Below are 228,649 nucleotides of genomic sequence, written 5' to 3'. Positions count from 1 at the left end.
AATGGACTATGTTGTTCAATAATTTTCCATTACAGCAGATTTGTGCAACAGGGCTTATGCTTGCCAGCTGACTTTAAACTTATTTATTGAGTTGATTTGGAAAATCCAGAGGGAGATTCATAAAAATACAATATTAGTTACTGAATGTTTATTATCCCCCACCTCCACGAAGTGGAAAAGGGGGATATGTTTGGCCTCCGTCCATCCGTCCGTCCGTGCGTCCGTCCACATGAAGGGGACAGCTTTTCTCGGTAATTATTACAGCTAGGATTACGAAATTTTGTGTGTAGCTTCACACCATGGACACCTTGATCAAGTTCAAAAATGAGACCTGTGCGATAATATTTAACAGAGTTATGGCCCTTGATCACTATTTTGGATATAGACTCATAGACATCACATGTGGCGGGGGATATTGATGACCATCATCAATTTCGGGATAAAAACCTTTCTACAGAATGGACTATGTTGTTCAATAATTTTCCATTACAGCAGATTTGTGCAACAGGGCTTATGCTTGCCAGCTGACTTTAAACTTATTTATTGAGTTGATTTGGAAAATCCAGAGGGAGATTCATAAAAATACAATATTAGTTACTGAATGTTTATTATCCCCCACCTCCACGAAGTGGAAAAGGGGGATATGTTTGGCCTCCGTCCATCCGTCCGTCCGTGCGTCCGTCCACATGAAGGGGACAGCTTTTCTCGGTAATTATTACAGCTAGGATTACGAAATTTTGTGTGTAGCTTCACACCATGGACACCTTGATCAAGTTCAAAAATGAGACCTGTGCGATAATATTTAACAGAGTTATGGCCCTTGATCACTATTTTGGATATAGACTCATAGACATCACATGTGGCGGGGGATATTGATGACCATCATCAATTTCGGGATAAAAACCTTTCTACAGAATGGACTATGTTGTTCAATAATTTTCCATTACAGCAGATTTGTGCAACAGGGCTTATGCTTGCCAGCTGACTTTAAACTTATTTATTGAGTTGATTTGGAAAATCCAGAGGGAGATTCATAAAAATACAATATTAGTTACTGAATGTTTATTATCCCCCACCTCCACGAAGTGGAAAAGGGGGATATGTTTGGCCTCCGTCCATCCGTCCGTCCGTGCGTCCGTCCACATGAAGGGGACAGCTTTTCTCGGTAATTATTACAGCTAGGATTACGAAATTTTGTGTGTAGCTTCACACCATGGACACCTTGATCAAGTTCAAAAATGAGACCTGTGCGATAATATTTAACAGAGTTATGGCCCTTGATCACTATTTTGGATATAGACTCATAGACATCACATGTGGCGGGGGATATTGATGACCATCATCAATTTCGGGATAAAAACCTTTCTACAGAATGGACTATGTTGTTCAATAATTTTCCATTACAGCAGATTTGTGCAACAGGGCTTATGCTTGCCAGCTGACTTTAAACTTATTTATTGAGTTGATTTGGAAAATCCAGAGGGAGATTCATAAAAATACAATATTAGTTACTGAATGTTTATTATCCCCCACCTCCACGAAGTGGAAAAGGGGGATATGTTTGGCCTCCGTCCATCCGTCCGTCCGTGCGTCCGTCCACATGAAGGGGACAGCTTTTCTCGGTAATTATTACAGCTAGGATTACGAAATTTTGTGTGTAGCTTCACACCATGGACACCTTGATCAAGTTCAAAAATGAGACCTGTGCGATAATATTTAACAGAGTTATGGCCCTTGATCACTATTTTGGATATAGACTCATAGACATCACATGTGGCGGGGGATATTGATGACCATCATCAATTTCGGGATAAAAACCTTTCTACAGAATGGACTATGTTGTTCAATAATTTTCCATTACAGCAGATTTGTGCAACAGGGCTTATGCTTGCCAGCTGACTTTAAACTTATTTATTGAGTTGATTTGGAAAATCCAGAGGGAGATTCATAAAAATACAATATTAGTTACTGAATGTTTATTATCCCCCACCTCCACGAAGTGGAAAAGGGGGATATGTTTGGCCTCCGTCCATCCGTCCGTCCGTGCGTCCGTCCACATGAAGGGGACAGCTTTTCTCGGTAATTATTACAGCTAGGATTACGAAATTTTGTGTGTAGCTTCACACCATGGACACCTTGATCAAGTTCAAAAATGAGACCTGTGCGATAATATTTAACAGAGTTATGGCCCTTGATCACTATTTTGGATATAGACTCATAGACATCACATGTGGCGGGGGATATTGATGACCATCATCAATTTCGGGATAAAAACCTTTCTACAGAATGGACTATGTTGTTCAATAATTTTCCATTACAGCAGATTTGTGCAACAGGGCTTATGCTTGCCAGCTGACTTTAAACTTATTTATTGAGTTGATTTGGAAAATCCAGAGGGAGATTCATAAAAATACAATATTAGTTACTGAATGTTTATTATCCCCCACCTCCACGAAGTGGAAAAGGGGGATATGTTTGGCCTCCGTCCATCCGTCCGTCCGTGCGTCCGTCCACATGAAGGGGACAGCTTTTCTCGGTAATTATTACAGCTAGGATTACGAAATTTTGTGTGTAGCTTCACACCATGGACACCTTGATCAAGTTCAAAAATGAGACCTGTGCGATAATATTTAACAGAGTTATGGCCCTTGATCACTATTTTGGATATAGACTCATAGACATCACATGTGGCGGGGGATATTGATGACCATCATCAATTTCGGGATAAAAACCTTTCTACAGAATGGACTATGTTGTTCAATAATTTTCCATTACAGCAGATTTGTGCAACAGGGCTTATGCTTGCCAGCTGACTTTAAACTTATTTATTGAGTTGATTTGGAAAATCCAGAGGGAGATTCATAAAAATACAATATTAGTTACTGAATGTTTATTATCCCCCACCTCCACGAAGTGGAAAAGGGGGATATGTTTGGCCTCCGTCCATCCGTCCGTCCGTGCGTCCGTCCACATGAAGGGGACAGCTTTTCTCGGTAATTATTACAGCTAGGATTACGAAATTTTGTGTGTAGCTTCACACCATGGACACCTTGATCAAGTTCAAAAATGAGACCTGTGCGATAATATTTAACAGAGTTATGGCCCTTGATCACTATTTTGGATATAGACTCATAGACATCACATGTGGCGGGGGATATTGATGACCATCATCAATTTCGGGATAAAAACCTTTCTACAGAATGGACTATGTTGTTCAATAATTTTCCATTACAGCAGATTTGTGCAACAGGGCTTATGCTTGCCAGCTGACTTTAAACTTATTTATTGAGTTGATTTGGAAAATCCAGAGGGAGATTCATAAAAATACAATATTAGTTACTGAATGTTTATTATCCCCCACCTCCACGAAGTGGAAAAGGGGGATATGTTTGGCCTCCGTCCATCCGTCCGTCCGTGCGTCCGTCCACATGAAGGGGACAGCTTTTCTCGGTAATTATTACAGCTAGGATTACGAAATTTTGTGTGTAGCTTCACACCATGGACACCTTGATCAAGTTCAAAAATGAGACCTGTGCGATAATATTTAACAGAGTTATGGCCCTTGATCACTATTTTGGATATAGACTCATAGACATCACATGTGGCGGGGGATATTGATGACCATCATCAATTTCGGGATAAAAACCTTTCTACAGAATGGACTATGTTGTTCAATAATTTTCCATTACAGCAGATTTGTGCAACAGGGCTTATGCTTGCCAGCTGACTTTAAACTTATTTATTGAGTTGATTTGGAAAATCCAGAGGGAGATTCATAAAAATACAATATTAGTTACTGAATGTTTATTATCCCCCACCTCCACGAAGTGGAAAAGGGGGATATGTTTGGCCTCCGTCCATCCGTCCGTCCGTGCGTCCGTCCACATGAAGGGGACAGCTTTTCTCGGTAATTATTACAGCTAGGATTACGAAATTTTGTGTGTAGCTTCACACCATGGACACCTTGATCAAGTTCAAAAATTAAACCTGTGCGATAATATTTAACAGAGTTATGGCCCTTGATCACTATTTTGGATATAGACTCATAGACATCACATGTGGCGGGGGATATTGATGACCATCATCAATTTCGGGATAAAAACCTTTCTACAGAATGGACTATGTTGTTCAATAATTTTCCATTACAGCAGATTTGTGCAACAGGGCTTATGCTTGCCAGCTGACTTTAAACTTATTTATTGAGTTGATTTGGAAAATCCAGAGGGAGATTCATAAAAATACAATATTAGTTACTGAATGTTTATTATCCCCCACCTCCACGAAGTGGAAAAGGGGGATATGTTTGGCCTCCGTCCATCCGTCCGTCCGTGCGTCCGTCCACATGAAGGGGACAGCTTTTCTCGGTAATTATTACAGCTAGGATTACGAAATTTTGTGTGTAGCTTCACACCATGGACACCTTGATCAAGTTCAAAAATTAAACCTGTGCGATAATATTTAACAGAGTTATGGCCCTTGATCACTATTTTGGATATAGACTCATAGACATCACATGTGGCGGGGGATATTGATGACCATCATCAATTTCGGGATAAAAACCTTTCTACAGAATGGACTATGTTGTTCAATAATTTTCCATTACAGCAGATTTGTGCAACAGGGCTTATGCTTGCCAGCTGACTTTAAACTTATTTATTGAGTTGATTTGGAAAATCCAGAGGGAGATTCATAAAAATACAATATTAGTTACTGAATGTTTATTATCCCCCACCTCCACGAAGTGGAAAAGGGGGATATGTTTGGCCTCCGTCCATCCGTCCGTCCGTGCGTCCGTCCACATGAAGGGGACAGCTTTTCTCGGTAATTATTACAGCTAGGATTACGAAATTTTGTGTGTAGCTTCACACCATGGACACCTTGATCAAGTTCAAAAATGAGACCTGTGCGATAATATTTAACAGAGTTATGGCCCTTGATCACTATTTTGGATATAGACTCATAGACATCACATGTGGCGGGGGATATTGATGACCATCATCAATTTCGGGATAAAAACCTTTCTACAGAATGGACTATGTTGTTCAATAATTTTCCATTACAGCAGATTTGTGCAACAGGGCTTATGCTTGCCAGCTGACTTTAAACTTATTTATTGAGTTGATTTGGAAAATCCAGAGGGAGATTCATAAAAATACAATATTAGTTACTGAATGTTTATTATCCCCCACCTCCACGAAGTGGAAAAGGGGGATATGTTTGGCCTCCGTCCATCCGTCCGTCCGTGCGTCCGTCCACATGAAGGGGACAGCTTTTCTCGGTAATTATTACAGCTAGGATTACGAAATTTTGTGTGTAGCTTCACACCATGGACACCTTGATCAAGTTCAAAAATTAAACCTGTGCGATAATATTTAACAGAGTTATGGCCCTTGATCACTATTTTGGATATAGACTCATAGACATCACATGTGGCGGGGGATATTGATGACCATCATCAATTTCGGGATAAAAACCTTTCTACAGAATGGACTATGTTGTTCAATAATTTTCCATTACAGCAGATTTGTGCAACAGGGCTTATGCTTGCCAGCTGACTTTAAACTTATTTATTGAGTTGATTTGGAAAATCCAGAGGGAGATTCATAAAAATACAATATTAGTTACTGAATGTTTATTATCCCCCACCTCCACGAAGTGGAAAAGGGGGATATGTTTGGCCTCCGTCCATCCGTCCGTCCGTGCGTCCGTCCACATGAAGGGGACAGCTTTTCTCGGTAATTATTACAGCTAGGATTACGAAATTTTGTGTGTAGCTTCACACCATGGACACCTTGATCAAGTTCAAAAATTAAACCTGTGCGATAATATTTAACAGAGTTATGGCCCTTGATCACTATTTTGGATATAGACTCATAGACATCACATGTGGCGGGGGATATTGATGACCATCATCAATTTCGGGATAAAAACCTTTCTACAGAATGGACTATGTTGTTCAATAATTTTCCATTACAGCAGATTTGTGCAACAGGGCTTATGCTTGCCAGCTGACTTTAAACTTATTTATTGAGTTGATTTGGAAAATCCAGAGGGAGATTCATAAAAATACAATATTAGTTACTGAATGTTTATTATCCCCCACCTCCACGAAGTGGAAAAGGGGGATATGTTTGGCCTCCGTCCATCCGTCCGTCCGTGCGTCCGTCCACATGAAGGGGACAGCTTTTCTCGGTAATTATTACAGCTAGGATTACGAAATTTTGTGTGTAGCTTCACACCATGGACACCTTGATCAAGTTCAAAAATTAAACCTGTGCGATAATATTTAACAGAGTTATGGCCCTTGATCACTATTTTGGATATAGACTCATAGACATCACATGTGGCGGGGGATATTGATGACCATCATCAATTTCGGGATAAAAACCTTTCTACAGAATGGACTATGTTGTTCAATAATTTTCCATTACAGCAGATTTGTGCAACAGGGCTTATGCTTGCCAGCTGACTTTAAACTTATTTATTGAGTTGATTTGGAAAATCCAGAGGGAGATTCATAAAAATACAATATTAGTTACTGAATGTTTATTATCCCCCACCTCCACGAAGTGGAAAAGGGGGATATGTTTGGCCTCCGTCCATCCGTCCGTCCGTGCGTCCGTCCACATGAAGGGGACAGCTTTTCTCGGTAATTATTACAGCTAGGATTACGAAATTTTGTGTGTAGCTTCACACCATGGACACCTTGATCAAGTTCAAAAATGAGACCTGTGCGATAATATTGATGACCATCATCAATATCCCCCGCCACATGTGATGTCTATGAGTCTATATCCAAAATAGTGATCAAGGGCCATAACTCTGTTAAATATTATCGCACAGGTCTCATTTTTGAACTTGATCAAGGTGTCCATGGTGTGAAGCTACACACAAAATTTCGTAATCCTAGCTGTAATAATTACCGAGAAAAGCTGTCCCCTTCATGTGGACGGACGCACGGACGGACGGATGGACGGAGGCCAAACATATCCCCCTTTTCCACTTCGTGGAGGTGGGGGATAAAAACCTTTCTACAGAATGGACTATGTTGTTCAATAATTTTCCATTACAGCAGATTTGTGCAACAGGGCTTATGCTTGCCAGCTGACTTTAAACTTATTTATTGAGTTGATTTGGAAAATCCAGAGGGAGATTCATAAAAATACAGATGTAACCTTCTGTCTACGCTTCCCAAAGACTTAACTGTAGTTGTTACATCTTGCTGTTCTGAGGAGTAATAGTTGCATTGTGGGGCTGCACAGTGGTTTGGTGGTTAGCACTTTTGCCTTGCAGCTAGAAGATCCCTGATTCGCGCTCTGGTCTTCCCGGGATCTTTCTACAGTACATGGGGTTTGCATGTTCTCCCTGTGCATGCGTGGGTTTTCTCCGGGTACTCCAGCTTCCTCCCACAGGAAGGTTGATTGGTAACTCTAAATTGCCCGTAGGTGTGAATGCAAATGTGATTATTTTTCTCTATATGTGGACCCCTGCAACCCTATTGAGGATTAAGTGGTATATAGATAATGAATGGATGGATGGATGGATGGATAGTTGCATTCCGTATAAGAGTTTTTGCAGATGTAACTAATTTCTACACTGCTCAAAGACAATCAAACTTATCATGTCCTACTATTTTAGGTAGTGACAGTTTTGAGGAGATAGGGATGATAACTCACTGAACCAGCTCACAAAGGTATTAATGGACACCTGCTAGTCTTCAACCCACCACTCCCCGCTTCCTGTTTCCTCGTTTCATTCTTTAACACTAGCAAACCCAAGAGTGGTTGGTACATATCACTATTGAATCCAGAGAAGGGTCATTTGACCCTAATCAGCATATCTTTTGTGAGCTTTGAGGTCCTTAAACAGGCAAAGTATTATTCTGCTATACCAGCCATGTCTCCAAATTATTGTTTTGCAATAATTCACAAAAATGATTTCCATTAAAAATTACAACAGAATCATCTTTTTTTTTAAAAAACAATGCTTGCTAATACTTTTTTTTTTAGAATATGACCATATTATTATTATTATTGCTATTATTATTATTATTATTATTATTATTAGGCATTGTTTCTTCAGTCAGTCATTTACTTCTGTGTTAAAATGTCTATTTGCATACGTACATGTGTGTGTCGAGCAGCTTTAGGAACTCCTTGTGATTCCGTGTTCATTGCGTTGGCCATGAGCCCTGTTCCCATTGGCTGGCTTGGTGGGGGTTGGTGGGTTGGGGCGGTAAATGGCAAGATAAAAGGAGCAAATGTCTCTTGTCTCTAAACACACACACAAATACGCTCAACACGTGCTTGGTTGCCTGTCCGTCTGTTTGTGGCCGCTACAGAAGAAGAAGGAGAGGATCCAGAATCTAAACACCGCTGCTGAGCGTCACACCTGAAAATGTGAGTATACACACTCACACACACACATCCATACAACATGTCTAATCCTATTTGAGATAAGGATAAGGATAAGGGCTCTGCTGCTCAACAAGGGAAAAAGATCTGCAGGGTGAAACACTTGTTGAATGATAGGGCACTCGTATAGCACAAAGGGAAATGTGTCATTTGAATGGGCAGTAATTTGTATGAGATTATAGTTAAAGGATTTGTATTCAGTCTAAGTAATTTGTTGTTTTAGTACTGCAATGAAGCATAGTTCCTGGTTTAAACTTGACATAGTTGTTACTGAATATTTTTCTTACATTTAATGTTTGATGTGATGAAGGAAATCTAGATGACACTGTTCTAAACAGGTTGATGAAACTGCCCTTTGGCTCTCCGTGTTGTTAGTCAATAATTGATTAACAACCGTCTTTGGAAACAGACCATAGACTCATGCCACCATGCTTTTCTGTCCGCACCAGACCGTAAAGTGAAAGTAAACTAAGACTGGCTTAAGGTTTAATGGGGTCAGTGGTTCATACATCCATGCAAAGGTCCCACAGTGTTCCTACTCTTAAGTGAATGAATGAAAGTCTCACGTCTCCAGAATGTGTCTTTCAGTTTTGCAGTTAAGAATACTGCAGAGACCATCCGAGTTCTAAACGGGTGACAGAAACAGAAAAATATGTAAACGAGAGGAGCTTAATTGGAAATGCAGCTGAATTATAAATGCAGGATTTGTGAGCACAGAGAGCAGGAGAAAAGTTAACAGGTGTGCACAATGATTAAAACACAAAAGGCAATATTAAAACACAATAATCCACCCAGTTCTTGTGTATGGGTTTCATATTGGTCTTCAATCTACTTCTCATCATCTGTGGTTGCAAAAGCAAAGCTAAAGATAGCATTAGCCACAATAGCTGCACAAATGTGTGCAAACATATGCTAATCTACTGTAAATGAAAATGAAATGAGATTACTGATTAGTTTAAAGTACACACACAGGGCTGCAAATCACGGCAACATTGTTCTGTTATTAAACATGTGTAACCAGCTATTTTGACACTCTTGTTGAGTAAAGGGCTCAGACAGCAGCAATTTCTTTTCTGTTGATTTAAGTATAAATTTCTTGGTTCAAAACTAACAACAAATGTGTTTTTCCCCTTTCAACATTTTTGAAGTAATTGCAGCTTTCACAAATAATATTTTAACTAATTTAATCTCAAATTCTGTGCTGCAAAAGTACTAATGTATGTTATATGTTTTTTTAATAGATAACTTTTTGTTATGCCTTATATTGCCACAGTGCAAGTAAAATGAAATATTATAAATTAGTTTTATAATGTTCAAAATGTAATGAGTTCAAAATTTGTTTCAAATGAATAAATGAATCAGCTTCTTGATTTTATTTCCATGACATTGGTTCATCCAGGGGCTAGATGGATGGATGGATGGATGGATGGATGGATGGATGGTTCTTTCAGGGTAAAGTCTTGAATGGTGTATATAATTAGTCAATCAGTCTGTAGCTTAGTTGATCTCGTCTTTAGGTAATCATTGATTTGGTCACGATCAGATACTCAGGACCTCACTTGGCAATGTGGTGGTTGAGACTTGGATTTGAAAGAACTACTCAGAGGAGAGATATTATTAAGACCTTTCACTTAATGAAAAAGGTCTCTGCAGAGGAAAGTAACTGAATTTCTTACTGCGCACCTACGTTTTTGTAAAACTAGCAAAGTCTAACTTCTGTCTCCAGTGTCCTCCGCTTCAGGCTCTTCTATCAGTTAAAATCCTCCATCTATGATTGCTGATAGTTCTGGCAGTCCAAAAGATGATTGAATGTTTACTACTATATGTGTTAGAGATCAGGGAACTTCTGCTAGAAACCAGATGTTGTTTCTGACTGTAAAAGATGATATGACTCCTGGTCAACCTGGATGGTTAAAGTTGGTTGATATTTCAGTGATCTACCCCTGTTATCATGAGATCAAAAGTTACTGTTGACTATGTGAATGTGTGTGTGTGTATGTGTTTTTATTTTATTTTTTTTACTCAAGAACTCAAATAAATCATTATTAAGTCACATCCAACCAGTTTAAATGTCAACCAGTGTTATGTCTGTGCTATGTTCCAGTCATATCATGGATGCAGCAGAGTTTCGGCGCAGAGGAAAGGAGATGGTGGACTATGTGGCCGACTATCTGGAAAACATAGAAAAGCGACCCGTCTACCCAGATGTAGAGCCAGGATATCTTCATTCCCTCATCCCCACCGAGGCTCCACTGGAGCCGGAGAGCTACGAGGACGTTATAAAAGATGTGGAGAGGGTCATAATGCCAGGGGTGAGCTGGTACTTTGTCTGACTCATTGATAAATGTGACATTGTAGATGTACAGATTCTCTTGTTCTGCTGTATTTCACATTTGTCTTAGATCATTTAGTGAAATAGTAGAAAAGACAGCTTTTCTTTTGACTGCTAATTTCCATAAAATTAGTACATGTATTAAATAATTCGACTACAACAAGTTGGGTCAGACACAGACAAAGCAAAACAATGTTTCACTTCCTAATCACAAAATATTGATGTTAATATGAAGGTGCCCAGCAGAGTTCAGATCACATGCTCAGCTCACTTTAACTGTTTTTTCACTAATAAGGTGACATTTTCCAGGGACATAAGCAGCTGCAATGAACATGCAATTCTGATGGATTTAATAATTAATTTAATCTCACATCAGCATGGTCAGGGTGTAATAGAACAGATTTACCAAGATAGTGATACATTTAGAGTTGTAAAGATAAAATATGTAATGGTTATATGAAATGACACATACTTCAAACCAAGTTATCCGCCGATAACCGAAGGTACTCAGCTACACGGTCATTGGGCTAGCAATCTGTTTAAGGACACGAGCAAGAATTTCATGGCAGCTAATGTCAATAAAAATAACAATGATTAAAACTCCAACAAAATACAGAATAATTCTGGCAATCACTTGTTTCCATTTAAAAAATGTTGTTGAACTTCACATTTACTATCTGAATGTTTTGTCTGTTCCCAGATCACACATTGGCACAGCCCATACTTCTTTGCCTACTTTCCAGCAGCTAGCTCTTACCCTGCCATGCTGGCCGATATGCTTTGTGGAGCCCTCGGATGTATTGGATTCTCCTGGGTAACAAGCACTTTGCTATGTGACCATAAAGTTCAAGACTGTTTGCATTCTAGTATCCATATGCAAACACAAAACTTTTCACATTTTTGTTTGTATTTGGGATGATTTTAGGCCGCCAGTCCAGCCTGCACGGAGCTGGAGACGGTGATGTTAGATTGGCTGGGGAAGATGCTGCAGCTGCCTGAGTGTTTTATAGCTGGAACACATGGAAGTGGAGGAGGGGTCATCCAGGTGAGTGTCTTTAATGTGTGTTTTCTCTAAGTCTGTGTTAGTTAAATCACCCTCCAGTTATGTTGGTTTGTGGGTTTTAGATGCACAGAAAAGCACTAAAGTTCTCACGTTTAAGGGATCAAACCTGCCTCTGCTCACATTTATGGTCTTACCTGCTTTGAATGATGCATCATAGGCTTGAACTTGAAACTTTATCTGCTTTTGTATTTCAGCAGGTTTTCCGATTCACATGCATTTTGACTCTAAAGGTGTTCATATGCACAAACAATTGGGATCTTGCATGCCTGTAATTATTGGCAATTTATGTGTTATTGATTTGTTCCCTCTTTCACTCTCCGGTTCAAACCAGCTGAAAATTGGCAGGAAATTGCCTTTTAATATGTCATCCACAGGCAGACAGATGACAGTGATGCTGCTGGGATTGTTTCGTGTGGAAAAAGGCTAAGCATTAGTTTAGTGTTCCATTGACAGAAACACAGAAGCTGGAGCAGAGGATGTGCGCTATATGTGTGTGTTAATGGGATGGTGAGTGGTGGAGCATGAGAGTGCGCTCTGATGACAGATCATTTCATGCCTCCTTTATTGTGACCTCCTGAGTGAGAGGGCGTGTTTGAGTGTGCTCATCTGGCTCATCGTGTTTTTGTTTCTGTCTTGCCACTGTCCCTTTTTTTTTTTTAGTGCAGCTTTCCGGTTCACTATGGCAACGAATGGAGCTCTTCTCACTGCAGCAGGGCTAATGAGTGTTGTGACAGCACATTGCCGGCCTATTTTTTTAAACCTTTTGTCAACATGTGATGATGGGTTATGGGAAAAGGTTGAATTGTGGAATGTATGAGTAAACGACCAGAGGAGCAAAGATTGCAAAGCTTGAGTTATGACCGGGTGGAGCACACTTTGAATTTGCCAAGGAGGACAGACAGGAGAGGTGCAATTATTCGGATTTAATACAGAATATGATTAAAACCATTAAAAAATGCCCATGAATAAAAAATATAGTTTTATCCTAAAAGTCCATTAAAATACAATAAAACAAATGGGCCAAAAATGCACAATATGAAAAAAAAAACACTTAAAACAAACTAAAAATGGCACCGTCCTTGAGCAGGGGGGGCTAAAGTGCAGTTGGGGATGCAGGCAGCCTTCCGATCCAGGTCGGTGAGGTCCCCTCGGTCACACGCACCAGGTCACACCGGAGGTGAAGGTGTCCAGTCAGCTCACGACGCCGCTTCACTCGTCTCAGACTTCCACCCAGCTAGCCGCTCTCTTGGCGCCCTCGGCGCCCCTCCAACGCTCTTCCCTCGGTGCCCGTCTCTCAGCGTCCTTCTGCTGCTCCTGTTCAGCTGCTTTATTCTCCTGGGCTTCAATCATGCACAGCTGAGAATGATTGCCTGGGACTCAGTGATTGGGGAAAAACATGTGATTCAGGGTAGTCACGGCAATGGCAGGTAGGTGGCAACAACTAATTACACATGCAAATTAACCCCAAAAAACACTCAGCAACCCAAATAAATCCAATACATGCACAAAAACCCCAAATAAACCATAAATACATGCAAAACAACCCAATAAACCATAAATACATGCAAAACAAACAAAAATATAAAGAAAAACACAAATTAAATGCCACATCCTTGTGCCGGCTCACAAACACATAGGGGAAATGAGATGGCCTAAACCACCCCTCTGGTGACCTTAGTCCCTATTTGCCCCTGTGTGCAGCATCAGATGGGATAAGACATAATTGAAGCCTAAAAGTCGAAAGTTTTGTTAAAAATATTAAAGACACATATATGCAGCTTGTTATTCATTGCATGCATCATCTTCAGCACAAGGATTGCATCCTATGCTTGTGCAGGGACAGTCTGCATCAGGACATGAGTCATAAAATGCCTGTTAAATTACATTTGAAAAAGAGCAGGCTGTATTTTAATCTTACTGGAAGAGGATGGACAAAAGCTTGAAAACTGCAAATGCTACAAAGTTCGAAGGGTGCTGTGTTCTCACAATTGTATCTCAGGGTAGTGCTTTAATGTACTTTGTAAGCAGTAAAAAGGCAGGAAGCACACTTGGATAAGTTTAGCCTGAGGTTTGCTTTTGTTATCAGTTTCACATGGCTCCTCTATTTGGTTCAGTCACTTGGATACAGCGCCTCATGTCCTAAAAGTCTCTCCATTTGTCTTGATGCATTTTATTCCTAGTAGTCTGTGTCAGAAACACAAAATAGCAACAACAGCAAACCCAATCACAAGTTAAAGTTAAAAAGAGAAATTTCTCACTTTATTGCAAATTTAAGATTTCCTTAAGGATTTATAAAACTCATAAATTGGAATGACATGTTCTTTTCAAGACCAGCTGACTGAGAGCAGGTTTGTGAAATAGCCATTTGAATGCCTGCAAACAGCTTTCTCCATGACTATCTTATAGGAAAACTGTCATATCCTTCTCTTAGCTCCACCCCAAGACTGTGATTATTTTAAAGAATTAAATACAAACCAGAGCTATTTTCCTCTATACCAGAATGATATAGAGTTCATTATGTAATGCAGAATGGTCTGGCTATGCAACAGTATTTGTTCATATGAGAATGAGAATTTCTTTTGCCATCAGAAGTGTCACCCTCCGCTGGAATTTAGAAAGAGTGCAGGTTTGACACACTTCTGCATTAGCTTCACTTTACAGACTTGAGGTTCTCAATGGAAATTCTATTTTTCACTGGTTTTACTATGTATTACTGCTGTGGTGGGTATGTTACTCTTTTGCAAATTTCAGATATTGACGGTGTCCTCTCTGATGTTTGTGCTGAGGACACAAACTCAAAACCGAGACGTTGGAGTTCACAGGAGGTTTTATCTTGTCTCTTGAGGGTCCACACCAAGATTTGTGTGGAGTGCCTCGTTAGTGGAACACAAGAAACTGACTTCCACCTTTATTCCTTCTGCTGTGGGGAAAATGAGAGACAAAGTTCCCTATAAGACTGTAGATTAATAAGTCAACTCTAACTGCTCCTCGCTTTATGCATAGCATTTTTCTTTAGTCAAGTATATAATACTTTCATAACTTTTACATTTTCAAAATCCCATAAATATTAAAAATTGTGACACTCGAATGTGGCATTTGTTTAGGTTATATCTATGGGATAAGCTCAGTCTGCTTGGACTGAAATCCTGGAATCACTGGTACATGGCTTACTATAGGAAAGATAAGTATTTTATAGAAATAGCAGTTAGGCATTACCTGATTATAGCACAGAGCAACTGTGGACAACTGGGGCAATTGCTCCTGTGTTATCTCACCTGATAGCAGCACAGTTACTGGGGCAAATGCTTTTGTGTTTCCTAATATAAACCAACCCAGTGCTGCACTCTTGCAGGCTACTGATACCAGACCGGTCACACTGTTCATTACAAAATAAACTGCTTTCTGTTGGTTTTCATGTTTCTGCCAGAACTGCTTCAAATTCCATTTGTCTGTCAGGTTTCCAACTGTTGTTACTGATGTGTTAACTAGCTTTATAGCCTCTCGAGGGTCGGTATTAAAGCCACTGCTTCTTACTCTGGAACACTTATTTTGTAGCATGCATTTTTACACTGACGATAACATTCCGTGTGTCATCGACCACACAGCGAACCAGGCCTTCTCCAGATTACAGGCTGCTTTTAATGACCTGTACAGCCCATCTTAATTAAAAATGGATTCTGTTCAAGCTCCATAAAGGCAAAAACGATGCATTTCACATTAGTGTGTACCACTGATGTTCCCAGTTCTTTCCATGATTTAAACCAAGATGTAACTGATTTATTCCAAAATGTGACCAGACCACAGATTGTCCTCCAAAACTCTTTTCGATTAGAAAGCTATAATTCTACTACTAATATAGCACTTTTCTACATTAAACAATCCACCATATAGTCTACATTGGAATACAAAGACAACCTGAGTGCTTCGTGTCACTACCTTTAAACCAGCACAGTGACGTTCAGTTCATTGATAATATTCGAAGGGATGCCCTGAATAAACAAAACATAACAACCTATCATACCCTTTATGCGTCTGCCTGTCTGGTAATTTGTGCTTATAGATTAAGAGATTTGAACGTTCACATGCTAATGTCCCCAAATACCTCAGAAACCACGTTTTACCTCAGTAGTGTATTAGGATGACTGCTTGACTCATTTTCTGAATAGAGTGATTTTCTACTCTGCAAAAGAAGTGGAAAGTGTCCCACAAAGACTGTACTCAGTATACTTTAAAAAATGAATGTGTTAGTCAGCCACAACATTAAAACTACCTACAATATATTGTGTAGGTCCCTTTCATGACATTAATTTAGCTCTGAACTATCGAGACATGGGCACAGAACCTCTGGAGAAACCAGACATTAGCAGTGGATTGTTTGTGGGCTGCAGGGTGGAGACCCTAGAGATCGGAGTGTTTGATGACAAAGTCTGTGCTCTGGACCTTTACCATGCTTCTTTGATTGTTTTTGAGAGGTTTTTGCGGTGTGATGGTGTGCATTGTTCTGCTTAGAGAGGCTAGAACAATGAGCTAGGTGGTACATGCTAAAGTAACATCTGCATGAATTTCAGGAACTGAGATTTCCCTGTCAAGCTTTGAATAGTAACAAGATGATCAATGATATTCACTTCACTTGTCAGTAATTTGAATGTTGTGGCTGTTCGGTGTCCTCACACAGAACGTAAATAACTTTATATACGTAATATATAACTTTATATCTATCACTAAGCAGACTTTAACAAATGCTGGTCTTAACTGGAGCATTCATTCCTGCTTTGGTTGACTGGAGTAATCTACAGCTCAATGGACATTTGTAGGGTTAAAGTTTGTAAAATGACAGCATCTTTGTCTGTAAATATTCCAAATAACCCTAATTATTCACCAAAATCACTCTCAAATTATATTTTAGATATGAATAGCTCATCCAGTTACTAAATTATGATTTTTTTTCATATATAGATCAAGCATTTTATTATTATATGATTTAATTTCATTCACTTGTAGCTGAAGCACGGTTTGGTTGCAGCTCCCAATAGTCCACTGTAAACATTAGGGTGAATATTTTCCCTGAAAAACTCCATGCATTTAACTGTTACTTCTGAAAATACAGGTAATGTTCACATTTGATATAAAATCTACCATTGCTGAACATAAGTTTCTGAACTCTTCTTTTCTCCAACAGGGCACAGCCAGTGAGGCGACTCTGGTGTCTTTACTTGCTGCTCGCTGTAAGGTGATTAGACGTGTCCAGGCAACCAACTCCAGTTATTCTGAGTCTGACGTCTTCGGCAAACTGGTGGCGTACACCTCTGAGCAAGTAAGAACAAAAGGTATTTCTTTTTGTATTTGAGGGTTAGTTTCTAATTTGCTTGTTTTTACCAAAATTCTTTACATGCCAGATTAATTTGTCATTATTTTATTATTCAACTATGTAATTGTAAATAATTTTGACTTTGAAAGGATGTACAGGTAGTCACAATGTTTTCAGGCACATTTATAGTGGGTACGGAAAGTATTCAGACCCCTTGACATTTTTCAGTCTCTGTGTCATTGCAGCCATTTGCCAAAATCAAAAAGTTCATTTTATTTCTCATTAATGTACACTCAGCACCCAATCTTGACAGTAAAAAACAGAAATGTAGAAATTTTTGCAAATTTATTTAAAAAGAAAAACTGAAATATCACATGGTCATAAGTATTCAGACCCTGTGCTCAGTATTGAGTAGAAGCACCCTTTTCAGCTAGTACAGCCATGAGTCTTCTTGGGAATGACGCAACAAGTTTTTCACACCTGGATTTGGGGATCCTCTGCCATTCTTACTTGCAGATCCTCTCCAGTTCTGTCAGGTTGGATGGTGAACGTTGGTTGACAGCCATTTTGAGGTCTCTCCAGAGATGCTCAATTGGGTTTAGGTCAGGGCTCTGGTTGGGCCAGTCAAGAACGGTCACAGAGTTGTTCTGAATCCACTCCTTTGTTATTTTAGCTGTGTGCTTAGAGTTATTGTCCTGTTGAAAGTTGAACCTTCGGCCCAGTCTGAGGTCCTGAGCACTCTGGAAGAGGTTTTCCTCCAGGATATCTCTGTATTTGGCTGCATTCATCCTTCCTTCAATTGCAACCAGTCGTCCTGTCCCTGCAGCTGAAAAACACCCCCACAACATGATGCTCCCACCATGTTTCACTGTAGGGATTGTATTGGGCAGGTGATGAGCAGTACCTGGTTTTCTCCACACATACCGCTTAGAATTAACACCAAAAAGTTCAATCTTGGTTTCATCAGACCAGAGAATCTTATTTCTCATAGTCTGGGAGTCCTTCATGTGTTTTTTTGGCAAACTCTATACGGGCTTTCATGTGTCTTGCACTGAGGAGAGGCTTCCGTCGGGCCACTCTGCCATAAAGCCCCGACTGGTGGAGGGCTGCAGTGATAGTTGACTTTGTTGAACTTTCTCCTATCTCCCGACTGCATCTCTGGAGCTTAGCCACAGTGATCTTTGGGTTCTTCTTTACCTCTCTCACCAAGGCTCTTCTCCCACGATTGCTCAGTTTGGCTGGACGGCCAGGTCTAGGAAGAGTTGTGGTCGTCCCAAGATTCTTCCATTTGAGGATTATGGAGGCCACTGTGCTCTGAGGAACCTTGAGTGCTGCAGAAATTCTTTTGTACCCTTGGCCAGATCTGTGCCTTGCCACAATTCTGTCTCTGAGCTCCTTGGGCAGTTCCTTCAACCTCATGATTCTCATTTGCTCTGACATGCACTGTGAGCTGTAAGGTCTTATATAGACAGTTGTGTGCCTTTCCTAATCAAGTCCAATCAGTTTAATTAAACACAGCTGGACTCCATTAAAGAAGCAGAACCATCTCGAGGAGGATCAGAAGAAATGGACAGCATGTGAGTTAAATATGAATGTCGCTGCAAAGGGTCTGAATACTTATGACCATGTGATATTTCAGTTTTTCTTTTTTAATAAATTTGCAAAAATTTCTACATTTCTGTTCTTTTCTGTCAAGATGGGATGCTGAGTGTACATTAATGAGAAATAAAATGAACTTTTTTGATTTTGGCAAATGGCTGCAATGACACAGAGAGTGAAAATTTTCAAGGGGTCTGAATACTTTCCGTACCCACTGTATTTGAAGTTCAGATGTGTACTTTCAGCATGTTGACTGAATGTTGACTCAAACCCAAATGAAATACAACACAACAGTGCATTTGCAAAGTCTCGGTAACATTTTCCATAAATGTGAAGTCATTTATGGTGAGTGAGAAGGGAAGAGTTTTTTCTTGAGTGAGACAGGAGGTCAGTCAGGCAGTAGCTGGGTCTGATCAGGTTTAATACCAGGCTGGCTCTGTGATTGGGTTAGGGAGCTGCCTGAGGGCTGCACAGACCTTTACAGGGAAACCAGTTAGTGTTTTCCAACTGTTTTTTTCAAGAGCAGTGTTCTATTATCCAGTGTACGCATCACTTTAGTAGATATTTATTTTTTGAATTAAGTTATTTGGTTCAGTATGATGCAAAAAGTCATGATGAAATCTGCCTCTATAGCTTCTTCTTGTAATCTGGACTATTTTTACGGCAGAAATTTAGCAATATTAACTACACTACAATAAATATGGCTCTTGTTAGTCGACTTACAGACTTTAACTTTAGTAGAATATTGTTTGACTTTAAACATTATAGTATTTAAAGTACTGAACTGAGTAAAGGTTGTTCTCAGGTTTGACATGAACACTATCCTTTCTTAAAATTAACAAATAATTATATCACATAACAGCATTTAGTATCTCAGATGTGACGGTAAGACAGAAGGTTTATGTTCTTCCCAAAGCAGGAGGGGATCAAACAACTGGCCTACTTGGTGTTTCTCATTGATGTTGCATCTCTTTCCTCTTGAGGCTCATTCCTCTGTGGAGCGAGCTGCTCTGATTGGAGGAGTGATGATGAAGCAGGTTCCAACAGACGACTCCTATGCTGTCAGAGTGGACATGCTTAAGAAGATGATAGAGAAGGACAAAGCAGCTGGACTCATCCCTTTCTATGTGAGGCAGCACACAGATCAGCTTTAGTATTGTCTGTTACTCCATGAAAATAAACATGTCTGCTATTGGACTGCTTTTGCAACATGTGAAAACCAAACAAACACTTATACAACCATTCACTGAGCTGACAGCAACGATGATACAATTTGTGTGTGATGCAGCTGTACATGGCCCGAGGCTTCTGCTGAGGGATAACGTTGTTTCTGCTGAACCTAATGTATGTCTGTCTGGTTAGAGACAATAATCCCCGTCTCATCTGGAGCTACAGATCACTATCAGTGAACAATACTGAAGAGGCTGCAGCTCTGAATCACTTTTGTGTCGAAGATGATACCTTAAAAACATGTTTAGGTCCAACTGGTTATTGTTGTGGCAGTGAAAATAGAAACTGGTGCAAGAAACAAAGCATGTCAGGGTGTTGATGATTTGTATATGTGTGTTTTTCAGTTCTGTGCGACTCTGGGCACGACTCCATCATGTGCTTTTGATCACGTCGTCGAGCTCGGGCCCTTATGTGAGTCATCAAGTTGCAGCTGCAGACACTCTTTTTTTTTTTTTGGTCTCCCAAAAGCAACAGGACTGTAAAGATCTACTGAACTTATTCAGACATATTAATCAGTTGCTAGCTTTACAAGTACATCGTGACAAGACAAATCCAGAGCAATAGTAAGTTAATGTATAATATATTTCCTGCAACCTAAATTGTTTTATTGTCCTCCATTGTATGCGTTTGTAGTAATTCATGTAAGATGGTGTTTATTCCTGAGATTGTTAGATATAGTTTGTAAACGCTATTTTTTAAACACATAGTAATCTCTCTGCTTCTGGTCTGTTCCAGGTAATGAGGAAAACATCTGGATGCACATTGACGCAGCATATGCTGGGAGTGCATTTATCTGCCCTGAATTTAGGCCTTTATTGAATGGAGTTGAGGTATGTGAAAATATCCACACTTTGATGTTTGTATAGTGCACTGGCACACAAACTAACATGATTAGTGACTGTGTCTTGAAAAAATACCTTTGTTTCCTAGCACAAAATCATATGATAAGAAAGCCTCACAAGAAAAACAACAGGGTAGGATTTTAACCTTTGGCATCCCGATATTAGTGTTTTTTAAAATATGGCCAGAAACTTGAGCTTGGCATCTATCTGCAAAGATACTGTACACATTGGCACTGAGCAAAAGAGGAGCTATTCCAGTTTAATTGCATGTGACATATCCCTCATTCCATCTATGAGAGGGAAAACTAACCATGTACTGCTTGAAAAGGGCATAACGTTAATGTCAAGGAGGAAGCATGCAGGACTGAGTAATAGGCTGAACAATCGGTTGAAGACGCAAGAGCATCAATCCGCCTTTTGAGGCTGCTGAGGCAGCTGTTGCTCCCCAAGCTGTGCAGAGACGCAGAGATAAGGACAGAGTAATTTCCTGAGGCAGCGTTAGACCTTTATATATCACTGTTTATTAGACACACAAGTTCAAACAATGTTGGTGGGCAGACAGAGAAAACAGACTTGACTGTAAAAGGACCAACTGTGGTTTCATCTTTACTGAAAGCTGCAAAAATCTGCCACTGGGTTTGCAGAGTGACACATTTCCTTCCCATAACCTTGAAAAATTCTGTAATATTATTTTAATGCCATGTGAAACTTTAAATTCAGGGTCTTTCTTGAAAGAGATGGATGGAAAGAAAAGGGTCTCAAACTTGTTTAAGTCATTTTAGAACATATTTAGTACAATTCATATACTGCACAGTAGTTGTAGTTCATAACTTTGAAGCATTACAAGGTCAGTTAAATTACTGGACAATGGCCTGAAGGAGATCGCAGTCTGTTTGGATGAGAGTGCAACCCTCCTGGATGGTCGGTTGCTAGGATATGAGTGATGGGCAAGCAGGCAGCCAGCCCCCTTAGAAACAGTCAGCATGGCAACTGTCAGCCAGGAGTCTGTATCATATTGTCTCTCTTGGTCATGTTATTGCATCCATGGAGGTAGAGGCAAGGATATTACAAAAGATAAGCCAACAAAAAGATGACAGGAGATTAGGGATGATTTGTCTCTCTTTGAATAAACGGTGCAAGGAAAGGGTTATTTCCAGTGTCCTCTGCAGGCTGTTGGCTGCATGTTCCTCTTTTGCATTTCAAATGAACGGTGCCTGCTTTAGTCTAGATAATACTGTCACATGCAAGATTACCTGTGTGTCAGTCATGGTCAATAAAGATGTAATAAGGTGTGTGTTTTTGGAAGAAGAAAATTTTAATAATTGTTTTGTCTGCTCAATTTATTTGATCTTTCACTGAGAACAACTGTGATTACTTAGTTCATTTTAGTTATTTTATCATTATTCACTGGAGTTCCAGTGAAACATTTAATAGTGTGGCTTCATCACTGTATTGTTCATATTCTTTTCTCAAGTTTGCTGACTCTTTCAACTTCAACCCACACAAGTGGCTTTTAGTCAACTTTGACTGCTCTGCAATGTGGTAAGTTTTCCAGCAAATATCAAAGTCCAAACTTTTTAACGTTAATGCACCTTTATGCTACATTTATGGACAAAATCCATGTGTATTCAAGTGACATATTTGCCATAATAATAAGTACATCAGTAATAAATAAAGACCCGTTTTCCAAAAGAAGACGTATCATTTTTACAGTAATTTTTTGTATCGACTTTGCAATGACTCGTGGCACCATAAAGTAACAATGACTACTGATAGATTTCCATCTGCACCTCAGTCATTTGCGCAGTAAAAATAGAACTATGCCTTCCACCTGCCCCTTCTGTCAACACCAACAAAACCAGGCATGCTCTGCACAAGACGGAAACCGTTTCAGATCCTGTTATATGGTGAAGGAAAGGGGTTCTTATAAACATTTCCATCACCTCCTGATGTGACTCATATGATTACTGAGATACCGTTCTGTTGTACACAGTTGTAAAAATGATTTTATTCACAGGCAGGTTTTGAATCACTGGGATCTAAATGTCTTTGACCACTTCAAAAACCTCTGATCATTTCATATAAAATTGAAATTAACCACTTGTAGGTTTTGAAAACATTTAAAATACAAGAAGTCAGATAAACAATGAGGGTTTTTCTCAACATCACCTCAAGGCTAGACAGCACATTGTGCTCTAAATGGCTTTGTATTAAATGGATCAGTTACATCCAAGTGATCAATATCATCAGATGTTCAAAGACGGAGAGAAAGAAAAACAACTTCATTATACAATTTCCTGAATAAAGAATGCCAGGCTCTTATCATTTCTGTCAAAAGAAGGCTGTCTTGGAGAATAAGTGCATTTCTAAACCATCTCTGTCCTTATTAAACTAAGCCAAATACTGGAAATGACCTATGACAGTGACAGCGTTGAAGTCTGGAGCTGTTTTACTGTCTCTTCATCTGCACTGAATGGATAAAAACATTGACGGAGGAGAAGCTGCAATCCATTATTCAGCATATAGTTTTTTTTTGAGCCAAAAACCACCTCAGAACTATGTAAGAACTGCCTAAAAACCAAAGAAAAAAAGGAGTGCGAGCTGTCCACCATAGTAACCTGACCTCACTCTAGAACATTGTCAGATCATGCTGGGATAATTTGTACAGTTCATGCTCAGCTTCATGTTGTCATTAACATAAAAGAAATCAAATACTTCAGCATTCTGAAAGTCATTTGCAGTTTTCTAAAATGTATCTTTTCAGTCAAATGATTAAACCGATGTTACCATTTGTAATTGAAAATATGTTTTAAATTTAAGACAAATACAGAAGAGAATTCCAACTTTTGGATCCCGATGTATCGTAGTTTGTGTTTATAATTTAAAAACTACAGTGCTTCACAAATGCAGCACTCAGTTACTGTATTGTTGTATTGTTGAGAGGTATTAAACTTGTATATACACAATATATTGTGCAATATTTTATAAAATATATATTACAGGGCCATAATTGTAATCATAAACATTTTAAAATCTGTTATTCTGACAGACTTTCAAAGCATTAAATGACCTTCTAAGACTTTATTTCTACCAACAGGGTGAAGAAGAGAACTGACATCATCGGAGCCTTTAAAATGGAACCGCTCTACCTAAAACATGAAAACCAGGAGTCAGGTAGAAGCATTCAATTCATACACACAGTTCTGTTGAAGCATTGTACCAATGTCCTAAAATACAGTGTAGCAAAGTCTAATGCAGGTGAACATAGACTAAATGGTAAATGGGGACATTATGGGATGGTTGAAAATAAAGAGTCTGTTCGGTCTGTCATAAGTATAGAATTATATACATGGGTGTGGGTGTGTAAATGTTGGCTTCTGAAAGTCAGTTTAATAATTTCACAATCCAATCATATCTGAATTTATAGTATGTGTGACTTAATGAATAAACCCCATTGTCATGTCTTGGAAATGTGATTGTGTTTAAAGACAGACTGCAATCACTGAGGATGCCTGTAGGATCCAAATTAAAATATAAACCATTACGATGTAACTGATATAATTCAGTGTCTGTGTGAATGCGTGCTGTTGTGCAGTCTCCCAGTCTACAGATGGGCTGAGATTTGCTCTATAATTTGCTGGACAGACGAGCAGACAGAGAGAAAGACAGGCAGCTTCTTCCCACCTCGCTTAGCCACCTTACAAAAGCCTTCGCTCATTCAGTCTGGACTCTTCAATCTAATTAGTGGTTATTAGCACAAGCTAACACCAGACCTTCATTCTGTGGAGATGAGCTACCTGTAGCTGGCAGTCTCTGTGGACTGACAGCTCTATGATCAGTGAGGTAGAGGTGGGCGGCAGCAACAACACCCGGACAACGGATCCAAAATAACAGCAAAGAAAAAGAAAGTTTTAGAACAGATACGTTTCTTAAGACAAAAGTATGCTTAGTGTTAGAGCTTTATTGAGTCATTTTCTTAATATAGTCTGAAGAAGAAATATCAACAATTACAGCATTCATTGTACAGAAAAAAAGACATAAAAGACATTATTTCAGCATGTGGGGCACTAAAAAATTCTGCAAAATATCAGGTTGATAGACATGTTCTTATTCTTTTGTCAGTACATTATCTAAATTTATAAATATATTTAGTTTCATTTGTTAAATAAAAAAAAGTATTCATGTAAATGTAATATATTTGTGGGCATATTTTAACAGCATGTTTATGTTAAATAATGACTTTTTTCTTTTTAAAAATTGGACATCTTATGGTTATTCACAATTGCAGGTTTTTGAGTATTTTTGAATATTGCATATCTATTTCTGTAATTTTTACATAGCTTTATCTGTTTCAAAATGTAGACCACCACATTTTATCTATCTATCTATCTATCTATCTATCTATCTATCTATCTATCTATCTATCTATCTATCTATCTATCTATCTATCTATCTATCTATCTATCTGTCTGTCTGTCTGTCTGTCTGTCTGTCTGTCTGTCTGTCTGTCTGTCTGTCTGTCTGTCTGTCTGTCTGTCTGTCTGTCTGTCTGTCTGTCTGTCTGTCTATCTATCTATCTATCATACCATGTAATCAGCAGTTTTATCTATTTTTCTTTCTACAGGGCTGATCACTGATTACAGGGTAAGATGTTTATTTACAATAGTTAATCGTACCACCAACACCTGGTAATATTTCAGCAATAACGACCCTCCTGCTCTCATCCTCTTCCACCCCTCAGCACTGGCAGATTCCACTGGGAAGGAGATTTCGCTCTCTAAAGTTGTGGTTTGTCTTTCGTCTGTATGGACTCCAAGGAATGCAAGCTCATATACGCAAGGTAGGCGAGCGATTGAAAAGTGGTGGCACGCATGATTAAAATCCAATCAGTGCTTTCATTTGTTCAACTGCATACATTTAGAATATAAATGTTATGATTTTGCAGGTTCGTTCACAAAATATTACTTAGGGGATGTTCTCTAAAATCTCAGCTGAACAACTATAATCCTGATTAAGATGTTCCAATTTAAATGTGCTTTCTTACTTATTTTGCACTTAAAGGTTAGTGCAATTCTGACAGTAGTGATCTACCTGGGTCCCTTTTTACACTATTGCTCAGCCTCCACTCTGTTTCTTTCTCCATTATTGCTGAGTAAAGTAAACACTTCTGACAATCACATATACCTTCATGCTAAATGCCACATCCATCCCCGTCCCTCACCTCTCCCCTTCTAATCCTCCTTAAGTCCCTTCTTTGCCGTCTCTCCTTCAGCATCCTGCATCCTGTCATATGTTTGACCTCTTACTCATTTTAAAGAAACACTTCCTGCTGCTTTCCTGTCTGTTTGCTGCTTGTCTTTTCTTCTTTAGGCATGAATCCTCGTCCTCTCCCTCCTCCTCCCTCCAGCCTGCTCTGTCAATCAAATGAGTCTGTTTTGTGTTTTCTCTCCATTTTAAATGAAGTGGCAGCAGCATCCTCGCTCCCTGCAGCTATAACAGGCACACTACTTTACTGCACATGTCTTTTAAATCAGAACAATTACCATGTCATGTTTTTGCTGGTTTGCTAAACCTTTTTGCTGTTTTGATTTTTAAATAGAACCCCTGTAAAAGAAAACATAATCTTTGTTATTTCAACTTTTAAATTAACTTCTGCCTGGTATACAATAAATTCCAGGAATTTTATGGAAAAAAAACTTGCTGGAAATGAAGAAACAAGGGGTTGTCGGTCATTTAGGCTCAGCGTCTGGCTTCATTTGAAGGAAGTGATGAAGTAAAAACTCATATAATTGTGATTACATACACTAATGCATTCACCATGCATTTTGCTTGTAATTGGCCTCTTTGATCTTAAGTAGATATAATATAATGTAGGGATATGTTTGATCGTACAATCAAACTGACGGAAATGGCATTTTATGAAAGTAAACTTTGATAAAAGCTCTTTCACGGTTGTTGGCTGATCAGTGCTCACCAGGAACTGCCTCCTCCGAAGACATGAATTATCACAAAGCACGCTTGTTTAATCAGTTGCTTTTGGCTATTGATGATTTAGGGGATAGTGAGGGTTTGCACCTCTGCTAAGTCAATGAGAAGAGTTTTCACTGAGAAAAAGTTCTTTGAGCTGCATGTCTGTAAAGACTGTGATACAACACTGCCATCTAGTGAAAACCGTAAACATGTCAGACAGAGATCCTGCATGAAGGCAACAAGTTGACGTGGATGTTTCTATTCCTGCAAGTAATCCAAATAAACAGCATAAAACATAGGATAACTGCTTATTGAGCTTTAACTTGCCCGTTGAATTTACTGTGCTGTTATTTCTAATCGTCTGAGATAACCTCACACATGGCTACTTTGATTCTTGTGCACGTTACCTCAACAGTGCAGGATTCTTTGCTCATTATAATCTATGTCCTCTGCTTACAGCACGTAGCTCTGGCCAAAGAGTTTGAGAGTTTGGTGCGGGCAGACAAGAGGTTTGAGATCTGTGCTGAAGTCATCATGGGGCTGGTCTGCTTCAGGCTCAAGGTAACAACATCCAACATTATGGAGCTGCTGTAACTTGACATTTCCAGTGGTCTCTTAAGATATTTAAGATAAAATAACATAAGATAATCTTTATTACTCCCCATGTCAGGGGAAATTTCCCATGTTACAGCATACAGTGAGCAGCAATATACAACAATATTTTCCTATCCTGTTAAGGCCAATTTACAATAGAATAGAATTCCTTTGTCATTGCTCATTGTGAAACAAAATTAATCCGCAATTCTATATCAGATACGTCTAAAAGTACAATAAGATATAAACAAACATAATATATAACATCTCCTAGAAAAAAGTAACTTGCAAGTGATTCTATGAAAACAGAGGGATAGCTTCTTCTTTTAAAGATAGCTTATTTGGTATATTAGGAATTTTAAAACAATAGTGTAACAACTAATTGCACTTCTGGATTTTGCACATTACTGAACATTTAGGAAAATGCATAGTTTGAACAGTGCAAAAATAATACAGAAAGTGTAGTTGTATGTATATATATGTAAACGTGTAGTAAAATTTTACTGTGACATACACATAATTTCTGTACTGACACATTGATCACCTAAAATATATTGGACATGCATATTAAGCTCCTTCTTGCATGTAATGTGATACATGTGGAAAAAGTATGGATGAATAGTCTGAGCCATCTGCCCTTATTCTGACCCCTTAAACTGTAGCTTTTTTACTTCAAAAAGTTCCACCTTAAAAAAACATCCCAAATTGAAACACATCCATCCATCCATCCATTCTCTCTACACCGCTTTAACCTCAGTAGGGTCGCGGGGGGTGCTGGAGCCTATCCCAGCTGACTCGGGCGAAGGCAGGGGACACCCAGGACAGGTCGCCAGTCTGTCACAGGGCTACATATACAGACAAACAATCACACTCACATTCACACCTACGGGCAATTTAGAGTAATCAATTAACCTCAGCATATTTTTTTGGATTGTGGGAGGAAGCCGGAGTGCCCGGAGAAAACCCACTCATGCACAGGGAGAACATGCACACTCCATGCAGAAAGATCCCAGGTCCAGGCCGGGACTCGAACCAGGGATCTTCTTGCTGCAAGGCGAAAGTGCTAACCACTACTCCACTGCGCAGCAAATTGAAACACAGTACCAGTGAACTAAAGACACTTGGGAGGAATTTGAAATAAAATAAGCTTTCTAATTATTAGTGTTATAATAATGAGACAGTAAACCTGTTCTGAAAATTCTGCTTCTCGCCCAGACTTAATACAACAGAAATGACAAACAACACTGTTACATCTATTTTGAGTACAAGGTGGCCTCTTCAGTGAATGTGTGGAAGTTCGCAGGCATCAAAAACATTAGAATTACAGCATGTTCCATACTTTAATTAGTCACCTATACGATAGCAAAAGATTTTATTTGGAGTCATAATAGCCCGAGGACAACTTGAGGGTGAATTAGTCACCTATGTGTGCATGTACAGGCCAGATAAAAAACAACAACTTGAGCTTCATCCTTTCCCTCCTCTCAGGGCTCCAATGAGCTGAACCAGAACTTGCTGAAGCAGATCACCGACAGCAGAGAGATCCACCTGGTGCCTTGCCAGCTCTCTGGACGCTTCGTCCTGCGCTTTGCCGTCTGTGCACGAACCACCGAGTCCAGCCACATCCAGCAGGCATGGCGGCACATCACACAGCTGACCTTTGAGCTTCTGCAGGAGCCCAGTCATTGACCAGAAGGCTGGTGAAGAGGCTGTCCATTCTGATGCCTGAACGAGGACCAAAGTTTGGACAAATGTTCTAAGTTTCATTTTGCAGATGTAAAATGTCATAAAGGGAATGAACAATAGTTTCACTTCACATTCAGGTGTACTTCTGTCTGCAATTAAGTATCCAATTTGGTGAGTGGTGGTCATAATTATGCCTTTTAATGTGTTTGGCATTGCAAATTGAGCAATATGAAAATACAAATCTACAGAAATCCTAAATAACATTAGAGAAAAAGATGCATGTCCCCAATATTACATTTTATATCTGCAACTTTTCCTTCCGTTTAGTGAGCTTCACTGTTTAATTGTGCTATTGTCCTGATCATAGTGCTCTTATCTCCCTGCAGATTTGTTTATGCTGGTTGTGTGATAGTTTTTGAATTTTGCATTGAATGTACTGTATGTGACTGAATTTTTGAGTCGGTGTTTGTCTACAGTTTCTGTAGGTGCCTACAGACCCAGCTTCATAATGTCTGTATATATTAGTGGAGGGACTCGTAAAGAGTGAGGTTAAAGAAGTCTTCTAGTTATCAGATCAACCCCTTTTATAAGTGCATTCATTTATTACCTAATTTGCAACAATAGTTATGTTTCATATTTAATAGCAGAAAAGGGCCAATCATTTTATTTTTTACAGTTTTTTTTTATTAGAGTTTTTATTAATTCATATTGTGTCTTATGCACAGTGGATCTGCGTTTCCTGAACTGTGGTACAAGACAATCATTGAATCCTTGTAAGTCAGAGGAGAATGAGAATTAAATTGTGCTACTTTTTGGGGTAAACCGAACAAGTAATGGTTTCCCCAGCTGAGCTTTTCCCCAGTTGTCAGAATAAACTGTATTCTATTATAATTCTGTATGAAGACAGAAATAAATGATCAAATGAGTCAAAAAGGAAAAGGTTTTAAATCTAAGCTGTAAAAATTCATGACATATTCTCTGACTTCACAAACTCTGCTCATATATTCTTGTTCATATTTATCACCGTGTTCACCATCAGTCTGGGATCTTTCACATCACTCACATGACGTCATTATGCTTGTTTAGCTTGAAACCTTGAGATGTAAGACAAATTCTCCTGATGAACAAATGTGACTAAAATGAGTCTCCTGCCTACTGACTGTGATGGTTTGTAGGCTGCTGAGGTTTTACATCCGTCTGACAGTGGTGTGACCTCATCACGCTGTCTTGTTGTTGAATCATACGATTGTGTCATCAGCTGCTATTACTGATTCAGGTGTTTTGTTTTTGGCTTGGCTGTGGGCTGCATGCAGTGGTGTGGGTTCACTGAATAAAGTCTGCTGTTGTGTGCATGTTGTGTTTTTAATCCTCATTGAAGGTTTGCAATATACCAGGATCAATCAGGGCATTAATACAGCGTTTAACATCACGCTAATGTACTTATGTTCTGTCTGGACATAACAATGGCTCAAATGGAAACCATAACATATTAGACACAAATTCAGCTTGTGTCATAATCAGCGTTGTGAAAGTATCGGATGCAGTCAGTGACTTTGTTGTTCAATACATTATTGAAAAGGTACTTAAAATGCAGCCTGATATAATAACACTGCTGTGCTTCAATGTAGGTGTACTCAATTAAAGATGACAAGCATAAACACACACACGCACACACACACACTCACAACTAACATGCTGCGCCAATCAGCCTCCTCCTAATCCCTGAGGACAAAGGCCAGCGTTCTATAATACAGATGAGGATTCAGTATTGATGTTAATTCTTCGTCCCTGATTACTGTTCTGACGTTTCTGTCCTGCTCCTTCGCTTGCTTCTGCGGGCAATTTTATAATACAAGAATAGCTGTGTGATCTGAAAAACATCATACAGCTGCTCAACAAAATGCCAAAGAGAAAGGTCACATGGCCTGTCTGTCCAGATTAAACTGTAAACCATGATGACGGGGCACATGGGACATAACAATACTACTGCAGAGGTCTGAGTTCAAGTGCTTACAGACGTGTACTTGACCTGCATAACCTGTATGAATAAAATATGTGCCTTCAATAGACCCTTTGTTGAGTTGGGTGAAATGTCAGCGCTTAAATGCACAGAGCAGAAATGATGCAATAAAAGGTACGTAGGGGTTATTTTTGGCTGATTTTCAAATGGCAAAAAAGACAATTTTTAGGTTGGTCCCTTTTAAAAAAAAGGAAAAAGTTCTATGTTTTGTCCGATTTTTTTTTCATCTGGAATTTGATGATTAAAGTTAGCAGTGTGCATTAATTTGCTAAAAACTACTTGCTAATTGCTTTAGCTGTTTTCCTAAGAAATTCCAAATGCAGAGTATTGCAATAATGAATGCTAGAGATGCCCCACAGAACAGATTAGAATCTTCAACGTCAAAATCATTTAACAGATTGGTCGATTCATGTGAACATCAATGTATTCTATAAAAAAGTCTTCAAAAAGATAAGATAATCTTTCAGTCTATTTAATATTTTACACAAAAATGAGATTGAACTAGCAGGATTAAATCAGACTTCTTGTCTGGTACTAACTCAGATAACTGCAAATTTGATCACATTTTGTGACCGCAGTGCTCAGTTCCTCTTTGTAGATGTGGGATGCTTTCATGTCATCAGCATTAATGAGTGCTCTCAGTGATGGTCTCAGATGCTTTCAGAATCTCTGCAGGCCGAACAATTATAATTAAACATTTATTTGGGCTCTTTGAGCTGAAGGGATTGATCCAACAAAAGCACTCAGTGTTACAGAACCATGGGGTATTTTACAATGGCTGTTGAATTTTCATTTTTCCTGCATTTTGGCCACAGCTTTAGTGTTGCTGTCCCTCAGTGTAGTGTTTTATGTGAGTGTAACACTGATACCGCTCCCTCACAGATCTGTTCCATGGGGTGATAAATGTCTGCTGGAGTGAATTTTGCAGTTTGTCCACAAGAGGACGCCGATAAACACACTGCTGAAGAAGAGGTCCTCTCAACTTCTGTCAACTCCAGCTACATGTGATGTCATTGACCTACATCCAAAAATATGCTGGTGATACTGATACTGATGGATGTGCACTAATACGTGACCTTCCTTATGCCGATACGTGTTTGGGTCAACTGCGCTGCTGTGCACTATATCAGGATACTGTTACTACACTTGTGTGTTCAGTGTAGACTTTGCTGTCAGTTTTAGATCATCCTGCCTTAGCCAAACAAAGCGGTTGAAAGCAGCTGCTGAGTATAACCTACACACATTCTAACTCAGCTGCTATCAAATATTTGTGCAAGACATTCTTGTGGCCCAGTGCAAATAGGTCGCAATGAAGTCAGTCTATCATTTACTATTACACACCTGCTTTATAAGCTTATCACACCTTTACATACTCGATCTTATCTTTCATCAGCACATCACCATCACCACTGCATTTTCCCTCAGCAATGCTAAGCTATATTACTGTATCTCAACTCATTGTCCTGTGACCATTAATTTCATTGAACCTTAAGCAGCGTGATTTCTTGCCACAGCAGCCAAGCTACAGTAAAACGAAACTCAAATGCACATCGGCTAGGCATCAAGAAGTCGGTTGGTTTACACACTGAAGCGTTAAACTTTTAAACAAGAAGATATGTGCATCAGCCAGGCTAAAGAAACTTAACATTTTCAGTAGACAGATGTGAAAATGATCCAAAAAATCCAAGAGAAGCAGTTCATCAAAATTTGGACATTACAATCTTCAGGCGTTTAGCTGTTCACACATGTATTTTCGGTTTTATTTGGTGACAAATGACAAAATAAGTATTCTCAAAGCGCTTCAAGTAGCAAACCCAAGACCTTCATAAAAACTGACTTTTAATAGGAAGAAACCTCCAGAAGAACCAGGCTCAGGCAGGGCGGTGCCTGCCTCAATTGGCTGGGGTGAGGAAAAACTGGAGAGAGGACATAAGCAGCGGCTAAGGTCAATATTTGCAGATCAGAAGTGTGTAGCTTCGAAGTTGGAAATATTTGCAGACAGGACAAAAGACAAAGTGCAATAGAGACAAGACACAAAGTTAGAGACACGCAATGGTGGTATATACATGTATGGAGATAAAAGATAAGAGAGTAGCAGAGGGAAGGTCACCGGTCCGTGTATATTTTGGCTGTTGGATTTTCCATTCTGAAACGGGTATAGGAAAAACAACAAACAAATGGTTATTTGATTTTCGTTTTAAAATATAAAAATCTAAAATGAAATACGAGGCATTTTTCTTTTTCATGATCAAAAAGGGATAAAATACGAAATATTAAAAATGCTTTGATTTTCATTTTATATTTAGAATTGTAAAAAAGTAAAATCAGTAAGAGACAGAAACGATAAAAGGTCCGGTTTTTCATTTTCTGAGACCAGAAGTGGTCATCAGCAAGTGTGGAGCCAAACGACAACAAGATTCTCGGGGGGGCGGCATGGCTCAGTGGGTTGAGCGGCCTTAGTTTTGGGTTGAGTTAGTGGGTTGAGAGGCTTTAGTTTTTGTTGAGCTGATTTTACTCGTAACAACTTTGTTCAGGAAGATTTCTCAGTAGCTCAGAGGACAGGTTGCTTTTTACACAACCTTGTAAGAGAATGTCTGTCAATGTTTTAAGCAGAATTTAGAAACACTTCCTAAACAGATATTTTGAGGCTGTGTGGTTGAACATTTGAGAGTCTATCAGTGTGTTTGTTTGTGGTCTTTCTGTTTCTAGGTGGAAGCTGAATTAGTGAGGATGACTCCTGCTCCTGTCATCTCTAAGCTCCTCACACATCTTTACCTGCACATGAGGAAAATCACTCCTGTAGACTGCAGGTATGTTTGTCATTATTATAAAAGGTGTAGCCTGGTGACCTGTCAGAAACCAATCATACAGAGTCAGCCAAAATGATGTTTACACACATCAGGAAAAGAAAAACTTGCATAAATATTTCAATACCAAATGTATTCAGACATCATGAGATTAATAAAAGTTATCTTTGGCTTCTACAATTACAAGAGGTGCTTAAAGTGGTGGCCACTGGCTTCCAGACATTTCTGTTTTGTTGTAGACGTCACCTGTTGATGCTCCATTTGTGAGGGTAGTGTCATCTGTTGGGAAAACATCGTACAACAAGACATAGAATTGTCGTGACTTGATCAAACTTTGAAAGAGGTGTCTATATGTATAGAAGTACTGATACAAATGAAATATTTATAGAAGTTGTTCTTTTCCTGATGTGTGGACATTATTTTGGCTGACTCTGACTCTGAACTTAATGAGAACAAAACTGTCATTTAATTGTTGCTCTGAAAGCCTCTTCAGTGAAAACTGGCTGGTGTTCTGCTTTGAAACAAACTGCTGCTGAGGTCTGTGTTTTTAGGTTTAACCCCACAGTTTCTGAATGAACTGATAGTTTTATTTTTTTCTGATCAATGTGGACGTTACAACTGATGGTAACATCTGCTGATCATAGAATCTGCATGACAATATAACAGTCTAACGTTATGGCCACCCAACTAATACTGTGTGGGTCCCTTTATGCTGCTAAAACTCCTCTGACCTAGTGGTTCATCAGAACCTCTGGGGATGTCCTGTGGATTCTGTGGGTTGCAGGGTGGATCCTACCTAGACCAGGCTGATCCTGGATCATCCCATAGATGCTCAATCTGATCTGGATGTGGGGAGTGTGGAGCCCAGGTGAACAGCTGAGCTCTGTCATGCTCCTCGGACCACTCCTGAGCAGTTTTAGTTTGTCCTGCTGAGGGTTGCAGCTGGCATCAAGGACTGCTGTTGCTATGGAGACTGGGTGGTTGTTTGTCCTGCAGTGTTTAGGTGGTGGTACATGTCAAACATCCACATGAACGTCAAGGTTTCCCAGCAGAAAGTTGTAATAGAATGAGATGATGGATTATGTCTTCTGCTGTCAGTGGTCAGAATGTTGTGGCTGATCAGAGGATCTGTCTGCCTTTACTTTGACATCCAGAGTGATACAAAAGCGTAGTATGTGTGCAGTGCAGAAGAGATTTACTTTATTGCATGCTTTTTTTTTTAAGGAAGAGCATTTTTTATCCACCAGAATGTAGACCCGATCTTTCCCTTCAAAGGATAGTTTATAATTATTACGGCTTCCATAGTGGTCCCATCAGAGAAAATCAAATCCATATACAGATTGTTTTTTTATTAATTCCAGGGCTGGTTCAGTAAAGATTATAGTAACTACATCAGATAATTCTTTGTCACAGTTGGAATTTTGCAGACAGAGATGGTGGAGGTTTGCAGTTCTTGTTTTAGCAAAATATGTTATAATAGAAGATCTTTATTGTCATTGTACATGAAATTATCTGCAAACCAGCAAAGTGCATCAGTCTGAGGTATCCAAAAATAAATAAGTAAAGAAAAATGCTTCTAAAGCCAATAATAAACAGGATATTCTGAGGGAATATTCCAAAAGACGAAAAGGGACGACGATATTCGGGATATTCGGGTCCAGCCCCAGTAAAATCATCTTTAATGTGTTTCTTGGTGTGTTTTAGGGCTTTTTACTGGATAGTAAATGTGGTTCTTTAGCCACAGTTATCGCATGGTGCTAATGTGTGCAGTGATTAGTGGATTTGGTGCAGCTGAGTTGTGTCTTTATCTTGGCTATAGAGTCTTGAGAGGTTTTTGGTCAGACACATTCTGTATTCTAGTTTTTGAACCAGCTTTGGTTGTCTAGAAGGTAAGAGTTCCTGTCCTCATTCTCTGTTTAAAGAGGTTCTCTGGTAAGCTGCAGGAGACTTGAGCGTTTGGGTTGTGCTAGTTTGGTTTTTGTACGGTTTCATTTGGACGACTATCTTGAGGCCCCTCCATGTGGTTTAGTGAGGTTTTCTGTAACAGTTCTACAAAGCAACCTGCAGCAGAAGAGACTTTGAGAGTTTTTCGAAAGTTCTGGAGAGCAGACTTTAGAGCAGCAGAAACATTTGTCAGCAGTTTGAGCAGGAGAAGGTGAGCTTCAGAGTAGAAATGAGAAGGAAACCTTCTTGACCCGTGTGGTGAGGTCCTGTACCAAGAGTTTGAGCAGGTTGTCAAGAGTCTGTAGTTCTTTGTTCTGAAAGCACAAGAGTCGACTCATTAACAGAGAAAACAGGAGATATTGTTGGTTCTTATGTGGCTCTGCAGTTTCCAGTTTCCTTAGACTGAATATCAAGTTTCTATGTTAAATGATTTACCGTGTGAGCCCAAGAAGACTTCAGTAAACTCCCTCCATCCTCTGGACACAACATTTTGTTACCATGTTAAAGAAATGTTTTAATGTTTCTGAGCTTTAATCATAGTTTTAGTGTAGTTTTTTCTCTTTGCTTGTTTAGTTTTGTCATCTGTTTGAAAGGTGCTAAAAAATAGTTGAATTGATAAACTGAATAATTGACTTAACTCATGACTGTGACAAAAGTATTTTCATTGTGATTTATGGGTTTGTTTCATTTTTAAGGTTGGAGTTAAAATCTTGACATAAAAAAAGATTAAAGAAATAAACTACATCAATAAAGCACTTAAATCAAAGGGAAAAAAATTCAATACAATAAAACTTTTATAAAGAAAATTAAACATTAAATACAAATAAACTATATTAAACAGACAAAATATTTAATTAGATAATTAAACAGGTACAAAACATGTAATAATGAAATTAAAAAAATTTTTTGAAAACAAAATTAAACAAAGATGAAACATTTTAGATAATTAAACATTTAAAAAATATTGATTAAAATGGTGGAAAATCCATTCAGTGCTGACGTGAGGGATGTTGCACAGCACTGTGAGGGTTTTGGTGTTTCAAAGGAAATTTTTGAGGAAAAGCTGATTGAATTAAGGAACAATCATGCTTTAAAGCAGAAGCATTTGGATGAATTCATGGTCACTTTCTGGATGCTATCTGTACCCACCACTTACATCACCATTACCCTGTATGCAAAGAAGATCTTGACCTGTTTTGGATCAACCTATGTGTGTGAAAGTGTTTTTTCTACAATGGGAGTAATCAAGTCAAAGCAGTGCAACTCTCTCAGTGACAAGCACCTCTGTGACTGTCTGCGCACAGCAACATCTACATACCAGCCAGACCTGAGGCGACTAGTGGCGAAGATGCAGACCCAAGTCTCACATTAGGTAACTAAAACTGATTTATTAATTTTTGTCTTTTAAGATTAAGCATAATAACAGTGAAAAGGAAAATAAATGTTACTTGATTTTCATTATTCTTTTTGCTGTATTTACAGACGTGCTGGATCATGTTCAACCTGTCAAGCAAGCATGCACTGGATGTCCATTTTTCAGTTTATCCCTGAGACACTTCAGAAATGCCATAAACAGTTAGCAGCTTAAATATTTTTTTGGAACTGCTGGGCAGTCCTCTCACTGCAAGGGCTCTCATTTAGACAGTGATGAAACAGAAAAGTGGACAAGCTTTGGCAAGCTCAATCTGAAAGAAAACCTTTAGGTTACAGCCGAGGAAACAGACTTACTTAATAAGAGTTCTCTGGAAACAACTACATAATATTTCAGGATTGATTGTAGAAGGACCATATCCTCCTGCGCTCTCATGTATCACCGTAACTGTATATTGGATGGAGCTTATGTAGCCGATTACACAAGCTGCACTATTGGTGTTCAACCCTGATAAAAGAGATGTCTTACAGCCTTTAAAGTTACAGAATCCCAGATTAGCTTTTTATACTCTTTGGTGAGCTACAAACTCTCCTGGTGTGTGTGGCATTGCTGAACATTTTACATCACACACTGCTATATACACAGAAACGCACCCTAAAACTCACCCAGCACAGACAGAGAAGAGTTCAGGAACTTGGAGTGTTGGCTAATTTTGTTGCGCCACTCAACCCATGACAACATCTACACTGCCACTATTTTGTAACTGAAACACTTCATGAAGTTTTTTTTTCTTATATATATGCATATTATAAATCCTACGGGAATTTGACTTTGCTTCTCCATGCTAACAAATGTGATACAACGTCCTGATTTCAACCGAGTGTAACTGTTTTAGCTTTGACCTCTTCTGTCAGGGCTGCCTATTGTGCACAATTTCTGTGAGTAATGCACACTTATATCGTTAGCCTAATAGCATAGTTGTCTAAGTCATTTCATTTATTCTTTTCCATGGTAATGCGTAAAAAAAACAACAACAAATGGATACAATTTATAAAGCGCAAAATACGCACATCCCATGTACAAGAACAGGAGTAGGATGAAGAATAAGTCTTTTTAACTCCTACCCCAGTCTTTTTCCAAACTCAAACAGAAAACAACCACAACAAAAAACATCAGATGGCCACAATCAATCTACAGATCAATCACATCATTGTTATTGCTCCTTTGCGTAAATGTTAAATATTTTTTCTTTAAACTTACATTTAAAGTGCAAAATGTTTGAACATTGCTTCACTTCTTTTTCCAAGGAATTCCATTTTTCCACACCCACGACAGACACACACATTCCTTTCAGTCGTTCTTGCAGAATTATATTTAAAGTCAAGATTTCTTCTACTTGTTTTACTATTCAAAGTAAAAAGTGTTTGCAAACCACAAGGTAGCAAGCCTCTTTTTGCTTAATGCATGACTATTAATGTTTGTAAAACAATTAAATCCTTCAATTTTAATAGTCCTGACTTCAGGAACAGTTTTGTTGTATACTCTTTTGAAGCGGCTTTATTAATTATTCTAAGAGCCCTCTTTTGTAAAATAACTAAGGGTAACAGATTAGTAGGATATGAATTACCCCAAACCTCCAAACAGTATACCAAATACGGTAAAATTAAAGAACAGTATAATATTCTCAATGCATTATAATTTAACAAATACTTAACTTTACTCATCACACCTATATTTCTACATATTTTCTTCTTTACGTGTCCAATATGCGACTTCCATTTCAACTTTTCGTCGATGAATACTCCTAAGAACTTAAATTCAGACACTCTTTCTATACACTGTCCATTTAAATTCAAGTTTACAATTTCTGAACTTTTTTGATTTGAAAACAACATAAACTTTGTTTTGCTTAAATTTAATGATAATTTATTTTTATTAAACCATTTCTGAAGCAGGACCATTTCTGTCTCAATCGTTTTTATTAATGTTTTTAAATTATTTCCAGACACAAAAAAATTTGTGTCATCTGCAAAAAGGACAAAGCGCAACACTTTTGAAAATTCACAGAGGTCATTAATATATAAAATAAAAAGTTTGGGCCCTAATACTGAGCCTTGTGGAACTCCACACTGAATTGTTTCTAATTTGGATTGATAACCTGCAAACTCAACATATTGTTGTCTATTTTTTAAATAACTAGCGACCCAATCTAATGCAATCCCTCTAATTCCATATTTCTGTAGTTTGGATATCATTATTCCATGGTCAAGCGTATCAAAGGCTTTTTTAAGATCAATAAAAACTCCAATTGTGTGATTCCTATTATCTAATTGTGTGGTAATGTCCTCTGTGATTTTCTGTAATGCCAAGGCTGTTGAGTGGCGACTTCGAAAGCCAAACTGATTTTCATGTAACAACAAATGTTTTTCAATAAAAGAATCAAGATTTTTAACAAACAGCTTCTCCAATATTTTTGAAAATTGGGACAGTAAAGATATTGGCCTATAATTTGTAAGACATTTCCTTTCGCCTGATTTAAAAAGAGGAATAACCTTGGCTACCTTCGTCTTATCTGGGAATATCCCTGTACTGAATGACAAATTAAATATGTAGGTTAATGGGCTTAATATACAATGTATACTTTCTTTAATAATGAACATATCTAGACCATCACCATCACATGATTTTTTACTTTTCAGTTTTGAAACCATTGCTATCACTTCATTCTCATCAATTTCACCTAGATACAGAGACTGCAAGACTCTGCTCTCACTGTTCAAACTTATTTTATTATCATCTGGAGAAATTGATTTTGCAAGGTTTGGGCCTACATTCACAAAAAAAGAATTAAATTCATGTGCCATTTTTTTCTACACGAATTTCCACATTTTGTTCATTTAGTAAATAAGACGGTTGACAAATAGTCATTTTGCTACCTATAACATCTCTCAAAACATTCCATGTACCTTTAATGTTATTTTTGTTTTGCATTAGCAAAATTGTATGATAATCTTTTTTGGCTTGTCTAATTATGCTAGACAGCTTATTTTTATATGTTTTATAACGTTTCTCTGAATTTACTGTTCGATACTTTATAAAGTGCTGATAAAGCTTATTTTTTTTCTTACAAGATTTCAATATCCCCTTTGTTATCCATGGCTTATTATTACTTCTAATTGTTTCTTCCACTGTCTTTATTGGGCAGTTTTTATTATATAACCACAGAAATGTTTGTAAAAAATCCTCATAGGCCTTGTTTACATTGTTTGCATCATAAACACTGTTCCAGTCTTCCCTCATTAAATCTTCCTTAAATTTATTTACCCTTTCCTCATTTCGCATTCTAAGCATTCTTTTATATTTTTCTTTGTTTATTTGTACTTCACAGTCAAGAGTAAGAAATACAGGTAAATGATCACTTGTATCACTTATCAAAAGACCACTTTTAACAATGTTCAAAGGCAAATTTACAAAAATATTATCAATTAATGTAGCAGAAAAAGAGGTTATTCGACTAGGCTTAGTAATAGTTGGGCGAAGCCCTTTACTGTACATTACATCCAAAAAATCAGAACTATTGGTACTTGACACCTTTAAGAGGTCTAAATTAAAATCCCCACATATTACAGAGATTTTATTGTCATTCATTCCATCTAGTAACTGATCCAACTTTTCTATGAACAGGGTTTTGCTTGACCCAGAGCGTCTATATATACAGGAGACAACAATATTTTTTTGTTTCTTCATTTCAATCTCAATACTTAAACATTCCATTGAATCTTCAATTACGGTAGTCATGCACTCAATTATTTTACATTTCAAATCGCTTCGAATAAACAAAGCAATGCCTCCTGCCTTACAAATTCGATCAACATGAAACAACTCATAACCATCAATGTAAAAATTGAACCCCCTTTCTTCTGTTAACCAAGTCTCAGTCAAAGCTATAACAGTAAATTTATGTTTTAATGTGTTCAAACAATCAACAAGTTTAGAGAAATTTTTATACATACTTCTGCAGTTATAATGAATGAGGGAAAAGCATCCTTTCATCTCAACATTACAATTAAATTCACCGTGAGTATAATATTTACACGTGTCTATTATATTTTGATCCAAATTGGTCTCAGAATCCACATCATGTTCATAATCATAAACACGAAAGTCTGAATCCTCAGCTTGCGTCAGGATTTGTTCACATACTGCGGTCATAGCACATACAAGTTCCTCTTATTATGCTCCTAATAGACCCCCAGGCCCATAGTCACACTGCCTTTTCCACATACCTTATTCATCCTTTGATTTGTCCTTTTCAAACTTGTCCAAAGAATAGCGAAGAGTTTCGACGCTAGTTGTTATTTCTCCTGCGGGAGTATGCCTGCTCCTTCTACGGGGAGACTGCCAGCCTGCAGCCCGCAGTGCTGACTCCCAGTCCGGCTCCTTTCTTGGAGCTTCCATTGTCACGCCAAACTCTTTTAAACCCTTAACAGCATCTCGTGGATTGTCAAAAGTCTTTGTCTTCCCGTCCTGCAGAAACAACTTGAGTTTTGCTGGATACAGGATTCGAGACTTTATTTTACGTTCCCGAAGTTGTTTCCTTGCGTCCTTGTACTTCGCACGCTCCTTAAACACTTCTGCCGTATAATCCTCGTCAAAATAAATCCGTCGATCATCATCATGATTGTCTTCAGAGACCATGCAGCCTGTAGAACACGCTGCCTCTCACCAAAACTTCGAAAGCGAACAATAATGGATCTGGCATAATTCGTGCGCCCGGCGATGGCGTGCCCGCTGCACGGTGTGCCCTCTCAATGTGAATCTCATCCTGGATGTTAAGTTGTTCACGGAGAAGTTCCCAATAAACTCGATCATATTTGTTCCTTCTGTTTCTCCGGCACCGAGTAAATTCTCAATTCTTCCTCCTTGTTTGACTTTCCAGATCTTCCTGTTTCTCCTCGAGTTGCTTTTGTTTACTCATGAGGTGAAAAAGCACTTTCGTTTAAATCCATGTCAGCGGTCCTCGTTGCATGCAATTCTCTTTTCTGCATCATTCACTCTTGCTTTAAAATCTTCAAAGTTCTGTTTTATATCGCTCACCTCCTCCTTAGCACATCAAAGTTGCCTGCCGTCTCTGATCGAAACAGTTTGAGTTCTTCAATATCTCTGTGGTACCGCTGACGCTGTCTGTGCTCCTCTCCTCAGAGCGTAACATTTCGCTGGTGTCCAACGCCTCTTTCCGTGGCTTTGGCATTTTTTATATTACCTTTTTGGTTCAGATGATACCTTAACCTTTCAGGCAGTGATACACTTAGTGTGCAGCTGACACCGCAAAATATATTTCTTGTATTTAGACTTTTCTTGGAGAGCAAAGTACTCAGACACAGGCTTTGGCGGCCATCTTGAATCAAAGTGCCAAACTATTGATGTCATGAAGGCCAAAAAATGACTTAGGCAATTATGCTATTCGGCTAACGATATGTTTTTTTAATGTCATTTGGTTATACCTCATTGCTCCAAAAAAAGTAGGTCACCTAAGGAAGCTATGTTTATATGTTTACAATGGTTGGTTTTGGCCACAGGTGAACTTTTTTTGTTGATGTACAATATTTAATTTTTACTTTATTTTTGGGGGAGTAGGCCAATTTTTTTCTTTTTTACAACAATCTCTTAACTTTATTTTTTATTTTTTGTGTACTAAAACCTACTTAGTTTTTTATGTAATTTAGTGAATTTCTCAAAAAAGCATGCTTGAAAAAATATTTTTAAAAACTTTGAAAGATGACTTATGTTTATACAAAAAAGCACTAATATGCATAGTAAGTATGAATTCTGTTCATATTTTGTGAATAAAGCCTGATTTTGTAATTTGATATCTATGACAATTTTTTTAATGTCATGACATTTGGCCTTTTTGCTTTTTTATTGGAAATGCAGAAAACGGCCACAAATAGATCTATAAGGCTAAATGTAATATATTTTAAACAAAGTCTTATTTTACTTTTACAAAAGCCTAATGAAATTGTCTTTATATTGTAGTGCATTTAAGATATTTTGTTATTGAATATTACTTTGATTATTTAAATGTCTTTTGCATAATCAGTCAAATTAAATTAGCAAATTTAGGTTGCGGCCCACGCAAACAGAGATGTTTTTCTATGTGGCCCACGAGCAATGTAAGTTGAGTAGCCCTGTTTCTATACTATGAGATCTTTTGGGACCAAAGGCTATATTATGACGTTTTTTTGGACAACATGTTACACTGTGACGTTTTTCTGAAGACATGCTATACTAGACTTTTTTTGAAGGACATGCATACTATGATGTTTTTAAAACAACATGCTATAATATGACGATTTTTGAGTGACATGCTATAATATGACAAATTTAGAGCGACATGCTATACTATGATGTTTAAGAGCGACATGCTACAAGTATGACGTTTTTTGGACTAAGGCTATACTATGACGTTTTAGAGCAAAATGCTATATTATGAGGTTTATTGGACGTCAAGCTATACTATGAGGTTTAAGAATGACATGCTATACTATAATGTTTGGTGGACGACATGCTTTACTACAACGGTTTTTGGACCAAAGGCTATGCTATTACATTTTTTGGATGATATGCTATGCTATGATGTTTTTTGGATGACAAATTATACTATGACGTTTTTAGAGCGACATGCTGTACTATGATGTTTTTGAGCAACATGCTATGCCACGACGTTTCTTGAGGGACATGCTATTCTATGATGTTTTTAGAGCGACATGCTATAATATGATGTTTTAGAGTGACATCCTATACTGTGACGGTTATTGGGTGACATGCTATAATACAACGTTTTTAGAGCAACATGCTACGACGTTTTTAGAACGACATGCTACAATATAACGTTTTTAAAGCGATATGCCATACTATGACTTTTTTAGAGCGACATGCTATACTATGACGATTTTTGAGTGACGTGCTATAGCATAATGTTTTTTTCGCGACAAGCTATACTATGATGTTTTAAGAGCAACATACTATACTATGACGTTTTTAGAGCGCCATGCTATAATGTGACGCTTTCAGAGCGACATGCGATACTATGACGTTTTAGAATGACATGCTGTACCGTGACGTTTTTAGAGCGACATGCTATAATATGACGTGTTAGAACGACATGTTATAATATGATGTTTGTAGAGCGACATGCTATACTATGACGTTTTTTGGAAGACATGCTATACTGTGGTTTTTAGAGCGACATGCTGTCCCATGACGTTTGTTGAGTGACATGCTATAATATGATGTTTTTAGAGCGACACGCTATACTATAGGCTTTTTTAACTGACATATTACTGTTATCCTTTTTGTTTTTGTTTTGTTGTTCTTTTAGCAACATATATAAGAATGTGAACATTTTCAAAAATTACTATACTTTTCCTTGTGCAATGCAATATTATTCTGGCATTTTTTAGACAACATTATACTCTGATTTTTCTTGAATAACATGCTATGTTTTTATATACTGCACTATGACATTTTGATCACATATACATTACAATTTTAGGCAACATCCCATCATTTTGCGCTTTCTGAACCACATAATAATCTATGGTTTTTGGTTTTTTTTTGGCCGACATGCTACACTATGAACTACAGGCCATACTATGTTTTCTTGAAAAGTATACTACACTTCTCATTTTCTGAACTATATCTTATACTATGGTGTTATACACACAGTGTTTTGGTTACATGTTGATTAATAATCTTGATTTTTTTCTGTTTACTTTGATGGGATTACCACAGACCTGACCGTGAACACTGTTGACACCCATCTGAGGGAGATGCTGCCTAAGATCTCCAAGCTGCTTGGTCATGGTCTTTCTGGCCCTGCTCCAGAACGCCTTCATCAACTGCGTCTTCTTTGAAAGAGGCCTCAGATGCTGCAATCTATACCTTAAGGAGAACTGCCACTTTCACTCTGTAATGAGACGGCGGCTATTTTAAAGACCCAGCTCCTGGCGGCTTTAGGTGAAAATTTAACATCCATCAAAACAGATCTGCAGGCAGTTAAGTCTGAGCTGTCGGTCAGTATTTCAAACATCAAGTCCGACCCGGGTGCCCTAAAGTGAAATGGAAACATCACTCTCACATCACCGACGACATCGTCACATTCCAAAGCAGAACACCTGTCTGCTAAACAGAGAATAATAATCTGCTGAAACAGTTGGTCTGTCCCTTCTGTAAATGAAAGCTAAACAGGAAGTGGTTTCAGTCTCCTTCTTCCCAACCAGAAGAGGTTTTCCTTCTGTTGACCTCACTCAGAAGATCCTCACAGTCTCATGAGACACCTGAGATGAAGACAGACGTCATAGTATCAGCATTGACAGCAGAGGTTCACTGTAAAGTGACCCTAGAAGTATTTCCTCTGTCATATAGTTTTCCAAGCAATGAAAGACAGAAAGGCCAGTAGTCACTTTAGCTTTAGGGGAGAGGATTTTATTATCCATCTTATCTGTGCTGCAATTTAAATGTATTAACTGTAGTGTTCATCATTACTTTGGACATATTCTGGGAGGCTATTTTTCCAATCTACACGACAGGAATACGTACTACAACATGTGAATCAGTCATTAAACAATGTTAACGACTAGAGAGTAGATATACTGTTTTCTCCAGTTTAACTTCAGATATTCATGACCACTGACAACACAGAACCTTAACTTTACCGTTTTAATTACATTTAGGTTTTCTCAACATTACATTTATGTGAACCAGTGTCTCCATGAACAGTTTTATTAACTAAATTCTCTACATTACAGAAACATAACACACTTCAGCTGTTTACATGAAACACAACACAAACATCGTTAGATTAATGTACCTTAGCTTTAATCAGGCTACGACTGAGCAGCTAGCTCAGTTAGCATCGGGAACATTAAAGCTAATATTTACTGGATGCTAACTCTCTTCTCTGGTCTACAGACACTGAAATAAACTCCACCAACATCTGGACTGCATGGCACACGTTATATCTGACACTAAAGTTGCATATAAAGTGCATTAAAAGCGGCACCCATATGAAAATAAACACTTACAGAACTATCACAGTCCTTCCAGTGTCTGCTGTTAGAATCAGCCAAAGGTAGAAAAAGGTTAAAACAAGCCAACAGGCAGGAAAACTGTCTGTGGAAAAGGTTCTGCTGCTCCACCGATTAAAAATAAAACGACGGCTATCCATCCATCCATTCTCTATACCAGGGGTCGGCAACCCGCGGCTCCGGAGCCGCATGCGGCTCTTTCAGCCCTCTGTAGTGGCTCCCTGTAACTTTGGAAAATAAATTGTTCTGCCTTTCAGGGGCGTTTCAATGCATTTTAATATAGAAAATTTTATTGTGAAATTACCGCTCTTATTTTGACGTGTCACTCCGCTGGATGTGCTGCTGGGTTTTCCCCTGGGACATGAGAGCGCAAACAAAGTTGATGCAGAGAGACAACACGGAGCTTCCGATTCCCACATGTTTCGTGCCTTTTTTTTTTGTTTTACTCCTGGAGAAGCAACGCCTGTAGTTTCACATCGTTTTGTACTCAAGAATGGCAAGCCTGTATATTAAAGCTACACTCCAAGACATCATGTCCAGCATCCAGGCAGCAGGTCAGAGAGTCAGAGGAGTGTTGTCTTGGAAAATAGGGCAGCGACTTACCGGAGAAAAGTTATTAGCTTAAGATAAATAGAATATTGATTTCCAGCTAACACTACGTAACATATGAGGTCCAGGAGCAAAAATGACATTAACCAAGTAAGATAAATATTAGTGGAAGGACACAATTTAAAAAATGAATCTATCTAATTAGAGGCTTTGTAATTAATTAATCACGACTGATTAACAAGGGCATAGAAGTAAAAAAGCGATATATGCAGTGTTGTCTTCATTTGAAATGCCAAAAGGATTTTGCGGCTCACGCTGTTTTCTTTTCTGTGGGAAACGGGTCAAAATGGATCTTTGAGTGTTAAAGGTTGCAGACCCCTGCTCTATACACTGCTTTATCCTCATTTGGGTCGCGGGGGGTGCTGGAGCCTATCCCAGCTGACTCAGGCAAAGGCAGGGGACACCCTGGACAGGTTGCCGCCAGTCTACATATACAGACAAACAATCACACTCACATTCACACCTACGGACAATTTAGAGTAACCAATTAACCTCAGCATATTTTTTGGACTGGAGTACCCAGAGAATACCCATGCATGTACAGGGAGAACATGCAAACTCCATGCAGAAAGATCCCAGGAAGGCCGGGACACGAACCAGGGATCTTCTCATTACAAGGCGAAAGTGCTAACCACTATGTCACTGTGCAGCCCTTAACAAATAATAGCTTAGTTTAATTACAGTTTCCTAAACACTCAAAATGTTCTCAATATATAATGATAATCTGAGAATACTTCACCGACAGAAAAATAAATCTATCCCAACAGCTCTGAATAAGCTGAAATACATTCATTACTGTTGTAATCTGTGCTGTAACTGTTTTTAGATTGTATTCTAATGGAGCAAAGCAAATAACAAATGCATGGACTAGTTTTCCCATGTCACTCTGAAGTGGAGTTCAAATGTTGAAAAGGTTTATTTGAACTCAGCCGGTTTTATCTGTGCTTCAGTGACGAGTCCAGTCCAATACATGTTGTCAGCTTCATTGCTCACCTTCACATTAGGCTCAGCAGCCCTCATTTGTTGTTGGAAGAGACATCAGATGGGGAAACATTACAGTCAAGTAGCCATCAGCTCATAACTGAATCTGAAGTCAAACCTACACTTGAGACCTCACGCATCCTATTACATGGATGGCATTTATTGCCTCATGTCAAACTGTGCACTAATTGCTGCAAATACTAATAGTTATAATTCTATTAGGATGAGAGTTTCCTTTTTGATAATTCAATAGCAGGGTGGTGAGTGTTTCACAACTTTTAAATGCAGGGGAAGGGATATGGGGTTGTGTTACATCTCGCTTAGTGACGCGGTTCTGCTGTAGACCAGAATGTTCAGTAATATGTAGAAGCCTGCCATAAAGATGGTTTTCCACAGTAGCTACCACAGAGAGTCAAGTCTGGTTGAGTTAAAGTTGATTTAAAAAGGAGGATGGGTGGAAGCTGAGTGCAGTGAAATAGAGGGGATTGGGCTTAGAGTGCACCAGCCCACACATTAGAAACCCACGCATTAAAGGGTTCAGGGATCATTTATTGTCAATATGGCACGACAGAACGCTGTCCTTTGCATGTATGAATGTATTTACTATATATATCCAACATTAAGAGCTGAAAGTCTAAGATAACACACTGGTCACACAGAATACAGTCATCTGTGAGGTTCTGAACGCTAACTGTAACCTTGGAAAAGATGCAACAAGTTTGATTGAAGCCTCATGACTTGGAATCATACACATTTAATCACACATTAAATGCATTCCAGTGGTGTCCTCTGGATTGATTTTTAGATTATATAAAATAATTCTAATTATGAAACAAATTACGTTGCTTTAGCTGCATATAGCGGTTAAAAAGAAAGTTGAAATGATAAAGAAAACAGCAAAAATTGAAAAGGAAATATGGGAAAAGACGGAGAAAAATGCTGTTTTAAACCATGATGAGATGTTTGGGAAACCAAGGTCTTCTGCGGATTTGAAGTGCCTCTGCCTTGGGCTGATTTGACCACAACACGGACCACAACATTTCTCTGTGGTTAGAATTCATCAGGGTGTTAAGTGCATTTTGAAAGCAGACGCACATACAATAGGCGAGAGCATCTCTAGGCAGCTCTATAAATCTATGCAGACATCGGCAGTCTTAAGTATGGCTGGTAATCATGTGAGGCTGATGGAACTTCCTCTAAGAAGCAGAAACATAGTTCAGCCTTAAACAAGATTTCCTGAAAGTGCCAGGAAAGTCAGTATTTACTTACAGTAAGAAAAAAAAAGCAACAACAGGGTTTGTTTAAAGAAGTTACACAAAAAAGCTAAATTTTGACAATTGTTGAAGAAATCTACCCAAAATCTCATGCAAAGTTGCTGGAGTGAGTATTGATTACTATTCGGTATATGTGGACTTACCAAGACAGAGTGTGAGTCTGTGAAGGTAAGCCAACCTCGAACATTTCCATAGTAAAAACTTCATACAATTGGTCAGACATTGGGAAGGGACAGTATGTCAATACAGACAAGAACAGTGGTCAGTTTGCATATGTTGCTAAATATGAAAATGCTGACAGAATATGAAGATCTAGTAGACAACAAAAGGTAAGAAGACTAGGCATCTAGCAGACAGTTACCAATAACAAAGGGTGATTGAATCAAAGGGACTGCAGACAGTAAAGAGAGTTATCAATGACAAAGGCAAATGAATAAAGACTGACACTGGGTGTAGGGAATGTCTGTAGCAAAATCGTGTTTTTCTTCATCGGTACTTATTTACTGTTGGCTGCCAAGACTGAGGATCTTAGTGATTACGTTCATGAATTTATTTGTACCATCAGATACATGCATTTACTGACCGAAACACATAGGCAGTCACTATTGTAACAGTAAAATGAAATACAATTGTACTGGGGATATCAAAGCTTTTGCCAAGTTTTTATCTAAAGGAGAATTTGTTATTCATGCTTTTTATCCTCAGTAAAAAGTCCAAATTTGCTCTCCCAAGCTTCCACATACTAGAAAAGTCATGTTCCGGCTCCATTCATGACAGCCTTTGTCTGCCATCATTAGTGCTGCATGTTTTTTTATAATTCTGAACAGCAGTGGAACCAACCCATAGAAATCATGTCCAAAACAGTAACACTGGAATAGACACACCTCAGAATCTAAAACTTTAGTGGAAGGACTCCAGCACTTACTGCGGAGGGAAAGAATGTAATCTGTATCCAGGATCCTGCTGTTCTCTCTCTTGGTGCAAATCTAATTTCAGGGTCCCTTTCCGGTTCATCCTGCCCAGTAGGTTTCAGTTACATTCACAAGTCATTTATTCTGAGTGAGTCAATCAGAAAACCCAGAGACCTGAAGACTACAGATGCTTATATGTTAGGAATAGAAAGCCTGCAGATCAGAACAGAATTCACCTACATGTTGCAAGAAAACTTAAGCTTGTCCAGGTTTTTCAATATCAAAATATCCTATTAAGCATATTATATATTAATCCTTTTTCAAGATACTGAAGAAAAAAATACTATAATGTCTTAAGTTGTCCCCAGTTACTTCAATCACTATTCACTAAATCAAGGCATTAATAATTAGATTACAACTGTTTAAAGCACTTACTTGGTTAAATTGCTAAGTATTGACCCTATAAAATGTGTTGCCTCACAAGACGCTGATATTGACAACATTCCTTTTACAGGTCAATCCCAAAAACCCTGGATCCTGTAGTTCTCTAATGGAGCTGGACAGTTCTGATTACGCTTCCTGCACTGAAACTTCATTATCTCTCATTTTGTAATGCAAAAAAAAATGTGTATACCCATTATGAATCTGTTTTTGGAGGCTGATCTGCACCCTTGCGAGAAGTAAATTGACTCTGACACGAAAGCCTTATCCATACCTTTCTTTTACAGGTTTTAACAGACCTACAAAAAATGTTACTACTTCATGCTGTGGACCAAATTGGACATCCACATGGTCCCATAGCAACCGCCATGTTTCCATGTCCGCATATCTGTCCCCGGTTCAGAGCCAAATGTTAAACAATGATTGATGTTTCTTCAGTCCTAATACTTACATGAGTGGTTATACCTCACATGCACGTACACAAGCTCCTCAGCTCGTACCACTGAATAGCAATAAGGTATTAACTCTAGACTCTAATTTTGATGGTTAGCTAGATAAGCTAGATTAGATGAAAATCCAAATTCTGACCGAGATGACCTGCGAATGACTTGGAAAAAGCACTAAATGAGGACAACTCAAAACAAGGTGGAGCAGCCATATTAACAACCTGTGTGGTTCTTGATGCAGTAACAGCATATTTTTTGCACTGTCAAATTCTACAAAACAGCTCAGTGACTGAGATTGGTGTGTGTAAGCCTCTACTTCCTCTTTGTTTTATTGATCTTTTCACTCCTTTAAAAACTCTGAGTTGATTCATTTGGGTGATTTTATTGGCCTCAGATTGTTCAAAAGAAGTACAACTAATTACCAACACAATCAGGCCAATTTTTAAAGACCATCGTAAACCATCATTAAGTGATCTGATCTTCACTAAATCACTGTTTTAAGGATATTTGTGTTTGGTTTTAGTAATCATTGTCCAATAAGTGTTGTTAGAATCACTAAGATGCAAAAGTGATGTCCATCTATGGAGACTAAATGGAATTTCAAGTATTTTGGTATGCAAGCCTTGTTGAATGAACTTTTGGCAAATGATAGTCACAATCTTGTTTTAGCCCAGATGCCAAATTATCTCTGGGCCATCTTTAACAGCAAGGGTTTGAATTCAGTAGCTGACAAGCATGAGCCTTTTCAAAAATACAGACTACAGAATAGGGCTTGTCCCTATTTTACAGCAGAAGTCTCGCTTGAGGAAAGAAATAAGCCTGCACTCTTGTTAGAAGTACCAAGAATGCCAGTCACATGCTTGGCTATAGGCAACTTTGAAGTAAGAGCATCTCTGTCATTAGTAGAACTAAACTGCATTAGCATTAGTAGATTTCTAAAATCTTATAAAGATCTAAATAGTTTATGTTTTTATAGCTGGCTACTCCAATTATAGTCAGCTCCATTACATATGTTTTTACCTTTCAGTTGTAACTAGTATTTTTTCTAAGGTCTGGAAGACTGCATTTGTAACCCTTTAACAAACAACTTAATCACAGTGTGCTTTAAGCATAAACCAGTGAAGTTTTAGTGTCAATCACCGCCTGATTGCTGCTGTCACTCACCCTGTTTTAAATTATATCATGTGCAGCACTTTTAATTGATCTTTAAAATGGTGAAACTACTTTTAAATAGTTTCAAAATCATAAAATGGACATACAGCCTTGAGTAAGAGTGTTGAATCCAAATTTGTGAAAATTACAAAAGGTGTCCCACAGAGCTCAATCATGGGTCCTGTTGTGTTCTTTCTTTATATGATGATACTGTTCTTCTTTATCTGAGGATAATGTACAACTTATGCTGATGATACTGTTTTGTGCTGTAACATAGATACTGTATACTGTCCTGTTAAATATCTTTACCACTGCTTTTCTTAGCTACCAGTTGCACTTGAAACCCATAACTTAGCTCTTATTATAAGTAAAACTAAATTCATTATTCACCGCAGACAAAAGGTTTTGATATAACTTGTTATCTCGATCAAGCATGTCACAAATATTCGAAGAGTCACAGAATACAAGTACAGTATCTTGGAATCTGGATTGATGAGACTTTTGAATATTATGTAACTTGACTGATAAGCAAATTGGGTCAAAGAATTGGTCTCTTAACAGGTAAAATCATGCTTCCTGTTGTAATGTAGAAAGATACTTTTTGAAGTAGCTTTTCTATCAGATTATAGTGATTTTTTAAAATAAATGTATTCCTCAGCTGTGTATCACTCTGCACTCGGATTTGTCACTCCTGACAGTTATAATCCTCCTCATTGTGAAGTTCGGTTGGCCATCCCTCTCTGCAAGGCATGATAGACAGAATTGTGTTTATTTGTAAGGCCTTTACCCCCCTTTCCTCACACCATACATACTTCATTGTTGTCTTAATGCGGGCTCTTACCAAATACCATGAAATAACTGAATTACTCTGCTGCTGGTTGTTTTTACTAAGCTTTGAAAATCCAGTTTTACTCAGTGCGCACTTGCTGCCTGGATTAACATAAAGAACATGTTGAAGCTTGACTCACTTTTATCCCCAGGGCAATTTCAGTTTTTAAGTTTTTTTTTACCACCAGTTGCTTTAGTTTTAGGTTTTGTATTTGCTTTAATCTGTAAATGTTTTGTTTATTCTCAATGTTTTTTATGTTATTAATTTGGCCTTTTAAGTATTTTTTTTGACATTTTTATCCTATTCTGAGGACTCTCCTCTCTACAAGTGATATTACATAGACTGATGGACGCATATAAATGCAGGAGGTTCTTATGGTTCCTGAAAGTGTTGCAAAAACACCCTGTCCAAACACCTGTCTACATGCTTATACAAAAACACTCAGGTGTACGAAACAAGTGCAGACACCAGTTAAAGTATGCTTTGAGCACTTTACTGTTTGCCCTTAAAGCAAAACAAACATATGACACAATGTTCCACTGGAAGATCAGCACTTTGTTCCACACATTAATGACTCATTTGTCATATAAATGACTCACAGTTTGACTGTGAGAACAGCATAAGGCAGAAGTGGGTGTGTGCAGGTATCAACGCATCCTTGACTGTATAATAATAATATGGAGTTTTGCTTTTAATTGCATCCATTTTCCTTCAGGTTGGATCTATCGAATAAGAGCTGACTTTGTGATTATCCATGCAGCAGATACTCAGCCAGTTTGCACTTTATTTTATTGATTACAGCAATTAACTTTCCAACTGCTCCCTGTCTCTCTTCTCACATTATTTCATTCATCCTCACAAATGCTTGTAACTGTGCTTCATCATCAGCAAAGGCCCTGAGCGAGAAGCAGCGCTGCACCTTCCTCTGCTCTGTTTACTAGGCTGCTCTGCTGGGAGTGGTGAGAAGTGGAGTTTGAATACGTTGCTCCTCCCATGTTTCCTCCCAGCCCTCACTCTCAATTGTGTTATGCTACACCACTCGTGTTCCTGTGGGCCAGTCACTCTTTAGATCTCTCAAACTCACAACACCTCCTTTACTCTCAGCCCGTCTTCCTTTACTGCTCTCCTGATTCTTCATCCCTTCTTTAGAACCATCTCACTCCCTCTATCAACCAGGATCTACAAACCAGCTCTTCAAGGTAAGAAACAAGCAGATTTCTTCACATGGTCTCATTTACCTGTCAGTAACAACATTTCTTTTTCTTTTGCCCAAATGATTAGTTAACACAAGTGAGTTTGTTTCATTGTGTTACTGTACTGTATGATTCCATTAAATTTGCTGGAATGTGAGCATATGATACTGCCTCCACACCTTTATGAGCACCAGTCCATACAAGCAGAGGCAAAAGCATGTGTAAATAATATGAGTTATCTGACTCCCAGCTGCACACAAGAGTTTTTAAAGGGAAACTGCCGTCTTTGTTGAAGCTTTAATGCAAATTTTAGGCTGACCGATGATTTCATTCTGTTATCTTGACACAAAGCATTTAGCTTATCTTGTGCAGGAAATTGTGAGCAAGATGGGGGTACTGTGGTTCTGCCTGGTGGTGGACAGTAGAGAGCAGCGCATAGTGTTACCAGCGTGTGGTTTTGTTGCAGGCTGGTAAGCTGTAATAAAAGTACCGGAACTGTGTGCATCAAGTGATTTCAAAACCGTTCAGAGTGTCAGCATCCTGTAGAAGCCAGTCATCTTCATTTAGGAGCAAAAATGTTAATAGTATCTTATTCAAGTAGAAATATTGTGTTCTGATTTATTTTGCTTTTGCGACTACAATCAGTTAAATTGCACTAAATATTATTGCACTTTATGTTTTTATTGCAAACCAGAAGACCGAAAGAAAAAAGTGTGAAAAACAAAATTACAGTAAAATACTAAAAAAAATACAAATACTAAAACTAGAAAAAAATGTTGAAGTGGGCAATTTATTTAGTAGTGCACACACTGTTCACATACTTAAGAAAACACACAGTCCTTGAGAGTTGCTATTTGAAGAATTCGATAACTAGTTTGTAACTATGACAGTGGGCGGCCACACAAATTCATTTACACAAACAACACTGATTAATGGTTAGACTGTCCAGCCATTAAAGCACGAGGTCAGTGAACTCATTCTACTCTGTGTGTTCAGATAATTTTGTCTTTATGTGACTCTTAAAAGAAGAAAATGACAAAACAATTACTTCCTCAACAGGTGCAGATGAATAGGTTTTGTATATTGTGTTCAGACAGACTGCAAACATAAGGCTTCAAGTTCAAAGTAGTATGAGTTAGAACATGTTCTGTCTCTTTCCCTGCGGTGCTGAACAAAATGTTAAGATCATACATATAAAGAAAAGCCACCCAAAGTTCAAAACATCGTTAACTACATCACACACATCTGTAAAGTGTTAAACAGACCAAAGGTAACAACCGTCAGAAACATGAAACATGCTTGTTGACATCTACTGGCTTGTAATCACACCTTGACGATCTGGTTGTTTTCACAGAAGTTGCTGTGGTAACTTTAACTGCTGTAATTTGAAAGAACAACAAATACTGACACCACAGCGGTTTTACAGATTGTCACCAAGGCATGAGTTCAGTATTATTTTGGGATATACACATCTTAAAAAGAAAACTTCACTTTAAAATAAAAGTTAAGGAGATAGATAGAGATTAGGAACATAGAACTGTGATTCTGCTTAAACCACCAAGTGTCTGATTGTCTGATAAAAGCTCTTTTGTCATGGCTGAGACAGCATCACCTAATAACTACTGACACATGGCTGTAATTACAATGCCGACAAGCCACTGCTGAAAATAGCAAGATATGGCAGTTTAAACACATTTAGGCAAAGGCTGATTAAATAATATATTCAGATTTTATTTAGTTTTTACAACTCATTTCACTGTTTTCTTTATTACCAAAATAAGGTTTGCTAGTTTGGAATATATTCTGTCTTTGCTATTACATAACATGACATGACATTGCTAGCTGCAGTTTCAAACTAATGATAGCATGCAGAGATCACAAAGACAGACACTGAAGACATAAGAACTGCAGGAAGAATCAACTATAATAGACAATTAGAATAGAAAAAGGAGTGGTGAGCTCCAGGTGTGCGTGTGTGTCCATGTGTTACACATGCATTAAAAGTTTGTGCGTGACCGGTAATTGCAACCTGTAATTGCAGCCATACTGTGATTCCGTGATTACATGAGAAATAGACGTAGGAGGCCGCTGGAACAGGAACAGTCCAGAATATGAGAAAAGGTTTTTTTTTAAATTTTATTTCATCTCATCAAAGCCTGCATTGTGCATCTGCAATGAAATGTGGTTTTCCTGTCACTGACTATATACACAACTCAGAGCAGTTTCTGGCACGTAATGTTTCTGAACAAGATCAAAGTTTGACATTGTTATGTGAGCTATCACAGATTGCGGGCTTTGGAAATAAATAAATGTGAACTTTATGGACTAAGCTGATACAAAGATCACTGAAATCCAAATGGGTTAATTTAAAAACAAAAAAAACCGAAGTAAGGAATTAAGTAAAACAAAAGTATACAAAAACTATATGCACAAACCATAGGAGCATGGGAAGAACCCAGGCAGATAAAAAAGACAACCTGGCAACTAAGACAGGGAGAGACAAGACTAAGATGAGACACCAATGAGGATGTGGCAGAAAAGCAAAAAGGAAGGAAAAGCAGGAAATAAACAGCAAACACAACCAGAAACCATGACAGACTGAAACAGTCTTTCGCTGAGGTCAGTACTTTTTCCATGTGGCTGACATAAAGTAAAATAGAGACGAGTAATGCAGAACAACATTTAATGTTCATTGAAAGTTTTCCTATCATTTGGCATTTGTGTAGTATTGAAATGTGGCACAAACATGTGCTGCATACGTATTTAGCTCGTATACAATCCCTCTATGAGACACAGACGGGCGAGAAATTAAAACCCTAAACCTCTGACCCCACAGTGATGGGATCAGGCGGTTCTAATCTACTGAGGGGGACATGATTTGGATCCATTTGTCTTCTTAGAGGTCAAGAGGATCCACCTTAGGACAGAACATGTCTGTCCTGATGGGAGGGCACAATCGCTGAATGGCTTGAGGAGTGTTGAACTGATGTCAAACATGTGCTGATCAGATGTTAAAGACTTTAGAAAGACATTGGACCTAAGTGTTAGACAGTTCCACCACCATTAAATCAGCAGACACTTGTAGAATCAGCACAGAGTGGCCCAACACCTTATTAAAACACCATATGTTGGTTTTACCCTTATTATGTCACATGTTTGTATCAACAGTTCAGCCAGTCATTGTGGTGTGTGAACAAGATTTTCATTCATGCATTTAAGCCCAACTGCATCTACAACTGAAGTTACATAAGCAACGGATCAAGATTTTGCCTAAATATGCAAAGGTTTGCAGAGCAACTTCTGCATATTTCTTTAAGAGGAATATTTGCTTACTCATGAAGAATTGGTTCTGTAAGAGGAAAACAAATATTCTTGCTTCCTCTTAAAGAACTGAACAGTTTTGAGGGATTTTGTCCTTGTTGTCTGGAAAACCCTTTAAAATCTGATAATTTTTTTATAGTGGCAGGAACTGACAACTTCCAAATTTTTAAAAGAAGCCACACCTCAAATCCTTTACTTTCTCCAGAGAGGCTTAAGCTGAGACATGCTTGTATCCTCCTCTGCAGGTCACAGCAAGTTCCTACCCCATGTTATTGTTTTAGAAATTGCCTTTATTTATCTCACTGCAGTTGTCATTGCTTCTGACAAAAGGTTAGAATTTGAACTGCAAGAACACTTCAGATGACAAATCGCGATTGACGTTTTTTTTTCTGCTTCTGTTTTCATTCGTGAGTTTGTTTGACATTCCTTAGTTCAATAATACTATAAATGCATCCATTTTTTTTTCTGCTCAAAGTAAATTAAGTTCACTGTTATTGTTCAGCGTCACTTTTCAAGCCTCCCCGCACGTCACTGCTTTGAGAGCTAAGAAGCTTTTACTGAGAAACACTCTCCTCTCTCTCTCTTTTTTTAAACCCTGATTCAACAGGAAATGGCTTCGAAAAAGAAAATGGGCTACAAGTGTCGCATAGCAGTAGTGCTGTTTCTCTTGTTGGCCAGTATTGCTGCCCTCGTTGCTGTTGCTGTCATCCAGTATACCTGGAGCATGAAAGAGTACAGCTTACAGGTAAATGCACATGCACAAACGCTCATGTACGCACATTTGGTTATAGATCTGATTCATTCTGAGAAAGTAACAGTACATTGAAGGAAGTATAAACTGGGAACAACAAACTGGGGATGTGATGTCAAACATTATCCAGATGTCAGGGTCAGAAGAGGCTTTCTCATCATTAGGCCTGGTGATGAATATTGGTTGGGGCATATGGGTTCTGTAAAAAATCTTGAGACAATTTGAATTGTAATTGGCGCTCTATAAATAAACTGAAATTGAATTGAATTAACCATGTGTGGTCTTGGGTTGCGTCACAACAGCCTCTCTGCACTTTAATGCAACTTTTAGACAGGTCAATTAAAGAATGTGTCATTGTAATATGATTTTCTTTTCTTTTTTCATTTTAGTACGGCATAGTGATAGACTCGGGTTCATCTCGTTCCAATGTGTACCTGTATGAATGGCCGGGGGAGAAGCAGAATGAAACAGGAGTAGTGTCTGAGAAAATGAACTGTAGAGTGTCTGGTGAGTCACTGTTTCAACAACAAGGGAGCAAATTTTTACTTTTACATGCTTTTATCACAGAGTAAAAGATAAATACATGCTTGAAAAGATTATAAAATGAAATACCAAGTCGAGTGACTTTAAGTACAGCATATGTGACGGCATGAAGAGAAAAGTAAAGTCAAATCTTCCTGAGCACTTTTAAAGTTTGACACATGCTCTGTAAAACCTTAACAAATTAACAATGTCCTTAAAAGTAGGACTTCAGCTTGGCTTTGTGCTCACAGGTGTTCCTATCTCGGAGATGAAAGTTGACCAACAGAAAGATGCCGAAGCATGGAAAGGATTCAAAGCATGCATGGATGAAGTCAGCAAAGCCATTCCTGTTGAAAAACACAAAAACACGCCTCTGTTCTTGGGAGCTACCGCTGGAATGAGACTTTTACAGTGAGAAAGCTTCATTTTATATGCACCACATGTTTTTTTTTTTATTGGGTTTCCATTAACCCCCAGTGTTATATGTCCTCAGCCAAGAAACCAACCAGTACAGTAGAGCTGAAATGATTAGCAGTTTGTTGATTGGAAGATTTTTCCTTACAAACCAAACACAAAAAATTCACGTGTCCCCTTTTTAAACATGAATATCTGCTAGTTTTTTTGGATTATTATGACAGCAAAGTCAAGATTTGGGTTTTTTGACCGCTGCTCAGACAAAACAGATTGATTTGAATGTATTAACTTAAGTGAATAATTATGGGTGTGTTCCACTATTTTTGACATTTTATGCACTGAATCAATTACTAAATAAAAAAACTGTTACATCTATTGATAATGAATAAGGTGAATTAAACGTGAAGTAAGGGTTCATCTTCAAGACAAATGCCTCAAGATGGAGGACAATCACAGGTGATATCCACTGGTTAAAAAAAAGAAAAGTTGATTAAGAAAATAAAGTAAACAGAAACTGGTTAGAGTTCAAATCTGGGCTCTTGGGCATTTGCCCACTTTGCTGGTAATCCAGCCTTGGTTTTGTTCCCCCCACTGACTCACCAGGAAGTCTCAGCAGTACAAACATGTTTAGACTGCAGGCTGGGGCAAAATTCAAGAGCTCCGATTGTGGGAAGTCCACACATGCTGTCTTCTCACAGTAGTGTGTACTTACTGAGTGTTAAAGATCCTACAATTAATGCTGCGAGTACATAAGCTGGTTTGAACCTCTGTGTTGTGGTCACTATTTTTGTTAGTTGAGGAAGACACTGTTTTGTTTTGTTTGACATGTTTTTAACAGGAATCAAAATGTCTAATAAAAACATAATTTCTAAGGACGCTGTTATTAATGTTGGCATATTTATGTCATTTTTGTAAACACAGAAGTTAAGATGAGACGATCAGTATTACCGTCGTATCTGTATAATAAATGTGAACCTGGAGCCAGAAGAGGGTTAGCTTAGCTAAAATTAGCTTAGCATGAACACTGCAAGCAGGCAGTATAATTTATCATTTAAAGGCCTCCAAAAATAACACCTTAAGGGTAACCTACTGGACAAAGACTGCATTTTGATGTTAATTTGTGAGCTTCATTTCTGCTAGACTGGTTTGAATGTGCCTTTTGACACAGGGAGGCTTCAGATGTTGCATAAACAATTGAGTGGCATTGATCATCTCATTTCACTCTGTGCAATAAAGCAAACTAGATGAGCCCACAATAGAGGGCAGAACCACGCCTTCTTCTGGCGAAACCCCTGTCCTCCCTATACAACTGATGCAATATGTATCAATTTTGATCATCGTACGTATCTCCCTCCCTACTTGATCTGCTGACCTGTAACTCCACAGCTGAGCAGGGGACCTTAGACTGATCTTCAGTGCCAAGTTTGATTATCCTGACTTTAGCGGTTGCAGAGATATCGGACTGGACATAGCCACATACATACATACATACATACATACTTACCCAGCCAGATACCGCACCGAATGCAATAACCCCGCCGACGTACCCGTCGGGCGTGGTTAATAAATGCCTTTCCCAAAATTTTAAACTCTTTCTATGTTGATATTGATTATATTTCTGACTTGTGTTTCCAGTATGAGTTTTAATCTTGTGCCTTTTTCTGTTGTGCTATAAGTGAGAAAGATGAACAGAAGTCCAATGAAGTCCTGACAAGTCTCAAAGAATACCTGAGTTCACTGCCCTTCATGTTCCAAAACGCCTCCATCATTACTGGTCAGGAAGAAGGGCTGTATGGGTGGATCACTGTCAACTACCTGATGGGAAACTTTCTAGAAGTGAGACACCGGCATGATCTATTTGGTCTATCAAAAGAGTTTGTTTGAATGTGAAAATAGGGTCAAAATGCTACTTCATAAATATGATTTATAATATATCACCTTTTCTCAATTTATTTACAGAGAGACATATGGAACTCACTTGTACGCCCAGAAGGGGCAAAAACAGTGGGTTCCATGGACCTCGGTGGGGCATCAACACAGATTGCCTTTTCAGTCCAGGAGGCTCACAGTGGGCCAGACTACCTGCATGTCAAGCTCTATGGTTACCCCTACAACGTCTACACACACAGCTTCCTCTGCTATGGCAAGAATGAGGCTGACAAGAGGGTTCTTGACAAAGTAATCCAGGTAAACAACTGGGCCTGAGCCTCCTATATGTTTCTTTGTTCCCGTCAAAGTGCACAAGACACTGAGAATGTCTGCTTTTTTCTTTTTTTCTTGCATGCATGTGCAAGCCAGAGTCCATTAATGCTCAGTTAAGAATTGATTAGTGGACACTGCTGCCCCTGAGCTGCTAACAGGCAAGAGGATAACAGTCAAGGAAGCATTATATCATTAAGGATATTGATTGAACCATGAATGTCGTCAAGCTTGTCTGCGAAAAATGCATTATTTCTGGCAGCTCATAGCTTCATTCTTGAAACTAATAGTAATCCAAGCAGGGGAAATATGCTGTGCTGTGAAATCATGTAGTGGGTATAGATTTGCTGCAACTCACCAGTATATTCCTTAAAGCTTGTTTTCACATCAGGAAAATGCCTGATTTAAACAATGGTTGATGTATAGTTACACAGAGATGGTGTGTCTCTAAATGCAGAAGGAATACTGTCCAAAGTCTTTCCTCTTATCACATCCTCCCATGCTTTTTCCTGTGCTTCTTTTTTTGTTTATACCCCAGTGCTGTTTGTTATCTCATCCTCTGTTTCTTCTTTGACATTTTCTTTTTTTCTTGTCATGTTCCAGGGATCATCTGACCCAGCCTACATAATTAACCCCTGCTACCCTGAAGGTTTCAATATCACCATGAAGGCCTCGTCCATTTATGACACAGAGTGCACAAAGAAACCCCAGAACTACAACCCAGATCAAGAATTTTTCATGGTCGGAGTCGCCAACTCAGACGGCTGTGAAAGCATCGTGAAGTCGATATTCGATTTCAAGACTTGCTCCTCATCACAGTGTTCCTTCGACGGGGTCGAGCAGCCACCGGTCACCGGAGATTTTATGGTAATGCAGAGAAAAATACAACACAGTGGAGCAAGCAGACAAAAAATGCAAAATAACATATGACATGTTTCTATTGTTCCTGCCAGGCGTATGCCGGATTCTTCTACACTGCGAGGGCCCTGCTGATGAACGGCTCAACTGATCTGGATCAATTCAACACCTCAGTTAGGGCCTTCTGCCACACACATTGGACAGTGGTAAGTTTTTCTTCAACTTCTGGAGGAGAGGAAAAGGCAGGACAGAAGGGTGAAAAGGATAAGGAAGGAATTAATATTGAGGTGAGGAAACAATAAGTAAAGAAAAAGGTAGAAGACAGCAAAAGAGGCAGAAATGAACAGAAATTGTACTTCCACAAGATTACCAAGTAGAAGAGGTTTTGTCCCAAGGTGATTTTTGTTTTTCACCTGTGCTGACATCATTCTCTGTGGTTTGTTGAACTGTATGACAACATTCTCTTGGCAAGAAAACCAAGGTTAGCTAACGGTTGCGCTCCCACAGCCTTATATTTGCATTTGTTGCTGTTAACTTGACATCAAAGTGTTTTTACTGCCAATTTAACTTGCAAAATAAAACTACGTGCATTAAACATGTCATATTTGACAAAACTTCAGATCCTTTAGAAAAGCAAGCACTGTTAAAAAAGCATAGAAAGTGTAAAAAAATCTATATGTTTGGAGGGGTGGATGGAGTTTTTTTTTTATCTAAACTGTAAACTGAAGTCAGTCTTGCTCATGCCATCTTATCTTGGTCTTGTCTTGACCACAGTGTTGACATTTTGTTGATAGCATTCAGTATACTGCATCATTGTTAATCGTAATCACAAGCTAAACTGATTGATTGATTGGTTCTCTTCTTTTCAGCTGAAGCAACAAAGGGCATGGATTTCTGAAAGATACCTCAGGACTTACTGTTATGCAACTCACTATATCCTCACTTTGCTGGCAGACGGATACAAGTTTGATGAAGAGACCTGGAAAAACATTTACTTTGAAAAAGAGGTTGGTGGAACCAAAGGGACACTCGCACGCATCCTGCTCTTGTCTTTTACACAACTATGAAGCCAGTGCACTGTACCAAAATTGTATTTAAGAAGAATATGTCCAGCAGTAATGTACTGAGAGCTGTTGTGATTGAACTACTTGGGCATTTACATCCTTTAGCGTACATAAATCAGGCCACCCACTGGGACTGAGATGGATGGATGACATACTTATCATCTGTTCTCAAAAAGCCGATGGCAGAGGGAAAGCCGTGCAATTTATGTGTTGACAAAGGAACTCCCTCACCGAAAGGGGATTCCTGGTCTGTGGCATTCCTTATAACTCTCGTGAGTCTTAAAGATAATAGCGCTTACAAAGTCACGCATTATAGTCCCAGTTTCCAAATTGCAAAGAGGTCAGCCTTTAGATACAAGACTAGACAAGAGTGTTCCTCAACAGCTGGCGATGCTCCAATTTCCAACAACTGAATTAGTGTGCTCTGTTTAAAGCCTCCAGGGGATCTTGGAGTCTGATGGTAATGGCTTCTAATAGACCCAGCTCCAAAACAAGTTTTTTTCTTTGGGTCTTATGACTCACTTTTGCCTTCGAGCTGTAATTGTGAACTTCATGCATGAACAGGAGGACAGTTTGAGACTTTCAACATCTCCAGACATCTTCCGATGCATTGATATAATGGCAGCACTGACATGACCTCTTCTCTTCTCTTCTCTTCTCTTCTCTTCTCTTCTCTTCTCTTCTCTCTCTTCTCTTCTCTTCTCTTCTCTTCTCTTCTCTTCTCTTCTCTTCTCTTCTCTTCTCTTCTCTTCTCTTCTCTTCTCTTCTCTTCTCTTCTCTTCTCTTCTCTTCTCTTCTCTTCTCTTCTCAGGTAAAGCAAACCAGTATAGGCTGGAGTCTGGGCTACATGCTGAGTCAGTCCAATATGATCCCGTCTGAAGTGAAATACATCAACCCCATGACAGACCCTGTCTATGCCGGCCTTATCTTTCTATTTTCAGCACTAATCATTGTAACTGTGGTCATAGTTTTCATCTTCTTCGTTCGCAACTGCTGCTGAGAGTGTAAGTTACAACAAAGTGGATCATCTGCCACTGAAAGCCTCGGGGCAGCTGAAGCTCTGTTAGTGGCTGCAGAGCGACACTAGCATGTGTCGAGGCACTTGTACTGACAGTTACTAATCAGAATGTCTTAGCTTGAGCCATTAACTGCTTTATTTTTGAGTCTAGCTTTGAGTTACCTTCAGATGCGAGATAGCAAACAGCAGCTCTAGAAAAGTGTTTTTAAAAAAAAACAAAAAAAAACTGTTCACTTTGTACCTCAGGGAAGCTTGAAAAGATTTAAGTAGTTTGTTTTTGTTATTTTTTGCACTTAGTTGACTGTGATCAACCAAAGGGTGACACAGTTGTTGTCTGAATGGCAAACAAAAAGAGCAGCCAGAGACGCCCATGTGCTTGTTCTTGTTGCACATTGTGTAATCTCAAAATCGCCTCTCTATCTCAAAATGAGATTCTATATGTGCATTCACACATGAGTGCTGAGATGGACCCCTAGGCAAGAGCATGCGTTATTTACTCACCTACTAACTGTTTTTCTTCTTGTATTATACGTGTATTTGCACTGAATGCATCTGCAAACAAATGGTAGCATTTCTCCACAGTGTACTTTTTTATATTGTGTATGAACTCTCTGACAGCCATAGCTACACAACAATACTCAACATTTATTAAACAAAAACCTCCCTAATAAATAATGTATTGAATGTGCCATGTGCCGTTGTTTCATTGTTTCAGTACATCTGTCATGAATTCATACAAGGTCTTTACGGTGTATTGATACAGAATTAATAGCTTCAGATTCAATTATTGAAGAAAAAAGCATTGCTACAACAGTCTTTAGGTGATCATAAATGCATTATATTTACTTGTGTTGTTACTGGGAAGGCTTTCATTCTGAACTGAGTATTGTATCAATATTAGTTATACACACTGGTTGGTTCATTTGTTCAATCATTAGAAAAAAGATCAGAGAGAAAAATCACTGAAGAATTTTAAGAAATGTCCACACTGATAACCTCTATATAACTATTTTTCATGGAAATAAAGACAATTGATTACATCAACATGCAGCCTTGGACGACAGAGTTATCGATATGTTTCCATAGATGTAAAACTTTGATTACAGTATTAGATTTTATTTCAGTTTTTTTTGGTATTGATTCCATTTTTGTCAGTCTTGGAAGTGAGAAAACCTGAGACCACCTACCTTCAGTCGTGACTGAGAGCAATGAATCTGGATTCCTGTTGGAGCTGTGTGTAAAACACACGTCATATATTATGTTACTTTTTCTGACATTGTATTGCCCTTTCCTTGTGGCAGTAATATATATGAAAGGAATCATTCCATTATGTAGTAAAAACAGGAATATGTATACGAGGAAATCTAACTGAATAACAGCTATGTGAGTGTTTTCACATCAGACTCTCCTTGGACAGCATTCTCAGTTAATACTGTTATCACTGCAGTGGAGAAAATAATGCACGATTTTCATTTGATGCATGGCTTTTTGTTTCTCCTTTTGTAGAAATAATATCCTTCTATTCAGTAGGTATATAAAAGATGATCTTCTAACTGCATCTTTTGTTCTTGTTGCTTCACAGCCTGGCTTACTGACAAATTTCCGTGAGCTTGGCATAATAATTTAATAGTAACCTAAAAATAAAACAGAGTGACTACTTCTTTTAAACTATTTCATTTACCAGCAGAGGCAAAGTGAAGGTACTAATATGCCTCTAGATCTAAATACCACATTTATCAGCACAAAATCCCTGGAGACATCTTCAAACAGTACACATACACACTTAAACCTTTCACTTATTCAAATAACAACAGTGCTCTCTAGTGGTAACCTCCAGAGTTGCACCTGCAGAATACACAAGGTGAATATTGACTGTTTGAAATATTTTTTATTGAAAGTTTTGTCTAAAAAGAAAACAAAAAACAAAAAAACAAACAAAAAAAACAAAAAGGTACATTTGAAACTACAGCAATATCCACTGGTTCTACAGACACTCTCAAAATCACAATTTGAAAGACATGGGAGGCATGTGACCAAGCAAATAAAAAAATAGCATCATCAAAGTTATTTCTGTTGCATCTTCTTTTACACACCTGTACAAAAAAAGATCTCATAAATATTACTTTTGTTCTCGCTTTTCTCTACTCTCTTTCTCTCTCTCGCTCTCATTTCAATAATTTATTTTCCACTAGAGGTTTGTATCTGCTTGATTTTGGTTGAACCACGCGTTTTCTATGTCCGTCTGTCTCCATTAGCTTCCTTTCATTGGTGGAGGGTCAGGTGGGCGGCTCTTCGAGGGTGTGACCTCAGAACCAGTGTCAGCCACTTAGAGTCAATATAGCATTTCCTTTTTTTGTTTTGTTTTTGTATTTTGCTCTCAGCTGATGCACTCAATAATGCAGGTTCCTATTCATTTTACCTTCACCCTGGCTGAAAATGGTCACTTACTGCCCTTCTGGACACCCAACACAAGACGACCTCAATCCCCAATACTGAAAAGTGTTTAGCAGCTCACACATCATAATCAGTTCTCAAAAAAGACAAAAAAAGGCAGCAAAAAAAACAAAAAAACAAAATCTCCTTATCTTTTTAGTAGAATATACGTAAGCTGAAATGATTTTGCTCTACATAAATGCCCTTTCCTCTCACAGAGATCAATGACCTGCTCAGTGGCTTGTGTTTGGCAAGACAGCGACATGAAACAGTTTGCTGCATGGATTATGCATTTTGAAATGCAATGAAGAAATCTAGAGCATTTTGGGAAGCAGTGATCATGAGTGTTCGCGTCCCAGTGTTGGCATTTAGGATGGAAGGTCGGTCAATGCAGCCTGAGGAGGATGGAGTCGAGTGTAAGTTTGGAAAGTGCACACCAATGTTCCACAGGGTTTCAGATCTCTCAGCAGATGTAACGGGGCCGCTTTAGATCAGCGTCACATGACAAACAAAACATCTCACCCGGTTGAGGCAATTGTGTTAAAAGACCTACTGCATGTTCTCATCTCACACATCGACAGCATGACAAGCAAGGAAAAAGTTCGAGTGAAAAAATAAAGAAAAAGCAACACAAGGAAGATCTCTTCACTACCTAGTTTCTTCATCTTTGGTATAAAATATGCCACCTGTAGGCTGCGTTTGTTCAACAGTTAAGAAAGACTCGAGAAACTGTCAACAGTTTTACTAAAACTATTGCTTTTTGCACATTTAAAAATCCTAGCGTTTTTTTTTTCTGCTTTTTTTGTCAAAGTCAGAAAAGTTTCTTTTTTTTTCTTTTCTTTTTGCAGTGAGACAAGCAAAGCAGGCAAAGCAAAGACCTTTCAAAAAGCAATCAAAAACTAGACAACTGAAAAGTACAAATGAGGTGGAGAGACAGAACGTTTTATCCTATGATTAAACTAAACTGCGCTTTCCAGGAAGCAGTGGCTTGACCCTTCCACAAGTCGCATTAAAGATTTTTTTTTTCTAACCAACCAACATCAGCTGCACTGCACCACATAATTTAAAATCATTTTCATACAAATACAACCTTTTTTTTTAAAATCCTGTACAGATAGCTTTTTAGATTTAATCTCTGAGGCTCTCAGAAACCTCTCATATCATTCAACCACTCAGTTTTTTTTTTAACAATTTCAACACTATGGAAACTTTTCCCAAACTTTGAGAAAATTAAGGCAATAAAGATTTACGAAAACATTGATATTCTAGAAAACTACTCAAATAATAAAAAGAATGAAAATAATGTAGCTTAATATCAAAGGAAGACAGCCTGGCTTCCTTCTTTTTTTATTTTTATTTTTTTTAATAAAAAGGTCTGAAAATCTACCTGCACATTCAAATGTTCTTTTTTTCTGTACAGCTTATTGGTTGAGTTTAGATTTCAGTCTATGTCTTCTCTTTTTCCTTTGGAGGCAAAGTTCAGTCTCAAGGTGAAAAATGATAAAGTCAAAGTTGCAGACTGCGATTGATTTCATTGTCCTCTAGTTCAGCAAACCATCATTTGTTTAGTCTTCTGTCTTTTTCTTGGTTCAAACAGGTAAGAAAGATAATTGATTTTTTTCTTCATTTTGTCTTTTATTTGGTGCCTGTGCACAGTGGAAGCATTCTCTCCTCAGTGTTGTCCATGTCACCTCTGATTTTTAGTCCCGTTTCGTTTTGATTCTCTCGGTGTCTCCAGCGCCTCAGTGCAGTCCTTTTGAAGGCAATGCAGCGATGATTCCTACCAATCTTATCTAAAGAAGACAGAATAGTCAGTGAAAAAGGGGCAACTGAAGAAACTGTGGACAAGGTTACTATTTCCAAGCAACATTTTCTATGCAGCTATGTGTAAAGGAAACCACCAACATGTTATCGAGAAGGCAGAAAAACAAGATAAAGACCAAGAAAGACAGAAATAGAAGGGAGCCTTTCTATGTACACTTTTGTCCTTTCATCATCATTTATAATCAGAAGTATTAGACAGATCTTACAACAGTCATACACAGTGAATTAAACACATTTCATGAAGAGATTAATGGTATATTTAATGATGCATGCCCTTATGAAGGAATCTTTTAAGGAACAGACTGATTGTTTTTCAAGTCAGTTCATGAATAAATACTATTTTTCAGAACCTGTTGTTCAAACTGGACACAGAAACATCCCTTCTTAATTCCAGCATATGTGTTGGGGAAAGTTCCCAATCCTTGCAGGAAGAGGAAATTTTGTACTAAAAAGGTGATAGCTTTAAACTATATATACTATATTGCTTACTATATTAACTTCAGATGTACTTTGCATAAAATAAAGTGCAATATACACTGAAAATGCATCAAGAATGGATTTTCCAGGATGATATTAACCTTTTACAGCGAGCAAAATCTGTTTCAGTGTCCTTATGAGCAATTTGTTTGTAGACAGACTGTAAACTTATCATTTACAAATTACTTTATTTAGTTGTATTTAGAATAGCTTCTTTCTGTTTGACCTGACAACTCTACCAAAAAGAAACATGCATCTCTTATCTAAGCTATCCCATAATGTTTTGCTTACTGTCAGAATCTCACTTTGGCGTCCATTTTTCTTTCTATTTGCCCTACAATTCAATAGAACTGTTGCTACTGTCTTTGTGAATGTAAAGCAGTGGAACAAAACTTGGATAAAACCTGCAATGCAGCTGATACTGCACAGCAATATCTCTATCTATCTGTAGCAGCTGCAAAAGGAGACTGTGGGGAAAAAAAAATATATACAGACTTCTACTCTTTGCACTCACTTAGTCTGCTGGTAAGAGTAGGCTGTGGCATGATCTCCTGTGTTCTCCATTGATAAAGGCTGCTGCCCGCTGGTGTCCTGTGAGGAGGGGGCAGCTGTCTGCGGAGAAGGGTCTGTCACCACGCCCTGACCACAAAGTTACAGAAACAACATCAGATATGAAGTCTTATGTCACTACACGGTTTAATTTCAAACTTGCAGCTGCGGACCAGGAAGGTAAACTGAGGACTCTTCATTTCCCCATAACACTGAGATACAGAGTGCTCCAGCAATTTACGAAAGACATAAATTCACTCTCCATTTTTTAGAGGTGATAGGTTCAACTGCGTCAGACAGGCTCCATTTAATTGATGCTAATTTTAGTAAGAACTTATGAAACTGGCCTCTGGGAGTTTGGCATAAATTAATTCTCTTCCTGAGCTATACAAAGCGTCAAATGCTAAGTGACACCGATGTTTCAGAGAATACTTTCACAAATTTGCAGTTTTCATTTAATAAGAGCACAGCAATTTTAAACTACATCAACACTTTAGTAGAGTCCATCTAATGTCAGAGACAGAATATGAGAGGTTATGGTGTAAAATTAGTTCTACACACAATCTGACATTCGTTTTGCAACTTTTCACTTATTGTAATAATTAATGAAACCCCTTTTTGCCCTCAATGGTTTACTGACTGAATTTGGTAAAGAGCTTGTTTTAGTCCTTACGTCCACTGTGATGGCAGAGGCAGGCACTGCAGTGTACTGGGGAATGTAGGTTCCTTGCATAGGAGCAGTCGCTGCAGCAGGCATGTACTGCAGAGGCAGAGGGAGGGGCAAAGACAGTACGGTAATATAATATAGGAACAATGATATGTCCTCCAAAATATCTGGATTAAAAGCACCACCTAGGATGAGAGTGCTGCAACTACTTCAGCTGTGTTTCAGAAGTAATAAAAAAGCAGCAAAACAAAAAACAAAACAACACAACAACTCAAGAACATGTCTCAAAGAATAATCTTAAAAGTACTCAAAAAAAAGAAGACATTGATATATTTTTCATTTGACAAGAACATTACTTCATCCAGCTGTGTCCCAAGGTCAGTGCCCATTTCAGACTTTAAACAGAACGGGACATTTTCCAGCTTTGCAATGTGTCTTTTGCTCTGACAAGGTCATTGAAATCTCTACAGGCTAATTATATTGAATATATTACTGGTCCAAAGATAAACAAGCATGCAGAGCAAGATGAGCTGGAGAGGATAAAGAGGAGACTTACGGCGCCGGTGGGGCCCAGAGACAGGTGGTTCATCTGCTGGGTGAGAGGAGCCATTACACTGGAGGGGTGAAGGGACAAACTGGGCTCGATGGCGGCGGCTGGGGTGATCACAGCACCCTGAGGCGGGAAGAAAGACACATGACCAGGCAGGTTACAGCGACTAAATGGTTCTACCAGTCATTAAGCATTAAACGACAAACAACCAGTGGAGCCAGTTTCAGTAAGAGAAGGGAAAGGGAAACTGAAGTGAAAGGAACATGAAAGTTAGAAGAAAAATCAGCCAGGTAAATGAAGAAATGATCTTAAGCTAAAACTAAACTAAAAACCTCAAACTAAGCTTTTACAAACAATGGGGGGGATTTGCAGGTAAAACTTGGGCTGGGTAAGAGTGAACAAAAATCTGAAGGGATGGGGTTTGACATTTTGATAAATAACAATAAATAAAAATCACTTTCTTGCTGAGACTTCAGTGAAAAAACTGATATCACTAATGCAGAATGTTAGCTAGATGGTTAGCTTAACAGAATTGAAAAGTAATAGAAGTTCACTAATTAGCATACTGGGATATGTTATTGCAATACTGTGCTCTAAGTCAAGCTAACTGGGTTTATGGTTGCAACCTAGTATTTTTTCCTTTGAATATGACAGTGGAATCAATCTTTTGGTAAGAAAGAAAACTATAACATTTTTAAAATGAAAACAATTGATTCATAAAGTGTTCATATGCCCCATTATGCACACTTTCTTGTGTTGTAGGATTAATTTTAGAATGATAAACTGCTTCCCTTCAGCTGACACTCAACAACTTGGAATGACAACCTGCAGATCTGGATGAGGACGCTGGACATTTGGAGAGAGCTCGGAGTGAAGTTACTGCTTTTCATCACGTCTTCTATAGTCAAGCATGGTGGTGGCAGCATCATGCTATGCGGGTTCTCCTCATTAGCTGACACATAAAGACTAAACAGGTGAGGGAAGGTTGAATGCACGCAAATACAGAGAGGTTCATAAATCCTTCTCCAGAGCATAGAGTCAGGGGCGACAGTTCACCTTTCACTGTGACAATATTCTGAAGCATATAAACCAACACTGGAGTGGCTTCAGAAAAAAAAGTCTGTAAGTGTTCTTGAGTTGCCCAGTCAAAGCCCAGACTTCTACTCCACAGTGCATCTATGGACAGACCTGAAAATGGCAGTTCAGACACTTTCTATTCAATCTGATAGAATATAAGTTGATAAGCTGCCCAAATCATGGTGTGAGGAGCTTCTAGAGACTTACACAATAAGATCTGAAGCTAGCACCTACCAAAGGGGTTTTTACAAAGTGATAAATTGAAGCATATTTTTGTAATTGAGATAATCATTTTTTAGGAGGTCCAAATTTGCAAACATTCTAAAATCATACGTTTACATTGTTATTGTGAGTTACTGAGTGAGCAGAAATGTCAGTTTAGTCAAATGAAAATGACATCTACGGAAAAATAAAGTGTGCAAAAACATATTTTGAAGCAACTGTACTTCTTTAAATGTATTACGAAACAGCATTCAAGTAAAGACAGCCCAAACTGTGAATTATCACACCAAAAAATGTGTCTGTGTGTTCACTGCAGTGGGAAAAAGTATGTCTTTTAAGCTACGCAAGTCAAGAAGAAATGTTTAAGACAGAAACACTGAGCTAGAAAAGGTTGTTTCGACTTCCAACTTAGTTAAATTTGATGACTGCAAATGGTCTGACTTTGTACATGGAAATTCAACCAGTCAGCCGGCTTGCTAGGCAGGCTTGACAGAACATGCTGGTGAATGGCGCAGACAGGCTTTTACTGTAAATCTCCTCAAAGTGAAGGGCTTTGATGCAGCCTAACACCTTGATACGCTGAGCTACTTCTCCAGTACAGCTCTGCTACAGCCTCAACAGCTCTGTAAAGATTTAATAGGAGACTCCTCACACTGTGTGCTGAGATGCCTGGCAACGTCCCTGCAGCGGTAAACACAGCTCATTTGTGATCGCTGTTTAACCAGCCTACACTTCCCATGAGCACAGACAGCATCAGTGGATATGTGTCAGTATTGCTCCAGAGAGCAGTCAGCACCTCCACAGCTACATGTTGAGACAGGATGTTAGAAGAACACAGGTATTAAATTGTGGCACTTTAGGCTCAGGCCCAGCTGTCTGCCGGTTGTCATAGCAGCTCTGTATCTGCAGGGTTTCACAGGGAACCTCGCAGCAACACAAGCACATATAAGCAAACACATACCAAGTGATGAAAGCTCGAGCTATTTCTAGTGCTGCTTTGATCGCATACAGGATGTCTGAGTTGTTCGCATTTGAGAATCTATAAGTTAAGATCCATATGTCCTGCAGGCTTCACAGGAAGACACAGGCACACAGCAAAAATAGTAAGTGAACTATTTTTGAAGAACATCAACCCATCAGGAGTTGATCCAAGTATTTCTCAGATTTGGAATTTTCTTAGAAGGACAGTGACGGCAAAGTTCCTTCAGGTTCTGCAGCTAACCCAAGCGTGCAGGGAAAGCATCAAGCAAAAAAATAACTTTCAGCTGCATAGTACAAGTCAAAGAGAGAATGAGGAAGGGGTCATGTGTTGCTGCATCAGCTGGGGGCAACTCAGTTTTGCTGACAGGTAAGATATGCCAGTGAGAGCATGTTAGCAGCTTTATAATTCACTGTATCACTAATCAATGTTCAGCCCAACAATAATACCACCTGCCTAATATTATGCAGGTGTCTTGCCGCCAAAACCACTTTAACCTGCCAAAGTATGGATGAGGAACCTCTGTGGGTGTCCTGTGGTGTCTGGAATCTGGATGCTAGCAGTGGATCCTCTGGGCTTTGGGGTTGAGGGCCTCCATAAATCTGCTTTGTTTCTGCTCATTCCACGGATGCTTGCTCAGATCAAGATCTGGGGAGTTTGCTGGTCAGGTCAATGCCTTCTGCTCTTCATCGTATTACTTTGGTTGTTTCTTAGCAGTTTTTGCAGTGCCTGTGGAGTTGGTCTGGAACAGTGTTTAGGTAGCTGGTATGTGTAGAAGTAACATGAGATGAATGCCAGAACCCAAGGTTTACCAGTAGAATAGTTCAGATTGCATTTACTTCACCCATCAGTGGTTCGAACGCTTGGGCTGATCAGTGTGTAGCTTATGATACACTTTACTTTGTAACAGTGACATCATCTAAGGACCAACCTAGAGAATTGTGGTGTACTCCCGCCAGTGGCACTGATACACTCTGACATCTTTTACATCTTGCGCTTTAGAAAATGGATGTAAAGAGCGAGTGCTGATACGATAATAAAACACCCTGCTTTATCATCTATTTTCATCTAAATTTGATCACAATTCAGAAATAGTATTCAAAAAGTCTTGAAAATAGTAAATATGGCATAAATCCATTAGGAAAATGGTTACTGAGGTAACAGATCAAAGGAGAAGCAGTCCTTTTCTTCTTTTGCAGCTTGATTAGTCTCCCCCTGCTGGCTATTAGAAAGAATGTAGGAGTAAGACACGTATTTGAATTCTTTTCATCAAATTTATGAAGCCATGTCTTTTTTTGTTTTGTTTAAATCTCAATCATTGTGGAAACTCGTACACAAACTTCAATTCCAGTTCCCCAGTGATCCAAAAACGGATGCAGAAATGCTCTTACCGGTACATGTGACAGCTGTAGTTATTTATAGAACATCAGTAATCAACATCAGTAATATCTCACTTATTATTAAACATCGGGATGATCGATGATTAATTGATAGAGCTCATTTTGAAATAGACTTTAGGAAGCACTTTCCAATCCAGGATCAAATGAAAATAGCTTTAAGAGGAGAGTACAACTAAAATGTCAATTAAAAGAATAATATATCAGTCAAAAAAGTGTATAAATACACCTCTGAATGTCATTTCACAAAACAAATAGCTGGCGAAACTGGCACACAACAAAACAAATAGGGTTTTACTACAAGGTAAAATCTTTTTTTTTTCCAAACTAGAGATTTATTTTATGCCTGGACAGGTGAAACGTAAATTTACTTGTCTAAAGAACAGTTGAGTGCTCCCTCTCCTGACTGTTGCCTTCACAGAGAGATCAGTTTGAAGAACAAATCAGCAGAAATGCACTGTACTCAGCATCACAAGCGAATGAGCGATAAATGCACACGCATATTGTACATCTCCATCCACACACTGAAGCATCAACAGATCTACTCACAAACCCACACAAAGCTTTGGCTCAGGCAGGTAAATTTACCAGCCAGAATCTAGCTAATACCCGAGCTATTCATCCATCTAAATAATACGTTCTCCCTTTTAATGACTTCTTATCCTCCTCTACTCTTTCTCTCGCTTAATCCAATCTCACAGCAGGTTTCCACGCTGAGAGAAAGCTGCATAAAGAAAAAGGAAACCCACGATGGCTAACTGTCTGCTCTGATTTATAGCTGTACAAGTGTTAAATTTACTATCTCTGCATGTGTCTGCATGCGGTCACTATGCTCCAGCTGTTGTGAGACGAATTTAATTGCATGTTGTAGAGTTAGTGTGTGTCTTAAATGTTTTCAGTGCATCAGACATTTTCCTGGGCTAAGCAGTAACTGAGTACACAAGACAGACAGTTATCTTTTGCCTGAGGACAGGAGAAGAAAAAAAAACACATCCAAAATCTGCCTCAACTTTGAACTCCCTCTTCTTCTCCTCCCTGTCTTTTCCTGTCACTTTTCCATTAGAGAAGAGAAGCTGACTAGCTGAATGCTGCAGGCACTGTGCAGCATCAAACACACTGTATTAGTGATAATGACACCCATTTATTGAGAAACCCACTAACTGCTGCTTTTCTGACAGCAGCTCTATGTATGTGAGCATGCAAAGAATGCGAAGCGGCATAATTTGTTCTCTCTTAGGTAGTGTGCTCTGAAGTGCAGCTGTTTGTAAAATCCCACAACTTGATTTTCCAAACTGAAGCCACACCCTCTTTCTCTGTCTCGGCTTTATTTATTTATACATTCATTTATTTGCAACTCAAGAGCACACGGGGTTTTACAGGACTACACAAAGCAGAAACACAAGTACTGCACGGTTGCAGTCTCTAAACACGCACCCTCAGGCATGCACGGGTGACAGTTCTGCACACGCAGGGTCTCAGCATTAAAAAAGAAACAAAGAAAAACCTGAGTGTTGTGCACTACATGCAGGCTCAGATACGTAGTGAACTGTGCTTTCTTCCAGCATTCTTCAGCCCCCTTTGTCTCCTCAAATGGGTTTAACATGGCATTTTAACTCAGGAAGATCTAAAATCCCAATTCTTCGGATGTCTTATTACAGCCCTCCCCAATAAGCCGCCTTCCTTGTCTTTCTTGCTATGCATGGTTAGGGTAATGCATTCATTTCCTGTAGGGGGATTTGTGAGTAATTATGCACAAAGACATCCTCTCACTAATTAAGATGTAAAGACAGGGAGTTCAAGTAATCTGGGCATTCCACCAAGGCTCGGAAACGCACATCCTTACGGCACTCCACTGTGTGTATAGGTGTGTTTAATGTGAGTGTGTCTGAATTAGTCTGAGAGTGTGTACTTGCGCTGCGTGTAAATACAGTTGTGTGAGTTCGTGTAGATGGAGCTTTATTCCTCCACTGGTTTTAGCTCTCTCATTTTAACCTTTTAATAAGAGCCATTCATTTCTTTACTAACTGTCCGTCTATTTGTATTTGAGACTAATAAATACAGAGTCAGAGGCTTGTAAATCTCAAACTGTATGATGGACTGTTGACTGAGTGATTAACGGGGCCGCGCACGTGTGCGTCAACCCAAATGTGTCAGTGAGTGCACAACATTAATCAAAGTTACCAGTTATTAACTGCGGTGCAGCAGTGAGGAAGCCTCTGCTGCCATAGGAACAGAATTAAGCCACTGTGTCTCTCTCAGTCTCCCTCCCCGATGCAGCTTTAATTTGCCAAGCTCTTCTGTATCCAGGAAATACAATGACTAGCCTTCGCCTTTGTTGTCTAACAGGGATTTTGACTATGCAGAGACAAGGCTGGGGAACAGGCGCACACAGCCCAGACATGCTTTTGCAGCAGTTGTTTTCTCTGCTTTGTTCTTGATTTATTCTTTGTAATCCCTTCTTTCCTCTCCTTCCCCTGCACCAGCCTCTCTCCCCTGTCCTCTCTCTGTCAAGTTCTCTTATTTATCTATTTTCTATTTCTCCAAACCCTCATTCTCTCTCCCCTTCTCTCGCTCTCCGTCTTCTCCCAAGTCTTAGGAAGTCATATCAAGCGGCCTGCCAAATAATTAGATGGGACATTTGTTTGAAAACACATTTACAGACGGGCATTATCCACTCTCACAGACATAATTTTAATCAGATATGACAACAGAATGTGTTTAGGATTTGCCAGATAGACACAAAGAGGAAAACAGATAGGAAGAGAGAACAACAGCGAGGAAGCGACAGAATTTTGAACATGTTTAACTGCTGTGTTCGTTACAATTCCTCGGTGCATGGCTGATGTACCATATCTGTGCTGCCTCTATCTTTAACCACCCCTGCAGCGGACAATTTCAATGGTGCATAACTGAATTTTACAGGTATAAAACATCGAGGCTGGCAGGAAACCAACCCACCAACATGATAGAAATCTCAATGATAACATCTGTCTTGACTATTGTCTCTTGGTAGGTGAAGCTGACTTTATTATCTAGAAAAATACCTAAAGGACAGGAGCCTGCTGTACTATAAAAAGTATTCCTTCATTACGGAAACACTAGAAGGAGACGGTGTCATCATAGCTGTCGACTTAATGTAGTGTGACTGAAGGCTTTATGGTCACGATCACTAAAATTCCTACTGTGTTGTGCACTTTTCTCTATTGATGCCTTCATTTCCTGATTGACAGAACAGTGGGGCATTTTCAGGGCAATTAAAACCCTCATGTGTAAATGTTAAATGCTTCTTTTACAGGCTATTTCAACTTTTTTTTACAGTTAATGTAAAAATGACTGATAAGGGAACTGTGAACTACAACTGAATAAATGTTTAAGAGGTGATTAAAGTTTATTTTCATCTCAAGCACTTTCAAGGTTACTGTAACATGAATCTACCCTGCCTATGATTTTCTAATCCACCGGCCCGGCTGCACTGAGAAGTAATCAACTTGTGAGCAGGATTGAACTGCTGAGGCCAGACAGAGCAACACTGCACCTCACTCCTTCCGCTAATTAAAGACAGCACTCTGGACGAAGGTGCAGAGATTTTATACTGTTTGCTAGAAGTTGTTACTGACTCAGATCCAGGCTTTGCATTAGAGTGAAGCCTGTGTGGGCTCCATCGCTTGCTCCTATAGCTGTATACGGTCTCTGGATGAAAGGAGGCAAAAACCTTGAAGTGTGCATCAAGGTTACGTTCGTGTTTCAGAGAGTAGGAAAACAGAGAGGAGGATTTGTGGGTGAGTGTAGGTTTATAGTGTGTATTGACTGTACACCTACACTCAGAGTCGACATTGCATATGTGACTGTACACGTGAATATATGTGGGTGTGTTGTAGCAGTTGTGTTTCAGTCAAAGTTGTGTGTGTGTGTGTGTGTGTGTGTGTGTGTGTGTGTGTGTGTGTGTGTGTGTGTGTGTGTGTGTGTGTGTGTGTGTGTGTGTGTGTGTGTGTGTGTGTGTGCGTGTGCATCTGTTTGTGCTTTTCACACTGTAACTGAAAACTAACAGATGTGCTGATGCTTCAAACCAGACACCAAGCAGATTTGTCTACTTCTGCAGTGGGTTATAATGTATTCTGGCAGTATTGTGCACTGATATTTTGATAAAGCTAGTATATGTTTCACTGTATGAATCTGATCACACATTATTAATATCCATAATGTTAAAACGGGAGGCCTGTTTTTTGGTACCTTGCAGTTTCATTTCAGACCAGCAGGGAGCAACCTTCTATTATAGATTTTAGCGTTGGCTTCCCTGAGGTGTTCAGCTGCTTGGAGGAGGCTGTTCACAGGCTGATTCAGCAGAGGAGGGCTGAGATGTAGGGCTATATATTTTTTTATTGGTCTGACCGAAGTTTGGCTCTTATAAAATACACTTGTTGGAAATCTGAATATCATTTTATTGCATGGCTTTTTGCAATCTCAGTGATTCAGTCACTCATTTGTCCTTCAAGGATTTGCTAGTGTCATATTGTCAGTGCTATCAAATGATTTTTGTTTCTATTAAACTAAAGATTAATTTGATGAGAGAGAAAATAGAATATATAAATATGGATACATAAACATGTACATATGGCAGTTTCACTGACATTCACAAAAGTAAATATTCAGCACATTTTGAAAGTTTTCAAATGCTCAGACTCAGAAGTGACACAAGGAATAAACACTGAGACTTTCTTACACCCAAATATGACAAGCAGGAATGTGGTATAAAAACAGTCAGTGAAAAGGGTTGGAGAAAGAGAGAATGACTCCACTGGGAAATACTAACACATGACACAAAAAAGGAAAGGCTGGTTGATAAACTTACTGTAGGTTGCATAACATACTGTTGATGTGGCATCCAAGATGTACTCTGGACCTGTGAAGAGTAAAGGAGGAGAAGCCGAAGCAGAGGTGACGACAGCAAGATCAGAGATGACGAAGTATATAGAAAGAAGAGGGATGGAGAGCAGGACAAAGGGAAGGACAAGAAAAATAAAGTAATTAAAGAAGGAGGGGACGGGCATGAGTAGGAGGATGCAGAAGGGAGGTCAGGAAGAGATGAGAGGAAAGGGAAGATCAAAAAGAAGATAGTTAGAAGTGGGTAAGGAATTGAGAAGGAGACAGCATAAAGGAGGACAATTGCAAGACAGAATGACAGGAAGGGAGTGAAAATGAGAAAACCAAAGAAGAGAAGAAAGAAAATGAATCATTAGCACAAGTCTTTACAAGCCCATTTCAGAGCCTCAGTCCCTGCGGCAGCATGTCTTAAAGAATATCACAGCAGTAACTGAGGGTCCACTATACTGTATGTTATGTTGTAATTATAGGAGGATATGAAGACCACAGAGAGCAAAACAGTCTAACAATTACTGCTTCGTAGTGAAGGTTTCATCATCAAAGCCTGTCTTGGAAACAAATCACTACTTTCATCTTGTCCTGCTGAGGACTGCTCAACCCTAACATGAGGAGAAACAAGTCCCTGAAGGCCCCTTTGTTACATGGAAGATATAGTACACATGTATACTCTCAGGCAATAACAGACCGGTCAGCCACAACATTAAAACCACTGACACTGAGCATGTGGATACAGCGCAAAGGCCTGCTGAGAAACTTTTATGTAGATGTTACTTTGACATGTACTGAGCACTTCAACATTGCTCCGGATCAAGCACAGCCCGACATAGCAGCAGCCTCTCCCAGTAGGAAAATGATCCGATGGTTCTAATGTCCTGATCGACTTATTTTGTCCCCGATCTAATTAATTTAATATTTGCTATCTGCTGACACAGAGAAAATTAAAGTTTTCCAAATTAATCCAGTGTAGACGCTTGACACCTACATAGCCCTGCAAAGCATTGAGGAAAAAAAAGCATTTCTGAGCGGTTTCTTAGTGTTAGTTGGTGGTTACGAACTTTCTGGAGGGCACTGTCCGAAATTTAATTTTGAGAAAGCTCCAAATAACAGCGAAAACCTGTTTTCTCTACAACAGCAATGTATTTCTCATCCAGCATGATTCCATTTGGTGTTTCCTTTTATTAGGTAGTGCATCAAATTGGTAACACTGAATGCAATGCTGTTACTACCACCTCATGAAATATTATAAGGGGCTGTTGAATTGCTTTTGTTTGTAAGTGTAAAATAGTTTCACACTCCACACATTTTAATGATTAACGACTAAGCAATTAATTACTGATATAACATAATAAGATATAATAATATATCAACAAATACAACAGAAGATGAGGAACATGAAAGTCTGAAAATGTACTATTAGCTGTAGGAGCATCTTACTGTTTAATAATGTAGTAACCTGGGGAGGGGCCTCGGCAAGTAGAGAGCATTGTGGGGGCTTAGCTAGCATCATTAAAAAGACTTCTGTGACGCTTAATGGTCTCCGGTCACTGCTCATGTATTTGGCACAAGCTGGGATTACTTAGGTCATTGCTTTTCTTTACAGAGGCAAACATAATAGTATTGCTTTTGCTGCATGTATCATCAGAAACGGCAGATCACCACAGGACAAAAGACCACTGTACTCAGTATTGATTACTGATTGATAATGCTGCCGATAAGATACAACATTGTGAAAGCGGATGTTAACAAAGGATCAGGCTTAGGTTTGTGCTCAGCAAAGCCAATCCTGATGTTTGAGATTGGATCAGCACATCTCTAGGTTTAATGCTGTTGCTGATCGGTGTGCACGTACATGTCTGTTTGCTCACTTATGTCTGCGTGTTAAAGTAATGCAAGACACGTTAATTTCTTCTTGTTTATCCTCAGAGAAGCAGGATGTGACTGTGAATTCTGCACTGCTGAAGGTGTGGCTTTCCATTTGTCTCTCTCATTTACAGCAGTATCTCATGCTAGTGGGGGAGGACTGGTGTTTGTTTTAAAATCTATGTGTTTGACAAACTCAGAATCAATTACTGAGTGAGGCTCTCAAAGAACTGCAGCTACAATGCTAAGCAGCTCTGACTTGACTTGGTATGGTTTGTGAGTGTGGAAGAGGGAGGATGCGACACATGGGAACAGAGAGATAAAAGAAGCATTTGTGGCTAAGAATGAAAGATCAATGGGAGGAGTGCTGCAACATCAACCTGCATTTTATCATCGCTACACCAAGAATGGTCTCGAATGAAAAGAGCTGATAACTCTATTTCTGTGTCTTGAGGAATGACAACCTCTGCATGCTTTATCAAGGATTACACTGTGACAACAGCAGAAATTGTTCATATCATTCAATACATTCAAAAACCACTACTGTGGATGGGACACATTTAAAATATTAATAATATTGAAAGATTACTGTTAACTTCATTCAAGATGAAGCGACTGTTATTCTGTGGCTTTCTTTCTTCCAGCAAATCCCATGAAAAGACCAGAACTAACAATGAGCGTGTTTACATGGACATGAATATCCCAGTTATGAGGCTTATTTGGGATTTACATGAAACACAGAGAAATCTGGTCATGCATATCCCCATATACACATGATAAATACTGCCATCCTGGTTACTCATGAGTGCACACGATCTGTGTAGACACCTGCAATGTTAGCAAACACAAACACAGTGCAATTTTTAAATCACTATCTGACATTCCTGCAACTACTATTCTCTAACTAAAGTAATGATGACTGCTCTACTTTACATGTTGAAAAACTGGCATTCTGTTAATCAGCCTCCTACAGACTTGAATAGATCAGCATTATCCCGTCTAAATGACCAAGCATTTATAATTTTTTCATTATCCAAAGGTTCTTATTTTACAAAAGTAGGAGACTTTTGCTACAGTCCCTGTATGTCATTTGACTGAAGCTGCACCTTTTCAGCAGGCTTGTACCACTCCAAATTGTTCTAGTTTTATTCAGACCTTCATTTTCAACAGCTACCCTAAAGTTGGGGTCCAAATTTTTGCATCGTGGGTGCTCAGAAAATGCTATTAAAGTGTCACTATATGCCAATGGGCTGTCATGTAGAACCATGTATTCATGCATTCACTCAGTACATTGGCTGCTTTGGTAAATCTGATGACTGGACAGCAAGTTTGCCAAGTCAGAAGCGTGTGTGCTCTGTAATGCAAGACAACAGAATTTCCAGATGCATCTTGGATTTGGAAAGTAATGAAAAAAATTAGAGTTATTAATCTAAACCCATTTCTGTCATTTACTAGACAGCATAGAAGCGTTACAGAGTAACACATCGCTCAGTTTGCTCTGTAATGCGTTACAATAATGTGATCACTTTTTTCAGAATCATTTTGAAATCACAGAGTAGAATGCCATGTGAAATGTGCAATGGAGGTCAGGAATTTGGAGAGCTGTGTGCAGTCACCAAGGCTTAGCTAAATCCTTCCTTCTTGTTAAACTACAATGTCTTGTTTTCTATCTCTACTTGTGTTAAATGGAAGATCATAGGTGTGGAGGATTTGGGGTTGTTTAACTTCCAGATGATGGAGGTTGGGTGAGTAATAAAAGTAAAGTAACGAGTAATATGATGTATTCCGTTTTCTAAACAGTTAAATAAAGTGCCTTTTACAGTGAATTATGCATAATGAGTATTCATTACTGGTGTCAAGTAGCTTGTCTGACACTGTTAAGGATTTTCCTGCTAATTTCTGGAACAATGATAGAGTCTTTAACATGCCCTTAAAGCTTAAGCTTTGATTACACTCCCACGCAGATGTACACATGGCCAACTGGGGATACATTACCACTGGGGTTATTGATTGGGAGGACTCCTTTAAACATGTGCATGAGGACAACATCTACATATTCTGTGCACTTTTGCCGAGCAGGTGCGTTTAGGCCCTTGTAGCACAGTTGGCATGTTTGCAACATCCATTTTGGGCTCGACACAGACATCGACAGGAATGCCTGTGCAGAACTTACTTAGATGACAAAATTGATGTCACGCAAACCCTACCAGAACCTCACATACCTGCAAACATGGAAAGTACGACAGCGGCCTTCGTCTAACCCATCAATATTCTGAGAGGATCCACCTACCTGATATGTGGAGACAGGAGAGGCAGCAATGAAGGGTGTGATTGACGTCTGAGCAATCATCCGGTTGGTGGAGATGCTGTACGGTGAAGAGTAGAACCTACAGACGCATACAAAGAGCAGCTTCACTTTTGACATCTATATCAGCAGACTTGCAGAAGTGGGGTTAAACTGAACCAGGAGCATGTTAAAAGAAGCTATTTGAATTGACAAAAATATAACAAGAGGCCTGTCTGCACACACAGTTTTAGCTCTCCGCGTGGAGCCACGTGGAAGGTGAAAATGAGCCTTTTGTTTCTGTTCGTTTGCAACTACCCACCACACTTCAAGACGCCGCTGACAAAATGGATCAGACATCATCAAGGCTGTCATGGAAACAATAAATATTGCAGCTTCACTCTGTGCCACACCATCAAAGACGTCTTAGAATGAGACTTGACACCACACCGGAGTGCACATCATGTTACAAAGGAGTCTGCTCCACTGCTATGCATAATAATGAATTATCACCTTAATGTGTGAGTGGGTGAAATATTTCAATACTGTCCTTTATGTTCCCACCTACGCAGATCCCACTATCCAGAGACGGCTGCATCTATAACATCTGCATTTTATACTCTGTTTACTTCTCTACCTATACCTTTGTTTGCCCTTCTGATTTCGCTCCATCTGTTTTTGTTTTTTTTTGTTTTCATTTCACCCCTCTCAACCCTGCAGCGGTACAATGCTGTGGCTCGCAGTGCTTTATTTATCATTGTGTACCTAGAGAGGACATGTTTCATCCGCCAGGCCGTGTTGCTGTGCCCGATCGATCCCAAAATGTCTGTTGACTGAATAATGGAGCAAGAGAGAGGAGGGGAAAGAGAGGGACAGAGACAGCGAGAGGAGCCCTCCCCTATCTATTTCTAACACTACCATGATGGTATAAAAAGGTCCTCGCCACTAATCATGCGCTTCCTAATTGGGAAAGAAAAGTACTTGAGACAACACACTGTTAGTTTAAAAGTTACATGAAGCTACTACTACACATATATTTGTTGACTGTAAATTGTTCATTAAGATGTGCATTACATATGAGGTAATATACAATAGACAGGGATTACCGTGGGGTTCAGCAACCAGCCAAAGACAGGAAAATGGGATCGGTGCTACTGCACTGTGACACAAGCACACAACTCATTTCAAGGGTGAAATGGGTTCCTGAGGTGCCCACCTGTTCTGTTATTGCACTTTCTGTTTCACATTACATTTGTTCGGTCAGTGATGGCACGAGCAGTTTTGAATCTCGGCTGCGAGATGCAAACCCTCAGATATTTTTAAACTATTGCCGTCCAGGCCTAATGCATGCAGTTGGTTTCCAGCTGACTGTGGTAAGCTGCAGAGTGTGATTGTGCCTCACACAGACATGCAGCCTCCCTGTTGGATTTTTATGCTCTACTTGGTGCACTGAAAGCTAAGTAGTACATAAAGGACATCGCTTCAATTGCCACTCTCTACCTTTTTCATAATACAACGTGGTTCACTTCTGTGGAGCCAGAAAAAAGAATCTTATTAATTAGTAGCAGCTCTAGCTCAGGTGCAGTTTGGTCATATGTTCAACTTAAGTGACACTAGATCATCTTATTCACCAAACTCCTTGACGAGACATAGATTTTGCTTAAATTGACCTTTAAACTGTGGCGCAAATTGAATGTCTCCATGAGTTACTTTGTATATACTGCACAAAAGAATCAGTTATTGTCAGTTTTCCATTGGTATGTGTTTTTTTCTGAGCATTAGTGCTGTATGTCTGAACTGTATGTTTAAACACAACATGAAACTGAAAGGTTTGTACCTAAGCTGGATAACTAACTGCCATATGTTTGTCAAAGTGATTATCGTGAGAAAAAAAAACCTCTCTGGCTGATAATGCAGTGGTATGGATCCATCTTTTTGACTGTACAATTAATGTATGACTTGCATTAGAGATACTGTATTACTGTCACTGATGAATACAAATGAGGGAAAGCAGCCAGGTTATTCAATATGACTCTCTGATTGTGTTTATTGTATTTTTCATTAGAGTGATGTGTATTGAGAGAGAGAAGTAGTAGGCAGAGGACAGATCCAAGGTTATTGATGGAGGCTATTAGCCCTGAGCAGCGCGCTGTCAATGGGGACTCCAGCACGGCTGTTTAAACAATGCGCTAAACATGTAATTGCGAACAGAACATTACTACGGGATTGAATTTAAAACCTCTGTGAATCCCAGGTGGTGATCTAAATGCCCTGTCAGGAGTTTGCCCTGAAAAATTAGTGAATGATTTAGTGCTGACCTCAGTGACTTTTCAGCGGAGAAATGTGGGGGAGCATGCTAAAGTGTATATGAGCGTGTGGGCAGGAGAGACGCAGTGTGAGGACATACAGATACAGAGACAGAGGCATGGAGAAACAAGAGGACAGCAAATAGGCCAGATAGGAGGCAGGAGATTGAGAGAAAAGAGACAATGAGAAAGTGAATGTTATATCTCCCTGATAAAACAGAGGACAGGCTATATGCCAGAGGAGTCTGGCCGGTAGGGACACATGTCTCCGATAACATCAGACTGGCAGCGGAGCCTAAAAAACCAGCTGTCCTCAAGCTTGGAGAGACTAGCAAACCTGTAATTGATTCGTACCCTTCCCCTCTCCTTGGGCTGACTTTATTTTTGCCTTTGCCCTCCTCTTGACCCAGCTCGGCCCTCCATTTTTATTCATCCCCCTTTCCTCCTTGCTTTTCGCCTCCCTAATTAGCTGCATTAGCATTTCACAGTCATTTAGTGCCTTGCCGGAAGGAGCTCCGATGACCTCGGAAGAGAGGTTAGAGAGGGCTTAAACACCGGAGGCGCACAGATGCTCGCGTGTGAGGATGCATTTATGTATGCACGAACACGCACACATACACAAAGACATCAGAGATGACCGAAAGTGAAGCAGCTGTTTGGAAATAGAGAGGAGAAGAAGAAGAAAAGATGAAGAAAAAACAACATGAGTGGAAGGCAGGAACCAGTCAACAATGGCTTAAAGATAATTAGAGGTCAGACAACCCAAAGAAGAAGGTTGGAAGATGAGATGAAGGAAAAATGCAGATCCTGTTGTGACTGTTGGAAATGTAGGGATACAAAAAGGAAGGGGGGCTGATGAGATGAGGAACATGGCGCAAAGAGGGATGCATCTCCAGGGATCGCATCACCAGCAGCATTCCTAGCAGACGGGACCAATCTCCAATTTCCCCCTGAAACAGGCAGACACTCTGCTTTCTGCATTCAGCTTGGGAGCACTGCAGATAGCCTTGGCTGACGAAAGTCTTACAGCGGCACTGCAACACCGCCCATCTTCCCTGTCTGCAATCAAAACCTACATGTCTGACAGCTTGTATGCATAGGTGCATAAATAAATGCTCCATCTGCATCAGTCAGATGTGAGAATGAGGGCAAGAGCCAGAGAGAGTGCATCCAGTTATTGTTTATTTAGTAGGGACAACGCACAGTACACGGCAGGTATAGCAAGAAAGCTCATTTTCACGTGCAGTCGCTGTGTGTGTGCATTTACGACCTGTGTGTTCCGTGTCAGTCTGAGTACGTGCGCATATGTGTGGCTTCCTCATTTGCATGCAAGAGCTCTTGTGCATATCAGCGCTGATAGCTGACTGATGTGTGTGTTCATCCTTCCAGGTTTTCTTGTGTAATCAAAAGTAAAGTTGGCAGACGTCTAAAGTTATAGACCCAGTTTGTAAATCAGAGAGGAAAACTTTCCACCTACCCATTCTGCATCGCTGTCGGATCATACGTCAACGCCATACCGCTCTGGGGAAAGAGATAAAGGGGGAACATATAGAGCAAAATATTAAAATACTTTACATGCCTTTCAATCAACACTCTTAACTTTTTGCATTTTGATGTCTCAACTGTTATTTGGTTGTCTAAAGCGACATAAAATCTGATCCACTTGTATGTAAAAAACCAAAAGACAGAAGAGAGGGAAAGTCCTGAGTTGGAAAAGAAAAAAAAAAGGCAAGACGAGATTTCACTTAAATTTCACTGATACACACAAGTGAGTGCAAGACCTTGTAACTGTGCTCATGTAGTTTAGAACGCGCACAAACATAGCTAAATGAGGACAAAAAGCTCACAGGGATGGGCTAGTTTGTGAGTAGCATTGCATAGTAAGGATGCAACAACAAAATAAGTTTTCAGTTTAATGAACTCACAACATTTTATTTGCCAGAAGACAAACTACAAGGGTAGACGGTTTCTAATCATTATACTTTAGCCACTAAAAGTGTAAAAAGTTTTCAAATGTCATGATGTTACAAGTTGCTTGCAAACAGAAATAGAAATAAAAAAATGTACATATATGTAAATATTGGGAAATAGAATAACTGTATAAGTTTTTTTTAACACAATTAAAGACTAAAACAAAAAAAACATTGCTTCAAATGAAGTTTACTTAATACTGCTGTTAAGAAGCGTGTAACAACATGAAGGGGTATTTAAAAATGTAATACATGCAAATAGTATCTTGAAAGATGCACATAAATCCACACTGGGTGGTGTGAACTTGAGGTGCCACCTCTGCTTGAGCTGAATTAAGAATCAGAAGAAAATTAGCAGTTATCTTATTGAATGTGGCTTGCACAAAAAAGAAAGCAAATTATTTCTACAATGCCCCCATTTTCCTTTTTTTTTTTTTGAAGTTTTAATAGCTCAATTCTGTGTATAGCCTTCATTGAACAAAAGGTAAATAATAAACTCGCTGAAAGTTTAGGTCATCTAAACCTTAAAAATCATGCAAATGTGTCAAAAAATAGGCCTTTTCCATGGAACAAGACACTGATTCACTTACATCGAGTACAACTAAATTAAACCCTAAAAGGTGATGCAAACCATTTCTACAGGTGTACCAACTTTTTTCTGAGTAATTAAGCCCTTTCTAGACATGGGATACAGAACATTCCTGCTTCATCAATCTGTTACAGTGAGGACTTTCTGTCATTCAGACAAAGGTCACTTTTACATCAATGTCTCTCATGGTTTCATTCAGATTACTCACAAGAGTGATGGAGAAAGTCACAGTATGTATGTACATGATATTTGCTCTAAACAAAAGAATAAATCCAAATTTGCTATGTCAACAGCAGATTATAAAATGTGACTTTCCGTGTGACAGCCTACCTGTCTAGTGTGAAGAAAAGCACACAGTGTAACTTGTTGTTGGATCTTGATTGATGCTGTGTCTTTGTTGGACCAATTTATAATTATAAGTAGGTACTGCTGTTTTTTCATGTGCAGAAATTTGCACAACTGTGGGTCACATGAATCCTTGATTACATTCATTATTGGTCTCAGCCTCATTAATCTGACCTGTTGCTGTCTCTGTCTTTATCACAGTTTGGAATAGATGGAAAATTGAAGGGCAAAGTGAAAGAGAAACATATTTATTTATTTATTTTTCTAAATTTGGCACACTCTGTAATCGTGTTGGACCAAAAATGGTGTTAAAATGTGGGAAAATTCTTCCTCCCATCACTTCACAAAACTACATGTATGTTGATTGTGCACATGTTATCAAGCAGTTTGGACTGGTGTCATGTTCTAAGTGTGACTTGGTCTGGCCTAGTAAGACTGGCAACTGTTCTAGGAAAGTAACCAGAGTGCTCCATTCAGACATGAAGCTGACACGTTTAGATTCCATCACATTAACAGAAAGGAGTTCATGTCTGGAAGGGGCTTTACAACTGTGTTACTTCACCATCTGATGCATTATTAGGACAAGAAAAGCACTCAGAGAACGCAGTACACCGCCAAGGCTGCTCAGCTGTATGATTTCTGACTAATGAAATATTTAAAAAATTCATGGTCCATGGCGGTGGATTTGCTGTAGGATCGTAATCATGCGATCGTAAGCAGGCGGCTGACTGTGACGCTGTGACGCTATCTTGCAATGATACAGTAATCTTTAACAGATCTGTGGATCCAGACTATAAGCCACATCACTGCCGAAACGTAATCACTTGGTCCTGGTGTCATTTCTGACCTTCCCTGCAAATTTAATCCAAATTTGTGAGTTCGTTTTTGAGAAATGTTGCGAACAGACAAACTGACAGACAAACCAACACTGATGTATGCTTAACTCTGCTGCTTTCTTTGGCGGAGTAATAATACTATACTGCAGGGAGTTTTTTGGTATTTTGTTATTAGAATTGTAAGAATAATCCAAGTAATAAGGAAGACAGACTGCTTGGGCAGAGGTTCATCCTCCAGCAAGATGATGAAAGAAGAACAGGATAGAAGACAACACTATCTGCAGACTGACACACCATTTAGCTGGTTTGACATGAACTGGACAGAGGGGCAAAAGCAAAGTTACAATACATTTGTGGGAAATTCAGCAACTGTGTTGGGACAAGCTTTCCAGACAACGTATGTTGTTTCCACTGTTGATAGAACGTCCCCACTGTGTTCTGCTATTCAGTGATTCAAAAATCTAGATTACATTTTGGATTGAGCATCCCATGATTAAACACTGTGTACTAATAAACTGATAACATATATAATATTTTTTGATTACTAGTACAGATACAATGGTTTTCAGCCTGTGAAACACTGTGACATCTCAAATGCAGGAGGCGTCGCTCATGAAACCACAAGTGGACGCCACACTGTAATTTTCCTATATCAGTCTCCAGCTGCCACAGGGCTCAGTTATTACTACGCTACTCAGTATAACTGAATATTACGAGGTTTTATATAGCAGCTGCATTATATCAGTATCAGAAGAAAAAGCATATTTTTAGTATTCTCTATGGCCTTCCTTCTCGCATTAATATGTCAAGCTTTTCACTTCCTCTATCATGTGCAAATGAATGAGACTGTACTTCTCTTTTCCCAACGCTGAATAAGCTCTTCATCCACTCGCCTTTTGGCTGTTTTAGAACAAACCTAAAGAAACAATAGTTTGCATTCTCCACTCTTTATTCTTACTCCATCTCTATGTTTCCCTCTGCCACTATGCTCCAGTCCTCTTCTATCTAAAGCCTTACGCGAGTCATTTGTACTTGTTCTATATTCCACACAGGGCTCTTCTCTCCAAATTGGCACATGAGTTGAAAGGGTGCCCTGATGCTGAACTCCATCACGATGTTTGGTTTTTCCCCAAACACTGTGTCTTGCCAGGACTGTGGAAATACAGACCTCAGAAGCGCTAGAAATTAATAATTACAAAGCCTGGGGTTCACTTTCATACCAGCTTTTTCCACAAACATCTGATTTAAAGCAAGCAAAAACAGCCTATAGAAGAAATGTTCACCTTGAAAAAAACATATATTCAATGCTGTTTCCTTGTATACCTAGTAAACTATCTTATCCAGCAAAGAATTTCTGAGATAGAGACCAACTCTGGGAAGCATTTGGATGTTTGGAGCTCGTCCACTAATTTTCCTTCATTTGAAAACCAGACTGCATATGTGCATCCTGCATGTGTTTCTCTGAACAATTGCTATATGAGTGACTGTGTGTGTAATATGTGCTCGTGTCATTGCCCCAAGGCCAGACTCATTTAGGAGTGAGGGGTTTTGGGAGATTAAGATCGGTTGACTGAGTGTGAGGATGCAGCGAGGCACCTCAAAGCATCTCCACGGCCAGATGTCTCTATTAGTCAGCCTCGGACTCGGAGACCTGGCTGCGACCAGAAGCACAAACCTCTGAAGAGATGCCTCAGGGCCAAGACAGGCTTGTCAGGACTTAGGCCACTGACAAATGTGTGAGAAGTCTCACTCAAAGCGGTGATCATTTATTTCAAATCCTACTGACAAGTCGCAAATGCTGACAACAAACAGAGAATCGCTAACACCAGGATGTCTGATGCTGTGGAAGCCCTGATGTGACGCATCGCTGTTTGCTCTTATAAATATAAATTAAAACTGCAATCTGTGCCTGTTACACTCAGACACACACGAAGGTCAAACACACACTGCAGCATTCTGTTGTTGTTGTGGCGGCTCTTGTTGCAGTGCACAGCTTCAGCCTTATTCCATTTCATTACACTTCCACTCTTTCCCAGCCTCCATGTGATGTGAATATTGGGAAACTGCTGAAAAGCTGCACTCTGTGTGTGTGGGTGGTGACATTATTATTCACTTTCCCTTGTTCTGTAAATTAAAGCTTTGGTATTGACACTAAAAACTTCTGAACTCTCTGCATTGTGCAACAGTCAATCTGCTTTCAATCCTCTGTACACGGCTTCATTTCTTCAGAAGATGACAGACTGGAGGTGGGAGTTTCAACAAAAGCAAAAACAACTTGGCATCGGGGTCTTGCAGAAACCTTATATTTTGAATTTAACAACCTTTATATACGCCGGCTTTCAGACTGTCAGCAGCATCTCTAATTCAGCCTACAGTACGTTACTGGAAATGAAAGCTAATAATGATCCCGCAGGGGGGCCTGTCAAGCTTTTCTGATTTTAAACTCTTGTAAAATGTGGAAAAGAAATTGTTGTCAAAGGGAGTATCAGCTGATATTTAAAATAATGAAAGATGTCTTATTATGCTTTCTATTAGGCATACGGGCCCCACTTTTAGGAAGCAGTACGGTCTATTGTAGTGCGGTTCTCTTTCATTGCTCTGACTATTATGATAAGCTTGCTGCACCCTTTGGCTAGAAAACTGAGTAGGAAACAGTTTAAAAGAAGTTTGTGGATATTGTGCAGTCACACTCATAACTATAAAAGCATTTGTGATTTTGCTCACTTTAGTATTTCCTCTTAAAAACCCACTCAGTGGACTTGATGTATTAATTCTGATAGTGAAATACAAGAGGCTGCAGTTGATTTAATTTCAAAATGTCTGCACAATTGTGCCTGAGGAAATCTCCTATGTTGTTTTCTTTTAGACTGGCAGGGGGTAGAAAGGATTATGTTGTAACAAACGCATTGCAAAAAATGTTTTTTGTCTTCAAATTTCCCTTTTCCACTGATTTAAGGAGAGAAAGTAACTGCTGTGGTTAGTAAAGGGAATCTTTAATGAAGGTACTGGTGAGTCTTTTTGATGATTAAATACATTTTCAGGCCTCACCTCTCCTTCCCGTGTCCACGGTCGGCCATTCTGGGGATATTTGACCTGCGTCTGCCTCTTCTTCTGGCCTCCGTCAGCAAACTTGCACAGTAAAGGCTCTGCAGGGGCTACAGAGTGAGTCCCACAGAAAGAGGGAGACAAGGACAAATACAGAAACGGATTAATCATCTTAATAGTGGGGAAAAAAGTAAAAATTTCACACATTAGGTTACATTCCAAAGACAGAGTGGCCTGAACAAAAGCATCACATAAATCAGCTGGACCTGAAAACAGCACTTCAGCTCTGACATTTATCTCCTCCACTGCTAATCCAAACATCTAAACAACAGCAGTTATCGCTCCATCTCTACAACTGCTACAACTATGCTTTCACAAAAGCGGCCTTGACGTAGAAACAAAGCCACGGGCTAATCATCAAAGCATGGGGAGAGCGGTTCAAACGACGAACCAAACAGGCATACTTAATACGCTAAATAACTGCACAGAGTTTGACCTCCAGGCAGCAGACTGCGACTGTGATCGCTCCAAAGACAACATAGTCCTTTTCTGGACCAGAGAAAGAAGAAAGGCTCGATAACAAATAGGATTAACTGAGCGTGACCCCGCATACAAAAGTTCACCAAACTCTAACTTCAGCTTAATAGGCTGTAGTAGAACGCCTACAGGCTTCTAAAATAGAGGGAAGCAGTTGGATTGGGACTGCATTATCCAAAAGGAAAATAAAGGCTTTTTGTATTGATGCATTGAATTTTAAAGGCAAATCAGTAGAAAGCAAGAGAGCGTGAATGATGGCTTCTATTTCTTGGAAATGCCTTAGCAATAGCATGACTTGAGAACTGCAATAAACAGTGATATCCTAACATGAAGCAAGACTCTCAGATAAGACATTTGATGGCATGTGTAGATAGTCTTTTGTTCATGAGATCTTTGACGTGGGGGATATTTTGACTCCCAGTTTTAATTTATTTTAAGCAGACACAGATTTGTACTCATATAGCCTCACAGCCACCTTTTGATTTCACACTTGAAAGGATGGACAGATTGGAGTCTGATAGAATACAGAAATAACTGAATGAATGTGTGGGTCACAGTAAATTAGCCCAATAGTTACCAAAGTCTACAAATTAATTAGAAAATATTAAAAGGGCAAAGATTTCCAACTCCATTCCATAATGAGGCACGGCAAATGATCACAGCAGCTAAACTGTAGCAGTAATGGAGCACAGTCACAACAACAAATCTTCTGTTCATCTCCTGATTCAGTTTTATGAAGACACCTCTTAACCCTGGAATTTAATGAGCCACCTACTTTTATGCATTGCCTCTTACTTGTTACTTTAATACATCCACCAAGGCATGTTTTGAGTCACTGACGCATCTTTAAGGAGGCTATTAGCTGGCACTCTTGTCCTATTTAACTGGCGATGATTTCAAACTGCACAGAGTCAAATCCTCATCGCTGTGTGTAGCACTGGAATAAAGGAGTTCTTAAAAGACACAGAAAGCGATGAACAAATTGCAATATCATCACGCTGGTACTGACTCACACATTATGAATGCCAAAATAAACTACGCAATTATCTCGCCTACTTCAAGAAAAATGTTTCTTTATCTCGGTAAACTGGAAAAAAAAATGAGAAGAAGTGTTTTCAGCAGAGGAAACCATTTAGAGCCTAAAGACTGAGATGAGAGTTTTTTTGGATTGCCTGGGGCCCGGATGGGACTGCAGAGGTAAGCGTAAGAAGAAACATAGTGAAACGTGATTATACTGCATTTAAGAGTAATTTCTCATTAAATGTTTCAGCTTGATTTTTATCTAATAGCAGGCCACATGGGTTCGCCTCTGTTATCCTCCTCTGTCTTTGCTGCTCATATTTTTCAATCACTCCCCTTGTTCCTCTCTTTTGCCCACTCTGCACCATGCAAATACATACATACATGTGTAGCAACACCAAAAAAAAAACCAAACCCTTTGCCCTGAGAAATACCAAATATGGTGCTCGATTCACATCATTGATGACGATGATGAGAGATTCATGTAAAAGACCGTTCACCAAAAAAAAAAAAAAAGGCTGATTTATTTATTTATTATACACTATATTCAGTGTTCCCTGACAGAGCATTCCCCTGGGAAAGACTGACCTCGAGACTGACCTGGAGACACCCTGATGTCTGAAACACAAATGAATGAAATACATGCAAAACAATACCTCCAAATAATGTAGGAAGCAACTGTTTGTCTCCATGAAATGGTTCCCAGGTCTCTGGTAGTGCAGCTTTAACACATAAACCAAATGTAAAACTATTTACCTCATTTAGTCAGAATATACTGTATAGTAAATAAATACAATGATTAAAACTTACTCTAATTATTCAGAATATAATTTATTATAAATACTCACATTAAAAACAATTTAGAAAATATTATGCCATCTTCTTTTCAGGGGCGTGATTGACCACTGAGTAAGAAATGTCAAACTTGAGTTTGATGAAGAGTGTTGATCAGTGAAAATATGAAAGAAAACAAAATGAGACAAATTACGACATGATTGTAAATGTATCTTTAAATGTGGGACTAAAAGTTAATGAAATCTTAATATTGTTCTATAGCATTTTAAGCTCACCTGAGTGGGGGACATTGGCTTTTTTTTTTTAGCCCTTTGTGAGAACAGGACGACAAAACACTGTGCAGCTCCTGAGACTATTTAGTCATACAAATTAATTTATTATAATTATTCTACTAAACATATCTTTTATGTATTTCTGTTTGTCTTCACTCCATCAAAAGAGCTCAGATGTTCAGGCAAATTATTTATTTAATGATTTTTTAGAAAAAGGCCCAATTTTATACTCAATTTGCACATGCAAGGAGAAAAAATGTGACAAAAATGTTAAAATTACACGCAAGGAGAAAAAATGTGACAAAAATGTTAAATTTTCTGTTATTTGTTCTCATGAAAGAATGTAGAAATATATGCAGAGATGAAAAAAAAATCTACACTGTAAAAATCCAAACACAAAAACAAATTTGGGCACTGAAATAGCTAGTGCATTCACCCTCTCTTTGACTTTAACTGGCTGCATAAACTTTCTTTAACACCTTTAATCATTAAAAGAAACGTTTGCACCTCATCTTCACAGATTCTAATGGAAATCAGTGCAGCAGAAGTTGCAATGGGAAAGTGTTAGCCCCAGAGTATGTTGTTTATTTCTATTTTTTAGGCACTCGAAACTAAGGTTAGACAATATTAATTAACACCCTGTTTTATTTTTGTGTCAAGCATATCGGCTGTAAGTGTCAATTTGGAAGAATTTGGTAAAACCTCTGGCTATAAGTCGGCTTTTATCAGTTGGGTTTATGTTGAATCAGTGCATGGTGTCATGGTATTATTATCGGCAGATTTGTGAGTATAAAGGAAATAATTATTTCTTTCCCTCATGAGTTAGAACTTCATCGATGCACATGTTTTAGACCCAAAGGCTGGTTCTGTGTCTTCTGTTGTGGTCTGTTTCGTTGGTGTGACAGACAGAGAAACTGGTGACAAATGACAACTTGTCAAGTTTATCGTCAGGACATTTTCTTGTCTGAAGTTTCACACAAAGACAGCAGAAATCCAGCTGATTTACAACAACTGTTTGTCCTTTGTATGAAAATGATACCTCTGTGGTTTGAATGGAAACTGTTTGAATCTTTTAATTGACAGCCTCATCACACAGATAAAAAGGTTGTGTTTTGGGACTTTGATGTCTATTTATTGTCAGAATTAGTTATGCAAAAAGTGATGCATAAATTCTAATGAAGTGACAGCTGCCTGCTAAACAATGACTAAATCTTTACATCTGTTCTTTTCCTTCATTCGCCTCAATAGTATCTATCATCTTAACAACCAGTAAGCAAAGCATGCAGCATGCTGGCAATGAAACCTTTCTGTGCAGCAACAATAAAAGAGATGCTGCCCTTATTCAGCTTTGTGGGATCCCTGTTAGTAGCAAATATCCACAGAGATGTAAAAATTCACGTTGTTGCTGTAAGTAGGGTTTTTTTTTCATCTCAGCTTGTGAAATGGTTCCAGACGTTAAACACTGGCCAAGTGCTATGGGCCAGTGTTTACATGCACCAACACGCCTACACAGACACATACGTCAATATTGTTACAATGCTTTGGTTGCCTCGGTGCATCTGGAGCTCCAAATTTGACTGCTGCACGAGTCCAACATTTGGTTGAACAGGAAATTAAACGCTCCCATAGAAAGATGTTTCTTTCTTCTATAGATAAGTCTTTTTTTTCCCCTGTACACTCCTGCCACATTCTTGAATACCTGGATGGAGATTAATCCTGTTATTATTCAAATCTGTCATGCCAGATTACACTGTCACGGTATTTCACATTTCTCCTAGAAAACACAAAACATACGGAGAAGGTTAAGTGTTCGAAATGTAGCTCAAGACGGCAAAAATAATATTTCATTCTTTTATTGCAGTTAGTTTAGCTAGATAGACATAACGAATCTATCCATCTATCTTCGAGCTTTATTCCTGCCTGAGTGAAGGAAAAATGGAGACAATAAAAATATAGTCATGTGAAAAAAAAAGTAAGTGCTGTTGACTTTCCAACAACATCCTTCTTAAAACTCACTTTCATAGACTTGCTTTTATGTGAAGTTTACTTTTATCTGTAATTAGTTTTAGTGTTCTATTCTGTATTTATGTTGTATTTGCCAGGCTCTCTCTTGCTTTATTTTAATTTTAGCTGCAAGTTCTTCATTGTGATGTCATCTTTAATCCTTTGAGTACGGACTTGTTTTTTCAATTTGAACTTTAAACTGCCTAGTTCAGTTGTTTGATATGCGTCCTAACCTAGTTAATTATTCACTTACTTTATTATCATTTTTTACTATTTATTTTAATTGGCTGCTCTGCCTTGTCCATTTATGCCTTATGTCTTGCTTGATTGGCTTAGTGTTTGCATGTTTCATCAGTCAAAGCACCTTGTGAACGTTGTTCTTATGGATGCTATATAAATAAAGTTCTTATATTTTCATTACTATTATTTGAGTAAGCAGGCATGTATTCCTCTTTGAAATGCTGACTACAGATACAAGAATACACTCAAACAAATGAGATAAAGCAGTGACACTGACACGAGTCATTCTCATAGTTTAAATATAAAACAAAACAAAAAAACAGATCAGTCACATTGAAAAAGTAAGAAAACAACAAATTTGTTGAGGATTTGCCGCTTCAGAAAACTCAAGGGCAGAGCATTTGATGCAAAAACACATCTCCCAGAACCCCAGAAACTCACCACAGGGTCAGCAGGTAACTCTGAGGTTGCTTTGCTGGGCAGCTCACAGTGATTGATTTGAGAATGAATTGTACATAATATCAAAGAGTACTTCAGGATATACTGAACCCATCTGTAAGAAAGTTGAAGTTGGACCAAAAGTGGGCATCAAACATGATAATGATTCTGCAAATCGACCAGTAAATTGGACAAAAAGAAGGAATGGAGGGTTATGGGAAGGTAATGTTGTGGGATTTGACATGGAGAGTGCATGTAAGAAAAGCCCAGAACATCTTACAACTGAGGAAATTGTGCATGAAAAATGGTCAAAATTTTCTGCAAGGTGAGAGGGGTGGACGAGTATGCAAAATGTCAACAAGAAGCTTTTTCAGCCAAACAGAACACATTACAGCTATTGCTACTTTTCTTTAATAAAGGACTGAAGAAGCAAATTTATTTGTGGTCAAGTAAACCACCTTTATCTGTAGTCCGTGTTTCAAAAAGATCAGATGATTGTCTTGCAAGCCAGGAATGCAGTGGGATGCAAAGATTACAACGAGCAAATTTACATACAATATGATATGAAAAGCCTTAATTAATCCCTCAGTGGGGAAATTTGCATTGCTACAGCAGCAAAGGAGATATTGCAGACATTTAAGAAATATCAGCAGAAAAATAGAAATAAACAAAAAAATATACATAAGTTCTTGCTCAAATTCAGTCGCTTAACTGAAAAAATTGAACAGCTCAACATTAATTTAGTCTTTTTTCTAAGATCTAATGGACATCCTATATAGCAGGGCAAATGCAGAGTGAAGCATACAAAACACTGCAAAATTACCCTAACTTACTGTCCCTAAAAGTACTCCAGTGTGCAGTGCTACAGTAAATTAGCAATACCATAACAGCCAAAGGAACCTAAATTGTTATATCTACACCATATTGCAGCTATAATGTAAAAACAGAAAAGTGTAATGTCACTGTTGTACTAGCTGCAGGTCATGCCTGTGGTAGCAGAGCTGTGATATTAAGCGTTTCTCTGGGGGCGATAAAAAAAACAAAAAACAAGCAAACAAGCAATAGGCTCTGTAAATCACTTTCTATTCATTCCAACCGCTGTGACAAGTTATAAATACTGATGATGACAATGAAGATAATGAATGTTACTTATTCCTCTGAGGTGAACACACCACACATACGCAATTAGGGGTCAAAACATGCAGAGAGAAGATTACCTGGAGGAAAAGCTGCTCAAAGCGGTGCGTCATATTAATTCTGCAGCCTGCTTTCACAGCCAGATTTATACAATCTGTAGCTTTTCGTGAAGGTGCCTGTTTGACTCCCGCTGCTGTCATTCTTTCAGCTCTGTAACACAAACTGATGAATTCATGATGAATTGGAGGACGGCTGCGTCTGCCCTCTAGACTGGGTCACTGTAGGGCATGTCGAGGTAATTAACACTGTCTGAGTCAAATATTAGGAAATCGAAATAGTTCAGGTTGGTGTTAATTTTTAGTAAACACGACTCGGATTGGGGGACATAAAATCCAATTCAAATCAAATGAGGAAAAATTCTTGTTAATTGCCGAAGTCACGCGCAAATCGATCTTTGGAGCCTGAAGCGCATCAGTATTGCCCTTCTGTCTCCAGGCGGTTTTTCTTGCAAGTGCTTCAGCAGGTAGAGAGAAGGAGGGGTCATCACTTAGACACCAGAGTACACTACAGCAGTGTGCATGCAATAGATGGGGTTTCAGAAAATGAAAAAAGATGGCTCCTCATTGGATCACCATATGCAGTCTGCAGTGCAGAGACAAACAGATGGTAAACGGGCACAGTGATGAGAGAAAAGATGAGCTGCTGAGCTGTACATCCTCAGTAACTGATTCCTGTATTTATGTATTAAACTGATTGGTATCTGATTAATGGAACATGAAACAATCCATTGTTTAGCACACAGGTGTCGTAAAGGGAGAGCACAATTGGTGGCAGATCCTGAATACTAGGGATGCAAATTTTTAACCATTTTATTAAGCAGTTTTCAGTCCACAGATTTATGATTGGTGGCTCTCTAATATATGTCACCGGAGCATGAAAAGACAGGTTTAGTCGATCCTGGCCTGTAAAGAGGTCATTAAGCATCACAGACTGTCTTTGTCAAGGTCCCCATTGATAGATAAACCCACACAATGCTCTCTGCTTACCAACACGGAACTACCTGTAGTGTTCTTCACTTCAGTTCACTACAGTATCAGACAGTAAGAGGCTTCACCAGATACTACAGCGAATCTACAGCACATTTTCTGGCATGTATCTAGAAAATACAGGTATTTGTCATGTTTTCTGAGCTTGTGAAGCAACAGTTCACCCTGCTCTCTAACAGTACAGTGATGGTGGACATGGTTTGTGGCCACCTAAATGCAAATTCACATAACCCAACTCATAAACAGCATGCCATTTAAAGCAAGACATTTCAAAAGAAAAATCTGCAAACTGTACAAATCTCATTCTGATCAAAAAATAAATAAAAAAAGCGGTTGCAGATGTGACAAATAAAAAAAAGTATAAAAAAGGGGCTTCATCTAACACTAAGGCAGACATAAAAGTAGGGCACAAACAAAGGGCTGTGGAACATTAAGGAACATCTTGGATGCAGCATCATAATTGTTTTCTTAATGCATGCAGAGCTAACCAGTTGTTAGACACATGCATTGGACTGATTTTAATGACTTATTTGCATTTGAAGTGTGTATTTTTATAGTAAAATGGTACTGGACTGGCAGGTACTAAATATTCAATGGCTTGGATCAGGACATCCCTAATTCAAAAGGTTATCGTGTCAGTTTCTAATGTTATAAACTGAACGCTCTTTTTTCTTTTGTTGTTCACTGTGATTCTGAGCTTCATCGCTGTGAAGAATGTGTGAACTCAAACACTAAACGAGCAAAAATGAAAAGACCCAGACACACATTGAGCTACTGGTGTGTGTGTAGTTGTGTCACTGCGTGTGTTTCCTAGTAGTTAATATTGCTAAAAACATGAGCTGTTGCCAAGAGCGACATGATAAGGGCAGCAATTGAAATGAAAAGAGAGAAGCACTGTTCTGGACAATAGCTATGTGTGTTTGTGTTTGTTCACACACACTGGAGATTTTTTTTAAATTGTACTCATTAACTAATGTTTGCTGTAGTTATTTTACTAATTTAATTTATCAAACATCATGTTTGAATTGTTCTACTCCAATTTTTGTATTATTTGGGTGAATAAAAGCACGGCCACATCCCATCACAACGGCAATAAGTAATGCAAATAAGACAGAAAAGTCATGAAGATGGCATGAGGTGTTGACTAAAAGACTGATAGAAGTTGTGTGTCTGAAGGCGTCTGTGTAAAAGTGAAAATAGCGCTTGAATTGAAACGGAGTTTTCGATCTGTGGCATTTAATGTTTAACAGACAGGACATGTTTATGGGTAACAGGGTGGGTGGCTTGCACTGTGAAGTGTAGATTGCATACTGTTTTCAGTCACAGTAGCGGTGGGATATTTCAAACTGCAGTAGGGCACCAAAGAAACTGTTAAAACTCCAGCAGCGCAAACAAACATATTTATGTCAGTTCGAGCGAGAGGGACACAGGAGAGGAAACAGAAGGTTAAAGAAAATATGGGGGAGGATGAAGCATACAGGTTAGTGTACATGGCTCTGGTAAAGAGCAGAAGATATACTAGAAAAGCACTCAGAGAGTGCAGACCTCTGCCAAGGATAGAGAGGAAAACAGGAAACCCATGCAGTAAAGGATCGTGAGCTGGAATCAAACCTGCATCTCTGACACAGTTCTGTTTACGAATCACCTTCTTAACCAGTTGAGCTATCTGGACACCTTGTTCCAATTTGTTGGACGACATACTAACCTATGATGTTTTTGTCATATTTTGGACCACATACTAAAACATACTAAAAAATTCAAAGTGATCCAGAATCCAGGATCCTTTCCAGATTGCCACCAAAATTAAATCAGCTCTTCCTCTGACCATAGTCTACATCCCCTCAAAATTTCATGTGAATCTGCCCAGGCGTTTTTGAGTTATCTTGCTAACAGACAGACAGACAGACAGACAGACAGACAGACAGACACACACACACACACACACCGGGTGTCACATAACCTCCTTGGCGGAGGTAATAATATAAATCTTTGGTACTTCGAAGCAAAGTACCAAAAACCCTTAGCTTATAAAGACACAACGAGTGGGACCCAATGCCTCTAATGGGAGAATTCTCTTTTAAAATAAAATACAATTCATTAGCAAACAACATGGGAAATCATTCAGTTAGAAAATGGGTTCCAATCCCCAAATGTGACTAAATGAGGAATCCACGAGCTGGGCTGAATGGAATGCAATCCTTTTTTTTTTAATTTTCCGTTTAAGACATCTGGCATCAAAGAGCTCAAAGTCATAGGAGAGAACAATGTGCACTCTGGAGGTTTTTCTGGTTCAAGCATTACACACAGAGTTTTGGCCTCTCATCACTAGTTACCAGTCAGCTTCAGAATTGATTTTAAGATTCTAATTCATTACCTCTGAAGCACTTCATGGTTCAGCTCCCAGCTACACTGCTGAATTGTTGCTTCCCTGTGAGCCGGTTCGCTCTGCTGGCCGTTCTTGAGTCCTACAGACTGAAGGACTGAAGGTCCTTCAGCTCTGGAACTCCACAGGACATGATACCCTCAGGACCTGTGACACCTCTTAAATCATTTCTCAAAACCGATCTTGTCTAAAAGGCCTCTTATTAGTTCAAGCACATTTTTATTGCCAACATGTCTTAACTGTTTTATGAATAGTAATTATCTTTTATGTTGGCCATTTTATTCCATTTTATTTCTCTGCTACGCTAATTGCATTGTTCTCTTTGCCTCAGTCTTAAATTAGATTAATTATAAAGCACTTTCTAAGTTGTGCAGTTATTTAAAATAAAATGCATAATAATAAAATTAGTTTTAAGGACCTAATTAATTACATTAGTTAAAAAATGAGGCACTTTTGAACTTTGAATAGTGCTGTAAAAATTTTAAGTAATAATTAAACAGATAATATTATCATTATTGGTGTTGTAATTGTTATTATTACTATTATATAATTATTTATTATATACATTTTTAATTATGCATATTAATTAATCATATGATAGCAGCAATATTAATAATAGCAGTTGTTAGTATTGTTGTTATTATTATTATTATTATTATTATTGACAAAAACCATCTCCTTTGAAAGAAATGTGTTTATGCTGTGTTTATTGGAAGGTTTAAGGCAGCACCAAATATCTTGAACTTGTCAGCATCAGTGTAATTTGGCGTCAGCTTGTTTGAGTGCTGAATAAATAACACCTGTAAGCTGACACAAAGTCTGGCAGCATAGTACTGACACATAATTACATAATCTTTCCCTCAGTGCTGCATCACTCTATTTTTTCCTCCATTATCAGGAACTTCAAATAATAATAACTCATTTGCCATTTATGGAAGTATTGAACCGCTTCTGCAGTGAAAGGGGACTTAATGCCTCATGATCATACGAGACATTTAAGGCTCGATGCATTTTTAAAAGCCCCATGATTGTTATTGAAACTGCTGAGTGATAATGGGATTCTTCAAGTTCCTGTCCTCCGTTTGTCTTCTCATTAGGGGGGACAAAAACAACTATTAAAACGGCAACATTATCCAACATAGTAGAAGAGTAATAGAGACAGATGCGAAAAGAAAAGTGAAAGAGTGAAGAAAAAAAATAGTGAAAACATGGGTAAAGCAGAAATGTCATGGGACCAGTGGAGACAGGAAGGAGAGATTAGATGGGAGACAGAGAGAGGAGGAGACGAAAAATAAACTAAAACAGAGAAGAAAAAAAAAACAAATTAAGTGGGGACAAAAAAGCTGGTTGTCTGTAATGTGCAAAATGAAACTCAGTAAGTCTTCACTGCAGACAAAAGACAGTAATGGAATTTTACTTTCCATAAACAGTGGGGTGCAGTGGATCACAAAAATTACAGTTTAAATGGGCTTTTGAGTCATGAATAGGCTCATTTTTGGATCAGCAAAAAAAATTAAATATATGCATATATATTCTGCCACAACAGTCTGTCAACTACCCTATGCATGTGAGCACAAACATTTAGTGTCCTGTCACTGAAACAAAGATGAAGGAAACACTATTTGCCCAGAAAGAAATGCTGTAGGTGTTGTTTGTCTGTAAGCAGGATTATGTAAAAAGTTGCAGCTGCAAATCTAAATTGCTTTATTAAAATTTGTGTTATACAGCATCGGCATCGAACTATGAGCACAAAAAGATCCACAACTTTCCGCCACTGCTTTACTGTAACTCAACATGTGTGAAGTGCAGTTCAGTCGGAAAAAAACAACCAAATCGAAGCTTAATATCAGGATTCTTCCACTAAAATCACTTTACTACATCTCGTTTGAAAATCTAGCCAAAAACAAATTATTTGCTCAAACCAGATGTTGTGAAAAACTAAAAACTTATGCGCATTTTGGCGCAACTGTGAAGTCCTTAGTGACTCAGCAGCAACCAATAGTTACGTGGTAAAATTCTAGGACTTTATTGCTGAAGTGGGCTGAAGTGCAGGCAGTGTTACACACAGTAGATAAGAGGAAAGCATAGATAAAAATTAAACATGTAATTACTAATATATCTATATTATGACATTATTTTCCCAGTATTGCTAACACTGGTGGGTGCATGAAAAAATGATGCACATGTTGATTGCAACTTTTCAGTTTTTTGCAAAAATATATAATGGCACAAAGGCAATTTTTATTTTTCTATTTTCTTCTGTGTATGATGTGTGGCATTATAATGCAGGAAAAAAATTTTTTTTTGAGCTTTGTCTACTTTTAGTCATAGTTGTGCTGTTTCCATAGAGGTGCAGGACTTTCTGTTGCAGTAAAACCTGAGCCGACAGTGAGGAAAAATGTGACAACTAACTAGTAATGGAGACGTTTCCCTCCACTGTAGTCTATGAAATCAAAGGAAATGCAGAATCATCAAGTATTTCATCTTTTCAAGTCCACATTTACATTTTTCACCACCACAATTCGTTGAAATTGTCATCAATATTCAGAAAGATGTATCATATCATATTGAATAATACTGAATAAAACGGCATATTTGTGGAGAACCTGGGGAGCATATGTGCTCTTTATGGCTGGATAGGGACGGTTTCACACCGCTGCCGGCTCTTTCAATCACAGTATGGGGGCAGAACATTATCGAGTGACAAACACAGAGGAGACAGAATTACAACACATAGTAAATACTCAAACTGTGATTACTTCATTTACACCTAAGACTGGAATGTCGAATTTGCAAGACAGCTCTGCTCACTAAAAGTGACAAGACATTCGCAGCAGGAAACCTGTTTCCAATCCATTTGCATCTGGAAATCACACATCCTGGAGCCATTTGAGGACCTGTGATATCTTGTAAATAAACTGTATTTGTATAAAGGTAAATAACACTGAAGATTATATGTATCTATAACCAGATCCCTTCAATCTGTCTGAAGTAGATGTAAAGAGCAGGATCAAGTCTATGTCTGATCTGGATACTCTGTCTCTATGAACACAACCACCAGAACACTGTGGGTCAATGTGCTTCCTGTTAACCAGGGCTGATGGAAGCTCTGGTCATGTGATCAATATCGACATTCATCCTGCGGGTGGAGAGAAAAATGTTACTGTTGCCTGTCAATGCATCAATGTGGATGGACAGGCTGTGGTATTAATCAGAGGAACACACAGGCAAAAGACACAACCACACATCCCTCACTGACAGACACACACACACAGCTACATGTCACACTGTACCAGCATTGAAAGCTTAACCTTTGATTACAGTGTGTTTTTAAGACAACACATGTAAGTAATAAGAAGAGCAACAACAAAACAATACACAAAGGCCTGTCATAATGTCACTGCAGCAGCTCCGGAAATGCCACAAACTGTCAGTGACACAGAAAACCAGTGGCATAAATCACACCTGAACCTGGCTCTGGAGAGAGAGGTGCTTTTTGATTCATGTTTTAGATGAGTGAATACAGTGTGTGTGTGTGTGTGTGTGTGTGTGTGTGTGTGTGTGTGTGTGTGTGTGTGTGTGTGTGTGTGTGTGTGTGTGTGTGTGTGTGTGTGTTCTCTCAATTTAACTGGTTTGCGAATTTAAGTGGATCATGTGCGCTAATGCACACATTAACACACACACACACACACACACACACACACACACACACACACACACACACACACACACACACACACACACACACACACACACACACACACACACACACACACTAATAGATGTGCAAAGCAGACAGTAGTAAATGGATACCTCTGGCAAAGACAACAATGCATCTCTTTAAATCTGGAGGTCAGACACTTGCAGGATAAAGAACCACCAGTGCATTTGTTTTTGTGTGTAAGATTTAAAGCTTATTTCACATTTTGGCCACTTGGGGGCAGCACAACAAGATGCAAATATATCGCTGGCATATTATCTTGTAAAATTTTTATGGTCGACTCCCCCATTGACTCTCACTGAGCCTCACCTGCAAAATGCTTCAGCATGTTGTTTGATGTTAACGTTGCCTGTACACTCTTGAAGCTAAACTCTGAAAGATGTGAGTGACAAGAGCTAAAATGTGAAAGTAATGTGGGCTGCAAAACCAAAACACTGACCTGAAAAAGCTATTCAAGGCTGCAGTGATCTGCAGAGTTGGATGACTTGCCACATCTCACATAATCATTCAATTTAACATGAAATTAGCAGACCAGCTTTAAGTAAAGTGAATATGCATATATGCACCCTGCTCACTAGTAACTTTAAATACATTGTGCTCTGTCACAGTAATTGTATGCAAAAGCTAATAAATGCATGAATTATGAACATGATATCCTGTTGTAGGATTTCTCATAATAGATTTTTAACCAAAGGAGCAGAGACAATAATTGGTAACACCGAGTTCTTTAATAATTTATAACAATCTCCAATTGTCTTTCAGATTTTTCATTGAATCACGTTTGTGAAGCATGGTCTTGATAAAAGGTATAATTTTGGGTTTCTCACATAGTAAGACAGAAACAGGCTGCAGAAAGATGCAGCAAAGGATGGGATTATGTAGCCCTAACTGTACTTTTATCTATATCTATATAGACCTACATATACAGTAAGCACACTCCCTTTTCTCTTGTAAATCTATTATTGCTTGAAACTCAATGACATCCTCAGTGATCCTTCTCCACTTGCTTCCACTCCGTGTTAAACAGGCAACAAGTTCCTGCTGTTTATTTGGGGACAATCAGCAGCAGATTGTTTGCTTTAGGGGACGTCTGTCTGTGCATGTGCCTCTTGCATGTGAGCGTCTCAATCTTCTTGTACGGAGAAAGAATTAATCAGTCAGACCTTCCTACTAAATCAACTCGAGGAGGACTGAGGAGTGGGAGAGACGGAGCAGCAGAGAGAGCTGAGAGGGTGATGCATTATCAGTCGCACTGACACTGCTCTGTACACAGACAGATGTGGTAACACAAAAAGGCAGAGAAGTCCACTGCATGACTGTGTCTGATAAACAGTGATGGCTGCAAAAGGAAAGTCTATATAAATATGATAAATAGGTGTGTATGTGCTGAATGTTACTAGGTGCGGTTACTGGATGTCACTTTGAGCACATTTGTTGGCTAGTCTAAATTAGGCCCATTTCTCTATAACATCCATTGAAATCATAGAAAAGAAAGACCATGTTCATGCTTCTACAGGCAGAGGATAATCCACTTTTTGTGAACCATGAGATATGTAATGCTAGGAAACAATACGCGCACCAGCTAGAATGTGTTCAGTAGCAAAACGTCAAATAGGAAAACAAAAAACTGTACGTGCATTTTGTCTAGTCTGAGACTGACACCTACCCGTCATGCCTGGAGGGGTTTTCAAAAATTTTCCATTGAAATTTTGAATCACCACATCACACTTCTCTGTTGACTCCATCCTGAAAGAAAAGAAAGAGATGCTACTTCAGGACAATGATCTCTTAACATGCACAGATGCTACACTGCTTCTATAAAAGTGTGTGAATATGAATGTGCTGAATGCTGACAACTGCGTCCCACAAAGCAGAAAAGGTATTCTGTGCTCGATTGTGCATGTACGCCTGAGAAAAATGCCTTAGGTAGGCCTGTGCATGGCTGTGTGTTTGTGTGTATGTGTTTTCTATGGGGTTTCCTCTCCTTTGTCCCAGTTTAAAAGCTCCATTCAGTCTGATCTGTTGTGTGTCATGTCCTCTTTGTCTGCCCCTATTCAGCTCTGCTCACCCAATCACAGCTCAATGACTAATTGCCTGCTTGGCAAGCAAAAGCCAGTGTGTAAATGTGTGTGTTTGGAAGAGAAAAACGGTGACTGAAGAGAGGCTATGTGTGTATGTGTGTCTGTTTGGGATGTGAGCATGCATGTCCCCGTTTGGGTCGTGGTTTTTCTTCATATAGTCAGTGACCCTGAATGAAGCTCTGACTGCATTCTAATCACTGACACACTCTACGATCTAAGTGAGAAGACCACACACACACACACACACACACACACACACACACACACACACACAAAAACACACACACGCACGCACGCACACACACACACACACACACACACACATGAAGGGTGAAGAAGCCAAGGGTACGAGGATGTGCAGTTGTATCATTAGAGCTAAAAGTCAGTCAGTTGTGAATGGCAATGAGTCAACTGAGGCTAACACTGTCTGCTGCAATTATCTTCAGCAAGAATGTGGATCATAGTGAGATAATTATGAGTCTGTGTTATTTAGTGTCCGATATGTAATTATAGCTTGTCCAGCAAAGAGAATACACATGTGACTGACAAGCGAAATGTAAAATTTGTTTCATGACCTTGAAGTTACTCCAGCTGCAGAAAATCATCCGTCATCAGAAGTGTAAACTCAAACGCTGAACTGCTGGTGGAATAACTGTCCCTTATTGCTTCTTTACCTGGCAAAGCCGACTCCTCTGCTCAGGCCGTTGGCATCCCTCAGTATCCGTGTGGAAATGACGTGACCAAACGGCTTTAGCATGTTCTCCAGCTCCTGCTCATCCATCGACACCGGCAGGTTGGATATGTAGAGGTTGGTGGGGTCCTGCTCCTGTTGCTGTGGAGAGATACAAGTAGAAGAAGATGAAGGAATAGTTATCCTCATCAGAAACATAAGTTGCATTTTCTAATCTAAATCGAGGGAGTGGAACAGCACTAGTCTTACAATACAAAGTCAAAAAAGTCAAAGTAACCTTTATTGTCAGTATCTCTGCATGTGCTGTACATCCAGATAAACTGATTTGCGGTTTCTCAGAATTCCACAGTGCACAAAAAAGAAAAATACAAACATCTGTAAAGAACACAATACAAAATAAAATACATACAGTGCTAATAGCACAAATGCACAAAATTGTATCTGCAGCAGCACATAGCGAGATAATAAATGTTGGTTGTCCTTAAACAAAATGGAAACAATTTATCTTCAAAAAATTAGTTCTACTTATCCATGATAATAATTAAATTTCATAAAACTCTTCCTGAAAAGATGAGCGAGTCAGATGCGTAATATGAAGTCATGATGAAAGAGGACAGCTCTTGACATCACATTGTCCTTGTGCTAAGCAAAACAGATTTCTTCCTTTTAAATACAGAAAATTCTCAAAAAGAAGTGAGGAGATAAAAGACCGTTCACTAAAAGCTGGTTTTGCAGCAGTAAATGCATTAAAGGCTAAGTTGTTGATTTCCATATTTATGACTGACTATCCCTCAGCAAAATATCTGTGAATATAACTGAAGAGGCAGAGTTGCCCCAAAAGAGGAATAAACATTCAATAGAAAAGGCGGTGCACTGGTTTAATGCTCACAACCCCTGCAGCAATAAGGGAACCCCTACTCTGGATTCATGATGTTAACAGAGTTGCATTAATTTCATTTTTCCGCAGAAATGAGGGAACCTCCTTCTTATGTTCCCCTCAGTTAGCTAGACTAGTATACTTCAATTATTTTCCCTCTGTTTGGCAGCACTCCATCGAAATGATCCTCCGCAGGAGACCAAAGCCGATGCGTGCGGCGCTTGCAAATTAAAGAGGGACTTCTACTGGTCTGTCAGCAGTGGAGGGTGAAGTGCAACAACACCTTTATTTCCTGAGGAGACAGAAGAGTGCCAACAACCTTCCCCCTGAAAAACAGAGGGACAACAGAGAGCTTTCTGACAAACTGTGTCACTGCTTGGTACAGCAACTGCACCAAAGCTGACAAAAAAGGCCCAAGAGCATGTTGTAAAATCAGCATTGTTGGTACAGAGCTGCCAACACCTGGCCAGTTACAGTCTCTGCTGTGTCCGAAGGGCTGAGAACAGGACGTACCTCACTCTGGACATCATCTATTTAAGCGACTAGGATCAGGCGGACGCTGCAGGTCCATCTGCACACACAAACTATTTCTAAGAAAAAGGTCTTGCTCTGCTGAACTGTGACGTCTGAGAAGTATCATAGTCAGTGTCTCTTGCCGCGCCTCTGGATTATGTGCAAAACTACTACCGACATACTAACACAACACTGACATTACAACATCTCTCTAAATAATTACATTGCCATGTATTTAGTGTATGCACCTTAACTAGTCACACTGCTTCTGACAAGTTATTGCACTGTTTTATCTGTTCATTCTTTTTATTGCACACAGATTTAACTTCTTACCATCTTTTGGTCTTTCTGCACAGATTAGGATTATGTGTACATGTGCAACAATTTTGTAGTGCATGGAAAATGACAGTAAAAGCAAGGAGAAAAAGGAATGAATACAGGGAAGGCTTTGATTTTACTGAGACTTGCTACAGAGAAAACGGTACAACACATTCTATAAATTACAACTTCATGATTTCAAGCTTTTAGTTTCTAATTTCATCAAAGCTACTTGGACACACAGTGACCAAGCGAGCCTCTGCTGATGCTGTAATTGGTCCAGTGATGTGTCATGAGAGTTTATGGCTGTGTTGGCTTCAGCTCTCCTCTGTGCCGTAATGATACTTATTTATTATCAGCTTGGGATAATTTTGCAAATCTTGATGGTAGGGTAGATGTATGTCCTTTGTGAGATCTATTGAAAAAGCCAGGCTCTTGAATTTGTAAATTACAACATTTTTTTATTAAGACAAGTGCCCCAGAAGTGCCTGGAAAGTTTGGTCTTTGTCATTGTCCATTCATTTGCAGTTGTTACAGAAAATGAAACAAATACAAATCTGTGTAGTATGTGATGCAGTGCATGTGTTGGGTGGATATTTGTGTGTGTTTCTGTGACAAAAAAAGCTAACCCCATGGGGCTTACTTTAAACCTAAATGTTTCCTTAATGCACGGGGGATTTTCCTTTGCATGCACCAGAGATGTTTGAAGAGTGGGAGTTCCAGGCCTGGCAGACTGGGACCAAAGCCATCTATGTAATCAGTGACTCAGAATAAGCAGAACAGCTCCAGAAGATGAATTTTACCTTTTGTCCTCAAGTCTGAATATGTCTGTTCGTCACCAAGGATTTTCCTTTGGCAGCGTCCAATACGGAGAGTGGTACAGTTGTCTTCCCACACAAGGCAACTGGCTTTGGATGTAATGTTTTGTGTGCATGTTCGTGTGAGTTCGCATTTATGAAAGCAGTGACAGACGAAAGCTGTAACTTCAAAGCTGCTGAACATAGCAGCTGCAGAATCTGTCAGTGGTCTTACAGTTATCTCCCTCAAAGAGTTACGTCACTGAAATCATCAGTGTTCATCTGCTACAGACTGAGGTAAACTACAGTTCTGCTGGCTTTCATGACAGACTTTATCAAGATGCTTTCAGGATGTGATCACAGTGCTTCAAGAACAACAGTCAGGTGACCCTATGGGCATCCAGAGAGATTTTGTTGGCCGTAATTTTTCTCCCATTTAAAAATGATTGTGTTTTTGTCAAAGCGATAAAGGACAAAATCAACAGCGCTCAAAAATGAGAGTTCAGCAGGTTAAATTACTCAAAATCTTCCAGTTGCTATTCTTTATATTACTACTTACTTCCCTGCAGCTCAGCAAAGAAAAAACTGTCAAGGTAAACACAAAGAGGGAATTTCTACCTTAATATCTTGATTTGGCAGACCCAGTTTGCAAAAGCCTCATATCAGCTGCAGATAAACTTCTGGAATCAATTTTGAACTGAACAAGGACTGTGGATTCTATCTCCTATTAGTTATACTGCAAGCACATTAGGTAGGGATCTCTCTGAGAGAATGACTACAGTAAAAAAAAAAAAAAACTGTTTCAGTGTTCATGCGGGGGTCTGAGAATTGCTTTAAATTCAATATCATCAATAAATTTTGCAACTTACCAAGAATCCTTTATTATTATCAGAACACGGACATAGCTGATAACAATGTGAGCTTCCTGGTGATGGAATATATTAAATGAGATATACTTAGTGCAAATAATTGCCTCATGGAAGCATGTTCATGCCCACTGATAAGCTGCAGCTCAGTGGGTAAAATATGAGGGGTTACAACATTGTAACAAGTATCAAAGATATATCTGCATATTCATATGTATGATCTGATGTAAAAGTCTATTTTAAATGATAATGAAGCAAAAAAAATAAAAATAAAATAAAGGGCCTGGGATAAGTTTAAAATTTATGCACTAGTCATCTAAGTGGAATCTAATGTGTTAGCATCTCAGCCCATTCTTTCTGTACATTACAACAACAGTAGAATTTTACATGATGCTAATGTTAAATGCATGGACTCTACAGGACTCACAGTTTGATTACAAACCAAACAATCCCGTTCATTTATAACGGGCAAAATGTAAAAGTCCACGAGATATGAAAGAAATTTCTCCTGAACATTTGTAGCATAGGTTCCCTTCATGTCTTGACTTGGCAGTATCAAACCATGAGTTACTGTTTCTGACTGTTACACCTCAACAGCAGTATTTTTGCTTAAGATTACATTTTGATGAGAGAATTAAATCCACTGTGATAATAGTTAGGAATAAATCTGTGGGATGAAATTCATATTTATCGTGATAGAGTGGAGACTATGTGGCTTAGAAGAGAGAACATGAGATGTTTTCCCATAGACTTCACTTATGTTATTTTTGATATACTTAAATATAAAGATAAGTTCGTCATTTGTGAATATTAAGCTATTCAGAATATAATATAGGATAGGAAATGCAATTCAAACTAGTTTTGTTGTGGCTGTGATATATATGATTTAGTGAACACCTCACTTTTTAAAAAAAATTATACTGTACATAGTATATATATATATATATATATATATATATATATATATATATATATACACACACACATATATATACACACGTGGACAAAATTGTTGGTACCCCTCAGTTAAAGAAGGAAAAACCCACAATTCTCACTGAAATCACTTGAAACTCACAAAAGTAACAATAAATAAAAATTTATTGAAAATTAAATAATCAAAATCAGCCATCACTTTTGAATTGTTGATTAACATAATTATTAAAAAAAAACAAACTAATGAAATAGGGCTGGACGAAAATGATGGTACCCATAACTTAATATTTTGTTGCACAACCTTTTGAGGCAATCACTGCAATTAAACGATTTCTGTATTTGCCAATGAGCGTTCTGCAGCTGTCAACAGGTATTTTGGCCCACTCCTCATGAGCAAACAGCTCCAGTTGTCTCAGGTTTGATGGGTGTCTTCTCCAAATGGCATGTTTCAGCTCCTTCCACATATGTTCAATGGGATTCAGATCTGGGCTCATAGAAGGCCACTTTAGAATAGTCCAACGCTTTTCTCTCAGCCATTCTTGGGTGTTTTTGGCTGTGTGTTTTGGATCGTTGTCCTGTTGGAAGACCCATGACCTGCGACTGAGACCAAGCTTTCTGACACTAGGCAGCACATTTCTCTCCAGAATGCCTTGATAGTCTTCAGATTTCATCGTACCTTGCACACTTTCAAGACACCCTGTGCCAGATGCAGCAAAGCAGCCCCAAAACATTACTGAGCCTCCTCCATGTTTCACCGTAGGGACAGTGTTCTTTTCTTCGTATGCTTGGTTTTTGAGTCTATGAACATAGAGTTGATGTGCCTTACCAAAAAGCTCCAGTTTGGTCTCATCTGTCCAAAGGACATTCTCCCAGAAGCTTTGTGGCTTGTCAACATGCATTTTTGCAAATTCCAGTCTGGCTTTTTTATGAGTTTTTTTCAGCAGTGGTGTCCTCCTTGGTCGTCTCCCATGAAGTCCACTTTGGCTCAAACAACGACGAATGGTGCGATCTGACACTGATGTACCTTGGCCTTGGAGTTCACCTTTAATTTCTTTGGAGGTTGCTCTGGGCTCTTTGGATACAATTCCAACGATCCGTCTCTTCAATTTGTCATCAATTTTCCTCTTGCGGCCACGTCCAGGGAGGTTGGCTACTGTCCCGTGGGTCTTGAACTTCTGAATAATATGAGCCACTGTTGTCACAGGAACTTCAAGCTGTTTAGAGATGGTCTTATAGCCTTTACCTTTAAGATGTTTGTCTATCATTTTTTTTCGGATGTCCTGGGACAATTCTCTCCTTCGCTTTCTGTTGTCCATGTTCAGTGTGGTACACACCTTTTCACCAAACAGCAGGGTGACTACTTGTCTCCCTTTAAATAGGCAGACTGACTGATTATGAGTTTGGAAACACCTGTGATGTCAATTAAATGACACACCTGAGTTAATCATGTCACTCTGGTCAAATAGTTTTCAATCTTTTATAGAGGTACCATCATTTTTGTCCAGGCCTGTTTCATTAGTTTGTTTTTTAAATAATTATGTTAATCAACAATTCAAAAGTAATGGCTGTTTTTGATTATTTAATTTTCAATAAATTTTTATTTATTGTTACTTTTGTGAGTTTCAAGTGATTTCAGTGAGAATTGTGGGTTTTTCCTTCTTTAACTGAGGGGTACCAACAATTTTGTCCACGTGTGTATATATACTGAATCTCATACATCTGTGTGTGGGGGCTCTCGTAATAAATACCTGGTTGACAAACACTGAATTTATGTACTACTGTAAGAAACCTCTACAATAAAAATGAGAACTTTAAGGCTCTTTAAACTGTAAATACCCTGGAGAACTGTCTACAGATAATATGGCTAAAACTTAAAAAATGAACCAATGCACACCCAAGTTAGAGGAATTCACCCAAGAAACCTCTGAAGGAACTGAATGCATTCCTTGCTTTGTCACACTAGTTAGAGTCCCTGAGTTTGTGCCATTCAAACAAATTAGCTCCAGACTCTGTGCATTACCGTGGTAAGTCATAAAAGATTAAACGGCAAAACGGAAGATTTCCTGTCCCTGTGGTCAATGTGGTTAAGAGCTAATACCATCCAAAGACAATACGTCTTAAACAAAATCTCACAGAGGTTTTTCCAGTTTCAACAAAAAGTGGGTCATCTGTTTTGTTTCTGCGCGCACTTTCCGTACAGTTTGCATTTATTCTAACAAGGGGGATGAATGCAGATTTGCACAAACAAGACGAGATGCAATAAACTCTCCGGCACTCCTCCAGATGCTGATTGCTGTCTCTGCTGTCTCTTCTGCTTCCTGCCTAAAAACCCTTCGTTTTCTTTCATTTATATTGTCTCATTCCAGGGAAATCAAAAGTGAGATGGGCACAAAATCAACAGGGGCATTGTGGTGGGTTGTTGAAATCACTTTACGTCTCGCTGCACCACCTCTCGACACAGTTTGCTGTACGACACGTTTATTTGCAGCACGACTGGGATATGAACTAAAGTGCTCTGGAGCACCCACATGTGAATGAACTCTACTTGACTTTGCTTAAAGTTGCTGTTTGCACAAAGTTACTTCACAGTTATCTCTCACTCTGCATGTTGCAAATGACTCACCTCTCTCTCTCTCTCTCTGTCCCCTCTCTCCCTCCATCTCTTTGTCTCTCTCTCTCTTTGTAACATCTGTCATGAGCTGGAAACAGCTTCACACCAACTGTGCCTCTCCCTGACTGTGTAGCCTGCCTGCCTGCCAGCCAGTCAGCCTGTGTTTTCAGCCCCATTAAACCTCATTGCTGCATCATTATAGCAGGTCTGTGCCTCTTATCATGCTACTTCCTGGTTACCCTGCAATGCAACAACACCTGCTGAAGAGCTAGAGGGTAAAGCGAGGGCATAGCAATGGTTAAATACCTGTGAAAGATGCCAACTCAGGCTGGGTGCTAGCTCGCATGGATATGAGGTTAGGCAGTGCTTGAACATCGTATTTCTCTACAGTCCTGTTCGAGCTTCAAACAGCAACACCGCAAATCAGAAATGACACATGAAAGCCCCCCATAACAAGCAGGTATTGAAAATAGATGGATGGAAAAATAAGTGAAGATATAGGCAAAGAGATTCTGAGAACAAATGGAGAAGCACTTTCATAAAGGAGTATGTGATTAAAAAAAGCAGACTTTCTATTCATTATATGTTCATTCCTTCCTCTTACCTTTCCAACTTCACATAATCCTGCTCATTTCCTCTTTTAATCCATCTATTCTTACTTCTCCGTTGCCCTCCCTTAACCCTCCTCTTTGCTATGCTCCGACTTCCTCCGATCTTGTGTTCGTCCTCCTCCTCCTTTCCGTTCCTCTTTTACCTACTTGCTATTCGCCCCTCCTCTCCGTAAGATTAAAACCTAATCTCCTATAATGGTAGCTTTGCTGTCTAAAACACTATCTGAATACTTAATTAATATTTAAAGAGCAGAAATGTTCCTCCTCTCCCTCCTCAGTCTTTTTCTGTCCTTCTTGCCTCCTTGCTCTTTTCTCTCCCTCGTGTCTTGCATTCTCTACTTCACATTACTCACATCTTTATTTTCCTTCACTTCCATTCATCTCTCACGGCCACCTCCCTCTTTATCTGCATTTCGGCCTCCTTCATCTTCTTCTTCCTCAAGCCAAGTTCCAATCTTTCACAATGATTGTCTGAGTGTCTAAACGCTCTCTAACGGCTTAATCAATACTTAATGAACATACCATAAATACTTTATGAACCCTAAACCCTGAAATCCCCAGGGTTTCATTAGCCATCGAGATATACACTTTTCTCCATCTTCATGATGACTGGAGGCTCGGTGAAATCAACAGTGGATACTGATTACCTCATCATTTAGTCTGGTCAGTTCATATGATCATAGTGGTGTTGTTCTGCTGCTGCTGCCTCTAATGCACATGTGTTTATGTGTATAGAGTGGCAAGAGCACAACATGTCTACGTAAGATGTCTTTTTAGCCATCTGTACAGGGGATGTACAGGATGTCCTTTCAGATATAAAAGTCTCAGTACACCACCTACATACTAAATCACTCAGCTTTGCATTTATCCACCCACATGTTAGTGTATTATTAATGGAAAATATTGTTGCATTGTTCATGTTTCTGCTGCCTAAAGGGTACCGTGTGAATGTATATTATTGCACAAGAAGAGCCACACAGCTTGTTACTTTCTGTGTGTATTTGTAGATTGATTATTTGCAGAGAACTAGGTTTAATAAGCATTAATACCAAAGGGCATGTACTTTATCATGGTTGTCACATCCGTTTAACTATCAAAAAACAACAACACTGAGACTGATCCATGCACTCTGTGAATTCTACAGCAGGTTTTCGCTATGGCTAAATAGCTACAGAGGTCATTTACCTTAGCTAACCTTTAAAAGATTGCGGTAATGCTCAAGCGTCATTAAAATTGAGGTTGGAGGCTTTTCAAGCGACGACACACTAGAAAATGTTCTGAACTCGAGAAGCTGCTTTCCACTCAGTGACTCTCTAGTGGCTGTGAAGTGGCAAAGAAACCCTGATGATTCAAAGAAATGGCATCACTCTTGACTAAGTGAGAGACTATGTTTCAATGGTTAATTCAATTTCATGATGGGCAGAACCTTTTTTTCTCTCACTCTGGCTTCCAACACTGTGTCTTCACACTCTGTATGACTCATTTAAAGCCATAAGAGAGGCTTTTCTAGATAATGGGGACTACACTACACACAGCTCTCACATTAGTCACACATGCAGCTATTACTCAGTTTACATGTTGGCTTCAGTTTCTCTCCTTAGCTTTTATTGTACATTTTTCTGCTTTTGCATTGCTCTCTGCTGTCCACTCTTTTTTGTGGCACTGCAATTTTAAAATGGCTTCTTCCCTTCTCATCCCATCTTTCTCATTTTTCACCCACACTGTCTCTACTGTGTATTAAAAGGCCAGTAATTCATCACAGAGTCAGAGCAGAGTGCAGTCCCTGCTGCACACCAGCGTGCAGGCTGCTTGTCTGCCAGCCGTCCAGAGCTGGAATCAATCACCCAATCCTGAGACACTGAAACCATCGGGGAGGATCAGACACAGATAGAGGAGAGAGACATGCACACGGAGAGAAAGGAAGAGAGGGTGGAGGTGGACATGCAGACAGACAGAGAAACTCTGCTTAAATTAAATAAACATTTCCTTGGCTGAATACGGATCAAAAGGCCTCATAGGTTGAGCTCTATAATTTCTGTTGGGCGTGATTTGAAATAGAAAAGTAGGTGTTGATGGATGGACATGCAGATAGACTAAACAACACCCTTTCCCGACTGTAATGTCATATTCTGTCGTGTTGTGTTTTGTTGTTTGTTCTTCAAAGTGACCACACCAGTGTAACTGATGAGTGTGGGACTGATTCCTAACAGCTGAGTAGAAGTGGTGTCATTTCCTGTGGTTATGTGGTTGTTGATTCTTCTTCAAGGCTTCGTACTGAATCCCTTTCAGCCTAATGTGGCATTTAGACTAACTGAAAAACTATGTTGTTTCTTATCTTATCTTGTGGGGATCCACCAGAAACAGGCTTGTGACCCATGTTGGGTTGGTGAGATTGCAATTTTGGCCGACTGGTACGGTGTCTGAGGGTCCTCTGAGAGACGCCAATTCGGAAAAATACATTTCTGAAGAGTTATGCTACAAAATATATAACACATGTTTATGGACTTATGCATCAGTTCCTTAAATTAGACTGTTCGGACCGAAGGCAAAAACCAATGCCAAGGCAGTGCTAGAACACATAAAACCCATGCACAACTATTACACACACAACACCTACACAAAACAGGCATAATGCCTCAAAAACAGTGTGTTCAGTGCTGCACACACACACTTCCTTCTCTCTATAGCTCTCTTTCTTTTCTTTCTCTACTCCTCTGTAGCACTGAATGCTGTAATCAAGGCTAATGGGACTCAGCTGCTGGCCAGTTTAATTACCTGGAATGCAGACGGATGATCTTTGAGACAGGCCTGCACAGAAACACACACACACACACAGCCATGATTCCATCACTTCAGAGGACATCATATTAACTTTCATCCATTTTCTTGAAAATATACCCCAACCAAAATCAAAACTACAGCTTCTCTTACCCTTGTCCTTTTACTAACCTAAACCTAAACTCTAATTTACCTCCTGGGGATTTGCTTTTTATCCCTAAAAGGGAGGCAGGTCCCCACAGTCTGAGTGTGTAAACAGATTTATGTCTCCATAGCATGGCACATGTGCACACACATACACACCACAACCTTTTTCTTTAATGCACCTGCCACTTAAAGAAGCGCGTGTGTGTGTGTGTGTGTGTGTGTGTGTGTGTGTGTGTGTGTGTGTGTGTGTGTGTGTGTGTGTGTGTGTGTGTGTGTGTGTGTGTGTGTGTGGTGTGAGTCAGCATGTGCTTCTTTGAAGTGGTCTGTGTTTCTGTGGGTTAACAGAATAAACAGAGAGAGAGTGTGTGTGTGTGTATGACTGCATGCATTTGTAAAAGGTCAGAAAAGCTCAAATAGATTTCCCATTCCTTCTCCAGCTCAGAAAGTCCCAGTGAGGAGCTTGGCAGAGAAAAGCATGTTGTTAAATTTACACAAGCTTCACCGGTCTTTATGTGACTGTTTTTTATCAACTGAATAATTTCACTGATTTTCGCCCCAGCTGTATTTCCCATCACTTTCACTCATGCTATTTACTTCTAACCAAAGTTGCACCTATTTGACAAAGAATAACCTCCTTAAGAAGGTGAGGGGTAAAGATTTTAAAACACTGATCAGAGACAAAGTGAAATAACCTTGAGCTGAAATTCAAAAATGTTCTTTTTAAGAGATAGATTTTTAAGCTATTACAGAGCAGCGCATCAAGCACTCTACACCCCTAATGCAACGCAACATACCATAAAAAGGATCAGGAACTTTTGCCTCACAGAAAATAAAACATTCAGAAACAACACAGACTGCCTCCCTCACAAGATAATAACAGCGCCTCTGATCCACATATCCGATTTGTGGATATTAAAGAAGAATAGAAAAAGTGCTCAGACTTGAATGTTCATGAAAACAAAGGGATTTTGAAACAAATCTTTTGTACGTCTGATAAATGTGTGTCGGTGTCATCCGAGGCCTCGTCAGCCTGATGTCACTGTGTCTGCCTGAGGAGACAGAGGGCTGCAGGGAAATCCTTGCTCTAAATGATTAATGGAGTCTGAAACCAGGGAGGGGAGTTGACTGTGACTGTGCAGGTACACACCCTGTTGACGCCTTTCTAGACACAGTTCTGTAACTGTGTGTGTGTGTGTGTGTGTGTGTGTGTGTGTGTGTGTGTGTGTGTGTGTGTGTGTGTGTGTGTGTGTGTGTGTGTGTCAGTCAGCATTTAAAGCTGCATCATCACAGTGAGGTCTGTTTCATGCCAGTTCAGAGGGACTCATTAATGACGGCAGCCACACAGAGACACCAACATACATTAAAAAAAAAAAAAACACACACACACACACACACACACACAAACAAACCCATAAGCAAGGGTGTCACATTGGCTGAAGATGATCAAGGCAGGAGTTACGGAGGAGGCAGAGATGGATAAACGGAAATTAAAGAGATGAGAGAAGGGAAGGGATGGGGATAATAAAAGAGCTGGATTGATTCATCAGATGTAACTGCTGCATACAGCTATGATTATATACCGTATAGATGTAGTATTCCAAGTTAAACCGCACATTATGCAATAATAAAGGGAGTTATGGGAAGAGAGTAAAGGATGGACATAGCTATAAGAGCTGCAGTTAAAAAAATGACCTAATAAAACAAAGATAATGTCCTCGCATGGCATTGCGAATTTAAAAATTCCTTAAAAGTTGAAGCTGATTTTCCACGACTGACTTGGCCAAGAAGAGAAAGTTGCATCTTTGGCAATATGGCGACAACATAGCCATCATTTTACCATTGAATGCCTACAACGTCAACTACTATATTAAACTGATATCAACACTTAACGACAGTCAGTGAAGAGACCTAAGAATGAGTATAATATGTTTTTGTATCCTATAATTATTTCATAGCTGAGCAGCAGGAGTGTAAAAGTGCAAAGAAGTTCTGATAAAAGCATGGCCTACTTGTCTGAGGAATATGACTGTTCAGAATGATATGGCTGCTTCCCTCTAGCCACTTACTTTTCAAAAGAATGTTGAAGTGTTACTGACTACATGAGAAATTGTGAGCAGTTTTCAAGAGGATGAAAAGCCACATTGTGCATTAAAGGTTCTGCGTGCAACCTTTCAGACGTATTGGATGTCACGAGAGCACCAGCATCTGAGACAAAAACACCTTTCTCACCCCTCCATTTATAACCAGAAAGGCTGTGTGCAATAGAGGCAGCAACAGACAATATAACCATTAGCCCACAATGGCGTTTTAAAAAGTATGTTAACCAACCAAGGCGAGTAGCTGTTAACCCAAGTAAAGTTAGCTTCACTTCACCTGTCGCTCCGTCTCTCCACTCGTATCTGTTCCAGTCCATGTGTGTCGGTTTCCACGGTGGGTGGAACCCGTGGCCGGTCCAGGTCCGGAGCAGACCTGTGTGTGGAAACGGACACACAAAGACCGGAGCGGAACAGACATGAGGGGGGAAGGAGTAGCAGAGGAGAGCCTCAAAACAGCAGCAGAGAGTCTCACACTGAGCTGAAATGAAACAACATAAATTACATGTTGTTTGCACAGACGTTGGGTAAATGACATATATAAGATACTTATTGCTATTACTTTTCTTCTTGTATTTTGGTGATATCGGCTGAATCCTGGACTGTACTTTTGCATCAACAGTGTGGTTTGGATTGTTGCTATCAATCTGTTCAATGTGGAGACGGCTAACAGTTTCAAAGGGAGGGGCACACATGCACACACAGCTGAAACAGCAGCCAAAACAAGGAAAAGAAGAGTCTGAATTACAAAACACACAGAGGCAGTGTGACTTCAGTCTCTACTGACTCTATTACTCCACTACACCTTCACAAAGCAGAGAGTTGCTGCTGCCACATTATTGATATCTTGATGTGGAAAATCCTGCATACTACACCTTTAACTGAATGACTATTTGAGACTTGTGAAAGCCACTAGTACCACAGATATAGAAGTGAAAAAAGACCAGCTCAGAGCTCTCCAAGCAACGTAGCTCAAAATTATTCATGACTTCTTAACACCAACCATTTTCTAACAGCAATTATTTAGCATCGATTAACTGTTGAGTGCTACTATTCTTATTAATCATGGAGAATATCATTATCGTAATTATCAGAAGTAAATTAGTTCTTTGGTGCAGCACCTACCCTCTCGCTAATAATCAAACTGTACTAAATACGCAGCTACAATAATAAAGTCAAATGAGTTTTAAGCAACATTCGTCATCAGGTTTATTCCTCTATAAATTTATAAAGTCACAATTTTGCAGCACGGCCGTGGTGTTTCTCCTTCACTGGACTGAATTTTGTAAGTAATGTCAAGGAATGCAGGGGTGAGCTGATGAGAAGCGGTCAGGTGGTCAAGAGCGAGTCTCAAAGCTTGCAGTCCCAATGCTCGACTTGCATCCTCCACAGTGACCCTGTACTACCTACTCTTAACACTACTCTAACAGATTAAAAGCAAGTTGAGTTCAGCTCCTGAAGTGACTCATACACTACCTCTTCCATCGCCTCCTCTCTCACGCTTCTCCTTTTGCTCCTCGACTGTATCGGAGCATTTCATTAGACAAATGCAATAAACCAGAGGGCCTGCCGGATTGCGGGTTTATCATTGAGGAAACAGTTTCTGGGGTAAGGGAGAGGAGAGAATATTAATAAAGAAAGTTTTTAGAAAAAACTTAGTGAATGCATTTCTTTTTTGCTAATGGTATGTGGCTTGTCCTCAGACAAATCATTGGAAAATGAAGTTAAGAGCCACAGCCAGAGAAAACAAATTAAAAGGAAACTGCAAAATTAAAAAAGTTCTTGAAAAGTGCAAGGGAGGAGTAGGTTTGTGCTCTTGGCACTGCAGTGATTAAAACATGAAGCATTGGCTGAGACACAAGAATCACATCAATTCCAAGGGAAGAAAGAGGCGAATGATTCTAACCAAAGTTGGTGGGCTTTTTTTTCTTCTTTTTTTTTCCCATTGTGTCATGTTACATACAGTAGAGACATCCAAGATGTACAGTGCATGGGAAACTGCTGTTTGAAAATTTGTAAAAGAAAACTGCAATTGAAGCCAAAAGCTCAGTCAAAGTTCTTGCAGATTCTTGATGACTACAGAAGTCCCATCCTGCACCTACTGTAGCATGCGTTTGGAGGCTTCAAATTTTCAAAAACAAACAGAAGTCTTTTTAAAGTGCCACTTTAACTGCACAGTAGTAAAAGCAATTGTCATTACATTACTTTCCAACTAAACTACAAATTCTCTTCCAGTTTACATTTGATTGTGATCTATAAAATATGTTTCCAATCAACATACTAGTATGTTTGCAATTAATTTTATTGTTCTTTTTTAGCCAATAAGTCTTTTACTAGATGGAGCGAGACTCAAGAACATGAAGGAGAAGCTTCAAACATGATTGCATTTTTGTAATTTTACTCTATAAGCCTAATTCAAGTTGTTTTTGTGCATAAAGCAAACAGCAACTAAAAATTAAATTGAAGATTAACAATCCAGCATGGCACATGAATGAACCCCCGTCTCCTGAGTTAAAGTCCTGCTGCAGACGTTTCCCTCCAAACTCCAAATGTGGACTTTGTGGCTCTTTCAAACAGGAAGTGTCTCATTGTGTCAAAGTCGTATCTTCTGGGCAGAAAACATGTTACTTTCAAAATGTAAATGAGAACAGAGTTTAGCTGTATGGAAACATAATTTTTGTGAGACTGGGTTGAAAATGAGACTGTCATATCATCCAAGGGCATAGAACTCTTGCAGCACTTATAATTTTTACAAGTGGTAGACTTGCTGTGTAACACAGTGTTAAGCTGTCCATGTCCACCCACACCTTCTGCTGGCCTTGGCTATAAAGTCCTGGAGGAGAGGAATACTGGTTTACACTTCAATAAAAGACCTTTTTCATCAACTCTGCTGCTCCGACAACATCTGTCTCACTGCAATCCAACCATCAAGGTCAAGTATCTGTATGTGTGTGAGTGTATGTGAATGAATTTGAGCGCAGTAAGATAGCAAGAGTGACCTGAGTGCAATCAAAATAAAGAAATATAAAATGCAGCATAAATTTGTACCACAACTTGGACTACTTATTTTTCATAGCTGTATGAGAGTGCCCACAGTAGCCTGGGTGAAATATGTACTATTTTGGTGATACTTCACAAAGAAACCCACCAATACTGCATGGTAAATGTTTCACTATCATTATTTCACAGTTAAACACATTCACGCCTACTTTCCTGGACGGATCATTTTTCTGTGATGGGTCCTTGAGCAGCTCGACTGGAGGAGTTGGGGGTCAAATTTGCTCAAGGTCACTGTGACGAATGTATTTTCCGTCCACACATTTTCCCAGCGATGGGAAACCGGAGACCTTTAAGTCTAAAATCTTCTTATTTAATCATCCAAAATGGCTATAAAAGTTTTATTTACCTTTGACACCATTGCTCTTGTCCTTCCTGTCTGTGTTTTCGTTATTTTAAACATACTTTTACAGGGATTTGTTGGGCTTAACAATGCATCGATTCCACAGCAGCAACTTCGTGGTTTATTTTCACAAAGTGTAATATGAGTGACTGAGCAGCCGAGTCAGGGTTACCGGATTCTCTGCCTCCAACACAAACACACACAAACGTGCACACACGTATGCCTGTTGTGTGTTTTGTGCTTTCACCTGACACTATTTCATCCTGATCAATGCCTTTGTCCTACAGATCCTAAGCTTGAAAGATGTGGCCTGTTGCCATGGTTATCTCTATTTGAAACCAGAGGGATTAACCTCCAGGGGGAAGGCTTGGGCGAGCGCAAGAGACCGGAGATGGAGACGGAGCGAGAGAGAAGGGAGCAAAACAAGAGGGAAAAAGTGAGAGAAAAAAAGTACGGGTGAGAAATAAAATGATTGAGCCAGATAAAACCAAACTGACAATAACAATCACAGGCAAAGAGATATCGTTGGATAAAAACAACAAAAATCTCTGTTCTTTTAGAAATGTTCTGAAATCATGTTTTTTTTCTGCACCCCCTGAAGTATCAATCAACAATCAAACTGCAGTGGGCTTGTTTTGATTAAGTAAAAATAACTCCACATAACACAGGTAACATGAAAAATTAAACTCTATTGAAGTGCATTTTTTCTTTGAAATGAGGTTTTGCTAAAAAAAAAAAAAAACACCACTCGAAGAGTCTTTTTTTTGCAAATACTGTAAATAAATCCACAAATCATGTTTTAGAGTCAAACAGTGCCATTTAAGGAGCCAATCTTTTGCAAATTACAATAACAAAAGCCTGATAACTGGCAAGTGACACATTCATACAGTCATAACATGTCCTGGCAAGACTAAAAACAACAAAAAAAAAACACACGTCATTTTAGTATTTTATTGTAAAAAAATTCAGTGTCCTTGAATTGTAGAATATAGTTTATCTTGGCCAGCTCCTGCACAGACAGTACAGATAAAAGACAAAGTGTCACTGTTGTGTTTTCAGGCAGTGGAGGGTAGTTTCCTGTATGATATAATGTACTTAAAATGTATTAAAATAAACAGGTATTCTGTGAAAAACTTTCAGACTCACTCTTTTTTTCACTGCCCGACACAGATAACATTATGGCTTCTTCAATTCTGTCCAAAAAAATCCATCTTTTAATTTGATATTGAGCTAAAATTCCACTGTAATCGGCTTTCAGACCGGAAATCTCTGACTGAACATAGTTGCTGTCATCTTGCTGAATGGACGTTCTGTATTTTCCTCTTGAACAGCATTTGTGTTCAAAGTTTTCGGGGCTAAGACATGACTAGCAATGCATTGCCAGCAGGCAATATGTGTGTTTTTTTATGACAAAATGTGTATTCAGAATATATTACTGTTTAAGAATATAAGTTTCCCAGGATGGAATTTAGTAGCTTTGCAAATGAACTTTTCATAAACGGAGACAGACTAAAGAAGCTATGGAGAGAAAGGAGATAACAGACATGATTTTGAGGGAATAAATACCGAAAAAATGCAAAAATTTGAAATATTAAGTAACAGTGCAACACTGTTTTTTGTGTAACATCATCCCTTCACAATACACAACCACAGTACTACTACATAACAACCTATTATGTCGCCAACTTTATTCCCTTCTTACATTTTGGTTTGGTTTGGCTCGACTTGGTTTGCTTTGGCCCTGCATAAACCACAATATACCTCTAAACTAAATATTGGGATTTTCTCATTGAGATGTTGCTTTTTCATTGTCTGCCATTTTGCTTTGTTATGAAAAGCAACAAAAGCCACTGCCATTACACTCTCAGAACAAACAGTTCAGCAAACAACCTCCTTTCTCAAGCCCAAGTGTGTGAGTCTGAACCGAGCCCTCTGGTTTGAAGATCAGTCTCTGCTCCAGACGACACATTCAAAGCACATGTAGCAACATGTAGGGGAATTAATTTAATCTGCTGGCACCAAATGAAAGCATTTCAACTGAACCAGTTTTGCATCAGGAGGTGGCTTTTTGAAGATACAACTTCTTTGCAGTATGCAGGCCCTGTGAAGATGTGCTGGTGGCGTGTGCTGCTGTGCCGCTCAGATGAGAGAGCAGAGATTTTCTCGCCATCTTTAGATGTCGGTTCGAGGGCACAGTGGGGCCGGCTGACAGCTTGTCGGACCAAGGTTATTTACTTTTAGAAAGGGAAACGCAGCCTGAGTCAGCAAATACTAAAGGGCAGTCACAAAATGTTTGCTTGTTTAAATTTAGGAAAAAAGAGCCAATTTCCACATGTTAGAGCGCATATTAATGTGTTGTCGACTGAAAGCTCCATTTAAGGCTTAAAGCAGGAAAAATGTCTGTGTCTTCCGTGTGTATAGAGCTGAGGAGACAGAATGGAGGGATGTGGGTTTCATGGAGTTAGGAAATTAATTGAAAATGTTTTTCAAGACAACTAATACAAACAACAAACAGCTGTAGTCTACAAGCCAGATGGATGGTGGCTTTATTGCATATCACAACCTGTCTCAGGAAGGCAGAAACACCAAGTCTAATGGTTTCCTAAATGTGTATTCTCATCTTAACTTTCATTTCCAAATAGCAGAAAAATGCTTCTCCGCCTTTCATCAGTCAGAAACCGTAATCTGGTAGCTATATCCAAGTCTAAGCACAACTGTCAAAGCCATGAATAGGATCTGATATGCCTATTTTTTTAACCATTTCAAAGGTCTTTGCTCTGTTAATCCATTTGGCATAATAGGTCTTATTTTTGTCAAAATTATTTCAAAAGACTGCAAAGCTGACGTAAAAACAGCCTAATATTATTTTTACTGAGCTGATACTAAAGTAAGTGGACTTCATCAAAACAAAATGTAGAGGTTCTTATTTCCGTAAATGTTAAAAACAGCCATATTCTTGGCATGCAAAATTCAGGAAAAATATATATTCTTATTGACATGTTATCATGTCAATAAGAATAATAATATGTAATTTCATATGCATTAGGCAAAGGTTGATGTGCTTTCATCTACTGTCCATTGCAAGAAAACAGATGAAATAGCATCTTGTTGCTGATATTTTTATAATTCTATGTGAAACAATGTAAGTTTGATCCAAAAATGGTCAAAATTTAGACATTGCCGCCACTCTCCAGGCATGGCTCTTTTACACAATCAACAAACTGTTTCTTACAAACACACATCTGTTGAAGTAGCTATGAGATATTTTAGGCCTCCTCACTCTGTTTCTGAGTAGCAGCAACCTGGTGCTGAGGTAATTAACACAAAACGTTTCTTACATTTGTGTCATTTTTTTCCCTGGAACCACAGATCTTTCACCTGGGTAAATGTTACCAGGGCCAGCAGGCTTCGCAGGTGTCTAACTCAACAATCATCGCTGTTCTGTGTGAACTGCTGTCTAAATCAACAAAGACAGCTGACCCAAAGGAACTCAGGGAAGAGACTTTTCGAGAGGGGGCGGCGGAATAGAGATGTGTGACTGAAAGAAAGAAGGAAATAAAAGAAAGACTGACAGAGGCTGACTGAAAGGCTCAGCGAGAGAAAAGGCTTCATTGGTTTTCAGTGGGCATGTGCAGACTCAGACGTACTAAAAGGTTACAGCATTTGATTTGTGATATTCTAAAGGCTCTCTCTCTCTGTCTGGAGGAGCAGTTTGGCTACTGCTGTCCACAAAGTTTGATCGATGGCTGAATTATGCCATCGGATTGTGAATCTAGCCGACTCTGCTGTCTGCCCAATGATAAACAACAAACATGCCTGGCCACCAATAACAATGAGCGATGTGCCGACTGAACAGCCAATCAGAAAATAGACGTAATAGCGTCCCCATAAAACAGGGACATTTCAGTCAGCCGCTCTCACTATCATTAATATGCTTCACTGATATGTATTCCTCGGAGTGTGTGGAGTGAGATTTTAAATGCAGCACCACCCTTTTTCTTCTTCAAATCCTCCCTTTCTTTATTTCCTCCATGTACTTCCTCCTTCTCCTTGATCGCTCTGCATTCCTCCCTCTCAGAGTTCAGGCTGCCCACTCCATATTCACTCCATCTCTCTCCGTCCTCCCTTGCTACAGTTTGGGCTTCCCACTCCCTCCCTCCATCAATCTCTCTGTGCGCCCTCCCTCGCTCCACAGCCCACTCAAAGGCTAATTCCACAGAGGCAGAGAATGTGAGGATAGGCATTTTATAGTGTTTTCCAGTTATCTCCGTCCTTATAGAGCTGTTCTCAACCCAGCTCCATCAAACCGAGCACCACCCCCTCTCTCCAGCTGCCTACTCCATTCCTCCTCTGTTCACGGTAATATTTCCCTCATCCCTCTTTGTTTTCCCTTCTCTCGGGGGTAATGCCGGGGTGATGCTGAATCTGAAGGGTTTAATTCTTAAATGAGGCATTCACCAGTTGAAAAACACTTTGCTCTAACAAAATGATGCTTGAAATAATCTTGAGACGTATTATCCCATTTTCGTCTAGAATAAAATCTTTTTAAATGTTATTGTTGAAGCCGACTGCTTTGTATTGTTGAAGTACAAAGCTATAAAGATGAAACAGTTTCAGGAGGCCTCTGGGAGAAATCAAACAAGAAGACATTTTCTTTCACATGGCCACTACTTACATCTGTGTTTCACTTTTCAATCACTAATTAATGGGAACTTTGAGTCAAATGCCATAATATGTAACTTTTGGTTCATGTCTTGACAGTACTTATTTATTACTTAATTATTATGCCATGACAGCATGGACCATATGCTAGTTTTACTCAGTGATGCAGTAGGCATCTACAGTTCCTTTATGTAGCAACTTTTATAGTGCATGTCTTCATAAATCACCCTAAATCCGTTACAGTAGAAACTCTTCAACACTTTTCTCTCTGAAAAAAAAAATCCAGCTTTTTGAGCTCTTGGGATGTTTTTCTGTCAGAACTGAGGCCTCACCACTTAACTACCATGACGTTTTGTCTTTGCTGTATTTCCGCTATCAGCCTTGATGCCTGGAAGTGCAGAATTCATAGTGTGTTAATTGCTGTTGCCCACAGAGATTACTGCACATTATAGCTAGAAAAAGATATAGAGCTAAAACTCCGGGACTTAAATTAACGACAAGGGACCTTCATATAAAAAAGTCTGTTTTGCTCATCTCTGTGATCAGCTGTTGCACAGATTTAAATGGAACTGAGCCCATGACAGCATATGAACTTACACACTGATCAGCCAGGCAGGGTGGGTGGTTTATTAGGCAGCAAGTCAGTTCTTGAAGTTGATATTTGGGAAGGGGAAAATGGGAAATTGTAAAGATCTAAGTGACTCTGAAAAGTGTCAAATTGTCAAGACGACTGAGTCAAACTACACCCATGATGTAAAGTCTTGCGGAGTGTTCCCAGTACACAGTGGGATATCCCTACCAAACATGGTTGGGTGATGGGTAAACAAAAGACTAATTAGTAGGCAGATGCACCATCACTTTTGCATGTAGCAAGTATCTAAACATTGTTGCAGACCATGCACACAGCCCTTCATAGCAGGCGATTTTCTCTCATAACCTCTTTCAGCAGGACTTCAGCAATATGTGATTCCAAACTGCAAAAATTGTTCAGGAATAGTTTGTGGAACATGCTGAGGACAAAGAGTTCAGATGTGACCTAAGTCCAACTGAGCACGTCCGGGATGTGATGGATAAACAACCTCTCAACCTACAGGCCTTAAAGGATCTGCTGCTAACATCTTGGAGCCTGAAATCCTCAAAAGTCTTGTGGGGTCTGCACCTCAACAGATCAGAGCATAAGGTGGTTTTGATATTGTGGCTAATCAGTAATTTCAGCAGGTATTAGGTAGACCCATTCCAAGAAGCATGCTTCAGTGCACAGTATTTTAACAGCATTCACAATCTCCCATGTTAAGATTCCTGTGAGACTCCGCTAGTGGAGTTTGTCAGTGTGACGGCTCTTTGTTTGTCAGTCTCTCTTTTTTCCCTGTCTGCTCTGCCATCTCAGAAAAGGCTGGACTCCTACTTTAAGCACAGAAATGATCCTTTATACTGAACACATAGCATGAAGTATTTATGAGTTGGGACCCATTGGATGGATGGCTTTTGGCTACATATCATTTAAACTACAGTATGCTGCTCTGGGCCAGATACAAGTTCTTTCGCACAACAAGAAGTGCTGCAGACAGAGGACAGGGAATCATTTACTAGAAGAAAAATGGAATATGTGTGCGTTTTTAATATATACGCTGCGTTCCAAACTATTATGCAAATTATATTTAAGTGTCATAAAGATTACATTTTTTATTTTTCAATTAAACTCATGGATGTATTGTGGGTTCTTTGGATCATTGAAATCAATCTCAGACATCAGTGATAATTAGTAGGCCAGGTGAGCTCAATTAAAGGAAAAACTACTGAAGAAGAATGTTCCACAATATTAAGCAGACCACCATTTTCAAGCAATATGGGAAAGAAAAAGGATCTCTCTGTTGCTGAAAAGGGTGAAATAGTTGAATGCCTTGGACAAGGTATGAAAACCTTAGATATTTCATGAAAATTTAAGCGTGATCATCGGACTATTAAGAGATTTGTGCCTGATTCAGAGCACACACGGGTTCGTGCAGATAAAGGCACAATGAGGAAGGTTTCTGCCAGACAAATACATCGGATTAAGAGAGGAGCTGCTAAAATGCCATTACAAAGCAGCAAACAGGTATTTGAAGCTGTTGGTGCCTCTGGAGTATCACGAACATCAAGGTGTAGGATCCTCCAGAGGTTTGCAGTTATGCATAAATCTTCTATTCGGCCACCCATAACCAATGCTCATAAGCAGAAACAGCTGCAGTGGGCCCAGAAATACATGAAGATTAATTTTCAAACAGTCTTGTTCACTGATGAGTGCCGTGCAACCCTGGATGGTCGAGATGGATGGAGTAGTGGATGGTTGGTGGATGCCACCATGTCCCAACAAGGCTGCGACGTCAGCAAGGAGGTGGCAGAGTCATGTTTTGGGTCGGAATCATGGGGAGAGAGCTGGTCGGCCCCTTTAGGGTCCCTGAAGTTGTGAAAATGACCTCTGCGAAATATGTGGAGTTTCTGACTGATCACTTCCTTCCATGGTACAAAAAGAAGAACCTTTCCCAAACAAAATCATCTTCATGTACGACAAAGCACCATCTCATGCTGCAAGGAATACCTCTGCATCATTGGCTGTTATGGGCATAAAAGGAGAGAAAGTCATGGTGTGGCCCCATCCTCCCTGACTTCAACCCTATCGAGAACCTTTGGAGCATCCTCAAGCAAAAGATCTACGAGGGTGGGAGGCAGTTAACATCCAAACAGCAGCTCTGGGAGGCTGTTCTGACATCCTGCAAAGAAATTCAAGCAGAAATTCTCCAAAAATTCACAAGTTCAATGGATGCAAGAATTGTGAAGCTGCTATCAAATAAGAGGGTCCTATGTTAAAATGTAACTTGGTCTGTTAAGATGTTTTTGATTGAAATAGCTTTTGATTTCAGTAAATATGACCTCCTAATGCTGTAAATTCAACAAATGACTATTTTCACTTCTTTACAACCTAGAAATTGTCTTGAAACTCTGCTGCTCATAATAATTTGGGACAATGCATTTTAAGTTTTTTATTTTTGAAAAAAAAATACTGTTTTCATTGGGAGGTTTGTTCAATAATAATTGAATTAAACTTTACCAGCTGATGGCTTGAAAATTATGCTGACTGTCATTTGCATCGAATATTTAGGAAAATCAGAGAGAAATATTATTTGCATAATAATTTGGAACATGGTGTATGTACAATTTTGCATAATTTAACTGGGATATTCATGTCATGCCATGTGAGCCAGTGAACAAAGATTTACAGTCAAAAATTCATTTACTGAGATTCTCATTGTGATTATATCATCATATTGCTTATTGTGCTGCAAATACAGCCACTGTTGACGGTATAATACACAAGTTAGTAAAGCAATAAAAAGGAGAAACTGCAAAGTGCCAGCAGAAATTATCATGATTACTGTAATCATGAGAAATATTTTTTAATTAGCACTGCAACAGAGGTGCATTAATCACACAAACACCTATATTCATCTTCATTTTCCTCCCCATCTCTCAGCCTCTCACACTCTCTCTTGCTGCCATCCCATCCATCTCTTCCTTTTCTAAGCTATCCATTCAACCACTCCATCTCTCTGTCTCCCATCAACCTCCACACACACTGGCATAAGAGGACACACACATACAAACAGCACAGCACTGGTAATGCAGGGTTAATACGATTGGAGAGCGGCTGATGGTTGTGCACATTCAGGCCAGATTACATTTAATTCGATTGGGTTCCACTGACTAGCATCCCTCCCACTCCTCCCTCCATCTCTGTCCTTCTTCTCCTCATTGTCCTCCTCCTGCTTTTGTCGGCAAAAAGATGTTCAGGCCTCGTTCACAGAGAGGAGTACAGCATGTGCACACATATACATTCAGCTTTTATTTTAAAGCTACTATAAATACACATGCACACGCGTCCTTGGCCCCTCTACTGTCCTCCACTTTTAAACCAAATCTGATTCATTATCTGTATTGTACAATGTCACCTCTGCCTTGAAACAGACACAAGGATGGAGCTCACAGGAAAGACGAGAACATCATAATTACTGAAATGTCTTATGTAAGATTCGAAAATAGCCTTTTTTGATATTTTTAAAAATGGGTGCATGCTTGACGACTGTAAGACAATGCTGAAGGAACAGTCTGTGTCTGGGCAGTTGGATAATAAATTTGATCATGTTGCAAAGAATTATGAAACAGAAATTTAATACTTTTTATTGTGGCACTCTAATCTGACATAGTATTCGTTGTGATGGATGTCCTGCATAGCAACGCAGCAAGCTCTCGCTAAAGAAAGACTTTTCATCACCAATTCATATGCAACACATTTGTCAGTTCTACTACATATGAAATTAAAATACGATTTGAAATTAAAATACATTTCTGCAATGAATAAATACATGTATTTTAAAAGATTTGAGCACATTGTTCTATTCCTATGGACAACAAACTCTCGTGGGAATCCCTGCTTATGTTAGGAAGCTAGGGTAAGTCTCTTAAACTTTCTCAGTGGAAGCTAGTTAGTGTAGCCTGTTAGCTTCCACTTTCTGCAAGGAATACAAATGTGACAGCATGAGGGCTGTGAATTGCCAACAGCTGACAGGCAGAGATGTGTGGTTTTGTTTAAGGGGAAAAGAACATCTTGTATCAACATTCGTAAGCTCTGCAGTATGACATTCAGAGACGCACCGCTGAAGTTGATGGCATGTGTTCCTGCAACACCAGCTGCTTCCACCAACATGTCCAAAAATTGATTTGTATTCTGAAAATCACCCCCAAAATGATCACGATCAGCTGCAGAATTATGACAGTTTATATCTCCCGGCTTAAAAAGAGAGCATTCCTTTCTTGATTTTAATTTTGTTCAACTGCCCTAAGACAAGCTTGTCAACAGCAGAGCGGTGGTGGAACTTAGCGGTATATCTTCTCTGTCATGGCTTTGTATTGTTCTAAGCCAATGCCCATAGTTTATTATGTTAAGAGCAACCTGAGATCAGTAATTTAAGATTCCACAACAGGCCATAAAACCAAAGAAACATCACCGCGGCACCATTACTGCAGGTCTTCTCATTTACAAATGAAACTTGCTTCCCTGTGACAGAGTTTGCTTTAGAAAGCAAAGCGCTACCACATTCCACATTATAGATGCTGGCTTATGAAAGGATGGAGGTGTATTATATCTGGCTGACAAAGGCAGGGAGAGGAGAAGAGACAGCCAAAAAGAAACACGAAGAAACAAAAAGCAAAGAAATGCGTTTGAACGAATGGGTGAAAGATTGAGAAAAATAGGGTAATAAATGGAGGCAGAGGAGAAAGAAAAAAGTGGGAAACATGATCTCCCGAAAGAAATAAATGAGGGAGTGACAGACAAGGAAAAAAGGAGAACGAGAAAGAGAGAAATGTTCATGTCTTCCTGTGTATGTGTTTTTGTCTGCGCTCATCTTTATTTTATGTCTCTGTTGGAGTTGTTGCCCTCCTCTTCCCATCACTAACCTCAGCTGTCACACACACACACACGCACACACACACACACACACACACGCACACACACACACACACACACACACACATGCACAGAGGCAAGAAAGCTCACACACATTGTTTACATCAGTAAACAAAGTCCAAAGAACATCCAGCTTCTGGCTTTTGTCAAACATGCGAGCAACAGAACAGAGAAAGAAAGAAAGAGAAAGAAAGAAAGAAAGAAAGAAAGAAAGAAAGAAAGAAAGAAATCGCTCATTTTATGTTGTCGCCTGGGCTGAAATGCAGGCAGTGTTTACTCAGAGCAGACAGGAAAGTATGGGAAATAGTAATCTGCAGCTGATTGTGTACATTTGTTCTTCTGCACCAAAGAAAGAAAGAAAGAAAGATGGAGCTCATTTTATGTTTTCACATCACATCCAATAAATAGATATGACAACATGCATGCAATAGAAAAAGAATGGACGAACGAATGACCGACCAACTGGAAGGAAGGAAGGAAGGAAGGAAGGAAGGAAGGAAGAAAGAAAGAAAGAAAGAAAGAAAGAAAGAAAGAAAGAAAGAAAGAAAGAAAGAAAGAAAGAAAGAAAGAAAGAAAGAAAGAAAGAAAGAAAGAAAGAAAGAAAGAAAGAAAGAAAGAAAGGAAGGACATAGCTGACTTCATGTGCTTGCATCCCAGCCATCCTCCTTCCTTTAACCCTCCACACTCCCTTTTCTCTCCTTCTACCCTTCACTCTGTCCTCAGTCAGCCCTGTAACTAATGACTCTGGAGGCTTCGCAGCACCTGCTGGAGACAAATACACTCACACACATGGAGAGAGTGAAGGTGAGAGGAAAGGGATGAAGAAGAGGAGAGAAAACGGGGAGATTGCAGGTGGGGGGTCAGACAAACTAGGACTCGAAAAAAAAGAAGAAGAAGAAGAGGAAGAGGGGGAAGTGAAAAATAAAAGAGAGAACAGAGGACAGGAGGTGCCAAGGACAAAGTGGAGGAGAGAAGAAGAAAGGAGGGAAGAAGGGAGGGAGGTGTGAAGTGTCACTGCCAGTGGTAGCATCTCTCTAATTAGCATAGTGACCTTGGTCCTGTGTAACTGTTATTGTACAAACACACACACACACACACACACACACACACACACACACACACACACACACACACACACACACACACACACACACACACACACACACACACACACACAGTACTCAAAGCTGACTCTGTGTTTTGTGTGTTTGTCTTTACAAGCCTCTGTACTTCTTACACACAGGAACAAAAGCAAGTCCAGCATAGAAGAAGTGAAGAATAAAAATCAGAGAAGCTTCATCACACACAGGATCAGCTCTGTTACTAAATGGTAAAAAAAAAGATGAATGAGAGCTATTGGAAGGTTTAAGTGGTGGCTAAAAAGAACAGATGAGAGCTAGCATTAAAAGAAATTTCAGTGTTCTGTGCAGAGAGAGGAGCTGAAGTGTACCAATGACTTAAGAGTGTTAAACGATTATTAAACAGAAAGATTCGCTCGCAGAGAGAAAAAGGCGAGAATGAGGCAGGGAGACAGAAAAACTAACTGTGAGTGAGCCGAGAAAGAGAGAGGAGGGAGTACAGCTGTAGCAGTAATCATCTTTCAGGTCAACAGTAATTACCAAGAACACTGAGGAAGTGAGTGCAGTGCGCTCACACACACTTCCTCTCCTCCTCTCTCGTTGTGCCTCGCTGTATTTTCTTCTTGTCTCATTTATTTCACAACCAAAACAAGCACCTGCCACAAAGAAGATGTCAGTGCGAGCTGCGGGGTTTAATGGATAAAGGTTTTCTCGCATTGGATGCAGTTACATGAACACCAGCATCTTGCTTTGGCTGCGCTCTAATTATTTCATGTGTTATGTCAGGAAGTTACTCGAATGGTAGTTAACTCTGGGGCTGACACATGACTTTCAGACTGTTTACACTATGAGGTATGAAGCTCCTTTTGCTTTGAATTTCGCCCCAGCATTAAACCGTACACATCATCTGTGATGCATCATGATGGTATTATTTTCACTCCATCATAATTATTTGATAACTTTGGTGAAAATAAATACAATCAATGAAAAAACTATAATTACATATCATAGAATAAGATGAACCTTTTATTTTATCCCTGAGGGGAATTTCACAAAGCTACCCAGCTGATTAAGTATCTAAAATAGTTTAATCACATTTACCCGCTCCAATACTAAAGTGGTGAATTATATTCCAACAATATTTGCCACTCTGCATAATGGAATGCCTTTGGCACCTTAAATCTATTCTGATGCTCACCTTTTTTCTTTTTCTTTTTTGCTTTAAAGACCCTCCAGCGAATGTCCATAATGTATGTTTTTTATATGCTAGAAGACACATCATGACCGAAATAAGTAATCGACTGAACGGCACCACTGACAGTCTCACAAATATGAATTCAGACAAACATGCTTTCAAACATAACAAATCCAAGCAACCAATTCTGTCACTTGTTCAGTGGCATTTTTTGAATCACCATTCCTCTTCAGAAGCTGCTTATGGCTGAATGTTTGGTTGAATTACTCCAATATCACAACTTTCCATTGTATAACGGTTGTTTTAGTGTTTAAACAGAGTTGAGCTGGTGTGCTTGAGCTGCAGCCAGCAGGTGGGAACAGATAAAATCTAGATGTGCTGCACATTCTGAAGCACGAAACAGTGTAAAGGTACATCTAAGTCATTTTAAGACACAAAGGGATTATTTTCATGGCAAACCTTTGTTGCTCGGTTGTAGTAAATACTGTGGAGGAAGAATAGTGATGGTGAAATGTAAGATCGACCGTTTCTTTGGTTAACATAGACAACAAGGTCAGCGACAACTGTAAACTGTTATCCAATAATCCAACAAGAAAAAAAAGAAGCAAAAAGAAAAAGCCATACTCCTAAACTTAAATGTGAAGCCATTAATGACTCAGCTGTAACCGACAAATGACAAAACTTTAAAAAAAAAAAATACACACAGGACAATATTAATGGCATGTAGAGTCACCATATTTTATTCTGTATTGTTCACACCTGTGGGTACTTTTTATTTACCCCATTTTTGTCAAATAAATAATCAAAGGAATTCAACTTTTTGTTTGTTTGTTTTATGATTAATAGGAACGTACATCTATTTTACTGCATGAAACACATCTGTGAGTTCTGCTCCTTTCCGGCCGTGGCTATGCTGTTTCCATAGAGATGCAGTAAAAAAAAAAAAAAAAGAAAGAAAGAAAATGTGTACAGGCATTCAGAAACAGCCTGGGGTTCACAGGGTTAACATGCACCACAAACACTGACTCGAGAGAAACGTTTTTCACTATTTTATCACTGCTCTGACCCAACCTTAACTATATGGTGGAACCATTCGCATCTCAGCACCTTAAGTTTGCTATAAAACAAACACATTACACTTTACAAGGCACAAGATGTGTGTTTTTCTGTAGTGGAATGTAGTAAACCTGTTTGTGTGCTTCCTGGCAGCTGAAAATAACTTTATAAAGTCAGGAAATGCAGCTGCAGGACATACATGTGTTTAATGTCATAGATTTACATCGGTGCTGGAAATATACAGAAACTAAGTTGGGTTTAATACTTTGATAGAGGTAGGAAAAAAGTCGTCAGAGAAAGTAACAGCTTCAGGTAGCATCCACACTGGACACTGTTTTGATTGTCACTCTAATTTTATTTTATTTTTTATTTAGCTTTACAAATGTTCTCCAACTTCAAGCGTTTTTGAACATTTTAGTGAGCACATGAATTCATCTTTATAGATTAGATGCCATTTGAATGTTCACATATTCAGTGTCAGATCAGTTTATCACCAAAAATCTTTCACCAAACCTCCCCTCCCTCCAAAATAATCAACATTCATCTCGTTTGTCCGTCACTAAAGCTAATCGCCTCCTGTTCTCCTCTCTACTGCCACCTTACTGCTGCCTTTGGTTGGAAAGCTCTCAACTATTTCAGAGATTACATCAAAGAACAAAAGCTGTCTGTCCCAGCTAGCCTACAGAATCTCAGTGTATCTCTGATGAGGGAAATAGAACGGTGGTTTCCACTCTGACAAATTTGTCCCAGCCAGTCTAATTAAAACCAAGATTTTGTCAAACCCCAATTAAGCTGCTCGTCTTACAAAATTCTAGAGGCTCGAGCAGGAAATCCCACATTAGTGTTTCTGAGACTGACTCACTCATTGTACACGGTTTCTGCAAAGTTAGGTGGACATCAGCAGCTCTCTGCATAATTAGTTCATGAAACAGTAAGAAGTCTGTGTAATTTCATTTGGAATTGACTTCTTGCCCTCCATTCCATCCCTCCGGAAAACTCAATCTCCGAGGAGTCGAGGGTTCTTCCCTCCATAATAACAGCTAAACACATCAACACTGCTCCTCCAGATGCCCCCGCCACCCTCCCCCCCAGCCGTTAGGAACAAACTAAGAGATGGAAGCCTAATGAAAAGAGGTTTAATAGAAGAGCAAGGCAAAGGTGGCTCAGAGGCTTGTTGCTGTTTAATTCAATGGGATGCTCCTGGTGCCTGAAGACGGGCCCATTTTAATTGCACTCCTCTCTCATTTATAAAAGGAAGTATGCAGCGATACAGCTTTAATGAATCTGGAAACAAGGCAGGCTATTCAGTGTCTTTCTGTCTTTCTCTTCCAGGCATAGAAGGATAATGTGATTGTGCTGGTTGAGCCCACATGTTTTGGCACAGTGTTGTCGTCCACACACAGACTCACACACTGCACACTGACCTGCATGCTTCCTGTAAGAGAAGACAACGGCAGGCGTATTCGCTTCTGCTACACGGCGAGGCGATGTATGCTAATGTATGCATGTAAATCTGATTTAACACTCACACTCCCTCGTTCCTGTTCTCTCTGTCTCTCACGCACACATATACAAACACAAATCGTGTTGGAAATAAGACAGAGAGCAGATCATACAAAAAAAAACAGGGGAAAGAAAGACAAAATTAAAAAAAAGAAAGCATGTAGGATGGTTGGAAATCACCTGCTCTGTGCTTTTTGATCAATATTCTCATCATGATCATAGAGGTTAATCAATAACTCTATCGTGGACTGAATCAACAATGTCATCAATAACGCAATGAAAGATGCACCGATTGGTCTCACATCAATCAATACAACAGTATCACCTACATACTGTAAATCCTGTGCTCGTTGCTGTCATTATAACTACAAAACAACCCCTCAAAAAACAAGATTTTCACCTGGTGTCACCATTAGTTTTCCTCAGAGTTTACAGCACCACAGGAAAGCCAAACACCTGAACACAACAACAAGTTAATCAGACCAGAGAGTGCAGGATGGGGTGAAGCTTACCTTCGCCATCTGTGCCTGGACTCCACTGGCTTTGAGCGAGGCCACGGCCTTCTGGGCTGCTGCAGGGCTGTCAAAGTCCACAAAGCCATAGCCTGCACGCACAAACACAAAGCAGAGGTAAAACAGCAGAAGAAGAAGAAAATGGGAGAAAAAATAAATAAAATAGACAAAGCAAAACAGGATTAGGCGCTGTTCTTAATATTGTTGAGCCAGAGCTGTGCTAATTTCTATCAGAAATCCCAGCCTGCGCTTTGTTTTCAACACTGCCTAAGTTCAATAAATGTGTCAAAATCGAGTCAAGTCACGTATTTAATGAAAGCCGCTAGATCCCCCATTAAATGTGTTTTAGCACAGAACATTAACAGAATTGGTGTCATAACAGTAACTCTTTCTATCTTGTTTATGACCCAACTTTTTGTGCACTTCTTCATGGGAGTGTGATTTAAAATGGTAAATGGTTGTATTTATATAGCGCTTTACATGATACATCACATTCACCCATTCACACACTGATGGCAGAAGCTGCCATGCAAGGCGCTAACCACGACCCATCAGGAGCAATTAGGGGTTCGGTGTCTTGCTCAGGGACACCTCGACGGGCGGAGGATCGAACCGGCAACCTTCCAGTTACAAGACGGCCACTCTACCCACTGATCCATGACGCCCACACGTGCACGTTTTTGCACTCCATCATAGTCCTGCATCTATCTATCCATCCATCCATCCATCCATCCATCCATCCATAACGCCTTATTGTTACATGTAAAATCTACCACCTTCTTATTATCTGACTTTTTATATCCCACTGTAATGCAGCTGAGGTCATTTTGTCCCTGTACTACACTAAATCTGTCACTACATACTGTATGGTCCAATAGTAGAGGCTCAACACCGATCGCCTCCCTAACAATGACATCCAGAAAAATTCCCTACATTTAATGCAGCAATTAAAGTGATTCAGGGTCCTTTTTCAAAGAAATAAAGACACAAAGGAGGATGAGCTTCAGTCGATTTTATTGCAATAAAGTCCGCATCGGTTCGTGTGTCTCTGTGTGTCTGTCTGCTGAATGTGGACAATATATCCGTTAGAGGAGCTCTGGGAACCAGGCCTGACCCTACAGGATGCACTAAATGACAAAGAGCACATATGAGCCTCTGCTTTCAGAGGTATGTGCTGTTTTACTGGTATACATTGGTCGGGCTGGAGAGAGATATCAAAAAGCACAAAAACTAATTAAAAAAGACAAACTCCGCTTTCATCCTGTCTGCAGTGAGACCAGCAGTTTGCATGTAAGTGTGTGTGGCACAAAGCTGAGAGGTGCTTGTGTGAGAACGGATTCGACTGTGTGACTGCAAAAGAGAAAAATATTGACACACATGCATGAGGCCACAGAGAAATTCTCAGAAAGCGCAGCGGCTTTGAAATTCCAGCTGCAGTGTCTGAGTGGGCTGCGTGTTAACACAATTAAATGATCCACATTTCAAAAGCCTCACTTATTACAATCCAAAATGTAAACATGTTAAGAATGAGGGAATCTCACACACTCATGCTTCATTCCCAACATCTGTTCTTGTCTGTCTGTCTTTTGCAGGATTTGGAGCCACGCTCTGTTTTGCTGATAAGCAGATGATTTGTTATTGTTCAAAGGCAGCAAGCTGCTTTCACAGCAAGATCTGCACCGCACACACAAATATTTATACTGCTGCTAATGAGAAACCCATAATTTAGCCAAAATAGGGTTACACAAACACACATGCAAGTTCTTACTGCTGTACATACACATATAATGCACACACATTAGTCACTGTGACAAATACAGAGCCAGACAAGCATGGATACACAGATATGCAGAGAAAACAGTTTCATAAATATATGCAAACATAAGCACACCACACGAGCACTCACTGTTTTTGTACTTAATCTATATTTATCTAATTAGGGCCACACCAAAACACTTCTGCTAATTGAGAATGTGCATACAGAATTCATCAGCAGCGTGGCAAGATGCTTTCTTTTTAATCCAGAAAAATTTGAAAAGTTCCACAACTCATGTCTCACACCAACTAATGGCTGTTTATTTAACTGCAGACTGTCCATGCAATTAGCAGGGAAATGAAACCTGATATGCAGTTCACACTAGATAATTCAATCACCAACAGCCCAAAGCAGAGAGGCCTTTTGTTTGATGGCAGCAGATAACATCTGCAGCATAACACCTCAGCTGTGTAGACACCATTTAAAACCAGTGTTGTAATGCACATTACAGACAGAAAAACTACAAAGACACAGGAAATGAATAATACGTAGAAGTAAAAATTATAAAGTAACACAATAAAATAAAACTTCTAGTTTGTCGGTATAATGAGTATTCCAACAATACAGCATTCTACCATTGAATTTGTGATAATGAAAAGCATGCCATCTTTAAAACTAGAGAAGCAAATAAATAAATAAACAGAATAACTTCATGATGGTCCCTGAACTAATCTGGTGTGATACAGTGGAAAAAATATATATAAATCTAAGTTTAGAATGGTGATATTTAATCAAAATAATTTTATTCTATACATTTTATTGAAAAATTTCCATTTACACTAACAGATTCTGAGAAAACAACAACGCTACCCCCCTCTGTGCAAGTATTAAGCTACTAGTGACTTAGCTGCAACCAACAGTTGCTTGACAAAAATTTAGGGATTATTCGGCTGAAGTCTAGGCAGTGCTAATCCAGAGCAGACAGAAGACAACTATGGAAACAAATTTAAAAATTAAAGAAGAACATCTACAGCATGTGAAGCCTCTATTTTTAATAGGCGATACTGCTGGGCACTTGTAAACATTTTGTATAAATTGATATCAGGTTGTTTGATTTTTTAAAGAATAAATAGCCAAAGAAATTATTTTTATAATTTACAGTATTTTAAATATGTCTGTGCACATTTTTGAGTTCTCTCTACTTCTACTCACAGTTCTCCTGCACACAATAACTACAAATACATACCATCAACTAACTGTATCCATTTTTTTTTGCTTTGTTTACGTTGAATGCAGCCAGTGGATTATTTCAATCAATGCTGATAAGCTATGAGATTCTGCAGAGTGAAAGCACTGCATGTAATCAAGTGAAGTTAATGGCCATCAGACCAAATGCTTGAGACTTTAATCCAAAATGTAACCAAGAGCCACTTCATGGGGCTGCTCTGTTTACAGTGATTTACCGATAAACTGCGTAGCTCATATCAAATGTGTCCTTAGTATTACAGCGCCAGAAAATTGAGTTCGTGTCTCAGGAGCCTTGTACATGCTCTGTAAATAAAATATTGAGTTGTTATAGATGTTGGCATGTAATCTAGCTTTGCCCTGCACACTTAAGTTAGTCCTTACATCTAAAGACGACTGGGACTTGGTCTATATTTTACACTCCTAGCACAGATGAATGTCGGCTTGGCCTCAGAAATACATCACACCTATCACCAGACACCATTCACTCTTCTATAGGCATGAATGATGGGGACACTTTTCCTCTGAGCGCTCATCCCACTGACTAGTTTGGTGTGACAAAACATCAGCCTTGAAGAGAATGTGCCATTTGTTTTGGGGTAATTCATCACTCAAGGAGAGATCTGTGTTTTCCGAAAATGTATTTGGCCCTCTCTTCTGGAAGGCCAGAGGTCAAGTACCAGCAGCAGAACACACCCCAGGAGCTGCGAGGAATTCATTGTCTTGCTCAAGGACACTTCAGCGAGGTGGAAGCTTGTTGAGTCGGTGAGCAGATGCCCGCCTTCGAAGCTGATGGATAGTTTTCCAGATCACTGCAGTCCTCTTTTGTGCAACATGTAATTTCTGCATTTTCATATACAGTGTGCTAAAATCTTCTTAGCTCAGTGAAAACTCATCTCATGTAAATGTAAATGATAGCTCCTGTGTGCACCTTGATAAGAATATTTCCAGGGAACGGAAGAATGAAAATAATATCTCTGAATTATATAATCCTTCTCATTTGTGTCCTGTCCCTCCCATCTGTGGCCTCATGATGACACAGAAATGAAAATTCATCTTGCTCGGTCAGGCCTGACAAATATTCCACTCGTGAATGAAAAAAAAAATCATTTTATTGTGAAGCACAGATATAAATACACACATATGTGTTCACAGACACAGATGGAAGCACAGATAAACATTAGCACTCACACTCACACTCACACACACACACACACACACACACACACACACACACACACACACACACACACACACACACACACACACACACACACACACACACATCACTAGATCCCATCCAATCTCCTGAGCTCCCAGAGTTCCTGGCCTTGGGCCATTAGAATAGGCTAACCAAGTACAGAAGGAAAAGGAGAGAGGCAGAGCAAAGGAGGGATGAGGGGGAGGCAGGGAGTCGGGGGGAGACGGAGGGAGGTGGGGGAGGCAGGAGACATAGAGACAGTGAGAAGGAGGGCACTTGTCTATGGGAAATGGAAATCCTTTACAATCTAAAGTGGTTTCCTCTCCCTTCCTCCATCCTGTGCTGTGTGCCCTCTCCCTCCCTCAGAGTCCCACACTGCTAACGAAAAACTGTCAGTGTATTTAACACTGAACAGCTCCGAAGCTGAGGACTTTACAAAGAAAGCCTTCATATTATTTCAGAGAATAAAGCAAAGGCTTGGCTTTCTTTGTTACTGAAATAACAGTTAAACACTAATTCTAAAAATAGTGGCTTTCATTTTATTCTATGCACAATGAATTATTATATCTACATTTTTTTTCAAGTAAGACACATCAATTTTTCAGTGCCACAGATGAAGTAAGAAAAACACAGAAATTGGGGTCACAAGGTTTTCACATGACAACAGCATGCAAACATATCATAGAGTACCTCTACAGACTGCAAAGGAACATGACTTTATTTATTTACCTGTCCCTTTGTCTACATACCTCACGCTTTCCACCGCTCTGTTTCCTCTCTGCAAAATCTTTCTGAGAAGAAGAGGCTGTCTGCTAAATCATCAGTTTCAAAGGGTCCCCTTCCTTTTCTGTCAGCCCCAGGTTATTTTTACCCCCTCCCTCCACCTCTCTGTGCCTCCGCCCATCCATCCCTCCCTTTCCAAGAGAACTCTCTGTGCCAATTTGTACTCTCTTAGTCACGCTAAGCACTTATCTTGTCCCCACTGAATGCCTTTGCAATCAAACCAACACTTATCCGGTTGTAAGGCACTCTAATGGCCGACTGATAATGAAACTCCTTCATTGTGAGTTAACAACTGGCTAAGAGATGTATGAAGTCTACATCACAAGGAGTGAAATTGCTGATGAGGGCCACAGTCTGTAAAAATCGCCCATGGTGCTACGACTGCAGCTGTTGCATTATGGGTAGTCTAGGTACATTAAATAACAAGCATCAATTTATGCCTGGATGTACAGGGATTGCATTTTGAAACAGTCTCTTTAATGTTTAGTATTCATAAAAGTCGTGTCTGGAATATATCCAGGCTACAGTGCCAAAAATGATGCAGAGACTATTCACTTGCAAACACACATTCTTGTAAAACATACACCTACTTAAAAATACCCATTATTTAAAAAAGAAATAAGCTGTAATTGTAACCTTGATTTTACAGACACTTAAATTTTGCTGGTATGAAAAAAGGACTTAAAAGGGTTTAGAAAATGAAAATAAAAAAGAAACCTCCAAAAATTACAGATGTAATTGATGAGCGATTTTCATCACTATTGATTTATTTTAAAAATAAAGTAACTGTTCGCAAGTCTAAATAGTTTTATATGGAAACCCCCCCAAGCACAGCACCAGGTGCATCTCCAGCTACAAAGTCTTTGCCCGTGATTGATTATTAATCAGAACATGTTAGCACATGAAATGTCACTGAATGTGATTGAACCAGGCTGTCAATTTGCTTCTTGGGCCTGAAGCCATTAACTGATGTTGCAAAATATCTGATGGCTTGCTGACTGTTAAATCAATCTGTTTTTTTATTCGCATTCACATCAAATTTTATTTACCGAACGTCTTATCTAATTTTCAACAGAAATCCAAAAGAGACATGATGCAGTCATAAATTATTGGCAGCAAACTCATGGTCCACGTGGGCGTTTGCAACCGCATCGATGTATGTCTCAGGCTTAAGGCAAGTGTCATCTTATATTTTTCTTATTGTCAATAAATCTCACTTAAAGATGTGCGTTAGCTGTTCTCTTAATACTTTCCAGCCTCTCCACTCTTGAAAAACACATTCCAAACATATTGTTTTAATTGCTTGCAAGAGCTTGGCATCACGGTTTTGCATAAAAACAGGTGTAAACGCTGAATTTTGGGACTATTTTGAGCTGCAGGTTAATTCACATTTAATGTTCTAGTAAATATTTATGGCAACGGCACTATGTGGGATTGATGCAGAATAAATTCCAATGCCCATATCCATGGTAATAAAGGAGCCTGCCAGTGCAACAGTGTGGCTCACTGAGAGAAGAAATAACGCTGCGACACTCAAGTTAACAGTAGGAAAACGTCCATGTATCCTGCAAATATCATTTAAATCAGATTAAGTTTGGCTTATGTTTAATTTGTAAGCACTGAATGCAATGTGATCCTAAGTAGATGTTATCTCCATTTGTAAACCACACTACAGAGAAGCATGAAGCCATAATTGGCAAACATAAAAATCATGAACTGGAGCACTGAAGCTCCACTAAAACACGTTTTCAGGAAACTCCAATGAAAAAATTTAATGAGTTGAGAAAATGGAAGAATAACTGATAATTATCACTGGGTTTATAGAATTTTCTGCCTTCCCTTTGGCTATGCTGTAATCATGTCAGGAAAGGCATTTCAATGTGCATTCACAGCTCAAAGCCATATTTGATTATGTGATGCCGGAGCAGGTACCGGAATGATGAAGTTTGTAAGATTTCCATAACTAGCCAATTAGAAAGATCCAAGATAATAACTGGAGTAAAAGAGTTTTTAGAGGAGCTTCACTGAGATTTGGTTTTCCCATTATAATGTTAAGGCATGCAGGAGTGCAATCATTTCCTCCAAATATTTTATCGTAATCAGCGCAGAAGAACTTTTAGAATTCACATTTACATCCCTGCCATCAGAATCAATCAGACTCAGTTTTCCTTCACTCATACTGTTTAAACTGAAATGCTGATTACAGGGCATTTGTGCTGTTGTCCTAAACCATGTCAGCGTACCTTCGAGTACAGCCGGTAGATGAGCAGCAATCATGCTGAACACATGCTCTTGTGTTCCTCTTCAGAAGCAGACGACTACAATCATATTGATTATGGCTTTGTTCAAACCACTCTAACAATCAAGCAGACCCTCATCAGAAGACACTCGAGTGAGCCTCATTCACCACAGAGACTATTCGAAACACATTGTGGTTATTGTATGGTGTTCTCCATTTTGATTCGGCCTGTGACAACAATGCAACATCTTGCTTTCGAAAGCTGCTCAACTCTGAGTATCATTGGCGTGCAATCTTGAAATCACCATCATAGAGAAGTTAAACAAAATAAAGATACTCTTGCAGTGCATCATTTAGATAGATTAAAGGATGGCATGGTCTTTTATGGCAGTCTGTGCTGTTGTGTTGTATACAGTGTAAAAACACACACCCGTACCGCATTGCTAAACACACAACTCAAAGGCAAACACATGGACTTGATTCTGACGTCACACTGGCTGTTGATGTTTTAGTAAAAACTTTGGGGCATTGATTAAGTGGGGTTGCAAAAAGCAGACAAAGAAGGGATTTACAAAAACACAACCACTGCCCATCATACACACTGATTACTTTGCTTTTAAACTTCCAAATTCAATTAATGTTCTCCAGACTCATTTCAAAGTGCGAGTTTTTGAAGTGAAGAGTGTCTTTGGCAAGATGACAGATAACAAGACGATGCTCACTCACCTTTGCACTGATTGGTGTTTTTGTCCAAGATGGCCTTTGTTGACACAATTTTTCCATATCTGTAAAAAAACAAAAAACAAAACAGAAACATTCTGATTAACCACTAAATCAGTTTGTTATTCTGGACATATGGCAGTGATATTGTTTGTTCTCCGAGTCTTATGCACATGTAGAACTGAGCTGGAGGCAAGGTTGGTCATTCAACACTTTGGTCGGGACAGAAAAACAACTAAAAAATGGATTACCATTACAATTTGTGCAGACATTCGTGGTGTCCAGAGGATGAATCATAGTAACTTCAGTCCCAGAGTTTTCAACAAGTGCAGGACAGGTTACCATTTGTGGGTAAGGGTGACGTGTCTCGGCAACTATTGGATGTATAAACTTTGTAAAGACATTCATGAACTTAACTCATAAAACAAAGTCATCAAGTAACAATTTAACTCATCCTGTAGTTTAGTTTGTCCCGAAATACCCAAAACTAATCATATTTCCATCATTTGTTTTACATTCAAAGCCAATTACCAAAAGGTAGCACGCATTTAAGCTAAGCTAACATGTTAAACTTGATACCAGGTTGACATGTTAGCACAGCCACATTTTGAAGGCCACAAGAAACCCACTGCTGTCATTCTTTTTTAAATCTATGCTTCTATTTATCCTTTATGCCCTTATCTGTTTCAGATCCTTCCCTTAGGCCACAGAACACAGACAGAACTGTCTCATAAATGATGATAATAACCGTCTATATAGCACCCAATCCTGCTAGAAGGCCCAACTAGAGAGACACACAGTCTCCATAGCTCTTTCTCTCTGTTCTTTCTACCAGCATTTATTGTCTCCTGTCCATTTCGCTTCCTTATGTTTGACATCTCTGCCTCTCCCTTTGTCTCCTTCCCTTATTTTCCCCCGCCATCCCATTTCTATTCTCCAACTCTGTTCTCCAGGTTCTCAGAAAAAAGAAAAAAAGTTAATAATGTTTCTTATCAGACGAGTCTTTCAGTGCTCCTGGAAAGAGTGGGAAAAGAAACAGAGAAAAAAGCTGAGAAAGAGGCTCAGAAGGTATGAGGAGGGAGGATAACAGAGGCAGAAAGGAGGCTAGCGTCAGAGAAAGACTGAGACAGAAAACTCGGATCGCTGAGATCAGCCTGGATCACTGACTTGCTTTGTGGATGAGACTTTTTAATTAATGTTTTCACACTGTTGCCCAATGATTGACTGGCTGGCCCAGTGACTATCAAGCAGACTGACAGACTGACAAGCTGGCTGACTGGCTAGCTGACTGGGTGACGGTCTCAGGTGAAGGATGGAAGTATATTCCCTCTTAGAGAAACCAGAGTGGAGACGGAAAAGACTCAATGAGGACAAAATGCGGGAGGTTGTGAGCAGGGATGGTGAATAAAACAGAGAGAGAAGGGAGGGAGGGACTCTGAGGAATGAGAAATAGATGAGGAGAGGGAGAGCAGTCAGTCAAAAGATAAAAAGAGGCACTAAAGGCTGGGAGGAAGTGGGATAGTCAGGCAGAGATGGAGAGATAGTAAGAGGTGTTTAATAAAGAAGAGATCATTTAGTTGTCACCATCAGGAGCGTCTCCGTCAGCCAACAGCTTCTGTCAGTGAGAGGAAGAGAACAGAGACTCGTTCGCCTGACAACCGCACATCAAACTTTATTGGGACAGGAGACTTTAGAAATAAAGACAGAAAAATAGGCTTTAAAAGGCTGCTATCACACATAACATGACAGATGAGCAGCTTATGATCTCCAATTCAGCAGAGAGAAACTGTTCTTTGCAAAACAAAAAATCTAACAATGATCGATTTTTCACAAATTTTCTTTCTTGCATTTGAAGATATTTTTAGGGTATTTTCAAACCGGTTGATTGTGACAGGCTGAAGTCAAAACTGATATTTGTCCGGTGCCTTTTTTTTAAAGAGGCCTGGCTGGTGGTAAAAACGGAAGGTCTTGGGCATGCGGTTTGGGGAACTAGACGTGGAAATCGCCCACACATATACGCGATGACAAACATGCAGATGCACACGCGAGGCAACATCACAGAGCAAGAACACCAAAGCAGTAATCACACACATTACACACACCATCTGGCAATGCCAATACCAGCTCTTCTGACTCAAACTCGATGTGTGTGAGTGTAAACACCTACAGCACATGTGTGAGTGTATGTGCCCGAGTGAATTCGTACAATTGTATGTATGCGTGTGTGTGTGTGTGTTTGCAGAGTTTGAATGCATGACTAAGATCTCATGCACCATCAGTGTTTTGGCAGCTTGTTTTTTCCCGGCAGAAATGTGAAACATTTCCAGTCTCTGTTTGTTCATCGGTGCGTTTGTATGTGTGCGTGTGAAAAAGAAATAGAGGGAGAGCGAAGGAGAAAGAGAGAGAACGATACCTGGCTGGACACGCTGTGAAATACGTTCACAGTTGTCTGTTTCTACAAAGTGGAAAACGGAAAATGTGCAACTGTGTTTGTGTGTGCTATCGTCAGATCAATGTGCGTGACGTACAAATATAAATCCACCTGTTCCGTCTCTGGTTACACAATTTAGCTGAGAATAGAGGAGAGCAGAGGAGAGGAGGGCGATGACGCCATGGCCTTGGGGAAATGTCAAATTACAACATCACTGCATCATCCAAAATGGTGTCTCACTCTGGATTTGATTCTGTGGTAATATTCCATTTTATCCAGACAGCTGCCACAATCCGCTTTTGTGGGAGAAGATGTAGAAATAAAGTATTGATAACAGATCGGATGATGAAGAAAGGAGACTGCAGAGAGAGTGTGTGGACTAAAGAGGAAAGGAAAAGTTCAGAATGTCCTGTTCTGTGTTCACGTCCCAGCTGGAAAGCCTTTGCTAGATTCCAGCAGAAGCCTGGATTGAGTTGAAAAAACATCGACCTGCACTTCACCCAACGGCAGCGACATGTGAGACACTCATAAAAGCTACTGAAATGCTTAAAACATACCAACACAGGATGAAAAGGAGCCAAACACTTGGAATCAGCACTTCCTTATTCCTCTACTTTCCACTGCGCCTAGAAACAGTGAGTGGAATTGTTCTGAAACAAATCTGAGTAGTTAATTTGCTATAAAATCCATAAATCAAGTGAAGTGTGAAGTAACAGTGGAGCAATACTATAAAAAGTATGACAAGGTGATTTAAATGACAGCAAGCGTGGAAAGTGCCTTTTTCAGTGCCTTTGTATGGATCGGCCAGGATTTTGGGTGAAATCCCTGAAAACTGAATGACATACACATTCTTTTTGTGAATTTGGTTCTATAGATTTTCGCACTTCAGCGTATTTTTCAGTCTTGCAGCAGCACCTCCCTGTCTACAATACTTCTTTGTGTCATGAAGTATCAACTACTCCACAGGAGCTGCTGGCTAACCTAAAATTCTCTATTTTCCTTGACTTCACAGAAACGCTACAAAGCTCCACAACATAGTGCAAAGCCAGAGAAGAATGCCTTTCCACAGCACCGGTCGGGGTTGGGTTGGTGGGGAGTAGAGCTGACAGACTGGCTTTCAGTGTGACAATTCTTTCAGGACGAGGCTCTGTGTCCTCTTCAACACATGGAGACTCTTTAGAATCCTCGCCAAAATGGAAGTTTTGATTTCTTACACAGAGAACAGTAAGACGGCTGAAATTGACAGTATTTTCTCGACTGCTGAGATTCAAGGAGGAACGTCAATACGAAACTCGGTGCGCCGAGTTTTGGCAGGCTTGACAAAATCTGTGTGCACCCTGGCTGTGCTCGTGTGTGTGAAGTGTTAATGACAGTCCTCAGAGGGCCCTCGCAGCATCAGAGAGGTGTTTTCATTCCCTTGTGGAACGGCGTCAGCCTATGGATGCTGAGCGTTTGATGTCGTCTGAATCGCAGTTCGCATTCGCAAACAAACACACATCATTTCTTCATCTCTGCAGGACGTCTATGAGTGAATGTATACATTATATATACGTGCATGTCCTACGTAACGCTAGGCTGTGTGTGTGCCGGCAGACGTGTGCGACGGTGCACGCTTTAGCTCAGGTTGGTCTCTGTGTGTGGTAGCTCCTAATTGGGGATCCGATACAGCTGTCTTGTCTCGTATTTCCCTCATTTTTCCCCTCCTCTCTGCCAGTTAGACTCAAACAGACAAACACTGAGGGAGGACAGAGCGAGTGCATCGCTTCACAAGTCTTCCAATTCACTCCTCATATGTAGTTTAACATCCTCATGCCGTATAAAGAAATTAAGTCTTGGGCTGTTTCCATGATGAATAGGCAATGCGCTGTGAATTTAGAAGATAACTTAATGCCACTGAAGCATTAAGCTTTTCTGCCAAAAGGGTTTTATCTGAAGTTTAAACCATGAGCTCCGAGGCAATCTGGTTAGGTGAAGCATTCAGGAGTTCTAGCAGGAGACTAATATGTGGTTATAACAAGGTAAAAAAACTACATTTTTACACAAAAAAGAGACTTTTCAGGTCAGAGCATTGGCTGATATTTTTTCCTTATTGTTACTTTTCTTTCATCTGATAATGCTGTGGGGTAGACGGCAAACTCCTTCCACAAAGATTTACGTCAGACCAAATAGTTGGGGAAACTCTATCTTTTAAAAACAATGGTGGATAAATTGAGTTTAGATGAGTTTAATCTCCGCTGCATCTCTGGTCATAGTTCTTCAGAGAAGAAAGTTGAATATCTTCTCCATTTAGGATCCTAAATATAGGATCTTTTTATCAATAAAATTACAGTGAATTAAGTTTAACAACACCTGATTTCTTCCAAAGGAAACACCGACCCTGAGGTTGCTAGTAAAGAACTCGGTGCAGTGACTTGTCTCACTACATCAGAAATTGTAAAGTGGTTGTCAGCGTGGGAATGTCAGTTACAAAACGATACATGATTTTTTTTGGACACACTTCCCTCCTACTGCAACACTGAAAGGGATTTCTGAAGGTGTTTGACCATCTGAGAAGCTCTTCTGATGAAGCATACAGGCTACTGGAAACTTTAACAAGTTGATTTGCTAAAGTTCGCACCGGAAATAGCAAGAAGAAATACATAAATAAAACAAGTGAGTCTTTCAATATCCCTTCTTCACAGCAGATATTTTACTTGTCATAGCCGGGAAAGCATAAGTGAAGCAAATAGTTTTGACAGTGGCTCAGCTCCATTAAAGACAGAGTAAAAGAAACTAATTGAAAGCACCTTTTGTCAGTTTTCAATACCTGCTAATGGTCTGCTAGCTAGCTGTCCTTTCTGCAATAAAGATCTTGTGTTCACAGGCCAGGCTTTGTAAATGGGATACAAAGTGCCTGTGCGCTGTGCATATTCATGTTTGTGCACAGGACAGGGGGAATAAGAGGGAGGGTAAATCTGCAATATGCTAACTATCAGATTATGCTAACCAATCTCTCGCTCAAGAATCTCAGACTTCATCTTTAAGTGTGCTTTACAGCAGGTCAGACTGCACAATACGAGGATCGTGGAACCAATTCAAACAACCCAACCTAAACAGAATGTAGTCGTTCTTCATAGTAGTTCTTCTGCATAGTTTCCTACTATGCAAAGCCAAAATGTCTGCCGTGTCAAAGAGGAGTAGAGAAGATCAATAATGGCATATGATCTGTATAATATGAATAGTTATTTGCAGACCACAGATGCAATCCTGTAATATCACTTAAATGGAAAACTATCCAAAACTCAATGCAGCAAAAGTTGGTACAACTTCTGTTCCTCAGATTCAAATATTCTACTTGTTCAGTACTTTGTATGCACACCAATATTTTTGGAAGATACCAGTGTTTCAGAAACTTCTGGACAGATGTTCTTCTATTCTTCAGAGACTTTTTTTCAGCTTTTGATGGTTGTGTTGCTCTGTCTTCGTCTAAAATACATGAGAGGTGTTCTGTTGGATTCTAGTCAGGTGAAGCACATGGCCAGGTCATAGTTTTCACTTTTTTCTTCTTTTGAAACTCTTGTGCGGTTTTGTCAGAGTGCTTTTAATCATTGTTGTGCTGGAAGATTGCCGGAATATTTGCTGGGAGTCATCAAGTCAGCCAACATTTTGGTACATCCGCTGACATTCAACATGTCATTTTCCCAACACCTTTTGCACTCATGCAGCCCCACATCATTACTCTTAATTATGTGCTTCACTGTCAGGACTATGCATCCATTTTGGCAGTTCTACCCAGATTCAAGCCTAATATACTGGACTCTGCCTGAATCAAACAAGTTTATTTTGGATAATTCCCTTATTTTGGCTGATTGGAGCTTTTCTCAAGTATGTGTCAGCATGTACAGAGATAGAACAAACACTTCTATACGTTTATCATTATTATTGCATAGTGTCCCTCTCAACCTGCCAGCCAGCGGCAGATGGGTCACCCCATATGAGCTGGGTTCTGCTCAAGGTTTCTTGTCGTTAAAAGGGAGTTTGTTCTTGCCACTTTCACCTTAGGGCTTGCTCTGGGGGTTCAAGCGTATGGGTTCGGTACATCATCTTGAGACAATTTGAATTGTAGTTGGTGCTATACAAATAAAATTGAATTGAATTGAATAGTAACAATAAGCTGCACTTTAAATTGTGAGTAACAGTGCAGTAGATAAACCAGTGTTTCAACCTATAAGAAGCTTGTCATTCCATAGAAAAATGGACATCGACTGACAATTTAAGTGGATCTTTTCAAGACGGCAGTTTAATTGGTATTTCGGGGAGTTTTTCTCATAAAAAAGTACGATAATTAAAGACGTCTCAAAGGATAAAAAGTTTGGGACAGAAAGATATGTCTAAGGTTTAGGTTTTGTATCAATCAACTGCTGCCAAGACAGCAAGCACTATTTTTTTTGTGAAATTCATGAGCCATACTGCAGGTTTTAGTGCAAGATTAAAGCTGTTCTAACTCAGCTGTTGATGATTCATGAGAGATCTCAAAGTTGTTCAGCCTTTTTTATTATCCTTCAGTGATTTCTCCTTTCAGTGGTTAAAACATAGAGATGGATGGATGGATGGATAGATGGATAGATGGATAGATGGATAGATGGATAGATGGATAGATAGATAGATAGATAGATAGATAGATAGATAGATAGATAGGAGTTTTATATCAGTGGCAAGCATGAGAGAGAGCGACAGAAAGACAACAAGTGTGAGTGAAAGCGAGTGAGAGAGAGAGAAATTGCCCTTGTGCTCTGCTTTAGATTCCGGTCACGTTCTGCTCTGTCCCCAGACGTTAAAAGTGTGTCCATAGTTTGGGCGACCGGGGGAGTGATTGGAAATGTCAGCTGACAACAGCACTTTTCACTGACACTCTGAGAACTGGCACAGAGACAGAGAGAGAGGGACGGGGGTGTGAGGTTCAGAGGGAGAGAAGGATGGAAGGAGGAAATGAGCAGGACGACAGAATGGGACGGGAGAGGATGGAGCTGGTGGGCAGATTGGAACACACAAAAAAGCCACGTTTTTGCAACAATAAGGATGAGGATGACATTGAGTTGAAAGAGTGTGTGGGTGTGTGTGACAGTGGCAAGGGACTCTCCATCCGCTATTCATTGTAACTGTGTGCATGAATGAAATGCTTGTGCGTGTGTTTTCATATGCGCATGCGTGCTCGTCATGTCAGAGAGTGACAGGAAACTGCCACTCAGTCTATTTCCGAAAGCCGGGGAGATTTAGAAAGCCGGCGCTGGTAACTGCTGCCCAACCGCCCACGCACACATCCCCCCTCCCTCAGTGACCTTTCCTAAATGTTACTGGCCACTTGGCACACTGACTGGGCCTCTAATGAAACTTTTATTGGCCCCCATTTTTCACCCTGTTTCTCCAGAACGCCTCCAGGGCGAAGCTGAAATACAACAGGCTTGAACTGCAGCTGACACGCAGAAGGGCAAGGTATGGTGTGTGCATATGTGAGGCTGTCTTCACTTTTTATTCCGTCTTTCTCTTTATTCCAAAATGGATTACAAGCGTTGGAGAGATCTTTTTAAAGGCCATACCTACAGAATAACATTCGCTTTCAGTTGGATGACATACTAGGGGGTTACTAGGAGCAAACAAGACCCTCTCTGGGAAAACTGGTTTATCCCTTGCATTACATTCTGTGTTGACACAGTTTGTCCACTTGGGGACAATTGGGACCAAAATGAGCAGGATGGACTCTGACTGCTGTCGACAGTGATTCTGCTAGTAAAGTTTCAGCTACTACAGTTGACGAATAATCAGGAAAACTACATCATTCACCAAAATATTACCAAGAACAGAATAGACAGAAGTTTGAGGATGTCATCTAGAGGCATATCAGCATTTTAGTGCAAATATTTCATTAGCACTAACCTGCTTACTGCCAATGCTGAAGTAAGGTCTCTATTAAGGATTTTCAGTCTTAATATTTGTTTTGCTTTTGGAGGAAATTCTTAAAATATAAAACAATTACTTTAAGAGGAAAGTCTATGCCGAAAAGCATATAAAAGATGTGTTTCTCATTTTGAAATTAATAAACCACAGAATCACAGAACAATCCTGAGCCATGTCTAAATACTGTTTAAACTAACTATGATGGGAAACAACATTACATAGAACAAATAACAATCACAGACTAATTTTTTCATCTTTTTCTTTCTTCAATCTAATTTATTTATATTTCTTTTTTTAACCCACTAGCTGGAGAAAATCAAAAGAAAAGTTCTTTACTAAACGGACCTGGTGGTGAGATTGTTTTTCATCAGTAGTTGTTTACGGGCTCAAGGATAAACTCTCAGTCACTGAGTTTAGATAGTTTTAATCATATGAACCACAAAGCCCCCTGTTGGGTTCGAAAGGCAGGCGACTTTTAATCTTTTTAACTTTTTAATCAGAGCCAGAAACACTGGATTTTGATCATTCAGACAGTCTTTGAACTAATCATGTGTGACAGTGAAGAAAATGAACCAAACAGAAGCTAAAAAATGGGACATTTCATCAAAATCACTTCATTTCATGTGTCTCACTTAGAAATTTGTCAAAAATAAACTATCTGATCTAACCTGATTTTGTAGATAAATTTTAAAAATGTTTTCAAGTATAAAAACATTGTGCTCATGAGAAACTCAACTGCAATCAACAGTCAGTGTTTCAGTAATTTTCCAGTATTAGTCACATTTAGTGTCATTTAGAAAAATGTTGTCTATGTCAAGTCCAGTTTTTTTTTTCAGTTGTCATAAAATAGCAAATGACAGTACTGATTTTTATGATTTGTGGCATTATCTTTGAGTTTCATGTTTGAGTTCTTTCCATTTCTTAATGGTTGTTCTGTTTCCATTGAATTGCAGGGAATTATATTGCAGTGGAAATTGAACCCACGGTGAGTAGACATGTAACAGGAGCAAAAAAATCCCTGGGCCCAAAGCACAGTGGATTAAAATAAACAATAGATCTGACGGGCTATCCTTTCATCACTTACAAAATCAGCCTTGCGGATCATTTCTAAAATGTTAAGATGCTTGGCAAACATCATTGCAATAGCTGCTATGAAACGCAGTGGCCAAAGTCATCACATTTCACATTGAACTGGTAATTCAACACAATTATATTTCTCTACAGCTTAATTTTATTACTACAATCATGGAATCTGTGGAGTGACTCACCATGTTCTCATTAAGGCAAGAAATGCCTCGAAATGTGGGTAAATCTGCTGATAACTGAGGGGCTTAAAACTCTCTTTTAAACACTGATGGACAGAGGGATGCATTTGTGTGTCCTTGTGTGTGCAGATGACGCAGTGCGGAGGGGAGCGGATGGGTTAGGCCCAGCTGGGTTGTGTTTTTTCCTCTGAGGAAGCAGGGAGGAGGAACACGGAGGTCAAGAGCAAACTGTTGATACTCATTATAAGCTGCTGTTGGACTCACGCAACACTAATTACCACAAGCTGAAGTGAACTGAGCAGGAATGAAGTGAACCCAGCAGCACTGAAGGACGCTGTATAATGCCTCTGCAGAACTGGGACGGGGCCAGAGCAGATAGAGCAGAATAGAATAGAATAGAATAGAATAGAATAGAATAGAATAGAATAGAATAGAATAGAGGAACTCACGGCTGGCATAGCTTGATGAGGTCCTGGTCGGTGGTGGCGGGCGGCAGGCCTCGGATGTACAGGTTGGTCTTACTAAGTTGCTCCACTAGCCCTCCTCCCTGACCTCCACCTCCACCTCCTCCTCCTCCTGTGGTGCCGGGGCTGGGCGGGGCCATAGGTGGAGGGGGAGGAGCATAAGACTGCTGCTGAGAGGGAAACACAAAAAGAAGAGGGAAAGGTCACTTAAGGTCACAGCACAACTATTTTTCATGCATTTGCTGCATTTCTGCAAAACTAAAAAAAGAAAAAAAAAGAAACTAAAAGTTCCTGCCCCACAGTCCTACACAAACAAAACCAAGCTCACATCCCTTTGAACAACACTTTCCTGTCCCACACCAACATCTTGATTCATCAGGAAGTGAATCAAATTAGAGAAGCAGGATATGAGAAATCAGCAGCGTCTGATGATTGTGGTACCAAGCTTTACCACAGGAGCTTGCATCAATAACAATAACATGCTGTGCTGAATCTCAGCAGTAGCTTCTACACTTGGTTAGATTTAATGACGGCATAATAAACATTATTGTGAGTCATGACTGGGGTGACCTACTCAAAGTTACAACATTTCCAATGTTTTACAGAAGGAAATGTTCCAAACCACTGATGATGAAGAGGTTTGTAAAGCAAGTGAGTGTGTGGTTTGCTGGTGGTGAATCAGACTGATTGTAGAAAATCAAATGACATTTTCTTGATACAGTGCAACTTCAAGTTCAGGTAGGTGTCAAACCAAACGTTGCTCCTTATCAACATTAACTTACTCAAACAATTTCCTACTGGGCTCCACTGTCCAATTACACAGCTCAATACTGACTAAATGGCTTAATAAGATGACCATTTCTGGCAGGGAAGAAGGGCAGTGCAGGCATTAATGAGTGTCTGGCACTGATGGCCCCTGCCTGCCCGCTGCCTTGGGCAAACTATTAGGTTAAGTTCGAGGGAAGTAAACAAGCTCGGTGGCTCCTATGACAACAGTGTTCAAAACAGCCTGTCTGCTGCCTTCATGTTGGGAGCAAAACAGCTTCACTGGCTTGACAAAGAAGCCCGGTCTCAGGATTGGTCCCACCGTTGGAAAGGAGACGGAACAAGTTCAAGAAGCTGCTGCAGTTTGAGATGATCACAGCCTGGTTCCAGTGTGATGAGTGAGAGAGACAGCGAGAGAACGAGAGAGAGGCAGGTGAGACGGCGAGAGTTTATGTGCTTGGATGAGTCCTGTGTGTGTGAATGTGCACCCACGAATGCAAGTGAGCCTGTGCGAGCTTGTGCGTGTGAGCCAGTGTTTGTGATAATGACAGGCTGTCACCACACAGCAATGTGCAGCCTGAGCCAGCTCTGATATTAATCCATTACCTGTACTTCCCTCAAACTGACACACAACTCCTGACACACACACACACACACACACACACAGGTATGCTGGCAGCTCCGACAGACAGCGCTAACAGGATTCAACACATGTGCAGCAGACATGTAGCAGTAAATGGAGACGGTGCTGCGTTATTTACAGGCCGCTAGCTCACACTAACAGCCTCGAATCAGCCTATAAACACTCCACAAAAACATGACAAAGTACAGAGATGAAAAAAGGCCACATTGCATAATACGTCATTTTAATAGTTGTGACAAATACTACTTTGTATTGCGAGCATCTCTTACATTTGCAGTCTGGTATTTTTTCCAGAATATCTCCCAATACAGCGTTCACAGAGAAAATATTGTCTCCGTCTGCAAGCTATTGAAGACACAAATGCAAAAAAACATGAAGTGCAAAAATGGAGTGAATCTAATCAATGAATAAATCAATCCATCATTTTACTTAACAGGGAGGAGATCGATTTTACTGGACATGTGAGTGCTTGCCAGGCAGTGACAGACACACTGGTATATTTCATTATTTTAAAAGATTTTATTTTCAAAATCATGAATCAGTAATTGCAATCATCTTAAGTATAGACGATTGGCTTTTCTTCAATCATGATAAATGGGTAGCCATGTGTATAACAAATTGCTTTATGCAGGAAGCTTCCTAAAAGAATATCATGCAATGCAATAAAAATATGTTTCCATTAAATTAAGATGTGTTATCTCATTGTCCATCTCTTTGCATAATGCTCTGTTCCTGCCGCTCTCTTTGAATAGTCTTTCAGAATCACTTCATTTTCAACTTCACTGCTATTGTCCAGTGATCTATGTGCCAGCATTCTCCTCCCATCTCCACCTCATCTGGTCTGTCCACTGCAGCTCAACCAAAGTCTCTATCAGCCATCTGCTAAACTTTCTCCTCTACCAACAGGATTTAGACCCCAAGAACTTGGTCTTCTGTTTGCCAAAATACTTTTATTAAGAATGCTAGTGGTGCTGCAATATTTATTTGTTCTTTACCTCCAAATGATCTCTCTCTGTTGAACTACATTCATAACTATGTTTTTGTTTCATTACTGTCCAAATGTTGCTCCTTCTTAGCCAAACTATCATATATTAATGGCCTTGGACTCATCACCCTGCTAACCCTGAAAATAGAGAAGAAGTTTTGAACATGTTGGGAAAAGTTACAAATGTGATATTTTCCTAAACGTGACCAAGTAGTTGGAACTGGATTACATTGAACAAGAGCTGCAGTTTACTTTGCTGCTTTCTGCTGTTTGTAGGATTGTTTCCTCTAAGCTCAAAACATACTTTACCAAACAATAACCCCAAGTATCCTGGCTGAAAGTCCTGGGCGTTGGGTTTCTATCATTACCATCCATTCAGTCTCATATTATGGACTTCATTGCTCTTTCAAAATGGAAATGCTTCCTCTAAAATCACATTCTTACCTTTCTGGATAGAGAATAGGCTATGTTTCTTTACAAAAAATGCAAGCTAGTTGCATAAGAACATTGTTTTTTGGAAACAGGGTTGATTAATATCATATGAGATACAAGAAAATCTCTAGTGAGAAGAGCGTATGCATTTTTGCGCCTGTGATCATGATAATGAAAACCTCACAGCTTCAAAGCCTGAACTGTGTTGAGAGCTGCCTCGATATGAGCCTTTTAACAAAAGGTTTGTGTACCGACCACCTCTGCAAGATAACATGGATACGTGGTTGATGGGAAGTGTCAGACACAAATAAAAGAGCCCAGGAAGAAATCTGAAAGGGAAATGTCACTGGAATAAAAGCTATACCTGCTTAAGATAACATACACTGCATACTTACAAACACAATGCCAGCACATGAAACCTATGAAACCGGACTGTTAGCATTTATTAACACACACACACACACACACACACACACAATGTCAGCCTTATCTCAGTACATTCATTTTATTCCACTGTGGTCCGGAGCAGAAAACAGCTTTTCTTCACCGAGATGTCCAGGTATGCACAAATGTACAAAATTTCTTTGCTTCCTCTCGTCTCGCTGACACAACACACACACACCTGATCAAAGGCCTTGCCCAGGGAACCTCTTTCAGCCAATTTGTGCAGCTGTCAGCACTGGGGCTGATAGTGAGCTGTGTATGTAATGTGTCAGAGACTGTGATAGGGAAATCCTTTGAAACATTAAAATCTCTCTCTCTCTCTCCAGCATCCACATTTTCTCCTCTCCTCTGCCTCTCTCGCTCGCTGTCAAATTTGACTCCACCATCGCTCAGTCTCCTGCTCTTTTCACCTCCATCCTTCCACTTCCCACGTACTCGCTCTGTATTTCTACCTCCTCTCTTTCTCCCAGTTTCTCTCTTTTAAGGATTAGTCTGCAGTCGCAGTGTGTGGACTGAAGGCTGCCTCTCAGCTGGTATTGTTGACATACTTAGTACAGTGGAGCAGCTCTCGCAGTGGGAAAAAGGCTCAGAGGCAGCGACACAAACTGTCACACAAAGCAAACACAGTCACTGGGTTTTTGGGGATTTCATGCACGACTGAGCCATGAAACAGCAACACACAGAGAAACATTGCTCCAGTGTGTCATATATGTGCATGCTGTTAACAGCCTGCTGAGCATATATTTGAGCAGATAGTGCATTGCAAAGAAAGCTGAGCATTGAGCACAAAGGAAAACATATAGAGTTGCCTATTCAAGACAGTGAATGAGGCACAAAAATCTATATGAGTCAAACAATGAGCCACTGTCGGTTAATTTGATGGCGTGACTGTGTCAGCTTTGTTTTTTTGAAGGAGCACCCTGGGAACTTTTCTGTAAAAGTCGACATTTTTGGTTTCAAAACAAGTCTGAACTGCATGCTGCTGCATTAACCAGCATACTTAGAGCTGTGTGAAGTAATTTGGGGAAGGTTTTTCCCACATTTCAGCACTAATATTGGCTCAAAAACATCACAGAAAGGACGAAAAAAAATGGAATATGTCAAAATCAAAAAACATCATTCCTGCTAACTTTACTATACCATTTCCCATCTATCTAGTAAAAAAAAAAAAAAAGCCTTAAAAAATCATCGAATGTTGATAAAATGCTAACAGAAGCTGAAAATTACTTCGTAGCTTTCTGCTGTTTGCAGGAGTGATTCCTCTGAGTTTATTATTTACTTGCCGCATCAAGCAGCATTAAGCTCTCTTAAATGACAAACACTGGGCTGCAAATACTGTGCTGTGGCTCTCTGCATCACTGTTAATGGGTATGTCTATTTGAAACTGTGATAAACTGAATGTATTGTCATCTCAGATAGCCCAAACATAATGCAGCACAGAATGGTCCGACTGCAATTTAGCATCATTCTGTTGCTGAGGACGAAATGCTCTGGCTTGTGTGTATTACTTAAAACAATTACAGCTGTATTGGGTGCGAGGGGAGCTGTTTTGGTGGAATATTTGCATGCAAGGAGGAGGAAAATGGCTAATTAACCCAAAAATGGTGGTGCACAATCAAAATCCTCAACAAAACTACAAACTGTAAATGTTTGCTATTTGAAAACGGGGGCAGAAAGGAAACAAATGTGTGTCCAGTGGTGAGCTTAGATCCAGAGACTACGTTTGGTGGAATAGTAAAAGCGACTTGTGCCTGAATTTTAGAATGTTGCCACTTTAACAGATTAAGCCAAAAAATCTTATGAAAGGGCTTTAAGGTTCAGGTGTATCATATTCCAGCTGTGGTCCAGCTCGTTTGTAGCTCTGTTGCGATTTTACTACTCCACCACAACTTTTCCTACAGTTTTCATGTTTTACAGGGTTTTTAACACGTTTGCAGCTTGTTTAGATGCTTCGTGGCTTTACTTGACTGCCTTTTGTGTCTCCATCTCAAAATGCAGCCGCTGCCATTAGTCTGCATTTTTGCTCATTTTGATTACAATCAAATTTATCATATTTCAATTCAATATATTCAATATACTTTATTGTCCCACTTGGGGAAATTTGTCTTGGACTCAGAGCTGTGCTACCAGTATTGCACAAAAAACACATAAAAACAATATTGCACATAAGACACATAAAAAAAACAATATTGTGCATAAAACACATAAAAGCAGTATTGCACATAAAACACATAAAAAAAAAAACAGTATTGCACATAAAACAGTATTGCACATGTCCCAAAGGTCACACATGACACAACCATACGCTATAAAAAATTAAAAATAAAAATAATTGCACAATCTTCGGCCTAAGCAGCGTTGTTTAGGAGTTTGATGGAGGTTCACAGTACTTCAAACAGAGGAGAAAATATACAAATGAGATAAATGATACGGCAAATTCACCGGCGTCAAAAAACAGAATATGTGCTGGGAGAGAGCAGAACCACTTCACTCCCTCCTCTTCTCAATTGAATCTTCTTCCTTCCGTCTCAAACAAGCAACTAGTTCTTCTGTGTGTTAAGACGCAGTCGGTAACAAATGAAACGGAGCATTCAAATTATTATTAAGTCAGCTGCTGCTAAGGGATGAAAGCTTGTGTGGCAGAAACAGACCTTGCATGTAAAGATGACGCAGTGTGGAAAAAGGTGGCACAATTTAGAGGCGCTAAATGTTGTTTATTCTTTTAAATGTCACTCGTGCGTATATCTGCAGAGTTTACTGCATCTGCATTAAACCCGACAAACCTTTAATATCTTCTTTGAGACAACAGCTAGCCACTCACACACCAGCCAAACAGGAGCAAGCAGCTAGGGGCAGTCACAATATTGTGAGAAGCAAATAAAGGTAAATAATGTCACATATCTACAAAAGCTTCCTCCAGTTTGGATTGCTCAGATGCTGTGAAGACAACTTGCTAAGGGTGAAGACCAGATTTACTTCCATGAATCCTCTCATTGTAGCAGTTTAAATGAGATTATTTCTTGATGTTTTTGTTGATTTTTAACATCCATCCTTCCTCTCTACTGCTATATTCAAGGATACACAACACACACTATACAGAGGCACAAATGCCTGCAATTAAATGCACGTTCATGCACACAAACACACCTGCTAGTACAATGTACAGCTTCCCCTCGTGTTCCTCAACAGTTCTCTACTTGACAAACAACATGTAGTTCCTGGAAAGCGCCAACAACAACAGCCGACATCCTTTATGACGATCAAACTTATCTCCATTCATTGTGGGTTCGTTTTGGGAGGAGCGACATGGAAGTACGTTTGTCCCACAGAGGGGTGAACTTTGGATGACAGGGAGGAAGAAAGGGGGGAAAAGAAACGCTGTAATAGGAATGGCTAATGAAGAGAATTAGGTAAAAAGAGGGAAGGAGGAAGAGGGGGGGCATGGGAGGGAGAGAGAGAGGGCTGTGATGCTTCCTGAAACACAGAGGAAAGAATGCAGGCTATTTTTGGGTCCGGCACTGAGATTCTCTCATACTCTGCCTCTAAACACAGCAGCGGAAGGGTTTAAGGAAGAGCTTATGAATACATCGGAATGGAAACATGGCACCCAATATACTGTCCTCGTTTGGAGATTATACAAGCAGCTAAATTAAGCACTGGCGGTCGCTTCAGTCGGAAACCTTGAAAAGACAACAAATCATCTTTTCAGGAATTTACAAAAATAACTTGATTGTCAAACTGCTGTGGTGCAGGACTCGTTTGAGTTGAAGATTTGAGGTGTTGCAGGGTATTACAAGCGCAGCACACAAAAGACGTCCTGACATATTTATGTTAGGGGGAAGCAGAGAGGACTGCAGCAAGCTCAGTTAATGCTGTGTGCAGGTATAAATAGGTTTCTTGGAGACAGTCCTAATGATATCCAATACAGGACATTTACAGGTCTCGAGGTGTCAAGTTAAGGAATGTGTAGACCTGAGGTATAGCCGAGTCTGTGATTAGTCTGGAGAGTAAATGATATGCCTGGGGAAATCACACCGTAGGGTTATTTAATAAAATCGTTTCAAAGTCCGGTTCCATGAGCCGCCCAGAATTCTTGGAAAAGGATCGGCAGTTCTTTAACGTGAAGTACAATCATAATCAAGAGCTCAGGCAATCACACAGACCGTCTGCAGGAACCTAGAGCGCAATCTATAGATATTCAGAGCAGACAGCAGAGTGTTACCACTGAAAACTGGTCTTACTAGAGGAGGGATGTGAAAGAACTGCTCTCTGAGTTATTCCGCTTCTGATGCCACAGAAGATTTACTTCATACAATGTTATGCACAACAATATAACAGAAAGCTGTGCATTTTTGGTTCAAATTTTTGAGTAAACTGTAAAAAAAAAGACAGTTTCAAATAGTTTTTAGTAAACAATGTGTCACAAAATGTACATTACTAAGCAACTAAACTTAATTTTTCTGCAATTTCTGAAATGAAAAGATAGCTTTTGAAACCAAAACTATTTGTAAATAATCATGTTTGTCAAATATACCAGTTTGCTAATGTATGCAAGTGAGGTCAATCTGTTCTCTTTTCTTGGAATGAAAAGAACAGGCCACAATAACAGTTTTTTCAGTTAAAATACAATCCTTTTTCTAAATGTTTACAGCTTCTCCTCCATTCTTTGGGTTACTAGGGTGGCTGCGCTTAATATGCTGTATGACTGTCTGAAAAGGAACCGCAGTAAAGCAATTACAAAAATGGCAAAGATATGTTATTACAAGTGTATTTGTGATAGGTCACAAACAAACTTAATCCAGGAGAAAACATGTTTCCCTCAGGAATGCAGTTTATCTGTACAGGCAGGTACGGACTGCTTTTACTAAGCTCTTTATGACCTACGATTATCTATCATGCTCAGAAACATGAGAAGATGTTGATGATGGACCAGCAACTGGTTCAGTCTGATATTTTATAAACTGATATTTTACTTACCAACAATTACAAATACTAGCAAACTGTGTTCACAAGAACTTCTGTTTCAGCTGCTTTTGCTGTGATCATATTTGTTCTTCTTCTCTTTTGCTCAGCCAATTTGACTTTTTTTTTGAAGAAGAAGAAATCTGCTGAAGTTCTCCTGAAGTTCTGGCATGAGTTCAACTGCTGCATTTGGACACTATTTTTGTCCACTCTACTGCAGAAGTAAAGCATTTGTACCCTTCAGTGATGGGGAGGCCTTTCTGAAGCTCTGATGTTGTTTTAGACACTCTGTCAAACGGTTTATTTGATTAGAAATGAAAAATAACTTAATTACAGGCTTTGTGAGGGCCCTCCCTCTTAGGACCCTGGTATTATTCCCCTTCACTTCGAAGTCGCCGCGTGTCACTGGACAAAAACCGACCAGACCGACCGCTGTATTTTATAAGTGCAACACTAGACTTAACTATACCCTTGAGCTGAAATAGTATAATTATTGTAATTTAAGCCTCTTTAAGTTTGCAGACTCTGTGCAGTTTTTCGAGGCAAAAATAAGTGGATATCAAGTTTTACCAGGGTGTCTGCAAGTTTCATCAGCCTAGATTTAAGATCACTGTGAGGTCAGTCAGAAAGGGAAAAGGCTCCACTTTAATTAAAATGCAGAAAGTGGACCTATCAGATTATAGTCTGCATGGCTTATTTAATTTGCCATAAAAAATAGTGCAACGGGAGACTGCAGCTTGTAAGACATTCAAAATCAAATTTAAGATGTGATGCAAGGCAGTTTATTTGACTTAGTATAAAAATACTGCAGTTCACCTTTTAACAGAATGTTTTCCTTGTCTCATGGGGTAAGAAAGCGTTTGTGTCAGTGCTGACTTGCTCTTAAGATGAAGCTTTTGTTTCTGCATTTCAGAACTAGTTTAGTGACAAAGCTACTTAAAGCAATGCTGATCTTGCACGCTGCCTTCTTGCTCTTGCTGTCTATTCATCTATCCTCGTTACATTTCATGTACTTGTACTTACATTCTCGCTTCTCTCTTGTTTATCTGCCACCTCTCCCCCAATTTCCTCTCTTTCCCAAACCGCTGCTTTCCCCGTTCCTCTCCTCTGAAGATCAGGTCATCTAACTTGCTTCCCACTGGAACGCCACGTTCCAGCCTCCTACCTCTCTATCTGTCTTGTTAACATCAGCAACAACAGTATCAACAACACTTGTGCTGTCATAAACAAGACTCACAAACATCCCAGGAGGACATCCAGTTTGGACTTGGTGCTCGCCGACCTGGTGGGAGATAAGGAAATGATGGAGAGCGACTGTGGTAGGTTGCTGAACTCTGTGAATTCCTGTGGCTGTGTTTTTGAGAAGGTCACGGAGGGGGGGAGGCTATGAGTGAGTTTACAGACGAGCTGCTTAACTTGTGATTGATTTGAATTTGCATTAGCCTGACCAGCCATTGTTCTTGGGATCGCAGCTGAGGGAGTGTTTGTGTGAAGGGGTTGTGGGAAAAGATCCCACCAACATGAGCTTGTGTAACATCATTCTGTATATGGATACAGCCTCCACGTTTACATTTACACATAATGTAATTCTATAACTTAAGTTGCAAAATTATGTTGGCAGAATTTTAACATACAGTGCAAGAATGCACAAATGCATTAGTGAAACATTATCTTTATGAAAAGTATTCTGAACTGTGGATAAAAACATAATGTAATGTGGAAATGTAATGTAACTCTGGTGTTATGGTGGATTAATGGTTTGCTCCAGCTTATACCAGATATGTGCACGGTTCGAACACTGGCTCTGAGCCTTCCTGCAAGTTTCCTGTGACAAACAGCGCCCGGTATTCCTACAGATTACTTCCATGTTAGACACTTCTGTGCCTCATAACTAACAGCCATGCAGTAGTGTGTCCTATATGGAGTGGAGTGGAACATGTGAAGGTCAGGGTGGATGAAGGGCACATAGCTTGTTTGAATTTCAAGCAGAAAAACAGAACTCACCTTCTCACACAGACCCAAAATTTATGTTTTTTCAGCTGCAACCATGATCTTTTTATCACCCACATGTTTTAGTCAAAACCCTAACCAGATCTGTAGCATGCTGTGTTAGCTCTAACAACAAAGACACCATAGCTACCATGTGCAAATACTTCAGAAAACAAGAATTAAATTGAAAAAGTTAGCATTGTCCTGAAGAAATCAATAGACCGGCAATGAATATAACCACAGTTCTGCAAAAGTGCCCAATGATAATAGAGTTACTACACCAGTGTAACCAAAAAAAAGACTGCAGCCGCTCGCTAAAATGGAATAAATGTAGTAGATGAATTCTGGGAGTAAAAATGTGTAAAATAAACCTGACCAAGATAGTGCTTCCAATAGAGAGCAAGGACAGAGAACACAAATAGTCTTAGTGCATGAATAACAGCACGTCTCATTCAAATACAGCTATCTAGCAGGCATAGTTATTTTTCCATTAAATGTTCTTATTGGCCTGATGCCATGCACAGATAGTTATACCCAGTCATTATCATCATTTAGTACAAATAAGTTCGGTCAATGTACATATTTCGTACGTACATGTTGGCTCAGGTTCATGTCTGTGCTCAAACCACGTTTTCGCACAATCGCAGCAACTAACAAATCCAGATATAATAAAGTGGCTGACCTTGCACACTCTTTCTGAAAAATACCTTCCCTGAGCGACGTAACAGACGAACATTTCACTGCACTATACTTCGAAACCCACACCAATGATTTTTATCTTTACATCTTTGAGTATATTCTAAAATATAATAATTATAAAAAAATATATAATCTTATGCTACATTCTTCCCTCTAAATTGCATGACCTCTAGCGTGCAAGTTACAGAAAGGGAGAAAACATGCATATTGAAGAGGAACATGGCACCAAGCTCTTTTATTATGTATATTTATGCAAATGCAACATTAGTTTATTCAAGAAAGTCTCTCTCTCGCTCCTCCTCTCATTGCCCCCCGGTCAGCGTTTCAACCCAGGAGTGTGCATGATGAGCGGCGGCAGATAGGGTTCAGGAATCGTGATTGGTTTAAAACGGACCTAAACGAGAGGAAAAAGTAGGGAAGTTTCATTGTTCTTCACTGACACCCCCCCCCCAGTATGATGGGCAGTATTTAATATTGCAGCGTTCCAGTAGCTCCTATTCTTTGTCACAGCTAATAAACTCAAGATGTCTCCTTATAAGGTGAACTGTATATTTCTATCTGCCGCTTATCATCCAGCAGCGCCTCTATCCCTCTTTATCTTATCGTCTCCTCCTCCTGTATTAATAATCTCATCCTGCCCTCCCATGTCCCTCACCTCTCCACTGTTCTTGTTAAACATTTTGCTTTTCTCCACCGCCTACATAACTTCATTTCCTCGTCTTGTGCCTTCAACTTTTACCTCCTCTCCATTCCTGAGCCACCGACACCTTCTTGCCCTCTCGTCTATTCCTTGTCCATCATCTCGGTTTCCTTCGGTCTCATCTCTTCCTCGTAGCCACACTCCTCCTATCTGCTGCCCCCCTCCCCTCGCCTCCAACACCATGCAGGAGATTAAAATATGAGGAAACAATCAAGTTCTGGCTCATTAGCATATGAACGGGGGGCCGACAGGCAACTGCAGACACGACAACAGAGCCCTGGAAATCCACCGCAGAGCTTTTTTTTTTTTTTTTTTTTTTAATCCCAGGAATGACTTTTTACCGTATTTTGTTGAATGAGACAGAACAATCCTCTTCCAGTCCTTTCAGGCAGGCAAATTACCATCAGAATAAGAGGGCATAAGAATAAGACAGAATGCTTATATAGCGTCAGGTTAAAGAATGGAGACTATAGAATAAGTGTGCAGAATAATATTTCTCGGCAGCAACAATGAGGACCTGAATAGATTGGATTTGGTGCTTGTGTGGAGCACAGACTTGTGTATGTTGGGTTTGTCCTCACTAACAATGAGAAACTGAATGATGGAACAGTTATGTGTGTAAGTGTCTACGTTAGTGCGTTGAGGAAGGTCTGCTCTCATTAGTAAATCAATTAAAATGTCTCTATGAGCACGTCAACATCACACATCAGGTCATACAGTGAGCTATATTATGTGGGCAAATAACGCAAGACAGCAGAAACTTATATTATGAGAAGTTATTACTTTACTGGAACAGGCAGCTAGACAATAATATCAGGTGGCCGTGAATAGATTCTAGATTTCTAAAGAGTTGAGAAAAGTTACGAAAAAGCACAGTGCAGTCACTGTCAGTCTATATAATTCTGTACATCAGTTAATATTGCTGTTAAAATATACAGACTACCAGATAAATCCCTTTAAATGAAGCACAAGTAAGTAACAATAAGGCACACGTAAACAAAAATAAATAAAACAAAGCAAAAAGACAACATCATGTAGCAGATTGAACACCGTAAAGCATAAATGGAACCTTTAAAGTCCCGTTCTGGTCATTAACGAAACAATTAAAAACATGGATCCAAGTGAAATGTTCGGATTTTTGATTCATGTCAACAATCTCATCTTGCCCTAAAATGACTTGCCATCTCCATGCACTGCGCTGCTCGAGCACACCAGCTCACCCACAGCTTTGTTCAAACGCTAAAACTACTCTACGCTGCCCAATGGCAAGTCGCAATATTGGAATAATTGAGCCACACATGTTTGCATTGGAACTTGATTCTGGAAAAGTTAAGTGATGGCACCGACTGTTTATTTTGGCTATAATCTGTCTTCTAGCATAAAAAAGGTAAATAAATGCTTGTAGGAGGTCTTTACATGAGTCGACTGCCATGCAAGCAGCTCAGGTATATCTTTATGTAGACCCAGGGATTAATACAAGGGCTGTGTCAACCTAAAAACACATTAGATTATTTAAATATAGATTCTAAAATGTAATGTTTATCATGTTCATTGTTTTAGTTTGACATGTTTGAACGTTTAAAGAGGATAACTAGCACTAACTATAATAAAAATGCAATAACAAACCAATCCAGTGGTAACTGTGATATCAGTTCTAGGTCAAGACTTTGGGAGCGTATTAGGTTTTATTATGAGGAAAATACATAATATGAACCTATATCCTTTTAGAATTATGCAGTTCTTAGAGTAGAAGAGTAGAAACACAACTGAGCTGCTCTGTTTAAAAAAAAACAACAACTCAAGGCTGATGTGTCCTACTCCACATAATCTATGTTAATGGAAGTCATATTAAAAGGCTGTAAACAAGAACAAGATGTTTTTTAATGTCATACATCACTGAGTTATGGAGGCAAACAGAATGTAAAGCTGTAAGATGTGATGCTGCTGATAGATTACGCACCTGATATGATTCTGCGTGGATGCTGCAGGATTTACTGTAACTTCACTTGTAAGTGAGGCAGTGATGCAGCGTTAATGCACCACTAAATCTATACGGTCTTGGCTAATGTACTAACAAGGTTCAATACGCCTCTCTGCTGCAGATTGACTAAGTCTGATTTAAACACACTTATCTTTATCTTGTCTGCTCTCAGGGTCACTGACCATTCATTATTACTCTGCTTCATTCCTTCGCTATATCCTTCGCTCCTCCCAGTTTCTCTCTCTGCTCTAATTACATTCTTTCATCAAATCTGAGAGGAGCAAATATTCAGGGAATGAGACAAGAAGAGGGACGGTGGAAGGAGAGAGGGATGGAAAAGGGAGGAAGAGATCCGAGTGTAAGAACATATTGAGTGGAATCCAACCCGCTGACTGCGATCAGATGATGACCTGCAGAGATCTGGAGGGAAAATCTATAACAGGGTATCTGAACAAAGGTAGAAATCATTCAAATCATTACGTCTTTTACTTCTCGGATGGATGATTGGACAGAAATAACTAAAAGAAAAGTCAAGTACAGCACACAGATGAATGACTGGAGAGGCAGAGCAAAGTATCAGATGCACATGGTTGGAGTTAAGTCTAATAATTTTACACTCGGGACTTTAATTCAGAAGTGCACCTTCACAGAGCACATTCTACCGTTGGAAGGAAACTCACATTTTATATTCTATGATCTGCAATCCAAAGTATGTTGATTGAGTTAACTGCCAAAACAAATTGCATCTGGATTAATTGTGAGCCACTATGACGAGGGGATGCCAGTTTCCACAGGAAACTCCATTTGCTGGAATACTGAATGGCAGCATGAAGTGGTGTTAAATACATCTAGATTTCTAAACCTCTCACCTCTTTGTCCTTTTTGAGAGATGATACACAGCAGCGCACATTTATAATTCAGAATCCAGGACTGAACCATTCATCAAATCCGAAAGAGACATGGTTCACCCATTTAAAAAACAAAGACTGAACAGTGAGAGCAGCAGTCAATGTATTCACCGATCATAACCCCGACACTGTGTGTGCTTGCATTGATTTAAAGGCTTGATCAAATTACCTGGAAAAGGTTAAAAGTATCCATTACCGGCTAACATGCTTTTACTATTGAACACAGGGAGAAAAAGGGGAATGCAGCTAAGCTGTATACAGCAACAATCAGGCACAACTGTGTCCTGGAGGCATCAATACAGCGAAATATTCAGTGAAGAAAGCCACATCTTGGAAGCATTGAGCAGAAGTAAGATAGAAAGAGGCAGCAGCATGAACAGAAAAAAGGAAAGAAAGAAATGTTTCTCAATTACACTTTTCTGATAGAACATAACCCTGTATTCCTTCTTGTCAACCTTGTGAGATGTGAGAAAGAGTTTAGATTTTCAATCGCAACTTTGGGGACACTGAACACATGCAGTCTGGTCTGTTTTCCATTAAAATTCAAAAAATGTATGAGTAAAATATCAAAAACTATTTCTAACAATCCTTCCATAATCTTTTAGAGGTTGTACAAGGACACACAGGCAAAGTGGTAAATAGTAAAACAAAGGGAGAGTAGAGAGTAAAAAAAAAGAAAAGGAGGAGATGACAAAAGGGAAGCAAGTTTGACAAAAAGTGTATGAAGGCTGCAGAGAAAGAAGAGGAGAAGACAACAGCATAGCAGAGGAGGGACGAAAGGCCACCAGAGAGGTCACTTCTGCTGTTAATAATTTATCCTTTAAAAACCAGTCTGAGGCTTTAATTGGTGCTGTGGCTAATCCTGAAACACACATACACACACCTCAGGGAGCCTCTCAGCAGCTGTGCTCCAGCTAAATTGGCTACAGTGAAGCGGCGGCAGCAGCGCGTTCCCTCCAGGTATAACACAGTCAGCCAAAACAGCAATATCAGGCCTGCCAAGCCCGTCTCATGAATCTGGGCGTGACACCTCTCACTGTCTCACGCTCGCTGTCACGCTCTCAAAAGAAATCTTACGGCAAATCAAAACGACAAGACGTTAGTCCCCCGTTACGGCTGTTAGCTCGATAAACACTAGGCTCACTTCAGTTGTAATCTGCATTTAGCCGAGGCTGAAGATGTTCTGCAAAGCACTGGAGCCTTTCTGCATGACTTGGATTAAAGTCATTCATTCGATGATTTAAGGCTCGACTTGGTGCAGACGACAATGACAGGTTGCGAATCGAATTAGCCTTTTCAGCAGTCAAGGCTTCAATCCAGTTTGAATTATGAGGAAATAATATGAGGCGAAAGCCATTATGTCATGTCATAACCAAATAATCACGATTTGTTCTTATTTTTTATTACAGTAACAGCCTTTTCTGACTTATCAAAGCTCCTTTACAGTTTCAAATCTACACAGAAGATCTGAATATTTCTCTAAATCATTGAAAAATAGGTAACTTGCAGCAGTTCTGAGCCGCAAAAAGAACGTGCATATAAAGCAACTGAGCCTCAAATCAGATTAGTGTCAACAGAATGCATTTTTCAACAACATATTGTGTCCAGTGCATGTGTATGTGGGCAGATAAATGCTTTAGCTGGCTGTTGCAAAGCAATTAGAAGTAAGCAAACACTGCTGAGAGCTTTTTCTGCTACCTGTAAGCTGCTTGCATTCCTCTTTAATGGTTTGTGTGTTTCTAACTCATCCTGCAAACCAAGAATAATCTACAATAAGGGGCACACTAATTATTTAACATTTATCCTCCAACACTGCTTTCTCTGAGCAGGATCCAGCTGAAGGCAGTCTGGCAGCGATTTATGCGTCTGAGTGTTGATGAGCACATTTTAAAGCCCCTGCATCCCACCATCACACATCAGCTCTGTGGGTGAGATAAGCATTTTGGCCAGGAGCTGATCCAAGTGGAAACCCTGCTATCTGAATCATATCGCCTCTCATAGGCCAAGAATCTACCTTTATGTAAAGTCAGACAGTGTGTCCAGATACAGAAAATGCAGTGAGATTAGCAGTTTTAAAACTCACAAGCTGCAGAATGAACAGAAAAGGGAAGAAATGAGTATATTTGTCAGTATTTTGCCACATCTATTTTGTCAGTCTCAACAAAGCAAAGATAAAATGTGGTTCACTGCATTGAACTGAGGTGTCATGATATGTACACTATGGCATCGATTTCATGTTTTCCATGATAACGCACACGTCTATTCATGTGCAAACATAATTCCACAAGGGTTTTCTAATCATCAATTAGCCTTTCAACACCATTAGCTAACACAATGCAGCATGAGAACATAGGAGTGATGGTTGCTGCAAATGTTCCTCTAAATTCCACTATTCCACTAAAAATCAATCGTTTCCAACTAGAATAGTCTTTCAAAAATAAGGACATTTCTAAGTGACCCTAAACTTTTTAATGGTAGTGTATATTGACATTTACAAAAACACACTTATATCTTGTTAATATTACAGATTTACAGCAATATTTACATTTTATACAGTGCTGCTATGGTTGCAGACTTTCTCTGGACATCCTTACACATGTATTTTGTGTGAAATTTATCCCCCAAAACACACATAACAAAGAAAGTTAAATATATTTTTGACTGACAGCATTAATTTTTTCAACTTTCCTACAGATTTTCTGAGAAAAGCTAGCCTAGCTGCGCTAGACAACCCACGGCAACAAATTTAATTCTCTGCCAGGGTCGGTCTAGTTACCCTCGGTAAGCCTCGAGGTTGGATGCTCCTAAAACTGGCCGACGAATCACCATGAAGTGTGGAGTCAGAAGGCGGGCGTAACGAAGTGACGACAGAGGCCCGATGATTCTGACAGAAACAACCGGAAACAACCATAGAAACAAGGATAGACAAGGAGATGGCTGCGCACAATAAACAGTTATCTTTCGACTCGGCTTTGGCCACAGCCCTTAAAGATTTGAAGCTAAAATTCAACTTGAAAGATAAACAAAGGATAAGATAAGAAAGATAAGTAAGGTTTTGTCACTACTCGATCCGTCCCGGAAACCTGATTTGTACTGCGCATGTGCGAAAAGTACATCAACTCCCGCATCCTCTGATTTCCGGCGCTCTAGGAACTACGTCAGCCTATTCGTTGCGCTGATTGGTTGTATACCTACCCAAATGCTGCAGAGTGATTTGAAAGACAACCTTTTAGCCCGCCTCCCTCCCTGTCGAGAGTTCCTAGACCTTTGCGTCTTCAGACCTGGGTCTAGCGCGGCTAGGCTCGAGAAAAGCATCACTGTGAATTCATTTTGACTTTGAAAGCACAGTAGTGAAAACTGAATACTGGACAGCTTAGTTTTTTCATTATGTCATTGAACACAACATTCTTTAAATGGCTGACATCACAGACCATCGCTTGCTCATTTCCCTGAGATCTCACATTCCTCTTCAGGTGTAGAGTGGCCATCAGCAAGAATTTCTGGTCTTGTCAAGGCTGCTAATTTCCTCTGAACACCAATGTTAACAGCCTATGTGGCTATATACAGACAGTCATGTTCAGTGCAACAACATGGTGGGTACTAGCAGGTAGCACCATCAAAACTGTAAGTATCTCAGGCTCTGGCGGTTCATATCAGTGCTCGTTGCCATGGATAGCAGAGAAAACCCAGAGCCGGCAGAGCACAGAAGGCACCAAACACAGAGAAAAGCATCTCTGGCTGATGCTAAGATACAGCAGATTTATTTAAGCAGTTTGCAGGTGATGAAGAGGACAGTGGCCAAGAGGCAGCAACATCAGAGAGGAGTGAGCAGCTGCTTGGTCTCGCTTTGTGCGGTGAAAAAGCTCAATGAACGAACTAAATGTTTCATTCAACCTCAAGGTTACAAAGCCAGAGTGCAAGTTTGACCATTTCTGAGGTTTAACTGGTCCAAGTCAGTGCACAAATGCTTTTTTGATGTTTTTTGTGGACTACTCATCAATTGCATAGCCTATAAGACATAGAATGTTTGCTAGCCAGTCCAGCAAGAAGAAATATTTATAAAATACTCTATTTATCCTTTTAAACAAACTAGTAATAAATAACTGTGAAGAAGAAAGCTAAAGGATAGAGCAGGAACCACCATAGATCAGTTAGAGATGCATTAGTGGTGGTGACTGTAAGACTGAAGTAGAACAGAGCACAAAACATCACTCATACGATACTTAACTGAAGTTGTTTCTAGTGAGATTACGATAAATGGCAAGCATGTTGCAATAGTTTTAAATAATTCTGACAATAAAAGCATTCAAATTAGGTTGGGTGTAAGGGGCTTATTCTGTTAACATAAGTATGATTTTTCCCCCTTTCTGTACATACAGAGAGGAAAATCTTGCCAAATTAGTTTAATCATTGTGCATTTTAGTCCAACATAAATATTACAAACAACGAGCTGGTTAAATTAAAGCTTTGCTGATTTATGAAGATGTTGTGTGAATTAGATTTTCTGGGCTGCTTTTTGTTGCCTGCATGCCCGAAGTATGTGACCAAAACTCCTTAATGAAAAAGACTTTGAAATGTGTTTGAAAGCTTAAAAAAACATACTATATGGAGACAATAAATGGGCTTTCCTGTGTGTCTTAATCTGCACTATACCGACATTTTAACCGCTGCAACAGCAGAAACACAACAGCAGCATCCTTGGGTATCACCATATGTTCTGTTCCTTTAATCTGCTTTCACAAAAAATGGACATTTTCCATAATTTTTCTCCTCCTGCAGGTCAGAACCTATAATTTCTTTAACACTTTTTCAAATGCTAAATGCTTTTCAACGCACCTTCACAGAGGTAAGTGGAACCAGCAGCACGCAGTAGGAGTCAAATACGCACGGCTCAGTTAGTATAATGATTTCAGTGGCTGTCACCTCCACCGCCACTCAAAAAACATTAATCTGTCACAGCAGTTGATGCCACATTAAATCTGTGAATCAGACGTTACTAACAGCACATTTTTTAAGCCGAGATGATGCGTGACGACGCTGTGCGGTTACTGCGGTTTACCAATAACTCCTCATGTGTCACCTCAGTCTGTTTTATTTGGAATTGCATTTCTACCCCGAGAATTAGATTTCCAAAGTGAGATAAAAACTAGTCCTGGAGTTGTTGCAGTCCAAAATCACCCAGACAGCGAGGTTATCAGCCAGACCCCGGCACCATGAGAATACATAGTGTCTCCCAAATCCTATTGTACCATGAAATGTCACAGCACATTAGCTACAAGAGGGATTACCCTTCCTTGAAAGTAAGGGGGGGGGGGGGGGGGGGGGGGGGGGCAATGAAGGGAGACAGAGAAACAGAGGGAAGAGAGAGTCATACACGAGCAGCCTGTGGGAATGTGAATGTGAACACATGCTGCTGCATTCAGGTAAATGTGGGGTGAACAGAAACTAGTTCATGCTCTGTATCCTGTTATTGTGTTTCTACAGTATTTCCTCGCTAACTATGTTCTCCACTCTTCCATCTTTCTCTTCTTCCCGGCTCCCTTTCTCTCTCCTCTCCTCTTTGGTGCCACTGGTCTAGATAATCTCCAGATCTTGATTTGGCTACGCTTATGAATTATGTACACACTCACACACACTCACACACACACACACACACACACACACACACACACACACACACACACACACACACACACACACACACACACACACACACACACACACACACACACACACACACACACACACACACACACACACACACGCACACAAAGCTTATCTATAGCTGGGAAGTTGAGCAAGGTTGGCAGACTGAGACCAACAGCTTGTGGCTGTACTTTGGAAGAAAGCAAAAGTCTGTCTCTGTAGCTTTGTCTCTGTTTTGCCACTCCACTTTTGTCAGCCCCATTTCCCTTCTGTCTGCGTTTGTCACTCGATCTGTATTCAGCCGGACTTCATCGCTCTGGTTGACTGTTGTAAAGTCCAGATTGTACGTCTTGACCTCGCTATGACTGTCTTTCAGCTTTCCGCCCGACATGATGTCTTGGAAAAAAAAAGAAAGAAAAAAAAACACCACAAACCGCCTTATTGCCCTTGCAGTGCAGCTCAGATGATATATATTTTAGAGAAAAATCAAAGGAGAGTTTGCTGAGAGCAATTAGAGTGAATCGGATGGTGAAAGTTACAATTTGCAGTGTACAAAGGCAGCTGATTCTGCAGGTAAGGATTCCTGTTGGGTCAGAAGATCTTTGATTCAAACTACTCTCCTCTTACAAGATTATTTTATAAGCTCTACATGTTTTACTCTCCGCACTCCTCATCTTTCCTTCGTCCCACTTCATTCTCATCCATTCTTTCTCCTCTGCTGTTGGGCTTTAACTTTTCTGACACGGCATTCTCTGTGGATGTGCAAACCACCAGACAGATCCAGACTGTAACCAACACCACCTAGAGCTTCTCCACTTCAGGGTCTTTGTGAATATGAGTTGAGCCTTAGGATCAAGTGGGAGAGATCACAGTTCCATTATGTAATGTCCATTATGCTATGAAAGGTTCTCTCTCCTCTTATGTATGAGTTGTTCTCACTGCAGTGCACCCAAGAGAGCAATACAAACACATGCATGTCGATGGAGCAGAGCGGGAATAGACGGAGAATCTTTATTCTACTTTCAGTTGCAGGTTCCTGCATTCATTCCTGAGTACCTACCATTCAGTTGAACCCGCCTGTAGAAACAGATCTTTTTTTTCTGTAAAGTATACAGTCACAGTCACAGTAGCCCATAACAACAGATATCCATTACTGGAATACATTGAGTCTTTGAAAATAATCCTTTGAATAAACTTACTGCAGTGCAATAAGAAGATTGGTTGCAGTTTCGCCTCTGTCTTCTTATATAGTATTTAATCCACTATGGTGTTTCTGAGATAAAGCAAAGCTAACGTGCGAAATTCATTCGTCTGTGTGATCATTTCAGCATGAAGCGTTCAAAACTGCTGCAAGAAATAGCGGACGTTGGGTATAATATAGATTCTACTGTCCAATTTTACAAACAAATACGAAAGAATGTTCATATTTGTTTGTAAAACTGATCAATTTAACATTTAAAGAATGTTAAATTTGCCATAAATAGGTTGCGTTTGCATTCTTGTTTCCTACTTAGAAAAAAAAATATGTTTGAAGGTGGGTTCCCGAACATACTGCTGAGTGTCCACCACATCATCGATTTTTTTTCTTGAGAGGGATGGGGAGGGCTCCGAGAGACCTCCGCTGAGAGGATAATTCTAGGTTTGGTATTGGTAAGAGTGCTACAGTTAGTATTTTCTGCCACAACGGTGCTCTGAATGCCCCTCCTGTTGGACTCGGAGCCTCCGCTGCATCTCATCTCACGGTTGACAGTAGCTGTGTGCAAATGATTTCAAATTTTACATAAAAATACTTGCTGTATTTCTCATTTCCTCCCACATCTGTGTATGCATGTGTCTCAGTTTTTACTCTTTTTTTCAGTGCCTTCCTTCTGTAATTTTATGATATTGGTAGGAGGAACAAACCGACAGTGAAGGGTCATTTAAAAGTGATGGGAAAGCAGTAAAGGAAGGAAGGCTAAACTGACTTAGTATGTAAAATACATAAAGTACTTCAGCTAAAACCATGACAAACTCAAAATATCAGATAATATACACATATAGCTATGTGCCTCTGCTGTTGTTCTCAACACCTGCTCATCCAACATATTTCACATTAGACAGGTGTATTACTGGGGATACAAGGAAGCGCAGTGTCAAATGTGAAGTTGTTTGGATGAAGTTGTGTGGATTTCTGTTACATTCTCTCAACAGTATGTGTCCAGCAGGCCTGACAGTGCATTCACAAAAGCTCACTGCCAACTCACACAATGCAAACTTATTACTGCCCGATATGAAGCTGTTTTCAATGCTCGCTTCAGTAACTATCAGCTGTCCCACTAGCTATTTTAACACCTCATTGGGTGTGCCAGAGTAAGCAACTGATAAAAGTCTGTCTGATTCAGGTCCTCTTCACGAAACACTAATGTTAAGTGTGCTTTTATGTGCCACAGCCTCTTTTAAGCCGCGTTCATGGCATGTATTATGGCAACAAACACACACACACACACACACACACACACACACACACACACACACACACACACACACACACACACACACACACACACACAGGCCACACTATGTTAAGTGCTAGCCGTTGCATATAACCACAATCAACATACTGTCACTTACCTGGACTGCAGTCTCAAACCGAAGTTGTTGAATCATTGCAGCTAAATTTTGGCAACATAAATCACCCAAGTTTGTTGGGATACTCCGTTTGACGTGCAACAAAGGACACTAATCAGTCACTCGTACAGCAAACTGCAACCAGCCCATTCCAAACAGGCCAGTTTTGAACAGGTATTGCACTAGTGATGTTACAGTATCTATTTAAAGACGAGACCACACTCAAAAACAAATAGGAGTCTAGTAGGCAACTGACCATTTGTTTGCATTTCCTTAATCCAAGGTCTCAGAATTTCTGTAAAACAAGTAGTGTGTTTGTTTTTCATATTCCTGCAGAGGTCACAGTACCTCAAATGACTGAGGAAATATATCCATGAAGAGGAACAAGAGCAAAGAAAGCAAAGGGAAGAGGAGAAAGTGAAAGCATAATAGATTAAGATGAATAGAAAGCGACTGTAAGATTACAAAACACGTTTTTTTTAGCAGTTTTTTAGGATGGTTTGGGGGAATCTGCTGCAGCTGAGTGAATTTCAATAGTGTTAGAATGAGTCAGTCACCCTGAGTCATAGGTCACTCCAAAAACAGCACAAGTGACAGCAGGAACCACCAGAAACACCCACAGCCACAAAAATGAACAAGGGCAAGCTTAGATAAGAAAGTCTCCGTAATGTACAGGAGTCGTCTGTACTGAAGCCTTGTGGTACCCACTGCATGAAGATCATCTCCTTAGTGTGCAAAGTTCATTTAAATGAACTTCAGGAAGGCAATTAGGGCTGCACAGTAAGTCTAGTGTTTAGCACTTTTGCCTTGCAGCAAGAAGATCGCCGGTTCAAATCCCGCGGTGGGCCTGGGATCTTTCTGCATGGAGTTTGCATGTTCTCCCTGTGCATGCGTGGGTTTTCTCCGGGTACTCCGGCTTCCTCCCACAGTCCAAAAATATGCTCACTATAAATTGCCCGTAGATGTGAATGTGACAGTGATTGTTTGTCTGTATATGTAGCCCTGCGACAGACTGGTGACCTGTCCAGGATGTCCCCCGCCTTCGCCGAGTCAGCTGGGATAGGCTCCAGCACCCCCCGCGACCCTAGTGAGGATAAAGCGGTGTATAGAGAATGGACGGATGGAAGAAGGCAATTACAAGCACATACACGTGCATATACAATAAGAAAGTCTGTAAATGTGCAAGCAGGCAACTGAGCTTGTGCAGATGCAGAACATACATGCATGTCAAGACACTGCCACCTCCCAGGGTCTTAATTATTCATACAGGAAGTTAAATCAATGAAAAATGCAGATTGCTGCTGTACTACATGTAGCAAACAAATGTCTCTGTCTCCTCTGATGGTTCAGCACAAATAGCAGAAAGCTTGCACGGTTCACTGCGTTTTCCTTTGCCACTAAACAACTCAATAAATGAATTATTATAAACTATTATTTAGCAGCGGCTTCAGTTCACTCTCACCTTTCTGCTGCCAGAATGTGACAGCCCATGGACTCCTACTCATTCAACTGTGCTTTTAGCACCAGTTTGTTAATAATAAAGGCCCAATGACTGTTAAACCTTACAGTACAAATACCGTGCCAGTAATAAATGAACTACTGCTGCACCTTGAATCTTGCCTAAAGAACAGTAAAATAGATGTTCAATATTTGAAAAAGCAGGAAAGTGAACGACTTGTCATTTTTACAAGCAGTGTAACCACTCTTGAAGCTGTTATGTTGTCTGCTCAAGTTAAATCAAGCACACCTCAAGCATTTAAAACCACTTTAAATGTTATTTTTACCCTCGACTGTCAGTCTCCTTCGCACAGAGACTAACATAGAAAGACAGTTCTGCAGGCAACTTAGCCAATGAACTATTATTGTTGGAGACTACCTTGACTCTACATAGTGGGCTGTCAGGGTGGGGGAGCTGCCTCCTACTGGCAGGAACTGAAAGGTTATAAGTGTATTAAAAGAAGTAAAGACAAAAAAAATAACAGCTGCACTGACTGCAATCTCCGTCCCATCTCGTCCACTAAGATGAAGAATCTGGGACATTTAGTCCCAGCTGTGGATGGTACAGTAAAGTCTACATACTTCCCCTTCACAGTGGTCACATTCACTATGTACGGCAGAGAATATTGCTGCGATGTCAGAACAATGATAAGTGTTCTGAGAGTCTGTTATAGTAGCTCTGGTGGCTCTGCTAATCTGCTGCTTTATTGTACAGCTGCACCAATATCAGCAGCAGAGTAACTGCATCCCACGGTCTCTCTCTCTCACACACACACACACACACACACACACACACACACACACACACACACACACACACACACACACACACACACACACACACACACACACACACACACACACACACACACACACACACACACACACACACACACATACACACACGGTACAGCGCGCTGAAAGGCCAGGCAGTACAGCACGCCTCAGTAGTGTGTGCCAGCCTAATCTAGTCAGGCCTTTTATCCCATCTCCTCCCTCCACTTCCACTAAAATCAACACTTCACTGAGAGCTACAAAGCTAGTTTGCACCCTCGACACACACGTGCACGCTCGCATATGCACGCGCTTTACTTCTCCTCCTTCGTTGTTAGTCTCTGTTTATCTCTCACTTTGGCACCCTTGCCTCATCTCTCTGTGTCTCAGGCACCGGCAGAAGTACACGTCTCACACACTCCTGAGCATGCACAAGCTCACACACATACACACACCAGAACATACTTACAACACACTCTCGCGCAACTTTAAAAAAGACTGGTAGTCTCTGAGGGGTTCCACTAGTGTGAATGAATAAAAGCTGAATGTAGCTTAACAATCTGTGCCCAGTCAACTGAGTTGGCCACTGCCCAGGCTGAGAGCTGGTACCCCTGTAAATAATCATCTGCTGAACAAAAGTATGACTGCGTTTATGGAGCTAAAGCAGCCTGACAAGAAGTGAACTATGTTTCGTTTGATAAGGATCAATTTCTTTATTCATAAATGTCAAGTTTAAATGTCACAAACATCATACCACCCTGCCAACAGACAACACAACATGGTGATTTGGTGTTATACTATCTTCAGAAAACCACTGGCACACGAGTAGACACACACACACACACACACACACACACACACACACACACACACACACACACACACACACACACACACACACACACACACACACACACACACACACACACACGAACATGCATGCAATCTCTTTCTAACACACACACACAAACCAAGGGAAATGTAAACAGCTTACTTTCAAGTGTCATTAGTGACCATTCACTTTGGATGAACTCCCTGCAATCAGCAACAGCCTATGTTTGGACTGCCTTAACATGCATGCCACCCCCCCACCCTTCTACCCAGCCACACGCACGCACGCACGCACGCACGCACACATGCACGCACGCACGCACGCACACACGCACACACGCACACACACAGTTACATGGACAGCTCTGAGCATGAGAGCTCCAAAAAGTAATTTGACTGGGGTCCAACAAAAGGAGTGTTTTCACAGGATAATCCCTGGCTGGGACTGCAGGGGTTCTGCGCGTATTTGTGTGTGTGTGTTCGTGTGTATGCGCAAGTGTACCAGAACCCTGGAGAGTGGGTGTCTGTATTTGTGTGTTTGTACTTGTGCAATTGTGTGTGTGTGTGTGGGATCAAGCTGAGCAGGGAGGGTTTTATTCAGGATTTCATTAGCAGGGAATAGGAGATGTTTGGCCTGGCCAGCCACCTCTGGCTCAGGGACAAGAGTGTGTCTGTAACCCAGCTAAACTGTCTGCAAGGGCAAACACTGTGGCAGTTTTATAGAGTTAAACTGCATTTCTTTATATATTCCTCTCAGAGTGGGAAAGAAAGTGTGCAGAGGTCGAGCTCCAGAGTTTATTCACACTTGGAGCTGTCCCGCTGTGCTTCTGGACACAAAACATGTTTCCTGGGTGCTTGCAAACACTCTAAAGTGACATGGCTTTAAACAGCAGCAGTGGTTAGCAGCCAGAGAGGTGAGACTTTGGAGTGTCAGAGAGAAGAAGGCACTTTGTGTGCTATAGGATGGAATGTTTTGGTTGTTTTTTTAAACACCATAACTTGTCAGGAATTTAGCATTCTATTCCTGAGAAACTTGGATTAATCTCTCCCTTTTTTTGCCATTTATAAGAAATTTTAATGGTATAAGTAAATATTAATACAACAGACCAACATCTTGTAAAAATGTGCTTTTTCAAAAAAATATGAAATGCTCAACGCCAACCAAACAGATTACGGATCAGCTGTTTTTGGGACATTATATCATCACCAGATTTTACATTTCTAAATGCTTCTACTAGAAATATGAGGATCTTTCTTAGTGCTGACCTGAAATAAGTGGCATTTGCAGAAGCAGTCAAGGATAAATCTACATATGGAGAGAATTTTATCATCGGTAAAGTGGTTTAAGGTGTATGGATAATAATTTACTGAGCTTTTGTTTTTCATTTGAACTTCATTTGTTGTATGCATCTCCCCAATCCTGGTTGATAGAGAGTTGCTCTATAGATCACATAATATAATGGTCTGCACATTTTATCTTTTGGTTGCGAATTTTGGTTGAAAACTTTAATGTATTGAGGATCTGGCAGCATGTTGTAATGTTGCTCTTCAGCACACACAAATATATATTTAAATAAAAAAGATTTTTGATACGTCTCTGTAAATGTCAGGCTCTTATTTTGCGGGCTGTAACTTTAACCTGCGCTTTAAGGTTTACCACAAGTGTTAGCAAAGAAAATTTGTGGGACGTAATAATGAGCTCTGTGGGTTTCCTTACACCTCTGCTGTCTGTATCTTTCTCATTTTATGCTGGATTTGAAGTTGATGCAGAGGTTTAGGAAGAGTCTCACTGTTGAGGCGTACAGAGGAGGTTTTGAGTCACCACAACACCAGAAGGCTGTATTGTATATTATCATGCTGCGTTGCACTTTAATTATATTCCCCACATGAACTGTGCATATTCTTTTGTTTACTTGCGATGCATGTGTCACTAAGAAGGTCTGTCTTGTTTTATTCATAGATATGAGGCTGCGATTGTAGGCCTGTCAAGATAATTACATTATCGACTTATCTCACAGTGTATGGACGTGATCATTTTTGCTGACCTCGATTTTGCCCGTTGTGTTTTCATGCGTGTTTGTTTACACAAGAATGTCTCCGGTGACGTTGCCAGAATAAACAGCAGAGTTTTCACCACCGTTAAAAGTCTTGGGCGCGGTGCCTAAGCGTATTTTCACAGCGTCTAAGCCGAGTGCACAGAAAAGAAAAAAAAGAGTGAAGACACGTTTTGGTGTCCCTTCTAGTCACGCTGCTTCTGTCGTCTTCTTTGCTCTTGGTGTCAGAATTTCAGAGTAGGTGGAGCTCAGGCAGTTTCTACACAGCAACAACAATAAACCAGGTCGAGTGAAGACAGTGCTACTGTACTTTGCACGTTTAGGGCAACAAACGTCCGAACCACTGAGAAACTGGATTGCCAGTATAGTTAAAGAATTAAGTGCTTGTAATACCTTTGTGTCAAATGTTTAATTTTTATTTGAGTGCATTTTTTGCTAACAGAGCCCGAGAGCCCATTTTCTGTATTATTTTAGTTTTGTGGATTTGTTTTATTTATGTCTCATTTAATGGGATATTTTAATGTTGTTTTCACATTCCAAATCCAAAGCCTGAATATTCTTAAGAACTAAATGTTGCTCTGCAGAGGGTGAACTTGTATGATTATCATATTAGTGGCAAGAAATACACAATACCATTTATGTCATTTATTTCATGGACAATCTATGATGCGGCAGGTCTAATATGATGTCCAACATCATGCCAGGCCTCTGTGATTGTGGCGAGCCTGAGATTTTTAGTGGAGGATTCATGTTCCTGAAAAGAAGATTCCTGTGATCCTCAGCAGTATCTCCACCACTCGTAGCCTAGTTTCATTTCTTATTAGCTCTGACACATTTGCCTGAGAAGGACAAAATTTTACAGGTTCATGCCATGAAATCCACGGATGATGAAAGCCACTCCACAGAAACTGGTTGAGACATTCTTCCACTTTACTGTGTGCAGCAAAAGGTTATCCACGGAATATTTTTCACATTTTCTCCACTGAAAAGTCTCTTAACCACAGCAATGATTCTCTTTATTACTCTGTCGTCTCTGTGTAAATGACTGGTTTCATGCATCCCGCTATGGGTATTAAAAGGCATTCTGTGAAATGTAAAGAGACCAAATTGCTCAAGAGAGAAGGATAAAATGACTGGAATGTGTTTAACTTCACAGATCAATTCACACCATCTATGTACAAGGGTGGAATTTTCTCTTAGCACGTATGATCTGCACTGCCGGGAGACAGTACATGATACAAAGAGAAGAGTGAGAGAAGGAAAGTAAAAGAGAGCAGAGAGACAGATATATATATATATATATATATATATATATATATATATAAAGAAGCAACACTGAAGTAGAATAAAGAACAACATGTGGAGAAAAGCCCCCAGGCCTTTCTTTCAATTATCTCTCTGGTCCCAACTCGCCAACACACAAACCCTCACACTCCACCCGCTCGCACTTCCATCAGTCAGACTGAGAGTAAGAAAAGCACTGACCACATCCTCACAGCAATAATAACATCACACATTTATTACACAGCATGTGTGCAACTAATGACTGTGACTTATACAGTCAGAGTTTCAATTATGTAAACATATTCAGACCCTGAACTTAGAATATCAGCATATTTCACTTTTACATGGAAACAACAATCCTTTCCAAGAGTTCAAGAAAAGATGTGCATTTGTTTACATACAAACAAATGAAAAATCAGCTGAATGAAGTTTATTCATCAGGAAACAAAACCACAAATTTAATTATACACAATTTATCACTTTAAAGTGGGAGAAACAGAATAAACAAGAAAAGCACTCAGAGAGTGCAGTTCTCCACCAAGGTTGCTCAGTTGTTGTGTCATTTCTGACGGCTGAAATCTTGACAAAAGTCGTGGCAGAAATCAAGACGCCATTTAATATACAGCACCCTCCATAATTATTGGCACCCCTGGTTAAGATGTGTTAAAAGCCTTAAACAGAATTAAATTTTTATTGCTGAGCATACTTTCACACTGAAAATTGTAGAAAAATGTATAATAGGAGAAGCTTAGGTGCTGTTTTGTTGGCAAAAGGGGGTTGTACAAAATATTAACATCAGGGTTGCTAATAATTTTGGCACACATGATTTGATGTAAAAAAAAAAAAAAGAAATATTTCTTAATGTGTGATTTTTTTTCCCCCACTGAATAAATGCACTTGAAATAAAGGTTGGATTTTCCTCTTTTTTTCATTGTGGTCCCATTTAGAAAAAAATGAATTTATTAGAAGCTAAAGAACACATCTTAACCAGAAGTGCCAATAATTATGGAGGGCGCTGTAGATGTACCCACAAACAAAATGACCTTGCGCTGAGCACAGGTGTGTGTTACGCATGTGTACATTAAGTACGGATACCCAATCGCGTGACTGAAATATGTAGCGGGCTGGGTCTCTTGATGGGACTCCGAAGCACCCCCACAATTTAATCAACTGTTCCTTGTATCATTTCCAACAGATAAGTCCCAATAAGTCCTTAGCGGTGGATTTGTAGCAGGATCACAATCACTTGTAGTCATAGTTATAATGAAGCTGTGACGATATCTCACAAAAACACGGAAATCTTTTACAATCCGTGGATCCAGACTATAAGCTGCGTCTTTGCCAAAATCTAATCAGGTGGTCCTTGTGTCATTTCTGACCTTCCCTGAAAATTTTATCCAAATCTGTTAGTCCGTTTTTGAGTAATGTTGCGAACAGACAGACAACCAATGGCGATCGTCACATAACTCCATCTCCTTGGCAGAGTAAAAAGTCTCTCCAGTTGTTCATTTATGTTAATTAATGTTCCCTACTTCCCCCTCCACACTCATATGTGCAGTTCAAGCACACCAGCTCACCTCTGATTCAAACATTCTAAAACTAGATTTGAGAAAACTGGAATATTTGATTGATTCAACCCAATCTTCAAACCATAAACTAATTCTGAAGAAGAAGAATGCTCCGGAAGGTTCCAGCTTACAAGTTGAGACAGTTAACAGTACACTATAGTTTTAAGGTGGAAATGCTCATACGTTGCTTTTAGCATCTAAATAACACCATATGGACGCATTAATGAGGTAAAAACAGACGTGTCTTATGGGACTCATTAATATAGAAAACATCCCATGTGCGACACCCTTCATGACCCATTTCCCATGCAGACATTATATGTGAACAGCTGGAAAAATCATGGGTTAACAGGTTTGGAGTAAAAAGGCTCCAATACAGGTCAGCTATGGATCTTTAATTAAGATGCAGAACAGAAACAGACAAGACAAGAGTGCCAACACAAACCCTCACTACATTTTTTTGGTAAATGAATGACAGGACAAGAGCGATTATTTTCGGTCCCTTTGTTAGTTTGCTAGTTAAACCTCAAATCTAGTAAGAGCACAAAGGCTGCCGATTCAAACACTGTTTGTTTAGCTTATTTACATTTTAATTTGAACTTAGCAAACAAATAACAGGAGGAAAAGTGTCACATTTCAGTGAAAAGCTGGATGAAGAAATGTGGATAACACAAATTTGCACCGGTGATCTTTGTAGCTTTAAGTAAAATGGAGATCTGCACTAAAATTAGAATAAATTGTTTCATAAAACACATAATTAGTTACGGCACATCATATTTTACACTTTCTGACCATTTTTGGCCCGTTTGTAAAGATTATTATGCTCTCAGTGACAGATGTGATGTTGAAAAAGATAGCGAGCTTCTGGATGAGAGAATCTTTAAACAGCCCACGCTATATCATTTTATACAGCACGTTGTGTTTATGTAGCCTGTCAACAGCACCTGGCTCTGGCTGAAACACACTCAGCATTAAGCTTCTGGGTCACAGGGACACTGCAAAACCTGAAATGCCCTCTTTGAATTAATTAAAGTTGTCTTGAACGATGTATTTAAAGCTACAGCGCAGGACTTTCACGTGTACTTCTTTTCCAAAGTGTTGTCATACGGCAACAATTACACCATCTCAATCTTATTATAGTGGTATGGAATCCCTGTTTACTGTGCACTTTAGACCCTTCAGTAGGACAAATACACATCGAGTCTCATGGTCAGTAAATTCTGTTTGGATTCTTACTCCTAAGCGATACCTGGCACTGAGAAGTCTGTCATATGAGGCCTCCTGAGGTGGATTAATAGCTCAATATACAGGTACAGCTCCTTCAAGAGAAATAATGAAAGCCCATCTGGAGTATGTTAAGTTTTCATTTACATCATTAAAACCAATTTAGATGTTGTAAGTATTTTGTAAAATGCTAAAATGAATTTGTTGCCATATGGAAACTACATGTAAATATAGAAGTCACCTTTGTGCATTCAACCTGAGACTATGTTTGCTTACATTCAAAACAGAAAACTATTTTTTAGTCATATTTTGGAATTTCAGACATTTTGTACTTGTAATGTATTATCTGGATTATAAATTACACGACTGAAAATTACAGTTTCAAAAGTACTCTACTTTTTCTAGTCAAAAAAGATCAGACAGTTTTAACAATATTTTTGTAATAAAAGACAATATACAAATATTGTACAAATTTATAGGTGCCAAATATTCTGTCTACACTAATCAAATACTATACAGTCCTGACAGTTTGATATCTGGAATTAGAGGCAGCACTTTCTGCTATTTTTGATTCTTTGGCTAGTTTACATACGGTGCTTTCATCGCTACAACATGCAGGCCAGATTCTTCTATGAAAAAAGAAGAGAGAAAAGGGCAAGAACGAGTTTTCTTTTTTACCAGGAATGTGAGGATGAGTCAGTGAGCAGCGATGAGAAGAAGAACAGAACAGTGACAGTTCAATCAGAAACAGGCTAATTTGAGTTTGCTTGAAAAACATGTTGATGATGATCAATGAAGTGAATGATACTGAATTAGATTTCCAAACTGGAACTAAATGGGAAATAAATTTGTTTTTGATGGAGAAAATCATGTCCCATGTCTTATTACAGCTGTTGTTGTCACCATACATTCCAAATTACTAATGAAACTACGGTAATTTAACTGTGTGAATATTGAATTATGCATTTTTCTAAGCTGGATTTCTTTACTCTTATTTTAAATAAATTAATATTTGCAGAGAAACATCCAGTTTTATTGTGCTTTCCATGATTGCACTTTGCTGTCATATGGAAACAATTTACCAGCAACCTCCCTTCAATATTTGCAGGTATCTATTTCAAATAGTTCCACTAAGTAATTGAAGTATTAAAAAAAAAACTTTAAACATTCTTATCATGTTTAATTAATAATTCCTTCTCTGTCACTTTCCTTACTTGGTTGTATCAGGTTTCTCTCTATAATATAATACTGTCAGGTCGTCACTTCTCTATGGGATGTGTCTGGAGATGACTTACGGTATGTTGTGCACCTGAATATCCCGAATATCCGAATATTCGTTCACTACGGCGGTATCCGGATATTAATTTGGGTATCCGAATATTCCCCCTGGTCAGACGTTACCGGGCGGAAAGAATAGGAGGCGTTACCGTCTTCCCTCCGACTTCGGCCCACATCGGCTCATTTTGTCATGTGATCACATAAACATATACACATATGTCTATGTGATCACCCCTTCCTCCCCTCAGACGAAAATATTTGGAGCTCGTCTCTTCCCTTCGCCTTCGGCCCACTTCGGCTCATCCATTTGTGTTTGTTACCACCACCCGAATGGCCGGGTGGCTGCTGACTGTGACGTCACGATTAACTTCGTGGCATAAACACAAGACAAGATGCTGAAGACCTCCGCTGTTTGGGAATTCTTCAGTTTAACTGAAGACAAAACGAAGGCAAAATTTGAACCCGGGAGACCAGACGAATGGATCCGAATATTCGGGCCATCTCCGTCACAAGCGCCGTCCCGTCCGTGACCAAGGAATATCAAGTTTACGATATTCCTGCCTAAAACACAGATTTTTTTGAACTAGCAATGTGTGGTTTAACAGAACTGAAGAAGGGAGTCGACTACAGCAACTAGAAATATGATGGAGAACCCCTGAAGGCATCTGAGAAAGGTTTGTGACGCTCCAGACAACTTACAGTCAGCAGAGCATATGTCTTTGTATAATAACTCTCACTGCCAGAAGGGGGAGACAAAAGTTCCACACTGCCGGTTCAAACATCAACATTTTACAAACTGTGTTCTGTTAATGAATGGGCATGAAGTTGTCTGAATGTTCGTTTTTTTACTGTACGTTTGAAAGCCAGAACCATAAAATGGAAACATCATTTGTCATTTGTAAAATTCTGGACACTATCACGTCAAGGGGCCGGACCCTCGACAATGAATTACACTCACATAGAGACTTAAAATAGCCAACAGCTAGAGGTTGTGCTCTTTGTCTCTCCCTTTTCATCCAACCAATAAAGTCTTTGTCAGGCACTTAGCACAGTGTTCCAAAAGGCACCGCAGCTATACATTTCCGACACTTTGACACTTTCTAAGCCCTGCTTTTCAGTTGCCGTTTCCTTTAAGTATATTTAGCGATATAGACGATTTGCCAAAACATCTGTGCACTAACTGGAATTATGTTTGCTGCCAGACAATATTAGGTTGTTGGATGTTCTATCAGGAAGTGTTGGGGACTGTTGGAGCCCTCAGCAATTTCCGTGGTGTAACTGTTTGAGGTAGAGGGCTCTGACAGGAGCTTTTAAGAGGCAGAGAATCCATTAGACAAGGGTCGCTACAAAGTGGCCAACTATTAAAAATGCAGCAGCACCATTATTCCCTGACCCAGCCTACAACTTCTATCTCCTTCGCTGCATCGCTCTTTATTTCCCTTTGGATCGCTATCTCTTTTTTCTCTTCTTCTTTTGAATTCTTTTTGCTACAGCCATCTGTTCTCTTTTTGATATGTCTGACTCTACTCTCCTTCACGTCCCTTTTTCTCCTCCGTCCTCCCTCCCTTCCTCCCTCCTCCACATATTTTTCTATTACAAAACTGGCAGGGGTGAGCTTCCCTCACCCCTCCGTGCATGTGCTGACCCACCGAAGCTTTTTCGCTCCCATTCAGCGTAGTAAGGCACTGGTCAGTGTCCGCTACTGTACTGGGACGAGAATAGAACAGCCCACAGAGAATAATAAATGGACATATATGGGTGGTTAGGAGAGTCCCTTTTAAGCAGTAAAAACTACCCAGGCCCGACAAACTGAACAGATGGTAGGAGAGAGGGAGAGAGCGAGAGAGCCCAGAACACAGTGGGAGAGAGGCAGGAAAAGAGAGCGAGAGAAAGCAGGGAGAGTGTCGGGTAGGGCATTAGAAGAAGGCAGCATAAGGCCATTCTCTCCTCTCTACGCTGGCATATGACGCTATCGAGATCAGAGCCGAGATCCAAACAGCATAGCTGGCTCTTTAAGCAACATGCACATAATAATATTGTCGGTTGTAAAACTACAACTGATGCAGGCGGGCAGATGTGTGAGCAGAAACAGGGCATGAGCAGAATGCATGCTGGGCTACAAACCCTATACCCTCTGTTTACTTTGCACACTAAACACACACCATTCACTGTCTGCATGTGTGTGTGATATGTGCGTTGTATAATTTATGGTCGCTGTCTCTGCTAAGGCGGCGTACTTTATGTCTGACAAGAGGAGGAACAGAAGCTTGGAAGGAGACGAGGAATGAAGGAGGAGGTGACATGAAATGGAAGATCAGTGGATGAGTTAATCAATTTTTTGGTGTTGTCTTTGTGTTCACACATGCGTACTTCCATGTTGTGTGTGTGTCCCTCATTCCCCGCTGCCTTTATGATGTTTACTCATCACAGCCAAGCCAACCACTGACCACATTTATCTAGCGCATAATAGAGAGTAATTGAATGTGAAAAGCTCATTTTTGAAGCGATAGAATATTCTATTTAGATGTCCAGGCGTGTCCGCATGTGTCATTACTTTGATATCAGCTGAATGCTGTTTCTCATTACCCTAATTAAAGCTCCTTGTGTGCCGCTGAGCATATTAGCACACTGATCTGCAGCAAACTAATGATCGGCTGGTTGATAAAGTGACTTTTTTTCTGCTAGCCTCTCTTATCTTGCTCTTAGTGATTATCATCAAAGATTCACATCCTCACTCAATCATCATCATCAGAAGCTGAAAAGAAATCTGAATAGCTCGGCTAAATTCAGAGAAGCTGCACGCCGGCATGCACAGCTGAAAGTTCACACGTATTTATAGAGACATAAAATCATGTGCGCAGTCAAAGTGGAGAGAAATATGTTTAAGATCAAAGCAATAAAGAGATAAAGGCAGAAGACACGTATGAGGAAGGAGTTTCAGTTTAATAACTACAGATAAGGAAGACTGCTCACTTATTAGGAAGAGTCCAGCAGATCAAACTCACAGTTTTATGGTTTCTGACTTTCAGAAACTTCAGGGTTGAAAAGAATAAATGTATGTACCACTGGAGTGAGAGGAATTTGCCGTCTCAAAAGAAAAGACATACATGTCAGGAATGTCACTTTTGCACTTCTTTTAAAGATGTCAGAATTTGTTATTGCTGTGAAATTTGCTGTGAAGACACATTTCACCACAACCTCAGGACAACACTCAGAAATCACAGCAAGCTACAATAATTGGTTTTGCACTTTCATCTGGTCCAGTTCAGGATTGTACAGTCTTGATTTTCTGGAAAAAAAAAATGCTTTCAGTCAATAATTAATTATGATTGGTAAGCAACGGTACGCCCATCAAAAAGCATAGCAAGTGAAACCAGCTCACAGCAGCAATTACAAAAATGCTAAACGTTGCTTATGCTTGAAAGATCCGAGCTATAGCCAGTCCCTGCGGCTACAACATACCCTCCGGTTAAATTTTAACAAATCACACAGCAAACGCAACAATGCAGCTGCGCTTGAGCATTAACCCTCCCCCTGATTCTCATACCCTCTTACAGCCGTGATTAAGAGCCACTAGGCTCACATAAGAGGCCATGCCGCCCCTCCCCACACCCTGCTAATGTACACTAACTGTACCTATAGCCCATTATGGAGGCAGAGGAAGAGCAAATCTCTGTTTAACAGCAGCACATTTAACACACACACTGTCATCTGGCTGAGCATTGTTAGTACCAGCTAGCCATTTCATAACTGCCTTTGTGTGAAGCTGGTGCATGTGGAAGTGTTTCTGTTTAAAGATTGCTATTGTGAGGCAGCGAAGGCAATGCACATATGCACACACACATGATTGATTTCCGCAGAAGGAGAACCTCCACTTTCTGGAATCAAGATTAATAAGAGGCCGATCAGATCAGTGAGCAAGGAAGAGGACGAGGGGGAGAGAGAGGAGGAAAGTGTGAGAAAGCACTGAAGCGAGATACGATAAATACAACTGGTTTAGTGTTTGTCTGCTGTTGTCCATTGTGAGGAGCCTGAAAACCACCTGAACACCTACAATCACACCCACAAACACTTACACACTCGCACACAGACGCTCCTCAGATCTGAAGTCAAAGAGCAGAACAGGCAGATCAAACACCAGCAAGGTCCATACAGATGTAGAACTGAGGAATCAGACACACTCATGAGCGTAACACAACTGCTCTTCTGGGCCCTCGAGAGCTTTAATGACAGCAAGCTGCACTGAAAAGGGGTCAGTCAGGGGGAGTCACCATTCAGAGGCCACACACACACACATCACCTCACACAGGACACACATCCCCACCTATCTGCACCAAAGCGAGCAAATAAATTCAGTTCACGCTGAATCGACGGACAAAGTTGCAGGCTCATGTACAGTCACGGATACAAAATGGACATGCAGATGTAGTTTCTGTACATCGATGGATGCATATGCGAACACACACTCGCGGTGCAAGCAGAGCCGAGGGTGTACACTAGGGAAGGTGGGATCCAATTTGATTTGACCTTGACAGCAGAGAGAGGGGCTGGTGAGAGGGAGGGATGGAGTGATGGTGTGGGGCCAGATGCCTGTTGCAGATACTTGAGAGAAATGAGATGACCTTGAACTGATCGAGATAAATCATAGAAGAAGAGACAGCGGTGTGACACGGCGACATCTGTACACATAAAACTGTGTGACATCAAACGTTGAGGTTCATCTAAGCTACATGTGTGCGCAGCATAATATCTCGTGCAATACACCTACAAATCACACACAGCGAATTTTATTGGCTTCTCCGAGACTGACATGCATGTTGAAATTCTGCTTCTTTGTTACTGACAGAAAATCAAATAAGATTCTATTTTAGGTTCATTATAAATCTGATGCAATCATTTCTTACAAGTGTGAATTTGTGATGCAACTACACAATAAATGCCGCCAAAAACACATAATTTCAGCATCATTTGACTAAAAAAAGAAGACATAATCAAGATGATAAATTCAGTTTTTCATTAAAATGTATCCTGTTGAGGGGAAAAAAATGAAAAAAACAATAAAAACTTTTGCCAAGAAACAATTAGCATCTATATCCTTGGAGTAAAAGGAAATTTAGAAACATCACGGCTGATATCTTTCAGTAGCAGACAAGAATTTCCTCTTTCAGATTAGCAAAACAAAAAGGCGTCCTTATCATTGGAGATGTTGCTTATTACAGCCAAATCACAGATGTGCATTAACAAACAGTTCTCAGTTTCTGTTTGTTCATCTTGAGCACATTCTTAAAAACATCAGACAGCTCCCAGATGTGAATTTGTGCGGCTCCGAGATCCGCAGATAAGTGGGTAATGTCGACATGCTGCAAATGCAATCTGCATAAGTCATCTGAGAATGTATCCTGCGGTTAATTGGGAAAACGTATTTTATTTTCTAAACTGAAGCCAAACAGCAGCTACAGTGGATGTGTTTAAGCCAATAAAACTAATTACTGAATCGGGGTTGGATTGAACATGTGGACGGCAACAGAATAACTACATTTGTTTATCAATCAACACAAGCAGAAGCTTTAATCTGTGCAGCCGCTGTTGTAAACTGACATTATCCACAACTTGTGGCAGTGAGGCATGTGATATAAAAAGTTAACAAGCAGTTAAAATGTCTTCAATGTGGAACCATTTTAAATTAGAAAACGAAAGCAGCCCAGCATCCACTTGTAATCTGTGTTTTGCGAGGCAGTGTGAACAATATAAATTTCAACGCAACAAATTTGATATTTATAGAGAGGCGACTGATTTTGGTCAAAGTAAATGATAAATAACTCAAAAAACATTTCAAGTTCAGACGTACAGCGCTATGCAGGGATTTTCAGGTATACCTTCCCTGAACTGCATTATTTTACAGGGCTTCTCTCAACTTTTTAATAAATGTTGAGCATCGAATTTTCAATTCAATTCAAAAACAATGTAACTCCATCTGCATAACTTGTGTATTGCTGTTTGAAGTAACAGCATCGAGAACTCTGCGTAAATGTGTTGCTATTGGCCTGCAGATGCACCATCCAGTCGGTTTGGTTCACAGTTCAGCATATTTTTAACCACCGAGCAATAATTTTCTTACCTGCTCTTCCCACACTGTGTCCACCCAATAGCATGATCTCTCTATTCTCATAGCATCCCACTCCCACACTTTCTTTCACCGCTTCTCTCTCCATCTCTCTCTTGCCTACTGACATGTGCACATTTGCTAAATATTGCAGCAAACCTGCCAACTTCTCCCATTTACTATCACACAAATGGAAAGAAAAACAAATGAATCACTGCAGACAAAGGGAATGGCGGCTGATATGATGCAGGAGCAATCGATCAGGCCTTTCGTAATCCATTTTCTGCTCCTTGGTGGTAGGAGAATCAGTGTGTGTCAGTGTGTGCATCTGTGAAATGAATTTATCAAGACAGCCTGCGTATGCAATCTATGTGCGAGCGAGAGAATTTTGGAGAAAACTTGAAGAACAAAGAAAATTCTGGGCTCTGCACTCTAGGTAATCCGAGAAGTCTTATCAGGCTCCATCAATCATTTCTACAACACCCTATCGCGGGTGAGTACTATGGGATGGCAGTGTGGGCTGGGAATGGCCAGCGAGGGGAGGGGGTGGGGGTTAGAAGAGAAGGGGTTTTGGGGGTGGGTGGGGGGTGTTGACAGAGTGGGACAAAGTGGGAGAGGAAACAAGGGCTGAGGGGCGGGTGGGCCTCCTGCCCTGAACTTGAACTTGGAGCCGGTGGGGTCGGCGAGGGGAGGACGGGGTCAAGTGCTCAGCGCGGATGGAAAAGGAAAAATCCAGCCGAGTGACATCAATATCCCCCGCTCGGAGACAGATGGGGGACAGGGGGACGCGGTGCTATTTAGCAAGCTGTCTCACGAGGCAACTCCAGCATTTATCTCGGTGCCTTTTTCAGAGTGTTTTAGCACAGTGGGTAAATTCTGCTCTTTTTGCTGGCTTCATAAAACACAGAATCCCAGATATGCAGCAATCAAACCCTGCTCAAAAAGCAAACACTCGTCACTACTAGAAAAGACTATTTCATCTTCGTTTGACACCGACTCAGAAAGAGATTTAAAGAGGCAGCAGATAGAGAAGGAGTAAAGTTCATTAAAAGGAGGATGAATTTGAGACAGTTCCGAGATGCGACACACAAACACATTCATCCCCTTTGAGGGTTAAAATAGGTCAACCTGGCTGACCAGCTTACCTTAGTCTGGAGATAGTGGGGGTAGTAGTATGTGTAGTGGGGGTACATTGGCTGCTGCTCCAAACGTTTTCCCATGTAGCTGGAATCCAATTGAAGGTCCTTGAGGCTGGAGATAGAAGCTCACAGGTGGGGTTACGATCACTCCGAGGGGCTGGCCTGGATCCTTCAGACGGCTGCTTCCAAGAGTGGAGGATGCCGGGAGAACACTCTCCTGTCGCTGGTGAAGGTGATGAATGCACGGACGAAGGGATGGAGAGGAGGACGGAGAGTACTTGGGATTTCAGTCTGTCCACTTGTCTGGGAGCTCACAGGGAACCTCACAAAAACATTCTTCCCGCAAGGTCTGGAAGGAAAGATTCCTGGGAGAAGGAGGTGGAGGAAAGGGAAGATATGAGAGGATAGCAGGAGGCAGTACAGGAAACAATAGAGGGAACTGACTGAGAGAGGGTAAAAGAAGAGGGAAGAAGAGGATGATGAAGAGGAGGAGGAGGGATGAATGGTTGGGATCCGGTTGCCGGTTCCTTGCACTCTCTCCGCACTAAAAATTAGACTCACTCTTCTTCTCTGCTGCCCTGAACATGCCCCTCAATTTGCTTTCCAGCGTCTCTCTCTCTCTCTCTCTCTCTCCCTCTTGTCTCTTTTCTCTCTTCCTGTGTATCCGTTTCCCTGTCTCGGTCTTCCTCCCCCTCTCTCTTACACCAGACGAGACCCTGATCCCACGGGGAGCTCGGCTGTATCCTGGAGAACACACGCTGTCCTCTGCTCTATCCTCAAAAGACAGTGAAATCAGCGATGAACTCACACATGGATGTGGAGCTGGGGAGAGGAGAGGAGAGGAGGAGGAGGAAGAGGAGGAGGAGGAGGAGTAGAGAGGGTGGTCTGGAGCTGAAGCTGTGACTGCCTTTTTTTTTTTTCCTCACTCTCTCTCACTCCCTCCCTCTTTTGTTAAGCTCCGGGGATAGATAGGTAGATATCGCTGGAGCCCGGCGTGGAGGATGAGCAGCAAAGAAAAAGCCTCAGTAAAAACTCCTCTCGCTGAGGAAGAAGAAGCAGATAGCCTTATCCAGACGTGCACTCACACAGAGGAAAATCCCTTCTGATCCACAAGGTGCCCCCTCCAACTCTCTTCTCTTTTCTTCTCTTCCCCTCTGCGATCCCTCTCTCTTTCTTCTCAAGCTCTCTCCCTGACGCCTTGCTTCCCACTGAGCCTGGCAGCCGTCACTGTGTGTGTGGTGGTGGTGGTGGTGGTGGTGGCAGCGGCGGCAGTGGCGGTGGTGGTGGTGTGTGTGGTATGTGTGTGACTGTGCATGTAACTGAGAGGGGAGTGTGTTTGTGTGGCTGTTGGCGTCTGCTCTACTCTGCTTGCTGAGGCATAGAGGGGCTCGGCTTCAGCGCAGCGACGCTCCTCCCTCGCTCTCTCTCCTCCTCTCTCCGCCGGTGTCTCTCGCCCACTGTGTTTATCGTGGAGCTATAGAACAGTGGGAGTGGTCGGTCCTGCCCTTCCTCAAATCCCCCGTGTGTGTGTGTGTGTGTGTCTGTTTGCACTAAATAGAAGCTGAGGGGAGAAGACAGAGACGGGCTGTTGTGCTGGAAGGCGGAGGTGGGCGGGAGAATGAAGAGTTAGAGCTGGGGTAAAGGGTGAGAAGAGGATAAGGAAGATAATTTGGAAACAGAGAGGCCCCCCTACTGGCGCAGCCGTGCTTTAACTGATGCTACTTTTCATTTGTCACTCTATTATGCAGCATCACAATCAGATACCAGGATGTAGAAATGCATATAAGGTGCTCTGAAAAGCTGCATGCCCACGGCGAAGGGCCCAACATGAAGTGTGTTCGTAGTTCAGCGGTTGTGTGGCACAGTGACCCACTGACACACTGCTGCCTGTTATGTGATGTAACCAGGTTTAAGTAGTGCTCTTACATAAGCACAGTGAGCCATGCATGAAAAGACTGCTCTGCCCTCCGACTACAGTTGTGTGTGTGTGTGTGTGTGTGCGTGTGCGTGTGCGTGTGTGTGTGTGTGTGTGTGTGTGTGTGTGTGTGCGTGTGTGTGTGTGCGTGTGTGTGTGTGTGTGTGTGAGGAAGAGACAAGGGTTGGCAGACAATACGAGTTCACTGCAGTGGAAAAAAGGGGCACGAGAACAGAATGCAAACACAAAACCTCCTCTAAGATAAGGACTTCATTTCTTGTGGGCAATTAAACTACTTTACAGCCTGTGATGCAAAAGCACATCACTGTCTTTGTGCTACTGTGCGTTCGTCTGAGAGTTTTTGTTGTCTTTTTTTGTCACTGCGCCCACGTGTCTGTCTATATTTTTATAGCTTTATTCTGTCATCTAACACAACGCACAACAATGACATGTTTGACTCGGAGTTGTCAACAAAACCTCCTCCGAAGCGGCATGTACAGTAAAACGTTGTCTTGTAAAATGAAAAAACGCAAGCAGTGTAGAGTTAGGAAAGGTACCCAAAACATCACAAACCAAACTTTGATAATTGAAACACTCGCAAAAAAAAAAGAAAAACAATAAGTTTGTTTCAGATTAGGACACACCAGAACAGATAAGAAGCAGCAATTAAACAGGCACCGGCCCTCTTGTAATATTCTAACCATTGTAATGTATGCATAAATGGCCTGGGGGATGAGCATAAACGCTGCAGTTCTGAGAAGTGGGTAAACATCGTGTACACCACTGATCATGACAGTGTTTATTTTCCTCAACAACTGTGTGATTACAGGCAGAGGTGTCACCATAATTCGCTCCTGTCTTAATTGGGGTTTTCAGCTAATTGGGAGAGTTTCTACTTGAATCTTGTCTTGCCTTACTTCGGCGCTGGTGTGTGAAGGCAGCTCTGATTCATAACCTATAACACAGTGCAGCAGCAGCATCATGCCTGCAGGCGAGCCTGGACTCGGCACTGTGAATCACTTGTATTTTCATTTTCATCTGTATTGCCTTGTTAACCATGTGACAAATTGAGTTTATTTATTCCACGTACTGAAACAAGTGCATCTCCAGGACTGCATACATTACATGTTGCAATTTGTATACAATGAGAGTTTTAGTCGCACATTAACACTTGATCTGTGTAATTGTGTGCTTGTGGAAAGGTTGGTAATGTTTAATAAGATGGTGTATAGAGGAATATTTTGTCCTTACAGTGTCTGTAAAACTCGGTTTAACCTTGAATTCTGCAGTTGTACAGCCAGTAGGTTGTACACAGTGTATAAATGCTATATAAAGAATCACAGGGTTTGTGTGAATACTGCAGTAAAACAGATAGTATAATATTCAGATCCATTATTTAAGTACTAATACCACGTTGTAAAAATACTCAAGTAAAATTATTTTATTTAAAATGCTACTTAAATACAAGTGTATAAGTATAATTAGGAAAATGTACTTAAAATACTGCAAATAAAAGTATTCCATGCAGAAAAGGTATCATATACATTATTATTAGTCATGCATTTATGTAAATGCACAATGTTACTGTTGCATTTGATTGAGGAGGAGCTCATTTTGAACTCATTTATATATGACTGCAACTAATTATTATTACTTTCTCTATTAATTGATTATGTTTATTATAAGAAAAATAAAAAAAATAATGGGAAATACTGTATTGTGACACCTTTAATTGGATTGTTTTGTCCCAGCCAACAGTTCAAAAGATAAAAAGATTCGCAAAAAATGTATTAAAACCTCTGAAAATACCTCAAAGGAGATGCAGCAGATCTTTATATGTGTGAGGTTTTAACTATGAAATGTTTTTAACATGAAAGATAGTCTGAACAATTAGCAAGATAGCTGCTAATTAATGTTCTCTCATTTTTCAACCTATGCCTGTATGAAGGGTTTGGAATTTTAATTAATAGCTAAACAATCTTTTCTAAGCTCTTCAAGTGTGTTGTCCTAAAATATAAAGTAAAAATATAATTAAATAGTAAAAATACCTATTAACTAATGTAGTACAGCAAAAAGTTAAATATTTCCTTCTGAAATGCAGTTGAGTAAAAAGAAAAGGTGTCATAAAAAAGACCTATAAAGTATGTAATATGTGTATTTTATTGCAGTACGGAAATAATGTGAATATGTCAGACTTTAAATGAGAGTCAAGAAATGACTCAGTCACCGAGTCACAGCTGTACGAGTCAGACTGAAGCCATCAGCTGACAAGTAGTTAAAATAAGCACAGATTCATACATCAAATACACTCTTCTACTGGAAGTGATGCAGGTTCCTGCCTCTGTATACACACACTTCAGAGGAAAAGCTGCTTCTAATTACAGATCAGGAGCACTATTACAAGAAGAAGAGCAGAAAACAGTGCCGGCACTTAGAAGCCATGCTAACAGCTCTGTGAGGCTGTACTTACAGTCAGCGCTGCTTGGAGCTGAAACGCCAACAAGCCCACAATGACACTGTTAACATGCTGTTGTTTAGCAGGTGTAATAGCTGCTGTAGCTAAGTTTATCCGGCTAGCATTTGCTAATTTGCTCTAAACACAAACTACAGATGATGCTGGTGGGAATTTCAGCAGTTCTGCAAATATTTAGTCATCAATCTTGACCTTTTGATGGCTCTAAATGAAAAATTATTTGCAAGGAGCACTAACAAAATTACAGTTTAAGAGCGAAACATGAATGTCTGCACCAGATTTCATGGGAATGCCTCACTTCACTCCCTGTGCTAGATGAGAAGTCAAAATGAGTAAAATCCATCCTCTAAATCAATTTTTATAGTAACGTCAATAGTTACAATATTTCAGTGGTTGTCAGACTTATTGGTCTCCTACATTAAAAATCCCTCAAACAGCTGCTTAAATGTAACAGAAACTAGAAGCAAAACCACTTCATGTGATTACATTAAATAAGAAACATGCAAAGATTATACAATGAACTTAATAAGAACACTGATGTCAAATAATGGTAGAGGAACAGTTGATATTGAGCATCTTTCTCCCATTGCGCTGCATTAATATCTGGATTAAAAACAAAAGTTTAAATGTTCTGTCCAGTCATTGATAACACTGATACAAAAAAATCATCCCCATGTATCAGTTACATATTTCGTATTTACAAAAAGTTCCATAATGGTGCCCTTTACAGCAATTTAATTCACTCTCATATGTCCCAACAGAGAATTTTTTTCAGCTTTTTTAACTTAAAAAAGGTTAATTTCACCATGACTTTAGAATCCCAGGTATCAAAACTGTTCCAAACGGGTTGTTTTGTTCTGAAAGCCACTGCGCTGCTGCTTAGTTATTTAACTGCTACATAGAACCTGGGTTGTACTCTTGCTGCCTTGTAAACCTGGGAGGATAACTAGTTGTTGGGGAACTTGAGGAACTGCAGAAGTAAACAACTTCATATCTTCACAGCTTTAAAACAACCACAAAATTGACTAAAAATTGATTTTTACCATGAAGTGTCCACCTCTTTCCCATCAACCCCTCGACACCCACTCACCTTCAACTCTGAAAAACACCGCATGGGCATTTTATCAACTAAAAAATCTAGAAGGGTCTTTAAGGCTATTAAATATTTTACTCATGCTTTATAATTATTTTTATTCATTACAGCACCTCCTATCATAATATATCTTTTTTGTACGTTCCGTATGGGCCATTTCTTAGTGAATTAACTACACCAGTTTTTTCCAGCCCATTACATGTAAGTCATATTTCAGCCTCTTCTGGATGGCAGAAGAGTTACTGCATGAGCTCATCTTGCAGTAATTCCAGCCTGAACTTCACAGTGAATGAATGTATAAGCAAGTTGTCGGGGTGGTACAAGCAAAACAGACCATATTGATTATATTGCACTTTTAGTTAAGGAGTGAGCACTGCTGAATCTTTTTGCAGTCAGAGGGGTTGTACGCTCGCCGAGCAAAGCCGCGTGATGGAGGAAGGTTATTCGTTCATTCAGTGGCGCCATGTGTGGAATGCCAAACAACGAGGGATGTGGGGGGTTCGTGTGTGTGTGTGTGTGTGTGTGTGTGTGTGTGTGTGTGTGTGTGTGTGTGTGTGTGTGTGTGTGTGTGTGTGTGTGTGTGTGTGTGTGTGTGTGTGTGTACTATATATATGAGTAGCACACCAGCCAAAGTTTTCATGAAATCTTAAGATTCTGCTGACACCGCAGTTTGGGGAAACAAAGAGAGAATTGATTCCTCCAACTGCACAGCACAGTACTATTATGAGAGGCCCAATCTTTACATCTCACTCTATACGCTGCCATAATAAAGCTTCCTAATTACCTTGACTAGTGACAGGACGGCCATAAAGATGGCGGCAAATACATACTGGTTAATTGCCTTAATTTTAATATCAAACACACTTCTATTAGGTCTTAAGCACAACCATTATGTGTTGAGCACAATCCAATTGCCTCGTAGTTTCTACGGACTGATGTGTATCTGCTGCATTTGCATTTTCTCACAAGAAAGGACCTTTATACAAGGAGGGACAGTTTTCCATGTCCTGAGTTTGACAAATACCAGACAGACACTGACAGCTGGAGCAAAATATCAAAGTGTTTTCACTGACACTGTGTGTTCTTAAAGCTCCCAGTCATCAAAGCAGTTTTCAAATGGGGCAGGAAAGGCCATGCTGCGATTCAGGGATGTGTTCCTCTCATCAGTGACCGCCAGATGTGTAACAAACACTGAGCCAGAAAAAAAGACAAGCGAAAGCCTCACATCTTAGCTTAGATACAGCTGGAAAAACACAAGAGGTCATGATGACGACAGTCCTCTTCTACAGAAGCTGTACTAGTCAGGTTTCAGGGAAAACACTGGCCAGGATACCATCACACACACACACACACTGGTATTTGCACACAGCAGATTTACAGAGGTAAAGGGACCATTACATCCAATTGCCACACACAGCATGAGGGAATTTGTCTCTTTGTGACTCTCTGGGACTGGATGTAGAATAAACTGTTTTCAGGCTTCTTCAATGCAAGAGTGAGAAAGATGTTTGGTTTAAAGCAATTAAGAAAATACAAGCAGTATCTCTGGTAATTTACCATTAAGGGTGTGTTAACATCCACTTCACGTCCAGGCTGCGTACTTCAACCTTATTCGCACACGGTTGTATACAGCCACAACTGTAACTCAGGTAATAGAGCTTGTTGGCCGCTAAATACAAGGTCGCCGGTTTGATATCTGACTCATTCTGTCCTCCTGTCAAAGTGTCCTTGAGCCTCAAATTGCTCCCTTTGTGCGAGTGTTGAAGAAAACAATGTCAGACACAGAAAGATTGATGCATGCTTATATATCCAGCGGACTAAATCACTGTAATGCTCTTCCACCTGTTACAAATGAGTCCAAACTCTGCGGCCCGATCACTCAAAAGCACCAGAAGGACAGAACACATTCAATCTGTTGTCCTTACACTGCCTAACTTGATTTTATCTGCCATTGTCCTTTTATTTATTTAAATTGTGATTATGCCTTTGTTGATTCCATATTTTATTGTTCCTGTTCCTATTGTTCCGAAAAGTGCTGCACAAATAAAGTTTGATTGATCAACTGGAAATACTTAAAAGTACTGAAATGTCTCCTAATCCTATGACTCACAGACTCTGATGACAAAAACCCAGACAGTATTGAACCCTTATTGCGTCAAAGGACTGATATAATCATCACTAAGCTACTTACCTGTAGTTTAAGTATGTAATCAGAGAATAAGCACATCACTGGACTGTCAGCGTTTGACTTTTTAGTTTCAACAAAGCAGTACTTTAAAACTGTGACTAAAATACGACTCATGTAACAAACAGCTTCTGATTAGCTAGATTATGAGAACTAATTTCAAGGGTCCCTTCAATATGAATTCTGTATTCCCGTTTTATTGTCGATGAAGTGTTTGGAACAATGTCAGCTCATTGAAGCTGTACAATTTGTTGCAACATTATCAAATACAAACTAATAAAACAACATAATTAAACCCAAGAAAATAGTGTGATGGCAGCCTAGAAGAGCAAGTAAGTGTCACAGTGACTGTCTTCTTACAGAGTTTCTCAAACTTCTTGTGAAAAACAGACAATCAGAACAACTGTAGGTGAGAAATAGAAAGCAGCAGCCTCTTTTTAATAAAATATTTTCCCTGCTTCATCATCAATTCTAAGGACTCACAAGTAATATAAGAAGTAGTACTTTCACATCTGAAAATTTCCAGTCTATGGAGAGGTATTTAGAGGTAATTTCACAGAGGCAAAGGTTAGTTCAAGAAAATTGGTGGCTGTCTCAGTGCTGCGGCTCTGCTCTGCTGTTCTGGGGGCAGAAATACGTGAATAAAAACCGAGAAAAATGAACACAGAAACAGTCCTAGTCAACTGCAGTCACATTTAAACTCATCAGGAATTTAGGCTCCTAATGAAACTATTTCATGTGACACATTGAGGAAACGTTTTTAAACCATTTGGCTTATCGGTTCAGGTGACAGAAGCAATTTTAACTGTCTTCACCAAGCTTGTATTGGACAACAAGAGAGAGTGGATTAAGAGCAGAAGCAAACATGAGGATGTCTCAGTCAATGAAGCAGGCAGACAGGACGAGGAGGATATTAGGTTCCACAATATGAGAAACGCATTCTGAACTATGTGCGTTGCCATAAGGCCACATGAAATATCACTTCAAACCAATAACCCCAGTGTACAACAATGTAGATGTCATTACATGACTGAATCAAAACATTGACAAATCACCTTAGGCCCTTTGCAAATCCCACTCCTCCCTTCCCCTTTTCCGATTCCTCCCTTCCTCCCCCTCTTCCCTCAACAGCGCAGCCACGGCTCACTTTAACACAAGTCATCACTTTATTAAAAAGGGAAAAAAAGAACAGCGCGTCAGTGGATTCATTTGAACAATTATGCAAATCAGACAGGAGATGAAGCTTTTATTAATGTTAGAAAAGTGTTGCATCAGATACTGCTGAAGTTCATTAAGTTACTCCAGCTGAAGATGAATACGTTCTGATTAGTTTGATGTCACCGTGGTCTGGATCGCATTACCTTCTTAGGCTGCGTCAGCGCAAAACTCCCCACGGATCTTTGACTCAAGTAGAAATACAGGAAAAGGGGTGACTATTTTACCGCTTTAAAAATAACTAGTTCTGTTTAATTTCTATTGTTTCTCAGTTTGGAGCAGCCACTTTTTCCTGTTCAAAGGGAAATATATTCTTCTCCTATTCATCCCTGTCTTTCAAATCACATTCACTGTTGCAAAAATCGCGTCATTCTCCTCGACTCTCTCCTCTCTCTGCAGGTACGAGGCTCGGGAGGTGGTGGACCATGACTGACTGACTGGAGCCCATGCTTGCTGTGGCTCTGAGGGGTAATTAATTTCAGCAAACGACCGCCACGTCTGTCGGCTTTTATAAACGAGCGTTTACGCGCTATGGACAATTTAACCACTCCACTGAGCGCGCCTTGACAGAGATGAGTAGAGGGATGTGAGGGAGAGAGAAAGGGAGACAGAGGGGGAGAGAGAGGGGATGGGGACATGCTGCTAGGTGACTGATGGGAGATTTAATCAATAGAGTAAGCACATTTACTCTCATGATGCTCACCCAACATCCATATTCATAGTGTTAATTCTCTCAACGCCTACGCTGTTGCACACCACAAAAATTATAATGCATGAAGGATTTCACTACATCTCATCAGGCCTCATCAAAGGCCAGCATCATCACTGCTAATTATGTGTAGCATCATGGACTAAACACCACGGCGGTGCTCTCGCCAAGTGATATTACTCTCGATCTAAGCTTAATTTGATAACCAAAGTAACTGTCTTCCACTACATTCTGGCACAAACACCTGAACAACCCAATTTTCCTCGTGTTAATGTCATTGCCTGTATTTAGAAGCACATCCAGGAAAATAATGGCTGCATCAGTGCAATGTCCTTCCTCCCTTGCTAGAATCATAACTTCTCAACTGTGTGTTATTGAAGAAGTTTGGATTGGCTGTGACCAGACGCTGATGATGTCTGCTCATTGTTCGCTCTAATTATTTGAATCCACACATTAGATGACATCTCTTGAGGGTAAAGAATAACAGCTCAGTATCCAAGACATACACCCTGAAAATATAGGCTGCACCACCCAGAGAACACAGCTGAATCTACAGCCATTCAGGAAATCTGCAAAGAAGCACAATGCAGCTCAGACTAAAGGTCTTCTGAAAGAAAGGGGACAGAGGCTGTGCCAAATGCTCAGCTTCTGCACCATCCAGCCCTGAAATTTTATTACAGGAGATAAATATACCAATAACTGTAGGTGAAAAAGCAGGCCAGTCTTCAGTAGCAAGAATGACAGAAGCACAATGTGATCATTTTTGTTTCCAAGTGCCTCCTGCTAAAGTGTTTAGCAGCTCTTCTGAAAGGTAAAACTGTTCATGTGCATATTCCAGGGCTGATTAACTACTGATACCCTGAAAGTTACTGCTGAACCTGCTAAGACACCATACAACACTAAATATAAATGGAATTAATTACAGGACAATAAAATACACAGATTTTTTTTTAATGTGGATCTAATTCAGTCACGTATGCCATTGAGAGTTCAGGACTTTGATCTTATTTTATCTACCTTGTCGTTGATGAGATTATTGTTTACAGTGATTATTCTGTACTTGTTTTATTGTGCTGTGGTTTTAATGTGTTTGTAATCTCGACGGCATTGGAAATGAGGGAAACCTACATGTCCTTTCGAGACTAAATAAAGGCTTGAATGAATGCATGAATGAATGTTTCTAATGCTGCTTGCATCTGCATGTGTGTGCATACATACTGATATATACATTTATCAACCACCTGTCTAATATTGTATAGGTGCCCTAATGTGGCTAAAACAGCTCTGACCTATCAGGCCACAGGCATACATCTATTTGTGTCCTGTTGTTTCTAGTATGGGACATGGACACAAAATCCTTTGGGTCTTGTGAGTTGTCAGGTGGAACCTTGTTTAGATGCGACATGTCCAAGTAACACAAACACGAATGCCTGGTCCCAAGTTTTACCAGCTGAGCACTGCATTGCAATAAAATAGTTAATGTTGTTTTAGTTGTGGCTCATTGGTGTTTATATAGACATGCACAGGACCCATCAGTGGCTAAATTCTACTGTCATCCTACGTCACTCAGCAGCACCTCCGTTCCTTCTCTGAAGGTCAATAAATCAGCTTGGTTTTCTCAGATTGTTATTATAACTCAACAGCATATAGCATTGCCACTTTCTCCCCTCAGAGTTTCCAGACCCCAAGAAGTGCAGCGCCACACCGCAGTCACTCGTTCAGCCGAGTCCTGTGAAAACCGTTCTGTTTGCCTCTAACACTATCGGGTTGCCAGACTATTAGCACTGCAGCTCCACTCTGCTTTGTTCCCCCTGCCAAAGCAAGTTACATGGCTCGCCTCGATGTCAGTGTTTTCACAGCTAGACATACATTACTGTGTGACATCAAGCCCGGGGGGCTTATAGATCTGCTGGATTGTATGACAGAACCCTTTATGGTTTTTGCAGGAATGTATGACAGCAGTATGCCTGCCTCAATCCTTGGCAGGGATAACTATAGTATACCACAGTGAAGAAGAGACTCGTGTAGCCATATGAGGAGCCCGAGGCAGCAAGTGTTTCCATAGCTACAGCAGGCAGAAGGGATTGTTTACTGTCAGAGAATGAGAGATTCTGGGAATGAGTGATTCTTTAAGTATATGCTAAGCGATCATTTCTGCACACGTTATCTGTGTCCTTTAGGTGGAGGAGCTCTTCATAAGACTGTGAGGGCGCCCATGTGATAGACTTCATTGCAGTGACTTTTAATAGCAGCTCCCCTTCTACTTTGTCCAGACACACACAATACATATGCACTCGATGTTATGCACACGCAAAGCCTGCACACATTCAGCTGGTACGCTTCGCCAAGCCAGTGTAATCAGGGCAGCGTAATGTGTTTACCTCTCTAAGGTACGAGAGTTTGATTAAGGAGCAGCCATCTGGCAGAAGAGAGGAGAGGAGAGGAGAGGAGAGGAGAGGAGAGGAGAGGAGAGGAGAGGAGAGGAGAGGAGAGGAGAGGAGAGGAGAGGAGAGGAGAGGAGAGGAGAGGAGAGGAGAGGAGAGGAGAGGAGAGGAGAGGAGAGGAGAGGAGAGACATAAGAAGGAGAAGTGCAATCTCTACTTTAATAAACAAAATCAATCCTGCCATTGTGGTCATTATGCCTCCACAGACATGCCTGCGCTACAATCAATCAGCAGAATTGCAGCTCAACCTCGAGGACAAACTATATCAGACATAAAACTGACCATTAACAACTACAACACCTGCCTCATATCACCATCACACAGACATACATCACTGCTGTCTGAAGGCAACATCTAGCTGACATTAGCATGTTATCAGAGCCAAATGTCAGCATTCTTCTGTTCACTCCTTCCGCTCTTAATTAGACAACGCAGCAATCACTTTAAGCATTAATATCAACAATGAGTACTAATAGTTGGCCTTTTGAAAGATTATATCAGACTTAGGGAAGGAATTTACATACTGTGCTGCAGAAATATTGCACAAAATTGCTCACTGTTTCTTCCTGCCTTTGCTGTAACTAATGACAGGCGTTAGCTGCAAGAGCGCCGAACACTATATACAGTGAAATAATAGCCCCAACAATGAAAATATAGCATTTTATGTTTAAAAAAAATGAATGGCTGTGGATGGTAAAATGATATGAGGACATAACCTTCCTCTCCCCTCCCTGTGGTACCTGACAGGCCTGTAGCTAAGCTCACCCACAGCCATTACTTCTACTATAGCCTTCCTGCTCCATTAAACTCAACAAGCTTAACTCAATGGCTTTCATTCCTCACAGCAACGGCTTCTGCTTCATACCCTGGTGGCTTTTAACAGGAGAGGGGCAATTTGAGTGGGGGGGACAGCATTTCCCTTGTTAACACAAAATATGTCATGCATTGCCCTTGTTAACTTTAAAAGAAAAATCTGTGAAAACAATATTTTTACCTTCCACGCTGTCCCTGTTGCTGAATATAAAGATATTGCTCACCGAGGGCCATGGCAAGGACCTAACAACTGCAGTAAAAAGAAGCCATTAAGTTATACTGTCCTTGTCCTGCTGTGGCATTTAATCACCTAGTTTTAATATGCAACGAGGAAACAACATCCCACTTACAGTCTGGTATTGTGCAGGATTCCATACTGAGTCAGCGATTATTGATTACAGGAAACTGGAAAATAATCTGTTTCGCTGTAGTTCTCCTGAGTCTTATTGTTCAAAGGCCCAATCCTTAAACCGAATATTTGACAAACACAAAGTCCTGTCAGAAGAGTCTGCAGCAGAAAAACAAAACTTTGCCTTCAACTTACATGACAGCGCCGCAGATTCAAATAGCACCAAGTACTGCAGTTTGATCATTAGGAATCAGAGGAATCACGAGGTAAAGTGAAACATTTTTGACAAGACTGGAGAAAAATAACGCTGCTTTTTGAGCATCAGCGCCTGCTAAAGTTGCAAGAAAAGAAATACATTAAAAAAAACGAATGAACTAAAACAACAACAACAACAACAAAAAATAAGATCAGAGGCGATTCGTGCTGTGAGGGTAGACAGGTATAACAGAGACTCTTTAGCTGCGCCTCTCTCAAGTAATAATGTGAGGTGAAATTCAGAGAATGTGTATCTGGGACATATAATAAATATTTCATAGCATATTATGAATAGGTTCTTTGTTTAATTAGACTTGGAGAGTTGTCCCCTTCAGCCACTCCTGTCACGTTAGCATGAAAAAATACAATCCTTTCCACTGTAATTATAAAAGTTCTTCAGGCCAATGCGCTACGTTATATTTCACCTATCAACTTCTCTACAAGTACAAACTAAAGCCTGTCAGAGAGGAAGCTGCTTAATTACGTGATTTGAAAAGCAAATTTCACAGACCCTTTTTCCATAAACGTATTCAAATTGCATTTACCACATTCTGAATGTCATGAATTGCAGCAGCTGAACTTCATGTAGGAACTTGACAGCAGAGGCTTTCCAAAAGTACCAGAAAACAATTAAATCACATTAAGATTCCAATTAAAACAGCATCAGAAAACCTTCATTAGTATTTACCTTCCCAACTGTGTGTAATAGAAACAATGCTTTTATAATACTGAGCCACTATAGCTGCTTAGCTCCAATTAAAGATAATTAAATAGTTAAATCTTTTCTTTTCAAGTTAATTAAAACTGACTGGAATCATTACATTTGCTGGCGTAAGCACACACACACACAGACACACACAGATCAGCCACAACACTAAATCCACTGACAGGTTAAGTGAATACCATTGATTATCTCATTATAATGGCACCTGTCAAGAGGTTGGATATATTAGGTAGCAAGTGAGCAGTCGGTACTTGAAGTTGATGTGTTGGAAGCAGGAAAAAATGGGCAAGCAGTATAATCTGAGGCCATTCGAAATGTCTGACAACGGGGTCAAATGATAGATTGTGTGTATGTTCCTGGTGAGCAGTGGTTAGCTCTTACCTAAGTGAGCTGAGTTGATGAACCAGCTCACTGATCCATCAGAAGAGCTACTGCAGGGAAAACAGCTTCAAACCTCCATGCTGGTTATGATGGAAAAGTGTCACAACACACTGCGGCACAACTTGCTGTGGATGGTTTTTCGTGGACGCAAATCGAGCAGTCAAAGTGCTCGTGCAAAACTCATCTATAGCAGAAAGCATCTACAATAAGCATTAGACCAAAGTACCAATGGAAAAGTGTTGCCTGGTCTGATGAATCATGTTGTCTTCTATATCACAGCCAGGTGTGATGGTGTTATCTAACTAGGAAAGACATTTCAGCTCAGTGTGACTCTACAAGCAGGAATGCTCCCAAGTGATCACACACTGAAAAACTGTCATATTTCTTTTTGATGCAAAATCAACACATTCAAAGCTGTGAATTATGAAATTTTTGTACTTCTGAAAACTCTGCGCAATACATATTTTTCTGTGCAATATTAATACTTGTCTATCAGTATTTCTACTAATGGAAGAATCCGCGCAAAGCTACTGATATGTGCAATGTTATTATTTTCACAATCTGGACAATCTGAGCTTGAAATTATATATATATATTTGGTTTATTTTTATTTTCTACTGATATTTCTGCTCTATTTGCTCTATCCCTTCTGTTGCTGTAACAATGCACTGTGGGATTAATAAAGGCTTATCATATTGTACCGATACTCTGGGGTTGCTTTCTTGCTTCCTGTCATTCATGTGGATGTTACTCTGACATGGACCACCTACCTAGACGCTGTTGCTGACCTTGTACATCCCTTCACTGAAGGCGTTCTTTCAAGAGTGCCACATCACACAAGCTGTCCAAAAATGGCTTGAGGACCACAACAAAAGACTTAAAGTTGTTTTAGCCTCAAAATTCCCCAGGTCCTAAGCTGACTGAGCATCAGTGCAATGTGTTCCAAGAAGAATCTATGGAGGCCTTACCTGACAACAAGTAGGATATAAAGCTGTTCTCTGGCATGAACAGGACTTACACTAAGTACTAGGTTGATGCTATTTGTGTTTTGGTTGATAAATGTTTATCTGAGCTTAATTTTATTAATTCTGAGATTTATGTTTTTCTTCCTTGTTTGGCTTGATCTAAAGCATTTATTTTATCGGAACCTCTCTGACCTAGCTGCAATTATCTAAGACAAAGGCTTCCACTCTGATGGTGTTGTTAATGGGAGCTTATGAAACTTTTTCTCCGCTTCCTTCTTTCTTTCTTTGTCAGAGATCTCATTGTGAAAGCCTGTAGAGCTACAGAGTAACACACTAGGGAGGAAATACTGGACACAGCTCTAATGCCTTTCATCTTCACAGGCTGGGAACAGCTTCCTTTTTTCAATGGACACACTAATTAGTATGAATACAAACATGCACTTAGCCCAGACAAAGATGTGAACAGATGCACGCACGCACACACAAATGCACACATATACACAATCACGACAGAGTGAAACCAGAAACAGCAACCCTAATTCATTTTCTCCCCGCCAGGTCTTTTGTGTACTTCTTCGAAGAGCAGAGAGCCACCACTTCCAGCATCGTTTTTACGTAATATTTTCTTTTCTTTGAAGTGGCACAGCTAAATGAGTTTTCAAATCTCTGTAGGTTTCAGTACCACAGAGAAATACGACCACAGTTGATAGGCACCACTTACATTCAATTATCTTTGTTCCACTCTCACACACATGCGTGCATACATACACAGACACATCACTTATTTCTGTGCAGAAAAGAATTGTGACTCTCATTACCAGCCCATTCTGAACACTGAGGCGCTGCTTCAGAGCCCTCTATCTAAAATTATGCAGATACGGTGCTCTGCTGCACTTCACATACATCAAGTAAAAAGATACAGTGAAATCCTGTGGGGGTTTGACAACAATGATGGAAATGAAATGCTTCATTAAGCAACAGCTACGGCTTTTGTTTTGTCAGACGTGATGAATTTGCTTCCTTTATGTATGCAGACTTACAGTTTTTTAGTGAGAGAATCTGCGTGCAAAGATGTACATTTCCTATTTTTTATTGGTACAGTAATGAAATGCATAGAGCATAACAAATTTCAGTGTTAAAATGGTTCATCTTGCTGTTTTATTAAAAGGCTGAATCAAAACTAACTGCAGCTGCAGAGCCACTGGGGTCAGAATCCTTCCTCCTTAGTAACAGAAAATACAGTCACTTAACATTTGACTTTGGTTTATCTAACAACTTAAATAAACAGGATATTTAGAAGCTTCAGGTGTACCTAATGCCAATCACTAGACCGTCTTTTTTATGTGTCTGTTCACCCCAGAAAACACCAGAATAGGTTGTATTGCAAGCACCTTATTACGACTTGTGTTTCAAATTTAAGCAAACTCCAGCTACCATGCAAATATGTTGAAGTAAAATCTCCACTGCGGTCGACCTTCAAATGGGGGGGGATAACTTTCGAAAATTGAGTTTTCTAACACGTGGTTAAGGTTGTGAAGAGTTATGTATTTTAACCCAAACCAGGATTTTTTTCTGAAACCTAATCAAGTTGTTTTCTTGTCTCAACCTGATCAAGTAGTTTTGATGCCTTTTGACCTAAACCAGTGAGTGAAAATTAAAAAAAACAAAAACAAAACTCAAACAGACAGGGGGACGAGTGAATGACACCGTTTTGTCAACTTATCACAAACCAAAAATGATTCTAAAGTTCTGTTACTGCTGGCCAAAAACATTTCAGTTCATATAGCAAAAATAATATTTCAGAACATTAACGTGCTACAGTTCTTCTGTAGATTTAAGGCCAATTCATGCTTTCTGCAAAGGTAGTGTCTACAGATACGGACCCGTACCCGTAGCCTGTGGGCTACGGATACAGCACTTTCCATTTGCCAGACAGATACTGACCCATACGCGAATCTCGCGAGTCAAGAAGCTGCTAACCACTGCAAACTGTTGAAAGGTAAGCAAAGGTTAAGGTTAGGGTTAGTGTTAGGGTCAGGTTTAGGGTCCGTACCTGTAGTACCGATGCTACGGGTCCGTACCTCCAGCTTCTACCGGGAGTCACGTGACCAGATCTCGCGTATCTGATTGGCAAATGGAAAGTATGGGTCTGTACCTCTAGCAACTACCTTCTGCAAAAGTCCATAAGGGTACGTCTGGAGTAAATTTCATCATCTGCATGCAGAGTGCATACTTGGTAATTAAATAATATTTAAAACACATGCATATGAAAAGAGAGAATATGCAAAGAGATTCTAAGTTATCCACTCCTTACAACTCATCATGTAAAGAATTGCAGCTTCGTAGTCAGTGATGCTTTGATTGGTACAGAGGCAAACACTGTGGGAAGTTTGGAATTTTGCAGAAATCCTGTGCCATGTCTATCCATAGTGCTCAACACACCTTGGGAATAATCACATCGACACAGTGCTATAACATAATTTATAACTAGCTGCTAAATCTGTTGAAAAGTGCAAAGGCTCAATAGATTTTTCAGCAACATCCATGAGAGCCCTGTGCGGTTAGCTCACCAAGACGTACCTACTGAGTATGAATAGAACCATCTGCTGTGCATTTCCAAAAACGCATGGATTGGCCCTGTTTCAGTGGGTTTTTTTGTCTCTTCCTAAGCTGCCAACATGATGTTACAATCAGAGATCTGTTCCTCTTTTCACTGGAGGTCTTCTTTACGACTCTCATTCTCTGTTCAGGGTCATTATCATGCTGTAGAATGTATATAGCACAGATCAGAGGTCGACCTGATGGTAATATGTGACAAATAAGAATCAAAACATCTCAGGCATTACAGAAAAATAACAGTATAATAAACTCCAAATGTAAGTTTAGATATGACCTTTAACACTTACCCCATCCCTTTACTCCACCAAGAAGAAGATGAGCATCACCAAGTGGACGTTTTCCTCCCCAGATGTTAAATTTAATTTAGTTCACAGCATCTCTCGAAGTTTCAGCTGCCTTCACAACCCCACCTCATCACCCCACCCACATTCACGTGGCTCTTGGCACGGACCGGGAACTCGGCTGTAGTTCTTGGATTCTGGACAGTACTTCATCACATCTGCGCTGCTCAACCTCCTGTGGCAGCTCAGAGGGGGAGACATCCATAAATCTAACCGTCACATAGCAGGGAAATTAAGTTGGCAGAAAGATGGACGAGAGAGCAGTAAAGATGTTGAGAACAAACAATACGACCAGTAATGATCTAAATGATCACACATGCTGGAGGATGCATCACTCTAAAAGCGTTCTCAATTCTGAACTCATCTCTCTCGTCGCAGGGTCTTTTATTCTCTTTCCAACAAACCTATCTCTCTCATTCACTCTCCATCTTTGAGGCTGCGATATATCTTTTAACTTCAGCTTGTTCTACAACAACTTCCACCGAAAGTAATTCAAATCCAAATGTGGTAATTGAGTCAGTAAGTGCAATTACCATCTCTGATGCGAGAAGTGACTCATCTTTGAGTCTGAGATGCATCTGCACACTTCGCGCAACTGCCAGTTAATGTCAACCCACTGACTCATTCTGCACTCTACCCACTCAGGAAAAAAACAAATCACACAAGTTAACTGCTGTATCCAGTTTCCCCCGTAAAATGGAATCTCTTGTAAGATAACTTACACATGATTATCCACAGAGTGATAAAGTTCAGAGAGAAAAAGGTCCTGGAACTCACTGACTTAGGAGTTGTAGTTTTATTTGTGTGGCACTGTGTACGGGGGCACCGAGCAGCAGGCAGCAGTCTGTTGTAGAAGGTCTGCAGCTGATCTCTTGGCAGGACTGTGGCCGGATCTCGACACAGTCTTTGTCATCTGTTGGACTGACACTGTTGTGTTTGTGTTTATCGCACAGGAAAAGAGAGAAACGTGCATGTGTGCTGATGAACAGTGAGTGAGCTAATCAATAATTTGCAATTTTGCATTCATTAGCAGCAGCCGTTCATGGCGCGCCCTGTTTCACATCTTAGCGACAGCACTTCACAGGGCTAATATAATCAAGTGTTCCAGCTTGTACTCAGATTACAGGCCAGTGTGTGCTCTCCACAGTGTCCATTTCTCACTGATGAAGTTTCACTGCCTCCTCCCTTTTTCAACTAACTAGGAGAGTTTAGGCAAAGACAAATAAAAGAGAAAATAAATTGATGAGAAAAAGGAGCGAGAAGGAGACAGCGTGATGAGGGCTACGAAACCGATGAAAGAAAATCTAGGAGGGAGAATGCAGGAAGTTAAAGATAGAGAAAGAAAGCGGTGTGTAGGGTGTGATGGATGAAGCTGAAAAGGAGGAAGAGAGGAGGGAGGTAAGCACTTTCTCCAGCAGCTACCTCTCTGTCAGACACTCGGCTGCTGCAGGAGTAGGCGGCTGGCGAGAGGTGTGTGTATGCTCCTGCATAGTTTATGTGTGTCTGCCGCATGTACCATGAGTCTGGGGACCGGTGGGGGGTTGACAGATTATCTGTCGAGAAGCAGGCTGGAGGGTTCCCTCTCTCCATTCCACTGCTCGTTTTCCTCAGTCACTCAGCCTCGCTCCATCCTGTGCCACTCAAGGTCATTGCAACACTGCGAAAGTTTGGAAGGTACATGATACCACGAGCTCAAGGGTGAGTCAGCACTTTTCTACTCCTCGGCTTGTTTTCAGCTGCCAGATTGGCGCATGAGCAAGTGTGTAAATCATGTTACATGTCCTATACATCTTCATTCTATGTCACCGCTCATGGCATTTACGGTGAAACTGCTTTTCATTAATAAAGTGCAAAACATGTATCACAACTTTACAGCTGTTTCAACTTTTTCACTTACTTCACAATCCTGGCATTTCTCACATCCAGTTTTGACACAAAAGGCAATGTTTCTAATTCTAAAAGGATTTCTGCTTTCAATGAAACTAAATCTGTGCCGTTCTCTCTAAAAAATAAAAAAAAACTGTTTTATTACCCACGCTTACAGTAAGTGCCTCATAATTTGACTCTATCTCAGCTTTCTTCTCAGTCTTATGAAGCTGTGATATTGGAAAAACGGGCCAGTGGAAAACAGAAACACATGACTTTACAAACTAAAAAAAACACCATTTGTAGTGTACTTGGTTGAAGTTTTAAGATGGATTAAGTGGAGGAACAAATGTTCAGAAAGTCTAATAATAAATCTGTGGGTAGGCGCACAGCCAACAAGACTATCCGTAAAATTCCAGACTCCGCTTCCTTTCACCTGTCCATTTCACTTCCCTCAATCGTGTCTGCTCAGTATTAAAGGAGGCAAAGCATAATGGACTCAAGCTGATCGCTGCACGCCTACAGCCCGACAGTCCAACAGATAAAAGTCACAATGTCAACCCCAATTACTGCACAGAGCTAAAGAGAAAAAAAAGAGAAGTTGGATATTTAATATTCAATATGTCATTCTCAAATTAGTTGCAGTGTGGTTGCACAACAACCTGAGGTCACTGGAAGAGATGGCCAGTAATGTCTGAATCATGCCAGCGGTGTTGCTGGTGTTCCAAAACATTAAGAAAACATTTCCCACAAACTTCCCTTGTTTTATTAGGAAGTAATTCTACCTCTTTCCACAACCAGGCCTTGGCTATTTTACCATCACCAACTGCAACAAATCCTGAAAGCCGTACGTTTGCTGAAAGTGCTGCACTTTTTTCTACTTTGTGCCATAAAGCAACAGAACGGTAAGTATGGGCAGATCTACATGGCAATTAAGGATCATAAAGTAATGAACAAAGTCAGAGTTTTACAAATAAAGACCAGGTGCATTTAGAACAAACATTTCTCATCTCGAACATTAGCCAGGCACCGTTCTGGGCTTTTGAATTTGTGGAATTTAGCCGTGGACAATTACCACAGTTAGTCATGATCGGTAATGAAATATTCATTGATGCTAATGTTTCTTTTGGCATTCAGCCTTTACCGCAAAACAACTGTGGAAGGACTTTTATTTCTCTGTAGGAGATGAACCACCTGAAACCGTCTGCCTAAATGAAGACATTTGTACCGTCTCAGTCAGTTTGATACAGTCCTGACAGTCAAATTTAGCCACGAGCTGTTTGCTGGTTGTTAGTCTTTCATTTATTTGGGTTCATTAGTGACTAAAAAGGGATACTTATTTAAATGAACTGCGAAAATGAACCTAAATTAAGGTCGTCATCATTAATCGGCAGAGAAAATAACATCACAACTCCAATGACACATTCCCATGACTCCCTTTCTCCTTTATTTCTCCTTGGTTTTTATATTTCTCACTCGCACATACGCTTCCTCTGCCTCCCTCTGTCTCACTGTCTCTCTCTGTGTATGTAGTCCAGCCAACCACTGTGGTTTTCTGGGATTCCTGTGGCTGAGTCATCTAGTGCTCCGTATCATCCATAATATCATCTTCCCAAAAGTCTCCCCAGAGTTGGATGCATCTGGCTTAGCATGAAAGGAGTTTGTGTGCATGTGTGTCTGCCGATGTGTGTTTGTGTGTGAGAGAGCGGGACCCTCTTCACATCGAGTCCACACAGAATCCGGGAACGGCCAAAATAGCATCAAATGACCCCCATCCCAACCCTCCTCTAACCCCCACCAGATCAGACAGGAAGCCAACTGCGCTCTCACGTGTTCCAGCTTGGTCCAAATTCTTTTGTGTTCCAACTTATCTGTAATCCATCTATCTGTTTCCTACAGCTTCAGCTACAGCCGGCATTTTTCAACATCAGCCTCCCCTTGTGGTCCCCAAAAGAGAAAGAAAAACATAACTCTGCATCCACAAACCTCATTTCATGGACCCTAAACCAGCTCTAGAGTTATGCTTCACCACAGTCTCCACATCACAGGAACACAAGTCTTTTTCTCAGTCATGTTACCCACCTAATTCTTACTCTCCCTTACACCAAATCCTTCTCTATGAAAATATTGATTTAGCATTAAAGTCATTTATTGTACTGGCTATTTTAAGTGTTTAAGTAAAAGTGCATTTGGGATTTTATTTATGGTGTGGGTCAGAAATACCCAGTACAGCTGCTGATTCTTTTGTTGAAGTAATGCAGCACTGTTGTTCCGATCTTAACCCCAGTTTCCCGACAATCGCCGCACCCTTCCCACCCCCAGTTCACTCCATCCACTCATCACCCGATCACGAACTCTCCAGTCCAGTCCTCCTAGCTTCAAGAGTTTCCCAGCCCCACACCCTTACCCCTACCTCACCCCACCTCTGGTTCCCAACTCACAACCCCAAGCCAACTTCTCCATCACCCCACCCCAGAGCTCAAATCCAAGATCCTTAATCCCAGTCTATCTGTAGGCATTCATTCCCAGCCAAGACCACAGATGTTTCAGCAGGCCGCTCTCTCTCTCTCACAGTTTGGGTTAAGAAGGCCAAACTTTTGACAGGGTGCTTCCTTTAAAAGGCACACTGAGGCTGCCAGACAAAACTAAACGTGAAAGCTTACTTTTAAGATTAGCTCACAAATGTGTCCGTATAACGAACTCTATAAATAAATACATTAGACAGATGTGCACGGTGCTGAAATAATCTGAAATGTGAATACCATAGTGAAGAAAACCAAACTGTATAGTATCCAGCCACACATTTAGTTAGTGGGAAAGCCAGAGAATAGGACTAGAAAGTACTAGTCAGCAAGAAGTTCAAATAATGAAAATAAATAACCAGGAAAAAAGTGAGCTTAGCTTTAGCTAAGATCCAAACTGCCACCCACACTGCCAGTAAGCAAAACCTGGCAGCCAGTTGAAAAGGTCAGACACTCATTAAAACAACAGGTTCCCCTCTTGGTTTTTCCATGGAACCTGTCGCTGCATTCCTTTTTCTGTGAGGTGGCTCTTGACTCATGGAGAGGTCGAGTTATAGGAAGTTAGTCATAATAACAGCAGCAGACAGAGGACTTCATTTGGCAACACAGCTGCAGGACTTTTAGTTTAGTGAAGCCGCACTTCTAAAGCCACAACAAAAGAGAATCTATTACAGGCTCCTTAAGGGGAATTCAGTTTTATTTAAGAAGTTATTTCTCCAAAAGCCACGTCAGTACTTGTGACCTGTGCTTTCCCAAGCTACCAAAGACAGAGCTATCAATCTCAGATGTGAGCTATTATCAGATTAGGAACCGGAAACAGCACATTCAATGGATTTAAGGTATTTGTCCAAGTATGTGTCTGACCTTTAAGATCTAAAGACACCAAACAAACTAAAATTAAGTTTGCCTTGGAGAAATACCAACTTTGTTTTCCCCAACCTTCTCTTTTCTCAAATAGATTTTCAGTTTGGGGATTTTGTCTTATTCAAAGACACTCCACCTGAGCTACAGCTGCCCTTAGAGTTATCTCTAAATACATGATACTGGCCTTTGAGATATAACCGTGGTGTAATGATAACACTCTGTCGCTCAGCTGGCATCGGCCTGTCAGTTATAAAGTAGGAAGAACAACACACCAGTATTTTTTTGGGATGGCTCGTGTGTCTATTTGTTAAATCTCTAGAAAGGATCGGTGCCAAAATCTACTGTCATTACATCTGAAGTGTTTCTGTCCAGTGTACATGAAAAGCCGTTGTTAAGCTTTCCCACAAGTAAAAAACTGAAACCTAGTAAAACATTAGATTTTCATCCTCATAACAAAAGTATGCAGTTCTCTGGCCAAAGACCTCTTCTTCTTAGAGGTTAGCAAAATAATGCTGTGAATCACCAGTGTTGAAAAATGAAAGTGGAAAGCCATGAGAGGTCATTACTTAACAGGTCATGATTTCATAACAATAAATTATATTCAAAAATGTAATATTTATCTAGGTGCTTTGAAAAAACTAGTTGTATGTCTTCTAAGGCTCTCAGAGTACAGTTTGGGTATAGGGCTTCAATGAATGGTTTATTTTCTTATCAATTAACCTGCCAAGTTTTTTCTCGATTAATCAGTTTGGTTTGGTATATAAAATGTCAGAAATGGGTGAAATTATGTTGATCATGTTACCCAGAGTCCAAGATGATGTCCTCAAATGTCTTGTTTTGTCCACAGCTCGAAGATATTCAGTTTACTGTCACAGGGCCAAAGACACCAGAAAAAAAAAATCCACATTTAAGAAGCTGGAATCAGAGGACTTACTTTTCCTATTGAACCGTTTAAATGTTGACAACTTGTCAATTTATTGACTAATCATTGTAGGTCTAGTGAGGTACTTTGGTTAACAATGGGCTGAAATCCCATGGGTTGAAGGAGTGTCACCTCTGTGTAAATGAAAACTACAAACTATTCATGTTGGACAGTGAATTGTCTAATATCATGTGGCCAATTTCAAGCATCAATGTCCTGTTGTAATATACATTAATGCATCCACACAACAAATACACAGCAAGCACAAGAAGAACCTTTAAACTGTCAACTTCATGATCCCAAATGCTGATCTTTAAACCATTTCTGACAGTATATTCTCCATATTCCCTTCCCATCAGTGGTCCTCCCACCAGCATAACTGTCTTAACAGCACAGAGAGAAAACTGATTTAGTGTTTCAGCAAATAATTTTCTGCTCAATGCTTGAGCTCTGTATCTATCTGGTTGGTAAATAATCCATGGATGTTGTCAAGTCCATTTATCAGGTTGAGTGAAGCAGCCAAACATGATTCAGGGTTCTGCACCTGTAAGAACACCACAATGACGCTGGCTGCTGTATATGGAGGCAACCTTAAAAGCCAAAACACGAGAATGGGATTATAAAGGGGGAGAAAAAAAATCTCTATTAAATTTGAAACACAACTGAGGAGTTTTATTTCCTTATTATTTTTTCTGTTTTATAAATAACAACTTGCTGCTTTTAAATGAAAGCTGACAGCGAAGGAGCAGGAAAGAATAAGAGGCGCCATGAAAGAGGGAGAGACCCGCTGAGAAGAAAGAGATATGGAGCAAATGCGAATGTGAGAGGGAGGAGAAGTGAGGAGAAATGAAATCAATAATGAACGGCTGCATAACAGGAACTTAATCAGAACAGCAGGTCCCTATATTGCTCCTGACTAGCGCACGCATCACCGCCGTCGATTCAATTTACTCCCCAAACCCTGAAAAAATAAATAAAACATGGAAAATAAATTGAGACGCTCATTCAAATTCATTAGAACTCGTCCCTGTGTGCCTACAGTACATAATATTCCTTGAAGAAGTAGAAGAAGTAAAATGGAAAAAAATGAAAATATGCCAACAACTCAGTATTGCTTTCTAGGAGAGAATGAAGGCGAGGGTACCAAGTCATCACAGCCTCCTCAAACACCACTGTCTTTCTCTTCTCATGTACCCACACACACTCATTACTGTGTATAAATACGCATACTGTATTGGCACGCTATAATGAAAATAAATGCAGGCATACTGTGAGATTAAGTACACGCATTTGCAGACAAATATCAGTGTTTACACCCACATGTACAGTGTGCTGCAAAGGTTCTGGACACTAAAGGTAAAGTGAGGATGTTTTCAAAAATAATGCACAGTTCTAAAAGTTACCCGACAGGTGGGTTGTTGCAGGAGAACTTGCCACAGTTCGTTTCTTTGTTTAATCCCAGACGTCAGGATTCTTGGTGTTCTTGTCGCTGAAGCTCGGTCTTCGGCCGTATGTTTGGGCTAGTTGTCACGCTGCACAGAGAATTTGGGACGCCTCCCTGACAGTTTTTCGTGATGGATAATCTACACGTCTGACATGCCAAAAATCTTCGCACAGTATTGTATATTCAAGGGCCTTTCCAAACACACTCCACAGCCCTCCAATTATATGACTAAGCCACTCAGAAAAGAAATCATCAGACTCATAAGAAATAGCGACAACAAAAGAGGGAAAAAAAAAAATCAAATCAGTGAAAGGCAATGTTGCGTAAAAGTGCAAGCTGGGCTGGTGATGACGCGGGGAGCCGGACCGTGGGTGGTCGGCCAGGCATGGGAGTTCTGTTCTGATGGCGGCGCAGAACTGATGTTTTAATAGTTGGATCTGCTCCCTCAGCCAATATGTTTCTTCCCCACATATAGAAAAACCACCTTATTCCTTTCTCATTTTTTCCCACTCTGTCTTTCAGAAAAGATCTTTCTATCTCTGTCTCTCACCCTGAGGCCATAACTCACACTCACCCTTTCTCTCCCCCTCTTCTTCTCTCCATCACTACCTTGCTCCCAGTCTTCCAGACAGCTTCATAATGGCTGGCACCTCCTCAACACTGGCTCTAATTGAAAGATGAACGAGTTTATTTGGGCTTAATCCATCACCATGTCACCTGAGGAGAGGAAGAAAGTCCTAGAAGGAAAGCAGAGGAGAGGCCCAGTGGAGGGTAGCAACCAGGGCAGAGGATGAGAGGAGACAGGAGCAAAGGAAGAACAAGATCGCAGAGGCAGTAGGGCAGATAAGAGCTAAGAGAGACGAGAAAAAAACAGAGAATGGCAGAGGACAGACTCTCCTGAGAGGAGAGGTGTTGGTTGGCATGATCACCATCAACATTATCACATTATGCTGCACTCACTGATGCACCCAATTGAATTATGCAGATTTAAATACTGCAAACACGTAAAAGGAATATATAGGTGAAGAGTTAACTGTAAACAGAAATGCTGCTATGCAAACAGGGTGAAAAAAGTCCAATAAAACAAACCATTTTGGGGCTTCCCTGAGCCAAACTGTTCTTGTGTTTAATATGAGTGTCTCCAATGGGAGTATAACTCTGAACCTTGACAGTGGCAGAGGCATTCCTCTACTACTTAGTTTCACAGGATAACAAACTGCTCCTTCATGCAGAGGGAACCACAGAATCTGCCTACTGTGCACACTTGCTGCATCATTACTACAAAAGCCAATGCCGGTATTCTTTAATAAAAAGCTGCAAGTCAGGACTGAATGTGCATATTGCAGCACAGACTTTGGGTCTCAGATGACACCAGATATTCCTCACATGCCTCGCAGATATTCTTCATTTGTGGCGTTTGAAGGGGAAATAAAATTTTAATTACTTTGCAGATGATTTCCAAGACGAAAAAAAAACTGTAAATTATGGGAAATTGCCTGCTTGCAGGCAGCAAGGGACAGCTACTCATGTGGTGTCAAAACTGGTGCTGCTGTTCAGAAAGAGTTCCAAAGTGCTGTATACATTGCTGTCAGCTTTAAAAACAGGTAAAAATATAGAAATATATTGTATATAGCTGTGATGGTACAGCGACATGTTGAAACGGAAATCTAATGAATTGGATCAGCACCTAAACAAATCACAAGTCTACAAGAAGAAGGGAGTCGGGTGTGTAACACTACCCCTAAGATTGTCTCTATAATGGTATTTTTTACCCTCTGTCCTCCTGAGAAATGGCCATCACAAAGGGCAGTCAAGCTTGGGTGATTTTGTAACCACCAGTCTGAACTGATCTTTTTCATTTTCCATTTTTGGCAAAGAGACAGGTATTACATTGCCTCACTTCAAGTTTACGGAGACTGACATGGCTTGCAGTGTGTTTTTTTCCTCCAGGCGTAGCTCATAAACAACATCCTCCATTTGTCGTGTGACCGTAAATGGCCCCTGACACCCTGTGAGTAATTTGGAGCTGAAAATATGGGTCAATACAAGCACTTTATATCCTGGTAAAACTTGTCTCAGTGACCATCTCTGTTACACGGAGGCTGTTGACGTTTCTGCCCTCAAGCAAATTTTCCCGGCACCATTTGACCTGGTGAATGGAGTCTTGCTCAGATGGATGTACTGAATTACATTTTTATTGGCACTTGGACAGCCCTTCAAGCTCTCTTTGAGAAGACTGAACATACCTTCAGGTGTCTGGAGGTGTTAATGTTAATGCTTCACCCGAGCAGCAGCAACCACGGCTTGAAAATGAAGGTGATGTGAAAGTACATTAAGGGGTTGCTATAGGTGCTGGCTCCAAAAAATCTCTAGTTACAAAAGTTCTCCGGCTGCAAGAGAATCATTATGATATCAATAGTTTATATTTGTTTAAATTAACTTTTTCATTGCGGTGAAGCATGGATTCTAGTTGCATACACACAGCTTTGATTCAGCTGTAATGTTATTTTTTTTAATCTTTTGTCTGTGTAATAAGCAATTCATATCTCATAGACAGTTTTGCTGCTTGTTGGCTTGTTTTTGTCAGTTTTCGGTTCACCATAATTTTGATTACAGCTATTGCACTAACAGACTCCCACTGGATTCAGATGTCCAGTTCTTGTAAATGTTTATTTCTCTACATGGTTTTCAATTTGAATGCACTTTATATTCTTTGCAGTGCTAAGTAGAATACGCTGCTGTAATCCGGAAGTGTCACTTCACTGCACATATTTGCAAGGGATGACCTTGACCATGAAGCCATTTTTCAAGTTTCAGTTCAGCTTCAGTTCAAATCAATAGGTGATCTAATTGATAACAAAGTTTCAGAAGTGTCTGAAAACCTACTTACTGTCCACGCTTTCCTGACATCCAAAAAGGTTTTGGTGTGTATGACAACTACTGTAACCCTCTGAAAGTGATAATGTGAAGATCACAACCACATGTTAGTATGTGAGCAACAAGTAAATATTATCCAGGATGATGCTACATAATTTACATATTCCAACAATTATCACATCAGTTTTTGGAGTGTGAACATTTGAAACTGCTGTAAACACTTTCCAGCATACCTCCAGCGGTTTACAAAACCAAATTGCATTACAACACCAACTGACCGGCTCTGCAAAGCATCACCGTAAAATGATTCAACAGCCAGAAGCAAGACGATGAAGATTAGGTCAGTGTGAACCACTATTCTGCTGCAGTAACTTTAGCTTCAACAACAGTGGGTGGGACAACAAAATCTACTCTGGTAACCACAGATTTGGTTGTCATAGTCAGTTGCAGGTAAGGAAAGGAAATAGAGCATTAGCAGACATTATTCACTTGCACCCAGTGTTGAGTATAGCCATGTGTACTCCCAGAGCACAGGGTATCCATCTGCTGATGGGGAAAATGAACATATGAGTCTCATATGGCTGAGGAAGGAGTGGACAGCTTCATGGCTTTGGTGTAAAAAAAAATGGACTGAGACTGAGGCTGGACATCTGCAGCTAGAATCCCCATCTGAATGTTTCAAGGAAGGCAAGAAAGGAGAGCATCTTTACAGGGGGGGGGACCCATGAAACCAACAGCCATCCAACACTGGCTGCTTCA

The 228,649-nt window shown here is 39.9% G+C and overlaps 3 protein-coding genes across 9 annotated transcripts; 2 read left to right on the top strand and 1 right to left on the bottom strand.

Moving 5' to 3' along the window:
- Positions 1 to 8,239: 8,239 nt before the first annotated feature.
- On the top strand, positions 8,240 to 30,390 carry ddc (dopa decarboxylase). The gene is made up of 14 exons (XM_022205200.2): positions 8,240 to 8,399; positions 10,519 to 10,726; positions 11,447 to 11,560; positions 11,672 to 11,791; positions 16,989 to 17,123; positions 19,700 to 19,843; positions 20,291 to 20,357; positions 20,682 to 20,776; positions 22,263 to 22,330; positions 23,886 to 23,962; positions 25,413 to 25,432; positions 25,530 to 25,628; positions 27,218 to 27,319; positions 28,841 to 30,390. The coding sequence occupies exons 2-14, from the start codon at positions 10,526 to 10,528 to the stop codon at positions 29,039 to 29,041; spliced, it is 1,443 nt and encodes a 480-aa protein (XP_022060892.1). The 5' UTR covers positions 8,240 to 8,399; positions 10,519 to 10,525; the 3' UTR covers positions 29,042 to 30,390.
- Positions 30,391 to 53,937: 23,547 nt separating this feature from the next.
- entpd3 (ectonucleoside triphosphate diphosphohydrolase 3) lies at positions 53,938 to 64,942 on the top strand. Its single transcript, XM_022205199.2, has 10 exons — positions 53,938 to 54,112; positions 58,035 to 58,172; positions 58,568 to 58,685; positions 58,952 to 59,111; positions 60,791 to 60,950; positions 61,074 to 61,301; positions 61,917 to 62,180; positions 62,267 to 62,377; positions 63,041 to 63,178; positions 64,047 to 64,942. Exons 2-10 carry the CDS (start codon positions 58,038 to 58,040, stop codon positions 64,233 to 64,235), a joined length of 1,503 nt encoding a protein of 500 aa, XP_022060891.2. The 5' UTR covers positions 53,938 to 54,112; positions 58,035 to 58,037; the 3' UTR covers positions 64,236 to 64,942.
- A 1,179-nt stretch (positions 64,943 to 66,121) lies between these two features.
- Positions 66,122 to 200,281, bottom strand: LOC110958594 (RNA-binding motif, single-stranded-interacting protein 3). Of its 7 annotated transcripts, none has more exons than XM_051957003.1 (16): positions 199,476 to 200,281; positions 198,921 to 199,279; positions 158,387 to 158,571; positions 148,314 to 148,372; positions 140,364 to 140,455; positions 121,734 to 121,829; positions 108,893 to 109,050; positions 107,804 to 107,883; positions 92,548 to 92,654; positions 87,237 to 87,280; positions 83,460 to 83,556; positions 79,278 to 79,328; positions 70,760 to 70,876; positions 70,210 to 70,296; positions 69,502 to 69,626; positions 66,122 to 68,479 (listed from the first exon to the last, which is right to left on the bottom strand). In XM_051957003.1, exons 2-16 carry the CDS (start codon positions 198,993 to 198,995, stop codon positions 68,476 to 68,478), a joined length of 1,377 nt encoding a protein of 458 aa, XP_051812963.1. In that variant the 5' UTR covers positions 198,996 to 199,279; positions 199,476 to 200,281; the 3' UTR covers positions 66,122 to 68,475. The 7 variants fall into 7 exon arrangements, with proteins under 7 accessions (XP_051812963.1, XP_051812964.1, XP_022060887.2 ...); XM_051957004.1 differs by having other exon boundaries at positions 200,000 to 200,281; XM_022205195.2 differs by lacking the exon at positions 121,734 to 121,829 and adding an exon at positions 119,211 to 119,243 and having other exon boundaries at positions 198,921 to 200,280.
- Positions 200,282 to 228,649: the final 28,368 nt, after the last annotated feature.

The sequence above is a fragment of the Acanthochromis polyacanthus genome, chromosome 12, assembly GCF_021347895.1.
Source record: "Acanthochromis polyacanthus isolate Apoly-LR-REF ecotype Palm Island chromosome 12, KAUST_Apoly_ChrSc, whole genome shotgun sequence".
NCBI classification, from domain to species: domain Eukaryota; kingdom Metazoa; phylum Chordata; class Actinopteri; family Pomacentridae; genus Acanthochromis; species Acanthochromis polyacanthus.
This window is presented reverse-complemented; position numbering and strand designations above follow the sequence as displayed.

Bases quoted from the DNA above. Each gene is read 5' to 3' on its own strand.
- ddc (XM_022205200.2), top strand. From the start codon at position 10,526: ATGGATGCAGCAGAGTTTCGGCGCAGAGGAAAGGAGATGGTGGACTAT. The intron at 11,792-16,988 runs GTGAGTGTCTTT...TTTCTCCAACAG, and splicing joins GTGGAGGAGGGGTCATCCAG to GGCACAGCCAGTGAGGCGAC. The intron at 27,320-28,840 runs GTAACAACATCC...CCCTCCTCTCAG, and splicing joins TGGTCTGCTTCAGGCTCAAG to GGCTCCAATGAGCTGAACCA.
- entpd3 (XM_022205199.2), top strand. From the start codon at position 58,038: ATGGCTTCGAAAAAGAAAATGGGCTACAAGTGTCGCATAGCAGTAGTG. The intron at 59,112-60,790 runs GTGAGAAAGCTT...TTGTGCTATAAG, and splicing joins GCTGGAATGAGACTTTTACA to TGAGAAAGATGAACAGAAGT. The intron at 60,951-61,073 runs GTGAGACACCGG...ATTTATTTACAG, and splicing joins TGATGGGAAACTTTCTAGAA to AGAGACATATGGAACTCACT.
- LOC110958594 (XM_051957003.1), bottom strand. From the start codon at position 198,995: ATGGGAAAACGTTTGGAGCAGCAGCCAATGTACCCCCACTACACATAC. The intron at 158,572-198,920 runs GTAAGCTGGTCA...TTTCCCTCTCAG, and splicing joins CCCACTATCTCCAGACTAAG to CAGCAGTCTTATGCTCCTCC. The intron at 79,329-83,459 runs GTAGGTGGATCC...TACTCTTCACAG, and splicing joins CTCCTGTCTCCACATATCAG to GTCCAGAGTACATCTTGGAT.